Source organism: Vigna angularis, chromosome 10 (genome assembly GCF_016808095.1).
Source record: "Vigna angularis cultivar LongXiaoDou No.4 chromosome 10, ASM1680809v1, whole genome shotgun sequence".
Taxonomy (NCBI): Eukaryota; Viridiplantae; Streptophyta; class Magnoliopsida; order Fabales; family Fabaceae; genus Vigna; species Vigna angularis.
In genome coordinates this window covers 92662-367715 of record NC_068979.1, presented here as the reverse complement: position 1 = coordinate 367715, position 275054 = coordinate 92662, and the positions used below count along the sequence as shown (strand labels likewise).

Below are 275054 nucleotides of genomic sequence, written 5' to 3'. Positions count from 1 at the left end.
TCCTCATAAAACTCATATCATGTTCATATTCATAATTTCATGTCAACATCATAAAATACATTCAACACAGAAATCATACAAGATAAATATATTACAAACAAATTAACAATAATAAAATGTTACTATAAATGGTCAACGGAGAAGAATCAAATGTTTGACAATCATTAAAATAAACTTAATAAAAATTCTTGGGGAAACAAGAAGTTGAATCTGGCAGAGCCGGTTAGACAACTTCTCATCCTTCCAGGAATACAACGTAATTAAATAATAAGAATAATGACAGGTTTGGGAAAATAAGAAGTTGAATCTGGCAGAGCCGGTTAGACAACTTCTAATCCTTCCAAAAATAAAAACGAATAAGGAAAACAATATAAAGTATGGGGAAACAAGAAGTTGAATCTGGCAGAGCCGGTTAGACAACTTCTCATCCTTCCAAGAATACAACGTAATTAAATAATAAGAATAATAACAGGTTTGGGGAAATAAGAAGTTGAATCTGGCAAAGCCGGTTAGACAACTTCTAATCCTTCCAAAAATAAAAACAAAAAAAGAAAACAATATAAAGTATGGGGAAACAAGAAGTTGAATCTGGCAGAGCCAGTTAGACAACTTCTCATCCTTCCAAGAATACAACGTAATTAAATAATAAGAATAATAACAGGTTTGGGGAAATAAGAAGTTGAATCTAGCAAAGCCGGTTAGACAACTTCTAATCCTTCCAAAAATAAAAACAAAAAAAGAAAACAATATAAAGTATGGGGAAACAAGAAGTTGAATCTGGCAGAGCCGGTTAGACAACTTCTAATCCATCCATAAACAATTAATAGCATACATGTGCATAACATAATCAACATCACATTTTACAACTATCACACTTGGATCTAAACACAGAAGCATGTTCTCATCAAAAATTCAAAATCATACAGAAACAAAATACTTCACACTCAAGATTTAAGATCAACCAAAAGCAACATATACAAGACTCAAAATAATACCAAACAAAATGTAACTCCCCTTACCTCTATTCCAGACTTAGTTTCCTCTTCTCAAATCGTTCTCCGGAAACTTCCAGAATTTCCCCTCTTCAACTAGAATTTCCTTAACCTCTCTTCTCTCACAATTTCTCTAGAATTTTGGTGCAATTCTTCAGCCTCCCCCTCTTGGCTATTTATAGCCAAAAAATTTTACTATTCATTTTTACTATTCATTTTTACTATTCACTTTTACTATTCATTTTTACTATTCAAAAATTATTTTTTATTCACCATTCTTATCTCTGAATCATTCATTCTACGTGGAGTGTTTTCTTCCACAATTTATTTTAATATTTTTTTTTAACTATTCACTATTCACTATTTACTATTTACTATTTACTATTTACTATTCACTATTCATTTTTTTTTTTAACTTTTAAAATAAATTCTCAAATTTTTAAACTCCTTCCTTTGAAATTATTATTATTGTTACCTATCATAAATTTTAATAAATTTTTTTTTTACCATACTTTTATTAACTTTATAAAAATAAAAAAAACAACTATTTATTAAATTTAAATATTTTTCATGGGTCTTACAGGTACAACGATAATTTTTATTTATTTTTTTATATAATAGAAATATAAAAGTTAAACTATAACAATTTCCACAAAATTTGATTAAAATTAAAAAAAAAATTAAAGATTTGGTTTAAAATTAAACTATAGAGGATTGTAAAAAAAAAAAAAGTAACTTATATTTTCCTTTTTCATGAATTCGAATTTGTTGGTTTGACAGAAATAAATTTATTGGTTGATTTGAATAGTTAGTATTTGTATGAGTGCCTTTCTTTCCTTTTTTTTCTCAATTTAAAGTGATGTAACATGGCGGCGTCGTTTTCAGAAAAGGAAAGAAAAAAATAAATGTGGTACATTGATTTATTGATCTAAGTTTGCATGTACAGAAGTCGGCAATGATTATCCCCAATCAGTGTTTTTCCTCTCTCTTTCCTTATTGGTGTTGTCAATTTGCATCCATTTGCTAGCTTAAATCAAACGTGCTATTTACAATAAAAATATATCCTCTAGAAAAATCATTCCAACCCTACCACTTTATTATTCATTATTTTTATTTAATCTTCTAAAATATCAAATCAATTATTGACAACAAATACATTTTCAATCTTCAGTGTAGAGTCTTCCACTAAAAAAATGTCACAAATCAATTAAAAAGTAATTTATGAATATGATAAGAAAATTTAGACAAGATGTTTATCTATTTGATGTTTTTCATCGTAACATTTTACAATTTTAAAGTATGATAAATCTTCCAACTAAACCCACAAAACATTAGCTTTATTTTATTTGATTTTTATACTAAATTAAAACCAAATCAAACTTTCATTTTTATGTTTAATTAGGTAACTATTTAATGAACAATCAGACTAAATCGAGAAACAAAACACTCATACCATGAAAACACAACAAAATCTCTAATCATAAAAAAAAATTGTTTTATAACTTTTTTTTTCTATCATAATTTCAGTATTTATGTTTATTTTTATTGATTTCTTATTGAATAAGTTGTTTGGATCGTATATAATTTTTGCAGGATTTGCAGCGAATGCATCTTTATTCAAATGAGAAGATAAGAGGGAAATACTTACTCATCTTATTTATAATTACGATTTAGCCCTCATAAGTTGATTTCTGAAATTTTTTATTACCTTAGAGGAGATAGTCGATTGCAGGAGACAAGAGACTCAATGATCCAAAATCGATTATGTTGAAATATTAAAGACAGGAGAATCGATTCTTCTTATTTTGGAATTAATTGTCTTCTCTCGTGAATACTTCGTGGTGTTATTAAATTACTTTGAGATATATGAACGAAAGAGAATCGATTATCTTATGTCCTAATCAATTATTCTCCTTAAGCATAAGGTCTCTCCCATGTGTACAGAATTGAGGACACAAAATTGATTTCTTATTTTAGGTTTTTATAATAATAATAATTTTTAATATTTACATTTAAACTTATATCACATCCATACACAAACTTTCATCTCAAACTTACTTAATTTGAAATAAGTTTTTTTAGAATGAAACTTAAACTTTTTGGAATATATATATATATATATATATATATATATATAATATCTTTCAGAATTAATTTTTCGAAATATTTCTATATGAAATATATTTGGGAAAGAACTTTCTGAAACACATTGAAAATAGCTTTCCGGAATGAGTTTTCCTCATTTTGACTTTTCTTCTCACTTTGCAGCAGCAGCAGCGAAGTATGGGCCATGAACCGTGATAGAATAATGGAGTGCATTTAGTAATTGTGTGTACGCCGGAAACAATAGTGATGCGAGGAGTGTTTCATCCTACACCTTCGTCGTACCATTTGCATTTCTAAAAATTATATTTTTAATCTTTTAATATCTCCATCTCCACCTTTTCCAAAAATTTTATTTTTAGTAAATATATTTTTATTTTCTTCTTTTTTATTAATATACTTTAATAACTACTTTTTATTTTTTTTCTCTTTTTATTAAAGTTGTATACATTATCTTAATAATAATCTAATTTAATTTAAAATTTAAATATTATTTAATATAAATTTATATTTTAATAATTATTAAAATATGATTTATATCATAATAATAATTATATTAAATAAATAAAAATCAAATAACTAAAATAAAAGTAATAATGATAAAAATAAAAAATAAAATAATAATAAAAATAATATAAAATTTGATTTAATATATTCAAATATATTAAATTATATTAAAATATTACAATAAATTAAACAGTTATTAAATTTTAAATAAAAACAAATTTTTTAAAAACTTATTTATTGGATACCGTAAAATATGTTAATAGTTTTTATTTAAAATTTAATAAATATTTAATTTAATTAAAAATAATATTATTATTTATTATATTTTTCTAATTTAATGATTATTAAAATATTATTTATATTTTACAATAATTTTATTAAAAAAATAAAATAAAATAACTAAAATAAAAGTAAAAATAATGAAAATAAAAATGATATTCAAAATCACATTAAAAATATTTAAATATATTATATCATATTAAAATATTAATTTAATTAAATAATTATTAAATTTTAAATAAAAAGTAAATTTAAAATTTGTTAATCGGATGTAGAAATCCGATAATACATGAGTTCGATATGCATATCCGATTAAGAATCTTTTTAAAATTTTATTTTTTATTTTATTTTAATAATTATTTAATTTAATTTAATAATTTAATATTATTTAAATATATTAAATGTGATTTTAAATATTATTTTTATTATTATTATTATTTTTAGTAATTTTAATATAATTATTATAAAAATAAATATTATATTTTAATAATGATTAAAATATAAAAATATAATAAATAATATTATAATTTTCAATTAAATTTAATATTTACTAAATTTTAAATAAAAAAACTGTTAGCATATTTAAAACTTTTGTTTCTATTTAAAATTTAATAACGGTTTAATTTATTTTAATATACTTTAATATATATTAATATATCAAATCAAATTTTATATTATTATTATTATTATTTCATTTTTTTATTTTTTATTTTTATTATTATTATTATTTTAATTATTTTTATTTTTATTTTTTAATATAACTATTATTATAATATAAATCATATTTTAATAATTATTAAAATATAAAATTATATTAAATAATATTTAAATTTTAAATTAAATTAAATTATTTTTAAGGTGGTTGAAAGAGAAAAAAATAAAAAAGTATTAAGTAAAGTGTTTTTAATAAAAGAGAAGAAAATAAAAATATATTTATTAAAAAATAAATGTTTTAGAAAAGTCCAAGGTACAGTTGAATTTTTGGAGGTGCAGTGAGACGTTGGAGGTGTAGAAGAAACACTTTAAGAGAAGTACGGGCTACGGACCGTCCAGAAGGCTTTGGGCTTTTGAAGGAAGGTCCAGCGTGACGTTGTTTGGCTGTGTTTGGTGTTCAGAGTTTGAAATGCAGGAAGAAGAAAGTGTTTGAGGGATGCGAAAGATTGTGAGTGTGTTTGGTCGCGAGGCGTTGATTTAATTAGAGATTAATGTCTTTGTCTGAGGTGGGATACCTGATTCCGGTGAATCAAAGTTTAGAGGAAGAAGGTTTAGTTCCGAAGTTAGCTATCACAGACGGCGCAAACGTTATTGGGCGGAACAACATTCCTGTTTCGGACAAGAGGCTTAGCCGGAAGCACCTCACCTTAACCGCTTCTCGCGATGGCTCCGCTAATTTGCTCGTCGTATGAACCTTCTTCACTCTCTTGTTTTTTTTTCTTTTCAATTCGTGATTTCCTTTCGCTTTGTTAATGTTAGGAGGGGCCGAACCCAATCGTTGTTAATTCCGGGAATAAGAGAAGGAAGCTAAATCATAAAGAAGAAGCTACCATTTGTAACGGTGACGTAATCGAGCTCATTCCCGGTCACCATCTATTTAAATATCAGGTGTTGGGGGGTGACGTAAACTCTTCGAGTGGTAGAAGCAATGAACCTCAATCATCTTTCAGAAATAAAGCTTTAGGCAGGACTTCACGGGTATTCAACTGCTTACGTTATGATCCTACATTTTTCATCTGTGTTCGTGTCATAGCCATCTGAATGTGCGTGCATTAAGATGATTTTTCTCGTTTTTTTGTTTGTAAAGTGAATTGTTCCGTTGGGTGTAAACTCTGCAGGATAAAGTTGAAACATGCAGCCAGAAACAAGGTAGGGATGCAGAAACAAGGAAGTTTGTGCATTCAAAGTCTGGTGAAGACAGTAGTGTGGAGGCCATTCGTAATTTCCATGTCCCTAATGACCAAATACCTTCCACTTTTCGACTTTTGCGCGTGCAAGGGTTACCACCGTGGGCGAATACTTCTTGTGTTTCTATAGGTGATGTCATTCAGGTTAGTAGGGATAATTTTATTGCAGATTTTAACTTGTTCTTGCATTGCCCTGTTGAATGGTGATTTTGAACTACGAAGCATCTGTTTTTGTCCTTCATGGTAGCACTTAATTGAATGTTTCATTGTTCAACTATGGTCGATAATAAACATGCAATCCTACAGAGCTTAAAAGAAATCTTTTATACTTCAATGACTGGATAAATTTAATAATTTTGCACAAAAGACAGCTGGAGCTGCACAGCACAAGTATTTTAACCAGAAATTAATGGAACTCCTCATTGATTTTATTTTAATTCTTCTCACTGATAGGGGGATATTCTAGTTGCTATTCTATCAAACTACATGGTAGACATTGACTGGTTGATTCCCGGTGAGTCTTCTGTTATGATTTTCCAATTCCTCCTTGCTTTTGCCACTCTACTCCCCCAAATTTCACCTGTTTGTAGTCTGACAGTCGTTTTTGTCCTTGAGACTACTGAGGTTATGTACTAATTAAAAATATTCTGGCATTCATCGTCATATTTTCAAATTGCTGGGAACATTTGTTATTTTTGCGATGTTAATTCTTTTCCTTTTACAGCTCCTCTTGCTCCCGCTGAAATAGTGCACACTATATCTTTCTTACAGAGTATTACACTACATTACTTTACATATTTGCATATCCGAAAGGGGCAATCCAACCATCTATTTCTCTATTATGCACAACCATAGGCTGCTGGCATGTCTTGTGCTCTGAACTTCGTGCTTACGTGAACTGTTTTGATTGAGTTTCTCAAATTGTTGATCTCATTCTATTTCTCCCTTTCAATTTTTGCTGGGATAGCTTGTCCTGCACTTTCAAAAGTTCCCCATGTGCTAGTCATTCACGGAGAAAGTGATGGCAGGGTGGAGTGCATAAAGGTTTGTCTAAGATCTAATATATTTGGTTAGTTATTTGCAAGATTGATTACGTAAATAAAACTGGTTGAAAGATATTGACTTGCTATGCTACTTCTCTGATTGTTAGAGAAGCAAACCTGCAAAGTGGATTCTGCACAAACCAGCATTGCCAATTTCATTTGGGACACACCATTCAAAGGCCATGCTGCTTATATATCCTCAAGGAGTGAGAGTCATTGTGCATACAGCGAACTTAATTTATGTAGATTGGAACAACAAAAGCCAAGGGTTGTGGATGCAAGATTTTCCATGGAAAGATCAAAATAGTCCAAGCAATGGATCTGGATTTGAGAATGACCTGGTTGAATATCTCAGTATACTGAAGGTAATGGAAGACAATTTTCATTTATATTGAGAGAGACGAGTAAACAATCTCAAGTTGATAAGATAAAACTAATGCTGAATAGTTATTGAAAAACCTAGTTGAAGTAACCTGTCCCAAATATTAGGCAGTTGGATTATTGTAGAAAATTCACTTGTTAAAAGTTTTTAACAGGTTATTATGAAAACTTGTTGCTAGTCAAAGTACTTATACGGGCCATGAAGGCTAAATAGTTTCCAACAGATGTTGATATTGATGTTATTGTTTGACTGGATATTATCCTTAGTGTTGCTATGATAACTGTCCATATTAAGCATTTTTAATAGGCACTATACATCTTAAGCATAACATTATTTATTTGGTGATTCAGTGGCCGGAGTTCTCAGTTAAACTTCCATCGCTTGGAAGCGTCAGTATATGTCCATCTTTCTTCAGGAAGTTTGATTATAGTGATGCAAGGGTACTTTTCCACTTAAAGTTATTAAATTATGTCCTTTTTTTATTGAAACGTTTAAAAATTTGTTGATTGTCAGATACACTGTACATCAGGATACATAATGCTGTTTGCATTATATTCAGGTTAGATTAATCGCATCTGTACCTGGATATCATTCTGGTAATAGTTTGAAAAAGTGGGGACATATGAAGCTGCGTTCTCTTCTCCAGGAATGTACTTTTGATGAAGAGTTTAAGAAATCTCCACTTGTTTATCAGGTACTGTTTGGCTCTAGGCTAGGTTGCATTATGCTCTTGTTTTGGCGCAGTTGGTTCATGTTAATCTTATAACTCTAGTATGAAATGGAAAAAAGTTAATGTTAAAGTATTTCACTATTGTTATATTTTCTCTCATTTCAACTCAAGTTTTTGACTATAATGTATCACTTCAAGACAGATTTTAGAGATTGCAATATCCATCATTTACTATTTTTTTGATGATCATGGCTTATATCTACTGCAGTTCTCCTCCCTTGGATCTTTAGATGAAAAATGGATGAGTGAGCTAGCATCATCAATGTCAGCAGGCCTCTCAAAAGATAAAACACCCCTTGGTATGGGGGAGCCCCAAATAATATGGCCTACTGTGGAAGATGTCAGATGCTCTTTAGAGGTAAAGCATTTAGATGTGGGGGATGTATTTTTTACTTTCTGAGATAAAAAAGGAAAACTGCCTCTGATTTGAGTTTCATGCTCAACTTAAGTTATTTTGGAGCATAATCAAATATCGGTTGATATGGCACGTTCCTGGTCTGTTTTTATCAGGTCAGCGACCATTTTTTATTTTGCGACACATGCTTAAAAATTCTCTCATACTTTTTAAAATAAGTCTAGATCATTTCTGTTTGTTTCACTTAGTAATGACAATATTGGGGCAGGTACCAATTACCCAGAGCTTAGGCTGCACGTTGTATGTAGAAGAGCAGTTGGCCCGACATTCGCCCGTTTAATTCCCGAATAGTTAAACATGGGCCTATTTACTCAGTTCCTCTGTATACAAGTTAAAAGACTGGAAATATTTTAGTTTGGCTTTTTACATGAAAAGTCATAGGGAAGAGTTCAAAAGTTATCATTATTAGAAATTGAGGTACTATATTGGAAATTGGCAATGTTTTTAAAATATCACTCCCTCCGTTTTACATTCTCATTTTTTAAATCTTTTGGTTTCTAATTAATTGTTATCTTTTAAGTTTAAGACAACATTAATTGCTATTTTGTCGTTTATACCCTTATCCTTCGCCTAATTTTTAACTAGTTTGCATATATACCTTTATGTGATGCAGAAATGAAAAGGGTAAAATGGAAAATCTTGTAAATATTTTATTAGAGTCAAGAAATTTATTGCATTTTTTTATTTCTCCAAAAGAATCTTAAATGATATTTGAAAAGGAATGGTTGGAGTAGTAATTATTGTATATAAAAGGTCTATTAATATATAGGTATGGCATGAGTATGAACAGGGGAGTAACATACAGCCCAATTTTGTTGATATCTCGATTATGTACTTGAGTTGTTGGTTCTGAGACCAATGCTTTCCCTTTTTTACTTTAAATAGTGGTTATTGTTGGATGGAACACTTACCACTATGTCAAACACAATTCAACAGTTATAACTGACATAAATATTGCAAGTGTTTGGGCTATCAAAGTAGTTCGTTGGCAAGAATGATTATTTAAACTTATAGTATCACTACTCTCCTTAGTTCCTATCTTCTCTCATGCTTGTTAGTGTCAACTTTTTGTTTCATCTTATTTATTTTTTCATGTAGTTCTGTTCGTTATTGAATTTCTAAGTGCAACTTTGTCGACAACTTTTGCCTTCTATTTGTTCTGTAGGGTTATGGGGCTGGAAGTGCAATTCCAAGTCCTCTGAAGAATGTGGAGAAAGCATTTTTAAAGAAGTATTGGGCAAAATGGAAAGCAGACCATACTGGTCGCGGGTAAGTTTATCTCATTTTACAATGAATGCTGTCCCTTTAGCTTAACAATTATTTCAAAATTTAAGCATTTAATGTGTTCACGTTTTCTTGGAATTATACCAGTCATACAATATTTTTTGCAGCCAATTGTTTGAATTTGAATAAAGAAATTTGACTATTTCTATGAGGATTTTTTGTTTGCGGTTTTTGGCATAATCTTCTATGGAAAATATTACTTAGAACACCCTCCTCCCATCCCTTTCCTAACTTGTCGCTGGGAAAGGATTATCAACAAGTCATAATTGTCTTCTAGCCTCATTGGAGTCTAACTTATCTAAGAGTCCCGTCGGCGAAAACTTGGCACTCGCCTTTACTATTTTGAATATGCGTCACAAATTTTGATTGGAAACACATGCAAATTTTCCTAAAATTTTTATTGGGCACAAATGGTAATTTTTCTCACCAATTATGTCTATGTGTGCTATGTTTCAGCCGTGCTATGCCTCATATAAAGACTTTCGCTCGTTATAATAATCAAAGTCTTGCGTAAGACCTCCGTCAGACCTATTATATGCACTTCAGTTTTTATGTTTGTTGAATTTTTTAATCACGCATTGCACTGCTAAAGTCACGCTGTAGATAGTTAACTGTGGAATTACCCTTTTCCCAAATAGTTGGTTCTTATTAACTTCGGCAAATCTTAGCAAAGCTGCCTGGGGAGCTCTCCAGAAGAATAGCACTCAGTTGATGATTCGTTCGTACGAGGTATGTCATGTTATCTGACCGATGATGTTCTTATCTGACAGCTCAGACCCAAAAATTGTCTAGCGCAGCCAAACCTTATCTAATAACACACAATGATCTGAAGATGCCAAAAAGAGTGTTTTCTCTGATTATTTGTTTCTTATTGTACTTTGGCATTTGCAGTCAAAATACATTTCATCTTGTTCTCCAGAAGTTTTACTAAAAAATATTTAAATTCATTTCATTTTAGCTGGGAGTGCTATTTTTACCATCATCATTCAAACGACGAGGATCTGTATTTTCCTGTACCTGTAATGTTGCACTATCTGAGGTAGTGAATCTTTGATTTTCTTTATGCTTGGCATGATTTAACTTCAAGTGGAGAGGGAGACTCATGCTAACAAAGTAAGAATTGCAGGATAAGTGCCCAGCCCAAGAATCTTCTGAAATGAAGAAAACAAAACTAGTAACCCTTAATGGGCAGAAAAAGGACAGTATGCATTCACCATCTGATGTTATTATCCCTTTACCTTTGCCTTACGAGCTCCCTCCTCTTCCTTATTCCTCCCAAGGTTAGTCACAGCTGTTTCCCGCACGTTTAAGTGACTTCACTGTTGTCGCGTGTAACTTGTCTTCTAATTATTAGTTTCCTCTGCAGATGTCCCCTGGTCTTGGGACCGGCAATATAAAAATAAAGATGTCTATGGTCATGTTTGGCCCCGGATTTGAGCATATCAACACCGATTCCATTCACAGTGTACATATCATTTCGACTCCTCTCAGTCGTGTTATGGATAATGGCACGAGTGTTTTTGCAACCGAGTTTCCATGTGCATGTAGTTTGTCATACTTTGCACAAAGTTGTCTTATTTTCATTCGTGTGTTTTGTTTTCCTGTCAGAAATATATCAAATATTGAATGCTTATTTTGATTCTAAGAGAATTCTTTTTTTTTTTTTGTTTTAATTACTTTTCATTCAGAGGTATTGAAACCATCTTTAGTAGGTTGGACTGCATTAAGATGAGATCGTAGCTCCTTTATAAATATCCTTTGTCACATACTATATGGACATTATTTTATATTTTTATTACTTAAAAGTTAATAAACATGAATTGTATCCCAATTATTTCTTAAAGCTAATTCTTTACAAATAATTCGTTATTGACAGAAAAATATGAGGATTTGCTTTGCTAAATTTTAAAGGACTAGACAACATAACAGTATTTGTGTAAGTGTTTACTGTAAATAACTGTTAGTGGACAACAATAAGGAGAATAGGATTGGATGGAACTGAAATTATTTGAAATAAGGAAAATAGGATTAGATGAAACTGAAACTATTTGAAATTTATATGGTACAAATTTTTAGTGTTTAATAACTGAAAATATCAATATTACTGTTATTTGTCTCTTTTATCTTTCTCAGATTCTTACTCTTGGCATGCTTTTTTCTACCTTTTCTTCTTATTCGTTGTTCTTTTCTTTGTGTTTGTTTGTATTTCTTCTATTCGAGTTATTGATGGACTTATCTTCCAAATTTTACTTATTTTTTACTAGATAAGGTGATTTATATATGGATTAAAATCCAAAAAAATGTAAAAGAAATGGGGTAGTTTCGCTTATTAGAGGTAGAAAGCAATCCAAAAATGTGAAACAGAAACATGTCCTCGCTTAGAGGATTATTCCATATGCAACAAATTGGTATTTTAGAATGGTTACTAACTATTATTTTAACATCCAATCAATATTTACAAACTCTTTACATCTATTAATTATTTTTCAATATCTTTTTTTAATAAATATAAAAGTTAACTTTTTAACACTCAAAATCTTTTAAAAAAAAAATCGTAAAAGTGGTGAATATAAGAAAAACATATTTCCACCGACTGTGTTCTTCAAATATAAAGCACCAAATTTCTATCCCTATTAATCCGGTCTTCTAAATACTAGAATACAATGGTTACTACTAAGATACGAAGAATGGTGACATCCAGTCTAAGCATGATAAACCAAATAGCAGATATTATCAAATTTCAAAGCGGAGGAAGTTGATAGTAAGTGTTCCAAAGTTGTTGAAAGCAATAAACATAAAGCAACTTATGGGGCTAACATAGACCCATACAGGGAAAATATTTTGAACAAACTTTTTTAACAATTTTTGTACAACAGCTTGTGATCAGTCTGTTTTAAATATACAAACCCACAGTCTGTTGTGAAACAATTGTCAAAAAGAATTGTTAAAATATTATGTTCTACATACACACCATGTTAAATTTGAAGACAATAATACCACAGAAAGTTAAAAGCCAAGAAGAAGACGGAGGAGAAGGTGAAGGATTCTCCCCTCTTCCAACTGCTTCCCAGCGACATTGATAAGCACCTAAACGAACATGTATGAGAAAAATGCTGCAAATAGGTGGGCTCCGTGGAAGATGTGGAAGGCGTGGAAGAGTGCGTGAAAGACATGAAAGGCATGCATGAAAAACATAGCTTGAAGGGTTTCAATGAATTGAGAATGATTTGGGATTGAAAGCATAGGGCGTCGAGTTGGTTTATATAGAACAAATTCACGAACTCGAGTGCCGGAAATAGAACGTAATGTTGCCTCCTTGTATGACCCGGAAACTTATGATGTTGGAAAATGTGGGAGATGACAAATAGGTGAGAGTGATGTAAATTAGCGTCACCAACATCTAGAAATCCGTAAACGTACAATTCTTTAACGTTCTAGAAATCAATTTTACAAATTAATTCGACTATTTAATTTATTGTATTTGTTCGATATAGATAATTCCTATCGTTAAGTATGTACAGCTTATTCAATCTCTTAAAAAATATTTTTATTTTAATTATAAATAAATGAAATAACTTAACGTAATTTAGTAATAAAAATAAAGATGTCTATGGTCATGTTTGGCCCCGGATTTGAGCATATCAACACCGATATCATTTCGACAAAGGTGTCTCATTTTCATTCCATGTGTTTTGTTTTCCTGTCAGAAATATATCAAATATTGAATGCTTATTTTCGTTTAAGAGAATTTTTTTTTCCGTTACTTTTCATTCAAAGGTGTTGAAACCATCTTTAGTAGGTTGGACTCCATTACGATGAGATCGTAGTTCCTTTATAAATATCCTTTGTTATATACTATATGGATATTTTTCTATATTTTTATTACTTAAAAATTAATAAACATGAATTGTATCCCAATTATTTTTTAAAGCTAACTCTTTACAAATAACTCGTTATTAACAGAAAAGATGAGAATTTAATTTGCTTATGGAACTTACATTCTGAAACTTAAAATTCAAAGAAATTAAAACTTTTCTCATTTATTTGTTCAACACACACATTCCACTGGTGACTTTTATTTATAAAAGAGACAAGAAATTGCCACGTTAGTTGGTGTTGAAAAAACTTACATCTAGAAACAATTTCTTAAAGTGTGAGTCTAGGGACGACTTTCGGACACAGATGTGTTTAAACTGAAACCTGAACCGCAAAAATAATTCGACTGTCAGACACAGTTTATCGACAACATGATCCGTCAAAAAATCTTCGCAAAAGCTCATAATCCATCCGCTACTCGTACAAATATCGATTTAGAAAATACCTATTTAGAAAATACTTATGAATATTCTACGGATATTTCGTTTAGAAAATACTTATTTAAAAAATACTTATGAATATTCTACGGATATTTCATTTAGAAAATACTTCAGACAATACTCGCGAACCCGCAAAAAGTATAAAAAATATATTTTAAAAAATTTAATTTTAATTAAATTAAACCTAATAAAATATAAATTAATTTTATTTTTAATTAAATTTAATTTAAAAAATAAAAATTAATAACTTTTATTATTTTTTGCGGTAAGAAATGGATATTAATAATATTATTCATTATCCAAACAATATTTTAACTTATATATATAATTCTGTTATTAATTCAGGTTGATATTTATAATTATTAATAATATTATTCATTACTCAGACAATATTTTAACATCATAAAATTTTAACATCGTGTGTGTATATATATATACACGATTCAGTTAATTGATCAAATAATTACAATATCATAACATTTTAACATCATATATTATATATATATATATATATATATATATATATAATTAATCAAATAATTATACTACGTAAATAATATTAAAATATTGTAAAAATGCTGTGAAATTATAATTATCTTTTTTAATATGGACTCCCTTATGAGAACTTTTTTATTCACACACTCAATCTATTACTGACTCCTCTCTCTCTCACAAACTCACGCATCTAACCAGTTCTAACTAGCTCTGATAATCAGATATTAGTGAGACACTGAAACTTATTCTACGAAACTTGAAACTAATAAAAAACAAAACTCTCATTTATTCGTTCTAACACACGCTTTTTATAATTATATTCACGAAAGTTACAACATAATTGGTGTTGAGAAAACTTACACTTACAAAAGCTTGGTATGTCATACTGGTATTTGTCTCCTCTATCTTTCTCACATTCTTACTTTTTAGCATGTTCATGCTTTTGGCCGCCTCTATTAGTGTTATTAAAGGACTTGTAAATTTTTACCTTATTTTTTATGAGACAGAGAATGGTGACATCCCGGCAAAGTATGAAAAACCAAATAGCACATATTAAATTTCAAAGCGGATGAAATTGATATTAATGGATTACAAAAGTTGTTGATAGCTATAAAAATAAAACAAATTTATTTAACGGGCCAACAGAGACATACAGAGCAAGGTGTTAAATTTGAAGACAACAGCCAAGAAGGAGTTATAGCACTTAAAAACCACCACGAAGACGCAGGACAAGGTGAAGGGTGGACTCCTTCTGGATATTGTAGTCAGCAAGGGTCCTCCCATCTTCCAATTGCTTCCCTGCGAAGATCAGCCTCTGCTGGTCCGGTGGAATTCCCTCCTTGTCCTGAATTTTCGCCTTCACATTGTCAATAGTGTCAGAACTCTCAACCTCCAGAGTGATTGTCTTCCCAGTCAAGGTCTTCACAAAAATCTGCATCCCACCCCTGAGTCGGAGGACAAGGTGAAGGGTTGACTCCTTCTGGATGTTGTAGTCTGCAAGGGTGCGGCCATCCTCAAGCTGCTTACCAGCAAAAATCAACCTCTGCTGGTCTGGGGGAATGCCCTCCTTGTCCTGAATCTTAGCCTTCACGTTGTCAATGGTGTCTGAGCTCTCCACCTCAAGCGTGATTGTCTTTCCGGTAAGGGTCTTGACGAATATCTGCATTCCTCCACGGAGACGGAGGACCAGATGAAGGGTGGACTCCTTCTGGATGTTGTAGTCAGCCAGGGTGCGACCATCCTCCAGTTGCTTCCCGGCGAAGATCAAACGCTGCTGGTCTGGTGGGATACCTTCCTTGTCCTGAATTTTGGCCTTTACGTTGTCGATGGTGTCGGAACTCTCCACCTCGAGAGTTATGGTCTTACCAGTCAAGGTCTTAACGAAGATTTGCATCTGCACCGTCATACCCAACCAACAGATGAATCAAAAACAAACCAGCATAAGAATCTTAATTAGAATAATTGACCAAATTTAGGGCTCAACTCCAGATCAAAATCACGATCTCAAACACAAAACAGAAAATAAAGCATCACACACGCAAAAACTGAGAATCTTAATTAAAATAATTTACATATTCAAAACTGAAAATTCGAAGCCCGGAACATTAAGAACGTCCATAACATTTCCTTTATCAGGTTTAAAAGGCAGCAGCGAACAGGATTCATGTTCGCAGAACCATACACAAGTTGCCGTAAAATTAAAAACCTAACAGATTCTTCAGATGCATAAAAACCCAAAATATTGCATTGCAGATAGATGATTAAAACTTCTGAAATGAAAATTTAGGAGGCTTAAGCGGAAGATCTAAGAGAAGGAGGAGAGGAGAAACACACCTTGAAGGATTTGAATGAACCGAAACTATAGAAATGAGATTGAATTGGTGATGACAAGCATTAGGGTTTGGGGTGTGTTATATAGGAAAAACGCGATGAGGCGGTGATGGAGTTGGGTACGATAACAAAGAGAGCGTTACCACTTTGCCAATCACATTGCGACGCGTGTAAGGAAGAGCGGAACAAGGCAGCTTCTAGAATCATGACGTTGGAAATATAAAATTCATTGATGGCATTGGCGGTCCTGTCCTGTCCCTCTTCTTTTCCTTTTTATTTTTGGATTTTTTTTTCCTGCAAAAGATGTATTATTGGATTTAGTTTGTTAGAACATCGTTTTAATATATTTATTTTCAGTTTTATTACGTCACACAACTTTTTTAAGACTTCATATCTATTTTCTGAACTTTATAATATCTCATTTAATAATATATGTAATTTACATTTTAACCAAGATATTTATTTAAAATACAAATTACTTTTAATAACTTTTTAATTTTAATGATTCAAGGAGTTAAATTTGTTATCAGCAGTGTCTACTATAAAACTTTATAAGATTCAGATTTTAAATTATAAACTCTAAATTCTAATACGTTTAAGCTCTTTTTACTAAATTTTAAATTATTCATTCCTTTCAAAAGCCAAGAGTCTGTTTTAATCTTTTTAAATAATCACAAATTGAAAAATAAAATCGAAAAACATCTGTAGAAATTATTTTTTTTAAAAAAATAATCATGTTTTGTAATTATCAACCGTGCCTAATCTCATGCAATGAATATATCATAACTATATTATATACACATTATTCACAAAATTTTCCATCTTTTGTTGTTTCCTTTGGTATTAAATTTCGATAACTGTTGTTGAAAGCAGTACTTTGTTTGATTATAATAACTTGTGCTTAGTCTGACCACCTTTTACACACAATCTACATGCAACTTGTTATATTATAATTAATTAATTTATGTATGGAACAAAGTATAGCATTACTGTGGGTATCTCATAACACTAGCTCACGCTTAGTAACATAGTATGTTTATGTGGGCTGGCTGGCTAACTTGAGTTGCTGGAATTTGTATTGAGTAAGCATTTTTTACGAAGAAAACAATTGGAATAACGTCATGTGGGATTAATAGGATGCTTTTTATTACCTAAAACATTTAGTATTTTCACATAATATAAGGAATAAATGTATCATTAACAAAGTATAGCATATAAACTAATTTATTACCTGCTTTCTCCCCATTTAATATGAGTTTTCTACCATTATTAAAAGTAAGAAATGAAGTTAATGGATCACATTGTCTAAGCTCTTTTGATGGTTTTAAAGTCCTGAATTAAATTAACATTGTCAACAACTGAAATTATTGAGATGACAATAATTGGTATTATGTTATAGATTTATACTTTGTTTTATGTGATAATAAAAACTAATTAATTAATACTAATATTTTTTTTATCATGTTTGTTGTTTCAAAATATAGAGTTTTTATAAAATATTACTTTTGTTGCCTTTAAAAATAATTTAAAACGTGTTTATGAATTATGAAAGTGAAAAAAATGTGTATTGAAATATACATAAACAAATAAAATTAAAAATATTGTAATTTTAGAAGTTAGAATGAAAGTGTAATTCTAACTATATGGAAGCATTTTGTTTTTTGCTCCAGAACGTGTATGTGTTTATATGAAACGCATTACAATATAGGCATGTCTACATCCCTTTTAAATATTCAACCATCTGTTTAAGATGTTTTATTTGTATTATTATTGTTATTATTAACGTTGTTTAACAAGTTGTTTTATATAGTAAAAAAAGTGAAAGAATGATGACTATGATGCAAGTTGCTTTATAAAAACGCAGTTAATAATGGCCATCACGATGAAGAAGCGAAAAACAAGGCTTTCTTTTGTCACGGTGCAGAAGATTATGAATGACAATGAAGAAGATGACCGACATCCCATTACACTTTACCCAATAAAAATGGATAAGATGTTTAAGAGAATCAATCTTGTGTTGTGATTAATAGAAAAGATTAATAGACTATGCACGTGACATCCTATTTGAAAATATTAATAGAAAATTGTGTTGTGATTGTTTGAATAAAGTTTCAGATTATGCTAAGGTCGGGTTCAATGAACAAGATTAAGATTGAATTAAATATGAGCCTCTGCTCAATAATGTCTTCTACAAAACATCCATTGCCTCTTATTATGTCTCCTGCAACTAAAGTGGCTCCACTTGCCATACTTTTCTTTTAAAAATTATTTCCTGTCACATGCCATAATTCGGAGCTTAATTATTTAAACTTATATATAAACTTAATCTTAACAAATATCTATCTATGCAATTAAAAAAGTTCGCACTATCATTAAATTAATGGAAAACATTGATAAAATAATTTGGATTCGTGTTGTTAATAAAAAAAGATATCGTTGATGACAGCTATTTATAATTTTATTGTAAAAAAGTAAACTTTTCCACAAAAACTTTTTATTTTTTATTATTGAATATATCCTCGTGTAAGAAATTTAGGGCTATATAAAGGAGAAGGAGGCAAACTAAAGGATCACGAAGAGGCAGTGAGATGGCTACCCAACAATCTCTGTTAGAGAAGCCTAAAAAGTCCGTTTCCAAAACTATCTGCTTACTCCTTTCTGTAATTGCAGTTCTGAGTTCATCAGCTTTTCTTGCTTCTTATATCTTCAAACCATCCTCAGTCTTCAACGATTCCTCCCTTAACCATGTCTGTCATCACGCACTTGATACTACATCCTGCTTGGCACATATCTCAGAAGTAACCCAAACTCACACGTTCACCGCAACAAAACGCCACAAGTTCGATTTGCTCAAATCGTTCCTGAAAAAACACGCCTCACATATTGAGAAAGCCATGGGCGAAACCAACGCTATCAGATTCAGGGTCAACAATCCGAGAGAGGAAGCAGCTTTGAAGGATTGTGTGGATCTGATGGAGTTGTCCTTTGACAGAGTTTGGAACTCCATGTTAGCACTGACAAAGCAAACCACCGAGTCGCATCAAGATGCACACACGTGGCTGAGTAGCGTGCTAACTAATCATGCAACTTGCTTGGATGGATTAGAGGGTGCTGCTCGCAGTGTTATGGAGGATGAACTTGAGGACTTGAAATCTAGGTCAAGAACCGCTCTGGCGATTCTTGTTGAGACGGTTTTGCCACCGAAGGTTGAACAGATAATTGACGAACCCCTGAATGGGGACTTTCCCTCGTGGGTCAGCATCAGGGATCGGAGGCTTTTGGAGAGTGGGGTTGGGGACGTCAAGGCCAATGTCGTGGTGGCTCAGGATGGGAGTGGCAAGTTTAAGACTGTCACTGAGGCTGTGGCATCCGCACCGGACAACGGCAATACAAGGTACGTCATTTATGTGAAAAAGGGAACATATAAAGAACACGTTGAAATTGGTAAGAAGAAGAAAAACGTCATGCTCGTCGGTGACGGTATGGATGCAACTATAATCACCGGAAGCTTGAATTTCATCGACGGAACTACAACCTTTAACAGTGCCACCGTTGGTATGTACTGTCTTCCCCGTATATTTCCAGTTTCTCTGTTATGTTTGACCTAATTATGTTTGTATTCCTGAATAAGTGAAGTTACCATTTTGATTGAATGATCAAAGATCTGAATCACAATAAGACACAGATGAGTATAGGACATCTTGAATTTTCGAACACTAACCACGTATAGTTATACGGGTTTTGCAGCTGCCGTGGGTGATGGATTTATTGGTCAAGATATATGGTTTCAGAACACAGCGGGAGCGGCAAAACACCAAGCGGTGGCTCTTCGTGTAGGCGCCGACCAATCTGTGATAAACCGTTGTCGCATAGATGCCTTTCAGGACACTCTCTACGCACACTCGAACAGGCAGTTTTACAGAGACTCTGTCATCACTGGCACCATTGACTTCATTTTCGGAAATGCCGCTGTTGTGTTCCAAAAGTGTAACCTGGTGGCCCGAAAGCCCATGAGCAACCAAAAGAATATGGTGACGGCTCAAGGAAGAGAAGATCCAAACCAAAATACAGGAACGTCAATTCAACAATGTAACCTAACACCGAGTTCAGATCTTAAACCTGTTGTGGGTTCCATCAAAACTTATCTGGGTCGTCCTTGGAAGAAGTATTCGAGGACTGTTGTGATGCAGTCGTCGATAGACAGCCATATTGACCCAACGGGATGGGCAGAGTGGGATGCCCAGAGCAAGGACTTTTTGCAAACGTTGTATTATGGAGAGTACATGAACAGTGGAGCAGGTGCTGGAACCAGCAAGAGAGTGAATTGGCCTGGTTACCATATCATCACAAGCGCAGCAGAAGCCAGCAAATTCACAGTAACACAACTCATCCAAGGAAATGTTTGGTTGAAGAACACTGGGGTCAACTTCATTGAAGGTCTCTAAATGCTTCTATCTGTCTCTCATGAGTTTGGTTTTCATTTCTGAGGAAATTAAGAAAAAGGATGCTTACCATGGTTGTCTCTACTGCTGCTGACACGTGTTTGAAAATGTAATAAAGAATCTGCTAAAAAAATATTAAGTAATTTCCGTTAGACTAACTTTCATTTGTTTCGCTAAAAAAACAGGTATTAATTAATTGTTTGAAAACAATTTTTTTTTTCAACACTGGACATAGAATGTCATCACATCATCACATCTAGATAAACACCTTATTCTTAACTAAATAGGTTACTGATTAAATACTGAAAATGTTTCATTTTAAAAAAATATGTGAAATGAATTTATTAAATGCACAAAGTAATTAAGAAACATTGGATTTAGTTTGATATCATGGAAGAGACACACCGGATCATAATCATGCTAAGATACATTATCAACTTTTAGTCTTTTGGTGCATAATAGAAAAGGAAACACTGTGTGAAAGTGTATGTATGTAGTTGACCATTATTTCAAGCAGATGAAACCAAAGAAACAAAATTATATTTAACAATAATAAATTATTATCAATGTCTTCCAAAAATTCTCCAATTTATAAAATAAACTCTTATAATATTTCATGTAGCTTATGATATATTGTTAAAAAGAAAACATCTAATGCTATATTAAAAAAATTCTAAGAGTAATACTAAATACGTTCAATATATATACACACACACACATATATATTTGATAAAATCTAAATTATTTTTTTGAAATAAAGTCAATTAATTTTATGTAATTAGATTATTAAATATTTTTTTAATTATGTTGTGTATAATTACATTTCTATTTTAAATCATACTCTTAGGTATATATATTTATCTTTACTACATAATGAAACACAAATTCAAATCACTTTTCTTTTTTATATTATTATATCACGAGTTTATGTTTTTTAGACTTTATCTCTTTGTGTTTGAAATTGTGTGCTTCTTGTTTTTTTTTTTTTTGCATAGACTCTCACGCTCTAAGATTTTTCTTTTCTTTTTTGAACTATCGTGGCTTCCGACTCCAACACGTAGAAATAACAAAAAAAAGAGAAAATAAATAAAGAAAGAAGATATGAATGAAATGAATTTTTTACATTCTTTTTATTGGTTTTTTATTAGTTATGTTTATATTATATAGCTGAGTGTGTCATTAGATTTGGAAGTGTATTTTAAATTACTCAATAATATGTTTTGAAATATTCAATTCAAAATATATTTCTGGATTCAATAATATATTTGGTATCATACAATCCAAAACCTATTTAAAATTCTATACCTCATCTAGATTAACTTCTCATATTTTATTATAAATTTACAAGGGCAATATGGTGAAATCTTAATTTAAGAAAAATGCAGAGAAAAAAAAAGGATAAGACTCCTTACTATCGGCTCAAAAACACAATTTTACTTTTGCACTCCTTGTTTTTCTTCTCCCACCCACAATCCAGAAATTTTTTCTCTGTTCCTCTTTTTTTTTTATTTACTAAGATGACATTATGTACACCTTTATTACACTATAACATGATTTTTAAAAAGGTGAGAATTTTATCCCCCGATAGCCGAATTTTGACTTTGTTTTCATATTAAAATGCTAGAATTTTTTTCCTGAGGTTCTGAACTGAATTTTTAGATTTTTTACTATTTTTGTGATTTTTTATTATCCATAATTGATTTAATTCTTAGTTATATAATTCAAACAAAATACTTAAAATTATCAATCATTACATTAATTTTTATACATTATTTTGTATTTTACTTTTTACTATTAAATTGATTTAAAAATTAAATCATTTATTAGAAATAAAAGTTTAATTATTAATTATAGATAATATACAATGACTCTGTTTTTAAGGTTATGTTGTTTTCTGTCGTTTTCACCTATGTTGGAATATTGGGCTTTCGTTTATATCTTTTTCTATGACATAATTTTATTGAAATTGTTTCTTATAACTAAAATTGATTCTTTTAGATTTTATAAATTCAAGATTTTAGTTTTTTTGTTTACTATATTGTTGAAGATGAATTTATAAATTTATTCTAAAAATCTACGGAGGATATTAATAAATAAAATTTCATATTATATTCGCGTCTTTGTATAAAATATATAAGAATTTAATTAAGTAAAAAATATAAAAAATAAATTATTAATTAAATTTATCTACTCACGATTACATTTTAAATAATATTAAGATTAATTTTAAAAAATAATTAATATTAAATAAGTTTAATACATAATAAAACTCAATTAAACTAAAATATAAATTAATACTAAAATTAATTCAAATAGAAAATATAAGAACCAAAATAATAATTAAAGCTATTTGAGTAATAATGACAATTACAAAGTTATTCCGTTCAATGAGTGGATAACCTAATGTGCAACTCTAATTATGACTCATGCAAATAATGGAAAACGAAATTCATACAGTGACCACACTTGGGATATCTTTTTCCTAGTAACACAATTATGGAAGTGAAAAAGGTACAGAATGCACATGCAATAGTCGGCAGCTTATAATAAATTAATATAAATATGTTTAAATAAAATAATTATTTGGAGAGTTTTTCTTTATATTATTATTGAAAGTACCAAAAGCTTTAAAAAGTTCTGAACAATCACACCTAAATTATATTAAAATATTATAAAAAAGATATTATCAAAGTATCATTATTCATTAAAATATTATAATATTTTTGTAATCTTATTTTGATAGGGAAATTTGTTATATTCATTCCACATTATCTTTTATTATACCTTTTTTTATTTTTTTTTATATATTTTACTTTAATAATATATTAAATGAATTCACAATATCATTTTTCTATTATCTTTCTTAATTTTAATTCTATATTTATGACATTGAATTTTTTTTATTCTTGTTGAAATTAATCTCAATTCTTGAAATCAAATTAGTTTTAAAATTAATCATATTATCAAATTAATAAAGACAAATAAATAAAATGTTAGTGTAGTAAAATACCTGGTTTTCACCAAAGAGACAAATTGCAATTGAAATATTTTTTAAGAAAGTCTTATATCTAATGTCCATCTCATAAACAATATTATTTCATTTAAAAATACATGTGTAAATTAAAATAAAATAACAACAAATTTATAATTACTGAACAAGGGAACTGTTCTAATTTTCTGTCATTTGTCTTGATGGTTTTTTACCTCAATTAATTAGTGTTACAAGGTATCCAATTAAATTTTCATTGTACACAATTTCCTACCCATTACATTAATCATAAACAATTTCATCTATTTCTTTTACCTTGTTTTTATTAAAACAAAAATAATATTTATCAACTTAAAATAATTTATTTTCTTATCTTTCGAATAAGATAAATGATTTCTCATTAAGAAAGAAACTAATGTGTTATATACTTTTCTTTTCTAATATATATAATTTTATATATTATCAACACTGTGTCTCTTTTATGTTTTTATTTGTAATTGTTACTAAATATGAAAAGTAATAATACTTTTGACACCAACAAAAATTTATATTTATTTGATATTATTTTTTATTATTTATTTTGTTTTTTATTTTACAAGTATAAAAATATATTTTTCAAAATCATTTTACTCATACAAAATCAAATAAATGTGAACATATATCACCTTAAAAAATGTGTAATGCATAAACAGAAGTGTCAATGTGTATATAACCAAAGCGCGCGTGATTTAGTGTGACTACGTGGAAGGATGAGAGAGATTTACAGGGACAAAACATCTTGTCAAATTCACACATAACCTACAAAGGCAAGAAAAACGTGTCATAATATTATTCTTTTTGAAATGATATTTTCACACTCCAATAAATATATACAATTAAATAACATCTATTATTTCATTCGTTTTCTTTTTCTCATAAAATATAAAAATTATCTTTCTTTTTAACAATCACAGTACTCCCAAAATATTATTGCTCTGATATTGATACACCTAGTCTAAGAGGTCATAAAAGAGGTAAATTAAGAAAAAAGAAAAGTAAGAAAAAATAGTGAATATCATTTTATTATCTAGACTTATTGTAGTCTTAAAATGTCATTACTCTTTCTTTCTATCTTTAACTTGGATTACTTTAATTTATTCTAAATTAACTTTAAATAATTTATACTTAATGTACACTATAATTTAACTTAATCAACATGAAATCTTTATCAAATATAATAGTATATAATATAGTTTCAAGTTACAAAGTAAAACAAATACAATTAAAATATTATTATTTTAAATTGTAAAATGAATATATTACAAAAAATTACAGCATCAATCAATTTATAACCACTTATATTTTATCTGACAAAGTTATTTCGGCCTATATATACAAGGGCAATGATGCATAGCCAAAACAAGTCAGTGGTATACTTAGAAATATGGCTATCCAACAATCTTTGCTAGACAAGCCTCGAAATTCTATTTCCAAAACAATCTGTTTAGTCTTTTCTGTAGCTGCTGTCATATGTTCATCAGCCTTTGTTGGTTCCTATCTCATCAAATCCAGTTCCTTCCTTAACCAGTCCCCTCTTCAACATCTCTGTCGCCATGCACTTGATAATCCATCATGCTTAGCACATGTCTCAGAAGTGGCTCAAGATCCCATCTTGACCACCACAAAAGACTACAACTTGAATTTGTTCCACTCTTTCTTAATGAAATCCACCTCACACATTCAGAGAGTTATGAACACAGCCAGTTCCATCAAACTCAGGATTAACGATCCCCGAGAGGAAGCAGCTTTGAACGACTGTGTGGAGCTAATGGACTTATCCATCAACAGAGTTTGGGATTCGATGGTGACTCTAACAAAAGAAACCGATGAGTCACAGCAGGATGCACACACATGGCTAAGTAGCGTGCTCACTAACCATGCAACTTGTTTGGATGGGTTAGAGGGGACAGCTAGAACCCTTATGCAGGATGAACTCGAGAACTTGAAATCCAGAGCGAAAACCATTCTGGCCATGTTCCTTGCTGTTTTGCCTCAGAGGGTTGAACCAATCATTGATGAACCACCGAACGGGGAGTTTCCCTCATGGTTGAGCAGCAAGGATAGGAAGCTTTTGGAGTCCAGTGCTTTGAACATCAATGCCAACGTTGTCGTGGCCAAGGACGGGAGTGGCAAGTTTAAGACTGTGGCTCAGGCTGTGGCATCTGCACCTGATAACGGGAAGACAAGGTATGTTATTTACGTGAAAAAGGGAACATATGAAGAGAATGTTGAAATCAGTAGTAAGAAGACGAACGTGATGCTGGTTGGAGATGGTAAGGATGTAACTATAATTACTGGCAGCTTGAATTATATTGACGGAACGACCACGTTTAAGTCCGCCACTGTAGGTATGAACCTTTCCCAATTTATTCTACTCAATGGAATGTTTATATGCATTAAACTATTATTTTCCAAGGCTTTAATTGTAAAAATTGAAACTAAGTAGTAGCATGGGTTTGCAGCTGCTGTGGGGGATGGATTTATAGGTCAAGACATATGGTTCCAGAACACTGCAGGTCCACAGAAGCACCAAGCAGTGGCTCTTCGAGTAGGTGCGGATCGATCCGTCATAAACCGATGCCGCATCGATGCCTTCCAAGACACTCTCTATGCCCACTCTAACAGGCAGTTTTACAGAGACTCCTATATCACTGGCACCGTTGATTTTATATTTGGAAATGCAGCGGTTGTGTTTCAAAAGTGCAACATTGCGGCCAGAAAGCCCATGAGTAACCAGAACAACATGGTGACAGCCCAGGGACGGGAAGATCCAAACCAGAACACAGGAACTTCGATTCAACAATGTAACATAATACCAAGTTCGGATCTGAAGCCTGTGGTAGGGTCCATCAAGACTTTCCTAGGCCGGCCATGGAAGAAGTACTCGAGAACCGTTGTGATGCAGTCCACAATAGAGAGTCATGTTGACCCAACAGGATGGGCAGAGTGGAATGCCGATAGTAAGGACTTTTTGAACACGTTGTATTATGGGGAGTACATGAACAAAGGAGCAGGTGCTGGTACCAGCAAGAGAGTGAAGTGGCCTGGTTACCATATCATCACAAGTGCAGCAGAAGCTAGCAAGTTCACGGTAACACAGCTTATTCAAGGAAATGTTTGGCTGAAGAACACCGGGGTCAACTACATTGAAGGCCTCTAAAATGAAGTCTTTAGTATGTGCGACCCGTCTAAGGTTTGGACATCTGGGGTTGTACGAAGTTTCGGTGAATGTACGATGTTATGTTTCATCTAAAATAAAATTTCTTTGTCTGGGACTTCCATTGTGCTTCCTTCTTTGCTGTTGCATGTTCATCGTCTTATGGATCTCTTTATCCCAAAATCAAACGTCTTAGAAAGAAAAAAAATCTTTATCCCATCGAACATTTTGTTTATGTAGAAGTTGCTTTTCTTTTTTCTCTTCTTCCTTCCTTTTTTGTTACTGAGAACCTCGTTGAACTCGAGTTGTCGCTGTTGTTCAAAGTCGAGTAAACAATTACTTTGTTTTCTTTCCTTCCCATTATATTTGTTTTCTTACATTTGAGTTCTTGTTTTTCTTTGACACTCCTTAATTTTTGTATATTAAGATTTTTTGTTGTCCTGAATTTTGTAGATTGAATTTTTTATTGGATTAAGATTTTTACAAAAATTGATTTTTGTGAGGTGAACTGGGTTCTCAGTCGAGAGATAAAGATGATGAATAAAAAATTGGAGAAAAAGCTCACAATAATAGAAAATAAAAAATGGAGAATATAAGTTAAAAATTCATTTTTTTTCTATCTCGTTTGGACATGTTTCCATTGTTGAATAGAAATATATATATCCAAAATAACCGATATTAAAAATTCCTTCCATGCACTGGTACTATATTCTTATAATTTTATTATTTAGTTAGTACTTTTAATATAGTATATTTGATTGTTAAACTTAACACGCATTAAATTCTTTACCAAACTTTAAGTAAATTAAGCATGATTTATTTTCTTCTAAACATATAGTATTCTTGCTAATTAGTATAGCAATTAAGATATAATAGTACAATTGTGAAAATAAATGTAATATAAAAATATTAAAAATAGAAAAATTATAAATAGTATAATGATTAAAATAAATATGGTATATAAAAATATTTAAATTAATAGTATAATGATTAAAATAAATATGATATGTAAAAGTATTTAAAATAAATTTCTTATCAATATGTTACAATAAAATGGTAAGAATAAGAAAACGTAATTAAAAGCTAAAACATAATAAGGGAAATAAAAATATAAAATTCAATCAATTCAATCGTATAAAAATCTTTCAAAAAACATTTAATAAATATTTTACGAAATGAATAATATCGAAAATAATGTTTTCACGAAGCTTTAATTGATTAAAACTACATGTTCATTTGTTAATTTATTTATACAGGAAAACAAAACATTTTTTATTTTAATTTTCTATTTAAAAAATTGAAAGTAAAAACATTATAGTACTTTTGTAATTCACGTGTGAAAACAGAAGAGGAAAAATTAAATAATGATAAGTCTCTTACCTTTATTCACTTGAATGAATTTGAAGGAGAATAATTGAGTAATTTAAGAAGATTTAAAGATATTTTTGATGTTGTTTATTTGAGTCAATTTAGAGATAAGTGAGAGTCAATTTGAAAACAATATTTATAAGAATTAGTGTAGGATTTGATTGACGTAACAAATTAAAAAATTTTACTTCAGAATCCACTCTCACTTATCTCCTAATTCACTAAAATAAATAACAACAAAATTGATGTTCAAATTCATTCTATCACTGGGAATCCATTAAATTAAACAAAACCTTAAATGTTAAATGATGCAACAACCTGTGTCTTTTGGATGTAAGTGCCATTCAGTTATGCATTTATTGGATTCTTGCCCAACTTAGAGCTACTGGAACTGTCAAATTAAAGTTGTAGTAATTGGTCCCTTTATTAGAACATGGTTTGTTGAGTTTGTTTTTGAATTTAACATCTAGAGTTTATGAGAAATTTTAATTAGGATAAGTTGATGTGAGACCACAAAGTCTTAAACTTAATATTTGGATATTACATAACACTTTAAATGCGAAATAAAAAAACATTTAATTATATAATCAAATTATAAATTATATTTAGAAATCATATAAAATCTCTCATCATTAAATAATAGATTTTTTATATCACCCCATGTAATTTTCTGTTAGTTCATTATATTCATTCATCATATACATATATATTACAAACATAAGAATAGAATTTTAAAAAAGATATATAAATAAAAACTGTGTATTATAGATATAAATTTTGTATTGTAAAAGACGAAAATAGTCTCCTTTTTATTGTGGTTTTGATGGCATGAAAACCACTCCCAAAACCGCCATTGAATTTAAGAGGAGATGGGCGAAGGTTGGACGCCCATGAATGCTAGAATCGCAAGTCCAAAGGAGAATAAGAATAATAATAAATTATTTATATTTAAAATATAAAATAATAATCATCTAATTTTATTTATTAAAATATATATTTTTTATTTATTTTTTTCAATTATCGGTTTATTTATTATTTTACATTCTTTAAATTGTGCGATCAAATTAAGATATTATTGTAAAAAGTATTTTAATGTTAAAATCGATAAAGATTGAGTTTTCTTTATTACTTTGCACTTTTTAAATTGTTCGATAAAATTAATAGATTATCATAAAAAATATTTTAATGCTAAAACAATTCAGTTAATTTTATAATTAATACATAATAAATGTATTTTTTATTTTTTTATTTTAAATTTATATTTATAAATTTTAAATTAGTGACAAGTCAATTATGATGCAATTGTAAATAAAATTTTATCAAGTTTAATTATTGTTTAAAAATAATTTATAAAAACTGAATAATTTATTTGAGATTTATGATTAAATAGACTCTTCGATCATAAATTAACAATAGGATCATATACAAAATTTTAATTTTAAATTCATTCCAATCATATAATTTTTAGAATAATAATATTATGATAATATCTTTTTAATAATATTTTAATATTATTTATATGTAATTAATTTATTTTATAATTATTATTATTGATTGTAGAATAATATTTGACTATTTACATAATCACATAGATAATATTAAAATATTATAAAAGAAATATCGTAAAAGAATAGTTATCCTAATTTTTATCCTTATCCAAACACGAAACACAGTTGCTTTAGAAAATTCATTCACTCCTTCCTATTCTATCTCCAATCCAAAGGTGGAGCTCAACTTTAGACATGTATTGGTGGGGAAAGACAACTTTGCTGGATTTGCAATTATCGTACTCCTCCTCTGTCACATGTTCGATGGTAGGAATCTTTTGCTTTTTGGGACAGGGTCAGGAGATGATAGCAAAGGTCGCTTTCATGCTTCAATTATTTTATTATCGTTTTCAACAAAAATATTAGCACTATAACATTTTATATCTTTTTTCCATTTTTTAGGATGTGAACTAATTTTAATAAACTGAAGAAGTATAAATATAAAATGTTTAGCTTTGGGAGTTTATTTTTGGATGGAGTATTTGGTGAAGTGAACTTTATTTCATGCTATTGTAGAATTTTTTCTGTCAGTCATTTTATTTTTCTTACATCGTGATTAATAAAAGGAGATTTATTTTTCTTATATATACATTTTTTCTTATTTTTATCTAATTATTTATTTAAATTTAATTATTTTCCTTAAATTCAAATAACCACTCACACTAATAGGAAAATGTAAAAATAGATACACAAATATGTTTTTACCATAATATTTTAAAACTAAATATTATTTTTAAATAATCAATTATTAATAAATTTTATTCATGAACAATCGAAATTCTAGATCACTCTACCAACCAGTTCAACAGAAATATTCGAAATCTACTGTCGCAAAGATATTGACAGAAATACTATTTTGATTAGGAATGACAACGGAATGGGTCGGACACGGGTAGTGCCTATCCGCAATCCGATCCATCGGATAAAATTGTACCCGTTATCCGACCCACTACCTATGTGGATACCCGTTTAAGAAATACCGCAGATATTTTAAAACCCGCGAGTACCCAATAAAATTTAAATAAAATTACAATATATATATATATATATATATATATATATATATATATATATATATATATATATATAATATAAATTAAATTTAACCTAATAAAATTTTATTTTATTTTATTTTTAATTAAATTTAATTAAAAGATATATAAATTATTAAACTTTTTTAATTTTTTGTGCAGAAGGGATACTAATATCCAACTAGTTTAAAAGCAAATATTAAAATACCCATTATTCATTACCTGAATATAGTACCTATTTGCTGCATCCGTACCGGATAAAATTGCCATCCGTAGTTTGGACAAACAAAACATGAAAACACAAAGGATAATAAAGCATTATTAAGCAATATTAAGTATAATTAATGAGCTCGTGCTTTGACATTGATTTCGTGTTAGATGTGTTAAAATATTATTTAAATGTTAACGTTAACGAGTCACCAAACAAAAACTTTTTTTTTATTTAATGGATTTTAGTAATCTCACTACAAAAATAAAGTCCTTTAAAAAATAAATAAGTTTGTTATACTATTTCATGGATTTTACTTTAATCACGTTGGTGATTTGTAGAATATTTTTTGTTACTTTAATTTTTCAGTACAGAAGATACTATTTTGTTTGTTTGAGATGGTAAAATGAAAGAATCATATCGTCTAAATTAATTATATAGATTTTATTAAAAAAATTTAAATTTTTTTTGCTAAAAATGTAATTAAATCATTTTTTAAAATTTTGTATATGAAAACATGTAAATAATGTCATGTAAAGTAACGTCATCCCTATTATTAAGTTTTTTAAAAACATGATTTTATCTAGCTCTTTTAAAAACATTATTTTAAGTAGATCTGGAAAAGTATTAAATTCATATAACATCTCTTTAAAATGATAAATTGCTAAAATAATTTAATGAAAAATTCAAATTAAAATATTTGACATTGAAACTTTATAAATAAAAAATAAAAAAAGTAGTTTGAAAAGGACCTTGATTTGATAGGACGATAATTTAAAAACGACAAGAAACAAAAGAAAAATGTGCATATATTGAAAAATCGGATGCTAGTGAGACACTGATTGAAGAAAGCCGTGAATATCGGAAAGAACCTAAGAATCTTAGGTACACTGTACCATGAAATTAAGGGAAGAAAAATAATATTTTAAAATTCATAAATTGTTTACATTCAATATTATTATTATTATTTATAATAATTTTATTTTTGGTTTAATTGCTTTCTTTGTCCCTAGTTTGGGTGTAGTGTGTCAAGTTCGTCCACCCTTTTAAAAAAATTTCAATTTCGTTCAAACGTGGTTTAAAAGTTTCAATTTCGTTCAAACGTGGTTTAAAAGTTTCAATTTCGTCCAAACGTAGTAAAATTTGCTTCAATCAAGTCCTTTCCGTTAAATACAGACTAACAGGGTTAACTTTTTTTCTCTCTCCTTTACTTTTCTGTGCAAAGCAGTTCTTTATCAGTACTTTATCCTCTGCACCTCTGGATAAAGTGATACAAAATAAGTAAAAAATGTTTCCTGTACTTTTAATGATATTTTAAAATTAAGTATATAATAAATGGAAAGACTTAAATCTCACACTCTGACAAAACTTGTCTCTCTCTCACTCTAACAAATCTCACACTCCTTTTCATCACTTTTTCTTTCTGATTTCGATCAAGAACAATACTTTGTATTATTTTTTTATTTGATTTCAAATCCAAACCTCATTCATCGTCTTCAAGCTCGAAGCACTGGGTGAACCAACCAACCCTTGGCTATGGCTTTCTCATCATCATTCATCCCGTTAAAAAAAAAATTAATTTAAAATTAAAAGTAATAGTGGACATTCTATTATAATTAAACTTTAATTTAAAATGATTAATTTTATATAATTAAACATTTTTTATTCTAATTTAATTTTAGATGATACTATTTTACATAACAAATGAAATCATATAAAATAAAAAATAAAAATATATAAGTTTTTATTTATAAAATATTTTTCAAATATAATTAAAAAAATTGTATGATAAAACATCGGTTGAAATGAATTTTATCTTTTAAAAAACATTTAAGAAAATTGTATCACAAAATATAACAAAATATATTTTTCTTAAAAAGGAATTTTAATTCTAAATAAAGGTATATAAATATATAAAATACGTTAATATTATTTTAACTAATAATCTTATTTTGATTATTTAACTTTAAAAAAACTTAAATAAAATTCATTAATAGTGATGAAGATTATTTGTTAAGGGTTTTATCTTAGAAGTATGTTGCTACAGTTTTTTTTTTTCGTCTTACAATCAAGTAGATGTTAGATTGTGTATTTTCCTTCGTATTTATAATATAATCTAATGAATTCAATTAAATTTTAAATTACTCTATAATAAAATAATTAATAACATTACTGCAGTGCAAGTTTTAAAACACCTTTCATTATCATAAAATAATTAATCTCTAAAATATTGTTTTAATAATTAAATAAATCTATATTATAAACAAAATTGACCGTGCAATTTTATATATAAACTTAGAAAACAAGTAGTATATATTTATATAATATTAAAAGTTTAAATAGGATACAATCATTTATTTTTTATTATTTATCCAGAGGTGCAGAGGATAAAGTACTGCTAAAGAACTGCTTTGCACAGAAAAGTAAAGGAGAGAGAAAAAAAGTTAACCCCGTTAGTCTGTATTTAACGGAAAGGACTTGATTGAAGCAAATTTTATCACGTTTGGACGAAATTGAAACTTTTAAACCACGTTTGAACGAAATTGAAATTTTTTTAAAAGGGTGGACGAACTTGACACACTACACCCAAACTAGGGACAAAGAAAGCAAAGCCGTGAAAGCCGTGAATATCGGAAAGAACCTAAGAATCTTAGGTACACTGTACCATGAAATTAAGGGAAGAAAAATAATATTTTAAAATTCATAAATTGTTTACATTCAATATTATTATTATTATTTATAATAATTTTATTTTTATATTATATGTCAAATAAATATAAAAATATGTCGCCATTGTGGAGAAAAAAACCCTCTGTGCAATGTTTTTAACACATGTGGTCTAACTTTTCTTAAAAGTTTAATAATAATGCAGTTTTCCTTGTAAGGGATCATATGTATGTTCCCTCACAACCCTGCAGCAAAATCTACACTTATAAGAAAATTTTAGTTAATTTTTTCAACAATGTTAATGATTAAATATTTTTATTTAGTAGATATTTTGTTTAAAAGAGAATTCATTATTGAGGTAAAAGTTGGAAAAAGTCCAAAACAAAAGTCTGAACGATTTGTAACATTTTGAACTTAAACCTTATATGTTTCATACTGCTTTACCAATTAAACTATATAAAAAAGCAAAACTTTAATTTTTTTGAGCACATCATACGAACGTTAACAATTATAGAAATTTTGTTCTTCTCAAAAGCATATAAGACTAAAAGTGTACGCTTGACAAAAAATAAAATAAATCATATTATGCATATTTCAAATCTACAGAAATTAGGTGATTCAGATCGTGCTCATTGACTTTAAAAAGTTCTGCAGCTTGTTCCATATTTGAGCACCTTTTTACAATGACTTTTGTAAGCCCACTTATAAAAATCTTATAATTATTACAAAGAAATATGCATAAATCTATATAATTCAAGATTAAAAAGAAAGAAAAAAATCTAATGTTTTACCACTTAGTACTTGTAGCGTCTTCTTCCTTCAAATCTTTTGTTATCCTCCTCATCATGAAGGAATAAATAAACGAGTGGTATTTTGCAAACTGGGACCTGCAACTGATATTTCTTGTTCAATCGGAAAAAAATATTTATTAGGTGAAGTAAAAAAAAAAAGGAAACTTTGTAAGAGAGTCCATACTTGCATCACTGTAAAACTAAAAAGACAGAAGAGATATTTCAGAGAGCAAGTCACATGGTATCCTCGTTAGGAACGACTGGTTGAATTCATTCATCTATAAGTACAGTGAAGCAAAAAACAGATAAGCAAGAGCAGACACACTGATCAGAAGCATGGCAATGCACCAATCTCTGTTAGACAACAACCCTAGAAAATCCGTTTCCAAAACTATATGCTTAATCTTCTCTGTAGCTGTTGTGCTAACTTCATCAGCTCTTATTGCTTCCTATCTCTCAAAACCCTCTCCCTTATTCAACCACGGCATTTCTCACCGTGTTTGTGATCATGCAATTGATCCTTCAGCCTGCTTGGCACATGTCTTGGAAGTGGAACAAGATCCGATGTTCGGTGCCACACAAAACCACAGATTCGGATTGCTCCAATCCTTTTTAATGAAATCCACCTCACACATTGAGAGAGTGATAGGGGCAGCCAACGCTATGAGGGTGAGGATGAACAATCCAGGAGAAGAAGCCGCCTTGCGGGATTGCGTGGAGCTGATGGAGTTGTCCGTGGACAGAGTTTGGGACTCAAAGGCCAGCCTAACCAAAGGGACCACTGATTCGGCGCAAGATGCCCACACTTGGCTGAGCAGCGTGCTCACCAATCACGTAACTTGCTTGGAGGGACTGAAGGGGCGAGCTCGAAGGGTGATGGAGGCAGAGGTTCAGGACTTGATCTCGAGAGCAAGAAGCTCTTTAGCCATGTTCGTTGCTGTTTTGCCTCCAAATCCGGAGGTTGAAGTCGTGTCGCTAAATGGGAAGTTTCCCTCATGGGTGAGAAGCAAGGATCGGAGGCTGTTAGAGTCTTCGGCCGGAGAGATCAAGGCGAACGTTGTGGTGGCTCAGGACGGGAGTGGTGACTTTTTTACTGTTGCGGAAGCTTTGGCCACGGTACCCAATAAAAGCAAGAAGAGGTATGTTATTCATGTGAAGAACGGAACATATACAGAGAAACTTGAAATTGGTAAGAAACAGAAGAACGTCATGCTGGTGGGTGACAGCATGGATTTAACTATAATCACCGGAAACGTGAGCGTCACCAACGAAACGAGCACCTTTCACACTGCTACTGTTGGTACGGATCTTCCTCTTTTTTTAAATTTTGTACACGTATTGGGCCTATTTAAACCTAACCTGCTGATAATGGGTTTATGCAGCGGCGGTTGGGGATGGGTTCATAGCCCAAGACATTTGGTTTAAAAATTTTGCAGGCCCAGAAAAGCACCAGGCAGTCGCACTTCGCGTGGGCGCTGATCAATCCGTGATAAATCGTTGCCGCGTGGACGCATATCAGGACACGCTCTACGTACATTCCAACAGACAGTTCTACCGCGACTCCTACGTTACGGGCACCGTTGACTTCGTCTTTGGAAACGCAGCTGCCGTCTTCCAGAACTGTACGCTGGAGGCCCGAAAGCCCATGAAAGGTCAGAAAAACATGGTGACGGCCCAATCACGAACAGATCCAAACCAAAACACAGGAATTTCAATTCAACAGTGTAACATCTCCCCCAGTGAGGATCTTAGGCCCGAGATAAAGTCTTTCAAAACATATCTGGGCCGGCCGTGGCAGAACTTCTCGAGGACTGTTGTTATGCAATCCTTTCTGGACAAGCATATTGACCCAGAGGGATGGTCGGAATGGGATGAGAAACATAAGAGCTATTTGGAAACCCTGTATTATGGAGAGTACATGAACAGAGGACCTGGTGCCGGTACCGGTGGAAGAGTGAATTGGACTGGTTACCACATCATCAAAAGTGCAGCCGTGGCCAACCAGTTCACAGTAAAAAACCTCATCCAAGGCGATGTTTGGTTGAAGAACAGTGGGGTCAACTTCATTGAAGGTCTATAAATGTTGCCTATGTGCTTCTATGTATCAAATGCCATTATCCAATAAAACAGACTTTCGGAAATTCTCTTTACACAAACTTTTCACTAGCTTTCTAACGACATTATCCAATAAAAATAATAAATTTTTTTTTGACAATATTTTAATACCATCTAGGTATTATTGTGATTAGTTCATATTGGTATTTATGATTATTATTATTAATTATGTGAGTAATTTTGGATTAATCATATAATAACACATGTTAAAATGATATCAAAGTATCATTATCTTTCATTGCTCAATTCTAAATATAACTTGTTACCAATATCACTTTTTTCTATTTTCTTTTCACCTTCTGTCCACTGAATTACTCCTCTTAAATAAAAATTCCTTTAATATCAATGTTTTAAATTAATATAAAAAATAATATAATTTAACTAAATTAATAATTATTATTTTATTAAATAAAATAAAATTAATGTATATATAATTATGTAATATATTATAAAAAAATTAAATACTCTACAAATTAATAATATTTTAATAAAATAAAAAAAAACTTGAACGTTGTGACATACCCATTTAACATAATTAATTAAAAAATGATATAATTTAATTAAATTAATAATTATTATTTCATTAAATAAAATAAAATTAATTTATATATAATAATGTAACAAATTTAAAATAAATAAATAAATAAATAATATCTATATATTTATGTAAAATATAATAAATTAATAAACTAAAAGTTAAAGAAAATAAAAAAAAAACATAAACTTAGAAACCCTCCTGTGGTTATGCAATCCTTTCTGTACAAGCATATTAGGAAGGTCTATAAATGTTACCTATGTGCTTCTGTGTATCTAATGCCAATATCCAATAAAACAGTTTATAGGAAATTCTGTTTACAGAAACTTTTCACTATCTTTCTAATGCATGATATGATATATATAATATAAACTCCTTTTTATCTTGACTTTCACATAAATAATTAATATTTGAAATTAAGCGTATACATAATAAAGAATATTTTTTTATACCATAATGTGATGTGGTGAGTTTTAAAATGGGCTTTAGTCGTTATCTCCGCCAAAATCATCGCAGACTTAAGGCTGATGTTGCAGTGTGACTTATTCTTCACCCATATTTGGAGTCTCCATGCACTTCACTTCCTTCCTCTACAGAACACTACTTCTCACTCTCTATATCACCCCATCCATTTCTCTTTTCTTCTTCCACCTCATGGCGAACACATTATCGCCATATCTATCACCGTCGTTATCAGTAGCAGCGATAGTAGTATTGTCGGTTTCATGTGGAATATTAATTCAGGAATGCGAGGGCCAGGACCAGCAAGCCAAGGCTTTGCCTCCAGCAGGGGAAACTTGTAACGGGATTTTCATTTCCTATGACTTTCTCAAACGAACCAAAGAATACCCTCACGTGAAGAATGTGACGGCGCAGTCCTGGGCCTTCAGTTCCACCGCATCAGTTCTCAACACAGGTAAAGAAGTGTTTAAGGCATGGAAGCTGTTCATAGAGTTTCAACACGACGAGATTCTAGTCTCCGTCGGCGGAGGCAATATAGAAGAGGCAACCGAGTTCCCCGCTTCGGTAGGAAATGGCACTACCTTCGTCGGAGCTTCTCAGCCAGACTTGGATAGCGCAATCAACACAGCTCAAGATTTAAGCCAGATCCAAGCCGTCATCGACCTTACCGGTACCCAGTTTGGAGTAAAGCCCCCTACGGTTCCTATGCCAAAAACCATCAAGTTGGTAAACGATGGTTACAAATGCCCCAAACCAACTACCCACAGTGAGTAGTCTTATGATTCTCCAATTTCAATGATTTATAATAAGCTTTTGTCGATAAAAAGTAGTTTGTTTTGAAAAATGTAAATGTTTCCGACAGTAGCAGATGATAATACAGCGCGTTGTTTGAGTTGTAACCTAACTACTGAAAATCATGATGTTCCGCAGAAAGTTCCATGTATGCATGCTGCAAAAAGGACCTTAAAGCCAAGACTACAGTTGCCAAGAAGACAAAATTCTTGGCACGGCAAAAAGGGGATCTTCTGATATCCTATGACGTTACTCAAGTGTATGACGATAATTATTTGGTTCAGGTGTTGATGGAGAACGAACACTTTTTGGGACGGTTGGATCATTGGAACTTGACGTGGGAGTGGACAAGAGGGGAATTTATATACTCCATGAAAGGTGCCTTCACACGTGAGATAGAGTCCCTAGGTTGCATCAATGGCGAGGCAGGAAAGTATTACGCGGGATTGGATTTCTCTAAAGTGCTTAACTGTCAGAAGAATCCTATAGTGAGTGATTTGCCTTCAGAGAAATATAACGACAGTGAACTTGGAAAGATACCTAACTGTTGCAAAGACGGAAATCTTTTACCCATCATTATGGACCCCAGCAAATCCAAGTCTGCTTTTACGATGCAAGTGTACAAAATTCCACCTGATTTAAACAAAACGGCAATTTACCCTCCTGAGAAATGGCAAATTACGGGCATTCTGAACCCACATTACAAATGTGGGTTACCCAGAAGAGTGGAGCCTGCTCGATTTCCAGACCCCAGGGGACTCGAAGCAACGGTTATTGCCATTTCAAGTTGGCAAATAGTCTGCAATATCACTAAGCCAACCAAAAGGAGCACTCGCTGTTGTGTTTCTTTCTCCTCTTATTACAATGACTCCGTAGTCCCTTGCAACACCTGTGCCTGTGGCTGTGATTCTGCAAAGACCAAAAAATGCAATCCCAATTCTCCGGCAATGCTTCTTCCTGCAGAAGCTCTTCTTGTACCCTTTGAAAACAGGTCGGCAAAGACAGTTGCTTGGGCCAAAATGAAGCATTTTACGATTCCCAAAAGATTACCCTGTGCTGACAACTGCGAAGTCAGCATAAACTGGCATGTGGTTTCCGACTACAAAGGTGGGTGGAGTGCTCGAATCACTATGTTCAACTGGATGACTACCCAGTTTGAGAATTGGTTCACCGCCCTCCAATTCAAGAAGACTCCTCGCGGCTACCAAGCAGCATATTCTTTTAATGCAACGACCATTCCAAAGCTCAACCATACTATTTTCTTGCAAGGATTTATCGGAGCAAACTATCTTATAGCTTTGGACAATAAATCAAACCCACATGTTCCCGGAAAACAACAATCCATTATTTCCTTCACCAAGAAGTATTCACCAAATATCAAAATTGCAAAAGGAGATGGGTTCCCTTCCAAGGTCTTTTTCAACGGCGAAGAGTGTTCTCTTCCTACCAGATTCCCTGTCAAAAGTGGAAACCAACCTAATGTTGTTGTAGATTTAGCATACCAACTCTTGTTTTTCGCTTTGGCTTTTACAATCACTCGAGTGCTGTAACGACATCCTATTCTTATGAACAGTTCCATTAGACAGGTTTATGTTATGTGTGCTCTCCATCTCTATCTCTCTATCAAAAAAGGAAAACGTTTCTCCAACAACAGATTTTTCACAACAATTTGACAACAACACGTGTTTCACTCTCATTGGTTGTTTTTATTAAATTTTGTTTAAAGATTCATTTTGTTTTGGAGGGCATTTTTGGAATAATTTTCAGAAACTTTTTGGCGCTTTTCAGAAACCCTGCGAAAGTCTCTTTCCTCCTTTTCGAAACTTTCTTTCCCCCTTTTCGAAACTCTCTCTCCCCCTTTTCGAAACTTTCTCTCCCCCTTCACCGAAAGATCCTTCAAAACTCTATCTCCATCATTGAAGTTCATTCCTTTGAAACTCTCTCCGTCATTGAAGTGGTGTCTCTGTCCACCGTTGTTCGTCCGTCGCTTGGGTCCACCAGTGTCTTTGGAGGAAGTCGTCTCTCTCTCTCTACGCCATTGAAGTGCTTTCTGTGCGCCATTTCTCCAAAGCTCTCGTTTTTCCGCTGGCACCGTTGTTCCTTCGTCCCTTAGGTGCATTGTTCCTTCCTCTTTGGTTAGCGAGTGGTTTTGTTGGCATCATTTCTCCAAAGGTATTGTTTTTTCGTATAAACAACCTATAAACAATGGTGCAGAACGTCACTTCTCAACCTATAAACAACCTTCGTGGGTCTTCCATCCACATAGGACTCACCAAACTCGAAATTGCTTGTTATGGACACCTTAAACCATGGCCAACAGGGGGATCAATCCATAAAAACTTGAAAACACAGTCGTCAGGACTGCTGGGGAGTGCTTCAGCCATGTCTGGGTAGCACTCCTTAACTTTTGGTACAAAAGGGGATTTTTCCACTGGTCCTGGTAATCGATTACAAGTGCATCATTCCTTTGTCAATGGTGCAGAACCTTACCTCTCAACCTATAAACACCCTTCGTGGGTCTTCCATCTACATAGGACTCACCAAAGTTGAAATTGCTTGTTGTGAACGCCTTAAACCATCACCAACAGGGGGGATCAATCCACAAAACCTTGAAAACACAGTCGTCAGGACTGTTGGGGAGTGCTTCAACCATGTCTGGGTAGCACTCCTCAAGTTTTGGTACAAAAGGGGATTTTTCCACTGGTAATCGATTACCAGATCCCTGTAATCGATTACAACAACATCAGTCCTGTGTCAATGATGACGAACAAACAATGATCATGCACCTCACCTCAGTTGGCGAAAACCACCTAAATGGACATTTTTTTTGAAGAAATCAATGACCTAACCTCATTATTGGTGCAGGGAGCACACCCAACAACATTTAACTCACTCACTCATCTCAAAAAATGAAAAATTCAACAAAAATAGAGAATGGGGAGTAATGTTCATCTAGCTAGGGAGTACAGTTGAAGTTTATGTACAAAATACCCATTTTCCTTTGGTAATCGATTACAGGGGTCTTGTAATCGATTACCAGAGGAAAAAGGGTAATTTGTACAGAAACTTCAACTGTACTCCCGAGCTAGATGAACACTGCTCCCCAACTCTGTTTTTCTGACCTTTGTTACTTGTTTTGTTCTTAAATTTCTCCACCGAACTCCAAATGACTTGATTCTTGTTTTGTTAGAATCTAGACTCAAAGAGCTTTCCAACAAAACAAGAATAAACTCATTTGGAGTTCGGTGGAGAAAGTTTTGAGGAAAACAACCAGCAAAAGTCAGAGGTGGTAGAAATATATAAAATGTTAACTTTAAGGAATTAACTGCACCTACTCAGATATCCAAAAATTATAAATTAGTAGTCATTGGAAAATTTTTTGAGTATATTATCTAATAAAAAAAGAATCACATCATTTGGAGGTCTGTGGAAAAATTTATGATTAAAATTGTCAACAAAGGTCAAAGTTGACAGCATGTTATCTTATACGTATATCTTTCCCTCTTAGAGCATGGGGAGTACTGTTCATCCAGGTGGGGAGTACAGTTGAAGTTTCTGTACAAATAACAATTTTTTCTCTGGTAATCGATTACAAGACCCCTGTAATCGATTACCAGAGAAAAAATTGTCATTTGTACAGAAACGTCAACTGTACTCCCCATCTGGATGAACAACACTCCCCAGGGTCATTTTTCTGTTCCTATGGGTGATTTTTTTCTATTTTTGTCATTGTAATTGATTGACAGGGGCTTTTATAGGTGTTTAAACCAAGGTAGTTCAACTGGACTCCCCATGATGGTTTTGCCTGTGTTTTTGGTGACTTTTTTCCAATTTTTGAGATGGTTGAGTGAGTTTAATGGTGATGTGTATCAAATCCATTAACATTCTATGATGAGAACATATTTTGGTTCAATCCATGAATATTAACATTGAAAAAATATGTTGTGAATTGTAAATGTTCAATACAATCTATTACAATAATTTTTTAAAATATTAACGTCAGCATGATTGGAAAGTGGACATTCCATAATGTTATCAAGTAGACATTCCTCTCCTCATGAGTCAATCTTCCATTCAAAACATCAACAAACTTGGTTTTGAAAGAATGTTGCACACACAACTGCATAAAAAAAATTCATGTTAGAACAATCCAAAAAATAATTAACAAAACAAGAAACACAAATTGGCAAAGAGGAAAGGGGAAAGGCTAAATGGAAAATGGGAAAGAGGAAGTGGAAAAGGGGAAAAGGAATAGTGGAGATATCTTGCTTTCATCACTGAAGTCACCGGAGTTTTCCATTTCCCACAACAAAATCAATATAAAGGAGACCATGTTTCTTGCTGGGTTGCCTCGCCGAAGAAGATGAAGCTAAAATAAATAGAAACGAAAGAGAAAAAAGAAAGCTTGAAGGGAGAAAGGAGAGAGCTTGAAGAGAGAAAGGAGAAGGCTTGAAGAGAGAGGAGTGAGCTTTAAGAGAGAAAGGAGAAAGCTTGAAGAGAGAAAGGAGAAAGCTTGGAGAGAGAAAGGAGAGGGAACGATGACAGAGGTTAAAGAGAGGATGAAAATGGAGTAAGGGAAAAGGAAAAAAGGGGAAATGGAAAATGGGAAACGGAAAATGGAAAGGAAAAAGAAAATACCTTGTTACCGGAGCTTTCCATTGCTTCACCGGAGTCTCGCCGGAGAAGATGAAGCTTCCTTCGTGAGAGAGAAAGAGAGAAAGGAGAGAAAACACACACAAAATGAAAACCAAAATGCAACAGTGGAGAAGAATGAAAACAAAAATGAGAGGGACATTTTCGGAAGCCAAATTCATTGTCAACTTTAACGAAAAAAAAAATATTTTAAATATTCCAATAGCTTTTTGACACATAACATTGTCAATTTTTTGTCAAAATTGCGTTGTTGGAATATCACGATCCATAAAAAATGGTATAAAAACGTAACCATGTAACACCTGTCACCCAAGCCTTCCACTTTTTCCTCCCTCCTACTGAATTCAACCAGATAAAACCATAACTAAAAGGATTAAACGTTGTTTTTATTTTTCAAACCATTTTAAAGAATTGTATCTCGTTTTTAAATTAAGTTATATATTTAGTATGTCCTCTGTTTTTGTAAATGTTATCTAACACTGTCATTGGATTTCAAGATCTGAAAATGTGTAAAACTTGATTAAAATCACGAAAAATAAAATAAAAATTATTATAAACTTTTATGATTTTTTCTACTTTTTATTTCTTGCCATTTTTCGTTAAATAATTTCACTTTGACGTCTCTTTTATCTTAAATTCACTCTTTCAAATCTATTTTTTAATCAAACACACAACTTAAACTATCATTCTTATACATGTTGTCATAACTGAAATGTTACGAACACAAATCATAAATGGAAAACAGAGGTTGCTGTCGTCATAATTTATCAAGAAAAACTATGAAAAAGAATATGGTTTACGAAATCGGATTAAGTCTGAGAATTGGTTAGACAGTGGAAAAGATATTAACATTGGAAAAAGTTTTTTTAGCAGACAACTTTTTTATAACGCATATGACTTGGTCCGTTTTAAATATTATTTTAAAAATAAATTCAAGCAAATCCATAAAACAAAATTACACATATTATAAAAGATTGTTAAAAAAAAATTATTAACATATCAACGTTTTCATGTCTATGGTGTGTAAAACTATTGTAATTTTTAAAATATTTATTTTTTCCAAAAGTCAAACAAAACTATATGAATAAAGAAAATAATGATAATTTAATGATAAAAGTTGAAAGAAAGAATGAAAGAAGTTATATGTTGAACTATTTTCACATAATAATAATATTTTAATCATCAAATAAATTCATGAGTTAATATAATAACTAAAATGTATAAATTTAATACGTAATTATATATATAACTATGAGAGTAGAGTAAGTTAGTGTGTGGAATATGGATATCTAACTATCTATCTACTTCATAAATGCTTTTACACCTTCTGCTCTGCAATAACTCCATGCTGCCAAACCTCTCCAATTGTTGTTCTTCACTTTCACAACCCCTGACCTTCTATTTATTCGTTTCATCTCCTTTTTCTCTTCTGCTTTCTTCTTCTCTCTCTCTCTTTCACTTTGGCCCACACAAGGATTTCTCTTAAACGCCATTGCCACTCCTTCACTTTTCTTCAGTTCTCATCAACATATAACAAAAACCAAGGTTCACTTCCTTTGCTTTATCTTCGCTAATTTCTCACTCACATTCAAATGCTTTACTTCACTCAACTCTACCAATATTATTATATTTCCTCATTGATTTCCGTTTCATTTTGGGTGCCAAGTTTTGCTACTGTTGCAACCTAAACCTGCATGTTAATCTCAAATGACAGGAGCATGAAGTGATGCAGAGACACCGACATGCGATAGACGACCACGAATGTTTTTATCAGTTTCGTCTTTACCAAGGGTTGGTCGGAAAACAAAATCCATAATTCCTAATTCAGAGAGGTTGGTCGGAACACTTCATTCATTGCAATCATCTTCAAGGTCATCACTCTATTTCTTAATTTCTCTTCTAATTAATTCTGTCTTAGTTTTTCCATGTTTTTATTTATTTATTTATTTATTTTCACTAACCTAAATAATTACAGAAAATTATCTCTTTCTTATTCTCGTTTATTTTGTGTTACAAAAAAAAAAATCTAACTATTGAGTGAATAATTCTAACCCTCTTATAAATAATCTTACTTTCTTTTTTATGGAAAGTATTAAATGAATTTTATATATTTTTAGACTTTAAATATTTTAAGAAGAATAATTTGGACGAAGATATAACATTTTTATTTTCACCCAAGATAAAACATTGTTCCTAACATATCCGTCAACTTTATATTTAAAAAGTTGCAATGAGTAATTTAGAAAGGTATAGTTTAGATAATATTAAATCCATTTTATTAAAGTTACCATTTATTGATATTAAGTGTATTTATATTATTTAAACGATAAATAACTTAATAAATTTTTATTTTTACTTAACCAGTATTTTTGAGCAGTTCCAAATTAGTATACCTTCTTTGTCAACCTTTATTGTAATTTATAGGTCTTTGTCTTTGACTATATATTGAATTTGTGTACTGCTGTATCTTGGAACAAAATTTCCCCACGTTAATCTTTTAAAGCATTTCTTGACCTATGAAATTAGCTTGGTATTTAAAACTTTGAACTAATAACACTTAAATTTGGAATTTTAATGAAGTCATTTTAGAATTAATAATCATGCATTGCATAATTACTACTTTTTTACGTTGCTCTTCACCCAATTCTAGGGTAAACTTTTGTTATAAAAGGAGTCTTAATAATATATTATAAAAATGTTCAAATAGTAATGGGATTGGGAACCCTTGTTATCATTGTCTTAATTATCATTCTCTTATATTTATATTTCGTATCACTTTTATTATTATTATTATTATTATTATTATTATTATTATTATTATTATTATTATTATTATTATTATTATTATTATTATTATTATTATTAGAGTTAAATATGTTTTTGGTCCCTTAACTTTCAGTGAAATTTGAAATTAGTCCCTCTTCAAAATTTTGACCTAATTTAGTTTCCAAACTTTAGAAATGTGTGAATTTAGTCCTGTTAACTAAATTTTGTTAGGTTTATTTGATGTTTCAAGTGCGTTTTATGATAACATTTGAGTTGTTTACACCGTTTGACACATTTTTACTTCAATGTTAACTGAGAAATGTGTTTGAAACATCAAATAAAGTTAACAAAATTTAGTTAAAATGACTACATTAACACATTTCTAAAGTTTGGAGACTAAATTGGTCCAAAGTTTTAAAGAGAGACTAATTCTAATTTTAAATGAAAGTTAAGGGACCAAAAACATATTTAACCCTTATTATTATCATTATTAGTAACATTATAATAATAGAAATACTATTACCATCCACATATTTTTCATTTAAATTTGACCTAGCCCAACCATTGCTTAATTTCATGATTAAAAATAATTTCAATTCTACTTGAAATTATACTTCTACACTCTAATTTAAAAATTCAAAGACAAAGGATACGTTTTAATAAATTATGCTAGAATTTTAGTTTAACGTGTACAAAAGCTTTAGACTATCTCAGTAAAAAGGTTGTTTAAAGTTAAACTATGTTATCAAAGTAAAAATCATATTAAATAAGAAAGTAAAAGATTAAATTTTTTAACTAATGAAAGACTTTAAATTATAGTGTAAGGTGCTTAAATTTGACATGTTAATATATGCTGAAAATTAAAACAAGCAACTATTTTTAAGCACTTATTCACGATACTCTGCTATACTTAAATAAAAGCATTGAAAAGAAAATTAAATACATTTGATATTTTTCAAATTTAAAAATAGTCAGTACATTTTCATTTTTTCAACTATATGAACATTAACATAAGAAGGTATTGTAAGAAATTTTAAATTATTCCTTAGATTTTTATTCGATAAAAATTATGATCTTACATCTTATTAAAGTATTCAAATTCTCCCATGTTACAAAAATCGTATTGAGCTGTTTTGTTTCTTGAAGTAGTGGTTATTTATATACGTCGTATTTTCTTAAAATATTTTTTTATCGGTGTACAAGTTAAATAACATTGAATGAACATTTACTAAAATGGTTGCAGTCACCTAAAAATATAAATGTAATAAATTTATTAGTTTTTAACAAGTAAAATAGTAAATGTTAACAATTTTGTCCTTTATTACAAATAAAGATACTTATTACTCCCTTTTTCTCAATATTTTTAAATCATATATCTCGATGACTTCTTATTTTGTTTCGTTTGATTATTGTATAATATCAATGAATAAATATTTTTTTTAATTCCACCATTAACAGTTAATTAATGAACTTTTTGGATAATGAAAGTAGATAAAGTGTTAGCAAAATATCTTTTAGAGAACCGGATTAACCACAAACTATTTTTACTATTGTTTCATTTTATGAGTTTATCCGTTTTGGTGATTGTGTTTTGTTTTTTCTCCTATTTTAATGTTGGAGGGTTTGTTTCTTATTATTTATACTAATTTTTTTAATATAATTTTATATTTTTCAAATGTCAGTGAGTGTAATTGAATTCACAATCTCTTTCAACGTCGTTTTCAATTGAGATGAATATAATAAAATATCAATGAACATTTAATAAGTTCCTCTTTCATATATATATATATATGAAGAACATGAGAATATTAAAATATTTTATTAAAATAGGTTGAGTTTCAAGTGATATATAATAAATAGTTACTACATACAAAGAATGAGTTTGTACATTTTTCTCTTATTTTTCTATATTGTTTATGTTGTTTATTTCTAGATAAACTTTTAAACGTTAACTACATATCAATTTTTCATAATTTTTCACAAATTTATCTCAAATATATTCTACCCATGAGTCCCTATTCATATGACACTTCTTACATACGGTATACATTGTTGAATTTGCTCGATAACCAAAAAAACACATAAATGAAAGAAAGTAATTTCATATATCACGGAGTAAGTTCTCTATATAACATATACACATAGGATTCTCTGTATAACTAAAGAAATGCTATAACAAAATATTGTAAAGATGGTTAAAATAAAAACATCATGTAAAAACGGTAGACAATTTAATTAATTTAACATTGCTAGATGTTTTCTAATTGTCCATCTTTCTATACAATCATGATTTAGAATCACCGTATCACATTAATTATTAAAAGAAATATTTTATATTTTTAAATAGTATATTTAAATAATTAATACATGAAGAAAGAATAAAAGTGGTGAAATTGTAATTTAATCTTCAATCTTCTTGAGAGTGAGGAAGAGAACTCTAAACAAAAAGTAATATCAAATATATCAAAAAGAATAATTAGGGGCTAAAATAATTAAAGGTTTTTTTTTTATAAAAAAAAAGTACTACGAATAATTAGGAAATAATCTTGCAAGAAAAGAAAAAAGAATTATTAAAACGATTTTTTATAATTATGGAGTGATGAACTATTACTGACGTATTAAACAAAAATATTTGTATTTTTGTGTTCTTAACTCTACTCACAATTTTGGTGTCCATATATATGGACAACTGACAAATTGGTATTTGTATTGTTTTTATTTGAGATATTAATGTCTTTATTTTTTTAATATATTTTATATTATTAAAATTTGAAAGAAATAGATTGGTCATTTATTATACCAAAAATATTAAATATTTACCTTACCTAGTTATGAACATTTAATGTATTAAACTTTTAACGTACTCAGCATATTAAACTTTATAAAATATATTCTTAGGGGCACTTGACTGAGGGGTACACAATATATATATATATATGCTACTTCTTGCTCTCGGCATCTTTGCTCGTGTTAAATGTTTTTGAATTCCTGTGTTGGAAGACTAGAGAAGAAGCTCGTGGCTCCTCAACTTGAGGATTTCAGTCAATGTTTCACACAAACATGTTTGATTCTCACCCTCACATGCTTGATATGTCACCCCACAAAACTGCTTTCTCTGAGACTGACCTGGGAAAGCCCAGAGATGATGAATATGAGACCAAGTCAGGCACTGACATGGACGCTCCTTCCGGCGACGACCAAGATCCCAACCCAAGACCCAGAAAGAAGGGTTACCGTCGCCACACACAGCGCCAGATAGAAGAAATGGAAGCGTAATCACTCTTATATTTATCACTCTTTACATAACATCGTATATGTTTGCTTACTTGCTATTTTTCTTTTTCACTTCACTTTTATCAGCTTCTTCAAGCAGTGTCCTCACCCAGATGACAAGCAAAGAAAAGAGCTAGGCCGGGATTTGGGGTTAGAGCCTTTGCAAGTCAAGTTTTGGTTCCAAAACAAGCGCACCCAGATGAAGGTAATAAAGTAAAAGAGATAGAGATAGAGAGACTCTAAACAGCATATACCTTTACATTTGGTTGTATATATATTGATGAACATCTGCAGTATAGTTAATCTGTTTTCTTTAAATGAGATTAAAGCTGTAACATTTTTCTTTAATTATGCTGGCGGTGTAGACTCAGCATGAACGACATGAAAATTCTATTCTGAAGGCCGAAAACGAAAAGCTTCGAGCTGAGAACAACAGGTACAAGGAGGCCCTAACCAATGCTACATGCCCCAACTGTGGAGGCCCAGCTGCCCTTGGCGAAATGTCCTTCGACGAACAGCACTTGAGGATTGAGAATGCTCGGTTAAGAGAAGAGGTACGTCGGGTCCGCTGCATGGTGTAAAAGATTATTCAATGTTTCTTTTCTTCTTCGGCATATAACCAATTTTCTTCTTGCATGGAAAAAAAAATCTTTAGATTGATAGGATTTCAGGAATTGCGGCCAAGTACGTTGGAAAGCCCGTGACGTCTTCTTACTCCAACCTTTCGTCACTCAACAACAATCACATGCCTGTCGGTAACTATGGAGCACAGTCAGGCACGGTAGGAGAAATGTACGGTGGAAGTGACCTTTTGAGGTCACTCCCAGCTCCAGCTGATGCTGACAAGCCCATGATCGTGGAGCTTGCTGTTGCAGCTATGGAGGAACTCACAAGACTAGCTCAGGCTGGAGACTCTTTATGGGTCCCCGGGAATCACCACTCTGAGATTTTGAATGAAGAAGACTATTTGAGGACTTTCCCTAATAGGGGTTTAGGTCCCAAACCTCTGGCCTTGAGATCTGAAGCTTCAAGGGAATCTGTGGTGGTCATCATGAATCACATTAACCTGATTGATATCCTTATGGATGTGGTGAGTGATAATCAAACAACGGTCGTATATATTATAATTTGTAAAGTTAACGACTTGAGAATGACTATCATCGGGTTTGCCGGTTTCAGAACCAATGGTCAACTATGTTTTGCGGTATTGTCTCAAGAGCATTGACCCTTGAAGTCCTTTCAACTGGAGTAGCAGGAAACTACAATGGAGCCTTGCAAGTGGTACTAATCTTTCTACCTTTTTTATCTTATATAGTTAACAAATAATCTTTATTTCTTATTTTTCAAGAATGTGATTAAAGTTTTTCTTTAATGTTGCAGATGTCAGCCGAGTTCCAAGTCCCTTCACCGCTTGTTCCTACTCGTGAGAACTATTTCGTAAGGTACTGTAAGCAGCAACCAGACGGGATATGGGCAGTGGTGGATGTTTCTTTGGATAATCTGCGACCCAGTACGATCTCAAGAAGCCGAAGAAGACCCTCTGGATGTTTAATTCAAGAATTGCCAAATGGTTACTCCAAGGTAGAAAAACACATTTTCTAGCTTTATATTTCCACGGTTTATGATATGAAGGCAACATTCCAAGAAAACAGAACTATAATTTAATCTGTTGCTGCCTTCTTCTTCTCATATATTAGGTTACATGGATCGAACATGTAGAAGTGGATGATAGGGCGGTGCATAGCATATATAAAACCCTAGTCAATTCCGGTCTCGCCTTTGGAGCTAAACGCTGGGTGGCTACATTAGACAGACAATGCGAACGTCTTGCCAGTTCAATGGCCAACAACATACCAGCAGGGAATCTCTGTGGTATGTTTATCAACTTAACTTTTTAAGCCCCTTCAATAATACTTATTTTAAGATCTGTTTGTTTATTTATATAAGATGTTCATATACTGAAATAGATGTGTAGAGTGTGACCTTGTTTCCAATATCCTTAAAAAATGCAGTGATAACCAGTGCTGAGGGAAGAAAAAGTATGCTGAAACTGGCAGAGAGAATGGTTATTAGCTATTGCACTGGTGTAGGTGCTTCTACTGCACATGCTTGGACAACACTATCCGCAACTGGATGTGATGACGTAAGGGTCATGACTAGAAAGAGCACTGATGAACCTGGCAGACCACCCGGTATAGTGCTCAGTGCCGCCACTTCTTTCTGGCTCCCAGTTCCTCCAAAGAGGGTTTTTGATTTCCTACGCGATGAAAACTCAAGAAACGAGGTATTCATAATATTTCAGTACTTATAAGAAATCAGCAATTATTTGGTAACTAACGATATAACTATATATATATATATATATATATATATATATATATATATATATATATATATATATATTCATTCCTGAAGCTGATATATTCAATTTAATACATTCACAGTGGGACATTCTTTCTAATGGGGGTCTAGTTCAAGAATTGGCACACATAGCAAATGGCCGTGATCCTGGCAACTGTGTCTCCCTACTTCGAGTCAATGTAAGTTGCTGCTATAGCATTCCAGTGAGGAACCTTTTTGGCGTAAATGTCATGATAGATGAGATATAAGCTAACAGTTTCTTTGATATATGGTACAGAGTGCAAATTCAAGCCAAAGTAATATGCTGATACTTCAAGAGAGTTGCACTGATTCTACTGGCTCGTATGTAGTTTATGCTCCTGTGGATATTGTAGCTATGAATGTAGTATTGGGTGGAGGGGATCCAGATTATGTTGCCCTGCTTCCCTCAGGCTTTGCTATTCTTCCTGATGGGCCTGGAATAAATGGTGGGTCAATACTTGATGTAGGATCAGGAGGTTCTCTACTCACAGTTGCCTTCCAGATCTTGGTTGATTCAGCTCCAACAGCAAAACTATCTTTGGGTTCAGTTGCTACGGTTAACAGTCTAATTAAGTGCACTGTTGAAAGGATCAAGGTCGCAGTGATACGTGACAACACCTAATTTCACATGGTAATCAAATTAACTGTTTGGAAGTTTTAAGACTTAAATCATTATATATGCAGAATAACTTGTTGAGAAGAATAATTTAGGTCATTGTTCTGATACTGTTTTCCTTTTTGCAGTGTTATAACAAGGGTAGTAGAGTTGAAATTAACAAGCTCAGAGTGGTGCCTATTTGGTTTTCAGAAGAGGGAAAGAAGTCAATGAACGCACCTCGGAGAATCACTTCAATGGTAGAACTTGGAAGAATCTTAGGTTCGGGTATTGACTTTCACTGATGAAAACTAAAATAGTTCCATCCAGCTTTTAATATTTTAACTTAGAATAACTGCAGATTTTCATGCTTGCTATTTATTTTTAGTGCAGTATTTGTAGGCCTAAGCAAACTTTTCTCAAGTGAGTTATGTTCACTTTTTCTATTGTATTGTAAACTAAAGCAAATTTTCGTCTGTTTATCAAGTGTTCTTTTAACGTTGCCGACTATGTTTATCATCTCAGTTTTACTCATTGCCTATACGTCTTACTATAAAACATGGTTCAAAATTTCTATCATCATCATCTAAGATATGTTCATGCAAAAGATTTTCATGATCAATTATTAAAGAAACTGTCTGAAAATTCTTTCAGGGAATAATCATTTGCAAGTATGATGCATTGACTTGGCTAATTACCGTAGTGGTGTAAATTACTTAAAATATTGCGTTAACGAAGCGTACCTAAATTAAGGTAAAATGTCAATAGGTGGTACATTCTCTACGGCTTCATATCCTACTTACTAACCTATAGTCTTGAATTTAAGAGGGATACCAGTTTTTTGGCGAGTGCAATGATTGAGTAAAATAGTTCAAATTTCCTTTCTCAACGTTATAATTATATATGACTGTTTCTGAACAATATTCAAAGATAACACTTTCATTACTACTATTTTTCTCTCAAATTATTGACGTCTTTGGTGTATTTTTTTTATCATAATATAGATTGATCATTATTTAATACAATGATTAGATTTTTTAAAAGTTCGACTGTATTATCGAGATGGAGATGCTTTATTAATTGAATTATATAGGTTTATATAACTATACAAAATATTATGTAATTAGAAATTTTTTAATTTAATTATGTTTTGTAAGAATAAAATATTATAAGATTAATAAAAAGATATATGAATGAAAATAAATAAAATGACTTATATTTTTTAATTAATATGAATAATCATTTTACAATTCAACCATGAGTTTTTTTTTCAAAAGATACTACTTAATATATCTAAATTATTTGATTTAATATTAATAATGCGCCTACGAAATTGATTATTTCTTCGAAACAAATCAAACTTCTTTTGTCGTATTTTATTGTATGTATTTGAATTTACTATATAATGTAAGAGTCTGATTTTTTGGTTATAAATTAAGTTGGGATAAAATATTCTACCTCTTAGCAAAATTAATACTTTTAGAAATTTTTTACTGATGCTATTGAATTATTTATGAAATATGTCAAGTTAAGCCTTGGTGAGGTGTGAAATGGATAAGTTGTTGATTACTCAAATGACACCAAGAAATGGAGACTCGATTTCTTATGTGGGTTATTACAATGTCACATGTTAATATCAAAACTAAGATAATAATCATTTGAGATTAGAGGAATTTCATTGACAATTATCATTTTTAAAAATTAATAATTATTTATATGTTATTGTAATTTATGTTACCAGTTCTTGTTTTATATATGGAAACCGTACGTGTAGTAGTTCACACAATTTCACACCGTATCAAGTTCTTTACATATGTATGAATTTGCTTGAATGGTCATACTTTATAGTTTTTTGTTTAGATATAATTTGAATTTTAAGTTAATATTAATCCATTCATTAAAACATAATTAAATGAACATCTATTTGTAAGTTAACCTTGTTTTATGCAAAAATATAAACTTATTTATGAGATATTTTTTGTATTCCTTAAATTGATATTCTTTTGCGTAATTTGTTATGGAGTGTTCTAATACAGAAGGATGCATGTAAGTATAGGGCAGCTTTCCTAAAATGTAAATAATGTTAAAGTAAGTCGTATTAGTATAGTTTGAATAACATAAAAAATCTAGCTTATCTAAATAGTTTGAATTTTATAAAAAGGCTGAAGTGCTTCATTTATAATATATTATTCTTTTGTACATTAAACAAAATTTTCTAACATACTTTAGCGCCACATGAACATGTTAACACGAGAACAACATTAAGATTTTAATTCGTGCTGTCATTGTATTAAAAAAATATTTGCATCTGTTTGAAAGTTTGGATATTAAATAATTTTGAAAGGGCATGCAAAAAACCAAGAATCATAGTTCTGTTAGTATGTAATACTAAATAAGAAAAAGATTCCATTTTTCTTTTGTCTTATCTTCTCTAAGTTCGAGAACTAAAAAATCTCACTCAATCATTTCAAACTGTCGTCTCTGTATTTCATTCATTAACCACTTTTACATCATTATTTAAATTGTTATTTTATGATTTAAAATATACTTCACTTTTTTTTAAAAAAATATTTATTATAAATATAATTTCCAGCATAAATAGCCGTATTCTATATTTGGTAAAATAAACTTAAAAGTGGAAATACATAAAATCATAAAAAATTGAACAAGAGTTGGTGAAAGCATTGAATGTTGTTATAAACAAGAGCATTCAGAAGTCCGTAAGTAGGTGCTGTTTTTTTAAGAGGTGTGGGGTATGAAAATGATTCATAAAATAAAGTTCCTCCATTTTAATAATATATAAATAAACTCTTTTTAAATGCATTTTATAATTCATAAAAAATATTATTCTTAAAATCTTTTATGAGTGAAACATATTTACTTATGTTATAAATTAGAAAAAATATTAATCAACACTCTTTTAAGAATGGATTTTATTATAAAAAAACACGCGTTATGATAATTAGTTGAAATATATATATATATATATATATATATATCATATTTTATTAGCATATGTTGTATTTTGTTTCTAGTTTTTAATGGTTTGGACATGTAGTCCCAAAATATTCCTAAGTATTGACTATACACAGAGAATTACTATTTTATGGTGTGTTTGGTGTGGTAAATTTAATATTCATAAAGAACGATATGAGTGCATTGGTGAGAATTTTGAGTATTTGGTATTAGTAGATATGTGTGAAGAAAATTTGTGTGAAATTGAAAGGTGTAAATGATTATTCTGTTTTCAATTACTTATTTCATTTTTCTTTAGTTTTTTAAATTATTATTGTCAATTAATAAATAATATTAGTTTGAAAAATACTTCATTTTCATTTTTTAACCTTTTTTCCAATAAAAAATATTTATATTTTAAAATATATACGAAAAATAGTTTTAAAATATATATGTATGTGTGTGTGTAAGTACACTTATCTTTGGAATATATTGAATAAACTTCTTATAAATATTTATAGTCATAAGAGAATAAAAAAATTTAAAAATTATATTAAACTAAATCTAAAAAAAAGAAAAAAGAGAGTCATATTTTACTTATAAATTAATTTATAAAATTTATTTAAAATGAATTTTTGTAAGAATATTTTTTAACTCATTTATAAACCAGTCTAAACTTGTCAGCATTTTGTTTAATATCTTTATCTACAAGGACAACTGGATATTGCAAACAAGTTCATGATTATCTATCCCTATATATCATCCAATTTCTTTATCATGCTTCCAATATTAATAAATGTAAAATTTAAGAGACATGGTTTTAAAAGTAAAATAGTAATAAAATAAGTGAAACACTATAATATTAAAATTTGAGTTTTAACCTAATCATGAGGAAAACCGAAGGGTGTAAAATTTTGACTCATAGAATAGTGCAGCCGATGTGTACCTTCTTCTTCATCTTCTTCGTTGTCCTGTGTCTCCTTGGCCGCAGCCAATCTCTGGTAACAGTACACGGCAGAGGCTCGCAATTATATACTGCCATACCTAAGCGAAGATAACGTATATGTAATAATTACTACCGACGTACCTATTTACTACGTTGGTTCACAATAACAGTGAATTAGCCACACCGTGTTGGAGAGATGAAGGAGGATTGGCGCAGTTATAGTTCAAAATTGAATGGTCTGGCGTAACAGTTAATTGGTGGAAGAGTAGATTAAAATTTGTGCAGAAGCTGCAGAAGGTACATATACCTATATGTATGATGCAGCAGCACTAGCACAGATAAGATGGTATGGCATTATATGTATATGCAGTTAATAAGAAGGAAGATGGTAAGCACTGGAAAAGCGAGAAAAAATGAAATGGGAAATTAAGAAACGACAGTGATTTGGAGGTATAGGGTGGAAAATTGTTGTTACCGTTTCGGCATCCATCACGGAGTTGTGGTCATAATTTTACTGAAGAACACTGATGCAGAGGCGTAGTTGAAGGCAGCAGAGGCCGTAGGGTTATTATTAATTTGATCAGACAGAAGAAGGAGGAAATCAGAATCTATGAATACGTAAATTAATTCAGTTTTTTAGGTTAGCTGGGCGCTAGGTGCTTTCTCTCTGGCGGGTAAAGTTCATTTTTAAATGCTGCCAAAGGTAAAACAGAAGTTAAGGTACACGAATGATATCATGATTTTGCATCAGGTACCCTTCTCAATTTTAGAGCTGGAATATGAATCTTCCATATACTGTTCCATCTAACTAGCTAGCCTTTTCTTTCTCAATATGGATTCTATAAGATAACATTCAATTTCAACTGGACAATAGCTTATTAAACCACTCAAATTCTGCTATGATCAATGCAATCTAATAAATGTGAAATACAATATAAAGTAAACTAAAACAAATCAATCATTTCAAAATTCTTTCAGCAAAGCTATATATTGATAGTTCGTATATTTCAAACAAATCAATTACAAATTACACCTGTGGTAAAAAAAGTTATAAAAAAAAATTATTGAAAAAACATTTTTCATATAATATATATATATATAAAGATAAAATTAAATATTATTGTGAGGCTTACATGTGGATTGAAGTTAATTGAAAAAAAAAAACATTAGATAAGCTGATCTTGCACGTTTTCTCTTCCGTGATCCTTACAAATGAAACTCGTAGAAGTAATTTAAAAATTGTGTTCTTCTTCCTTTTCTTTTTCTAACCTACCGAACCTACTAATATTATTTGAAATATAAATAAAATGTTAAATAGAATGAAAGTGAGGGAAATCCAGTAGATACAGTGAATTCATAAAAGGCCAACTGAATCTGAAATTGAGCATGATGATGAGCAGGAACATTGGTCCAGCCTGGGAAGGATCTAGCTTATAGGGTGGTCACATAAAAACAATGAAGGGTTCAATATTCGTTCACATGCTTTATAAAGATTTTATTTTATGTTTTTTTGATAAAATCTATGAAATGAAATGATATAGTTAATTGATAAAATATGTTGTAGTATATTCTCATCTTTTTGGACGTATTGTAACACCGTTTCTTTTCTCATTTCCTTTTCACTCTAAATTTATTTCTCTAATTTAGTTTTAGAATCTTATCGTATTTTTGTATAAACGGTGAAGAATAAAAAATATATATAAAACGATTTTTTTTAGTAAATTTTTTGTTTTCTTTTTGTCAACATTTCTCGAGTATAGATTTAGGGGTGCGGAAGATTTTTTGCCACAAAGTAAAAAGAAATTATGTTGGCATTTTGTGGTTTTTTCAGAGCAACATATATATAAATTAGACAGAGAAGAGTAATAAGCTATTGTAGATGTAGAATAACAACACTAGCATATGATGAGAGTTGCTCCCTCCACCACCACCAACCACTCCCTGCACCTCCCTATACTTTATTTGTCCTTCTATAAAACGGATGTCAACATCCGTTTCACCTTCAACGGATGTTGACATCCGTAACATTTATTTACATATTTTATATTTTAGTTTATTATTTTTATTTAAAAAAAAAAACTTCAACGGATGTGGTCACATCCGTTAACGGATGTGCCACATCCGTTTAATAGATTTTTAAAAAGTTTTTATTTATTATTTAAATAATAATATATAAATTAAAATAATTATTATTATTTTATTAAATAAAATAAATTAATTTATAAATAATTAAATAATAATTTTTAAAAAATTAAATAATATTTATATATTAATTTAAAATATAAAAAATTAAAAAACTAAAAACTAAAAAACATAAAAGGCAACGGATGTGGCACATCCGTTTTCATATATTTATAAAAAAAAAATTAATTATTATTTAAATAATAATACATAAATTAAAATTAATAATAATTATTTTATTAAATAAAATAAAATTAATTTATAAATAATTAAGTAATAATTTTAAAATAATTAAATTATATTTATATATTAATTTAAAACAAAAAAGATAAAAAAGCTAAACTAAAAAACAAAAATGCAACGGATGTGGCACATCCGTTTTAATATATTTATAATAAATTTTTTAATTATTATTTAAATAATAACACATAAATTAAAATTAATAATTATTATTTTATTAAATAAAATAAAATTAATTTATAAATAATTAAGTAATAATTTTAAAATAATTAAATCATATTTATATATTAATTTAAAACAAAAAAAAATAAGAAAACTAAAAGCTAAAAAACAGAAAAGGCAACGGATGTGGCACGTCCGTGGAAGCATTTTTTCTTCAACGGAAGTTGACATCCGTTGAAGAAAAGAGGTGGGGTGTAGGATATTTTAAAATATAAAAGATAATTTTGGAATTTAAAAAAAATGTGGTGGTGGAGGGAGCAAAGTGGGGTGGTGTAGGGAGTAACCCTCACATATGATTGGTTGTGAATTAAGAAAAAGAATCTAAAAATAGCAAAGTGGTTTGGTCAGTTATTGGGATACCTACTACTAATGGCTGACAGTGTTGGCAAACTATGGACTACCCAAATTCGGCCCAAACATTTACAAAAGTAAGACGAGCCCAACAAATGAGTTTAACATGTTGCTTTCTGCACCCCACGAAATTTTCGGGAAGAAGCGCACTCCGTCAGTGTTGCCACTTGAGAATTTTCTTTTCATGAATCCTTAAAGGTGGGAAGAGTCTTCGCCACTGACAATTCTCATCCCAATGTCACTCTCATGTAATTTATCTACCTTTCCTTTGTTCCGTTGCTATATTTCAGAATAAAAAAAAACTAAAATTTTTAAATATTAACATTTTAAATTTTCTTTTATTTTATAACTTCTAATATTATGTCATTAAAAAATGTTATTAATGAAGTGACTTTCACTTTAAAAAGCACGCCAAATTATATTTTCCTTCTTCCGTTGATTTTACACGTTTAAAAGTCATATAGACGCGTCATAAGTTTAACATTGAATGTAAAAGCTACAACGCGAAATTTCAAATCAATAACTTTTTATCCATATATAGTTCATATATTAATAAATAAGTATGAACAGAAAAATAACTTCACCTACCATATACTATAAAAATTTCATCTATTACAAAAAGGGTGATTAGTGGATGGTAAAGTGTGTCACGAGTGTCATCTATTATAAAAATTTCATCTATTACAAAATTTCATTTATTTTGATTTAATTTCAATGTTTAATTTTAAATTAATATATTAAAACATTTTTAAAATTAGTTTTGACTCATCAAATATTTATTTCATATTACTTTAATCATAAAGATAAACGTGTAATATTCTATTTTTATTTATTTTTTATTTATCATATCCATCAAATCTTTTACCACTTTCTTTTCAAACTCATTTACTTTCACTTTTCAATTCTTCAAAATAAACAAAACGACAATCCTTTCTTTATCATCTATTCACTTTCCTTTAATTTATCTTCCAATATAAATAATATATATATATATATATATATATATATATATATATATATATATATATATATATATATATATATTCTCTTAAATCCTTTCATTCACTTTCCTTTTATTTATCTTCCAATTCCAAACGTAAATAAAAAGAACATGTCTTGAGTCTTAGGGAGAAAATTTGAAAGAATAAGTTAAATGTATTCAAATTAAAATAAAGGGTAATAATATCACGAGACTCAAAACTATTTTATCTATACTTTTTTAATTGAAATAAAATTATTGCGTTACTCTTCTTAAATAAAAAATTATTTATTACTTATTCCACTCATAATTCATTTACGCGTACTTTTTATTAGAAAATATCGATTACATATTATTAAATGGTATCCCGTTGTTAAACTATGTCAGAGCCATTAAAAACGCACTCAAAAACCCCTCTGAACGGATGTCAGGTGTCAAGCAACAAGGATCCGAAAATCAGATAGTGAAATGCAGATGTCAGCTCATAAGCGGACGTCCGTTTTAAGAGAAACTGAGTTTTTTTGGAAAATCACGTCCCACTCTCTGCATGCATCTTCTTCTCCAAAACTCTGATCTTTCATTTCTCCTTCTTCTCTCTAAAAAGCTCTCCCTTCTCTCTACCGAAACTCACCATTTCTCTACTCCGATCTCCGTTCAGGCACCGTGTAGAAGCACTTTCGACGTCCCAAGCTTCAGTTTGAACCGATCAGTTTTGAGTTCTGAACGGGTAAGTTCTTCTTGTCCTTAGCCGTTCGTTCTCTGGTACATGCAAATCAAGTTCTAGTTGCATGTTGTCATCTTATCTGAACCATTCTTGATTTTCTGTGGTTTGATTTAGTTCGAAGAGTTGTTGAGAGTAGAAATATTTGTAGATAGACGAACCATACTTTTGCCTCTAGGACGATCGTTCACGCTAGAGGTAAGGGAAGCTTATTTAATTTAATTTGTATACTGTTGTAATGTATGAACGTTCGTTAGTTGACTGAATGAATTGGATGCATAATGGTTGATATTATTGTAGTACATGAACGTTCGTTTATTTAATGAGTAGAAATGAAATATGAGTGAGTTATATTATGATGTATGAAATATATATATGAAATCTCTATGTTTGAATGGTATGAAATATGAAAATGATTATGATATGAATGTATAAAGTTGTGAAACTATATGTTAATAAATGAGTTGGAATATAAATGATCCGGATATGAATTCTCCTAAGAAAGTGTACGTTCGTTACTGAACAGTCCTTGACTGTTCGGTTTTCTAGTGAATTCGGTTAGTGGTGGATTCTTTCATTTGGGAAGAAGCCTATTTGAGGACGAGCATAGTTATTTCGAAATACTGTACTTGAGCGTTCGGCCAAGTATAGTTCTGTCTTGATATCCTGTTATAAACTTAAGTATGTATATATATATATATATATATATATATATATATATATATATATATATATATATATATATATATATATATATATATATATTTATGAAATTGTATATTTTAGTTATTCTTAAATACTATTCCAATAGTATCTCAGTATATTTATCAAGCCTCTTTTTCTATAAGTTTAGTAGCACCGGGTCTTATACCAAGTGTTCGTCCCAAGCAAGTGTTTGGTCTTATACCAGGCACTCGTTCTATCTCCTTAAGTTAAACTTCCTAATACGAGCGTTCGTTCAAGCTCTCTAGGGCTCGCTCACTATAGTGTTCAGTCTTTGACTGACATTTGGATTTCTTAATACTAAATTCAATTAAACTAAATATTCACAAGTGTTCGGTTTCTTCATGTGAATCATTCTAAGTATTAGTTTTGAGTGCCTTGAAATATCCTTATTCATTGGTTTCATTCTGGAGTCTTCGTTCTTGGTCTGGTCTTGTTGATGTTCAATTGGAATTCTGAAGAGTCAGTTCATCTAATTGGCTTAATGTTGTAATTGACGTTCGTTCCATTAATTTCTGCTGATTTATGATTGTACTCGTTATCTTTCTCAACCCGATATCAATCCCTTGGCCTTAAATCCATTCTTAACTTTGAGATCTCTCGGTCTCGCTCTACGTATTCGGTCTAGTTCTGAGTTCGGGTTGAACGTTCGTTATTTGGAATTCTCATGAATCTTTGTACGAGGTGGTTAAATGAGATGTTTATTAATGAAAGATGAAGAAAATGTGATATGGAGATGTTGTGGATTATGGACGAGCGTTTCGGGGAGGAACGACTCATATTTGAATATTGGAATCTGTAAAGTATGACTGTGGGCATGCTAAGCTGGCTGTTCATCCTGATGTTCCGTGAGTACTCGTCTTCACGTAGAGGAGGGTAGGTCATGTGTGGGAACGACAGGAGGTCCTAGTCCTTAGGGTTACTTTGGACAGATAGGACTAACCTCGGGTGGCAGCTGTTGAGGGCATCCCAGTTACTACATCACCCGGGTGCACGAATGCCTGTAGCTACACAGATTTCATACAGTCCGGACAGTCAGTCTAGTAATAAGCTTTGTATGATATGTATGATGAAATGTATCTTGTGTATTGGATTGTTTGAAATGTATGTTTATGTATGAATTAAATTACATAAGCTTACCTTCTATTTTCTGTCGTGTCTTGTTTTGTATGTCCGTCTTGTCGTTGCAATGATCATCCGTGTGGATGTGAGCAGAAGGGGACGCGCTGTTGGAAGATACGCTGGAAGAAGAAAATTTGGTAGAAGTTGAAGTTAAGACCGAACAGTAGAACGTTCGGTTAGTAGTTTAGTTTTGTAGTAAGGTGGTCGTTCGATCACCTTCTCTTTTAATTTTATTTGACCGTTCGGTATAAACTTTTGTAAACCGTTCGGTCAGGTTTGCTTATCCTGTACAATTTTAGTTGTAACATTTTTGTAAGGCCGTTCGGTTAGAACCGTACGTTTTCTTAGTGTAAGACTGAACTGAAATATTATTAAATGTAATTATTCTATTATATAGTTTATTGTTGTATTTTTGGGATGTTACAAACTACACGTTTTTTCTTTTTTCTATAATCACTTTACACTCGTTATTCTATTTTATTTTTTATTTTTCAACAATTAAAAAAATTTATTTTTTAATTACAGTATTTTTCTCACAAAAAGGTTGTCAGTGTTAAAAAATATAATCTTGCTTCAAATTTAAGGAAATAGTACAAATTTAAAGTAAGTAGGATATGTGAATAAGGATAAGTGTGTGGTGGGGGGTTGAGATTTGAACTTGTTTCTGTCGTAGGATAACGTGAAAAAAATGAAAAAGCAGTTATTGTCTCCAAACACGTTTAAAATATTTATGTGTCCAAACGTTTTGTTTTCATGGACAAAAGTGAGTCCACGTTGAATATTTAACTCCGTGTTGAAACAATGACGTTAAACCATGCACACTATAAAGATAGCCTCTTAGCAGACATTCTTGCAACCAAACACAACTCTCTCTCTCTCTCTCTCTCTCATTCCTCACTCAAACAGAAAGAACATAATATTGTTATGGCTTGCAAACTGCAAGGGACACTCATCAGCTGCCATTCCAGAACTACCAAGTTCGTAGATCAGAAAGACCGCGCTGCCTCTGTGGTGCCTCAAGCTCTGCTCACTCACCAAACTAAGCTCCCTCACTTCAACATTACCTACGTCCCCTCTCCAACACCCTCGATGGACAAAATTCCTTTCCAAACTTCCCAGACCAATGAACTTCCCATCTCTACCTCGGGAAAGTTCGGTAGGTTTGGAGGCAAATTTGTTCCTGAAACAATTGTAGCCTCTTTGACCAACCTCGAAGCTGAGTTCAAAAAATCCATGGCCGACGATGCCTTTCAGGTTAATTAATCACCCATGTTCATCAAATTAACTGTTAATAATTGCTTGATGTTAATACAGAACAATTGAAAGCCATTTATTAAAACCTTAAATGGTTATTCCCACAGGCAGAGCTAGCGGAGGCGTTAAGAGACTATGCTGGGAGAGAAACACCTCTGTATCACGCGAAGCGATTGTCTGAGTATTATAAGAGCATGAACAACGGGAAAGGTCCTGATATATACTTAAAGAGAGAAGATCTCAACCACGGTGGCTCTCACAAGATGAACAACGCTCTTGCTCAAGCCATGATTGCTAAACGGATGGGTTGCAAAAGCGTCGTCACCGCCACTGGCTCTGGACAACACGGCCTTGCAACGGCTGCAGCATGCGCAAAACTCGCTTTGGAGTGCACGGTTTTCATGGCCGCCAAAGACATCGAAAGACAGTATTCGAACGTGCGGTTGATGAAGCTGCTGGGAGCTCAGGTATAAACCATATTCTATTTTTTTAAGAAACATGTGCGGGTGAAAAGAAGCGATTACTAATGGATGGTCTGTGGATATAGGTTGAAGCAGTGGATGGAGGGTTCAGAGATGCAGCATCGGATGCGTTTAGGTGTTGGGTGGGGGATTTGGAGAATAAATACCACCTGACGGGTTCGGCGGTGGGACCACACCCATGCCCGAGCATGGTTCGGGAGTTTCAGTCGGTGATAGGGAAAGAAACGAGGATGCAAGCGTTGGAAAAGTGGGGAGGGAAGCCAGATGTTCTGGTGGCTTGCGTGGGAACAGGATCAAACGCTTTGGGTCTGTTTCATGAGTTTGTAGGAGATGAAGATGTAAGGTTGATTGGAGTTGAAGGTGGAGGTTTGGGACTGGATAGTGGCAAACATTCTTCAACGTTGACCAAAGGAGAAGTTGGCGTCTACCATGGGACCATCAGCTATTTACTACAGGACGAACACGGCCAGATTATCCATCCACATTCCATTGCTGCAGGGTCAGTATAATTAATTATTTAATATTTGATATCTTTCCCTCGTCAGTAACACTGAGCTTAAATATTTGATATGAAATTGCAGGATGGAATATCCAGGAGTTGGTCCAGAGTTAAGCTTTTTGAAAGAAAGTGGGAGAGCTGAATTCTTTGCTGCAACTGACGAAGAAGCTCTTGACGGTACTAGTTTCGCTTCTTACTATTTGAGTTGTGAAAAACATAATACGAGGGTTATTGATTAACTGATTAACTGATATAACGTGCAGCTTACGAAAATTTATGCAAATTAGAGGGAATATTTCCATCCCTGGAGGCGGCACATGCATTGGGTATCTTAGATAAATTGGCTCCCACACTCTGCGATGGTACTAAAGTGGTTGTGAATTGTAGTGGTCGTGGTGATAAAGATGCTGCTATAGTCTTCAATCGCCGACTCTTGGACAAACAATCATAGAATCAGTAGTAGTCACCTCAGTTACCTAACTCTTGTTTCTACTTAAGCTCAATACCACCTTAACTAATGCTATACCAAAAATATACATATACGCATACATTGGTATAGCCTAGGAAATGGTCGTAAATAATTATTTTCAGACCATTCATATCATCGTATGTTTATTTATTTATTATAGTAAAAGGGTCTAAACGAAAAAGAGATCAGATCTTTGCTGAGATCTATTGTAAATCAATTCAGAAAGTCGTAAATCCATTTCTTCCTTAGAAAATGAATAATGGCAATAATTGTATTCTAGGACCCCACATGATTCTAGATTTGTTAAATAAATTAATAGAATTTGGTTGTATATTGTTGTCTTCTTCTCGTCTCTCTCTCTCTAATATACAATGAAAAGGAGATCTTATCTTTGTAAAGAAATGATAATACATCATTACTGTTCAAGGACCAGACGTACCACTAAATTTGTTAAATAAGTATTGTTCATTCTATCAGTATGACCCTGAAAAGTCTGCTCAAAATGTACGATACCATGGTCGTCCTCAAGTAATGCTGGTATACTTGAAGTACCAGTGGTCTCTTATGTTCTCGTGTCTGATTCTTTAGTATAACTTTCAGCATTGCTTTCTTGACTTAGCTGTAATATCTGTTCTTAAAATTCACTTATTGCCCATAAAATTGTGAAGACCTTGAGTGCAAGCAGTTGATGCTTAAAATCTGACAGTTTGCCAAGGCTCATACCGAATGACTGATTGTGACCTGACTTCCATGTGAAGAAAGTTTGTCTGGCACTATCAGTATGACTTAAGCATCACATTTCTTTGGATTCTAACATGTTTCACATATAACATTCCAAAGTATGCTTAAGCTGCATGATAGAATTTTTTGTGCCTGTGACTTTACCATCTATTTTTTCAAGGTAGACAAAATATTTATCATCTGTGACTTTGGATTTAATAAAGAGGATGTTTTTTCATAGTGATGCGATTGTTCTTACATTTATATTTCATATTTGGAAGGGATGACATTCTGGCATTTTAAGCTGATTTAATCAAGAGATTAGACGTGTTTGGAACATCCTTAGGTGCAGCATCAAGAGTTCCACATGGATGCAAACGTAGTGATTCTATGAATACCAACTCAGAGAATTACAGAAATATAGGAAATTTAGCCAAGAAAAATCACGAACTAAATGAGATCAATTATTAAAAAGATGTTCAAACAGTAACAGTTATCTTACTACATAACAGCTAATTAATCTGAAAAACTAACTCCTTCCAGGTGCCTATTAAACCATTTAACCACTAACAATTTCATAACATGCATCAAATAGTGATATGGTTTACATAGAATTAAACTGTAAGTCAATATCAGCTATAATATGACAACAGTGAATATATGAATCATGAATGGGCTCATAAAGTTAGCGAGTGACAAGTATTTCAAAAGGAATCTTGCGCAGCAGCATCCTGTGTTCTTTATTCTTTGCCAAATAAGAATTGCAGTAACGTAAGCTTCCAGTAGCAGTGTAAAGTTTTCTCCGGTATTATTTCCATAGTTCGACTTCCCGTCTTGATAAGGAGTAGCAAAAAGTCTTATTTGTGAATTGTTTGTGCATGTCAAAATGAGTAGATGAACTGTTCAAGTCACGGGCTGTGCACCATTATTCCAAGCATTGCGCATATGTAGTTGATCCATTTTTTGGAGTCGGTTTTCTTGCAAAAAGCTAACACCAGACCATATCCCACGGATTAATAAGATGCTTACAAACACTACACTTCCAAGCGTGCATAACACCTGCGTTGAATTATACATCAGTACCTAAATGTTTAAGTATACTGCAAAGCCAAAAGCTTAAGAGTTCACAACAAGAAATGCATCTATTTTTCACTCCTTGGTCCATGCCGAATATCAACTGGAAAAATCATCACCCAAAGATTATAACAAAGTTTAATTACTTAAACACCAGACCTTGTACTTAAACATTTTTTATGCTTTAATCTATACACTTAGAAATTACTCGCTTTACTACTTATCCATACACTTCTTTTAGCTCGTTTTAGTCTTTGCACAGTCGAAAACAGTTTAAAAACATGTGTATGAATTAAAACTAGTAGTTTTTAGATGTTGAAATTCAAACAAAGATTATGCAAGTAGTAATTAAACCTTTTAATCAAATACTGCTGCATAACCTACTGCTACATTTTAGACATCAATTTTGAAGATATATCTGAAACATAGGCGTCCCACCTACGCGCCCAGTCATTTTTCCTAGAAAGAAAACTGTTCCAAAACAGGACACGGTTCATTTAACTCGAGTCATTTGCATCCCTTGTTACTTTAAGACCATGCCATTGATTTTAATCACAGAAACACCCTTTCCACAGGGGCACAAGGCTGCACAAGACCCTGCCTAGACGAACCCCGTGAACTAGGACAACCCCTCTGTACCTGGATCCCATCGTTACCGAGTCTCATGTTCTATGCTGCTTTGGACAGCAGTAGCCTAAAAATTATGTAGAACCATTTTCTACTCAGTAACAAAAAGCTTAGCTAAACAGATTGAACTAAGTATAGAATGTCAAAATCCATATCTAAAAGAATGCAGTCGTCCACAATCAATCATCGTTAAATACCCAAAAAGTTAGAAGACAACAAAATTCTAGAAATGGCATTCAGTAATGATTTTAACAATGTTAATGCCCATCATAAATAAATGAAAACGGTACCTGAAGAAACGCCTTCAAAATCCACAGGAAGGTCAGCAACAGCGTCCCATTCACAGAAAACCCGACCTGTATTAAAAGAGATGTTAAATTTCATCCCCCAAAAAAAAAATCCAGACTTGCAGAATCGCGATAGAATTGGCAGAAGAAGAGATTAAGTAGCCCAACCAAATGGGTGGAGATGGGGAAAGGGAGAACGGATCGAACTGCTTTCCTTGTTCTCTTTGACACCTTCTTGAAGACATTCTGAACGAACCTCACCAGTAGATCCAGACTCCGATCCTCATCGTTTTCGTCGTCCTCGTCGTCGCTCCTTGAATGCATCCACTTGCGAGGATCATGGACCAAAGTCCTGCGACTCTGAAACAAATTGGACTATGATCACAAAGAACAGAACGGAGAGGAAAATGGAATCGATGAAAAACGAACCTTAAATAGAGAGAAGTTGGAGACGCGTTGACTAGGAAATGAAGCGTGGTGAGTGCAGAGGATGATCGGGTATGCAGGAAGGTCAGAATTAAGGGTAAGAGAACCAAATAATGGGACACCACCAGATTTAACCGTCACTGCAGAGAATGACATAATTAACTTCACCCCTATACTCTAACAATAACAACGACAACACTGTCGTGATTGTCCTTCTATTTATATATATATATATATACTTGAGTGAGTATGTTTGAAGTAAAGCATTTCTTGTACAAAACTTTCTCCTTGTACCATACTTTATTATTATTCAAACAAAATTTAATCTTTCATCAATGTAATAAGAAGAATTAGGAGTAGAAGTGATTTTTGGGAGCTCGTGATTTGCAATTCAACGTTTAAATGGCAGCTATAATTACAATTAGCCATCTTGAATTCTTGATTATGATTACACGACAAAGAAACACAGTTCTATATTCTGGAGAATATGTTGAACGAAGATCAGACTACATAATTTCGTATACCTACATAAAATTATTACATTTACATGTCACCCCTGAAAAATGGACCACTGAGGAATGATGAGGAGAATGTGCCGCCGCCATTGGGGAAAAGTGTGAGGAAACAGATGAGGCCAAGGATGACGCCCCAAGCGTATCTGCTTTCTCCTAGAGGGGTGATTTCGTCTTTTGCGGGTATTTCCTCTCCACCCCGAAAGAAGGTTGCAAACAATCCCCATGCCAGGCACAGAACACTGCCACTGAGGCCACCAATACCGAGTAACAATGAAGTGGCAAAAGATAAGAGAGTAGCAGTGTTTCTTCCAAACATGGCTTGAGCAATGCGTCCTCCTTCTAGCCTCCCACATGGCAACAAGTTCAAAGAAGTCACCACCATCCCTGCATAACCATCAAATTCAAATTGTCTAGCCATTGATTCAACTGTAACTTCGAGCCAACACAAGGGCTCAAATTTGTCACGGCAAAACTTGTAAAAAAGACAATGGTGGTCATCTAATGCAGATATATAGTAAGATTACAAATAATTGCTATTTTCCCAAGAAAAAGAAATTCATTAACCATCCAATGTACCATATTCATGACCTTAAGTAATTTTAACAAATGCCATTTAGCCTGGACATTATATAAATTTTAGATCTTAGGTTGTAAAGAATGTAGAGTTGCACTGTTTATTGTCAAAACGGAGGTATAATGATAGAAATCTCAACAAACCCACCTAAAAGCCCAGCAAATGAAAGCGGATCAACAGGAACTCCAACACCTTCCACGGCATAAGGTAGTACATTTCCAAGATCGTCTGTGTAAGGTCCAATAACGTATTGGATGAAAGAAAGCAAAGGGTTGTTATAGAAAAATTGAGGCCGTATGTACCTGAAATAAACAGTAAGCTATAATCATGAGAAGTAATGTTCGCCAAGCATGTTAGCAGCTTACATGGCCAATATCAGACAACGATTTCTGTTGTTCTTGCTTTATTGTTGTACATTTTAATGTATAAAACTTCTGTGGCCAATTCTACAACCCCAATATATCTTTGTAAAGGCTTATTAAATTTTTTTGGCGATGACTAATACCATTTTCAACTTATATACTCTAATTCATTTTTCAAAACATGTATTTCTTGTCCATGCATGATAGGCCTATTGCGTAGATCATAAGTTTATGGTTCTGACAAATTATGTTCACTTAAATTTATGTTTCCTTTCCTTTTCTTGACCAAAGAAAAAGAATTAATAGTAAAGAGATAGCTGCGCTTCTAGAGAAGATAACATATGCAGCACTCACAATGCATTATCACCCCCATTAAAGCTTCCATCAGCCACAAACGCAGCAATAGCAAGCAGTAATGAAGTTAAATATGCACTAGCAGTACGGGCTACAGGAATGTCAAAAAGAGCTTTCTTGTTTGGGAGTAGAGATTCATAATTGTTTATCACTCCCAAGCAGCCAGTCCAATTTGATGGCACCAGGAAGGAAGGGCTAAGCTTAACACCATAACGGGCTGCTGTTACCCTGGTAGTTATCTGCATAATGAAGAAAAATACAATCAGTCAGCCAGGAAACAAATTGAATGTCAAAGATGGCTATCATGCATGCAATACAGTTAAAAAAAAAGTGGCCAGGTAAAATCTCCAACATAATATAATATACATGAATAAACCAATGTATCAATCTGGTGTTGGAGATTGTCTGTTTAACCACTGAAATCATCAAAAAGAGGAAACTGATGAGCTACTGTCACAACGTCCCTTGCAGATAATACTGTCTATCCAGTAAACAACAACGCCATGTGGCAATAAAACTATTTCAAATTTTCTTTAGGCTTTATGTGTGAGTTTCTTGCTTGTAAGAAGATAAACAAGCTACTTATCAATTAGAGGATTATCAGTAAGGGAATAGTAAGTCGTAATCAGAACATGATGAAATGTGGAATAAACAACCACGTTTAGTGGAAATTCTGAAATATAACATACCTCTGAAACTCCCAGAATAAATAAGAAGCCACCAAATAGAGGCACAACATTAGCCAGATAGTCATCGACTGTAGCATCAGGTTTAAGGAAGAAGCCACTCATCAGAGCAACTGTTCCAAAGGTAGTAACAGCTAATAAAATTGCACTAGAATAGCCCAAAGGAGTACTCAGCTTAGTTGACTCAAATTGGAGATCCATTTCTGCTTTGGGTTGTACAACACAAGCCTGAAACAATACCATGACTTTTATCAATTGGCCCTCTAGCAAAGCATCTTTACAGCATTTTCTTTATGATCCGAGCAAGTGAAAAAAAAAACAACATACAAAGCCAGAACGATGATGATAGTAAAGGAGCATAGATTGTCACATTAATGCATGGAAGGAATCGATTGTTAGTGACATGAGCGGGTGATGTGCGCAATTAACTGAAAAGAAGTGTCAAATTAATGATTCAGAGCACTGTAAGGTCTAAGTATTTTCCTCAGAAGTTTCCTTCATTCCTTAATTTACAGGATTGAAGTGATCCATCGAGTACTTTAGCAATTAAAGCATGTCTAACACCACGTAACAGTGTCGGTCCACGCTCTAGATTGCAAAACTCGCAAAGAAACCAAGAATTTAAAAATATTTAAACAAACGATGGGATAGTACTTACCTGTTTGGTAATGTCATTTGCTTTTTCTTCCATGAACCAGACGACGACATCTCGTCCTGCTGCATCGGAGAGCTTTTTCTCTAACTTGGGAATGACCTCATCGATGGGTTTCCTTAAATTGCCAATGAAAATGCCTCCATCTCCAAATCTTCGAACATCGGTTGCAAAGAAGGTGTCAAACCCAAAGCAACTCTTTAACTGCATAAAGCCAAAGTAAACTAAATATAACGAGTAGGTACTCATCATTCATGTGCAGGTAGTAGCATAACATAGTACTATCGATTCGTTTTAAAAAAAAACAAATGAAATGAATACGAATTAGCGAATGATAAGGTGACCTGGTTAAGATCAAGAGCCTTGAAAGTTTCCTCGGCCTTTTGCAGCATCTCCTTTTCCCTGAGCAGGTTGTCACGAACTAAGGTGTTGAAAAGGCCCAAAAGGGGGTTAGAGTTGGTGGTTTCCCTGTCAAGTTGCTTGAGCTTTCTATCAGCTCTCTTCTTCTCAAGCTTTATGGCGGCCTCGATGGAAGGGTTGCCCATGAACTTCTTAAACTCCTCGTCGGTCTTCCAGTCCATTTCCTGTTGGGTGTCAGAACCGGCATCCGAATCAGACAAAGAACCAGAATCATGGTCCACGTCGTTTTCAGGAGCAACGGAAACCATGGTAGTAGAGGAGGAGTCAGTTTGTTGGTCGTCTTTGACGGAGGAGCCGGCGCTGGTGAAGGAAGTGCGTTTGGAGCAGAAAGAAAAAGAGAGACGGGTGTGGGTGTTGGAATGTAGTGGGAAAGTGCAGATGGTCCTGCTGCTGGTGTTTATGGTTGTGTTGGCGTTGAGAAGAGCAGTGGAGGAAAGAGCAGAAAGAGTTGCCATTGGCACTGCCATTGGAATGGAAGAGACGAAGATGCTCTGTGTTTCTGTGTTTCTTCTGTGTTTCTGTGAGTAGACATTTGTGAGTTGTTGTGATTTTGAGCGATGCCGAAGTTCATTCCAGAAGTCTGGAGAAGTTGAGTGACTACTTGAAAGCGAAAGACGAGGCGACCCCACACTTTCACTTCCAGCATGCTCTGTTCTCTTCTTTGGATTTTGTGGGACACGACATCACACGCTGTCCTCGTATTATTTATTTATTTATGGGATACGGATAACATCCTCTTTCTTATGCTGCCACCTGGTGCCTCCTTTTGTCATTTTCCCCTTCAACCTTACAAATGTACCGTTCAGATTTTCGATTATGACAGTGAATCACAGTTCAACCTTTATCCAATTAATCACATGCTATTTTTAGGAGTTTTAATCAATGGTAAGGCATCAGTCCAATCTCTGGTTTAGGAAAAAAATAAATGATTTTCTAATCTTCTCGAAAATAAGAGTTAACAAGAACAATCTATTTATGCTTATTTGTCTTTTAATGTTGAGTGTCAGTTTCTTATTCCACTCACGTCTTCTTAGTGCTTTTATTCTATTAGTGATGTGTTTCCTTCTATTTTAGTGTTGACCCATCAAAGATATCGTAATTTGAACTAAATTCTGCAACGTGAATTTCCAGCAACAGGGCAATCCTTAATATCTCAATGTTTATACATTCAACAGTGATGCTAAAAGTAAACCAAGCAAAGTACAGTTCCAGTGAACATGGGCATGGCGTTGTTAAAAGAAATCAATTATTTCGCTTACAATGTCATCCGTGATTGAATCTCCTATCTCCATGCATATCTCCAAATTTAAGATTTGGAAGCTTTTCCACTCTTCTGATATCACACAGGACTCTGCATGCAGCAGGTGCCTGATCCTTTTAGCTTCTCTGTATTGTTTCTCCAACACGTTAAAATGCTCGTGTATGATACTCTGAAACCCCTCAGCTTCTGCAACTGCTTTGCTTGACACACTTTTACCTTCATTTTCATGAAACCCTTTGTCTTTTTCTACACGGTCAAACCGTAGCTGCTCCCTCTTTGCCAGGCTCCTTCTGATTCTTCCGCACAAAGAAGCCGTCTCAACCATCTCCTGTAGTTTGTCTTTTTTTGCACGTCTCAATTTCAAAATATTTGAGCTCGCCGCTAGCTTTCTTACATAGTCTCTAACAAGTTTCTGGGACAAAGTTGGAACAGCTGTTACCTGCTCATCTGAACTTTTTAAGTGGCACACTGTTCCATCACAACCCAAATAATGCAAGTTAAAAATTAAAATCAATGCATACGTGCTAATACTGTTCTCCCCTTCTGGTTTTAGTGAAAGTGTCCAACCTGCATTTGGTAATGATGCTTTCCATTTTGGTCCTCTACTACACTGCTGGCTATTCTCCTTTGACCTTATCCAATATGGTTCGGTTCCTGCGTCAACCTGTTAGCTTAATGAGCGAGTTTGCTTAAAGACGGTAATGGAATTGTGCTTGCATGTATATAATATATAAAACGCGATCGAGTAAAAAGAATCGATTGCTTACCTCTGATCTTTTTAATTTGGGGAGTGTGAATGTCTGAAACATATTCGCCGGCAAAACCTTGTGGTGAGGAGCATCGTTTTTAGTAAAATGATGAGACATAGCCAATGTTTTCAGTGAACTTGTTTGTTGAGTTGGCTGAGTGTGTGCTGTTAAATATTCATGCACATAATACAGATCATTGTTGTCCTCTTCTACCCAGTTTGAGAACTGGCTGTCTTCTGTGGGAATGAACTTGAATAGTAGTGATCTCAGTATCCCTGTAGCATGTAATAGCCGTTTCCTTATCTTGTGTAAATCATACTTGATGGACGATTTCAGATTCTTGGCTGAAGAAAGGTGGTGAATGTTGGTACTCTCATAGCTGAGGTTGTTGTTGAACATGTAACTTCTTTCGATGAGGTAACTCTGCAACGAAAAAGGCTCTTGGTGATGTTGGAGGTGTTCTTTTAGCTGTTTTGTAGATTGTTGGCCAGAAGTGTCCATTGAAAGGAGTACTGAGTAGGACCTCGTGAATATGAATGATAGTTTTTTGGTAGCAGGAATGGAAGCTAATAGAAGGTGGCTGTATATGACAATGGAGGGAGGAGCGTTAGTGGGAGAGTAAAGCAAGAGGTTGGTGGAGTGGGGAAGAGGAATTTAAGCATAGGAAATAGTTTATTTGACCGGGGAACCAGAAAGCTAAAGCTTGGTAACATAGCAATCAATTGGTGGTGCCAACATGTTTAGTGTATGCGATCTCTTGATTGCTTTGCTTTGTTGAAGCTTATGTGTTGCACATATACTATAGGACATTCTGATTCCAATGGCTTTCTTTCCCTTTTTCTGTACAGGATGTTATGGTTTCGTATATGAGGAAGCCTCTATCATTCTGTCATGTCCTTGTCTATTTCCTTTTATGAATCAGAATATTTTTGGACTATTATATAAAATTGAGCATGTGGGTGGGTCTTGCAATTGGTAATAGCCATATTACTTTATTCCTTTGGCCAAAGCAAAGCAGAACTAATCAGGAATACATTGTTTTCTGACTTGTTAAAGGAGAATTTAGCCTTCAAAGGAGGGCAAAGTTGGTCTGTCCATTGTACAATAAGCAAGCTCACGTCCTTTTAAAATATAAAATTACATCAACAAACATGATTTGAATCATATACTCAGAGGTTAACTAAATCCATTTTTGTGTGTAAGAAAGTTAAAGTGAGAGGTGAGATTGAGTGCACTAATCGTTGATGCTTCAGCTAAGGGCGTCTTAATAGTGAGTGAATCATGGTAGTGGCGCCTCTTGTAAACGTTGAATTATAAGTTGGGTTCTTGCACGCGTTTCTTCTCCAATCTCCATTATCTAATTGCTTGGTTCAATTAATTAGTCTGCTTTTTGTCCAAACCTGATTCTTTACAGCAATGAATGTGTCTGAAATCCAGATTCATAATCATAAAGAACTGCATGCAGTCACAGGAATTGGAAAATGTGATTATGAGATGATAAAAACTATATAAACTAAGAAAATAAATCTAATTAATGGAATAAATTTTACCCTTTGATTTTTCAATATAACGAAAATAACAGTGTTGTGAAAACGAATCACTAATTGTTTGTTATTTAGTGAGTCAATCTAACCCAATTTATTAGTCGAAAAAATTTGAATATATCTGATCCACTATGAGTTTGTGGTTAAATGAGTTGATTCACTGGTTTATTTTTTTTAATAAAAAAATTACAATTCTTTTTAATTCAAATCTAAATAAATTTTACCATGTTAAATTACAAAAACAATTCAAAACTAAAAATAAATAATAACATACAACTAAAATATAATCTAAAAACAAGTTCAAAATGCGAATAAATAAATTTATAATATTGATGATTTTGGTATCACTTATCTATTCATAATATTAGAATCTCAAATGGATAAATCTATAATATTTTATTATATTGAAATATTTTATTTTTTATCTCATTTATAATACATTAAAAAAATATTAACTAATAATATTGAAACACAAAATAATAAATAATTAAATTAAACTAAGTGAATGATGAGTTAAATTTTAAGTAAACCAGAATAAAAATTAACCTATATAAAAAATTACATTTTTTTTAAACCCAATTCAATTTGACTCAAATCCATGAAGATTAAGTTACCTCTCTGGTTTTAACTCATTTTAAGTATATTTTGCGTTGCTTGCAGTGTTGGTTTGGCAACACCCAGCCAGAAAGTGTACTGTTAATCAGTGATTACTTGAATCTCCCTTTAGTCTGATAAAAACACTCAACAGGCCAGATGAGATACAGACAGACCACCAGAAAAGCTCTGAATTAAGTACTAGGAGCCGTATCATATGTCAACTTTTTTTATTTGATTAGTTTATACTCACTCACTTTCTTGATTTTTTTTTTAACAAACTTAGGATTGTAATTTTAGACAAACTTGAAACCATTATCATATGGACATGCTATGATAGATTAAAAAAAGGTCAATATGAAATGTGTCATGCTCTTATCTAAAATGAACTACATGATTTAAATATCATAAATTAAAAACTAATATCATAAACACTTTCATTTAACCTAAAAAATCATACCCTGGTTTATCATTTTTAAATGGTAAAGGAGCTTCTTCTTTTTTTGTGGCTAGCTATTAAGTTCAAAATTGAAGGCGAGGGATAATGTCTGATCAATGGGTGTTAGTAATAATGAGAATTGAGAGAAAAAAATTATAGAACTTAATTTTTATATTTTTATTAATTCATAAAATTATATTAATGCATAAAATTATATAAATTTACAGAAAAAAATTAATGCAATTTTATATATTTTTTTATAGAACTTCTGTTTATTTTATTAATATCTATCTAATAAGAAAATAAAATAAAAATCACTCATGTTTAATTAAATTTAATTTTCTTTTAATATGCCTAAAATATTTATCATGATTAAGATTAATATTTTATTAAATTTAATACTAGCATCTATATTTTTTATTTGCTTCAAAATATATATATCAGTGAGAAACAAAGGTGAGAAGAGAGAGGTGGGAAAGAGAGAGAAAGAGAAAGAGAAAGAGAAGAAGCAGAGGTATCTTTTGAAAACGGAACCGTCGGAGTGGTCGTAGGAGGACCAGGCGGCGAACGGAGGCTTAAGCAATTGGGATGGGACAAAGAACAGGCAGGCCCAGAAATACCTCAAATCCATGTCCCTCGGCGACCTCTGCTTCTTCTACCACTCTGGTTCCAATTGCCGCCGTATCGTTGTCGCCGCCGTATCTTTATATAATAAGAGAGATTAGGGTAATTAGGACCCTTGCATTTGTGGTCTTGTTTAAGTGTCATTGTATAAGTAACACTCTCTGATGTAGGAGAAGCGCATGGAGGACCTCAAACAACAGTTAGAAGATTCAAAGCATTTAATCATCTCGAGAAGTAAGTCTCATAGAGGCCAGTCGTACTAACGAAGGTCGCATAGGAGGAGGAACGTGAACGACGACAGAGACAGGGAAGTCGAGAGTGGAGACAGATCGCTCTCCACCACGCAAAGCAATAGTCGCGAGTCGTCAAGAGATTTCGGTGGTCGCAAGTTGAAGATTCCATTTTCAGGGGAGACGACGCATATAGGTGGATTGTTAGAGCGAAAAGGTATTTCAAATTGAATATGGTGCGAGAGGAAGAGAAGTTGAACGTCGTGGTTATAGCCCTGAAGGATAAGGCGTTGAGTTGGTACCTGTGGTGGGAAGAACAGAGTCAAGAACTTAAATGGGAGAAATTCAAAGATGCCCTGATTAGAAGTTCAACCGGGTTTGGTGCAAAACCTGTTTGGCCCGTTGCTGAGTATCAGACAAACCAGCTCAGTAATGAGACATAATAGTGTGTAAGGCAATATGCCCCATTGAAGGAGGAACGAATTATGTTTAAAGGAATCTTTATTAATGGACTAAAGGAAGAAATCCAAGCTGAACTAAAATTATATGCACGGGCACGTTGGAGGAATTGATGGATAAGCCATTACAGTTAAAGAGATATTTTCCTTATTGTTATAAGAAAAGAACAAGGCCTTACGTAAGGCGAGCCTATTGAGCACAAAAGGCAAGGTGGGTGAGAAACCTTTTATGAAACATATGAAAGGAAGTAAAGAAGGGGCAAGTAGTAAAGCTAATGAGAGTATGCTTGGAAAAAGGCCGTAAGGGGAGGAAAATTGTCTCAGGCAGAGAGATGAGAAAAAGAAGTAGGGGTTCTGTTTTTATGTGTACAATCCAAATAATATACAAAGAAAATAGGAGTGACATTGAAATTATTAGCCAATGCTAGGTTATGACCAAAGGGAGGGCTGAGACCAATGATATGGTACAGAAGAATAGAATATTAATTAATGCATTCGTATCGAGGATATCCATGCATATCTTAACTGAACAATTGAAAATTTCTTACCAACTGTGACCCTGTGAGTAACTTGGTTTGTTGGATAGTCATCCAATTCTTCCTTCCAAAACTAAAATCATTCTGTTATTGAAAAAAAAAAAAATTAATTAAAAAACTAACTCAAGAGCAAAATCTTTAACTAAACCTTAACAACTTTAATTACTAAATTACGTGAAATTATGATAATTCGTTATATCGTAACATTATTCTCCCAATAACCATGTATCTTTCATCTTTAACTATCCAGCCCAAACCAATAATATCTTTTTATTATTTTTTTAAAACTTGATTTTTATTTAAATACACAATTTTATATTTATTTAAACTTATCTAATATCTTATATATAGAATAAAATCAAAATAATCTATATTTTTTGTATACATTACACTCAGTTTCACATGTAATAAAATTTTATATATATTGATAAAATTATAAAAATAAATATTTTGTATAAATTTTTATTACATAATCATAATTATTAAAAAATATTTTTTCTTATAAATAATAATTTAAATTTAAAAAGATAGTTACTAAATAATAAAATTGAAAAAATAAATAAATTTCGAAAAGATAAATCTATAAATATACCTGTTAAAATTCTCCAGAATTCTGTATCTGGAGATTGCGTTGTTTGCAAGAAAGGCAGGTTAGAAAGTGCAGCTCAACATCCTGTTATGGCTGATTACTGTATTTTTTTATCTTTCTTTTTCCTTCGTGAGCATGATTCTATAGTTCAACTGTTCTAACTTTCAGTGTTTCATCATTTACATTACTATAGCCCTTGTTTATACTACAGTCCTGTTTTGATCAAAGGGAATAATGGTTTTGGTTTAAAAATTTAGAATGGTGAAGAAGAAAAATTATTTACGGACTAAAATTTCTCTTTAATTTATGTTTGCCTTTTAATACTTGGAGAGAAGAGAAACGTCATTCTTAATTTTTTGGACGTGCTGAGCAAATTACTGTAAGATACAATCAAGCAAAGATACTCTCTACTCCACTCTACTCGTTTTCGTTTTCATTATGCTTTTTTTTTTCAATTTCTATTTCAGTGAACTCGGTTAACGATGGGTTCTATTGATGATTTGGAGCTCACTTCTTCCTCATCTAATGAGGTTCGGACAGTAGTTTTAGTTGGGCGAACTGGTGATGGCAAGAGTGCAACGGGTAATACCATTCTCGGAAGGAAGGTCTTCAATTCAAGGGCAAGCTCTTCTGGTGTATCCATCACATGTGAATTGGGGACAGCAGAACTAGATAACGGGCAGCGTGTTAATGTTATTGACACCCCAGGTAAAGGCATGATAACATATTAATTCAGGAGCATGTGTGGTTGTGATAGGAATCATACTCCTAATTCCCTATTAGCATACTCCCGTGGGCTCAAATCCCCTAGGTTATGGCCCAATACACCCGTAGGTAAGAATAAATGGTTGTATAGAGAGAGTGTAGTGTTGTTGTTAAGTCTAGAGCTTTTTCTTGTACTTGGGGCTACGACTCTTATCCTTCCCTGTTTTTTCCCTTTTATTATCAATAAAATAGCGGATTATTCAATGTTATATGGGAATTGCTATCATTTGTGTTTTCTTTGAGACCATAGCCCAAGTCATCTATGCCAACACTCGTTTCACTGGTTTAGGACGGAGAGGTGCTAAATATTGAATCTATAATAGCCATGGAGGGGAAGGAGGCCGAGGAAGAGAAGGAGATGGTATGAAAAATCTTAAATTGTAGACCCTTCAACAACCGCAAAGAGCTTTCTTGTTCAAAATCCCTTAAATTTGAAGGACTTTTGGAGGGGTACTAAATTCTAATCTTTAGTCTATAGAGCTGCCAGTCACAACTTTATGCCTTTGTAGTCTGTTGGGGCTCTAGGAATGAGTTTTACTAATACGTGGGGCTTTATAGTCAACTTTCGAAATGGTAGCTGGTGTGCTTCTCAATTTATGTGAGGGACTGAAGGTTAAAGTTGGCTTATTCTTTGGAGATCTCTGCCAGTGAGAGGAAGCTATGTGGGAATCAATTGCTGCTATCAAGGAATGATTTCCTTTCTTTTACTTTGAGGACAAGGCAGATGTGGGAGTCTACTATGTGGGAATCAAATCAACTGCTGCAATCAAGGAACAATTTCCTTCCTATTGCTTTGAGGACATGCAAGATGCTACAAGTTAGGGAGACTTGGGAATTTTTCTATTAGGGGTCAAAATGGTTTTCCTTGGAGATGGAGAATTCATCCACTGAGAATGAAATTGGTATTGATAAGAATCACACTCCTAAGCCCTTTTTAGTGTATTCTTGTTGGCCCAAATTCCCAAGGTCAGGGGTCCAACAAGAATTAGTGGGAGGGGCAAAGTTGGTTTTAGAGAGGGTAGAGTTTATTAGGGATGTGGAGAATATCATTGCTAGTGGGAGTCTACAGATTTCTCTCAGACTTGTAGGCTATAACTGTTATCCTTCCTTTTTTTTTTCCTTCTATTATCAATAAAATAGTGAATTATTCAATATTAAATAGAAATTCTATTAGAGTGTTTATCTATGTTCTTTGTTTCTTGGAAGCTTTTGTTACATTCATCTGACTTACAAAGTTTCACAGGATTATTTGATTTGTCTTCTGGATCTGATTATGTTCGAAAGGAAATTGTCAAATGCATTGATTTGGCTAAGGATGGGATACATGCTGTCATTTTGGTGTTCTCGGTTAGAACACGCTTTACTGAGGAACAAGAAACTGCTCTAAGGACCTTGCAGTCATTATTTGGAAGCAAAATTGTAGATTACATGATTGTGGTCTTCACCGGAGGAGATGACTTGGAAGAAAGCAAAGAGAGCTTGGGGGATTATTTAGGTCTCGAACCTCCAAAGGCTTTAGAGGTTTTTCTTTGAGCATTGCAATCTAGATTAAAGTCTTTTTTTTTTCTTGTATTCATTGGATTTTTAACCCTGTGGCTGTTTAAATTGAAAAACGGGCTTATCAATCTTTCAACGTATTATACCTTTAGGTCAAAACTTTGATAAATACATTTAGTCTTTGCTGAAATTTTAAATATATATTGTCAATTTTGAAAGTGTGTACATAATTTTTTTTTGGCTGGTACATCCAATTTGTTCATGCCCCTCAGTAAGTGATTACCTAAACCTTTAGAATGTATTTTTTAACTCATTTTCCTGGTGAATATATCTTTATGCATGTTTGGATATGCTTTAAAAAGCACACATTTATTCCATAGCCTTTTTTGAGTTTTCCCTTCTAGAAGATGCTTTCTTAACTTATTAGAAAAGTAATAAAACTGGTTTTATTTTAAGATTTTAATTTTTCATCTACTAAAACATATCTAATAATGAGTAAATTAAACATTTTTTAATTAAAACACTTTTTTTCTTATGAAATTCACAAATAAACAGGTCTAAACACCCATCTGATGCCATTTGGAGATTAAAACTTGTACATGCAGAAATATTGGTGCAATGGCTTGTTTTTCTCATCTGCTCTTGTATCATGCTTTGCAAATATCTTATATGGAATTGATTGTATATGTTGTGAACTTTCTTATTGGTATATCTTGTAAGAAAAGATATAAATAACCGAGTAGCAGAATTCTTAAAAGTGCTTCACTTGCCTTGTTTTCATGTTGGATTAACTCTTGTAAAAAATGTCAGCGAGACTCTAACTTTGGTGGTTTTATTTCTTATTTATTAAATCTGTCTTGATTGATGTGAAACTCATTAAAATTTGTAATTGTCAACAAATTCCGGCTAATAAAAGTATTATTTTCTGCTTCTTTTAGTGGCATGATACTCTTTTTTCCTGGCTGAATATATCTTGGATTATAGGAAAGTCCATCTGCCGAATCTCAAATGGGAAATTCTTAGTTTTGTTGATCTTCAACTTAAATATTGAATTTAACTGCACTTTAGGAAATTCTTGATCTGTGTGAGAATCGTGTTGTACTTTTTGATAACAAGACTAAGGATGAAGGGAAACGTTCTGGACAAGTTCAAGAACTTCTCTATTTTGTAAACATTGTTCTATCACGAAATGGTGGACGACCTTATACAGATGAGTTGTTTACAGAACTGAAGGTGAAGCTTTTGTGAACATCAAATCTTGGAAAGCATACATGATATCAGTTAATTCATCATTTCATTCATTTGACTGCAGAAGCGAGCAATGGAGCTGCATAAGGAACAAAGAAAGGTTGATTCTTTAAAAGAAGAATATTCTAAAGATGCAATATCAGAGTTTGAAAAGCAAATGCAGCAAACATGTGATGATCAATTAAAGCGAATTACAGAGATGGTGCTCTTTACGTCCATGACTTTTTATATTAGCCATTTTAATTAACTTGATGTCATTTAACCTTTTTTTTAAGTTAAATGATGTGACTCTTATATTTTAATGATTTTTTTATAGCAGCTTTGCATATGTTTTGCAGTGTAGTGCTTAATAAGCAACTTGGTTGAATAAAATCAGCATTTACTCGGTATTTAAACTCATTGAATAGTTTATCATTCTGATAAATATTATTGGTGTTTTGGCATAGGATCTAATATTGGTTAAATCTCTTTTAATTTCATAAATTAAGTAATATGGGATAATCTTATTTTTCTTTGTGTGTTCCCAGAAGGAATAGATACTCCATACTGACTCAACTATAAGCAAAAAAAAGTGTTATGTTGAGTGAACTTTTTTTAAATCATTTTAATTTCTACACTTTAATTCCTAAAGATACCACCATAAGCTAATTTATGTCCATGATCAGAGTATGGGAAAGAGTATACGTTTGGCTAGATAATTTTCAGCTTGCATGTGGCCGTGCCATTATTCTAATGCTTTTTAATTTTGAGTGCTCTGGGCTTACACTCTAGAAGAAGGTCGTGACTCCCACGAGTACACGTGGCAAAGCACTGAATACAGTATTGACATAATAAGTGGAGCGTTACCCTTAATATTTTTGTTTTGGATTAATTATATGCATTTTCAGGTTGAATCAAAATTGAGTGAGGCAACTATGAAGCTTAAGCAACAGTTAGATGAAGAGCAAGCTGCAAGACTTAAGGCTGAGGAGAAGGCAATGTTAGCTCAAACAAGATCAGATGAAGAAATAAGTAGACTAAGAGAAAATCATGAGAAGGCCCACGAGGAACTTCACAAGAAAGCTGAAGGTCGTTGTGCCAAGCTAGCTTGTGCCATTCTTTGACAGTACCAACTTGGAACTTCTGAGAATTTATGTGGTATTTTTCTCTAGGATGGTGACATCAAATAGCTGTTGCTTTTTCGCGGTGTTAATACTTTTTAAAAGTACCATGACAATTATGCAATTACTTTTATTCCATGTTTGACAATCATGGATTATGGGATTGATGTTTTCTAATCTGGTTTTCATACTTGGTAATTTCAATGCAAATTCAGTGTTTTCTGTCAAATTATAATGGAAGTACTTCTACTCTTTGTTAAAATCTACTGTTTTTGTTTTATGTTTTGATTTTAATCAATATAAACTAGGAAACTTGCTATTATGATTGCTAGTTGGTGCTTCTTTTAGTGACATTTCGGTTATAGTCTTACTAGCCCATGTTAAGAGTCAAGAGAATTGTATCTCTCATCTTGTTCCTTTCAGCAGAAGGTTTTGTCCGACCAACAACTTGTGCCAGCCCTGGATATTGGAGGCCTCATAGGATAAGAAAATAATCCATTTATTTATCATTCATTTAGTTTATTTATCAAATCTATCCAACAAAAATATAGAAAAATGAATTGGATCAAATTCATCTCTTTAATTCTAAGAAATGTTAATGGATAATCCGTTAGTTTTCAAAATGCAATGAAACAGACAATATCTAATGTATCAAAGTTAATCTAATCAGGTTTTTTTTTATAATTAAATATTTTTAAAATTTACTTTTAAAAGTTAAAAGAAAGTGTTGTTAGATTTTTTCTGGAAATTATTTTTAATTTGTAACTTTTAAGAGGAGATTACAGTGATATTAAGCGAATTTGTATTTTCAAATTACATTCGATATGTCAATTACTTTAATTGTTTTTTTTCGAAAGTCCTTCATTTGTTTTGAAAACATTAGATTTACGTTCTCCAATTGGAGAGGTCATCGTTTAGGTTGAATTCCTGGGGGAGATGAAGGACTGAGGATGAAATTAATATGAATATTGTGGAAAGTAAATTATTAAGATTCTACGAAACTTAATATTGAGAGTGTTTTAATAAAACATTATTAGTAAATTATTGGTTTGGCATCCTACTATAAACATATATGCCTTGGAAAAGTATATTTAATATTAAATTAATTTTATTTTCGGTGTTATCTTGGATGAATAATTTAAAATTATTTATTTTGAAAGTAGGGTTATATAGGCGGGAGGAGACTTGGGGGGAAAAGGTGAGAAGAGAGAGATGGGAAAGAGAGAGAAAGAGGAGAAAGAGGAAGAGAAAGAGAAAGAGAAGGAGAAAGAGAAGGAGAAGAAGAAAGAGAAGGAGAAGAAGCAGAGGTATCTTTTGAAAACGGAACCGTCGGAGTGGTCGTGGGAGGACCAGGCGGCGAACGGAGGCATAAGCAATTGGGATGGGGTAAAGAACAAGCAGGCCCAGAAATACCTCAAGTCCATGTCCCTCGGCGACCTCTGCTTCTTCTACCACTCTGGTTCCAAGGCCCGCCGTATCGTTGGCGTTGTCTCCGTGGTCCGCGAGTGGGACGGTGATGCAGTGGACGTGAAGGCCGTGGGAGAGATGAGGAGGCCCGTGGACTTGAAGGAGATGAAGCATTTCAAGGATTTTGCTCTCCTCAGGCAACCCAGGCTCTCCGTTGTCCCTGTTCCAGACCTCATTTGGGACCAAATCTGTCTTTTGGGAGGCGGCTACCACGGCGACACCCACGGTGACTCTTCTCCCTGATTTCACAACTCTCACATTGTATGTAAACTAACTCCCTGTTTGCTTCTGCTTTCCGTTAAGTAACTACTTTTCTTTACCATTCTCCTTTTCCCTGCTAGTTTCTTCTTACCACCATCATTTAACAAGATTACGTAATTGCAACCTAACCCTAACCTTCACCGCCACCGTCGTCACCGTCACTGGTAAAGTGTCTTTTCGGCTCCTCAACTCAGAAATGATACGTGTGGGCTTCTGCCTACTCATGTTGGGCCTCTATTGTCCTTCAATAAACGACCGTCCTTTTTCTTTTTTTCGAATTAATTTATTGAACTATAATATACTAACTTAATTTAAATAATAGTTTTAATATATAAATATTCTTCTTAATTAGCACAGAAATTAATCATTTTTAATATTGGAGTTCAAACTATAAATTTTATAAAGCGAGGGGGTCATCATACTATTGTATTTTTTTAGCATTTAATTGTTTAGAAATCTTGAAAACGTAGCATCAATAATAATAATAATAAATAATGTGTGACGTTATACTATTTAATATTTTTTTAATGGTAATAGTCACTCCATCTGTCCCTTTTTAAATGTTGAATTTATGATAAAATTTCGTTTTTATTTATTCATCTTCAACGAAATTCAACATCACACACAACCTAAATTATTTTCCATATTTTTAATATAATGAATGATAAATAATTGAAATCTTCAAAGATTACCGGAGTTGTGAAATTGACGAAAAGTTATTGGCTGAGCTTTTGGTTTACTTTTGAAATCACTTGAAATCGAAAGTTTGGAGGTAAAAAATCATATTGTAAAAGGTTGTAGAGAAAATTAATTTTGTAAAATCAAAGTGCCAACCGAATAATAGAAAAAAAAAGATTTTCCAACAAATAACAAAAGCGTTATAGAAAAATTAATTTCATGGTCAACCGATGGGTAAACATATAAAGAGTTTCACACGTAGTTGTGAAAAAGGAGAAAGAGGCTACAACTTAGGAAGGTATTATTTCTAGTAACCTTGTGATATGTTTGACATTTATTTACGTAATTTATCTCAAATTATAGTGGAATTAAAAATCATGTAATGTTTTGTTTTTTCTTAATTTTATTCAAACTTGACCGAATTTAACTTTCTATGTATTACCTTCGAAACTTCGTCGACTCTTAAAAAGAAAATAAGTATATGCTATTTTTTGTGATGCCCATAAGGTATGTTATTTTTTTGTATATATATATATACATTTGGTTTATCTAAATAGATTGATACATTTTATTCTTGCTCATGGCATTTTAAGCTGCACAAATCGATGCTTCATTAATATTATAGCATTTTTTACATTCACTCATTTCAAACTTATTACGGTGTGTTCAGATTTGAGTAGGATGATAACAAAAAAAAATCAGTTTTTGTTTTCAACATTTTTGACCTGTTTCATAGTTTTAGATAAATAAAATCCACATTAAATTAAAATTAATTCCAAAATTATAAATAGTTTTTAAACTTGTGTTGAATTTAATATAACTTAACTGAATCCGAATACACATTTATCGTTGAAAAATAACAATTTAAAAGTTTGAGTGAAACGTCTATTTGTTGTGATCACATACTTATACTTATATGTGACTATTTGGCAAATTTTTTTACACAAACTAAGAACAATGTTAAATGCATCATCCTTGAAATAATTTTATTAAATGGCTTTTTTTCTTGTAAGTATATTATTTTAACGGTTAAAAATTTTTTTGTTTCTTAATTTCAAGAGGAAATTAAAATTAGTCTTTTTAAAAAAAAAAAACTCTTGTCCACATTAATTTTTAATGTAGAAATCAATTTTCCTTAAACACAATGTGTATAGAAGTTTTAAAACATTAAAAATTATGTTGAAACATTGTTTGCACAGTTGAACAAATGATTAATATCAATAAAAGTCGAAAATTTAAGGACTAAATTAAAGTTTTAAAGAAAAATTAATTTTAATTTTTTTAAATTAAAAGGTTAAAAACATATTTAATTTTTATTCTAATTAAATAAAAATTGATTTATTAAGAATCATTAAAAGATATAACTAGTATTTCATAAAAAAAGAATATAGTTTTCTTTAAATGCGAGGAAGTAAAATAGACAAAGAGGTAGTTGGGACAGACATGAAGGAGGGAGCGAGGCGTTGATCATTTATTTGCAAATAATGTACGCTGAAAAGTGTGCCACATAATGCATGTGTTTAAGTTTAAGTGCGACACTAACACGCGCACCCCCTCCCACGCGCCGGTCCATTTCTTCCTCATTTAAACCTCAATTCTCTCTTCTGTGCCTCAGGACGATTTTCATTGAAATTGAAATAATTGCGGTCAATATCGAGAGCGTTTTAATAAAATATTATTAGTAGTTCTGACTTTTACAATACAGTATTATGTGGCAGAGGATGAAAGAGTGCGTGTGTGTATATATATATATATAGGATTGGTTGTGTGTGGGAGAAAGTGTGCAATTGTGAAAGAGAGAAGATAGAGAGAGAGAGAGAGAGAGGGATGAAGAATGAGCTGGGAAATCTGGTGGAGTCGATAAAGTCGAAGGTGAGATCTCTGAACCTGAAGAAAGGGAGAAAACCTTACGTAAAGATGGACAAGAGTGCGAGTGTCAAAGTTGAGATTCGCAGCAGAAAAGCTCGTAAGCTTATAGAGAAGACCTTGAAGGCTGCTGACACTCATCCTCGTTAATCCTTTCTTCCTTTTTCAATTTCTTCCATTCCATTGTAACAGATAATACTTTAGGTTACAGATTCTTCTTTCTTTCTTTCTTTCCATGGTTGGTCCAAACACCACCAACCACCGACTCTTTTATTTTTTTTCCTTTTAGTAATACTTTTCATGATTCCTGCAAATAAATAATTTTATAGTTTGTAGTCTATATTGATGGCTCTGTAGACTTTGAAGAATCCTCATTCACATCTTTTTTCTTCTTTCTCTCTCTCGGGAGACTTTCGGTTTCAGTTTGTGAAACGTAATATCGTTCTGATTTGCACGTTACCTGTTTGTTCTATTTCATCCACTCATTAAATGTCATGCTTGAAAATAATCTATACGCTTCAAATTGTTATTTATTTTCTAATTTGATATATTTCTAATTTCCGGAGGGAAAAATCAATTTGAATCATGATGAAAACTATTTCTAACTCAACATATTATAAATATGAAACTGACAGAAAAATTCTATGATTGAGAACAAGTTCTATGATGGATTTAGTTTGTAAAGCAGAGTTCGTGCATGTATGGAGTTCCTGCCCAGGCTACAGCTTCTTCCTTTTTAAGACTAAATTTATAATCAAGAGTCAGAATGTGTTGTGACAAAATCCAAAACACATTTCTCATAGTCAAAATACAAAATATAAATATTTTAACACTTTTGAACTTCCCCTAATCTATATTACATATTGAATATTTATTCATCAAGCTAAAAATCATTAATCCCGTCTTCAATTTTGTTTTTTCAAGCAATACCACTTATCCACATGAAATAAGACTAATTTAATATTACAAAATTAATTTAATAAGATAAATGTTTTTAGTTTTTTATATATTATAGTTTAAAATTTTATATGTATATACTTCGTCAAATGTGATATGAAACATGGTTCAACGAAGATCCATTATTAAATTTTGGTAGCTTTATTATATATTTTAATAATGTTTTTTAATATTATATATTTAACAATTGAAAATTAATTATTTAAATCACATAAATACATACAGTCTAGAGACCTTATAAATAAATATAATATTTTATTAAAGAAGACATTATAAAAACCCGTGCTCACTATTCTATACATGAAATATTCAAACTCAAATTGTCTTGTACTGGGATTCTTCAATCCATTCATATATTGTCATTCTCCAATCCATTCATATATTGTCATGGTAGAAAAATGCACGCTCCAAATTCCCATAACAACAATATATAATATAAATATGAAATAATGTACTGTTGTTTAATATATGTTTTTATGGACAACATCAAATATGAAATTAAAGAAAAATATCAAGACACTATAAATCAAACTTAATATTAATTATAATAAATTTATTATCATATATTAATATGAAATTTAAATTGAATTTACTATTATAAAAGCATTTACTAAGATGAAGTTTGCTCTAATTTTGTATATCATAATATGGTCAGAGGATTTGGAAAACAAACTTGATATAGGTTACTGTTTTGATTTTGGACCATGCCTATAAAACGGCAATGTAGAATGTAGCTAATTTAAGAATATAAACAAACACATTGCTAGTTTGTATAAATCTTTTAATTTAATTTAATCAGAGTTTTTTTTTAAAGTAATCTAAATATGCACTGGAGTTAATAATTTTAATTATCATAAAAAAAATATAGTGTTTTTATTAACAGATATTGTAAAAGATGTGCAGCAATCTCCTGGTTATTTATAATCGGGCCAGACAGTAAATGAATGATCCGGCCCATTTGGTGATGGCATGAAAAACCCTAAGAGAACCTGAAATTGAATTCTGAAGAAACACATATTGTTTTGACACTCTGGAAGGTATGCGTGATTTCTTGCCAATGCATTCTCTTTTCTACTTCTGCGTTCACTTTGCATTATTTGTTTTGAGCGCAGAGGGAATCATACCGATACAATGGCGTACGCTGCAATGAAGCCCACTAAACCCGGTTTGGAGGACACTGAGGAACAGATCCATAAGATCAGGATCACCCTTTCCTCTAAGAACGTCAAGAATCTCGAAAAGGGTACACCATTTTCCACTCTTCAATTCTTTTTCTTCATTTTCTTTCACACATTCTAATTCTTTTCTTATCGTAATCGCTATAGTTTGCGCCGACCTTGTTCGTGGCGCCAGGGACAAGCGCCTCAGGGTCAAGGGACCTGTTAGGATGCCAACCAAAGTTCTTCACATCACCACCAGGAAATCCCCGTGCGGTGAAGGTATTTTTTCTTCACATTCTGGCTTTAAACTTAATCTTTGTGTGTTTTTTTGCTATACACCAATCACAAATGTTGCTGTATCATTTTTATTTTCTCGCCACTTATGTGTATTCTCTGCTTTTATGCTGTAATTTTACTTTGATAACTTCACTCTTATAGATTAAACCTACTGACAGTTGTCAAATATCTCAAATTGTTGTCTGATTAACCCTAACTTGTTTTGAATTGACGCAGAGAAAAAAAATCTATATATCTCTCAGAGAAATAGTATTAGTGAACTTTAAAATAGGAAATATCTCTTTATTGACATCGGATGACACTTTTGAGATCAAATTTCCGGGACACCTTGATTTCTTTGGCAGTTGGGGATGGATGCCCGCTACCAAATTCTTGTGAAGACTGGCTGTTTTAAAATCAATATCATTCCTTTTAATTCTTGTTTTAATCAAGGCTTTAATTTTAATGGAAAAATGAATCCAAAGGTTTTGACTTTTGGTGAAAAGAGAGTGGCGTTCATGTTCGGAAGCTTAAGTAGCAAGCTTGATTAGCAAGCTTTGAAAATGTTAGCTTAATAGACACACCAGACCTCACGAGGTTTGACAGTTGTCGATGATTTTAGAAATGTCTTCAAGCTAGATGAGAATGCAGGACTAAGCAATATTTTGGTCTTGGTGTATTGAGAATATTTTTCCATTTGGAATTAATGGTAATCAGCTCTGTTTATGTCGTGCTTCTGGTTTCAGGCACCAACACATGGGACAGATTTGAGCTGCGTGTTCACAAGAGGGTCATTGACCTCTACAGTTCCCCAGATGTGGTCAAGCAGATTACCTCAATCACAATTGAACCCGGTGTAGAGGTTGAGGTGACCATTGCCGATGCTTGATTTTGGCCCAATTTTTGATAGTTTATTTTGTAATTTATTCTCTTCTCTTGCCTAGGAGTATGTCCAGTCCTATTCATTTTGGTTAATGCATTTTTGCCGATGAAATTTTTGAAGTTGGATTGGTGTGTAGGGGGAATGGATTTGATCGATTATCTTTATGTTCCGAAATATTTTCCTTTAAATGATTTTTCTTTCAGATAGAAACTACGTCACATCTTATAATCCTCAGTGCTTACAAATGTTATGCTCTGGAAGGGCTGATGTGATAAATTACGTTTGAAGTGGAGATAAAAATAAGATTTGTTTCATGCTCTCAGAAAAAGTAAGATTGATTTCAATATGCAGAATAATATTAATTTCAATATGCAGAATAAGATTAATTTTAACAAATAGGAGAGATCTAAGACAAGATAAACAAAATAAATCCAAGAAAATTAAATATTTAATATGTCAAGTAATAAGCAATTACTATTAAATATTTAATGTTTTATTGTGATGTACACACACTTTTAAAACTATTGAATGATTTAAAAACTATAAACCACAATATCGTTATTAAGCACCCTATCAGGTAATTCTATCTAAATTTTGGAAGAAAATTAAATCTGAAAAATTCATTATACTGACTGCACTATTATGAATCTGTGACCTATTTGTCAAAACTGATTTGGGCTATTACATGATTCTGGGTTGCGTTTTACATTAAACATTATTATTTCATTGAGTAAATATTTTAAAATTCATTCAAATGTTGATTTTTTAATAAATTAAATATTTGTATTTATATAACTATATTATTAATATTCACTTTTTAAAATTTATACTTATTAAGTTTATTTTACAAATGATCAAATAGATTTAAGCTGCATCAAACCTAAGTATGATGCATTTCTTTTTAATATCAATGTCACGTTCAAAATGTCAAAAGTATATAAATAATTGAAGTAAAAGTAAATAAACTTGAGCAATTAAAAATTGCGTGTTGTATTGGATAACATGTATGAAATTCAAACATTCATAAAGTACTATAGTTATTTTGCTCCTAACTAGTTTTTTCTTTATTTTAAATGTTTGTAAGGGCTTATTTTCCTTCTTAATACTTAAAAAGGTAAAATTTACATAATAATCTTAACAAACAAACTTGAAGTATTACAAAAATTAAAAAGGGTAAAATTTGCATAATAATCTTAACAAACAAACTTGAAGTATTACAAAAATTAAAAAATTCAAAGGAAAAAAGCAGAAATTTATCTCAGAGGAAAATGATAAATGAAAATTGGAAAAACTAATTAAAGAAAGGATTGAAACAATAATATAAGGAATACTGCGATAAAAAGGCTAACAACTTTATAAATTAAACAACTTTATAAATTAAGTTTCTAATAGAAAAATGATGAAACAAGAATTGAAAAAAAGGTGATGTTTTGATAGGTTGGAGGGAAAGAATTGGTAGTCACAGTGTATGAGGGTTTGGTTAAAGAAAAAGGTAAACTGTAAGAAAATTTGGAAGTAAAGATGTTGAATATGGAGAAGAGAGAGAGAAGGAGGATGAGATGAGGGGCGGAGAGGAGAGACAAACGGCGACCGGGATTCGGAAGAAGGGAAGCGGAGTGAGGCAATGGCTGATGCTCGACGGGAAAGGGGAGACGGAGGTGGTGGAGGCCGGGAAGCACGCCATCATGAGGCGCACCGGCCTCCCCGCCCGTGACCTCCGCATATTGGACCCTCTCCTCTCCTACCCTTCCACCCTTCTTGGCCGTGAGAGGGCCATCGTCATCAACTTGGAGCACATCAAGGCCATCATCACCGCCCACGAGGTCCTCCTCCTCAACTCACGTGACCCCTCCGTCACCCCCTTCGTCCAAGAGCTCCAGGCCAGGATCCTCCGCCACCACCAGGCCTTCTCTTCCAAACATCACGACCACCACACCGACTCCGACCCCGACCACGACCACGACCCCGATGCCATCAAGATTCTCCCTTTCGAATTCGTGGCCCTGGAGGCCTGCCTTGAAGCCGCCTGTAGCGTATTGGAGAACGAGGTCCGTGCTTCCCTCTTCTCTTCTTTTCATTTCTTGCCGACAATTTCCCTCTGTCTTTACCCTAAATCTCTCTCTGATGACTCACAGGCAAAGACGTTGGAGCAGGAGGCTCATCCCGCCTTGGACAAGCTCACATCCAAGATCAGTACTCTCAATTTGGAACGCGTTCGTCAAATTAAGAGCCGATTGGTCGCCATCACTGGCCGTGTTCAGAAGGTTGGTGGGTGTGATTGATGCATGGCATGGGCTTCCGGGGGTTTGATTATTTCATTGTTTGATCATTTGTTCAGGTGAGGGATGAATTGGAGCACTTGCTGGACGACGACGATGATATGGCTGAGATGTATCTGACGGATAAGTTAGCCGAGCAGCAGATGGAAGAGAGCTCTTCCGCATCCTCCATAAATGACCACGACGAGCAGGATATAGATGACAGGCATCCACCTTTTTTTTTTCTTTTACCTCTTTTTAACTCTCTTTCATCCCTCTGAATGTAAATTTTCTACCCATTTTTAGGACCGCTACAGAAATATCCTTTGAGGCTGGAGAACCCCCTGTGGGCTTTGAGGATCAACACAATGCCTACAATGTTCTTGGTAGGGACAGCCATGGAACCCGTGGTAGCACTTACAGTGCCGTCACCAAGCAGCTTGATGTCGAGGAGCTTGAAATGCTTTTGGAGGCTTACTTTGTGCAGATCGATGGCACCCTGAACAAGCTCTCAACGGTATGCACGCCCGTTCACCTCATATTCCTTCCGCTCTATCGGTTTATCGCCCATGTTTAATAACTTTTCCTTCCCCTCTAAGTGCCTGCAAATACCAACGAGTTCTACCACAAATGCACCAGTTACTGTTTCACAAAAGAAAACAGTGTTCTTTCTGATTAAGTAGCCTAGTGAAACCTTATTTGAAGGATGCTGGAAGAGGTTCTGTATATAATGTTGGAGGAGAAGCCATGAAATGAGTAGCTTTTTATTTTCTTGTTTGTATTTGAGGCCATGGATTGGCAGGAGTTCGTCTAACTTTGTTTCGTAGGTAAACATGTAATGGAGTGCCATTCATCATGTTTGCCTTGCCAGAACGGGAAGTCGGTTAAGTTGGTCTCCCCAAAAGATGAAAAATGTTAAATTCATAGTGGAAAGTTTAGTACATGGATCAGTTGAGAGGCTTGAGTTGACAATTACAGAAATCTCACATACATGTTAATTGTCATGGTCGGGTCTTTCATGACAACTTTTTTTGTGCATGTCAAATTAGTAATCCCTAATACGGACTAGAGACTAAAATGAAACCAGAGCAGAGAGGAAAGACACAATGGTTGAGATAAAAGGTTGGTTGATTTGAAGCTTGGCCCTATTAGTGAAGGGAGAAGGGACTTTTGTTAGTTGTGGAACAGGTAACAGATTTGCATCTTTTAACGACCGACTTTCTTACCCCCTTAGCCATCAATGACATCAAACAACCTGAAACGTACTATTTGTAATAGCTTCTAACATCACGCACTAAAATAAGGATCCAGAAGTAAACTTAGCAAAAATCAAACACACAGGAAACTCATCACACTAACAACCTATGGAGAAACTCTCAACCTTTGACCTCCCTATCCATGTGCTTTATATAAGTAACTTCAACTTACTGTTAAATCAAACCATTAGATCCAAAACAGACACTATTGTGCTTGGAACCTTGTCAAACCTCCCCAAAAACCAGTCACAATAGCCCTTTTTTGCAGGTAAACTAAACCCATTAACTGCCATGCCTCTCTGCTATCACTCCCAAAACAGAAAAAAAAGGGGGTGGGGGGGAAGTTATGAATGCCAATTGGCATTTGCTACCAAAGCACCAATGGACAAACTCCTCAATACACTGCTCCCCTGATAGCCATCAGTGGTGGTGACGCTCGAAACTGGCAACAAACACATTTCGAACTAAAGTTTACATAGGGAGTTAGGGACCAATTTGACTGACAAACTAGTCTTTGAAGGCTGTATTTGACAAGTTTCAGCTTTCGGCAATCACCTTGATGGGCCCCTTATCTTGTAGGGTATAAAATGCTGTTGCATACGTGATCAAAGATGCATGTTATTTCAAACCATTGTAGCAAACTCTCCTATTTTTTTAAATGTTGGGGATTTGGTCAATATGGTTTCTAAGACGGATGAATTATATGTATGGGAGTTTGTCAAATCACGTAGTTGGCAACTTTAGGGTTTAGGTTATGATCTTTGAACATTTCTGATCCAATATGGTTTTATCTTTTATAACAATTTCACATGATATTATAGTTTACCAGTTACCTGAAAAATGAAGTGAAAATTGATTCCTCTGTTACTGACTCTTTCATATTTGTTCATTGTCCTGATGAAGCTGAGGGAATATGTTGATGACACGGAGGATTACATCAACATCATGCTGGATGACAAACAGAACCATCTCCTCCAAATGGGAGTCATGTTGACCACAGCAACTCTGGTAGTGAGTGCCTTTGTTGTTGTGGCCGGAGTTTTTGGCATGAATATTCACATTGAGCTATTTGATCCAGATAAAGCTGGGATGACAGAGTTCCTCTGGACTGTTGGTGGTAGCACTGCAGGGACCATATTCTTGTATGTAGTTGCCATTGCCTGGTGTAAGCAGAAACGCTTGCTGGAGTAATTAACTAGGCATCTAATAGCGTTTCATAAAGAAATGTAATGTAATTTGAAAATCACTCATCATTCATATGCTATAAATTTTAATAGCAGACCATTGCAGTATCTTCTGGCTGCTTCTTGTATTCGTATGATACTTCAGCTTCAATGGTGTACTCGTCTTGTACATGATTCCGTTGGTAGCTTTACGTACACCTGTTGTCTTTACAGTATTAGTTTTGCTATTAGCACCAAAATTTCCGAAGTATCCAGATTCTTTTTCTTACATTTATTATATTTTACATTCTTTCCCTTCCATTTTAATATATGGCCCTAATCATTTTTATGTTTTCTATTCGTGAAAACAACATTTCTCTTTCAATGATACCTTGGGGTCAGACATGCAAGTTCAACTAGCTGGCCTTTCTTTGTGATTTGCTTTCTCTTGCAACCTGTCACACTAACAATTAGATACAGCAAATTCATTAAATTGGATTAAGATGTACGACTAATTCAAGGAGCAAGAAATGTTCTGGCAGCTTCCATCTTCAAATCACTCGTCAACTGGAAAACTGCAAAGTTTGGCAGTGCCGCAAAACATTACTTCTAGGTTAAACGCGACCGTAATTTTTCTGGTGTCAGAAAAGGATTGTATATTCTCCATTTTTTTAGGTGTATGGTTGAAAAACAGAGATGAAAAGAAAAAAAAACGGAAGGGAGAAACTAATAAATGTGATAAAAATGAACAGAAGAATGACAAAAAGTTACCAGTTTTTGGTACTTCACGTTTCATTTTTTTCTCTTACAGTATCGAACAGGTTTCTGATGTCCAATTTTTTCTTATAACTTGTTAAAATAAAATATAAGTGTTTAAAATTTACGATAGTAGAAGCAGCATTTATCATAAGTTTTGTCTTACCTGTATTGACGTGAATGAATTGAAGTGAAATTATGGTTTTGTTTGTAGCAGCAGGCGAACAGTGAAGTAATTATAGCGATATGATGATCCAGTGCAGTGTGTCTCCATGAGCTTTGGAAGGTTTTGAAGCCATAAGGGACACTGAACTAGAAAATGGATAATTGAGCTTGGTGAGGTAATATTAGATCAACTTGTTTGTTTTATTTTCCTAAGTGGGCCTAAGTCAGCTTGACAATGTTCCACAATACTTACTTCCCAAACATGACCTAGGTACTGTTTCATGACAGTAGCTAGTGATGTTTTTCACAGTTCATAATCAACGTCTGCACATGTGGTAACACCACCTAAGTTTTGTCTTTGCCTCTTTGGTCACTGCTTTATACACCAGATTTTCTTCGTGCCTTGTTTTGATTGGCATTACGTGACTTGCAACTCCACCCGAATACAGTCACTTTTGATTTGCATCGTTCGCACATTGGAGGAAATGTGCTTCGAGAGTTGAATTTCTTTTATCCAGAGTCCACACGGAGATTGCTTCTTCTATCTGCATACATACATAAATAACATTCGAACTCTGATTTGATTAAGTAAACCAATACAAGATCACCGAGAGGGTTACATTGCTGCATCGTGATGTGAAGTCCAATGTTGAACAGTAACAACATAATAAGACTATTAGCCATGATTTTGTAGATTTTGGCTTTTACCACTTGACTCACTCACTGTTATTCAGCATTTGTCATGCAGAGCGTTGTCCTGAGAAATGGGAACAGCCAAAATAGATTGGAAATGGAGAGGGAAATAGAAGATGAAGCATGAACCACGTGTTTGAAAGCTATAAAGCCCCTCCTATCTCTATATCTCTTCTCCTCTGTGTATGGTTTGGCGGTGGTTGGAAAGGCAGAAATTTTTTTCCCATACTCTTTTGGACTCTTATCCAATTTCATGGAATGCAGCTACGCAGTGACTATCTTCACCTTTAAATTACATTTCTCTGTCTTTATGAGTTTTTCTTTGTCTTTAGCTTAGCTTCCTCTTTTATTTTTACCCAATTGTTTATTCCTGAGATCCCAAATTCTCACCCTCCTTAGATTTTTTTAATCACATGACTGGGAATAAGTAAAGGTATAAAAAAAAGTTTGAAGGGACACATAATTGTGCATGACATCAAGTCCTATGACAGCTTCCAAGCAGACAGAGTTGAAGGGAGCAAAGGTACATATAAAAACATGATATATGATATTTTAAAATCGGGGATCCTTCCAAACGAGATAAAGTTGACATACTAAACCAAATGGGGCATGTTCCTCTGGGTCAGGAAGATCTCAGGCAGGATCTCCTGTGCTTGCATATGAAATATTCCAACATAAACATCACCATTTTCCCCTCATCTCTCTACACTCTCCTCATTACCCATACCTCATAACTCACACCTTTATCATCTTTTATCCTTTTGCAAACAGATCAAGCATTTTCCCTTCATTTTCAGGCCACAGGAAAACACTACAACTTCCAGAATAAATACAGCCCTATGAACAAGGCCTTGTCCTTCTTAATTATTAAACCCTTTTCCTCTCAACTTATATTCACAGACATAATGTAAAGATCCAAACGAAGATTGGAGACATCCTACCTAATCAATTAGGATCACACGGCATTCATCAAAGTTTGCCGTTTTAAGAGATTTAGTGGACAGCACTACATTTTGTCTCCCTTCACTAACAAAATGGATTTTATAATCAAAACAGCTGAAGAAACCGTGCAATGGGTCTGCGAAATCCACATTTAATTCCATTCGTGACATCAAGTTCTTATTGCAAATTTTTCTGAGATTGGAGAATATCAGTCATCTCCAGCAGTATCACTTTGGACTCATTTAAGATGACTAGTATGTGCTTAACTGAGATGTAAACTACACACAAAGATTGAGGACCACGTTGTCAAACCCGAGATTTCATTGCACTTATCTATTAAGAAATTTTTCATTTCCAAAGCACTGTTAGCAGGTAACTCTGCCCCCCCCTGAATTTTGAACACGGACACAAGTTCCACTCCACTTAAACATTACCAGGGATCTGCAACTATAGTCCTTGGTGTGAAAAAGTTGTTCGCGTTGGTATGTTATACCCGGACGACAAAAACAAAAGTTTGGTCATTTTGTTTTTGGACAATATGCTGTTGAAAAATTAAATATTTTTTTGGAAAAAGTTGCTTGTGCTGCTTTGCTTATATAAATTGAGCATGGGACTTCGTCAAAAACAAAAATTGAGCATGTTTTCATTACACAGAACCTGCCTAACTTATCTATCTTGTGTGCACTATTCTTTGACAAGAAAACTAGATCATCAAAGAAAAAGGAAAAGAAAGGTTCATTTCCAAATTTTCCTTTCAGGTTGTTTATCACTGCATTGACAGTTAAAATATACGATAAAAGAAAACAAAGGAACAGAATCCCTTTTGATGTCAGCTTCCTTCTACATCATTATTGATTCTGTGCCCTTCATGGATCTTCTGTATCTTCCGCCGCACCAAGTTGAATTGCAGAGATAACTATTAGTAGAAACAGAACTGATCTTTATGTCATCCCCATCTCTTTCCTTCCGTACCATATTTGTCAAGAACAGAATGCAATGGAGCGGTCACATGATAAATTAAAATACTTCTGGGGGATATAGTCATGAAGATTGGCCAGTGTACAGAAGAAGCATTTGCTTGTTGTTTTCAACTCCATTTTCTGACAGGGATGGTTCTAAAAAGCCGAACTGGTCTTGCAACGAGGATCTCTCCTATAAGAACACGAATATTTTTGTGAGGAGTTGGAATAAAATGTAACCTTGAAAGAATGAATGGAGCCAGTGAAGTACCTCATAATAAGTAGCAGAGAAACCTTGTGAGTAATCTAGCATGCTCTCTGTGGAAGTTTGTTGGTTGGTCACTGTGACATTGTTCTGAAAAATTATCAAGAGCCAAGAAAGTATCATCTATACAGCATACAACTACAACTACAACTACAATCCATGATTATTTTTAGTACTAGAAAAACGAGGCAGGGTCATAGGGCAATGCAACTGGCTGCAAGCAAGATCAAACTCACCATGGAGAAATCAAAGACAGAAGAGCTAGCAGTGTCATCAAGAAAAGAAGGAAGGTGTTGGTATTCCTTAACCTTCTGCCTCTTCTTACTTCTCTTGCCAAGTTTTGCTGCCTTAGATGCAGAGTAAAAGCTGCCATTATCTTGTGCATCTGGCAAGTGTGGAGGCCCAGAAGAAGCATCAGAGACCATGGACAGGTCCTCTTCCTCAGCCTCCTCCTTTTTGGCTTTCTTGTCTTTGTATTCGTCGTTATCTTCACCATCAAACTGGGAACTTGCATGTGAAAAGGCATTGTGATTCAGCTGGACAGATTGCTCCAGGTATAGAGTCCAACCAGACTCACACCCGCTGCTGCATTGTGATGATGCCAATGCATTCATCTTCCTTTCCTTGGCTGCTCCCAAAGGAATGAAATCTAAAAGGGGTAGGTTGGTTATTCACTTACCCTCCAATTTATGATGAAGAGAAGAGTGGTAAAAAGGATAAAAAAAAGAGTTTGATGAAACATGGCAATACATGGTGTGGCCTATTATTAACTGCGTGGCAACGTGGCTGTATAGTTTTGGTTTGGGGTCAGCAACAAGTTGGATAAAGTGTTGGAGAAAACCAAGAGAATCGGACTCAAATCCTAGACTAGTTTTGTCCTGACTCTCCACCCATATGTGCTAAGTGCCAGTTGGGTAGGATATAGAGGGATGCATGTAAAGAGAGAGGGAAAGAGATGAACCACAACCTTCACATGCTAGACAGCGATGCACTGTGTACCCTCTTAACAAAACCAGGTACACGTCCATTTCCCCTTCCACACTGTATGGACACCTATCCCTCTTTTCTCTCTCTCTACACGCATCATTGTTCCATTTCGGGAGAAGATTACCACTACAACACACATGTTACTAAAGGCTGATGCTGTTTTGCATTCGAGAACAAAATTACCATTACTTGTAGCAGAGGTGGTCCAGCCTTAAAAATGAGTTTGATTTAGTGCCCCGTAAGTGTGATTTAGTGTTCAAATGTGGAAAGGAAATAACGCTGTTCTGAGCATAAACAGCACACATTATTTATGATCCTCGTGCCCCTTTTTCCTTTTCTGTGCCCATCATGTGTGACGACTAAAGAATCACTCAACGGAAACATCACCCTCTTTTATAGTTTGTACTGTCATTTGCTTAGATTTCTGCAGAGCAAAATGTGCGGGTTGTTTTTTCATGTCAGTCTCATTCTCAAACAAGAAAAAAATACTCTTTTTTTTATCTTCTTGAAGAGATTCTTTCACTGTGCATCATGCAAAGAGAGAAAAATAAATGGGTTTTGCAGAACTAAGACAATGGACACTGTAAAATTTCTGGGGCACAGTGCAGTTGACTGGGATTTTATGAATCCACATGCAATCACATTCACCATCCTTCTCTTCTTTTCAAGAATTTACTCTACTAGGATTCACTCAACCATGTGGGCACGTGTGCATAATATTCATATGCGGGCTTCCACATATTCTAACACATGTCTCCACGTGCACACGCACTTTTATCTAAATCCCTCTTCCATGCTTTTCTTTTCAATTTTAATATCTATAATTCTTTTTAAAGTCACCACACTTCTTTAAAAATTCAAATAAAAAAATATTATATTTATTTCATTTTATCAGAAAAACATAAAAAAAAAATATTTTACGAACTCCAACCGTCTTAACCTGCTCGTGAGAGAATATTTTGGTTGGCTAATTGGGTTAATAATAAATAAACTCTATTACGAATATTTCATTTTTGCCTTTTTCTTTTAAATAACAAAATCATGTTCTTAATAAGATTACACTACTTGAATACCACTACCATGATTGCGAAACTTTTAGCTATCAACCAAAAGAGTTATTATTATGATTCATAACAAGTTAAGTCTTGTAAAAATTTATAAATTTATTTTGTATTACTTTAAAATGATTATCATTAAAAAAGAACAAATTTATCACACGTCGTTCCAAATTAAAAGTACATTTTTAAATGACTTTTTTGGGTAACTAAATTCCATTAGGGTTTCATTAATGTGAAGAAGCATCTGGTTAAAGTTTATCTACTGTTCAAACTACACTCGTGATTAGCTTCTCTTCTTTCTTTCTTTTTTATTTATCTTTTTTCTATGGACTAATCTGTGATCTCGTATGGGCCATTAAGCCCATTCCTATATTGACCCAGCCCAAAGATGGAGAATTATGCAAAAAAAAATTGCCTTGCTTGATTGTGTTTCGGTTTGTTAGTTCTGTTTCCTCTTCTTTCCATCAACAGTGAGGTATAGTCTTTACATTGCACTTCTCCAACTAAGTATGAATATAGCAGAGTTAATTTCATGTCTTTTGCAACCACAACTTTTAAACTAGTTTAAGGATAATGCAATGTACATTCGATTTGTTCTCAATTACTGAAAACACATGCGTTATTTATGTTCATTTTTTTAATAACAAAAAGTAATGAAATTGTGATTATAAAAATAAATATAAACAATTTTTACAATTTAATTATAAAAGGTATTTTTTTTGTAAATGATTTTTATTTATTTAATTTATAAGTTAGTTTTAAAAAAAATTAATTACATTTAAAAAAACAGTTAAATTAAAATAAAACAGTAACTTGGAGGGTAAAAATGAAAAAAAAAAAGACATAGAGGGAACTCATTTATATATAACTATAGATTAATTACAAATTACGATTGGATTGAGTTTTAATACAAGTATTATAAAATTTAATAACTATTGTGAACATCTAAGACATGGGTATTTATTAGATTATAGAAGATTTAATAAAATGATATTTGCATATTTTTTTAATAAAAATGTTAAACTGTAAATAGGTTTTAATTATATAGAGTTTAGATAGAAGTATTATTTATTTCTCAATAAATTTTTTCTTTATATCTTTTTGACCTGTCTTTAAGAGTGTGTTGTATTGGGAATTGAAGTATAAGTTTATGAAAAGTTACACTGCTAGGCTTATTAATAAATTGTTAGATCTTGTATCCGTTACGTATGGTAATGGTTATATGTGTGAATTGGTTAAATAATTTCATGAATTTACATGTATCGTGATACTTCAAAGTTTTTGTTTAAATTAGATTGTTCGGCTTATAAACTCCAAAGTTTATATTTCTTTTATCATAATATCAAATATGTATAATTATGATAAAAAATTTAATTTTATACATAATTTTTATCATATGGAAAAAAACAAACAGTGATTTGCTGTGTTGAGGTGTTCGACAGAGTGTAAAATATAAAGTGAGAAAATAAAAATAAATTTATTGGGTGTGTGGAGATATACCCAAATTCTTGTTCTCTGATTCATTCATTCATTCATTTTGTTCATCCAATCATCACATTCCCATCTTCGATCACACCACAACCCAATGAGTTATTATAATCCGCATCAGCAATCACCCGTCGGAGTTCCACCACCGCAAGGTTCCTCCTCCGTTCCGATTCCTTCCTTCTATATTCATTCCCTCTTTCTAATTCACATTCTCATTCTTTTCTTTCTCAGGTTATCCGCCGGAGGGACAAGGAAAGGAAGGATATCCACCGCCCGGATACCCGCCTCCCGGATACCCGCCGCCCGGATACCCGCCTCCCGGATATCCCCCACAGCAAGGCTATCCTCCGCCCTACCCTGCCCAGGGCTATCCTCCGCCGCCCTACGCTCCTCAATACGCTCCGCCTCCGCCCCCGCAGCAACAAAATTCACAGAACTCTGGTTGCTTGGAAGGCTGGTGCGTCTTTCTCTCTGTCTGTCTGTCTGTCTCTCTCTCTAATTTCGATCGCTGAGTCAGATCCGATCCGGCTCTTTCCGAGTTGACTCGGTGACAGTTGTCGGCGTAACGTTAGACATAATTAGCTATTGTGCGCTCTATTCGTAACTGCTTCTTTACATTCTTTTCTTGGAGACTCCGAATCTGGGTTTGTTTTTTTGCGTAGACCCACTGTTTGAATAAAATACTATGTTTTTGCAAAGATGATGTCACATTGGCATAACAAATTTTGAATCATGGGATTTGAATTTTACATGTTTTATTGCTCTTGTTTTTTTTTTTCATATTTATGAGTGAGAAATAGATGCATGCCATGGCACTGCATTGTTGTATGCTGATATTGATTTTTTGGAATCTGTGAATTGTACAGTTTGGCTGCTCTCTGCTGCTGTTGCCTATTGGATGCGTGCTTCTGAGATGACATATGCTTTGCACAAACTGGAAACTCGATGAAGTGTGTTTCAGCATTGAACTCGATCAAATTTGTGTCTCTTTTTTCTCTCTTTTCTTTGCTTTACCTTATCCCTTGTTGATTTTTTTATTATTCTTGTTAAATAATATGAACTGCTACTTGTTTCCAAACCTCAAACTGCTTCATTCACCTGCTTTTTATTGCTAAAAAAGTTACACATTGATGCTCCTTCTCCCCAAACCATTAAACCATAACGAGAGATTGAAAAACGAATGCTCTAAAATTACTTCAATTATATTGTCTCGAGTCATGTCAAAAGTAAAATTGTATGATTCTTTATGTTGTTGCAAATACAACAAGACTCGTTTTTGTGATTTATATTCAGTATTTATGTTTTCAATAAATTTTATTTTCCAAGATACATTAATCATGCATTGTTGTCTTGGATTTTATTCAAGTTCAAAAGGCTTACACTCTAAATTGGCAATAAGTTTATTCCCAACTACTAATAGGTTCTTCCACTACTTTATGAAATGGTTAGAGTGAGATTGTATTGGGTTTGTCAAAGAGTCGAAGTGCAGTTAATGAATAAAGGCATAGAGATGTGTGAATGAATGTATATTTTTATTGTGACATTTATTAGATTTTCTTATTTGTTACTAAATTTTAATCTTTTACAAGTGTATCCTTATTATTATTTTTACTAATTTACATATAAATGATTAATATGCGTTTATTGTTGAATAAACATGAAACAAAAATACAATAGAGAACTTCAAAACCAATCGAAGAAAATTACGTTTTCTTTATTTGGGTATTAAATTCTTAAAAGACACTCAATAAATACATTATTTAGCAATTGAAATATTTTAAATGAAAATAATAAATGACAAAACAAATATGACCGCTACCACACTATGGTAAACAAAGTTCACTGAGTATACTAATTTTTATAGGTGTATAAATACTAAATGTTCATAATTTTGCATCAATATTGTTTAGAGATATCATATTTATCATAATTAAGACTAAACAATGTATAAGTAATGATGGTGATTTTTTTAAAGTTAGTTTTATAGAATTAAAATAAAATTAACTCTTATAATGTTTTTAATATGAGAAAATATTTAATTTAATGTTTTTACTGTCATCACATAGTTACCATCTGACACAATTTCTTGTTTAACTTATAATTTTTTTATATAAGTTCATTAATAACGTAAAAATTATTATTATTTATTAAGATGAGTATTTTTATAAGTTTTACATAAATAAGACTGAATTTTTGCCTCAATAACACTCTGTTAATCCTATAGTAAAACATGCGTTCACTGACTAATTAGTATAGCAATCGATACTGATACTTCTTTCTTATGCGACTTTTTGTTAACTACAAGTACTATTTAATTTGATTATATATTAATTGATTAATAGTTCATTTAAGAAAAATGTTAACAATACACAATTAAAACACAAAAGTAATATACAATCTTTTACTATTGGTTGAAATTTATCGTAAACTATAAAACTACGTGCACAAAACTTATTAAATAAGTCATGCAACTAAAAAATAAATAATCTTTTATGCATTTTAATTACTGGTTGAAAATATTATTAAATATGAATAATTTAAAGAATCTTTAATATACATTGAAATATGAATCTTTATTATTGTTAAATGAACTAAAAATAAACTAAAAATTCCCTGCATTTGGTTTGCAATCTTTTTTTTAGGAAACAGGAAAAGAAAATACATTTAAAATTTTAAAGATTTTGCAAGTTCTTTAAACCATACCACTCTTACATGTTACAAAATATTGTATAAATTTTCTTCCTTTCAGTTTTTACCCAAAGAAAAGAAGAAAAAGTTTACTGTGGAAACAGAAAAGAGTCGCATCATTGCTCTTTTCTTGAGTTTCCAGTAAACAAGTTTGTAAATAAAATAAAATAGAATAAGATTATTTTAAACGGTTTAGTTACTAATCCTTTTGGTATCGCCTTCCTTTTCCCATTAGTTACGAAAACCTTTCACCGAAGTTGGTAGAATTTCAGAAACCAGTCGAATTCGCGGAGCTTTATCGGCGATTGGAAGACCCTTCGTTTCAAAAAAATTCTCGCTTTTTCAATTCCAGGTGATCTCCATGCTCTCATCATTCATACCTTTTAGTTTTATTATTATTCTTGTATATATTATTTTGTTACTATTTGGTATTGATTTTGTACAATAAGGTTGGTTTTGTTTTTTGGGATTGGGAGTACAAGGATTGTGCTTCTTCATTAGATTTCTGTTTTCGGAGGAAATTAACCCAATTCATGTATTGACACTCACACCTGGTTTTTGGGCCTCTTTTTACCCCTCTTATGCAGTAATTTGCAGAATTTTCAACAAATAGAACTCTTTCTTTGGTGCTTTTTTTTTAGTATAGGATCCGTCACCCTCATATGATTGCGTGTTAAAATTTTGCTGTTTTTGTTCATTCACTTTTCGACTTAAACGACACGAAATAGGAAGCATTGTACAGACTCATTAGTTCTTCATTTGAGTATAAAAGGCTTAGTGGGGTTAGCTTTTCAACTGCAATCTTAGTGCTTCGAATTTGTCTTATTATCTCTGTGAATCTTTTGCGCTTTATTCGACGGTATGAACTTCGAGGTCTGGCTTCGACAGTAATTAAGCTTTCAATTTTGTTGATTTAGTTTTTCCCCCAGAATGGCAGAGAATTCAGATGACGAATCATTGTTGGCTCGCATAGAACAACTGGAAAGGGGTATGTGCATTTTTACTTGTACATGTTACTTTAACTCTCTTACAAGGGTCGTTTTAGGATTAGTAAGAACACTAGACTGATGTTGATTTGATTAAACTGTTGTCTCCTGTAAAATTTTATCTGGCGTTGAAGTCATTTATTATAGTCATTGAACTTACAAAGTATATAATTTTGTAGAGCGTGATGAATTACACAAGGATATCGAACAGTTATGCATGCAGCAAGCTGGGCCTGGATATCTTGCTGTAGCTACCCGATTGCATTTTCAAAGGTATCTGTTTATTTTCCTATTCTTTAGGCAATCTACATACAATCTATTATATTCAACTCTGTGCCCAATTAGGACAGCTGGATTGGAGCAGGAGATTGAGAGTTTGAAAAAGAAGTTGGCGGCTTGCTCAAGAGACAATCTAAATCTGGAAGAGGAGCTTTCTGAGGCATACAGAATTAAAGTGAGTTATCGAATATTTTGACTTTGTGGCGTAAAATTCATTGTATTTTGTTTACATATTTACTTTACTATATTCAGGGTCAACTTGCTGATCTGCACAGCGCTGAGGTTTCAAAGGTCTCTCTCTTTCTCCTCACCCGTTGCTCTTCATTTTGTTTTACACTCTAGCACTGAGATTGCATTAGAGGAATTGCTATCCAGCTTTAGCAACTTGTGGAGAGTTGCTGGATGCAAAATTACAAACTGATTACATTTATTTGTCTGAATTTTTTTTACACTTGGTTGAAAGTCTTATAAGGGATTATGGTGAGAACATGACGGCAAGCTATAGTTTGTTGTGATCATGCGATAGTTTATTGAAAGAGTTAACATGTTTTGACTGATGTGACTTGTGAGGTGGATGTTTTTTGGTTTGTACTTCGACTGAGTTGTCCACGAGGAATACTGTTACTAATGACTTCAAATTTAATGTCCAGAACATGGAAGCTGAGAAGCAGGTAAAATTTTTCCAAGGTTGTATGGCTACTGCTTTCGCTGAAAGGGATCAAGCAATAATTGAGGTTACAATATTGTCTGTTTTCCTTAAAGAATATCGTTTTCAGTACTTTGTAGTTTTTTGTGGTTGATAATTTCAAAATTCCTTTATATTAACAGGCTGAAAAGGCCAAAGAAAATGAGGAGACTATGTTCCAACAAATACATGGCTTCCACCAGAGGTAACTCAATCTTTGTGTCATTTTAGCGCTTACATATTAATAAAGATAGGTGACTTAGGAGGTCTGAGAAAAGATCCTGCTTTTATTTTATGTAAATAGACGATGATGATGCATTATGCACTTGTTGCTTGATTATGTTTGGTGTAACATATTGAGATCCACCCAAGAATTATAACAACTATGGTTATCATAAGAGACATGTTTTACTTTTTCTCACCTATGGTTTTCCATTTTAAATGATTTATTCATCTTACATGGCAAATTTGGGATGTTGCATTTCCATATAGTCTACATTTATTTCAGTTGAAACTGTTCTTGCAAGTTGCTAGTGTGTCTGTTCTCTTTATATGGAAGGCCTTGTTTTCTGTAAGGTAATTTACTAAGCAAGATTGAAAGATTAAAACTTATGTGCCTATTTTATGATTACCTATACCTCTGTTCTCTATGATCTTGTTTTCTATGACATGGAGGATATGTTTACGTGGAAAAACAATTTTTATTTTACTTGCAACCTATCTTTAACACAGGGTAGAGGAGCTCACCGCAGATTGCCTTAAACTAAAGGAGTTTAATGATGCTCTACAAATTGATCAAGCAGTGCATATGAAGCAAAATGAAAACTTCAAGAAAGTAGTGTTCTCGCTCTCCTTCCTCTGTAACTCTATCTTTCATTTTAATTTCCTTTGTTAGTCTGTACAAAGCTTATCCAATGGTTTCTTAGGATACAAAACTAATACATGAAAAATAGTTATCTTGCATATATCCCTATCAAGTTCTTCAATATGCAATTTATAATAACATATTTGTTTTGGCATTTAATGGATCTTAAATACATGACTAAACTTTTGGTTCTCTCTGTGTATGTTTTTATGAATTTCAGGTAATTAATAAGTTCTTTCAGATCAGACAACCTTCTGTGAAGGAATTTGAAGATACAAGTTGGGATGAGAAATGTGCATGTCTTTTGGGTGACCCTGAGGAGGCGTGGAGTTTCAATGATGCTTCCACCTCTAAATACGTTGTAAGATTTCAAAAACCCTAATATTCTCTTTCCTTGATTATCAGATGATGTGTTCCTTATGTTATGCTGGTTGTTCAGCATGCTATCCAGCACGACTTGCTATAACTCACCACATCCTTTGGAACGTGGTTTGATTTGGCATGCTATTTACTTATGAGATAACAGATGACTGTTGTTAAATAGGAGATTACAGTAATGAGATTATATATCTGTACATATTGTGAATAACACTTTCTCAGACAGAGTGCATTAGAAGAACAGCTGGAGAGACTTAGGAATTCCATGGATTACCTTCAAAATAAACTGAGGGTGGTATGATCTAATTATCTTTGTTATCAGCTTATTGCTGCGTAGGTAACCCTAATTTTCAATCATCAGTTATTCTTACTCTGTTTTGGACGCTTTAGGGCTTGGAAATTGAAAATCATTTGAAGAAGGGAGTCAACGTACTGGAGAAGAAACAAGTGAGTACTTTCAAAATTTGGAATCAAAATGTCATTTTAATACATCTGTTTATTCTGGATTCTGATAACTTATTTGCAGATTTATATGGACAAATTGGTTCAGAACGGCATAGCAGACTTGAAAAGTTATCATTCTAAGTGTAGGGATGAAATTATGAACTTACTTGGTGATGGAGAATCCATTATTAAATCCTTAACCAATGTAATTGATGAAAAAATCCGGAGTTTTGATCTGAGTACCGTACCAAATTTGACCCTTCAAAGAGATGCGGAACTAGAAGAATCTGAAGGTGTTGGTATGCATATAAGCCCTCAAGCTAAACCTATCTCTGATTACAAGGTTTGAAACTCCATGCTAATACTGAATCCCTTTTACAAAAGGACAACTCATTTTTGTTTATAGCAAATAGTGCACTTGTAGAAATACGATACTTGTAGAACTATAGATAGTGCATAGCGTAGTAAAGGAGTATGATTTATTTCATATTCTAAGTTACAGACTGATTGTAGCATACTTTTCTTGGATATTTAAATGGTTGAGAATTAAAAATATGATAGCATTACACACAATTACAAATTAAAACAATGGACTAAAAAGAAGAGATGTAGAGGGAAAAGAATGACATAATATCCTAAGAAAATGAGTTTTTCAATCAGTTCAGTATTTGTCAAGCCGAAATTGGGCTAGTCACCTTCAATGGCAATGTGACCAGCCCAATCATGTTTAAGTGATACGGGCTGATGTAATACTCTCATGCTCACCTGATTACTTCCAAGCTGAAAACAAGCCAGGCTTATAACAAAGAATGCAGTGGGTTTTCCTACAGCTTTTACAATGTATTCTATCAGTAAGATAAACTGGTTTTTAATATAATAAAGAAGTTCATTATTTTTTATTTTTAAATTTAAATGTGTTAATTATGATGGTATAATAATGGCAGTGCTCTTATTAAAGTAGCAACGGATATATCTTAACTTGGTCGAGTTTACCGTCTGTCTTCATTTTATTGATATTTTTTGATAGTTACAAGATGCAAGACTAATAATCTTTTATTTACTCTTTCACAGAGGAACAGTCCTAGGGCACTGTCAGTGGGTGCTGGCTTAGAAGGTGATGCATCTAATGTTTTAGCAATGGCATTGCAAGAGAAGGTATTTTTTTCATCTTCACTTTTATTAAAATATTGTGTATTTACTTTCTCTTTTTCTCATTGCTAATCAAGATATTTGTGCTTCCAACTTCTTGCGATCTGGCTCTCTGATATTTACCATGCTTTATATTTCAGGTTGATGCATTATTGCTTTTATCACAGCAGGAAGAAAGACATCTACTGGAGAGAAATGTGAATTCAGCCCTACACGGTAAAACTGAAGAACTTCAGAGGAACTTGTTGCAGGTACTTGTCCGTAACACTTTGGAACACTGCAATTACTGATATTCCAGTAGCTTGGTTCTAGTAGAGTCTAGAAAATGGTTTATGGTCGTGCAAAGTGTACTATACAGGCTATCTTGGTCTGAGAAGAATGTTAGTTGTTTGTGTGCACTATCTGAGTTTATATTTAACTGAACTTCACAAAACTGGTTTTTAAGATGAAGATTACATCTTACTTATATATATATATATATATATATATATATATATATATATATATATATATATATATTATAATTCGGTCTTACTTCTAGTCAATCTAGAATTTCCAACCATTAGTTATTTATTTTTTATCTATTTATAGACCATGTTTGGTGTCATTATGAAACTTGAACATCCCAACTAGTTTGCACCTTAAAGTTCCATCAATAATTTGCCACTATATAAGCCATCATAAAAGAAAGAACATACAAAAGCATGAGGAGACTAGGCCAAAACTCATGCAAGAAAAAAACCACCTCCAAACAACTAACAAAAGCTGAATTATGGGGAGGCTTAGGTGATTTTGAAAGAAATCAAATCTAATGTTAGAAGGTAAATTGTCAAACTAAAAGAAATCAAGTCTATTATCCACATCAAAGTTAGCAAACGCATCAACTCTCTTATTCCTCAGCGAAAAGATATGAGAAAACTTAAACTCCAAAGCTTTGCAAATGATTAGAGCTTTTTGCCAACGGGTCTTCAGCTTCCATGGAACAACTTCTGGGTTCTCAAACGCATGACAAAGTTATGCACATTCATCAGATTATGATCATTAGAAGCAGCAAAACGATTAGAACAATAATTCAAAACATGAGTCTCAATTTGTTTTTTACTATTCAAAATATTTTCTGAATTAATCAGTTTAGTAATATGGTAGAAGTCCTTCTCGTTTTAAAATTTGCATGGAAAAATCTAGTGCCTCTATCACCATCATTAAACCAATCAATGCGTGCCTTATCCTTCCAGAATTTAGATCGCCTTTACAAAGCCAGCTTAAACTCATCCAGGGATTATTGGTTACTATATTCTTTTCTTTTTTTGTAATTTTTTATTCATAGTTTTCATCAATGAAGCTATGGTATGTTCCTCTTCAAGATATGTAAATAGTATGTTAGAAATAACTTTTGTGCCTCTAACTCCTGTGTCGAAGCAACAAAATTTTAGAATCACATGTACAAAGATCGTTGATACTATTTACTGTTCACAACTAGCTTTTTACTTGGATTTTATTTTTTTTAACTTCAGGTTACTAATGAAAAGGTGAAAGCTCTCATGGAATTGGCTCAATTGAAGCAGGAGTATCAATTACTTTTGGAGTATGATTACTTTAATGATGACAGTTGCTAATTCAGTAATTTTTGCATCACTGTATATTTTTATGCGGTTGCCCTGTTATTTTGGAGTGAATTTTTTCCAAAGCATATTTCCTGTTTTCTTCAGTAAAAATATCCATTGCAGAGTAAATATTATTTTTATACTTCTGGTTCTTGTGTTATTTTACTATTTTAAAGGATAAAGTTTCACTAATATGCTTTGCTGTCTATACTATTTTTCGTACGTGTATCTTATAAGGTAGTATTTTACTTACTTTTTTTTGTACTTTCCCAATTCTTTAAAATTCCTCTAATTAATTTCTGTAAAAGTTTTATTATTGGGCCTTTTGTTCATTGGTAAAAGTTATGTTTCGGCTTCTCCATTTAATGAAAGGAGACTAACAAAAAAGTTGGGCAAAATACTACACAAGTAAATGAATTTGATTGTCTTCAACTCTTCATTCTTAGAATCTGGACATCATGCGAAGAGCTTATATGCAACAGCAGTATATTATTTTCATTTTTCGGGTTTTAAAGTAACACTAGTTATCTTTATGATACTGAAGTACGAAGCTCAAAGCCGTGCTTTATTTTTCATTTCCCTGAAACTTATTGCTTTAAACCACAATAGCAACCACCACCTTATTGCTATAGAAATTACAAAGTCTTCATGAGTCTAATTGGCTTTGATTGCCCTTCATATACCCTACTTCTGTCTTCTGGCACGCTGTTGTTTCTTTTCACAGTCTTGATAATTTTATAAAAACTAGATTTATTGTATTGCATGCGAACAAAGTAATAGAATATATTTATGGAACAATCAGAGTTCAGCTATGTCTCTTCCTTTAATCTTATTTTTATGCTTTACTACTGTTATTGTTTTACAAGCAATTGGATTTTTCATCATTCATCAGCTTCAGTTGAATTTATCCCACTCTAGTTGTGTTTCCTTCTCCTGCAACTTCAAAGGATTCTCCTTTAATGTGGAATGTCATTTATTTTATTTCGTTCTATTGCATGTGCAGAAAATTGGGTAATGAACCTAATCAAGAGAAAGGTGTGGTCAACACTGGAGACAGAAAGCTTGTTACTCGTGAAAGAGATGGAACTTTAAAGAACTTACTAAAGAAATCCTATTTGAGACGATGGATTGCCCCCCTGGATGTTAGTGTAAATGAAGTTGACAGTAGTTCAAATAATGAAGGGAAAACTCTCAATCATCAATCCAGCGGCAGTATAGATTTTGCAAGGCATGTGTTAAATTTCGGAATTTGTGTGTTCTGATTCTATTCCATTAATGGATGATTGTGGCTTAGACTTACCGGTTTTGGGTAAGTAAAATTTTATGGTAGAAGGATGATACCCTCAGTCCAAGGTACAATTACAAAAAGCCTTTCATTTCAAAATACTTCAGGGGAACATTTCATTCACCCCAAGGAGATGAGTAGGGTATTAGACTTCGGTTTGTCAAACACAAGATATTGCCTTACTGCACTAAAATTAATCCCTTCGGGTTCGGGATAGTTTAAACTTTAAACCATGTCAATGTCATATCTATTTTGAGATAGCATCAAGTATGGTGTTACTTTTCAGCCTTCTGTTTATTTACGTAGTTTACTTCTGTGTAGCAGAATGAAGATTGAAAATGCAACTCTCAAGGAAAGCATGGAAAGCATGGAACATTTAACTTCATCAATTCATCGGCTTCGTCTCTCTCTTTCAAAGGTATCATACTGTTTTATTTCACAACTGTAAAATTTTGATATTTGAAAGAGACCAGGGAAAGAGGGGGCTTCATGTTGAGATTGCAATGTTTTAGGTCAAAAAGGGAAATTGTTGAACTTAAGCTCTCTTTTAACATGGATTAACCAGAAACCATACCCTGTTTACTTTTTGAAACTTGAAAGCTAAAATGTATTGACATGGATTTTAGGCCAAGGAGTGTGTGACTTCGGAAGGTACAATTTCCGGTGTTTCAGAAATCCTTAGTGACGTTATTCATGAAGCAGAACTTTTAAGGACTGCTCTAAGCAGCTCCTTGCCAACCAGCTGGCCTGTTGAGGAAGATATTAGTTACATTGGATACAGCGTGGGCACTGACAGGGGAGATCACGAAGGCAGTGATGAAAAGATGGATACTGTTTCTGCTGCAGGGCTTGAAATGGTCGAGCTTTTGATTTTTTCGGCTCAGACTTTGATGGACTTACAAACCAAAATAGTATTCGTTCCTGGTATAGAAGTTTTATGAACAGCTCCTTGTGTGACAGTATAAGTCATCTTAGGTGCTTTGTATATTTGGCTGGTGTAGCTGAAGCCCGTTGTCCTGCTTTGATCCTGCAGGTCATGAAACATGTTGTGTTTATAACTCTCACGCACCTGCAGTTCTTCCTTGCCTCTAAGCCTAAGATTAGTTGCATGCCAATTGTTTCTATGACGGTATTTATTCTATTACAATGTGTTCATGTTAGTCTGTGATGCTTTTAAAGATTGTAATTTATTAACGTATCATGTGTTGAGTTTAACCTGGTTCCATCCGCAAGAAAAAAAAATCTATTATTAGACTTGGAGATATTTCATATTAGAAGATTCTCAGGATTAAAATCATTGAGAAGTTGAATTCAAATCAATATGAAAGTCAATATAAAAACTTAGGTAGTTTTGAGACGTGGTTGCATTATTCCTTGAAGTGTACTTTTTCTGCACTAGGTTTTCAAATTAAACAACCTAAAAATCCATAAACCCATTTTTCGTGACAATTACTTAGTGACCAATGAACCAACATCTCAAATTTTTAAATTCCAAATTAAATATTCACTCTAATAAGTTGTACATGCTAGGTTTTATCAACTATCTAATTATGTAAATCAAATTATATATTAAAAACTTTTTCAACTATTTAATGCTTCATTACATAAATTTTATCTATCGTATATATCTTCAAAACACAATAACACCTATTTGAAATTTCTTACAAGGGATAGTGGAGTCAATGTTAAACTATTTGAACTTAAATTAATATAATTTAACTTAATAAATGTTTTAAATTAGTGTTTCAATTCACGGTGACATTAATTTATACCATATATTATAAATTTCATCACAACTTTAAAAACTCATCTAGATTGTATGAAATTTGATGTAATTTGTATCATAGATGGTTGGTAGAGTCAATTTCATTTTGCAAATGAACGTGGAATTTCATACAATTTCATTATTTCAACCAGCAAATTTTTTATTAATGCTTATGTACTCAAATTTGGTGTATTATACAAATTAAACATCTATATGTATATATTTCTCACTTTTGGTTAATTATGCTAAAAAAATTATAGTAAAGGTTAATAAAATAAAATTATGGAACATACTGTATTATTTACTTATTAATATTCATTTGTTTTCAGTAGGATAAAAGATTGGGCTTATTAAGAAGCAAAAGCCCAATAAAAGTTCGGGGAGAAGTGAGCGCGAAGTGGAAGGCGATGGAGGGAACCGAAGCCGCAGCGAATGGTGATGGCGACGGAGATGGTGGCGATCGTCCATGGCAATCTTACCACACTGTTTACACAACCGCTAAAGCAGGTCTCATTCTTCTCTTTAATTCACTTTCACAAACACTTATTTCGCTCTTGTTTCTCTGAATTTCACCTTCGAATTAAATGGATTCAATTGCTCTGCTATTGCCTATTGTTAAGGAATGGAAGGGGTTGACAAGGAGAAAGTTCAGAGAGTAGTTTACGAAATGAGTAAAGGATCCAAATATTTTCAAAACGAGGAACGCAAGGAGGCTTTTATTAACCAGAAAATTCAGAACTTGCGAATTCAGTGTACTAAGCTCACACAAGCAGACCTGGCCCACTATCGCAAGGTAATATAATGAAATCATCTCACGCTTGTAACCCGATTCTCTTCTTTCTAACAAATTCCCATTTTGTTGGTTCCCTTTCTTTAAAGGAGAGCTCATTAAATTTTAATGCTTTTAACACATTAGTTTAATGTATCAGTTTTTATTATGACAGGTGGCTGATAGAAGAATTGTTGAGCTAGAAGCTTCGCGTGACCTTTCGAGGATTTGGTTACATGTAGATATGGATGCTTTCTATGCTGCAGTGGAGACTTTAAGTAATCCTACATTACAGGGCAAGCCAATGGCTGTTGGGAGCATGTCCATGATATCCACTGCCAACTATGAGGTTTACTTTCTCAATGCATTATAATCTTGATATATTATTTTTTCACTATTTTGGAATCTGAAATGATCTGGTGGATGTTTGAAAAAATAATCTGCATGAACTCCACTGAATTGTGGAATTCCTGGTTCTGATCTGGTCTTTACCCAGGCCCGAAAATTTGGGGTTCGTGCTGCCATGCCTGGGTTCATTGCACGTAAGCTATGTCCAGAATTAATCTTTGTCCCAACAGATTTCAAGAAGTATACTTACTATAGTGATTTGACTAGAAAAGGTATTATTCTTTTTGTGATCAATTTGGTGACTTTTTCTTTTAATTAATGATGCTAGCTTGATATAAACTTATTGTTGTTAGTTTTCCGGATATACGACCCCAATTTCATTGCTGGTAGCCTGGACGAAGCATACCTTGATATAACTGAAGTTATCAAAGAAAGGAATGTCAAAAGTGAAGAAGTAAGTTGGCACAATTAAATTAAAAATGAAAGACCTTTAATGTATTCAATCTCTTGATTTTTTGAATTTGGACGTAGATTGCCCAAGAACTCAGAGCTGGTGTTTATGAAGAGACCGGTCTCACATGTAGTGCTGGAGTGGCACCAAATCGCTTACTTGCCAAGGTTCTATCTAACTCGCATTTTCTTGATAAACTGTAAAGTAGTAGAGATGAAATGATTATTTTATCTGCTTGGGAAATTTCATGCTATTACATTACAATATTGACATTTAGTCTCATGTAGGTTTGTTCAGACATAAACAAGCCAAATGGACACTATATTTTGCCAAATGACCGCATGGCTGTTATGACCTTTGTATCCTCCCTTCCTATCAGAAAGGTATGCTTGAGTTTATATGCCCTTGCTTGTCTTTAAAAGAGGTTGCTTTGTGATTAATAATCATGAATGATATTGACAGATTGGGGGCATTGGTAAGGTCACAGAACATATTTTAAAGGGAGTTTTTGAAATTAACACATGTGAGCAGATACTGGAGAAGAGTAGCTACCTTTATGCACTTTTCTCTCAGCCAACAGCAGGTTAGCCATCTGTTCAGGTGTTGTTGCTCTCGTTATTACTGCGCAAGTTGTGTTTACTCCCTGTAGATTTTCTATATTTACGTGGAAATTCAGCTGAACTTAAAACAAGTTATTTATTTTGTATTTTGATGTCTATTCTGAAAACAAGTTATGCTTTCTGCTGCTACTATTTTGGCAAGTTTGTAATTTAGGTTTTCTGACCATTGTTTCTTGTGTTCATCATATGTCCCGTTCCAAATTAATTATGGGATTCTTTAATAACATGTTTTTTTTTGTCAATTTGCTGCAGAATTTTTTTGCTCTGTAGGTTTAGGTCTTGGGCAGACAGATTCTCCCCAAGTAAGATTTCGGAAAAGTATTAGTAATGAAAGAACATTTTCTGCCACTGAAGATGAGGTGCTATTGCATAAAAAATTAGGTATCCATCTTGTCTATTACCGTTTAACCTTTAAAGGAAAATTGTTTGATTGTAAATGTAGTCAACGTATTCTAGTGAATTGTTTGGGCTTTGTAGTACCTCTTTATTGAAACTGATATCTGGGTTTCAATTGATTTGGATTGCAGCCCTAAATTTACTATGCATACTTGACTTTTCAAAAAGTTTAGCTATGTCATGCTGAGTTTTTGAATTAGATAGGACATTGGGTATATTGACTCATCAGCATATGAATCATGCAAAGCTTACTTTTGCAGTGGAGCTTGCTGAAATGCTATCGGCTGACATGCAGAAAGAGGGTCTGTGTGGGCGAACATTGACTCTTAAACTGAAAACTGCTTCTTTTGAGGTATTACTAGTTATTAATGCTTTGACATTTTCCTAGTAGTCGAGAGAAATTTAGTTGGTTTGTCACCTCTGTGTATTAAAATTGATTGGAAAAAAAAGTCACCTGTTGTTCAAGAGAAATTAAGTTAACCTCAAGGATGATTTTGTTGTCTTCTTTAATTTTGTTCTAGGCCCTTTAGAGATGCTTTATTGTATCCCTACATTTTACTGTCCTACTATACTTTTCTTTCAAGTTCTAATAAATGCACAACCTACAGGTTCGGACCAGAGCTGTGACTTTACAAAAGTACATCAGCTCAACTGAGGATATCTTGAACCATGCTAAAAAGTTGCTAAAAGCTGAACTTCCTATTTCAGTAAGATTGATAGGTATGTGGTTCTGTTAGGTTTGTTATTGTTGAGATTTATCAAGACAGTGCTCGAGGCCAAGATAAAAAGGCACTTAGTGCTTACAGATAGACTGTGAGAATTCATATTGGTGCCTCATCTGTGTCAGCGTAACAAAGATTTTTCTTCTGTTAGGCCTTAGAGTATCTCAGTTTAATGGAGACAAATGTAGTGCTACGCCTGATCCTACACAGAAGACCATTACCAACTTCATTACTTCGGGAGATGTCAATAGAAATTGTAGTTCTTTTCCAGATGTTGCAGATCGTGACTTTGTCAGTGATGCAGAAACCAATCTTTCTGTTGACATTCAGCAGACGAGTCAACTTGATTGGAAAGATCCTTTTGTTGGTAACTATTTGTCAGATGGAGATTACCAAAGCTGTATTCTCCGGAAAAATGATGGTATAGAAGAGGTCTCTCTCTTTCTCCCCACTTGTTTAGACTTGTAGCAGATATTTAAATGGACTCAGAAATTATTTGAGGAGTGTTCTCCTGTCACTTCTATTTATGTTTTCTGTTATGTTACCAGGTACAAACACCTAGTAATGATGCTACAAGTTCTCACCACAGTGGATTTACAGAAGCGCTGGGATCTACTTTCCAGGAGCAGTTTGAAGGCATAAATGTGCTGAATGAATCTAAGTTCCTGGAGAGTGCGAGGCTTAATTCTTGTTCTCAGGAGATGACAATGTTGTGGCTGAATGACTACAAATGTTCACTTTGTGGAATAGAACTACCTCCAAGTTTTGTTGAGGAACGATTGGAGCACTCTGATTTTCATCTTGCCGAAAAGCTTCAAAAGGAAGAATCTAGGATTCACCAACCATGTGTTCCTAGTGGAAGGTACGATATTTATCTTTTACAATTACAAGTTGATAGATAGGAATTGACAGAGTGCAAGCGTGTGTTCAGATTTTTGCTTATGTATTATTTAATGTAACGTATTGACAAATGTTCTTTCAGTCGGAGTCAAAAGGATGGAATCACTATACAAAGCAAATCTAAGAAGCAAAAGTTGTCGCAGAAAGAAGGCAAATTTATACCCATTGATTCCTTTTTTGTTAAAAAGTAATCAATCATAGCTGTCAAATTTATTATAATGTACAGAATAACAAAAATTTTGCCTTCTATTGTATGATATACATGCTATTTTTTCCTTGTAACATGTACAAAATAAAAATTCATCTGCTTGTAACTTAGGCCTTAGTATTAAAGCTTGTAATTTAGGTTGTGTAAAATAGTTTTTTTCACACTACACTATCTCCAAGTTGAATTGAAGGGACTTAAATTGACAGGAAAGAAGTTGTTTTTCAAAAGGTATTTCTCTGACAAACAGGAGTTGGTTTATTGGCAACACATTTTCTGATACAGTTCAAGGAGAGAGATGAAGGATACATTTTTTTTTATAAAAAAAAGTGTGATGAATTTTCTATTTGTTTTGAAATACTGAGTATAAAGTTTTTTAAGTATACCTATTTTGTGTTTGACAAATCCCAAAAAAATTAGTCTCCATGTTTGATGGTGATTTTATTTGATGATGAAAAAAAAAATGGCTTCACGAGAAACAAGAACAAAGAAGCTCACACATTTGTGGCATTGTCATGTTCGGAAATTCTTTTATCTTGTTACTATCATTAGCAAAAATAGAAAAATTTGTCATCCATTAAGTGAAAATGAATAATTTTTTGGTTATACAAAAAATTAATAACTGGTTGTAGATATTTCTTTTACTTAATTATTTTTTAAAAGGTCAATATTCATATACAAATATCATGATTATTGTGAGTGTTGCAGTGATTGCTTAGTTTAATTTTATGTTCTTAATTTTGTTTCTTATTTTTAGTTTTGTCTCTTCTTGTTGATCCAATAGTTTTTTTTTTAAATTAAATATATTTTTAATTTTTAAATTTAGACGTAAAATTTTAAACACAAAAATATGTAATGCAAATGAATTAGAAGATTTATATTTATTCAGTTTTCAAGTCTGATGATGAAAATGTATCAAAATTTGAGATAAAAAAATAATTTTATATATAAATTTATAAACTAAAAATATATTTATTATTTTTTAAACAAATATTTTTATATAAACAAATAATTTAAGCAATGATGTTTAACATTAATTAACCCTCTTAATCAATTATATTATATATAAGACAAATATATTTAAATGAAAGAAAATCTCCTCATTTCATACTACCAAAAACTTCATTGATTTTCATGACAATAACTTATTCCAACATCTCAAGTATGTGTTCAGAAGGATGATAATTAATATCTATGATGAGTATAATTTATAAATGAGGTTATTTTTTCAAAACATGAAAAGTGTATCCATTTCAACATTTCTGAAAAAAAAATATCTAAACTTTACAAATGTCTTGTTAATGTAATCTTACGGTTAACTTGTTATATTTTAACTACATACTAACGTTAAAATAAATAAATTAATGAGCGATCAATAATTTTAAAATTATAGAAAGTTTTTCAATTGAAATTTAAAATATATTGATTAAATTAATAAAATTAAATATTCATAAAAAAAATATTGAAAAGAAGAGTGCGTGCATTGTGTGGATAAAAGGAGAGAAAGAAACCTAAGTCATAAGACTCGTTCACTCACTCGCTTCTGAGAATGTCTCGTCGTCACTCCGATTCCAAGCGACGCCATTCCAGATTCGATCCGCAACCCAGGTTCCTCTCTCTTTTCTTCTCAACTTTTCCGTTTCTCTTTCTCCCTCTTCACACTTTTAATGCTTAAATTGTTTGGTCTATTTTTTAAATTTTGGGTTGTGCGGTGTTTAGCAGTAATTCCTATCGCTCTTTAATGCGTTTAAGCCAATCAATAATTCTAAATTTGCAAGTCGAGTTTGGAAAGATGCGCGGGTGTTGTAATGATGCATTGTATTGTATTGAATTGTAGCCCGAAGAGATATAGGAGGGATGCATATGGAAAAGAAGAGAAAGAGAGAGTGGCAAACGGCGCTAACGTACAAAATGGAGACCACCGGCGGCTGAAAGAACATGATCCTCCTTCGACTAAGCAACGATCTGCCTCTCTTCACAATAAACCAAATGATCAGCATGCACCTCATCCCACTCAAGTATCCACATCTCCCTTATTTTCATTCTTACTTTCTTTCGCTTTTAATTTGTTTTTCACACTGTCGGAACTATATCAAAATTCTTGCTATCGGAAATTATTCTTACGGCTTCAAATTTGGAAGCGCTTAGAATATTTAGTTGCTTGTGTTTCCATATGAAATAAAATCTCTTCATTCAACTAGAGATTTTAAATTTTGTGTGCTTGATTTTTATTCAGTGTACGCATTCTATTTTTTTGGGGGTGATGTAGTGGGGTTCGTGTTCAGCACCATGCCTTCAAGTGCCTCTGTATATATATAACCACCTTAGGCTTGCCTATGCATGTCTTATAACAGCACGAGAAACGAGGTAGCACTGGGCAGGTTGGCCAAAGCTCAGGTCAAAGGAAAGCAGGTGGTGAGTTTCCATTTTTTATTTATTTTGGTTTTGTATTATCTTCGTATTTTCTGTTATCTTTTCAGTCATGAGTCGTGATTGGGAGTCCCGTATAGGGATGATTTGTATATTGACTCTAGTCATGCAAGTGCAATATTTCTTTCATTTTATGCTAGAAAAAATGCTCTCTTTTTTTCAGTTATAATGTGTTCTATTCATTTTGTTGTAAAATGTGGTTGAGAATTAAAGAAGTTTTTGTAATTTTGAGCAACCCGAGCCTTCTTTTGCATGAAGTAGAAATATGACTTACAAACACGAAATAAATATAATCTGATTGCTTTCTTTTATTTTAGAGCGTGGATGGTGGAAGAACACAAGAAAGCAACTTCATGAAAGGGCAGAGACAAGTCACCGTAGAGAACAGAGAGATGGTAAATCACAGGCTAAACTAGATGATAATACTTTCCAGAGAAGAGATGATTTTTCTGAAAGGAAAGAGGATCCACTTCCTACCTTAAGGAAAAGACCTGCATTTAGGGAGAAGAGGATTCCAATGGAATCAGTAGATGCTAATCTGGTTGCAGCAGTGGCGGTAAATTTGAGTGAGATTAACCACCCTGCAGGAAGGAATGACAGGAAGAAGGAGGAAAGAAGCAACAATCCACACCATTTGGGTAGACCTGAAAAGCCTTTTGCAGATGACAGAGCACCTAACAAGGCTGGAGCTAGGAGAGATGGGTTTCCATCAAGAGGAAGAAGGTATGGGGACAATGACAGTTACAGGGGAAGAGATAAATTTAATGGAAGACAAGGTTATCGTCTGGATAAGATTCAAACTGAGAAGTGGAGGCATGATTTATATCAAGAGGTAAGTAAGGATCCCATTCCACAGAACGAGGATGACCAGATTGCAAAGCTGGAAGCACTCTTGGCATCATAATAGCAAACAGCAGGCAGATCTTAAATCGTGCCTATCAACTTATAAGCATGTGTTGCTATAAGCTGTTGAGTCTGTCTCTGTATCAAGTTATTGCCACCTTCAAAATGCCAGGGATGTTAAGCACAACAGCTATCAGTTTTTAGAATCTATCTTGATTCAATCCTCGATGTCTGAGACTGACAAGCTTTGAAAGTGAAATTACATTAAATGCTCGAGTTTTCCTCAACTACCTTTAAGCTTGTTTTAGACAATCCCTAGTTTGCAAGTTTGTCAATGTCTAGGATTTGTATTTTGGTCTATTTATGTGTAACGCTCTCAAGTATGTCAAGGTCGTGATTGGGTTGAATTGGAGAGGGAAGTATCTCAATTTTCATAACATGACCTGGTAAAAGTCTCTACATTTAGGAACAAATGACTACAAGTTACGGACATTTGCTTTTATTTAACATTGTTAAATGCTAAAGAAAATCGACGAAAAGCGTGCAAATTCAAATATATATATATAATCATTGTTAATTGTAATTTATTGTTTCTCTAACGGTTTGTCTTATATTATTTGAGAATTCGGCTAAAGAAGCTTGTATAATTGACAGCGGTCATGAACGATCTGTGCATTGACCTGTAGATAGTTCAGTTAAGTTGTGGGAATAGGAAGTGAGTAATTAATTCCCAGGCGAATCTTCTCGCAAACCCAAATTTAAGAAAGCTGGGAAGCAGTTTGCAACCAAAAGGGCGAGCCTTGTTTTCCAAGGCATTTTTTCATCTTGTTTATGCAAATGCTAATTCTAATCCGCATTAGAGCCAAAATAAATGAATTTATAGTGAGATTAACCACTGGAAAAAATTAATCATATTCAAATTTCGACAACAGAAGAACTAGAACTACAATTAAATCTTAAATTCATTTCATTCCTTTTCCTTCAATAAAACAACTTTTTAGATAAACACGACAAGTAGTTTATTAATTTGAATGAATAAACTGATAAAATCCATTAAAATAATAAGACATAATTTTAGAACAAGACTGGATGAAAGAAATAAGTATTGTAATTTTACAAATTTTTAAGCACTAGAAATTAAACCAAATCGATATTAGTAATTATTCTCACAAACAATTTTCCTTCTCCAATTTTGTCAAACTAAAAGATTCTTACACACTCATATCATCTTGGTCGCACTTCAGCCAGTGCACCTTGACCTCTATAGTTCTACACTTCTAATTCTAGTTTCTGTAAGATTAAACTAAAAAGAATACATGAACTAGGAGACATTTAAAATTGAGGGCAGGAATTAAATTGAGGTTATATGATATCAAATAACAAGATCTTCTATGTCTGTGAGGGGTTCTGCACGGGCAAGAGACTTGTCTGGTATGTTAACCACCAATTGTCCACAAGCACCACTTATGTCTTGACCCATCTGCTTCCTAACTGTTGTTCGAATATTATATGTACCTCTGAGAATTTTCTGAAAATTTGAGACTTTCTGCTCACTGGTAGGTTTGAATTGACTCAAGGTACCGATAGGGTTGAAAGGTATTAAGTTCACTACCTGTTTCATAATTCAGACCATAGGCAAAAGGTTAGTACTTAGCATTGCGTAACGGAGCAGAGGATGAAGATCATGTTTAGGAACTCTTGTTCTGAGAAATAAACACCACTATGCATCAGTGTCTGCATTTTAGAGCAGAACGGTGGCATGGGAATTATAGTGGCAGAGCATAAATGCTTGTCAGAGACTTTGAATAGAGAAAGGAACAAGCAATTTATAAATCTATAAATGCAATTCAGTGTAATTACTCAAAATTCAGAAATTTCCCGTGTGCTTCTAAGTAAATATTGAGTGCTTACCACTTGAAATGTCTCTAATAGTTTTCCCAATTGGTGGGCATGCTGCTCTCCATCATTCACCCCGTCAAGCATTATGTATTCAATCAGTATTTTCTGCAGACTAGTCAATGACGAAATATTAAAGCCTCCAAAATCACTGAAATCGTTCACAAAAGTTTACATAATAATACCCTCAATTATTATGAATGATCAGTAATCACCTTTTTCTTTGATATTCTTGCAGTGAATTCATAAGTTTTTCCAAAGGAAAAGCACGAGCAGCAGGCATTATCTGACAACGAATGTCTTGGGCCGGTGCATGCAGAGAGACTGCCAAGTTCAAACCAGGCAGGTCATTGTGAAGCTTGTTGATAGCATGGATGATACCAACCTATTAAGGAAGCAACCACGCATTTCATAAGCTAGAAATTTCCAGTATTCAACAATGTTTCTAAAAGAAATTACTTAACAGAAGAACAAACAATACATAGCAACGGCAAAGTCCCAGTCCAAGATTCTAATTATAAGCATAATCTGTTTTTAGGGCCTCGGGAAATTCTAAGATTTTACTCAAACGGTAAGCCACATGGTTGTAAAGTTTCGGGCACGAGATACATTACCCGCCCAATAATGGAATAAAACCAATCAGGTTATAGGAAGGGATGTCAGAAAAACTATAATGCAATCGCATAATGCATATTTTACCGTTGACACGGTAATTCTTTTCAAGGACAACTGAAATGGCAATCCAGTCATGATGCGAACCGCTTCTACCACAGCAGAATAGTTGTTGAGAGGCTCTCCCATTCCCTGTTGTAAGAAAATAATACATTAATCTGCAAACAAGAAAAGCATGGTTCGTGCAGAAATAGAGGTAAAAATAAATACCATGAAGACAACATTACGGATTTGTGAGAAAGCAGAAGCATGGACGAGCTGCTCCACAATTTCCCCGGAGGATAGGTTATTTTTGAATCCCATGGATCCAGTGGCACAGAATTTGCAACCCATTTTGCATCCTACCTGCACAAAAGAAAAGGAGGAGTCGTTAACAGCAAAAAATAGGAAGAAATATAAACGAATTGAAAGGTAACCTAACCTGAGATGAAATACACAAAGTTGCTCGTAGCCCACCGGGACGCGGTTTGCCAGCGTATTTGCCCAAACGAGTATCGTATCTCATTATCACAGCCTCCACGAATTCTCCGTTCTGCAAAACAAAAAAATTAGATAATGAATCGATTAAGAATGAGTTGCAATTGATTGAAAAAATGGTTGAGAGTAGAGGACGTGGAGCTTGATGAGGAGCTTGGAGGTGAGGTTGTCGGAAGAGTGGAAAACGGAGTGAAGAGAAGAAGAGAGAGGTTTCGTTCCTCCGAAGTTGGAACGAAGGACAGAGTACGCTGAAGATGGCAGCGAGGGCACTTGTTTCTCCCAATCCCATTCTCCACTTTCTCGCTTCGCATTATTTCCGATCACATGCTTCCATATTATCCCAACGAATTTTCCGTCAATTCCGTTTTTCTCAAATTCTCTTCTCAGCTCGCCGCCGTCAAACACCGATCGGATACCCATCCTCCGCCTTCTCAATCTTCTCTCACCTCCCTTCTATTTTATTCCATTCTCATCAAATATCAAATATTTTACTATTAAACCAATCCCTTTCATTTTTAATTCTTAGGTTCTAAACCCTAATTCAAATTTTTAAAATTTGTTAATTTAACTGAAAATGAATTCAACAACATGATTATAACCATTTTTTTTTCATTTGTACGTATTACCAACAAACATTATTTTTATTGTAATTCGCTCTCTTGATCTTATATTTCGTTATTTCTTTTTTCTTACCAAATTTTACTCTAACTATTTTAAAAATTCTAAATAATTTTTTTTTGCTTTTCGTTCCAAACCCGGGCTATTTAAAATTTTCACTTTATTTCTGCTAAAATTTATTTCTTTTAATTTAGATTATTCACATTTTATTATTTATAATGGGTTGATTTAGTTATGTTTTAAGTATATTATAAATTAAAATTTATTTTATTGAGTGTATAATTTTTTATTCTTTTATAAATAGAAGAATAACTTACTTAACATAATTTAATTTTTAATATAACTAATGTATAAATTATATATATATATATATATTTATATATATATATATTAAATTAAACTTAAGTTGGGCATTTATAACAATATTAAAATATCTCTATTTGTATATAGTTTACATAGGAAATTAACTTATAAAATGTTATTCTTTTAATATTTAATTCTGATTTCAACAATAACATACTTATATCCATTAGTAGTGTGTTTTATACTCAAATCATGAAAGCAAAGCTATTAGTAGTAAAGAATTTGATTTTATTAATTTATATTTTTTTATCTAGATTTATAGAATTTAGATTTTTTTGAAAGAAATTAATTTTATTTAAACTTATACTTCGTGTGCAATTTATTTAAAATATATCTTGTAGAACAATAAAATTCGTTGATACTCTTCTAATCAAGAGAGACGATGATCTCTTTATTACAATATTGAGTATTTGTTGTTCTTATTTTATTATCATTACTTCTTTTTATAGTCGACTATTCTTCTATGCTTATAATTTTTACACTATAATGAATATTTATATTCTTAATTTTTCATTTCCTTATTTGATCTTTACTTTATCTTATTTATAAGCACTAAGATTTGCTTTATTATTCGATAAATTTGTTTAAAATGACATATTGTGATGAAAACTTTATAAATAGATACAAATACTATAGTCATTACACAACAAAAAAACTTTGAATGAAGTTAAATATTTAATGGACAAAAATAATTTTAAGTAGGTTAAAACCCTAGCTATTAATGTTGTATTTGAAACATTAATTTTGAAATGATAAATATGAATTTGAAAATGGAGAATTATTAGTAATATATGAGTGCCAATGATGTACAATTTATGTTGTGTATAGAGTTTTGAAACGTAAGTCCAAAGCAATTATTGAAGCAGAGGACACCAAAGTTGGGAATTGAGTGACAGAAATTAGAAATCCACAAAGGAATTAAACATTAAAGAAGAAAGAATATACGAAATAATTGTGGTTTGATGCATGAATCAGGATTTGCGATGACGAAGGTTGGTGGCAGCATAAGAGGAAGTGGTAGGAGCAGTGAGATTCATGATTGTGTGATTGTGATGATGGGATCCATTGAAGGAATCGGATCCCAATAGCATATGGTAGCTGCGTTGTGAGCTATTTGAATATGAATGGCTTAAAGTGTTGGTGTTGCTGTGCTCGGCCTTCTGCTTCTTCCTCATGGCATCGATAATATATGGAATCAGACCTTCCATTACTCAATCTCTTCTTTCTCTCACAAATCGCAAACCCCTTCAACTCAAACTTTTCTTTTGTAATACCATAAGGTTTTATCTCAGTGCGTATTTATATCCATAATTATTCAAATAATGACTGCCCACTGTATTACTATTTTAATAAATCATTATGCCAAAACTAAAGTTTATTGACAATTGGATATGGTGAGAATGCCGACTTTGACTTTTCAAATCTTCAAATTAAAAAGCACCTGTGCTATTTTAAGCTTAAGAGAGTATAATATGCAATTTTAATCAGGCTGCTATGCCATGGTAAAATTAATCTTTCCAAAACCAAATGTTTGACTATCATGCAAGCACAGTACAGCAGCCAACTTTCCTCTCTAATCCTTCACCTCCTCATCTTAATTATATTAACAAGATATACTATGTGCTTGTCCAGGGTTTATGTTCTTCAGAAAAAGACATGGAGGCCTTTTTAAGTTGAAACAACTCAGATAGGGAAGCTTAAGTTACAACATTTGTGTTGTATTTTCTTGTTTCTTTAGCTTTGTTTTATTACAACCCTTGTTTATATTTGAAAACTCTTTTCATTTTTGTATTTAGGCTAATTTAATATAAATTATCTTAGTTATCATATTAATTTCAATATTTTTTAAAAAAAGAATAATAGCCTTGTGTTATATGTGTCCACCCACAAGTTCCTTGCATCACTGTTTTGAGGAATGTTTGTTTTTGATGCAATAGAAACCTTTTACTAGTAATGGAAGGGCGGTCTTATCTTACTGTTTGAAATGTGTTTGTTGAAGGAGAACTAGTTTAGATATTAGATAACTTTGGTAATATAATAATCACAAGTGAACTAACTAGCCAGCCAACCATAGAAGTGCAAAAGTAAAATGCAAGTGTTGCCTAAGGTGAAAATATGTTACTCTGGCACATACACTTCCAGGCTATGGGATAGTACTGATTCTCTTCCTCTGCCGTTGTTTTGATTGTGACCTCAACTGGCACACAAGGCTTGCACTGGTTGCACTTCGTTTGACATGTAGCTGGAAATGAACCTAACCTAGGATTTGCTTTCCTTCCTTCATGTGGATTCAAGCTCCTTGCTGGGGCAATACCTGCCTGAAAAAGAACATTGAAACATAGAAGGGCACAGTGGTGAAAAGTAATGAATTAAAAGGGTAGAAAAAGAGACAGAAATGAGAGATGAACTCACGGGTGCAGGTGAAGGAGAAGTTGGGAGGTTTCGGGAATGGAGTAGGCAAGCATGGTTTAGGAGGATGAGGAGGATGTGGAAGGCAATGAATGCTCTAGGCTTTGCTGGTAGTTCCATGTCTCTTAAGAGATGATTTTGGTTGGTATTTGAGTTACATGTGAATATTATAGCATTCCTAGTTTTGGTTTGGTAATATATACAAACAGGTGGGGAGCAGTTGAAACATGTGTGAAAGGAAATGGTCAAGATGGCCCCCCACATGTGTGACACTGTCATCGTTCTATATCTCCACACAGAATCACTCTCACAGTCATCAGCCATGCATATTTCACATTCTGACTTCTCCCTGTCACTCATGCTATTTTCATTCAATTCTACACTCAATCACATGCTCAGTCAAATGCTCACTCATAATACATCACCTTACAGCTTAGCAGAATTACTGGGGGATGCATCATTCAGGTGAAACTACATGTTTTACTTCATTACCATGATAACTAGAAGGAAAGAAAATATACAAACCCATTTGGTATTTAAATTAAATTTCATGGTAGTTTTCAATTGCCTAAACATGGTAATGATTTTTTAGGTGAGAAACAGATACAGATAAAATCATAATGACATGTTGGTAGTTGAAAAAATACTTGGATATCAATTAAATGTAGAAGCTTCAGTAGCAATGAGTGCCTCTAAACCAAAAGTCCAAGGTTCAAGCCTTTCCTTTAACCCTATAACTCTGATTTCCACACCACTTTTCTGCATAAACTACACAGTAAGATTATACATGGACACATCAATAATATAAAAGTTTTATATAATATCATTTAATTATAAATTATTACATTATTATATAATTAAAAATCACTTTAAAGCTATATTTGTCTGATTTTTAATTAATTAAAATATAAAGGACTTTATATTAACGAGGTACCAAAATTGTATGCTAAAAAAATCAAAATTTCCTCTCTTTTTTAACCCTACTATCGCATCTTATAAAATGCTTTAAATTTTATGAAGTTTTCACTATTTTTTTTTTACTTTATAAGTTTAAACTATTTTTGTATCTGTCTATATCATATGCTCCCAAATATTTGAATAAAAAAATTAATAATTGTGATTTTCAGTAAAGAAAGTACATAAAATACTAAATTTACTTCATTTCAAACATAGATGGAGTTAATTAACCATAAAATATATATACAGATCAAAATTAATATTTAATCCTTAAATGAACTAAAGTTTGAATGGACTAAAATATTAATAATACATATCCCAATAAACAAAGATATTGATATATTCACGTAGATGTTAATATGAGTATAGATCATAAATATAACCATTCATTTTTTTTTAAATCCCTCTACTATTATAATATGTAATAATAAATAACGGTAATAAGAAAAATAAAAAGTATTGCTATGCAATTTATTACATGATTTATGCGAATATAATTTTTTATTTATAGTTATTTTTCTTAAATAGAAACATTAGTTAGTTACGTATATTTAAAAAGAAAAAGTGACAAAAGATAATTAATGTAGTTGCAATCCACGAGTTATTTAAGAAAATCGAGGTGCCTTCGTTTATATTTTAAATAAACTTCAATTTTTAGGTTCAATTTAACTAGTTCTATGTCAAATCATTTTTATCAGCTTTAAAAGAAAATAAAAAGATAAACTTTTATTTTAAATGTAAATTAAGCTATGAACTAGAGCCAATAATTACTCAATTTAGTTTAAATATTTTATATGGTTGTTTGTTTTCTCCTATGTCCTCAAAATATTTGTTAATAAATTCATTTGGGACCACTTGGAACACTCAGATAGATTTTTAGTTAGAACCACGTGATTAATGTTTATATATACAGAATGACCTAGGAAGACTTGTGTCCGGTTACTATTGGTGCGAGTGAGTCATTGAGTGCACTTGTCAAATTCCTATTGGCTACTACTTGTCACTCTAATGTCCTTCAATTTCTTCACTCACTTCAAGTTTTTTTTTCTTTATTTTCAATACTGCAAATTATTATTTAATAATGAGTAGTTGAAATTTCAAAGAAAATGTTAAATAATTTTAATTTTTTAAGAATTTAAAATACATTCTTGTAAAAAAAAATACTTTCAGAGCTTTTCTAAACACATTTTAACAACATTTAAATATGTAGAGTAACAATAACTTGACATTAATTGAATAAAATGGAATGTAAACACTAAATTTTGATTATAATTAGTAAATAAAGTAGAGATTTTCTCTTTATCGTTTAATTTTAAATTAGTACATGTAATTCATTTGTAAGTTTTATAATAATTATTTTAAGAAATGTATTTAAAGTAACTTCTAAATGATTGAAAATGTAAACATTTTTATATTACGAAAACATAAAATTAAACCATTGCATATATTTAACATTTGTGATATTACGATTATAGTTTGCTGGAATATGACTGAGCAAACCAAATATATTTTCTGAAAAAACAAATCAATATTTTATAATCCAAAACCATCCATTTAATGAATCTAATTAAATTACTATTTTAAAAAAGTAGATTAAATAAAAAAAAGTTCAATATTTAATGCATTATATTGTAAGAATAATCTTGAAATTTTATGTCTACTTTCTTAGGTAGTATTCTTCTCTTCCTTCCTACCCTATTTATTATTTATCTTTTCTCCTCTTTTTGTCACTGTCAGATGCACACTCCTTAAGAGTGAAAAAAAAAGTACTAATTTTCAATTTATTATATTGATAACCATAGTGTCTTAATGTTTCAGAAGAGACAAAATCTTCAATCTTAGTTGAAGATTTGTTATCACCATTTATAAGAGCTAGAGTGGGAGTGGGTATTAAACTTTTGGGCTTTAGTGATACAGCTACTAATTCAAAATAAAAATAAGATTGAGTGATAAATCATTTACCAAATATACTATAAGATTTCAATAAATAAACATTTAATGTTATTATTTGTTGAGGAATATGGTAGTGATGGTATAAATAGTTTATCCAATAAAAGTATATATGCAATCATCTTTCTTTCAGAGCATATTTTTATGCTTGGGTATTACTTTAAGAATCTCTTTTTGTTTCAATTAAAAAGAAATATGCCTTTATTAATATTATTAATTTGCAAATAATCACTTGTTTTTTTATGGATCATATAGTCTGGTGTTAATATGAACAGGAGAGAATTTTATTCTTCCGTGTGGTGGTAAATTTTTATAAATTAATGAATATTTATATTAATTTTTGCAGAACACGAAAAAAACATGGGTTCAGTATTTGTAGGAGTGATAATAACAGTGAAATAAAGAGGAAGAGAGAGATATGGATTATCTGTTGAGCAAGCATTGAGATGAAGAGTGGAATAGCTGCTAAATAAGCAACACAAAAACACAACACAGTTGATGATCAATGGTTTTTGATTTTGTGAAACCACAAAACAGTAGTTGCATCAAAAAGTTGATGTGTGTTTGTGTTTGATTGTGCGAGAGAGTAGTTGTTCTTGAAAAGAGAAAAAAGAAAAACAATGAAGGTTTGGAGATGGTTGCTGAGTTTGTTTGTGGGGTTATTGTTGCCTGTGTCGATAATGGGTCGATTCGTGGTGGAGAAGAACAGCCTGAGAGTGGCGTCGCCGGAGAAAATAAGAGGCACTCACGACAGTGCCATTGGGAACTTCGGCATCCCTCAATACGGTGGTAGCATGGCGGGGAACGTCGTTTACCCAAAGGATAACAAGAAAGGTTGTAAAGAGTTTGATGAGTCTGGGATTTCCTTCAAATCAAGTCCCGGTGCTCTTCCCACCATTGTTCTGCTCGATCGCGGAAGTAAGTTTTCTTTTTTTTTTCTTGCTTCCTCACTTAATTCACCTTCTGCTTGACAAACAATTTCTAATTGAACTTTGATGAAGCTCTATTTTAAGGGGAAAAGAGGGCTCCTGTTGCCCCAATTTGTTTACTTGAAAGTTGGATAATGATATTTATGTGTCGTGCTTTTGTTTTATCGCCGTAAAAGGGTAGAAATTTGCATGCTTGGTTTGGCTTTTTGTGCCCCTATATGTATGACCTAGCACTAAAAGGTCAGTTATCTCATGGGTAGGAGTACTTTTGTGTCCTTTTTCAGGTTGCTTCTTTGCATTGAAGGTCTGGAATGCTCAGAAGGCTGGAGCTTCTGCGGTTCTTGTTGCAGATGATGTTGAGGAGCCCTTGATAACTATGGACACACCTGAGGAGGATGGCTCATCTGCCAAATATGTGGAGAACATAACTATACCATCTGCTCTTGTTGGAAAAAGTTTTGGTGAAAAGTTAAAGGATGCCATAAGTGGTGGGGACATGGTCAATGTAAATCTTGATTGGAGAGAGTCTGTCCCTCACCCAGATGATCGTGTGGAGTATGAGTTGTGGAGCAACAGCAATGATGAGTGTGGAGTTAAGTGTGACATGTTGATGGAATTTGTGAAGGATTTCAAGGGCGCAGCACAGATACTAGAGAAAGGCGGTTACACTCAGTTTACACCCCATTATATAACTTGGTACTGTCCTCATGCTTTCACATTGAGCAAACAGTGCAAGTCTCAATGCATAAATCATGGAAGATATTGTGCTCCAGACCCTGAGCAGGACTTCAGCACAGGTTATGACGGGAAAGATGTGGTTGTTGAAAATTTAAGGCAGCTATGTGTTTTCAAGGTGGCGAATGAAACTGGAAAGCCTTGGGTCTGGTGGGACTATGTCACTGATTTTCAAATTAGATGCCCCATGAAGGAGAAAAAGTACAATAAGGAATGTGCAGATGCTGTTATTAAATCACTGGGTAAATAAAGCATCATGGCATCGTTTTTTTTTTCTTACATTTGTTGTCGTGACTTTACAATAATCTTTATTCAATATATGCAGGTCTTAATATTGAAAAGATTGGAAAATGCATGGGCGATCCAGAAGCTGATGCTGATAATCCTGTCTTGAAAGAAGAGCAAGATGCCCAAGTATTTTCTTTTGTAATCTCTATTAATTCATTAAATCAGTGCAGTAATATATATTGATATCTTACAGAACTGGTTTTTCTTTTTAGATTGGAAAGGGATCACGAGGTGATGTTACAATTTTGCCTACTCTCGTGGTCAATAACCGACAATATCGAGGTTTGTATTGCATGCTACTGTGGTGGTTAGTGATCTGAATTTCCAATGCTAAACAGAATCTTTCCAGGAAAATTGGAGAAAGGGGCTGTTCTAAAGGCTATATGTTCTGGGTTTGAGGAAACTACTGAACCAGCTGTTTGCCTGAGCACTGGTAAATTTTTACCTTTTTTTTGCTTCACAGAAAATGTACTGTGGAATTGTTTTGGTGCAGACCTGATTCTTTCCAACTGGTATAACTTTTTGGGGCAGATGTGGAGACAAATGAGTGCTTGTCAAACAATGGTGGTTGTTGGCAGGATACAGCAGCTAACATCACTGCGTGCAAGGTAATTTATCTATGAATATTACTAACTAAAGAAAGAGCAATGTCGAGTTATAGTTTTTTATTTTCTCACATATGTGTGTATCTGGTCAGGATACATTCCGTGGTAGAGTATGTGAATGCCCCCTGGTTGACGGTGTTCAATTCAAGGGAGATGGTTATACATCTTGTGAAGGTTAAAAGGCTTTAAACTTCAGATTTCTGTCTGTATAATTTACTTCCAAGAGTGCTCTGTTATCTATCCTTGTTTATTTCCTTCAGTTCTATGCTGTTTGGAGCAGGATGCGATGATTCTTTTTGTTGTTGTGTGAGTCTGCTATTCTTTTATTCCTGTCGAGCATTTTAATTATAACTAGTGTCTTCTGCATTTGCAGCAAGAGGACTTGGACGTTGCAAGATAAACAATGGAGGATGTTGGCATGATGCCCGAAATGGACATGCTTTTTCTGCTTGTTTGGTTAGTAAATATCAAGTTTCTGGACCCAACTCCACTGAACTTATTTAATCTCCAATAAATTTTGTTTTAATGGTTGAAGTTCTACTTTATTTTATACCTCGTATTGGAAACTGAATTATTTCATGAATTGTTATTGGAGCAGGATAACGGAGGGGTCAAATGCCAGTGTCCCACAGGATTTAAAGGTGATGGTGTCAAAAGTTGTGAAGGTGAGGGATGCTTGTATTATTTTTTCTCTTAATATTTTTACCAAATCCTTTTTGAGTTATATCGATCAGCATGTAAATACTATATACATAACGTATCCCAAACAGAATCCTGAATTTGGTTTGTAGGGCCTGTTTGAAAAGCTCATTTTAAGAGAGAAAAATAAAATGAAAAATTGAAATTATCTTCTCTATAAGCTAATATTAACCTATGCACAAGTTTAAAATAAAAATTTAGGAACTTCTAAATTGGAGAGCTTCTACATATTAGTTTATACATAAGTTAATTTTAGTTTATGAAGAAGCTAATTTGAATTTTTCTACTTATTTTTATTTCTTAGAAGGAGCTTATGGAGAAGCTCATTCAAACATGTCTCTAATACTCTTTATGTTTTCTACAAATACGTGGAGAAATGTTGTGTGTATATAATTGTTTACCACCTTGGTCAAAATTATCTTCCTGCATCTTTTCTTGCTGAGATGTATTGTCCTCTGAGTTTGTTTCTGCGTATACCTAGTGAATGTTTTCCAGATAACTGGAGAAAAATGACTACCTGAAATTGAATATATGTTTCATCTTTACAGATATTGACGAATGCAGAGAGAAGAAGGCTTGTCAGTGCCCTGAATGTAGCTGCAAGAATACATGGGGCAGCTATGACTGCAGTTGTAGTGGAGATCTCCTATATATGAGGGACCACGATACCTGCATAAGTGAGTTAAATACACACGACATTTTACTCGATCCTTCATTTTCATATGCTTGTTATAAACCTTGTTTCATGCCTTCTACTGGATTACCTACAGGTAAAATTGGAAGTCAGGGAAGATCTCCTTGGGCTGCGTTTTGGCTGATTCTACTTGGCGTGGTTATGATTTCTGGTGGGGCATTCCTAGTGTACAAGTATAGAATAAGGGTAAGCTCTGCTGCTTTCTTTTATTTTGGTGTTTGCATAATGGTGGAACTCAATTTATAGGATACACATCTAATGGTGTTCTTTTTTTGTGGTTTTGCAGCAATACATGGATTCTGAAATCAGAGCAATCATGGCACAATATATGCCCTTGGACAGCCAGGCAGAAGTTCCAAATCATGTGAATGATGAAAGAACATGAATGAAAGGAAAACTACTGGGGTTTGACGGCAGGCAGCATGGGTGTGGGTTTTTCCTGTACCATGTTTGAGTCATTTTGAATTTTCACATTGAATTTAGCAGACTGTATGTATGATATGGAAATGTAGCATTCTGTATACTTAGAGGGCCGAGTGGGGTGCTATTTCTCTGGATTCTAGGATTTCTGCTTTACCAGACACGTTCCACGCGCAAGATTGTAACTTATCGTGCTGTAATACATGCAAGTTAACTTGGTAATCTTGTTTCTTTGGTCTGTATTGTGTAGAATGATCTTCCTTTTCATTGACGAAGATTGGATCCTGTCACTCACCGAATGTCGTTAGTTGTTACCAATTGAGTTACTACCGATGTTCTTTTTTAGTTTTACAACCCTTCTGGAGGCTACCTGAAAAGTTCCTTCCACATGTGAATTTCTATGAATTAATGGTTTCAATATTATTACCAGATTCTGAATGCCGACAGTTCATTGATAATTTCTTCACTAATCAAAGCTATTGTTTATGGATAAAAGAAAACTAAGATAACTACAATGGGACATTTGATTCTAGAAAATCTATGTAAATGTTTCTAACAGTATTTTTTACTAATTAAAAGAAACCTAATCATTTCTAATATACCAATCATAATTTACAAGATTCGCCATTTTCGGATATGAAAAATGTAACCTAAGCCAAAAGTTCTAAAAGGAGAAAGTTCAATATTTGTGACAATAAAATGTCATTGATGTATAATTATAAGTTACTTTTAGTTATTGGAAATGCAATAATTCTTTTATTAGGAAATTAACAAAATAGGTTAATTAAATTTTAAATCCTTCATAAATTTTATTTTTCAATTGAATTTTTATCACTTAATTTTTTTTAACTCAGTGATATGATTTAACCGTCTATTAGTTACGAGAGATAATACCTGATAATCCTATTGTACATTAATCTTAATATTTAAGAATATGATCTCATATTTCTTCAGTTAAATATAAATAAGAAAGATGTGTAAGTAAAATAAAAATTAAGTAAATTAAATATTATAAACTTAATTGAAAAATATAAAAACTTTAGATACATAATAAACTAACTAAATTAAGTAAAAAAGATAATATCAACAATTATTTAGAAAAAACACCTGTTAATTAGTATAATTATTAAAATATTATATTGTGTCGTGCCCTGATTAATTTAAATTTTAGAAAAAACATTTCTGAGGAAAAAAGGCTTTAGCAATGAGATTTCAGTTATAAACTGTTGCAAATACAAAATAAATTAATCTGAGCACGCATTTGATAAACGGTTGGTAAAATTCAGAAAACAGAAAAAGTTATGTATGATATAATCTGGTAACAAGCTTTAAAAATAGCACTTAATTGTTAAAAAATTGTTTGTTTATATTTTATTTTTCCAGTACAATTATCCATTGAAGTATGTTCGAAAATGCTCAAATAAAGAATAAAAAAATGAACTGAAATTTATGTATCGTTTGTTCAGAAAGACATATGGTTCAGTAATTTTGACTAATTTCATGATCCATTGTCGTTGATATACACTGGTTGTGAACAGAGCTTATATAAACATCATCACAGAATGATTCTGCCTGCTCTCAATATTCTTTTACTGCTATGATATGCATTTTTTTTCTTGTTTTGTGATGTTGATGTTAAGTTCCAGGCCAATGTTCATTCCATTGTAAGCAATGGGAGCGTACATCCACAGGTCATCAGAGCTCAGAAGCTGTTCAAATTCAAATGTGGGAAATAGTATCAGTTGTTGTGTCTTTTCAAAGATAGGATATTGGTAAATTTTAGATGCAGCCAAAGTAAGAAGGAAACCAAGTTGTTACCTTAATTTGAAGCTGTAAAAACTTCACATATTGCACAGCTTCCTCAAGCATTGTGCTGATATCCACCTTAGTTCCATTTGGGACTAGGTTCTGTAGAATTCTCAGTCTTTCGTTTATTCTTTCTCTTCTCTTCTGCACAATGCAAAATGTAAGAGCCAATCCCTCGAATTAAATGGACTGCATGCAAAACAGTATCATGAAGTGTCAGCAATCAGCAAAAGGACTTACTCTTGCATACGCGCTCTGTGGATCAGTTGCAGGGTCTCTATTAGATCTTGATTTTCCACTTAACTTCAGTGCTCTAGAATCTTTGGAGTCATCATCTGAACAACAACTGTTTAAGGTCTGACTCTGAGGGTCAGGAATTGCTTCCTCTTCAGTGTTCCTTAAAGAAGCTGGTTTTGGATTCTTCTTAGATTTCACATTCCTCTTGTTCTCTGGGCCCTATATGAAAATTTCATGAAGACAAACACGTATCATGAATTCTGCATGAGAAGGAAATGCGAAAAAAGAGTAATAATACTAGTAAATGTGAAGAAGAATTAAATTTGGTGGTATTCTACCTCAAATGAGCTCCTAAACCTTTTTTCTGATTTCTCCATGCTTCTGGTATTATCCTTTTCTGGTTCGGAAACTAATACTTGGCGTGCATTGTGATCCTGCAAATCCATGTCGGCAAGATTCTCTCTCCCTGAGTCAAGACCCAACTCTTGGAAGGAAAAACCAATGGACACGTGGCCCAAATTGTTGGAGCAGTTGCCAGCATTTGTTGTGGGAAAGATATATTTGGTAGCATGATCACAGGGCCCACTCCCATGTAAAAACAAGATAGAATCTGCATTTGGAGCTTTTGTTTCCATGTTCAAACTTTCGTATAACTGTTCAGGGATTGAGCAGTTACCAAGCAGCTGGTTCATGAAGTCAGCTTCCTCCTCTGTGTACACTTCACTAAGACAACTCATCCATTCTTGAGAGATCTCCTCAATAGGCTCCATTTGTTTTTCTTTGGATGCCAGTAACTATAAGAGAGAGAGAGAGAGAGAGAGAGTCTAATGTAGAATAAGAAGCTCCACTGTTTGTTTAAAATGGTTGAACGGAAAAGTTGGAGAAACACTCTATTTATAGTAATGCTAATAGAGGGAATGGCTGTATCACTATCCATAGGAAAACATCTGAACTGAATCATCACATATGCCAATAATTATGTAGCATCTGACTAAGTCTCAAAGTAGGTCTTGAGAGACATAGGTATGAAAATATTCCACTCTATCTTATATTAAATTAAAGATTGAAGAATGAGTAGTGTGAGGCATGCAGTAAGGAAGTTTGGAAGGTAGGAAATTTAAGGAGATAAAGAAAGAGAATTACACCTGTAATTGGGAGACGTGGGGTATGTATGCGTTGAAAATTAACTTAGAATGGCTGGCAGCTTGAGATCGTGGTGATGAGTCTGAGTTCTAAACTGTTATTTAACCAGACAGCATTATCTGTAACTGGATTTTTGTCCCCTCTACAGTTGTAAAAAACCCATCACATTTTCCACGGACTTCAACTCAAGTTCCATAGTAGATTTGAGTTGACACTATATAACATTACGTGGACAGATGTGATACCAGACTCTTCCTTCTGCCCCTCCCTTCTAGAGAAGGAAATGTATTATTCCTACAACAAATTTATGTATGCATTTCTCTTCATAGTTCATTTTTATCCCTTAATAAAGAAATAAAAACTGAACAAAGTTGGTGGTGTCTACGGGTTGTATTCTCTACAATGTATATGAGGGGGTCTGGACCACAATATATTCTTAATGTCGATCGATCCATGGTTGCTGATAACAGTTTACGCATGCATCCTATTTGCTCTGGTGGTACATTTATCTCAGGTGATCAGTCTGTGAATGATTGCGGTTCATGTCAGATAATTTCGCTATAAGAATTGTTAGCTGATCTAAGGAAATTGTAAATGCAATACTCTGCATGTTAAGTTGTCAAAATACGCTTCCTCCAAACGTGGTTCCTCAAACATTCATGAGAAAATACGCTTTCAACAGATATATAGTGTAAAACTGTTTATGTAAGGATTATACGGTAAAAATGGACTTAAAAATTCTATTCAAAATGTTTGGAACAATTCTGTGTAATTAACATATGGAATCAATCATCTCAAAGTACATCAAATAATAGTATCAATCAGTTTGAGTTTACGTTGTTTCACTCCACTATTATTTAGGAAATGGTAAGCTAGGCAAGTCCTACTAAATTATGCTAATAACCTTTTTTTCAAACACTTTTTCTTCTAATATTGGTTTATATTTCTTCTAAAATTAAGCGTGCATTACAATTGAGAGAATAATTCAATGTTAGAATCCAGGCTTTTTGCAGTTACGATAATTGCCGCGTGAAAACCACAATATTTGTCATGTTTTTAAACCTCAAATGATGATGCATTGAACTCGTGGCCATAAGCACTTAGATAGAAGAGCATCAGCAAATATAATTACTGTCTAAATATAGATGCAGGGCGTAATGCACAGGTCCAGATACATCTTTTATCACTGGCCCTTCTTCGACGAGCCACTAAAATACTGACCACGAATTTTAATATTAATCATGAAACACTTCTCTACATTATAAATTTCAGTTATTCTCCTTAAATAAAAATAATTTTTCAATGAAAACGCTATTACAAATTACAATGGTGACGATATCTTTACCATCCTGTTCAAAATAAAAGCAAACACATGGAACTACTAAACAAGTAGATATAGAAAATTGCAGAATGATAAATTGCCAGAGAAACAATTATATAAAACAAAAATATTCTCAATTCAACAACTTGAGTGTGATAATTAACTTGACTAAATGCAATAGAAATTCTTAAAATTCTTCAAACAATGAAACCATCCCCACATTATCATCACTAATGCCATAATCCAAAACGGTAGGGAAAGATAGACACTGATCATTCATTCAGCGGTACTGCAACGCAAACAGAAAAAAGTGGTTATGAAAACCTGAGCAGGAATAATTCGGAAATTTTGAAATGCATACAGATAAATAAAAAATGTTTACCTTAATGAAGCCAATTTCCTTGGCATTGCTACGGAAACACTGCCTACAGCACATGAGCCCATACTTCCTAATCAATCCATGAGGGTTCCCACACACGCGGCTGCAAAACAGGAGGGCGCATTCTCAATCAATCAACAAATCTCATCAGAATAAAGACAAATCATATCAAGCACCACCAATTCACAAACAGTATAACAATCTGAAATCAGACAATAAAAAACTAGACAAACTAGATCTCTATAGTTCTAAAACCCAAAATTTAAAACAGAGGACAACAAATAACCCATTATTGACAAGCTTATGAAACATAGTGAAACTAGAGGTAGCATATGTATGCCCAACAAAGTTTTAAAGTAAGACAAACATTTAACAAAAGCAAACGAATAGCCTATTTCATGAGCAATTATACAAAATCACTATGATGATCTCCAATCATACTGGTCAAGATCAACACTCGAGACAGCTTACGAATGTATTGATCCATCGACAATTACATACCAAAATCCAAAAAGAATGCTCAATCACTAATCTTTACAGAAAAAGGATATCCTCAAAGAATATACATACAACCACAAAACCCTGTGTACGCACTGATGCATAATAATAATAGTGATCAAGGAACACGCAGGAAAAGGATCAACTTTCTCATCCTGGATAACCAATAAGGGGAGATGAATTAGTACCAGGTGCGAGAACCAGGCCCATAGTTCTTGGGATGAGAGTTCCACACGTTGGAGTGCCCCATGGTTCTGATTTGCAAAGATGAAAACGCAAGAATCCGAAAACCCTAGCCTCCAACTCACAGAAATATGAAAATAAGGAACCGAAATTCTGACATATATAGTAGAGTCAAAACCCTAGGGCGTGTTTGGTCACTCTCCATAATTAATTGCTCTTTCTTTTATTTTTAATATTTAAATGTTATAAAATTATAGTTTAAATGAATAATTTTTTCAAAATCACTTTAAGATGTATCAAATGAATTAATATTAGTTAATAAATAATAAATGAAAATTTTTTATTTTCATAGTTAGAAATCTTTTATTGTAAACACTAAATTTAATATTTTGTCCCAAAATTCCGAGTAATTTGGTTAAAATTGGATTTTATCAATATATTTTGTCAAAATAATCTGATAGTATCATAACATTACTTTTCTTATATTCTTTCCGGTGAAACTTGCATGTATTTTCAATATATTATAAAATATCTTTGAAATATTTAAAGTTAACAATGTCATCATATAATAACTTATAATCACATATTAATACATGTTAAAGATATTATTATGAAATATTTACAAAATATTTATTGTTAATATCTTATTATATAATAATTATTTTTAAAAATATAATATTTGATTATTTTCGAGTAGCATAATTTGTTTAACACATTTATTTAGTTAAGTATTGAAAATCGTTTATAGATAAATCTTTCTGTTGAGAGTTTTTTTTTATCAAGAAATAATAACCCAATTCTTGAAAATCTGTAATTCATTTCAGAAATATCTCGACCAAATTCAATTAGAAGAAAAGTTATTGAAAAATACTTGTATTTGTGAGTTTTTGTGCTTTGTGAAAAAAAAATTAAAAAGAGTTGCAAAAGTAAGTTAATTTTTGTATGTTTAATTTACCTCTTAAAATATAACATTTTCATTAAACAGTAAATCCTTTTTAGATAAGGAAGACGCGAGACTAATCAGTATGAGAAAGGAACACGGGAAGACTCTGCTACTGGGCCGGGCCGGGCTGGGCTGGGGTAGAGTGTATAAATACCTAGTTTTGGAAACTCTCCCTGTGTGAAGTAGCATAAGCACGGGGACAGACAGAGTGGTTCAAATTTGAAGGATTATGGCTTCCTCTTCTTCTGCTCCGGTAATTTCCCAGAACTTATGAATTTGATAGGCAATTTATATTTATTCATGTGAATTTAGTTTGATGAGTGTGATCAGGAAGGTTTAGGGTTATCGCAAGAAGACTACGACCTGATGTATGGGTCTGAATCCGGATGGGTGGAGGCTCGATCTTCGTGCGATCATCTTGCCTCCTTATCCGCCGATCTCAGCCACATTCCGCCTCCCGGCACACCCTGCCACACCTGCCAACACCCCTCCGAAAACTGGCTCTGCCTCTCCTGCAAGCAGGTCCTCTGTGGCCGTTTCGTCAACAAGCACATGCTCCACCACTTCCACCACACTAATCACTCTCTCGCCCTCAGTTTCAGGTACGCATTATTAGTGATCTCTCATGCATTCCCTTTTTCCTTCATGCACTCCCTCATCCATTCCTCCACTTTCTCGATCAGTGATCTCTCCTTCTGGTGTTTCTCCTGCGACGCTTACTTGGATGCCCAACTCATTCCCCAACTGCGCCCTGTTCATCAACTAGCTTACATCATCAAATTCGGCGAGCCTCCACCACTCCCTCTTATTCAACATCAACCTTCCTCTGCCACCTCGGATTAGTAAATCTCCTGTTAACTTATATCGCTGCTTTTGCTGTTGGATAGTATGTATATTTTCTCTGCCCTCAATTTTCATCTTAATTCTTCTAAATCACTTTTGTCGCTTTATTTCATAGTTATTTCATTTGCACTCTCTAGTTTCCTTCTGCCAATACAGTATGTGGTAATTAAGGGATTTGACATTGCAGCTAAGCAATTGTAAGATTTTACTTCATCAATCCCGATGCTTGCCTCTTGTGTTTACTCCACTTCTCATTGCATTAGCTTAGGTGGTGATGTTTAGCCTCATAGGTAATTCAGTTCTGCATCCTTCGTGTCAAGCCAAGGTACAATTTTCGGAGTGCTAAACATGCCATGGAATGTTTTTCACTTTTTCCTCTAAATTGATTTTACCTAACTCTGGTGGAGTAAGTATGTTCTTATTTTTTGTTAATGGAGAGGTATTGCCTATTGTAATTACAGAGCTATGCATTTCATTCTGTGAAATCAAAAAGATAAAAAATTGAACTTTCTTTTTTCTTCTTCTCAGAATGGCAGGCAATTGGAACTGATTTACCTGCATGACACTCTTTATCATATGATTGGACTGGAGTAATGCAGTAACTAATAATAAGATAAGGTACCTCAAAATATCACAACACTGACGCCAATTGATAGTTTTTTTTTTTGTGACAACCACGGACTATGGGATGCAGATGAATTGAAGAAGGATGATATGACCTAGATGTAACTTCTATATTTAGCCTTTGAAATTACGCATGAGGAATGAAATATTTTATGAATTTAATTAAGTTCAACGACTTAAATGCAAATGTTTTACTTGAGTCGATTATGGTTCTATGAATTACCCAAGTTTCACCTGTCTCATCATTGTTTAGTAAAAACAAAATTCTTCTGTTAATTCCTTGCCGACTACTGCCATGTATTTCTTGTCACACTTGAGTCTATTATTGTCAAGCTTGATTGGTTCTACAGTTCTGACCACATGGATTTAGTTGAGTGATGGTTTAATCCGTATTTCCAAAATCATTAAGAGTGAGACCTATCCTTGGATGCTTAACAAGAGCCGGTTCATGGTTAAACGAAACTTAGTCCAAAAAAAAGGCATTTGTTTACATAGTGTGACTCCGTTTTAATTTCCTGTGAAATATAAGATATGACTTATGGTCACGTGAGGGATACTTGATGTCGTTGAAGATTAAAACAGGTGAAGATGAAAATTGTGGAGATAAATAAATTTAAAATGTTTTATAAGAATCAAAATTTGAAACTTCTATATACATCAATTATTATAATATTAGTTTATTTCAATCAATGCGGATAAATTCAATTACAGTGAAAAAACAACTTGATTCAGTAAGCGAGGATAAACAAGAGTATGAGTGGAGAATTTTTTTCACCATTGATTTCGATTTTCTGGTGGTCCTTTCTTTACTGTGCCTCAATAATTAAATTTTTTAAATAATCTTACATCATAATTTAAATTAATAATTACAGACTGAATACGTTTGATATGTTAAAATATGTATTTATGTATTGCAGTATAAACTTTAATTAAAATATGATTTGTATATTTAAAAATATTTATTTACCATGAGTATAATAGTATAAAACTATATATTTATAATATATTTTGCCGACTAAAATGTTAATTAGATTAATTTTAGATAAATTAAATGATATAAAAAGAAAAGAAAATTAAAAAAATTATCATAAGAAATAATAATTAAATGTCATTGTCCAAGTTGGAAAGAAATCAAGTGTATGTAAACAGAATAGGTTTTGGGGTAACACGTTGTGTTCGTAAGTTGGAAGAGAAAAGAATAGAACACAGAAAAAGAAAGAAGTTTGGTCAAAGTAAGATGAGGATGAAGGTTGGAAGAGATCTGAATTGGCAGACATGAATCTCTGGTGAGTGTTTGTGTGGTTGGTGATGGGTGAAGAGGCCACCAAATCCAATCCCAAGCTAACGCTGTTGCCTCTCATAGCTCTGATATTCTATGAAGTATCAGGTGGTCCTTTTGGAGTAGAAGATTCCGTGAGGGGCGGAGGTGGTCCTCTTTTCGCGTTACTCGGATTCTTCGTTTTCCCTTTAATCTGGAGTATACCAGAAGCTCTTGTTACGGCTGAACTTGCCACTACCTTCCCTCAAAACGGTGGATACGTTATCTGGATTTCCTCAGCCTTTGGACCCTTTTGGGGCTTTCAGGAAGGCTTTTGGAAATGGTTCAGCGGGGTCATGGACAATGCTCTTTACCCTGTTTTGTTCCTCGATTACATCAAACAATCCTTGCCTCTCTTTGACCGATTCACTGCTCGAATCCCTGCTCTCTTAGTCATCACATTTTCACTAACTTACTTGAATTACCGTGGCCTTCACATTGTTGGCTTTTCTGCTGTTATGCTTGCGCTGTTCTCACTTTCCCCATTTCTCATAATGGCCCTTCTTTCCATTCCATTAATAAGACCACGGCGGTGGCTTGCTGTAGATTTTGGCAAGGTGGAATGGGGAAGATACTTCAATAGTATGTTCTGGAATTTAAACTACTGGGATAAGGCGAGTACCCTTGCGGGGGAGGTTGAAAATCCAAGTAAAACGTTCCCAAAAGCACTTATTGGAGGACTAGTCTTGGTGGTCTCCTCATATTTGATCCCACTCCTTGCGGGAACAGGTGCTTTGGAGTCCTCCCCAAGTGAGTGGGCGGATGGCTATTTTGCACAGGTGGGGATGTTCATTGGTGGTTCTTGGCTCAAACTCTGGATTCAACTGGCTGCTGCTATGTCTAACCTCGGCTTGTTTGAAGCAGAAATGAGCAGTGATGCTTTTCAACTTCAAGGGATGAGCAAAATGGGAATGCTTCCAGCTGTATTTGCTTCAAGGTCAGATTTTTTTTTCTTCTTCTCACGCCTTCCCCTAATAGTAGTACACACCAATTTACTCACCCCATTGTGCACTTAATTGAAAGCTAGACTAAAACATTGATGTTGTACTATCTACCTTCTAGGTCTAAGTATGGAACGCCCACGGTTAGCATTTTGTTCTCTGCCACTGGAGTTATCTTCCTGTCGTGGATGAGCTTTCAGGAAATCATAGAGTCCCTCAATTTCTTATATGCCGTAGGAATGCTTCTTGAGTTTGCAGCTTTTATTACTTTGAGGTTGAACAAGCCAAATCTTTACAGACCTTACAGAGTTCCGTTGCCAACATTTTGGGCGGCCATGCTGTGTTTGCCTCCTGCTTTATTGCTTATTCTTGTAATGTGTTTGGCTTCTTGGAGAACTTTCTTTGTGAGTGGAGCTGTAATTCTCCTGGGGTTCATCCTGTACCCTATCTTAGTTCAAGCCAAAAATAAAAACTGGATTCTGTTTGAAGAAGACTCAGCTACCTTGCATTCCTCTGGCTGGCAGCAATGCCACTCAGTTGTTTCAGAACTGAATGACCTCGACCAAGAAAATAAGGGTGTTGAGCTTCTTGTGACCTCACCATTTGCTAGTGGGGAAGAAGAGTTGTGTTTAGTGCAAAGCGATTCTAAAGTTTAAACCAACATGGCAGGAATTTTGGCAGCAACTTAAGCATATGATGTGTCTCGCAGCCTTGCACACTGCAGAGGTAGCAAGAACAGGGGCGTGGTTTTCTGTTATGCCAGGGCTTATTAATTCCAATAAGGTGAGAAAAACGAACATTAAAGAGCAGAGGTAGGAACAGGGGATAGCTGAATCTTTGTGTTGTATCTTATTTATCAGTTAGGATAGCCATCAACTATACACAGAATTATGGCTATTTTGATCCGTTGAAAAAACTTACTTATACTGAGGGATTTAATTTGGATTCAGTTTTACCAGAACTTGTTTCCAATGGATCTACTCAATGTCTCAATTATTTATTACTACATCGTTCAGAGCTTGAGTTTGTACCTTTTTAATCAGCTCGATATTTGGTTTGTGTCGAAGAAGTGGTGGGAAGCTTTTTTCTAGCTTAGCATTGTGTACTAAATATTGTCAGTATTCCGTCAGATTAGTGGGGGAATGGGAGATCCAAGGCGAAAAATTCTTCATTTAACTTTCCTCTCTCATGAAAAAATTTGAGAGAAAAATAGTTATTTTTTAGCTTATAATAATTTATATTAAAAACTAATTTCATAATTATTAAATAAATAAATATAATTTATTAAAATTAAATAAAATATAATATATCAAATAATATTATTAATAATAATAATATTAGTAAAAAATTATAAACAATAATAATAATATTTCATTTTTATCAATTCAAATATTTTTTTAATCTATTAAGTTTATCATATCACTTACTAATTTTTATAAACTTTTATTTTAAGTTTTTAATACAAACAATTTTTTACCTTTTTTTTCATTTCTTTCACTCATCTCCAGTTCTCTAAATTCAAGTCATATTTAAAAATATTAAATTTTTTTCTAACTTAATTCGGCTCATAACCTTAACAAGCGTGGTTGAAATTAATATTTACAAGTGTAGTTGTTCCTGTAAAGAAATAAATGCATAATAAATGACAAATAAATGCATACTAAAAAAGGCACATATTTAAACATAATAGTTTGATAAACAATAAAGAGGAAAGTAATATAAAATCTTTATGGCAAGATTATAAATCAGAATAGGTCAACTATAATATTATTTAAAATTGTAGGGAGAATACAAGAATTAAATGTTTTCCTTGATTTCTGCGAAAAATAAAAACGTGAAAAAAAAAATCAATGAGAATTACGTAGGAACTCGGAAGTAGTTGAATGTTGGAGATATGTAGAGTTAAATGTGAAATAACTCTCAAGTTTGTACTGGTGTTTTTCAAATAATTTTGAGATTATTGATTGAAAATATTTAAAAAGAAATCATTAATCATATTTATGATATTGTTGTTGATTATCTTATTAGTTTAACAATGATAGATATAGTAATAAACATTTTTTTTCTTCCTAGAGGAAGGTGATAAAAAACATTTTACACAATTATATATATATATATATATATATATATATATATATATATATATATATATATATATATATATATATATGAATGAATAATGTCAGAGGTGTTTCAGTCTTTAAACGATGTACTTAGAGAGTCTAGTAATTCATGTTACTCCTAAATATATTTCATTTAATATTATTCCTAAATTAGAACATTTGTAGAATAAATTTGACAATTAAAAAAATAGTAAATAATGTGATGAAAAGATGGAACAAAAGATGTTGCTGTATGAGTTTTTATATAAACAACAACTTTTTTATTTAGTATAAGAATCAGACATACTTTTTTATTTAGTATAAGTATCAGACATTTGAGTATGACGTGACATGTTTAAATTTGTGCTATCATACATTTCTGGTACTAATTGTTGCCTAAACAAAGCTTATTGTTGAGTTTACACGGCACTGTTCTTCTCAGCTTTGACTGCTTTTACATTCTCAAAACTGAAACCAAAGAAAGATAAATGTATATAGTAAACCTGACAGTAGGAAGAAATTTATCATTACAAGAGACTAAATTAGTATAGTAATTATATCATGAGAAAATTTATCTTTAAAAATTCATTACAATCAATTATTATGTTAGGCATGCTTATGATCTTTGTTAAGAATTGTAATGGTTACTATACCTTCATGGGGATGTTGCCATCTGCACCATGGATGTGATTACCAGATACATTACTGCAAAATTGAGGTTTGAAATTTGTTGATAAAGCAATGATAAAATGAGAAAGTGAAATTGATTTTGAATTTTCCAGCACACAGAAAGAGAATCTTACAAGACTGGGAGATGAAGATCAATGACCTCTTTTGGGATGGATCCTGTCAACTTGTTGTTTTGTAGCCATCTATATACATGAAAGCAGAATGGAGGGCAAAATAAAACACAATTCAGACATCGTTTGATTTGATAACTAAGGTTAAGCTTTTGAGCATCCAACGTAAACATTACAGAAATTTAAGTGATTTCAAGTTGCCAAACGACACTGGGATGTTCCCTTCCAATTGGTTATCAGACAAATCCATACTTCTAAGGTTGCCCAAGTTGCCTAGTTCGGGAGGAATCTTCCCAGATAGTTTATTCCGATTCACCATCCTGCAATGAAGACCTTATTAATCACAAATTATGTTTATGTAGCCAATAAATTAGATAAACCAAACATGCTTACAGGTATTGAAGGTAGGGTAAACGGCCAAGTTCTGGGCTCAAAGTTCCAACTATGTTATAATTGTACAAGTCTCTGAAATTCAAACCACAAACACAGTTAAATCATAAACTGATACAATCAAATTCTTATATTAGATAAAACAAAAGATAAATATACACGTAAGATATAGTTTCATTTGTACAGGATCTTTTAAAATGATACCAAAAATACATATGTAAAGACTTACAATATGTTATGTGTATATAAATCTTTTAGTAATAGAGGTATGTTATCGGTATTATTATTTTATCTGATGTGTGATTTTGTTTGTATGAACACTAAAAACTATGGTGAAAAAAAAAAGTGAATGTTGCAACTTACATGCGAACCACGTGATTGTTGGAGTCGCACAATATATGAAACCAAGTACAAGGATCTACATTGGAGGGGTCCCAACTGTCAAATATGTGGTCGGCAGCAGAAAGACCTTTTCTGAAAGCATAGAGAGCGTCACCTGCAGATAAAAGTATACTCGAAATCATAATCTGAAAGTGATGTTTGTTTTAATTATCCAACGAAAATTGCGAAAAGAATAAATGAATAGAGATATTTTACCTTCAGAGTTTGAGAGCGATGACAGAGGAAGCTGGAGAAGCAGAAATAACACTGATAGAAAAACCAAACCAGACATTTTTCCTATGTGTGACTGTATAACCTCGATGATTCACTTTTCTATGTATTTTTAGAGATAATGATTCACTGATATATATATATATATATATATATATTATGTTATTAATTAAAAACATGTAAAATAAAGAAAAATATCTTTTTAATAACTTTTTTTGATAATTTTTTTATAATAAATTATGTGTCAGTATTTTATTGGTTTTTATATTCAGTATAATTAAATCTGAATTAATTATAAGATATTTTTTCACAAAATCTTTTCTATGTATTTATAGTTACAATATTTTTCTTTTATTGAATATTTTTATTAATGAATATTGACAAAAATGTTTTAAAGGTCGTTAATGCAGGTACACTTTTGTTTATGTTTCTATATAAGAGTTGTTTGACTTCTTTCACCAAAGTCAAAGAAACTAAATTTTATTTAGTACAATTTTGAATACGTTGTATGTTATAACTTTTCATTTTTCTCTCTTTAAATAATTTTCCATCCATAATAAAATGGAAATAAGAGTATAATTGGGAAAAAAAAGTTTACACTATCTTAAAATTTTAAAAACAATAAATGAAAAGGAACAACTTTTCTTTAATAAATAACTGTTATGTACAGACAGAGGAAGTACATAATACTAAATAAAATAAAATAAGTTTTTTCTATTTTTAATTTAATTTTAAATAAGTTGTATATTATATTTTTTTAGTTTTCTCTCTCCAAATAATACTAAATACAACTAAAATATAAATAAGTCATATTTGGAAAAAAAATATCGTTATCCTAATTTTAAAAGTGCAGATTAAAAGAAATAAATTTCACTGCTATTAAATGAGAACAGAGGAGCACTCTTTGAATATTAATTATTATTTACATAATAAATATATAAAAATTGAATTTTGTTAAATAAAACAAGTTGGAATGGAAAGAAAGTTAAAATAATACAAAAAGAAAAACTTTAAAATTATAAATTCAATATATTGAAAACTTTACTATTTTAACACTCTGTAAATAATAGCTACTAACTTTTACGAAAATTATTTATTTATTTCCTTAGTTGTAGTGAAAAGAATGTGACAGTTCGTTTCAAAATTTATTGAAATTTGAAAACTACAGAGTTACAAAACTTACTGGACCAATGATATGTTATTTCACACATAAAATGTTGTTTACACCTATTTAACGATATGTTTCATCATCATCATTTTTAAAATGTCACAAGTAACAACGTATCATTTCACTGATACTGCTACAGGTACAGTATCATATCATTTACTCTGTTGCTTTTGGGGGAGATGATCCGAAGAAGATTGAATGAAAGAACTTCAGGAAAAAATGGAAGACGAAGTATGGTTTTCTTTTAAAAAGATTTGGAAACGATTACAAAATTTTGTGAATAATTTGATGAAAGTAATAGATAAAAAAAATTGAATAAATTAAATGATAAGATTATATAAATTAATAAAAAATAAATTACAATTATTTAAAATTAGTTTAAAATAAAACCTGGATGATTTTTCTGTAAAAAAAAATAAGAGATGTAATTAATTTAAAGTAAAATGTGGTTGTTTAGAAATAATTTTAATTAAATATTGAATTATAAAAAAAATAATACTAATATTAATTAATTACTTTTGTCATTATAATTTTTTTTTTATTTTTTTTAGATGCTGCATTATATTCTCCATTAATATTATTTTCAAATACATTATATTTCATTATTAAACTTATTATTATTATTCTATTTTTGTTATTATGATTATTAGTTATCAATTGTATATTTTAGAAAAAAAATCAAAAGTCATTTGGTAATTGGATTCTTCAATCTCTCAAATCACTTCATCCTGTGAGACCTCAAATATTCTCTCATTTACTCACAAATCTTTAGAGGGAAACACACATGTGAGCAAAAGGAACATAGCCTAAAAGAAGCAGCACAATTGGTGTTTGTTCTCATTTGCATTTTAGTTTGCTAAATATTTATGACTCAGGTTGTTTAACTCACCCTTAGTTGTTGGCTCAACGGATCTTCACCATAATTCAGTATCAAAAATTGCTTTCAAGGTGACAGAATTGTTGAAATCTTACAAGAAATATTGTCACCTTATTCCTAGCATTATGAAGTGTATTAATGGCTATACTGAATTAGAACGAGACTAAATTTTCATGCAGCTCCATTGAGAATCAGTTTCAGCGTTTGAACAATGTATCTGAAAAGCCCTCTCCAAATCTAGAGCTGTGTAGAAATAGCATTACTGATCGAGAACTTGCCGGAATCGGAGGGAGAAAAACATAAATATAAGCCAAAACCCAGAGCTTAGTGTTGGGAAACAGCGGTACTTGTTCCCTCCTCTGTGAACCCCAAAATGGGTACTATGCGGAAGCGTAAAAATGAAAGCGTAGGAAAAGAGAAAATTAACACTGGAAATTTTAACGTGGAAAATCCTCTCGGAAAAAACCACGGGACCTAGTCCAGAAAATTATCTCCACTATGAAAGTAGGATTACAGTGTTTCTCTCACTCTCTGAGGATCTCTCAATAAATCTCACCCTCTCGGATGGTATACAAGACTCTCCCTGTATCACACACTCACAAAATAGACTCTCTCTATTTTTTTTCTCTCTCACTCAATCGTGGCTTCACTTCTGAATTTGGTGGCTTTTCTTCTTTCTGTTCGTTGCATCTTTTGCTGCTTGGTTTGCCTTCATTTATAATAAATGAAGGAAGGAGAAGAAAACAAGAAACATGCTGAAGATGTGCACTCATTACCGTGAAACAAGGAGGAATGGGACTCATTTTCTCCCACTTTCGGTGGAGGAGAAAAACATTGACCCCTAAAGTATGGTGGATGGGTCCCAATCTTTGTTTTATTCCAACAAAACTCCCCCATAAAACAAACAAATGGGGCTTCCATCCCGTCTTCGTATCTTGACTTAGTTGGAAGGTACCACGACACCAGCACCTTGACAACAATCTTCAACCTTCTTGGTTGGTATTTTCCGAGAGGATTTTCCACGTTAAAATTTCCAGTGTTAATTTTCTCTTTTCCTACGCTTTCATTTTTACGCTTCCGCATAGTGCCCATTTTGGGGTTCACAGAGGAGAGAACAAGTACCGCTGTTTCCCAACACTTAGAAGGTAATATTACAAGCAGTTATAGTTTTAAACGGTATGTTTTGCACTTCAGACAGAGAGCACTCGTATCTGCAGGAATGGTCCATGACAGGGCTCCCAAAACAGAAAACATAATACTGTTTTGTTTTTTTTTGGCTAAGGACGCACTCCACTACAAATCAAACACGAAATAATGTTACAAAGTGAACCTATATACCAAAAGCATTGCTTTCACGAGTTATTTTTCTCGATGGACGTTGCTATATAGTTAGTTCTACACGGTATTGACATTCAAAACCCTACCACTCCTCCTTCTCTTACTATTCCTAAATTTCCATCTTTCTACACCAACCACACCTGCAAGCATCGATGTGGAGACATACTGCTTCCTTTTCCTGCAGATAAACCCTATTAAAGGATCACCTTCATTTAGATCTACACGCGGAGAATCCCAACCCATACTTGATATTATATAACATATGAACCAAGGAGGAAGAAGGGACTGAGGGCATCTTAAAACAAGAGGTCAAAAAACACTCTAAGTTCCAGTATGGCAGAATCGTGAAAAAACTTATGGCCACATTTTTACTATTCTCTCAAGTAACCTATTCTCCTCCTCCTTGGAAACATGTGGGTCAAGATTGCGAAGGCTTTTAACAAAACTGTTGGCCTCATCCCGACGGTTGAGCTTACAATACCAATCAACAATGGAGTTATAAGTATTCTGGTCTGGTTTACATCCCTGCTTGATCATGTATCGAACTACATCAATAGCTTCAGCAAACATCGAGTCGCCGGCATAAGTTGCAATAAATGTGTTGTAAGTTACAACATCAGGAATAAGTGCAGAGTCTTTCATTTCAGAAAATATTCGCGACGCCTCCTTCATCCTACCATTTCTGCAATATGCATAAATAACAGTATTGTATGAAATTCTATCAGGTTTCGTACCTTTCTCCAGAACTTCCCTCAAGATTTCTTCGGATTTTTGAAAGTTTTCAGAACGGCTGTACATATACATTAAACTATTATATGTAGTCAAACTCGGAGAAAATCCCCTGTCATGCATGAAGTTCAAAATCTCGTTGGCTTTGGCCACCATCTGCTTCCTCCCATATATCGAAAGCATTGCATTAAGAGTAGTAATGTCAAGCGAAATTCCTCTTCTCCTTAATTCCAAAAAGGCACGCTCTGTATCCATCAGGAGATCACTCTTGCTGTTTACTAGAACAAGGGTCTTCAGAAGAACGGGATGTGTTTCAATAGAGCCGGAGTATATATCCTCCGCAAGAGCATTCATCCTTTCAATCTCCTTACCATTGGTATAAGCATGAAGCAAAGAAGAATATGACATCTCATTAGGTTTACACCGTCCGTCCTTCATTTCAGCAAGGACTTTCTCAGATTGTTGCCAGAGCCCTCCTCGGGCCAATGCTGCTAAAACAGCATTGTAGGTAGAAAGATCTGGCACCACTCCAGCTTCGAGCATGCTCTTGTAAACGGCCATTGCCTGGTCAAAGGAACCACACCTGCTGTAGGCACTAATCAGAGTGTTGAAAGTATCCCTCTCGGGCACAAAACCAGCTCTCTTCATTTCTTTAAATATTCCAGACACCTGGGAGTGCATTCCATTTTGTCCAAACACGGCCAGAAGGGTGTTCCAAGTAACAATATCAGGGGAGCAATTGTACACCTTGATCTCGTCAAAAACTTTCATCATTTCGGCAAACTTTCCTCGGTTGCCATGCATCTTAATAAGGGCATTGAAGGTACAAATATTAGGCTTGCATCCCACGGATCCCATCTCTTCAAAAACTTGGATGGCAAGCTCGTCTTTTCCGGCCTTCTCAAATCCGGACAAAAGGGTGGTGTATGTAAAGACGTCAGGCTGAATCCCCTTGTCTAGCATTTGGGTTTTAAGCTGGAGTGCCTCCTCCAACAAACCACCTTTAGCACAAGCAGATATCAGGGAATTGTAAGTAACAACGGTGGGAGAAAAGGCATTGGCTTCCATCTCTCTGAGGACCTGCATAGCCTCTTTGGGGCGTCTGGACTTGCCATAAACATCCAATAAGGCATTATAGGTAACCTTGTCAGGGGTGAAACCCTCCAGCTTCATCTGCTCAAAGAGGTGAACAGCTTCTTCGTAGAGAGAACCGCGACGACAACAACTAATAAGCGTATTGTAAGTGTAGAGATCGGGGGCAATCCCGCGAGACTTCATGGAGTCAACGAGGGCAGTGACGTTAGACCAAGGCATGCCCATTTTGCCGTACACATTGAGAACGACGTTGTATGTGATGAGAGTGGGATTGCAGCCGTCTTGTTGCATCTTGTTGAAGAGGTTGACGGCATCCTTGTACCTGCCACTACTGGAGTACGCATTTATCAAACAGGTGTAGGCATAGACATCAATGTGAACGCCGTCGTTTTGGAGAGCCAGGAGCAGGGAGGCGGCGGATGAGACCCGCCCCGCTTTTCCGAGAATTTTGAAGATGACAGTGATTGCAGAAGTGGTAAAAAGTGGAACGGAATGGTGAGTGGTTCGAACCCATTGGAAGACGGCGAAGGCAAGTTCGCATTTGTTGTTAAAGCCTAAGGCCTTGATTATCCCCAATATATCGGAAGCGGGATTTGGTTGGTCCAGAAGAGGACGCAGAATATTATCTAAGTGAGTGGAAACGGAATTGGAATTGGTATTGAAATCGGAACGAATTAAGGTGCGGAGAATTTGCTGACCTGAAGAAGAAAGGCCGTGAGGAGACCATGGCTTGCCGCGGTTGGGGTCAAAGGACTTCCCCAGAGCGACGCGGTGTCGGGAACGAGAACTGGAACCGGTATTCAGGTCATGGATAAGGGTAGTCATTGGCGGTGCTGAGGTTGGAGTAGGGGTAGGGGTAGGGCTGGGGCCAGGGGTCATCACTCCAACAGAGTTGGGTTTGGAAGAAGGGGGCGACGGTGACGATGACGGTGACGATGACGGTGACTGTGACGGTGGCGGTGGGTTTGGGAGGAGCAGAGGAAGAGCCACCTTTTCTACCATCCCCATCCTCTCACTACCTTTGCTTCTTGTGAGCTGTGTGCGGAATTGGCATTCGATGCTCGGATATTTTATGCCAAAGTTTTCCTCAACACGTGTCCCGCGTAGCTTCACCAATTTCAGTGAAATCCAAAAATGGATTCAAACTCATACAATATATACCCGCCTTAGTAATGCAAGCAGGCCCAACTCCAACATCCCCTCACACATTACACCTTAAGTTCCCGACCTTAATCCAAACAACAAATGAAAAAAAAAATATGTTTTCCACATTTCTAACCACTATTATAATATTAAAATATCTTTTTACCATAATTAATATGAGGATCTTTCAAGTTAGCAACCTCTTATTTTTTTCATCATTGCACCCTTACAGAACAGACCCCAATTACATTGGATTAGCAATTAACTAAGGTCTTAACGTGGGTTGTAGAGAAGACAAAGTACAAGAAGTTCGGCCTTATGCCTCCTTTCAAGTCCGTAAGCCATTCTTTAAACCTTTTACACGAAATTTAAACATGAGTCTAAGTTCCACATTAGATAGAAATGAGAAAATAAAATATTATATAAAGATGAAAGATTCATTGTCTTAAGATTTTGAATAGAAAAATTAATGTTAATCCCTTATATAATTGGACTAATATCTCATTTAGTATTGTGTTTTCCAGTAAATCCCCTCTGGATAAACCTAACACCTTATACAAACTTCAGAATATTAATCAGAATAATCGGAGATCTACTATGTGCGGAATTAATCTATATGTCTTTTGTTACCATTGAAAAAAAAAACTTCGTAACAATAATCTGTATGCCTACCATGTTTAGATTTGTATGTCACAGCTAGTATATCTAAAAATGACAAAAAATAGTTATAGCCGTTTATTTTCCGTTTTGAATATCAGAAAGAACAGTCATATTGTAAAATGTATCACTGCAAGTTTTCGCTTTGGCTATTTGTAACTTGTCATGCCCATAAGTGGATAATGTTACTCTCGAACATAAAAATTACATTGTTTAAGTTCAGCAATACAACTATGTTTATTAGTAGTGATAGTGACTAATCTTGTAAATCTGTGCAATATATGAAGACCTTACCAACAACAGGTTGAGACACAGGAGGAACCATTCAAAATGAAATTATCTGTCTTTCAGTCTTCCAATTTAAAACGCGTAAGGGTCACCCTTCTCGAACTTACATTTTGACCATTCTATGTTTGTTGCATCATTAACATCATTATCATAATAAAATAAGCACCAGAATGGGTTACAGTGCACCGTTGTAAAGCAACGGAAGGTCGCCAACAATGAAATTGCACTAGTTCAGAAACACTGCCACCCTTTTTCACCCTTCTACTCACCCGGTTCATAACTTATCGGCGATCCTACCTTAAACCAAAAGGTAATAACAATTTAATCATCTCATTAATTCTCCTGATCATTCATCTTTCAACGCTATGAATACGGACGGGTAAACACTTCTAAATAAGCACAGGGGGGAATAGCAGAATAATAAGCAGAACTTAGAAGCATGGCATTTAAGATATCAAATAGAAACCTAATAGTCAAATAAAAACCTAATAGTGAACCACTAACGCTCGCTGAAGAGACTACACAAATCAAAACGAACTCTTCAACAATGCTGGTTCTGCATTTCAAGTGCAAGAAAAAAAAGAAGCTACGTTGTCGCAGGACAAAATACTCCCAAATATAACTGTTGAATACACTAACGGTCGACCTTCATACAAAAACTTAAACTTCAGTTTTAAGGAAGTGAGGGCTAATCAAGCGAGCAACCTCTAGCATACCAACTCGATCTCTCTCTTCAAATATCTTCTTCAGCTTCTCATCACAAATTATAGTCCTCTTGTCTTCAGGGTCCTATCAGAATTACACGAACGGTTCAGTTAAAACTATGTGTTGCTTAATGCATTTTTGGAATGCAACATAGAAACAGAATAACATAATATATCAAAATAACGCAGCACCAAACCAAAGAACATGAGGTGAAACTTGTAAATACATGGATGAGAAAGAAGTATGAAGAAATTGACAAGGCGCATGTAGAATAAATATATTAAAGGTAAAACATAATGAGTAGAGAAATTGGTATGGAAATGAAAAGTCAAAATCCCCATTTAAAAAAGAAGGAAGCAAACCCTAAAAGAAGAGAGAAAAACTGAAGGTAAAGAGTAGAAGAGAACAGATTAGGTATTTGGAAAAGGAGGGAAGTTGGGGACCTGAAGATTGTTGGCCTTGATATAAGCCCAAATGAGTTTGAGGGCTTGGGTTCTGGAAATCTGTTGAGCGCCGACGAGGGCTGCCATTTCAGGGGTGACATCGCGGGGTTTCATGATGCCACGGATTTTGCGGGTTCCTTTGTCGGACTCAGAGACCTTGCAAGAGATAACGGTTCGCACCATGCGCAGTGGAGAAGCAGAAGCAGAACGCGAAGGCCTCGTGAAGCTCAGAGCGTGGGCCTCTGGAAGGAGAACGGAGGAAGACAAGAGCCCGAAAGACAGAGACATAGCCACAGCCATAGCCACACTATCTACCCACACACAAACACAGAAACCAACAAGATAATACACTCACACTCTTTCTATACTTCTTCTCCCTCGCCAATATCTCCTTCAATTTACCAAAATACCCTCTCCTTTCAAATTTCTACAAACAATTTATATATTTATTATATTTATATATTAATACATACAGAATTCAACAGTAAACCGTTGCAATATTTTAAATAAGTAATGAAAAAAATATATTTAGAAAAAATCGACAATTTTGTACTTCAAATTAGAAAAAGAAGATAGAAAACAGTTGTGTTGTGAATGCCCAAACCCTAAACTTTGTTAAGAAAAATACCTCTCTTCTGTTTCCTCACAGGCCCGGCCCAAGAGAAATGGCCTCAGCCCAGACGAAATCCAACTTGGTAGATAATTTACTTACCACACCTTCGAAATTTCTCATGCACTGCCTCCTTATACTGGAATTAGGAAATAAATCTTTTAAAATCATTTTGAATGAAATGCAGGAAGTAATTATAGGTGCACAACATAATTCCCAACTGGGCATTGGTTGGGTAGTGATAAGAAGCCCAACAGGTTTTCGAGGGTTTCGGTATCCAGGCAGTTTCTTCCTGCACTTCTTATGTTTCTTCTTCCACGTTCATATAATAAATTTCCCATTTTATTTTTTTAATTGTATAATCTAAAAGACAAAAATTACATTCAGATTATCTGGAAGCTTTTCGAATTTTATAATTCAAAAACTAAACACGAGTTTGACTTCTACAACTTAAAATTAAAAAAATATAGATTGTATCAAAAGTTATTTTTAACTTTTAAATTATATAAATCGAAATTTTTTTATATGAAATGCTGAAAAAAAATATGGAGGTGCAGGAGAATCTGCTGATTTTTATTTTCACCTTTTGGTTTTAGGAAAATGAGTTTTTCGTTCAAATTTTTATTTTATACTAGTGTGGATTCGTTATATTGTGGTTGAATAGTTTAGTAAAATTATAAATTTATTAATAATGTTTACAAACTGGATAAATAAATTGATTAACAATAAAAGATATAGTAATTTTTTAATTAATATTAATTATTCAATAGTTTATATAAAATTTGTCAATAATAATTGAAAAGACGAAGTCAGAATTGATATATTGATTTTATTACACAATGTGTCGACATTTGAAAAAAAAAAACTTAAGAACCGAAAACCATATTATTTATGTAAATATTTAATTAAAAAAGCTATTGAAGAAAAAAAAAGTACTCACTCTTGCTATTTTGGTAAAAAAAAAATATAATATTACAATACTTTGATCACTTTATAAGTATACATGAAACAAAAAATACAAGCTAATATAATTACTCATACAACATTAGTAAACTCTTTACAAATAAGTAAACATGGAAGAAAAAATAAATATCACTTATGTACACGGTAAAATAACATTGTTAAAATAGGTTACTCCACTTTATTTATTACTTACTGAACTAACTCAACTTGACTCATTTATTAACAAATTCAAAAAATTTGAAGCTTATCCAACTCATCACAGTAAGTTAAACGATTAATTGGTTTACTTAATTATAATTTTTTTTAATCTAAATATAATATTTTTTTCTAATTAAAATCTAAATAAAGTTAAATCTAAATAGAATCCAAAATTAATAATTCAAAAAAAAAATACAATACAATTTAAAATCAGATTAAACTCCAAATATAATTAAAAAATACAACACAACTTATCATCTAACATTAAATCATTATCGTCATTTATCTATTATAATATTAGAGTCTTGAATGGATAAATTCACAACACAAAAAGGTTTAAGTTTAGAGTTTTTATTTTTTTATATAATTTAAAATTTATTGATAGGTTGGTAAGTTAATCCAATTTACTACAAATTCAATCCGAATGAGTCAGATTCTTAATAGATTGAATTCAATTTTGGTCTGTGCCAAAATTTGTAATGGATTGGTCAGTAGATTTTTTTAACCCATTTTCATAACACTACTAACTATATAAACATTGGAGAGCAAAGATAATTTTGATTTGTTTTAATTTTTCTTTGAAAGAATATCTATAAAAGCGATATCTTTATGCATATTATTTATCCTTAGTTCTGAGTTATTGTATCAGACTGTTGAAAGAGTCTAGAACCTTAACTTCCTACGTGCAAGATGAGTGGTTGAATGCACAATGATTAGTTCCTCAATCATTGTCTGTAAATTGAACCAATCTCCGAAAAGCGACATGGTAATCTGGAAATAGGATAAATAAAGAGCAGAGTGTGAAGGTTGGTTAGTTGAAGGCGTTGCTTAACGAGGAGGATGATTGATGTAGGAAAATATAGGACCTAACAAAAGGACCACCTTATTCTGCAGTAGAAAGAGAGGGTGGTTGTACTAAGCAAATATGAGTTGGTTCTTTTGGTAGATACTCCCTTTCTGAAATCAAAGTTCCAACAAACAAAAACTGCTTCCTTCTATATTTTCTATCTGTATAAAAGTACAAAACTGTGTCACTGCTTCTACATTAAGACACCTAAGCCATGCAACACCCTCTCAAGGTCACATCCAATTCGATTGTTTTGTAAGCAAACTCGTAATCACTTTTCATCGTTAATTAACTTTCTCCATGTTCCTGTTCCTGTTCCTATCCATATCTTTACCCGCTTTGATTCAACGAAAAGCAAACACCACATGTGAATCCAAATAATCATGTTTATTATTGCTCCCCACCATAATTTGGGGTTGTTAACTCTTTGCTCATTACTGATCCATGTTAAGCTCTATAATTAATCATTACAACTGATGATCTGTTAATAAGTATACCAAGGCTGTCCTGCATAAACCATTCGATTGTTTTAACATAAAAAATTAATTGTCTGTAACATGTATGACATAAATACTCTTAAAGAAATTAGAAAGATTAAAGGAAAAGATTATTATAGATGGAGATAGATTAATGGGAGAGAGACATGATGATTGATGAGTGTGTGGGGAGGGAGATCCACCTTACCAACCAGTCCTTGGCTTTTGCCACAGCCCTGAACTTGGAGTACAAATCACACATGCTCCCCCATGACCCACACTTAGCCCTTTTTTCCCCCATTCATATATTCTTCTCATGCATACTTCCACATGCTTTTCCACCATCATCATCTGCCTTCTTAATACTTCCTTCTCCCACCCCATGCACCACCCTTTACACAGATTAGAGACAAACTTAGAATTTCAATGAAAGAAAAAAGACAAAGGAAACCAAATATGAATTAGCAATGGCACTGTGCCCGTGACAATTAACAATTATCAGGTTATCAATTTAATAGACACATGTGCTGAATACTATACATATAAATCATTCTGGTATGATTTCATTGTGTGTTTTTCAGACCAGAATGATTTGTATACTCTGTGATTTAAATCAAGCATATCACTTTTACTGATATTTAATAAATGATCATCGAGATTTTGTTACAAGAAAGCTTTGAATGGTGATATTTGATATATGGAGTACGATGTGGTTTTATTGATGACAAAAGTCTTGAGAGAATTCATCAAATACCACAGTATTAACTAGAGGAATACGTAAGCAAGATGCAAGCACATTAATTTACTGCTATATTGTGCGGAGGTAGTAAAGTAAGTACGTAAAAAAGGTGGTAAATGAGTTTGAGTGACGGTGTTGTCTCATATCAATTGAAATTGAAGTCCAAGTTGATTTGAAAAGCTAACGAAAAAAAAAGGGGGGATTGGTTTTGTTGAAGATGTAAATGTTGACATGCTTAGGTGAATAAACAGTTGAGTTATAAGTTAAGTTGAGGTAGCACATCGCACTATGATTGTGGTGGTTAGAGCCGTGCTGTCATGAGTGGTGGTGGGTCTGGCTACTCATGCTGAGATGTGTGCGTTTGGTTGCGTTTAGATCCAAACTTACCGAAGACTCTGCCTATATAACCTCTCCCCTGCTTCGCTCTCATACTCAAACTGCCACCACTTCCGCCGGTTCACCATACAAGTTCAAAACATGGAGCAACATTTGGTTTTCTTCGTTGCCTTGATATGCACCATAGTTGCCGGCGTTGGAGGCCAGGCTCCATCCACCTCCCCAACCACCTCTCCTGCGCCTCCCACCCCCACCACTCCCCAGGCCTCCCCACCTCCCCTCCAGTCCTCTCCGCCTCCCGCTCAGTCCTCTCCGCCGCCTCTTCAGTCTTCGCCTCCTCCTGCTCAGTCTCCACCACCGGCTGCCACACCCCCACCTGTCAGTTCTCCTCCTCCGGCCTCTCCACCACCTGCCTCCCCTCCTCCGGCCTCTCCACCACCTGCATCCCCTCCCCCGGCCACTCCACCCCCGGCCTCTCCCCCTCCATTTTCACCACCTCCTGCCACTCCCCCACCAGCCACCCCTCCACCGGCAACACCTCCGCCAGCAGTTCCTCCGCCGGCATTGACCCCAGCACCTCTCTCCTCTCCACCAGCCACATCTCCTGCTCCCGCTCCTGCCAGTCTGCTTTCCCCGTCTCTCTCTCCTTCCTTGGCTCCTGGTCCCAGCCTCTCCACCATCTCTCCCTCCGGTGATGATGTAAGTTCTTCACTCCATCTCATTACATCTTTCTCGTTTTTCATTAACAGAAACAATTCAGTCCATTTTATGTGTAAAAGTATGTCCATTTGAAATACACATGTTTTTATCATATTAACATGTATTCAGTCTAAAATATTTGAATGATGTTACTTTGTGGCATTGCAGAGTGGGGCGGAAAAGTTGTTGTCCTTTGAGAAGATGATTAGGAGCATAGTATTGGCATGCGCTTTGCTGTCCATGATGTTCTAGAGATCTCTGTCTTCGGACCCAATTCATGTTTTTTTGCTATTAATTACCTTCTATATATTATTTTGTACGTGTATGTGATATGGGACTCTATTACTGTATTTGAATTATATACATTGCTTGCATTCTTGGGAGATTTCAGAGGAGGTTTTGTATTTGAGGGCAGTTATTCTGTATTCCACTATTATTAGTTTATCTGGCTCACTATCTTCTTCCATCTCTTCATTCTTTTTTATCAACTATAGTACTCCTATTTTGCATACTTTATCATATACTATTCCCACTCTAGATACGTCACATTATGAATATATCAACAAGAAAATCAAACACCATTCAAGATCAAAAAGTTAACATCCACCAAAAGTTTGTTTCATAGGCGAAATAGAAACTATCAATAACAATATCCAAAGTTATAGCTACAAACAAAACTCACTTCATTGATTGTTCCCTTGGGGAATTCTCATAATAGTCTGGCTCGCATATGTAAGCTTCTGAAACAAACTATGAAGAGTTCAGAAAAACACTAACAAAAGTTTCATCGATGCTCAAGCAGAAGAGCCACCCTGTTTTTATATATGCCTTTGTTCATAGTTCTTGCGTCTTTGGACGAAGGTCAGAACCCGTTTCCCATAAGGATGGGTGTGCAGATATGGATAATTCAACAAAATTATAGTTGAAAGCATTTTATAAACATTGCCCTGCAAATAAATAACAGACCCTTAGTTAATGCATTCAACCATATTTTGAAGAAATGGTCCACTGATACGAAAAAGAAAAGTGTTGAGCTCTGTATAACCTTGCAATTTTGCAGCGCTCTTTGAACAACATAATTCCCATAAGGATCCTGTATAATCCTCAAAAAATTTTGAGTGTACATTAACTCCTGAATAATATTAGCAGCATCCTTCTCTTCTGAGAATTCTAAGAGGTGTTCCACCACATTGCTAGCATGCTTGTTCATAGATAATTGAGCATATCTACCTTTAAGTTGTAACATTATCTCTGCATTTACACCAGGTATCTTCATTTTAGCAACGTACTGCACAGCATAATTTCTGTAAAAAAATAAATAGTTAAGTTCAAACTGAATGAAGTACGACCAAAAAAAAATTGCAATTTTTAACACTCTTGACTAAAATAATTACAATTTTTAACACTTTCTCTTGACTAAAATGTATTATAAATATCGTTTTCCACTTCTGACTTGATAAATCTCCTCTTTGATTCTATAGATTTCATTCCATCTTAATTAATAGTAAAGTGTGTCATAGAAAGAGTGTATTATCATCCCTTCTAAAATTGCAATTCATGCATGATACACTCCTTAGTTCACTTTTTCCAGCACAATATATTGTTTTTTTTAAATAATACAATCAAAAAGAGATTCATATTAAATGTGAAGTAAGACTTAAAAAAAATTAGGAGCCTTAATATATTTTAACTAATAATGAAGCGTTAAAAGAATATATTTCTAAAAAGAAAAAAGGAAGATAAAGAATTGGAAATAAACCCAAAAGGATGTTCAGTAAGGAGTGAAGCATGTGAGACTATTTCTTGAATCAGCCGCTTCATACTATTGTCTTTTGCATGATGAAGGCATTTTTGAAGGGTAGAACATCCACTTTTGTCTGTTGCAATTTCCACACAGTTTTCTGCTACTTCGTCTATAATAAACTGAAAGGAAGATTTTCAAATGAGAATATATTTATATATTCATATTCACAACCTGAGACACTGGGAAAGATCATAAACATTGTAATACTAGACAATCCTAAACAAGCTAAGTAATAGTAACACTGATAAGGTCTTAAATAGAAAGAGGTTAATCTATTTTGAATGATTCAGTAGACAGAAATTGAATTAAGTATTAATGATAATGGATCAATTTGATTTTCACAGGTCTTATTGTGATCATTTTTTATAGGAGCTTAAATGTTTTGAAAGAAAAATTAAAATACACGAAACTTAAGAAATCTTGTAAATGTTCCAGAAAGTTGCATGAAAATTAGTTGTAAATGAGTCTTCAACACTGACCATGACTCTTGCCAAATGCAAGTATTTTCCTTTCCTAAGAAAAGGTATTTTAAGAACAGTGAATTTAGTAAAAGTACTTTGTGGTGAATGAACAAGTTTAAGACAGAGTGTCTAAAGACTACATTAATCTCATGACAGTTAATCTTCTGATAGAGACACAAAATGTTTATTAAATATGAAAAACATTGTCAATAGAGTATAATATTTATTTTGTGTATTATGTGGTTGCTGCTTGTTTAAACTATGTTTCTTATTTTCGGTTCTTTATGTTTGTAGGCATATGACAAAAGCATCATCATTATTGTAATTAAACCATTTAGTTGGTACCTAATAATGAATACATCAACTTTTTATTTAGAAATTGTTAAATAAATTACAAGAGAAATTTGATACAAATCATATGATTATACTATACAGTAAAAATAATGTGATAGAAATTTGATATTAGGAAGAAGCATGGAGATGACTTACTGTTGTAAGCGCAGGGGAGAAAAGTTTGAGGCAATGGTTAATGACATGACCCCCATTGATATTCTTACTCAATCTCACACAGATCCTCTTCACAGCGAATATAACTGCAGACATCTGATCTGGAGTCTTCAAATGCTCCAACAACTTCTGGAAGACCAAACTCCTGCAGTGTGTAAGAATTCAGATTCAAAACATTGAAGTTAGAATTAATGTAATAAGAAATTGAAACAGAAGCATAATCTATAGAACAGAGGTACCCATGATTATGCATGCACACTTCCTTAAGCTTGTGCTGGTTTTGAATGACCAAGTGAAGAATCCTGGTGATGTGGTGGACAGAGCTAGCTTGCAAAATAGCTAGAATGGAAAGATCGCAATGTTGGTCCATCATTAGGTCACAGAAGTGATCCTTGAGTTGGCTGAAGATCTTCTCCATCACCTCTGGTTTCCCCAACTGCTGACGGGGCATTTGTGTGACAGAGATGAACTGCGCCTTCACATCTTGAAGCGCAGAGGAAGTGTGATGCTGAAGGAATTGTGCAGAACAGTGACAGCAGAGTGCAGTGGAGCAATTGGGTGAAATTAACGGAGGGGTGGCGGTGAAGCAGAGCCTGGCCATGGAACACGAGAGAGCATCAACAGAAATGGAATTCTTCCAAAGAGAATCCAAATTGGTGTGACTCTGAATCAAAGGGGAGAAGAAGCCCTCTTTCGGAGTGGACTCAGCTGAATCAACCACATGTTTGATCTCCGGTGGTGGTGACGGATATGGAGAAGATGATGCACTGACACACTTCTCCATGCACAACTATGGACAGAGGAAGACAAAACACAGAACACCACTTCAACTATATCAATTATATATATATATATATATATATATATATATATATATATATATATATATATATATATATATATATATATATATATATATATATATATATATATATATAATTGTTGTCATGATTTTACAATATAATTTATCATGTAATTAATAATTTTGTCTTTTCTATTTTTTTCAACTTATCTTATCACTATTTTTAATTTTTATATATACATAATTAATTTTTGGATAAAAAGATTGTTCGTGTTCTTCAAAGAACAAATTGTTTTAATACTATTTTCATAAGCAATCATGTTTTAATTTTTTTTTAATCTTTAGGTAATTTATACATTTATCGCGTGTGAAGGTGAAGAGAGAAAATGAAGAGATAAAAATTTGTAAAATTGTTTTATTATAGTCAAGAATTTTTATTGTATTTTTTTTTCTCTAAAACAATCTTAAAAGACAGGTAAAAGAAGATTTAGAAAACTATACTTATGTGGTAAATGTGCAAATAAGTATATCATTTTAACATCTTCATTAAACATGAGAGGATTGAAGATGCATACATAGAATAAATTAATTAAATTATTAAGTTGATCATAAATAAAAAAATTAATGTATTTAATGTTAGAATTATATTATTAATGTTGGTTCATTCATGCATGAAGCTCTTTTTATCAAATTCAGCAACACTTTAAATAAAAAGAAAAGGCCTTAGGCTACAAAACCAGTGAATATTTTCTAATTCAATGTGCTGTGATCGCAAGCAATTAAATACTTATGTTTTACTTTTTTTAATAAAATTACATTTTTTTATATTTTTATCTTTAATATAATACATTTTTTTCTTGATAAAATTTTCATTTTTTTAATCACCATTTATCTAAGATTATATATTGTAAAAAAAAATAGTGCATAATTATTAAGAATTAAAAAATGAAAATTTTTGTTGTATTTCATAATATTTTTCAAAAATAATCTTCAAAAACTAATAAAATGTATTATTAGGAATATCATTTCTCAAATGAAAAAAAATAGAAGACATAAACAAAACAAAAAATTATTAAACTATTTAGTTGATAATGGATAAAAAAAATATGTATTCATTGGAATAATATGTTAATTGATGCATGACGGTATTTTTACCCATCTAAAAACGATTTGAATACAAAAATCTATATAAAACCAATGAATAATTTTTTAACCCAAAAACATATTTTCTAAGAGTTATGCAATAAACATTTAAAGAAAGAAACATGTATAATTATTTTTTCTTATTTATAGAAAATACTCTGGGTTTACTTTTCTTTCAATAATAAAAAAAATATTATTATAATAATTATTAACATAAAAATTATTGGTTTAATATCTATTTTAATTCTATATTCGTCACTTCAAAGTGGTTTTTGGGTTTTTTCCGGCATCAGCTATTAGTTTTGAGTGTACATAATAAACGAAAGTGGTTTTTACGAAAAAAAACTGGGGTTGTTTTGGTTTTTTTAGGGTTTAGGTTTTTATTTTTCTATGTTTTGAAGAAATGAGTAAAATATTGTTTTTCGTGTGAGTGGGTAAAGCTTTGGTGTGTAAAATGTTGTTTCTAAAATTTAGGTTTCCTTTTTTTTAAAGGATGTTCTGTTTGATCGAGAGATTTGAGGCTTTTGGGGTTTTTGATTTATAGGTGTAGTGAAACTTGCGAATTGTAGCAAAGGGTTTCTCGATCTCGCTTCTGAACTCGCAGTGGTAGCCCGAGGAAGATGATGATGGTTGTTTGTTCGTCATGACGACGTGAAAATGGAAGTTCGCAGATCACGTTTGGTTTCAACTGTAGAAGCTCGCAATGGTTCGTCGTGGCTTCGAACCTGGTGGATTTCGGTGGCAATCGAAATGGTGACTCACAATTGTTGCAATTGTGAATGAACTGTGGTCCAATTTGGGTGCTAGGGTTTTCCGGTCCATCCTTTGAAAGCAAAGTTCATTTCCCCACTTTCACATAAATCACTTTCCATGTCATATTGGTTTAATTTGTCATATGTATATGAAAATCTGACATCTCACTCAATATTTACTGATGTGGAAACTACATCATTAACTATTTTAGACACCAACTGCGTAAATAACTAAATTGAACAAATATTATAAAAGAAATATCACTTTGAATGCTGAAAAAACTCAAAAATTACTTTAAACAAAAATAACTGAATATAGAAACAAAATAGGTATTGATCCAAAATTATCCAGACGAGAAAAAGTGATTTATTGAAATACTTTTTTTTATATATACCTATATATAAAGACAATACTTAACTTTTTTATAATTTTATTCTTTAAATAACTGTTATTTTAAATTGAAATAATTATATTTTCATTTTTATCTTTTAAATAATCATTAGTTTAATTTTTTTTATAAATTAAAATTAACATTTTATTATTCTCTCTTTTCAATAATTATTTTTTAAAATTTAAAAATAGTTATTTGAATTAAAAAAAAAGTATTTACTCAAAGTTGAGATTGAAAAATATTGTGTACATAAAGAATAATCTTATTAATTAATTGCCAGTGTAAATATGTGTGTCTATTATTTTTTACTGAACAGAAAAAAAAATCTCTCATTATAATTATTAAAATAAAAATAGTATTAAAATTATAAAAAAAACGGATTCATTAAAACTAATCGTAAATAAATAATTTTTATTATAGGTAATTCACTGAGTTATAAAAACAATTACAAAACTTAAATAATGAAATAATAAAATGAATACTTTAATAAGGATAAAGTTTAACATTAATTACACATATTAAAACGGTTGGAAAAAGGATAAAAATATTGAAGGGTTTTGTTAATAAACTAGTAAAACGTATGTGTTTTCTTTTCTCGTGATAAAAAAATAAAATATTAATTTGTTAAAATTAATCTTTTATTAAAAATATTATTAAATCTGAAAAATATTTATTAAAAATATTTATAGAATAAATTATTTTATAATTTTACCACATAATTTTTAATAGAGATATTTATAAAACTTAAAAGATAAAATAAGAAAATAAGATATATTAATAAAGGAAAAAATTAGCAAATAATTGTACACATTAAAACGGCAGCTATAAAAGCATATTTTTTTCTATCAATAATTACGGCTAAAAAGTGAATTTCTTCTCTTAATAGTTATAGATACAAAAGATTGGCTATTAGAAAGAAAATAAATTCAAAAAGTATATTTTTTAACAGTTTATTATTTGACTTTCATATCTTATAATCCAAAAATCATTTTACTTGAAAACTATTTTAAAGAAATAAAACTTTTAAATTATATAAACTAAATTTTCTAAGAAAGATGAGCTCGAGGAGGAAACTGCCTAAACATGGCAAAACAATCACCGTCTCCATCAAATAAAATCATATTTTTCTGATGCTTATTTACGTGCACTAGACTACTGATACGAAGTGAATTACATGCTAATTGTTACATAGAAAAAAAAAAGAGAACGAAACATGAGAATTGATATTTCAAATCCTCAAATTCAAGAAGACGCCATTTCTGAAAGAGAGCATGAGTTCAAACACTTCAACTGTCCGTTGAACCTGTAAAAAACGCCACTTATTAAGTCTGCGGTGACCATAGTTTCTTTATAGTGTATTCTTTTTCTCAGAGTTGTTCTTGTTTGGTCCTCGGACCATACACCAAACTCCTGAAGATCCCCTTCTCTCCAGCATATGTTAACTGTTGTTCCTCCACGAGCCTTCAAGCCTTTCAAGGAGCCATTTGGCCATTTCTCCCATGGAAGAGCAGGAAGTAAGAAAAGATCGCTCAATGTACTCTGCACAAGCATTTCGGCAACTGCCGCTGCAAAACTGGCAACAAAATAATCCTGAGTTGATGCTCAATCTATCACAGACACTTCCAGTCTACAAAGCCTATATAAACCTTTTTTTTGGGATTAAAGAAAATCAAGTTCAACAAGTCTGAGAGAGGATAACATAAAAAAATGTGAGGTCAAAAACAGAAATCTAATGGTTCAGCAATTCACATTTACAATTATGTAAAGAAAAGACAATAGTGTATATTTGAAATTAGCTATTCAACTCCATGTACGTTGTTTTGGTGCGTAATTAGTTATAGTCCAAGTAAAACAAACAAAGGCTTGGTTGCTAAAGTAACTTGTTACACTTGCACGTAGTTGTTTTTGCCGGATATTGATAACGTCGATGACTTGAGTGAAAATAAAGACACATACGTATCACTTACGTGGGCAAGATATTTATGTCTGGATGAACACTAGAAAACACCTAAGCAAGTTACCCGAAGTTGGCATCGATCTGAAATGGTGGGTGCGCTGCAAACAGGTTGCTGTAAAGTCCACCTTGAAACGGTATCTCGTGATCCGGATCCACCAAGTTTATCAAGCGCTTGATCATCTTATATGCATTCGAACTGTTCTGTAGACGTGCCCAGCAAGCAGTTTTCCACGTGGTTGACCACCCAGGACCTTCCTCTCCTGTTTCCAAATTTAAAGATAAATGTTTTGATTAAGGGCAGATAAGCATTGTATAAGAACAGCAGCAGGCAGCTGTGATAGTTTCAGTACCACAACTCTGTATATTAAAATAAAGTAAACGTGTTTCCTTCATTTGTATAATTCTACATGATACCCCTCCCAAAAAAATTTAGACTAAGAATGTCTTTGGATAAACTTCTGCATGAATACTTCCAGAAAAGAAAAATAAGAAGAAAAGGTTAAATGATTTTTTGAAAAAATTAATATTACTTTATGCATAAACTAATTTGTAGAAACTCTTTTATATTACCTTTTTAAAAAGTGAATTTTAAAAACTTTTAGCTTATAAAGATATTTATCATCTTCTGTTTTTATTTTATTTTTCTGTTAAAAGTACTTGCAGAAAAGTTTACCCCAACAGACCCTATGTTACTCTTAATCAGGGCCTTCACATTGGATAAGATTAAGATTTCTAATTGTCAAAGGGGTACACAAAATTGAACACAGTGCGGTGTGAACCATGCAGTTTAATAGAAATCAATAAAGAAAACTCTGGCTGGAATTCTAGCAAGATAAAAAAATAATTACTATAATTATTCAGCTTATCCAAACCTCGTTTATAGAGGCTTTTCTCAGCAGCTTGAAACAGAGCTGGAGTTTGCTCAAAAGTAATTGTATGCCCTGGAAATAGACCAAATAGATGTGAAAGGTGCCGGTGATGTACCTCTGGATCCTTGAAATCTTTCACCTGTCCTCCACAAGAAAATCCACTATTTATCCAGCAATTTATCATATCAAAGTTAATTATTCAATATTGTTGCATGCATTTTCTATTTTCAAGAAAATACCCATTCCATAATGGAACCATCTTGGGCAATATAGAGTGGACGTAACCGTGGTTGAGCTTTACAAACTTTTCTGACAATATTATCATTTGTTCTCCCTACTACCTGTTTTGGAAATACATACAAATTTTTGAGTAAACAGAACATCTTATAGTGTGTTAATTAAAAGTTTAAAATTTTACCTCAGCAGCAGAAAGAAATGCAGAAAAGACTTCATGTATGATTGTCACATCCATTGTGGATGACTGGCTTACACATGCAGGCTCACCATTCGGAGCAATAAAATTGTGTTCAGGGGAAGTTGATGGATTAGTTTCAAGATATCCTTGATTGTCTTCTATCAGCCAGCTCAACAGAAATGAGACACATCCTTCCATTATGGGATATGCTTTATATTCAAGGAAACCCTGTAGAAAAAACACAACCAAAATTTGCCTGTTAGTTCTAGCTGAATGTTAGTTTGGCCAAAAAGCATTCCACCACATTGCACATGATTTTGAAATTTTTTTTCCTCACTTACAGTATTTAAACATTATTTCAAATTAAATTTGTATATTTTCTCATTAAAAAAACAACTTTATTTAACACCATCCAATCATATCTCAATCGTAAATGTTGTATAAGCATTCTCAAATATAACTCATTTTTCTGTGTTTGTATCTTTCAAAATTAATCCTTCCATAACTGTTAAAAAGTTTATATGCATTGATTACCCAAACAAGCACATCATTCTAAAATGGATTAAAATTTAGAAGGACTCTTCCAAAGGCTACTGACTTCTTAAAAACTTAGCTTTGTATGTTTTCTAGCTATAATTTATTGTGTTTTGCTCTGGTTTACCTCATTGAATGATTCAAAATTCAGAAACCATTTACCTTATCCATCGTGTAAGCATAGTGCTCCCATAGATGGGTACAAAGCCATGCTCCACCCATTGGCCATAAGGCCCACAGAACATCACCATGACCTGCTGATGTTCTTGCCCATATATCTGATTTACTATGTGCTACCCACCCACTTGCTTGGTAATTCACCTTCAGAGTTCAATAATTGAATGAGAAGCTTGAGAACATATGTATGTCAAACTCAAGGGAAATAATTTGTGAGAAATACACAAATAAGGAAGCAAACACAACAGGCATCAAGGTGGTGCAAGGCAATCTGGCATCGCTTCCACTTTTCCGTGAAAAAAAATGCAGCAACTACAATTAATTTAACTACTCCAACCAATGCACCAAATAGTTATAGTTAGTTTCTTTCTGTTAGTTCAAAATGTTAATCAGTTGAACGACTCAGCACACAGTTCTGAAGCATAATCCTCTGTCCCTAGTTGTATTTTTCATAAGGTGACATATATAGCTATAAATATGATGTAAACAAGGGTTCTTGAACGATGCCCACAACTCAAAAACTTGAGAAAATTAGTTCTTCATATTATTTTTTTTTCATATTCAAGGTGCATTTTAGCTCTTGGTATGAATTTAAGCATTTTATCTTAGAACATACTTCTAAAGCCTTAAAATTTCCAGGTAATTCTTTTACGTTTTTGAGCATGTATAGATCCTTAGATTATGTCTCTCCAAAAAATTCTGTTGTCGGGAATAATATCTTAAAGACAATTCAATTTTGTCAGTATTTTCAGTATCTCCAAGATCATTATTAGTCAAAATGATCACCCGTTTAGCTCTTCTAGAATTAATTCGAGAATTCCTTGCTTCATTTTTTTCGCGCAGTTGTTTTACTTTGTCCATAAATTTGTGTTACGGCTACTACCTCCCTTGCAATTGTTGTAACTATGTTTTAACATATGATTACTATTTCAGTTATTTTGTTATGATATCATTGTCTAATATTCATTGTTCATGGAAACAAACCTTTATATTGCCTTTTAAATTTTTATCACTGAAAAATTATTGTGTAAAGGATTTTTGTTGAATAATATGATTATATTTGTAAAATTTAAAATAAGCAAATAGTTTTATTTTGGTTATATGTCATTAAATTATGAAACATATATATAAAATTGAGGCTTATAACATTGGAAATGAATTTGGTACATGTTTGATAATGGCTTTCTAGGAATTACATTCTTGGTTCTATATTGGAAATGTTTGATGCTAAAGCTTATAATGGCTTAGATAGACTTAGAAATGCTTCTATGTTGTTCAGTCTTGTCGATCTAAGTGGTAAGGTATTTGAATCAGCATAGTCTGAGAGCATTACTATGGGTCCAATTTTACGTTGTGATCTACATTTTTACACATGTTTAATAAAAATACTAGCTGTTGAATTTTAAAATTAAGCTATATACAAGTCAACATCATGCTTAGTTAAGATGGCCTTCAACAAAAAAAAGGTAAAGAGAATACAAATACTTACATATGCTGTTTTACTGCCATTCACGGACAGAGAGGAAATATAGTCAAACAAGGGTTCTTGACACTCGCTAAGATTGCAAGGAAGAGCATGCCAATAGTTCATTTCAAGATTGATGTTTAAGTGGGGAGCTCCACTAGGAAAAGTAACCATTATTAGTCTCAGATTAAAAAAATTAATACAAGGCTTCCTTGCAGGTGAATGGGGAACTAAATGTTTGTGATAAATAAAAAGAATGTGAAAATAGAAACCTGATTAATCCAGACATCTAATGACAGATAGTAAGCCTTGTTTAAAACCATATCCAATGAAATTAAACAGAATGTGAACGTACTCCCAAATAGGCTCAAGATCTTTGTTCCAAATTCCCTGTAGGCTTGCCACCTGAGTTCCAGGGCGCGAAGAAGAAATAAGCAAATACCGACCATATTGAAATAGAAGTTCCACCAAGGATGGATCTTCGTCCGTCTGAAATGATTTCACCCTGTCGGAGGTTGAAACTTGAGTTTCACTGTCCACTAGAGAGAGACTAGTTACCGTTGGCGCAAGCGTCTTCAATTCCAAAGAGCTGTCGTCTGGCATATTCAGCTGGGTGCTTCTCATAAGCTTCAGAGATACCCGGTGAAAAAGTTCTTGATAGTCATTTAAATGGCGTGCATAGAGGTCAGAATATGACACGTTGCTTATTGAGCTCAATACACTGAAACACTCAGAAGTAGGATCCCTTTTAGAATCTGCAGGTGATGTGAATGGGCCACTGAAGGAGGAGGAAGCAACGAGAAGTAGAACAGCCCAATCTGAAGCCTCAACCTTCAACTTGTTGTCATCCAAAACACTGATGACGCCATTTGCACCACCAATCTTCAAATCAAGAATTGCCGAGAATTGAATTCCCTGCGGAGTATCTTGTGCGTTGTGTTGGAGTTGAGGTGAGAACCTTTTACCACGACACGCTCCCTTCATTATAATCTGATTGGCGCCATTTACGTAGGTTTGATTGATCATTTTGCTGTCCAGAGAAATTGTGAATGAAAGTCTGGCCTTTTGAGTGGCGGAAATGTTAGTGACAATGACTTGATCTGGATAGGAGGCAAAATGCTCCCTTTTGAACTGAACATCTCCAACGGAATAGCTGACCTTGACAGTAGCAGTATCCAAGTCCAGCTCCCTCTGGTAAGTTTGTTGGACGCCGGTGAGATGTGAATAATCAAAGTCCAATTTGATATCGGCGAGAAGTTGGTAGGCCTAGGCATCATAATTCAGACGAGAATGAGGGGCGAATCTGCAAGGGAAATGGGAAAGAAAAGGGTGTTACATACCTCGGATGGATTTGATCCTGTTAAGGCAGAAGCAGCAGCAGTGGCTTGTGGATATTGTTGACGGTTAACGAAATTTCTAACCAGAGAAAGGGCTTGTGGAGCTTTAGAATTAGTGTAGTCCGCGGGTGTTCCGGTCCAGAGCGTGTCCTCTGAAGCAAAACAATAAAGCATTAAAACATGCATTGATTGTGCAGTCTGAATGGCAATCGGTGAAGATGAAGATGAAGACTACCGTTGAGGTGGATGGTTTCGGAATGGAGGCGGCCGCAGATCATGGCTCCGAGGCGTCCATTACCAATGGGAAGCGCATCAGTCCAGTGCTTCCCACCTTCTTCTCTGAACCTAATCTTCAAGTCCGAACTTCTACGCGCTTCCGCTTCCATCGCAGCCACCCTTCAACTGTTACTCCCACCCAGAGTCACCGATAAAGTGAGCAAAGTAGAACGGTGTTGAGAGAAAGACATAAATGCAATTCCATTTCCTATATATAGGTATTGTTCTGCGTCATACATTTACAGTTAATTTTAAAATAAAGTGAAAAGTATTTATATGATAAGACATTGGCTGAGTAGTTGAAAAGGAGTGAAAAGACGATGGAGAAAGCTTTGAGAGCGTACGCAGAGGTTCTGAGGCTGGTGAGGCTCTTGCCAAAGGACACCAGGGCTTACTACGCCAAGTATGTCCGCGAGAACTTTGTCAATTACCGTGAAATCGATCCTTCTGAAGTCTCTCACCTCTTTCAACGCACCTACGATCACTCTCTCTGGGTTCTTCACAAGGTTCCTTTATTCCCTTTTCCTACAATATATATACTATTTTCATTGATTCTGCATCTAATTTTCTCTGCTCATTCCATGGCAGTATTCCATTGATAAATCTGTTGCGGATAAGCTGAAAGGGTTATGCTGCAGTTGATGTTTCCATGCAATGCCACCCAAGTGTTTGTTTTTATTTCTCACTCAAAGTCCCATGGGCAACACACGCTATTACCTTTCTGCCCTCTAAAATAATCACGATTTACAGTTGAGTTTTGTTTTCCTTTCAAACATGAATTCTCTAAACGCAAGAATCTTATGAGTTTTACGCGTTTAATTTTTATTCACTCTCACTCTAATGAATCAAGCTGTCATTCTCAACACCCTTCCTTGCGTTGCATGAATGCATGCTTTACGTGTTTGATTGCAATTCTCATATTCATCAAAATGTTTTTTTTTTAATTTAAAACATATTAAATAAGTTTTAGCATTATTGTATAGACCAATTTGAACACTTCAGTCGCACTCCTAACTTTAAATAGTTAATATTATTCTTTAAAATTGATTCCCCTGAAATCTTTTTAATGCATATGATAGTGTAAAACCATGATTTACGATAGTTTTGACATAAGCTATGGTAAAATTAAAAGTCATAACAACCTCACATTCTCTATGATGCTCCATCTAATTTCTTAGTGCATGTTTGATTTATTAACATTCAACAAAAAATTAGTTGGAGAGTTGAGTTGAGGATACTTTTAAGAATTTACAATGCTAATTCAAACCCGTTAGTTTTTAATACTTTTCTTCTTTTTAACGTTTTTTTATCATCCGATTTTTTTGTATCGATAAAATTAGTCATTGATGTTATGTTAAATGTGAGTTGAATTCATTGTCTTTTTCTTTCTTTTCCAACTGTATCACCAATCAATCTTTTTTTTTTCAAAATTATCCTCAAAAACATATTTTTTTTTCACATAAAATTTATATCACAAATGAATTTCAATTTATGTTTTAGCTTGCTATGATTATTTGGGACTAGAAAGATGTAAGCACAAAGAGTATGAATGAAAATTTTGTAGTGATTTTTTTCTTTACTTTCTTCATTGAATTAGTTGTTAGGATTTTTCCACTATTGGTGATTTCTTTTAGCATCTCCAAAATTTCTTTCCTAGTCTCTGAAGTGCGGGAAAAGTTCAAATTACTCATGCATTGGAAAAAAATTGGATTGCATTGTGAAATACAATTTGAAATTTAAAAATATATTATAAATTACATAATTTAAAATTTTTACTTTTTTATAGTATATTCATCCGGTTAATTATTAACCAAACAATTAACTCTTTATAAAGAGAATCTATCCAAATACTGCAAAAAATCAAATTAAATTAAAAACATTAACTCCAAAATTATCTTATTTGAAAATTAAATCATGATTAATTATGTTTAAATTGTAATTAAATCAACCATAATAAAAAATTCATGTTTATAAATAGCAAAGAAATAGATTACACATTATATATATATATATATATATATATATATATATATATATATATATATATATATATATATATATATATATATATATATATATATAGTCTTTACAATATGAATAAAAATGACTTTACATCTAAAGACATTCGAGAAGTATTGTAATAAATTTTACTGAATTAAAGAATGACCACTCCGACCCCTTAAAAGAGAAGATTTTATCTTACAATCCAAAACTTTTTTATTACGCAATTAACTATGAAAAAAACAATTTAAAAATACATTAACTTATAATTGTATGATCCATTAATGCATTTCTTTGTCATGCAGTGAAAAATATATCCTTTAATTGTGTAATTCATTAATATATTTCAGATTCAAAAATGTTTTCATATCGCATGTAACACCCTGGAAAATAACGTACGTTGGAGTACGTGTGGTAGCTGGAGAACGAGACACCTCAACAGCGTACGTGGCAGCAGCAGGAAGGAGCATTCCAACAGCGGACGCCAGGTGTCACGCTGCATGGAGTCTGGAGTGGGGAAACGCAGTGCAGTTTGCGTGTCACTCGGAGAGCGCGACAGTTCACTAACGAACGCCAGGTGTCACGACGAGAGGAGTCTGGAAAGCGTTAGTGGAATGCACGTGGCTAACAAGGAGCAGACGTTCGTTCGGCACTGGAAACAAGGCATGCATTCTCAGAAAAACTCATCTCTCGCTATACACGCACACTCCTTTCATAATTATGGGAAATTCTTTTCTCTCCTCCTTCTCTCTATGACTTCCCCACCTTTTCTCTAAGATCACCACCGTCTCATCTCCTCCGATCATGATTCCGACACCATAGAAGGACTCCTGGTGACAAGGGCTTCAAGAAGAACCGTTCGGTTTCAGAAGTTGAAGCTGATTTGATTTGGAAGAGATAAGGAACCATTGAAGGTAGAAAAACGTTAGTTTGACGAAGCCACAAATCTTAAGTTAGGAGGAGTTGCAGTACGGATCCGGGTAAGGGAAGCTTATATGTTTAAATTATACTTGCATGTCTGTGATCTGATTTTCATGTATGATCAGTATGCTGTTTGAGCTGTTATGAATGATCTCTGATATTGTGTATGATTTCTGATTTGGTTGAACTGTATGCTGGTTTGATACGTATGAAAAATGGGTGATTTCTTGTACTGTATGAGTTGTTAATGTGATGAATTTTATAAAGTCTGTAAATGTATATTGGTTGTGAAGTTATGAAGTTTATAAATTTAAAATCATATGAATCATAAAGTATAAATTGAGATGTTGAAATCTGGAAATCTGTATGGTTGGAAAATCTGAAACGTAAATCATCCCCTGTGATAAATTACGCTCGTCACCGTACGGTCTTATACCGTTCGGTTTCCCTGGAAATAACTTAGAATGAAATTCTTTCATTTGGAAAGAATTCTGTTCGAGAACGAGCGTCCCCATTTATAATGTCTGAGCGTTCGGTTCAGCGCAGCTGTATATAAATACCTTAACTTTAAAATACGTAACGTTCGGTATTATACCGAACGTTCGTCCTAAATAGCGTTCGGTCTTATACCGAACGTTCGTCCTAAATAGCGTTCGGTCTTATACCAAACGTTCGTCCTAAATAGCGTTCGTTCTTATACCAAACGTTCGTCCTAAATAGCGTTCGGTCTTATACCAAGCGTTCGTCCTAAATAGCGTTCGGTCTTATACCCAGCGTTCGTCCTAAATAGCGTCCGGTCTTATACCAATGCGTTCGTCATAATTGATGCTCGGTCGTCTACCTAGCGTTCGTCATAAGTGGTGCTCGTTCGTATTATTAGATACCCACATTGATAAATAGCGTTCGTTCAAAGGACTATAATATTCATTTTCTCTCACGTTCGTTCAATTATTGGCATCGGTCTTCTGTATGCGAATTACTACCAAGATAGTTCTAAATATTCTTGACTATTCTTTTTACATTGGATCTGGTCTAAGGTCTTCATAACGAAATTTTCTTCAAGTACGACGGTACGTCCAAACGAGTCAGTTCATTTAACTGGTCGAATTCGATAGTAACGTTCGTTGTATACTTCCCTGATTATTCCGTACCTTCATCTAGACGTTCGTCCTAATTCTTCCAGAGGACTGAACGTTCGTCATTTTATGCTCTTAAATCTAAAGATGTAAATGATTATGAGTTATGATAACTTAAAGTGTGAACACTATATGGAATGATATTATGATATTGGATTTTGGACGAGCGTTCCAGGGAGGAACGTCTCATATATGTTGAATATTGGATTGGTAAAGTATGACTGTGGGCATGCTAATGCTGGCTTGGTCCATCCTGATATTCCGTGATACTCATCTTCAAGTAGAGGAGAGTAGTTCATGTGTGGGAATGGCAGGAGGTCCTTAGTCCATAAGTTAACATGGGCGACGTAAGAACGGACTAACCTCGAGTGGCAGCTGATTAGGTATATCCCGGCTACTACACCACTCGGGTGCAAGGACGCCTGTAGCTACACGGTTCATACAGTCCGGACGGTCGGTCTTATATATATATATATATATATATATATATATATATATATATATTTTTTTTTTTTTTTTTCTATGTTACATTGTGTTAACTTGTATGTTGTATGTGTGAGTTGGAATGTTGAACGTATATGTTGAATGTATGAATTAAATATTATAAGCTTACCCTTTCCGTTTTTCCTTGTGTTGTCCATTGTATCTGTACGTTCGTCCTGTCTTGCAATGATCATCCGTGTGGATGTGAGCAGAAGGAGAAGTCACTCTAGAGGACGCGATCGAGGGAGAAGAAAACTTAGTTGAAGTGGAAGTGAAAGCGGAGCAGTAGGACGTCCGTCTTTCATTTTTGTTTAGAGCGCTCGTAGATGTTTAGATTGTAAATATTAACTTATGAGGACGTTCGGTTTTCTTTTCTTTTGTAAAAACCGTTCGTCTGATTTAATTCCTGTAATTATGATACGCTCGTTATTTTGTATTGGAGCCGTTCGGCTCTTAAATTTCTTTTAGGTATACAAAGACTGTTCACTTCACTGTTAATTGTAATTAATTCTGATTTATGGTAATCACTATATTTTGGGATGTTACATCGCATAATCTAAAAATATATTTTTCATTATATAATCTAAATGGCACAATTCAATATACATTTTATGATTGTATACAATCTACAATTTTATAATATATTTTTAGATATGAGGTAATTAATAATATATTCACAAATTATATTATATAAATGGATAAAAATATATTTCAGATTATATAATATAAAATATATTTATGAAGTTTGCAATAAAAAAAGTGTAAAACATGATTTTATTTTTTTTTAACATTTCCTTGGAAGTTTAAAAAGAAACATGGGATAGAAGAAGAAATAAATAGTCAAACTAATTCATCAACTTGACTTAGCAGGTTTTAACAAGTAGTATATATTTAAAACTAAGGAAACATACTGTGAAATAAAAAGACAAAAATTCGGTTAAAATTATTAATTATAAGTTCAGTTAACAATTATTAATTATAAATTCAGTTAACACATTCTGTTAACAATTAATAGTTATTTATTTAATTATATGGAAAAATAAGAGTGGTCACATAATTTCTCTTATTTAAAGTTGGTGTCTATTGTCTCTTGTCACATACACAAATCAAATATATCTACATTGCAGTTCTTCTGTGTCTTATGGATCTTTCTCCAATGTCCTCTCTTTTCCATCTCATATTCCGAAGGTATTTTGATTCTTTGCTCAAACTCTTTTTGTTTTCATCATAAAACTGGGTTTGATGTGAGATTATTTGAAATTCGTAGGAGAGGCTCTTTATGCTTTCAGCGGAAGGCTTTCTGATCCCAAAGACATTCTTGTATTTGGTTTCATATCACCTGCGACTCCAACGACAATGTCTTTCGCCTCTAACATTCATCTTCTTTCTAAACATTCTTTTCTTTTGCTTTCTTCATCACTTCATTCCTAATCACTTATTTCTATGTTTTTTTCAATTTCAGAGATTTAGCCAGTTATAATTTCACTGGAACTTTGGGTTAAAAACATTAAATACTGATTTTCTCCTATTCTTTTATCATTTTTCAAAAAGACTCTGATTCGATTATGAAAATTTTCATTGCAGGAAGCTCTACGGAAATAACTTAAGTGGCAAGATTTTTCAAGAATTTGGTAAACATCTTTTTAAAACCTTGCAGTCTTGTAAAATTCTTTTTCTTTAGTTTTTTTCTTATGCTTTATTTTGGCATCTTTATCTTTATGTTGAGACTTTGAAATGGACAAATCCGAAATCAATTTTTTTTTATAAATCTTTTGTCAAAATATGAACTGTTTTTTTAGAAAACACATTAATTTATAATATGTTCTTTAATTGTATAACTTATAAATGCATTTCTTTGTTATACTGTGAAAAATATGTCCTTTAATTGTATAATTCATCAATATATTTCAGATTCAAAATATGTTTTCATATTGCATAATCTATGAATATATTTTTCATTATATAATCTTAAATGGCACAATTCAATATATATTTTATGATTATACAATCTACAATTTTATAATATATTTTTAGATATGAGGTAATTAATAATATATTTACAAATTATATTACATAAATGGATCAAAAATATATTTAAGATTATATAATATAAAATATGTTTATGAAGTTTGCAATTAAAAAAAGTTTAAAACATGACATTCCCTTGAAAGTATAGAAAGAAACTAACAAATAAATAGTCAAACTAATTCATTAACTTGACTTATTAGGTTTTAACAAGTAGTATATATTTAAAACTAAGGAAGCATACTGTCAAATAAAAAAGACAAAAATTCAGTTAACAATTATTAATTATAAGTTTAGTTAACAATTATTAATTATAAATTCAGTTAGCAATTATTAATTATAAATTCAGTTTACAATTATTAATTGTAAATTCTGTTAACAATTATTAATTATAAATTCAGTTATCAATTAATAGTTACTTATTTAATTATATGGAAAATAAGAGTGGTCACATAATTTCTCTTATTTAAAGTTGGTGTCTATTATCTCTCGTCACATACAGTAATTGAAGATCTTTATGTTGCAGTTGTTATGTCTCTTTCTCCAATGGTCTCTCTCTTCCTTTTCAAACTTTGAAGGTCCTTTGATTATCGGTTTAAACTCTTTTTGTTTTCACCATAAACTGGGTTTGATGTAAGGTTATTTGAAATTCGTAAGTTTATGCTTTCAGCAGAAGGCTTTCTGATCCCAACAACATTCTTGTATTTGGTTTCATGTCACCTGCGACTCCAATGATAATGTCATTAGCCTCTAACATTCATCTTCTTTCTAAACATTCTTTTTCTTTTGCTTTCTTCATCACTTCATTTAATCACTTATTTCTATGTTTTTTCAATTTCAGAGATTTGGCTAGTTATAAATTTCACTGGAACTTTGGGTATGAAAACATTAGGCACTGATTTTCTACTATTCTTTTATTGTTTTCCAGAAAGACTTTGATTCGATTATGAAATTTATTTTTTCATTTCAGGAAGCTCTACGGAAATAACTTAAATGACAAGATTTCTCAAGAACTTGGTAAACATCTTTTTAAAATCTAGCAGTCTTGTAAAATTCCTTTTCTTTAGTTTTTTTTTGTCATGCTTTATTTTGCCATCCTTTTCTTTGTGTTGAGACTTTGAAATGGAAAAATCCGAAATCATTTTTTTTTAATTTTTTTTGTCAAAACATCAACTAATTTGAAACCTCAATTGTGTTGTGCAGTAATGTTTCTAATAATCACTTGTCAAACCCATCGCTCAATCGTGATTGGAAGGTATGTTAATTTTGCAATTCTTGACAAAAATTAGATAACCGTATTTGATATGCGTGGATAAGATAAGAATTAATTCAAATAAAGAAGGTTTTAAGAATAAAACTCGTTAATATTTGTAAGAAAAAGACTGATCGGTACTAAATGAGTAAAAGATGCAAAAAAAAACTTATCCTCCCTTAAAATAACTAATTCTTCCTCTTTACTTATTTATCCATTCTACACCACATTGCTTAAAAATGTCATTCAAAACAATCTTCATTAATGATAAAGTATCTTGTTTTATTACAATAGCCATTCAATCTTGAATTCATAACTCAGTTCTATACTGCCCAAAATCCCAATATTATTATTATTTTTTTTAATTTGAAGCTGGGGAGTACTTAGGTTTCTTGCTGCTGATAGATTATCATCTTTTTATTTAGAAGAAAAATACAACATTTTATTTTTTTAAAATTATCCTAAGATATAAAAAAAAAACTCTCGTCGTGAAATTTATTCAAAAAAATTAACTCGGTTAATAAAACATAAATTCATAATTTTTATAAACTTTTTTTCTCCGTATTCATCTTATAGATATAAGAAAATTTAAAATTTATTTATTATTTTTATTTTATTTATTTATTTATTGGTTGCTTCTCCTACAAACCATAACGCCGATTCGAAAAATCCTGAAAGCGGCAACCACCTCGCTGAGTAACTCTGCTTTCTCCTTTCATTTCACAGTCACTCTCTGTGTCAGAATGAGTTTAGACTCGTCTCGATCAGCTAATTCTAAACGAAGTTTCTCTAATTCTATATCTTCCAACCGCTCCAACGATAGCACTAAAAAGAACAGCAAAAGAAAGAAGACAATTACCAACCAGAAAACCCTAGGCGCTGCCTGGGGCTCAAATTCAAGTTCTCGCGCTTCCTCAAGAAATTCTGCCTTCTCCGGTTTCGCCAGGTTTTTGTTTTATTTTCTTTTAATATTATTATCAATTCTTATTTTATCTAATTTTAAGAACGATAGAGGATGTCAATTTCATATTTGGTCTTTAGCCTCAATTTGTTAATTCACTCTGGAGTAAATGTAGTTATATGACAGAGAAGAATCGGAAACTACACAACCAATTTGACGCCGAGGCGTCCGCGTCGTCTTTAAGTGGCTCTACTTCAGCGAAGCCTATTTTCAGTGGAGTTTCAATTTTTGTTGATGGTTTCACAGTTCCTTCCAGCCAGGTTATTTTGTTTTTCATTTGTCATTTTGTTGATTCTGTGTATCTCTTCCCGATTCTTGAATGTGTGAATGGCCGGAAAGTATCACAATTGTATGAAGTTACCGTCTCTTGGCTTAGGGATCAATTGTGTCAAGAAATTGTAATTTTCAGTTAGATTTAATTGTAAAAATCCAAATGGACTACTTACCGTCAGTTACAAACGTGTTTCAGGAACTGCGGAGCTACATGCTCAAGAATGGTGGAAGATTCGAGAATTATTTCTCTAGACACCATGTAACACATATTATATGCAGTAATCTGCCTGATAGTAAAGTTAAGAATCTCAGGTTTGGTTTCATGCCCTTCTTTAAATTTTAGGTTTTGAGTCCTCTTCTGAATTAATTTAATTTAATCATTGGATATTTCAATACAGAGCCTTCAGTGCAGGTTTGCCAGTAGTGAAACCCACTTGGATTTTAGATTCTGTTGCTGCTAATAGACTTTTGAGCTGTAAGTTTTTTCATTTCTCTTCCAGTTGTATTAGTTTCATTTTCTTACATCACATTTAATTTTTTGTATTATGAGAGGAAGAGAAGGACCATGGGAGCAATAACTTCTACATGTTTAATATCTGATCCTGCCTTTTATTTAATTATTATTTAATTCTTTTTTTTCCTGGCTATATCAATACATGATAATATTATATCTGGTTTTCCAATCATGTGATTTAAAATTTTCTTTGATAGGGGTACCTTACCAGCTGGACCAACTAGCTAATAAGCAATCAAAGCTGTCAGCCTTCTTCACATTGAAAAGTAGTAAAATGTCGGAGGATGCTTTAACAAATTCCCTACATCAAGTAGTATTAGATGTTGAAGATTCATCTATGAGGGTTGGTCAAACAGATTCTGAAGATAGAAACTTATCCAAAGTTGGTGAAATGAGTGAACATATTGGACAAATCAATACCGCATTTGATGATATTGAGAATAGTAATGCAATTACGACGGAAGAGCCAACTAGTGTTAGAGTTAAGTTTGACGAAGAGCAAGCAGCTAGAAGCAATGCTGATAGGAAAGATGAGAGCAATGTCAAAAGTGAACTTGGACCCACTCGTCAAGCACCTTCTACATCATTTAGTTCTCACTGCTCAGATGAGCAGAATGCACGAGAATTTCCAAGTTCTTCAGGCACTAAGCCTTTTAAACAGTGTCATTCAACTTTTGCAGACCCTAATTTCGTGGAAAATTATTTTAAGGTAGTGAAGTTTGACTATACAAGAATTTTGAATTTTCATATTGCTTGGTGCGTGAAATGGTGACTTTCTTGTTGATGGTCCACTTTATTTTCTTTTAATGTGGCTGTTATGGTAGCAATCTGAATTTTTTTTTGTACTATTCTGCCAAATATACAGGAAATTAAACATTGAACTCAATGATAATTGTTTCTTGCATCTAAACATATCATCACTTGAACTTCAATAGATAAGGTGGATGAAGTGAATACTCCTGTGCATTATATTTTGTGTTTGCTGAATCTGTAAAAAAGTAAACAAAGATAGAAAAACAAGCAACTGATCACATGGGACAGGGGTATTACCTTCTTATAAGTATGTAAACCGATATATGTCATGTAATTTATTGTGCCATGTAATCATATGGTTATTGTTATTGCAATATCGTGACAGTAGTTTGCTTTATGCAGAGCTCACGACTACACTTTATAGGAACTTGGCGAAATCGGTATCGAAAGCGTTTTTCTGCCTTGTCTTCTGGGTTTAAGAATGAAAATTCTAATATTAGTGCCTCTAATACTTCTCCTAATTCAGTTATTATCCATGTTGACATGGTAAGATTTAAATACAAGGATGTTCAGAAAAATTATTGCTGTCAACTAATTTTCCTTTTCAAATTTTGGTTAGGTTTGCCATTTAACTCTATACCTATATGCTGCCCCAGGACTGTTTTTTTGTTTCAGTTGTTATCCGGAACCACCCTGAATTGTTGGATCAGCCTGTAGCTGTATGTCATTCAAATAATTCAAATGGAACTGCTGAGATTTCTTCTGCTAACTACCCAGCTCGTAGTCATGGTTGGTAATGTGCCAAGTTATATATGATAGCATGGCTCAGTAAGCTATGTTATAACTTTTTTGTGTGTAACTTCTTCTTTTGATCATGTGCTAGGTATTAGGGCAGGTATGTTTGTTCGAGATGCCAAGGCTCTTTGTCCCCAACTTGTTATCTTTCCTTACAACTTTGAAGCTTATGAGGAAGTAAGAATTAGTAGGGTGTCTGTAACTGGAAGCAGAGTGTCAGAATATTTTATGTGTCATAATTTCTTTGTAGCTTTTTTCCTTTTACGAAATTTTACAAATGTGTTTTTGACATTTTGCAGGTAGCTGATCAATTTTATAGTATATTGCATCAGCATTGCAACAAAGTGCAGGTCTTATGATTTGACATTGTTCAAGTGCATAAAGTTTTCTGTTGAGTCGTCCTTAATGCTGTAATGGCTACTTGATGCAGGCTGTAAGCTGTGATGAAGCATTTTTAGATGTCACAGATTCAGAGGTTGAAGATCCCAAACTTTTAGCTTCGTCTATTAGAGAAGAGATCTATAAGACCACCGGATGCACAGCTAGTGCTGGTATAGCTGGAAATATGCTTATGGCTCGTATTGCTACTAGAACTGCAAAACCAAATGGTCAATATCACATAACTACAGAAAAGGTATCCTTTGGGTTTTCTTTTATTCAGAATTTTGTCGTTTTCTTAATTTTCAATTTTTATTTGTGGGATAATGAAGGTATGATGCAAATCATATTACAATTTCCACACCCTCTTTCTTTATAATTAATTTTCTATTTTTTTTTGTGTGGTCATAGTAGTGTGTTTTTTTGAGTTTTATGCTGTAAACTTATGTTTATCTTTGGATATTTACAAATTAAAATATCAATGCCAATGGTTGCTCTTGTTATTTTATTTTGGATTTTGAAATTGTGGATTTTCTGTATTTTAAATAAATTTCAATGAGAACTTACAGAGTAGTGCCATGCTAGACGTGGATTATACTACTCTAGACCTTGAAGCTTTGGATTTTCCTCAAAGGTGCTAATTTTAGGTTTGACCTGTATTTTGGATGCATTGAAATTGACAATTTACACTTCACCAGAAAATGTGTACGGTGATTTATATTGCAATTTTCAACTTTTATTGTCTGGTTTTGACCATTTTAAAGATCAACTTATTAAAAAAAATGAGACACTGATTGATCATGTCAGGTGTGATTTTAGCTGCTGTAGTTCACTCCTACTTATATTTTGTGCAGCTTATGCATTTTGATATTATAGGTTACGAGTGGAATGTTTCAATGTGCTACCTTGTTCATTTAGTCAGTTTTGCCTTTCCAGGTTGAAGATCATTTATGCCAACTCCCAATTAATTCACTTCCAGGAATAGGGCATGTTTTGCAGGAGAAATTGAAGAAACAAAATATTTACACTTGTGGACAAATGCGAATTATTTCCAAGGTTTTACTATTCATTCACTTTCTCAATTTATAGGTTCTTTTGATTTTCCTTCTATTGTATTATAAAAGTTGTTGTTCCTTGACTTTCTTCCAAAGGTCTTTCAATGTGTTCCTAGTGTTCCTCCTCTGCTTTTAGACATTTATATTTTCCCTTGAGTTGGGGAAGGAGATGGTTTGCTCATGAATTTAGAATCCTTACTAAAAGAGAATATAACCTTGGGAAAAAAATATTATTGACTTGTTTAAAGTTTGGCTTAAATTTGAGGAAATAATCTTAAAGAACTAGTCCGAATTTTATTCAAGTATTTAATCCTTAGCACAAATTTGTTATGTTTTTACTTGGTTCATTTACTTGGACACTCTGTTGTCGTCATGTTCCACCTTCTTTTTTGACCAGTACTTGAAAAACATTTGTAATAATTGTAGTATACCCTTATTTCTCTGAATTTGCAGGCCTCACTGCAGAGGGACTATGGTATAAAAACAGGAGAAATGCTGTGGAATTATAGCAGAGGAATTGATAACCGGTTAGTTGGGAACTTTCAGGTAGGGAATATTTATCTAAAATCCAGACTTTGTTTCTTCTCATTTTGATTTGACATGGTTTAGAATACTTTAGATATGTGTATATATGTACACTGTATGCGTGAGAGAGAGGCAAAGATAGAGTGATGTATATGCCTCTGACTACGACATTGTGCTTGTTGATTATTTTATTTTTCCTTTCATTTTACACTGCCAATTTGTTATATAATGATATGTAACTTGTGTGAGTGTGCACATGTTGCTTTTTTCTCTTTTCTTCCATCTTAAATTGTTCCACTTTGTTGTATACTGGTATAATGTATGCATGTGTTGCTTTTCTTTTTCCTTCTTTCTCTATATGAATCCACACTTGAATGTTGTTTTCTTTTTCCTTCCATTTTACACTGCCATTTTTTTTCTGTAATAATATCTTCTTTTTTTTTTTTTATTCCAGTCCTTGTCTAAGGATGGGCTAACTAGTGTAATAGTGAACAATGGCTGAAGTTTATAAATTGTCAGTTTAATACACATAATAAATCCATAATCAGTTATTGTAAATTTCAAAATGATTGATTGTGCCAGTGCTATGCCCCAAAACATTATGTGAAATAATTGTTCCTCTGGCTGGTGGTTTCACATTTTACTTTTAATTTTCTAACTCAAATGTGTTGTGGCACTTTTTCTTCCTGTGATTATTATTCGTTCCTGATAAACTTGTTTAAGATGACATCCCCATTTCTGCAGGAATGCAAGACGGTTGGTGCTGATGTAAATTGGGGAGTGAGATTCAAAGATATAAAAGATGTTAGTATTTTTCTTACACTCTGTCATATATCTATATTTCTAAACCTTACTGTATCAAAAAATCATTCAAAATGCTGACATAAAAGTTATTCCAGTGTGAACACTTTCTAATAAGTCTTTGCAAGGAGGTCTCATTACGATTGCAGTGTTGTGAAGTGCAGGGGCGCACTTTCACTCTGAAGGTGCTGGTTTACTTTCAGTTTTAAAAGTTTTGTTTTTTAGATTATTCAGAAATCAGCTTTCTGTTTTAGCTGGCAAGCTTCTTTTCATGTCGTGTTAAATTTTTGAAATTCGTGTATTACTATCTATCATAATGTTTCTTATATCTTCTGAGTCTACAAAATTATTTGTAAATATTCTTGTAAATATGCTTTAGATAAAAAAGAGAAGGAAAGGCGCTGGTGAACCTGCAAAGTTTATGGGCTGTGGGGACTGTGAAAATCTGAGTCACTCTGTAACGGTAAATATTGAAAAATAACAAGTGTTAATCTGTATATTAAACTGTCATATTGTATTTATACAAGTGTTTTATTAATTGTTTTAAGGTCCAATTTTTGTGTTTGATTTTCTCATCATAGGTTCCTCTTGCTACTGATAACGTGGAAATACTCCAAAGAATTGTAAAGCAGCTGTTTGGATGTTTTAACATAGGTATCATAAGTCAGACCCGCTTATTCTTTTAATGTATGCCAGGCTTGGCAAACCTTATTTCTTGCTCAATATATTTTTCTTCTCTTTTCAAAGTTCTGTCATGAAACATTAAAAAATAAAAGTATTTTCTATTAGCTGATGCGAACATACATGTTTTCTGCCATTTTAATGAATGTAAAACTAAGAAGTATGGAATCTATTGGTTTATATCTAGATGTGTGAATCATTTACTGCATTTGCTTTTGTTAATAATTGATATAGACTCTGTCCGGTTAAAAGGAGGGGAGACGACAGAAAATAAATTAATTTTTATATATTCTCACAAAAGAGAAATAAAACCATTATAAGTATTCAATTCAAGGCTAATTTAATCATGACAACTTAAAAAAATTTCAAGTACTAAGGCAAAAACGAGAAAGGGGGATTTGATCCGCTTGCCTCTTTGAAATCATTGAATCAAACTAGTTATTGAAGAAACACCAACTTCATTAGGGGATTGGGTGAGGTTAGAAATATGGATCATTTGATCTCGTCAGCCCATCTCCTTTTTGTCAAATGCTCTCTCCTGAAATATTCTTATTTGTTCTACTACTACCTAATAGAGTTAAAAAAAGAATAATACCATGTCAATAAAATATAGAATGAGATATTGTACCGTAGATGTGGAGTTACGAGGTTAGACTTGAAAAGTACACTAAAAAATAATTGAGGGTGGGTTTCTTAGTGTTTGGGTGCTTATCAATATTTTTATATTTTTTTTAATTCACAGTAGCAGGTACAACAGATATATAGAGGTTGTCCTGGCTTTTCAGAAATTCCCTAGGTTCCAGTTTTCTCAGTCGCATTCATCTCTTGATTTATGACTTGAATCCTGATATAAAAGCTGTGTATTAACAAGGGAATCCTAATACAATGAGCATCCTTCTCTTAATTTAAGTTTTTAGGAGAGCTTACATTATCAAGTCGCTAGGATTAATACTTTCCACTTACATTCTTAATTAAATTAAAATGCCATTTAAAGTTATAGTTGGCCAGTGCTTACCCATGATTCAAGTTCAAAGTGCTAGTTTTCCTAGAGGGTTGTGATACTTATGTAAAGTCATTTTTTTAGGTGCATAGCTGATGATTGACCCGAGTAAGTATTGGTCATGGGTTTAAACTGAAAGTTCGTTAGACACTTAGGTGAATGGCGTTGGGCCGCAGACAGTGTATCATATTCTAAAATAAATGCTTCCTGTTCTTGTCTTTTTTGTTTTAATTTCATGTAGATGTCAAGGAGATTCGAGGTATTGGCTTGCAAGTTTCCAGACTTGAAAGTGCAGAAGCTTCTAAACGAGGTATCTGTATTATTTAAAGTAAATCTTAACTAGTTGTGTTGGAATAACATATTATTTGGTTGTGGACATAATTAAACTTATCTGGAATGCCTGTTGCTGAGATCTGCAACTTCTTCATCTATCTGTCCTTTTATTTAGTATTGTAGAATCTTTTCACTTTTTTTCTTCGTTTTGAGCTTTTCTTTTCTTATTTTATGTAATTTCTATATAATTGTATAGTGTTATTTATTTCATGAAGGTACAACAAAATATACTTTGAAATCATGGCTCACTTCTGCATCTGCTGGTGTTGGAAATCAGACATATCCTATAGGTAATGGCACCCCCTATGTGTTCACGCTTAAATTTCCTCATCTAGTGGGATAAGGCTTTTGTTGTTGTTGTTGTATTCTATGGGTGATGGACAATTTAACACGGGATACTAGTTATTGTTTGGATATTTTTTTCTTACACATAAATTTTCATTTTTTTGTTCATTTTGACGTTTTATGAATGATGGAATTAATACAAAAACTTTTGTCGTTTCTCTTTCTTCAGGTAATGACAAGCACAGCAGGGATAACACTTCCAGTCCTGCGTTTGTAAATCTGCTAGAGTCTTCAGTGGAAATGGACAATAAAATACCAGCCAATGAGGCTAGTATTTACCCAATTTCAACACCTCCCCCCTTATGTAACCTTGACATTGAAGTTATAAGGAATCTTCCCCCGGATGTATTTTCAGAATTAAATGAAATTTATAGAGGGAAGTTAGTTGATTATATTGCTAACTGGAAAAACACAAGTGAGAGCTCTAGCCTTTCAGGAAACTCATTTTTTGAGCAAAAAGGTAAGCTTTTTCTGTTTCATTCGTGCAAGCTATATACTCTACTCAAACTTGCCACCCATGCTTTCAATTTGTTTTTGTTGGCAGCAATAAACAATGAAGAGGAACTTTCCTATTCTGAACCGCTTCCTCAAGGCAATTTATCATCAAAAAACAAGGTAAACAATTTTCCCTATTTTATTATGCCTTATCTCACCTTGGATGACATCTTAGAACTGGATTCATATTTTGTTACAATTTTTTTTTCTTATTTGATTTCGATAAAGATTCTTAACTGATAGCATAAATAGGGTTAGGGCTTTGAATCTTGTATCACATTGTAAATTGTAACACACAAGAGATATTATTTATTATTCATATTCTCTCATTTTCTTCTTCCCTACCTAAATCTGTATGCTTTCCACTTCATGTACAGTTAATCAAATTATATGGTTGAATTGACCAGTCTTCCTTGAATTGAAAGAAATATTTACACTTTTATTTGTATCTATTGCTCTGTTTTTCTGAAAGTGTTTTATTTGGTAACATATGTCATGTTTACTAATAGGCAAAGCAGTATGTGTCGAGCACTAGTGAAGGCGAAACTATACCATATTCAGTCCGTGGACCCAATTTCAAGTTTACACACCATTCTAGTTTTGAAAACAATGATTTATTTCCTTCTTCTTTGAGTCAAGTTGATGGTTCAGTGTTTCAACAATTGCCTGAGGATTTTAAAGCTGACATTGTTGAGCAGCTTCCTGCACACAGGAAGCCAGATATTTGCTCCAATGTTGGGATCCCTCCTCTTGAAAATCATTCGTTGTCAGTAGGCGTTGAAATTTCTGATAATTCTCCTATATGTATTTATAATAATGACAGTCTATGGGTTGGAAATCCTCCAAATTGGGTTGGGAAGTTCGAAGGTAGCAGTTGCTTAATTTTAAAGAAACTTGCAGAAATGTATTTAAGATCAGGATTGGCAAACACATTGTCTTCAGTTTTGCACCAAATTATATCTGAATTCTATGAGCTAAATCTGGCCCAGCAGTTTTCTGATGAAACTGTTGACGTTATGTGTGAGCTACTGAGGCAGTATATCAAAGTGAAGATTGAACGAGATATTGAAGAGATTTATATATGTTTCCGACTTCTGAAAAGGTATGTTAATGTTGGAAGTTAGCATGGCACCCTTGTGTTTATTATTGTTTTCGTACATAATCATGTGCTTTTATCCTTATTCTTCCCACATCTTTCTATTCAATTTGTTTGTTAGATTTAGTCCGTCAGTTTTAATGGAGATTTTGCTAAACTAAAATAGAGGCTGGAATGGATTAAAAAAGGCTAGTTAATTCTGTGTCTGTACCGTCAACCCATCTTTTGGTAAATTCCACTTATCCTGTGAAGTCAGTTGAGATTGGAGTTTTGGTAAATTCCTGAGAATTCTGTTATATTTTGAATTTGATTAACGACAATTGCATTCTTATTGAGCTAGGAGAAAATATTTTATTACTAGACGATACTGTAATCGTTATGAGTGGTACTGCAATGTATTAGAGATCTTTGTTATCATTATTCTAGGAGGGGTAGAGTTCACTGTATGCTCATGTACTGTTTTTAAATTCAATCAATTCAACAAAGATCTTTTTCCTCTCATATATCTAACCCTTTTCAAGTATAACTATTAAAAAAATGTGAAAGCTGTGGTAATATTTCAAAGTCATTTTACTTACTAGATTTTATAGATTATTTTTGTGACAGTCTGTGGAGTAAAACATGATTTGTTTTCAGGTTTGCGGCCAAGTCCCAATTTTTCCTACAAGTATATGATAGTGTATATCCTTACCTTCAGGTATTCCTTCAGCCTACTTTCTCTTTTATCATCATCTGTTGTTTATCAATCAAACAACATTTTTAAAATGGGGGTAAATGCAGGTAAATACAGGGTTGTATGTGGACTAGTTCGTACTTAACGAAACATAACTTGTGGGACCTAGTATTTGTTAGTCCTAGTTAAAATCTTTTAAATACTGAAATTGCAATTTCCAAGTGTGTTTCCTTATAAAATAATGAAATTTATTTGGCTGGTCAACTGAACATAAAACATTACAAAGAGAATGATAAACTCCTAAGTAACACTACAAAGAAAGAAATGAATCAAGAGAAATAAAATCAATTGAATGAACCTAATTCCACAAAATATTTGTTAGGAATAGGTCATGTGCTTTACACCAAATGAAGGCCAAATGTCTAATCTTATTCCAAATTACGTTATGTGCCAAAGAGTTGTGCGTAGAAACAGAGTTTTATAAATGGGTTGAAACACATGGTTTATTATGCCATTTTATATTAATAAGGAGTTTTTGTAGTTAAAACACGGTTTTCAGCATATGCTTCTTTTTTTCTTCTATTAATACAGTATTCTGGTTCAAATTTTGTAGGCTGCTGTTGATGACAATTATGGAGGGACTTTACTTTTACCATCATAGTAGCAACTTATTTACCTTGCTACGGTAAACTTGAGAAAAAATGGTATATCTGTATAAGCCTATGAGGTCAGATCCAATTCAAAAGCTGTTATTCACGGCTGATGTGCTGCAGAGTATGTCCGACTTTAATGTGATACCTGAACATTTTCTTCCGCGTAAGTGCTTATTTTAATGAATCTTGCATTTCTAGTCAGTTAATTGATAAATTTGAAATTTTATGTTCCATTGCCTGCCTTTTACTATCTGTTCAACATGTATGAATTGTTGTTTTGTCATTCATTGATTTTATCGGACCTTTTTGTGATGTTGAACTTCAAATATCGAACTTTTCATTAATATTAGTAATTAGACATTTATTATATGTCTGTGACTGTGCGATATGGCTTGTAATTCTCCTTTGCTGTTTATTTAGTATTTTAATCCCTTGTATTGTCTTATATAGTATCTCCGGTCTTGGTTATTGATCATAATATAGATGCAATGTATATTTCATTAATTACTTAGTTAAATAAAAACTGATGGCATTACCACATTTGTTTGTTATTCTGTTTCTAGAGATATTTATAAGTTTATGCCTGTGTTTAACACTGCTGAATGAGGTCATCATGTGATCCATGTAGACCATTGCATGTATAGGGAGTTATTCGAATTGCACAACAGTACAATAATTTGCCACACCATTTTTTGTATTTATAAGCAACATGTATTTCTATTTGCAGTATGTTAACTTTTCTCTTTAATCATTTCTTTTGTAAAATGAATGGTTGCTTCTGTCAAACTCAGAAGAAGTGTAGGCAAAAAAACTAGTGTGTTCTCTTCCCAGAGAGTTCTCGCATATGGTCTTAAAATTTAAGTTTGAACTTAACCCCACAATCTAATTATGGGTGAGGGTTGTTTGTTTCATAGTTATGTACATTATTACCTGGGTACCATCTCTAATCAATGTGGGATCCCAAATTATTGGTTTGGTGCACGGATAATATAAGATGGGTTACCCAATAACAGATTTAGTATATGACCTGACATGATAGAATTTAAATTTTAAGTTTTAACTCAAACCCAAAAAGCTAGCCCATAGGATGATGGTTTCCCCTTATATACATTATCATGGCACTATCTCTGGTCAATATAGGACTTGGATTTTTCCAAAAACACTCACAAAGTTAGAGCTGTACATTACAACTACTTAGATTTTACTTGATTTGAATGTCCATCTATCCTAAGTTGTTGGTTTTACTGGTTTTAATGACCAGACATTTTACTTTCTTTTTTAGTTTATCCTTATTTGCTAGCTGATGCTCCTGATATTGTATCATTAGATTTATTCTAGCATCATGAAAATCATAATTCTTTGTAATGCAGTCTCCTTTCCTCCACTTCCCAACTCTTACAATAGCAGAATTGAGGTTTTTCTTGTGACTGGACAACACTTTCAAAACTGTTGAATCAGAAATTATTGTTGCAGTGGCAGCTGGGAAGGGTAGATTTAGTCATTTTGGAGAACCGTCTTATAAAATCAATACAGAAGCTGCTGGTATAATTTGCTACTATAAAAAAGAGGTAATTTTTTACAACAATCTGTGTACGTAATTTGGTTTGGTGTGGTATATGGATTTGTTAATCTTTAGTCTGCCTAATAAACATGTGTAGGAGGCAGAGATAATTCATGTAGCTGGGTTTTTTCTGGTACAGTATTCTATGGATGCACTCATGTTTTATAATTATGTTTGAAGTTGTGCAGTTATCCCTCTCCCATATAACTTGGGATTTATGACCTGCTGTCACTGAACATGAAATTGAAAATATTAGTGAGTCTTGGTTCACTTAGGTTATGTGAATTTTGATAGATGTGTAAATGCTGAAGGATCAGACTGTTGTACAGGTGTCCAGTACAGAAATATCATTTTTATGTATTAATCATCAATAGTTTTTAACAGATTTGGGTTATCTTTGGATATGGACAGGGTGTCACGCTGAAATTGAAGACTGTATCTCAGTCTCCTTAAAAAGGCACTTTCTGCAAGTAAAGGCATATGGGTGATTGGGTACCATACTTTTTGCTGTTACACGTAACTTGAAGGCAACCACTGGGTAAAAACACCAAATCCCAGACTCCTCTCGGAAGAGTAGTTTTCTTGCCACCGATCTTTCGGATTGGACTGAGATGGAAGGAAGAGTCTCGAGGGTGAAAAGGAAAAGGTAAAGAGAGAAAATAGTACGTAATAGATGTCACGTGACGTGATGTAATGGTAAGAGAGGAAGAAAGGGCTATGATCTGTGAACAGTCTTATTATTTTTTTATATGATCTGTAACCACTTATGACTGTTTATATTAAACTTTTATGGAATAATTTTATTTAATTTTTTTAAATAGTTTATTTTATTATTAAAAAAGGGTGGCAAACTATATTTTTCTTTCTATAATATTCTATTGAATAGTGGTGTTTATCAGGTTGGAAGCAGCGTGAAGCGGAGAAGTTTGATCCAACCCAATTCATTCTTCTAAGAGCGGCTGTTTAACTGTTGGTAGTAAAATATACGAATTTGCTTATTAGTTTTTTGCTTGAAAGAATTGTTTATGTGAAGCTGATTGAGAGATTGTTGACTTTTGAAACACGCATGCGTCTCTCTTCTTATGGTTTAACTAACTCATATAAGACTTTTTAACTGAAAAGTCACTATGTTATTCACAACATTGAGAAAACGTTTAATTACTAACCAACCACTTTCTAATATAAAATTTACTAGTATATCATCAAATATTCCTAATGTTTCCATGATTTATTCAAAATCTACAGATTTTGTTAATTTTTAAAACTATTTATCTAAAACAAGAAAAAAATCTAATCAGAACTGTTTCATCTTAAATGGGTGATCAGTTTCTTATTTTGGTCACAACTTTTTTCTGTTTCTTCATTTTATGAAGTTTCAAATCACTATTTCAAATTCTTATAAAATATGTAAATTTTCATTTTTTTTACTTTTAAATATTTTTTATTTTCATCCTTCTAAAATATTAAATGACTATTAATTATTAATACTCATCTTATTACTGCTTTTAGAGATGTTGAGTATTATATGTCGATTTTATTTATTAAATTACTATTAATTATTAATACTTATTAAATTACTGCTTTTATTTTCACAACTTTTGTTTTCTTTTTGAAGTATTATATGTCGGTTTTATATCACGATACTTTTATGTATTACTGAAATGATTATTTGACTTTTATTTTAATGCATAATTTATTAAATACCATCATACAATATTAGAAATTAAAATATAGTATTTTTTTAATTTTATAAAAAAGGGAAAAATAGAATCAAAATTTAATAATTTAAATTATAAACATATTTGATAAAGTTTTGTTGAATGTAATTTAATTAAAAAGTAGAGTAGTATTCTAGTATAAACCGGCATCAGCTTTTCAATAAAAAAAAATAATAATGAATTTACGTAGTCGCCTGACTTTTTAATATGATTGATGCCTACTTTTTCTGACATACTGTTATAGGTAAAAGTGAGATACGCGAGTTAAGCTGGTTTGTGTTTGACTTTAACAGTAGTTGGAATTATTAAAATAAAAAAGGTGAAGAATAATAGAACGATTTTCTTAACCGAAACCCGATTAAGGTACGTATGTAGTATAGTATACATATGAAAACAAGAAAAAGAAGTTATTATAATTTGGTCAGAGATAGTTGTTTGGTTGGTAGGTTTTTGTAAGATTTGGTGGAAACGTGAAAAGCTAAAATGATGCAAAATCTTGAAGGTACACAATTTGTGCATACTTCCCCATTATTATTCCGATGTCATTCTCATATCCAATCATCATAATTTACTTCTCTAATGGGAAAAAGATGTCGAGTCCAAAAAAGACACGTCCATGTTTCCCAACCTATATAATATAATATTTACTTATTTTAATATTTTAAATATGAAAAACATTCCTTCTGAAAGAATACATTATTGTAATATAATAATAAATACCTTTTTCATTTGAAAGAACTGAGGTTAATAAAATATGAATATTATAATTTAAACTTAACTTTGAAGCACCTGGAAAATGTGTGATTATAAAAATAAGTTGATGTATTTTGAAGAAAAGAAATAAGATAAATAAGTGGGTAGGTTGTAGTGTAGAAGCCATAAACCCTTCGACAAGTCTCATTCTATATTACATCTTTACTGCTGAAAACTCCTATTTTCTTTTAGCCATTCAAACTTCAAAATTCAAAGCTGAGAAGGAAAGTCAAACAACAAAGGTGTATATATATATATTGACAGATGTAGATGCAGAGCATGATTCACTGCGAATTGGAAGAAAATGAAGAGTGTTTATTATTATTATTGTGTGATAATGTTTTTGATGTTGGCCTCCTTCTCCATGAACGTTGAGGGAGTGAGACCGCTGAAAGATGATCCGTCTTCTTCTTCATCCTTCTTCCTCTCTGTAATAATGGAGAGAGCATACTCTGGCCCAAGCCACAGAGGACGCGGTCACTGAACAACACTTCCATTTCTTCGATGCTTAATTCCTCTGTTTTTCTGTATGTAATCTCATCAACATCTTTATTCAAATTATACGTGTAATTATAAACTTATCTTGTAAGCTTAAATTACATTTCATCCTTCATTCCTTACTATTTTTTTATATCATTTATTCCTCAACTTCTCACATCTTTCGTGTAAGTATTCTTCATATATACTTTATTTATACAATAATTATTTATTTTTTTAATTTATCACAAATTCACATAAAAATAAAGTTTATTTAAAGCGATTCAAAGAAAATTTCGTAAAAGATAGTCAAATTTTTAAAATGATTTTGTGGACACGAGTATTTTTTTAATTATTATAAAAACATTAATGAATGAATTTGATTAAATTTTATCCATAATAGATCACTAAAGAGTTTAACTTTAAATGAAATTTTAATAAGTTTAAATAGATTGATGATTTTTTGTTAACAAAAAGCTATATTGTTCAGTCATTCAGTTTGGGGACTTTATTCTTTTTGAAGAAAATTTTATCATTTCTGTTTTATTTTTTCTTTTATTATTACGATTCAAACTCTTCTTTAAATAAACGTTACGGGAAAAAGAAAAAGAAAAAGAAAACTCAATAATATAGATGGAAGAATTTTTGTTCTGCATTTTATATGATAGGATAAATGGTATTGATATAGAACTATCATTCTTTATTAATTACAATCATAATCTTACTTTTGTTTATTTATTATAATATTTAAAGTATTTAAGGGTTAACTTTAATTGAATATGATATAATTTAATTTCTACAACCACCATAACATGTTATCATTTTTTGTTCAAATCGAGATAATTCCCCCATCAAATGCTTTATAGCTTATTTTAAGTAGATGGTAATATTTTTTTCAATTTTTTCAAAAGTAATTAAAAATAGTTATTCATTTTGAAAAACAAAGAAGAAGAAGAAGCTAAACTAGTGTGAAATACTTTAGATAAGGCTTCTTCATTAACGAACCGATTTAAAGAAAAATAAGAACAAAAATTGATTAAAGAGATGTTTGGATTTATTGATTAAATCAACTGTATTAATTGAATGTGTTTTAAGAAATAAATAATAATAATTAGATTAATAATTTGAATAAAATGTTAATGGCATTGAACATATAAATAAATAAGGTTAAACCCTCGGATGGTCCTCGTATTTATATGGATCAAATGGGTCATCATTTTTTTTTCCGGTCTCAATTGGGTCATATATTTTTGTAAAAATGAACCAATTTTATTTTTACCCTAACCGTTATTTCTTTGATTTTTCCTCTTCCACTTCATCTTCCAACTTCTTTGTTTTTTATTCAAATTCATTATTATCTTTCAATAAATTAAATTAACTTATTTTTCATTGTTTTTTTTTGCTTCAGATCACTAGTTTTCATCTGAATCATCATTTATTTTTCCTGACCAATTATCGCGTTTCACATAATCCGAAACACATGTATGATAAGCAGGCTTTATTCTTCTTGACCAATATCAATTACGCACTAAACATACACTACTTCTGGCTTCTGCAGTATTTTTCTTGTTCTTCATTACTTAGCTTTATCGTATTTTAGTCAGTTTTTTCCTTTTATGAAAAAGTATTTTTTGGATGGGAAGAAGGTATGCATAACCGTTAAATATTCATCTCCTCTTATTTAATAGTCTTTGAACAGAAAAGGCCAGTATGCATCCGATGTCATGGATGCATGATGCATCGGCTGCCATGTTAAACTTTGCTTTCAAAATGAAAAGCAGAGAAATAAAGTCAATTATTTTATTTATTTTTGTTTTTAATGGATGCCTCATTCATACAGGTGGAACCCTTTCAAAGTCTTCAATCAATGAATTTTGCATACTGCACCCAACTAATGTCAGTAGAAGCACCACGCATCAACTGCTTTACAGTTAAATTAATGAAACATATAATTAAATATTTTTGTAAATCTAAAATTTCATTTACTGATAAGTCAAAGTCCAAAGTAGTTAGAGTAGAGAAGAATAAAGGATGGAGCAATGGAGAGATATTTTTAATGCAGAGAAGGAGATGATAATGAAAAATGATAGAAAATGGAGAAGGACTGGAAAAGTTGGAAGATGAAGTAGAAGAGGAAAAAACAAAGAAAGATTGCAGCTTTTGAAGTTGATTTGAGGTGTGATGTGAACAATTTTAAAACACATCAGCCATTCAATTTTAATGAACAATGTCACGCCATCCAAATATAAAATAGCCGTCTGAGAGCACTTAACGGTTAGGGTAAAATTGACTCATTTTTACAAAAAATATGACCCAATTGAGACTGAAAGAAAAAACGATGACTCATTTGAGATTCCCATATAAATACAAGGATCATACGAGGACCATCCGAGGGTTTAAACCAATAAATAAATAAATATAAAAATCGTTTATGGACTATTTTCTATGATAACCTTCCACAATAGAAACACTTTTTGTGGGAAAAGATAAATATATTGTGCTTACACGCACAACTTAAACCACTCTCCATTATTAAAAAGCGAAAAACATCAATTTAAAAAAAAATAGCGTGCTTCCATTCAGAATTTTAAAAAAATTATATATTAAAAAATAAAAATCGTGTTTTTAAACATAATTTCAATTGGGAAAGAAAAAATGTGTTTTAACGTAGGGTTTCACTGTACAAAATTTTAATTGAACAGAAATCGTATTAAAATTGTTCATTTCAAAAACGATTTATTCAGCTTATTTTTCAAAACAAAAATCCATTTACATAATAACTAAGTAGTATTACACCTATTTGATAAAAAAAAACTATAAACATTCCAATCCCTTTAAATATACATGATACAGTATAATCAAAATATTAATTAAGCCAAATTAATTTTATGAAATTAAATTAAATTTGTCACGCAGCATGAGTTATTCGTTAGATAAATGTTTTTTTTATACTAGATAAAGTACTTAACAACTTACTTTTAAGAGTATTTTATTCATTAAAAAATATAATGTTTATATTTGTAAAAAAAGAAAAAAATTAAAAAATAAAATAATAGACATAAAATACGCATAAAAATTTGTTGGGCCAAGAAATAATACTCACATATCCCTTAATTAACACATTGGATACAATGGAAGTCTAAATTAAGTGAGGAAAGACAGAAGGTATTAAAGATATATTCATTTAGTATTATTTTTTCTTATTTTTTATTTTCTTCTTTTTTAAAATATAAAAATTTATATTTTTATGATTATTTTATAATTATTCTGTGTGTTAAATAAACATAAAAATATGTATGTAGAGCACTCTACTACAAATCACATCATAGTACTTGGCGAAAAGCTTGTGAATACTAAAATTGCCGAATTGCCGAAACAATCTGGGCAATGCCTTCAAATTTTGCTCTATCTTTGAGAAGCATCTTAGCCAAGTTAAGAGCCTTCCGTTCACAGGAAGCCCGTTTAGCAGCATCAGTAATGGATTCAAAATCCTCAACATGCGCCACCCCTACGATTCTCCTGTCAAACATACATACATACATACATTAATTTTAACTAATTCATTTTCTTTTCCCATTCTTTTGTTAAATTATATCACCTTATCATTTTGGCAGCACCAAATCCAAGACTGTCATGAAACAATTCTGCCATGTATCTCTTCTGCGCAAGGAGTTGAACCTCAGGATTGTTATAAACTGCTGGAAGATATGCCTCGCCAGCACCATTTCTGTGTTCATCCCAAAGTGCAACGAAATTTTTGTAGAAGAGATTCCAAGTGTCTTCAATTGTCTCAAGAATCCACTCCTTGTATGCCTGCAAAACATAATTTTGTCCAATCAATAGAAAGTTTCTGTTTTTGACAGCTTAACTAAGAATCAGATAAAATGTCAATACTAGAATTTTACGTACTTTTCTATGATCGGGTTGATCAACAAGTCCATCCTGCGCAAAGAAAGCCAACATCAAGTTTCCCAAGAAAGCACCGATGTCATAACCCATTGGTCCATAAAATGCAAATTCTGGATCAATGACTTGAGTTGATTCGGGAGTAACCATGACAGAACTAGTGTGCAGATCCCCATGAATGAGTGCCTGGGCCTGCTCTGAGAACCTGGAGGAACAAAAACTATTAGGAAGTTGATGTGCGTGAGCAGACATAGCAGAGTAGAGTGTGGGAGTGGCATATACTTAGATTTGAGGATAGCAATTTCAAGCTTGAGGAGATTGTCGTGACGAAGAGCTTCGGCATCAGGATCAAGATAGGGAGAAGTCCAGTGGTTGTATTGGGAAATTTGATAAGGGTCGGAGAAAACAACCTGCTCAGTGTGCCTGCATAAGGCGGCATTCCCACAGAATTTTGCAACTAGAAACAAGAATCAGCCAAAAGGTTAGGACTTTAATCAAAGCAGAGGCAAAGGATCAATTGGGATTGTTAAAGTATTGACCTTGGCGTTTGTGATCGAGTGTGGAGTGAAAAAGGAGAGAAGTGAAGAAGAGAGTGTTTGCCATGAAGTGTGCGATGTGGCGTGCGAGGAGCGGATACTGAATTCCGGCGATGAGGGCTTTCCTGAGTATGATGTGGGGAGGGGGAAGGTAGCGCATGGCGATCAAGGACATGGTTGGGTCAAAGTGATAGACTTGTGGGACATGGTGAGGGGCTATGCGACCCTGTTCTTCCAGGGCCATGGCCTCAAAGTATGCTCTGTCCTTCGTCAGTGGCCATGATTCCCCGATGCAACGAATGTAAGGGAGAGACTGCTTCATGATAACGGAATGGACAGAGTTGGTCACCAGGAACACAAAGTTCAGGTTACCATCTCCGATCTCTTTCACGGTTAGCTTCTCGGCGGCGTCACCCTCATCGTCCAGCTTCAGGATGGAGGAGAGGGCGGCGACGCTCTTCACGTACTCTATCACTGACCTCTCATCGAGTCTTGTAAACTCCAAAAACGCCATTCAACGGTGACTTTGTTTGGTTGTGGTTCTAAGCTGAGGAATGAATATGTGTGTATATGGCAACCTGGTTCATTGAACCTGCCACTGCATCCTCACAGATGACTGTGACTGGCATCTACACCTTTCTTCTTCCCACTACTTTTCAACTAAGGAATAATTTCTGCTTAAATTCACAACTTCTTTCTTCTTCCCATTACTTTTCAATCAAGATAACGATAATTTTCACAACATTTCTTTTATAACATTTTAATATATCGGTATTTATAATTATTATTATTGGTTATAAAATAATTTTGAACCAATTACGTAATTATAATTACATAATTATGTTAAAATATTGTAAAAATGTTATATAAAGTATCATTATCTTTAGGAATAATTTCTGCTTAAATTCACAACTTCTTCTTAGAATCTCCTTCCAAAATTCACTTTTGACACAATGACTAGCCAACCCAAGCTCATTTCCATGCCTTTTTGTATAAAAACTAGTATTTTAACACCTCCAAGGCACGGATATTTTTAATCACCAGATTTTGTTTTTATTTAAATCATATATAAATCAAGAGGTTAAAAATAATTATTATTTAGTGTTATAAAGTCCCAAATGATTTAAAACAGTAGACGATGTAAAATTATAAAGAATAGACCGTCAAAAAAAATATATAAAAAGTAGATTCTGCAAAAAAATATTAGACTATATATAAGAATGTAAAAAATAGACAATCTAAAAATATGAAAGATACACCATACAAGAAAAATATATAGAATAATTGTTTGCCATTTTGTTTGTTGGTGGGATGCGAAATTAACGTTTGAGAAGCTTGTTTAATTTGTGTATATACAATTATCTAATTAATATATGTATAAATTCATGTATATTAATAAACTCCTTTAATAATTTTATGAATACACTCTTTTAATTAGTGTATGAAATTTTTTGTCTAATGTGTATTAATAGATTTGTTTAATGATTGTGTGAATACATTTATTTAGTGTGTATTGTTGGACTCGTATAAACAGTGTATGAACAAATTCCTTTAATGTATATTAAGAGGCTTATATAATCATTGAATGGATCCAATAATTGTTATTAGATTCGTGTAATAAGTATATAAACATGTTTCTCTAGTGTCTATTAATAAATTTGTCTAATTATTATATGAACACGATAGTCTATTGTGTACTAATAGAGTCGTTTAAGGAGTCACAAAATCGTCTAATTAGTGGATAGATAAATTCTTCTATTGTGTATTAACGGAACCGTTTAATTAATGTATAAATAAATTCATCTAATGTATATGACTAAATTTGTGTATGAATATTTTTATTTAATATGTATTTATAGACTCGTTTAATCAACCCATGAATATATTCATTTAATGCATCTTAGTAGATTTGTATAGTTAATATACAAACCTAATAATTTCATGTGATTGATTAAAAGTTACTCGTATCATGAATGTATTTCTAACGTTATATTTAAAAGCAATATTTTTTATAGTTAATGTTTCTAATTTTTTCTAAATATGTTTTCATTAAAATTATAAAATATGAGATGAAAAATATATTTGTTTTTACTAAATATTGTATTCAATTTTTTATAGTTGATTTTTCTTATAGATTTCTCATTCATAACCTCATAGTCTATGATATTAACTTAAAAAGAAGGTATATTAGTCTTTTATTCACTTGACCATCAAATTATAGTAGTTAATAAGTGTAATTTGTGAGTTTTCTTTGCTTTGTGGATAAAATGTTTTCTTTTTTTTACAATAAATTGCAACATTTAGTAAGTTTTAAATTCAATTGTAGTATCACTGTGTATACTTGGGACATGGATAGTAGCTAGAAAAATATACATGTTTTACCACATCAACATGTAATGCGCTAACCATTTCAAATATTATTTTGAAGGAATGTATGACAATTGTGAGTATCAAGTTCAAATAAAAAACATAAAACTAAAACTATTTTTTCAATATAATGTAAAAAATTAAAAATGTTCTTTAAATATTTGTTAGGATATTAGTATATAAAGCTTGTTAACCAGATAGACAATTTTATATAGTTATAAATAAATTAAAATCCATTAATTTGATTTTTTATTCAAAATTGTTTTATTTTTTAAAATTTGAATTTTTTAAGGTTTTTTCAGAGAAACACCTTAATCATAATAATTAAATTTCTTACCTCTAATAAACCTTTCAAAATATATTTATCCCTGATTCAGATACATTTCTCCATGATCATAGAGCTACAAGGATGTAGAAAATTTGATGGATTTTCAAATTTAAATTTGGACGTGTTATGATTTGCTTTGTTAAGAAAGGAAAAACAAGAAAGAGGGAAGAGGGTGTAAATTGAAACCCTGTGATGAGATTGGCGATGGCGGCACAAGCAGAATGGATGTTCAGAGCGTTGAGGAGTGGTCGGCGGTACTTGTCGGCGGGAAGGCAGCGGGAGGAGAAATGGCTTACGCTGCCTCCCGTGGCTGCGAGTGCCACCGTGGAGGTGAATGGAAAGAGAAAGGGAAAGGGAAACCAACTCTCCTCCACTTCCACCACTGCGCTCAAATGGATTGTTCGCTGCTGCCCAAACCTCCCCATATCCCTTCTGCACAAGCTTTTCCGTCTGAGACAAGTTCGACTTCTCTCTCCTCCTCACATGGACATGCAACAGCAAACACTCAAAAGGGTAAGACCCATCTCATCTCTTCCATTCATTTTTTTCCTTCTCCTGTTATACCACACATCGTGTTATCATAACATTGAGGAATGAAGGTGGCAGCTAAGTACACCTTGAACGCTGGAGATCGGATTTTACTTCCTCAATCTGTTCAACAAAAACCAACGCCTACGCACAAACCTCATTCTCCTCTCACTCCCCAACAAATCAACTTCATTCGCACTCTTGTTATATACAAGGTTTTCAACGTTAATTCCTTTTTTTTTCTTTTCCTGTCTCATATGTTCTTGTTACCTTAATCTTAATCTCTGTTAATGTGTTTAGGATCCTGCCATTCTCGTCCTCAACAAACCTCCAGGAATGCCTGTGCAGGTATGGGCCCACCCTCTCATCTGGGGATGCCATACTCTTCTTCACTCATTAATTCTTACACATGCTTTCTATGTCTCTCATTAGGGTGGCATTAATATCAAACACAGTTTAGATGTGGTTGCTGCTGCATGTTTAAATTATGAATACTCTGAACCCCCTCGTCTGGTAAGCTCTTCATTATCTTTCTCGTATCTGTACTTGTGTAATCTCTTCTTTGTCATTCACTTTGTCATGCCTTTTCTAGTACCAAACTGTTTACAATTGCATTTATCTTCGTTTCTTCCTCAGCCTGTTATTTAATCTATTACGCGACAAAAAAGGGTTAAAAATAGAGTGTTTGGCAAATGCAAACTGATTTTCAGTTTATTGTTCTTTTGCTAATGATTTCACATGACAACTGGCTCTAGCTGTTTGTGTCCTGGGAGGGAAGAACTCAAGATGATCGTGCACTCAACTTACTGCTCAAATTTTTGCATTGGTTTTGTTATAATGGCAAAAATATAAGAATTTAAGAACCCATGACATGATGAAGCCTTTTTCCTCTGTGAAGCAATATACTGTTTCCTGCACCAGTGTTCAATTACAGATGTTTTTTTATGCCCTTTTAGAAGTATCAGGAATTGCTTGCAATTGTAAACAATACATCAAATAAAAATGGCAGGATTTTTTTTTTTTAAATTTTATCATTAGATGAACTTTAATTGTTCGTATACTCAAGACTCCCAGTTAGAAAAATCCTAGTGGTATCTTCGTAAAAGAAAGTGGTAAACATTATTATTTATTATTCTTCTATCAAATACCGTTTCATCTGTTATAATCATTACAAAGCTTGAACTTAACTTCAATGGAATTAGTGGGATTATTTGCCTTGTGTATTAGTCCCGTGCCAATATGATTGATGGTTGTTTGGATATATGAAGCATGAACTAGATATTAGGCTGATACTTGAACGAAATTGTTTTTAGGTGCATAGACTAGACAGAGACTGTTCTGGCATTCTGGTGATGGGAAGAACACAGACAAGTACTACAGTTCTGCATTCCATCTTTCGGGAGAAAACATCTAGGGCATTAGATGATGTGAGTAAAATAGTTGTTCCTTTACATCAAATGCTTCGTGTATGCTAAAATTTCAGAGTATTAGTTTGTTAGGGTCTATGTCCATTTCATTGCTTTTCTTGATTTTGTGCTGTTTGATCTTAAATAGATTGGCGAAGAGAAGAGGATACTACAAAGAAGGTATTGGGCACTTGTCCTTGGATGTCCTAGACGTTCAAAGGGGTTGGTCACTGCTTCACTGGGTAAGGTTGTATCCATATTTTTGCTTGTTAACTGTTTACTAGGATATTTCAGTCGATCAATCTTACTCCTGGAATGTTATGTTTTGTGCACGCTTCATCCATTTCGTATCAGAATTGTCAAACTTATAAAACGTTTACTTATGTAGTGTGCATAAATAAAAATGCTTTGCACTGAACTGCAACCAGTAGTATACAGTAATTACTAAATTTATCATGCCTTTCACTGTCAAAGGAAGTTTGAACAATTATTTTCCTCAAATAGGGGGGAGTGTTATGCAGGATGAATTTACCTTAGTCCTTTAATCCTTTTATCTTCTTATGGGTAGCTGATTTTCTGATAAATCATTGTTTTAGGCACGATGGTTCCTTTAATGCTTTAAAAGCAAGCTCAAAACAAACTTGTTAGTATCCATAAAATGAAGCCCTACATTCATGGATTGCTGCCAACTATCTGGCAATGCATGATGACATGAAACCTTAGGCCTTACTATTCAATAGCCCACAACCTAAATTAACTTATAGCTTTAAAATAAATGGACATTGATTTGAGTAGCTATAGAAAGCTCCCCATTCTTGCTTGATAATGTTGTAAACTTGCAGCCCTTTATTTGTTTTCAGGTGGTTGTTGACAATGGGAAATCTGAACGAATAACTGTGGTTGACAATTCTGCATCATTGTCATCACAGCATGCAATTACAGAGTACCGAGTGATTGCATCATCATCACAAGGTTGGTAATGAAGCTTACTTTTAATTCTACGATTAAATTTCACAAATTTCCTTTGAGAGTGATAAGAACAAATTCCATTATTTTCCCGTGTTACATGTTTTTGTGATATTTTAAACTCTTTAGGACCCTAGTTTCAGCCACTATCGTTCACACTAATTGTTAATGAGTTGGGGTCATTAAATGTCGTTAGTGTTCTAGAAGCAATTATTAACAATACTGCTTATAAAGTTTATGCGATGTAAAAAAATGCATGCTTCCAAACTATTTTAGCTTACAAATTGTTTTACTAAATAATGTTGTTCAACATTTCCACTTGATACTAGAAAGGCAGAGAGTCCCTGACAAAAAGAGCTATTGGTCACGTACCAAATATGACTTTGACTCTATTTCATGTTTGGGAAATAGAATTTACAGTCTTCCAAAAGCATAAGTAAACGCACCATCTAGAGGGGATCTGATTTTAATCTAAACAACATATGTTTGCCAATATTTGAACCTACATTTGTAGAAAAATTGTGATGTGTATTTTTGTCTACCCTCTTTAGCATGAATTTTCCTGTCAAGTGCTTCGCCTCAGCTCTTCTTATCTGGCACCCCTTACTTATGCCATCTCAATTAGTGCAGGTTACACATGGTTGGAGCTGTCCCCTTTAACTGGTAGAAAACACCAGGTAACAAAAACTAGGGAAGAATCATTTGAAATTTGTGTCAGTCAGAACATAAAATGTTAAAATTATTTTATATGACTCACTATAATTTTTATTCTAAGAGTGTATACTGGTGCCACAGCTTCGAGTGCACTGTGCCGAGGTGTTAGGTACACCAATAGTTGGGGACTACAAGTATGGATGGCAAGCTCACAGGAAGTGGGGAGGTTTTGATTTGTCAAATGTGGAGGACTCATGTGAAGAGCTTCTCAAGGAAGAAACACTCCCCTTTGGCCTTAATTTGAACAATGGGAGCATCTCTGAGAACCATCCTCGTTTACATCTTCATTGCAAGCAAATAGTCTTACCCAATATATCTCAAGCACTGCAAAATGTGCAATCATTTTCCAATTGTGATCTTTCACAAGTGGAAGGGCTTGAATTGGTCGCGGATTTGCCTCCATACATGCAAAGAAGTTGGGATGTCACAAATTGTTGAGTTAACGGTCTATCTATCTCAGCCTTTCTAAATTATAGTTCACTCGATTTTGACAACGCAAATTCTTCCGCTCGGGTTTCCTCAGAATTCACCAGATGTTGGTTTGAGCTTGTTGTCACATCATTTAGAATTGCATTTTTCCTAACCATAAAGCATTGCTGACTCTATGTCATGCTACTCTACATGGCAGTGTCATTTAATTAAATTCAGGTCAGTTGATTCACATGAATTTAAACCAGTGAAAGAGAGAATCATCTGCCGTTTTGTAACAGTTCCTTCAATCTTATAATTTGATCATCATAGCCACATTATGATAACTAGTATATTTTTCCTGTCAGTAAGTATATTTTTGCTGTCCATGCTATAGAAATGTTATTACCCATTAATTAGACATATTTTAAGAAAGTATAAGTGGAATCTTTATTATATTTGTGCTAGTGGTTTAGAGATGGTTAGAGCAAGATGTGTATGAGTTTCTTTTGAGAAAAGATTAATGTTATGTTTGGACAGAGAAGTGTAAACAAGAAAGTAGAAAATGGAAAGGAAAGAAAAGAAAAGAAAAGAAAGAAAAAAGAGAAAAGAAAATAAGGTCCTTTGAAATAAGAAGACAAAAGTGAAAGAAAATGAATAAAATAATTAAGAATAGTTTTTGTTGATATGATATAATAAAAAAAGGTTTAGTCGATATATTTAGAAAATGATCAAATTGATTCAGATTGAATTGAAAATTATAAGAGACCTTTTAATTATACCTAGTATTTGTGTTGGGTTAAACTTTTTTTCTATTGTAATATATTTTATTGTATGTAACATAAAAAGATATATTTAAAAAAATTATATTGAAGTTGAAACAAAATTACAACTAAAATGAAAAGAGAACATTACAATATGTTAGTTTAGTACAAGTAAAATTTTTGACGTAAACAAATTAAAATAAGACGTCCTTAAAATTTCAAAGTTTAAATTAGTTGACTTTTAACTTAAATGCACCTTATAACTGTATAAATATAACTTTCTCTGCATGGTAAGTTAGTAACAATCACCTGATACAAGTATTTGCCTTTAAAATTGTCATTCATTCCAAATCATGATATTTGCTTTGTATTTTAATTAAATAAATTGAAAATTATTTATTTTTCAGATGTTTTTATATTAAAAATATTTATCTATGCCATTAGTAACAGGAATTTTTTCTTCTAATATACACAAATTCTTATCATTTTATCTTTTAGGTAATTGTTTTATTAAACTAAAATAACTATTTATAATAAAAAGAATTACTTAAAAATTTAAAAAATTACCTACAATAACAGTATACAAATAATTTATTTTTTTGATTACTTCTCATTATAATGGTTATTATTTTTAACATTGATAAATCCTTTTTATTTACACAATTTTTTAAATTATTTTACTCTTTAAATAATTATTTTTAAAACTAAAACAATTATTTATAATAAAAAATATTTATAAACTAAATAAAAATGTCTACAATTTATATTTATTTTTTTAATTATTTTTATGAAATTTTCTCTAATTTAATAATATTTTTTATTTTAATTACTATTATAACAATACTTTTATATCTTTTTCATGATAGAAAGAAGTTTCATCATGAAAATAATAAAATTATATATATATATATAACATTAATAAATTTTTAATATAATGATTTACCATTTCAAATTTTAAGTGATATTGTTTTAGGATTAAAATAATTATCTATAAAATAAATAAAACTACTTAGTATCACATAATTATTTCAATATTATTTTTACAAAATTATATATATTCTTTTTCTACTTTTAATTAATTATTTAAAAAAAAGAGTAAAATCATAAAAATTTAAAATTATATATAACTTGTAATGTAATACTAAAGAGCACAGCTAGTTTGAACAAAATAAAAAGATGAGCTAATGATGTTGACACAATGTAATGTTTTGTTTTAGATTTTTTTTTTCTGTTTTTCACCTGGTTAAATGTAAGTCAATTTATCTTTTTGTTTTCTTCTATTAAATCACTCACCTAAAAGTAAATCTTCTTGTGCTACATAATTCTGGTTTCATATAAAGCCTGTTCAAAGTAAACATCCAGGGAATTTGATTAAATTGAATTTGATTTTACATATTTTAATAATTTTCTGGTAAATTCATAAAAAATCACATGTTTGTAAATATTGCGTGTATATATAATTTAAAAAGTAGGGGCGGGGAAGGGAGGAGCGAGAGGGATTTGGTTGAGATGAGATAGAATCTGAATTTATTTTGAAATTCCTTTGATACTTTACTTCATCACTCCAAGAGAATGGAAGCCATGGCGGTTGATACGAAATTTGCACGGTTATTGGAGGATTTGAAGGTAGAGGATCCATGGCTTCCCCCAAATTCATGGGAATCCATACCTTCTGAGAGTGGACTGCACTCTTCTTCATCTTCTTCTCATCCTCCAAATCAACCTCTCTCTCACCTCTCCACTCTCTCTGTAAGTTCCTCTTCCTCTCTCAAACTAACCTATTCTATTCGCCTTCTTTCCTGCTTTCCACTGCAATGCAATGCGTTTTACCGTCTCAAACTAACCTAGTCGATTTCCAACATTTGCTTTCCTACTTTCTCAGCCTTTGCTTTTCCATCACTATCTATCTATCTATGCATTTTGAACTTAATTGAACCGACATCTTTGGCCACAGGAATCTAGTTTGGTGAGGCTGGCCATGAATGCGATGCAAGGTGCGAAATCAGCCCTTGTTAGCATCCAAAGGATATCTGCCATCTTTTGTTCTGATCCAGCTGACAGGACCTTCCTCCACATTCCCAACCTCTGGAATCGTGCTTCCAGCACTCGTTCTTTGGGAAATATACTTAAATCCATTGGTTGCACGGCTTCTCTGGTCTTTCTTCTTCGTGCGTTTGTGGATTATTATACAAATATGAATGTGGATATCAGTTTTGGACACACTCATCATAATTCTGATGTTCTCCAAAGCCAGATTCATCAGGATGACACAGTCAGAGCACAACAGTTCCCTCCATTTACTCTTGTTAATCAAGCCTTTGCTGTTGCTGTGGGAAAAGTCTTGGAAGGGTACATATGTGGATTGGACACAATTCATACATCTGTAATCTTGAGGCGTTCATCAAAAAACATGGATTTGACTGTTCCGGGGTGTTTAAAGAATGTAGTGCATTCTGAAATTACACTACTTGAGTTTTATCTGCACACAAAAGAACTAAAGACTCAGATTGAAGCCCTTGCTAGTGTATGTAACCTTCAAAAGTGGGCTCTTCGCTTTCCAGATACTGCTTTCGAGGACCTGGTTACCCAGGCTACTTCTGAATTTCGGAACTTCTGCAGAGGGGGAAATCTGTTAACGTTTTTGTTTTCACAATTACAGGTTTGCTTATTTGAATGTGAACCTATTGTTAGAATATATGGAAAATATCAAACAGACTCGTTGATTATATATTGTAATATTTTAGACTATCTCTTAGAATTTGTTTCTTATTTATCTCGTAGTTATTATTTTATTCATACTCTGAAGTTTCAATCAAGGGCATTGTTAAATGAATACTTCATGGCATATATCCACCTATACTTATCTTTTGGTGAATCCCTTAATTATCATTTTAGAAGGGGACAAACAAAGATTAGTTTGGGATACCACTATAAGTAATGGATTACGAAATAGCTTATTATGGTAGTAAGATTGTTGGATTCTTTTTTTTTTCCTTTTTTGGTGTCAAAGGACATTTGGACAAGAAGAGTTGTAGCATCCAGAAAGATACAAATACAATTTTAAATTGGAGAGATGACAGGCTAGTGGAGAGTAGAATTGTCATGAGGGGCCTACCTACTCAATGTTTTACATATTTGTTGCAATGGAACGATTGCATTACACCTGCGAAAGATATTTCTGTTTTGAATGACTTTTCTTTATTGAAAATCTTGTATTCTATTTGGCCTTCTGCAATTTAGGTTGCTGATCCTGCTCACTGCACTCTGCTGAAGTTTCTTTTCCTTCAATCATGTGAACCATATTGTGGGTTTATTAGATCATGGATTTTCAAAGCAGAAATTCATGATCCATATAAGGAGTTTATTGTAGAAAATATGGAGTGTTTACATCTTAAGTCACATGTTAAAGTTGGCAATGCTATTGACTTTCCATTAGCAAGTGTGAAGGTAATTATTTCCTGCTGGCTGCTTGCACTTTTCGTATGAATCATAACTTTATATTACATTGTTATATTATTGATTCTCATGGTGGGAACATCTAACATCAGGTGCGAGATGGAGTTCCCATTCCTGAATTTCTCAAAGATTTCTTGGTCCCACTTGTTAGAGCTGGTCAGCAGCTTCAAGTACTGTTGAAATTGCTTGAAATGTGCATTCATGTTGCTTCTGGAGAACACAGTTGTGATGACTTTGTACCCTGCTGGAGTGGCTTTTCAAGCAGTGGTCTGTCTTATTCATCTCCATTGGCTTTCAGCAAAGATGTTATAGAAGCTATGGTGCTTGCTAGAGAAAATTATTATAAAGGGATGAATGAGAAAATTGGAAGTCTTTTGAGCAGTTTAGAAGTTAGATATCTGCAGGTGGTCATCCTCCATAGTTTTGGTTATTTTGCAATAACAAAGTAATTTATTTGCATGATAGAAGAAAAGGGTTACGAGGCTAGAACTTTAAGCTTTTTGGTTTGAAAAAATGTTTCTATTTTCATTTTTTGTTTTTACTTTTAATTACAAAGTCTGCCTTGTTTTTATTTTATTCTTGTTTTAAAAGTTTGTACAGAAAATAATGAAAACAATAGTATTTTGTTTTTGCTAATTTCTATACAAACCTTTGAAAAGAAATAAAATGAAAACAAGGTGATATTTTGTAATTAAAAGTGAAAATAGAAAGCATCCTCAAACTAAACTTCTAAATTGTTCTTGTGCAATTACCACTAAAAAGCAGGAAACCCACTTAAACATTTTAGCTGAACACCATAATCAAGGAAAACAATTCTTGGTTTATTTAAAAAAAAGGACCATAGGAAGTATAAAATAAGATAGTTGCAGGATTAGGACAGCAGACTACTTCATTTTGTGCAGGTACTTATTTCTTTACCATTTTTCCTTCTTACACGGAAACATTTTTCTTTGGCAGGTAGCTATGCATGCTTTAGTGCCTTCTTTTGGTAATGGTGGAGGTACCTTAGACAAACTAGACCAGATCGTGTCAGAAAACAATATAGCAGATAAAAGAAGTTTAAATATGTAATCTCCTACTCCCCTCATCTGACAATCCCCCCTTCCATGTGAGCATGAAGATACAAGTACTGAGTAGCATGCTTCTGTTTATTTTCTGCTTGACATCGTAGTTTTTTCCATGACAACTTTATTTCCCTTTGTTTTTGCTTCATTGATGTTTTATAGATTTTCTCAGGGGCATTGGTGATTTAGACTCTGATGTCTCAAGTACAGTAGATGAGTTCTCCTTGCTGGAAGATATGTGTGATATATCTGAAAGTTCATCCATGAACAGCTCTGTGGAGCAATTGGATTGTGATCAGCTTAGTGGTTGGTCTTGTTCGGTAGTTGGGCAACAAAATCATTTATCTGCTTTAAGCTTCTTGAAGAGTGCTACCTTAAAGAATTCAATACGAAATTCCTTTCATCATGAAAACTCAGGCAGTGATTCACATGAGCTTTGTGATAAAAGGGATGCTACTGATCACTTGGTGCAGTCCTCCCATGAGGGAATGATATCAAGTCACAAGTCTAATTCTCCAAAACCAGGGAATTCAAGCTGCTCATGTAAATCAAGTATTCAATTTAGAGGAAGTTTGATTGTCCGTTGTTCTGCAATGGGTGAATTTTTGAAAACTTCATTTGATAATGATGGAGCTGTTGAGCCAAAGCTGACTGAAAAGCACCTGGGATCCCTGAGATATTCTATGTTATGCCATGATGTTATTACTGCTAGTGATACTTTGAGTGGGGAGGCCATGATGGAGGATCAAACTGACAATGGTACACTCATTTCACATTTGTATGATTTCCAACCGCAGAAATATAGCAATCAGTGTAATTATCCTAGCATTAATCCCCTTAGTGTGAATCCTATGTTGACAAGAAATTCAGTTCTTCACCTGATGAGTGGGAATGGGGAAAAATACAAGGCTGAACATGCACAGCTTTTGCCTTACTTCAACTTTTCTACTGTGGAGGACCCATGTAAGGTTTATATGGACAAAATACCCACTAACTCTAGATGTAGCAGTGCATGTTCATTTACGCTACATCATAATGTGTCAACTCATAATGCTGAGAATAATGAACGAGAAGAAATTGGCTGTGGTAGAGAGAATGGGTTAGTTGATGTTCCAAATTTATCTTCTTCACTTGACTTCATGGACCATAAACATTTAAATGTTGTGTCTGGTGGGAGCAGCTGGGAAAGATTGCTGAGTAGTTTTGGAAAAACTGTCAATTGTGATGATACTCAAAAACGAAGTTTGTCATCAACATTTGATATACCACTTGATATTATAATTGACAAGTGCTTGCGGCAGGAAATCATGCTTCAGTATCCTTTTCTTTGTGTTTATTCTGGCAAAATTGATTGATTAGTTTATGTATATTGCTTCTATTTCTCTGGATGTACTTAGATTAAACTAGTATGAATTTATAATGAATACCCAGTTCAGTGAAGTCTAATTCTGGTCATTCCAATCTCATCTTACTATTTGTCAGTAGTATCACTGTTTGTAATAATGGGTCAATGCAACCTCAATTGGGTTCTTTAGTGATGCCATAATACATGGAAAAACTCGGACACAGTGGACTTAAAAGGGATTTTATTGTTTTGATGATGAGACCTGTTGGAATGGTTTTCAAAATTATCTGATCAAGAAGCTAAAGACCATGAAAGATCTCTGTGTTAGTATTTTATTTGAGTGTTTTAAAATGTGAGAATGCTTCTTCAACCAAAACAAACAGTCCTTGTTCCTAAGGTGGGACATGCTACATTGACCAATTGATGGCATTTGAAATTTCTGCTCTATAGTAGTCGGTGTGTTTCAAGTATTATTGTCATAACAAGATGCAATTTGTGCAGCTAACTTGTTTAAAATATCATATCTTGAAGTGGATATTGCTAATTTCATGACCATGTGAAGGTTTTTACGTGTAAATATTGGCAATTGGAATAATTGCTAATTCGGTAGATTGTCAGTTCTTATAAGTGCAGATGATGATAGTATGTTGGGTAACATACATAATAACTACATGATATTAGTTTGAAAATCTTTGATGACAGTTAATGTTTTAAGGTGCAAGTTTGTTGAATAAATTTAATTGACACATTTTATTAAGAACACATTTTATTAATAGGCAAATGCTAATCAGTGCCATAAAGACATTGATTAAGGACTTAAAATTAATGTTTTTTTGTTAAACAGTGTTATTAGTGTACTCTCACCATGATTTCCGATGCACCCGTGTAATTGCCAATTAAAATTTTGTTTCTGTTCGTGTTCAACCAATGCCTTCAGGTCATTGGTTAGCAAGATCTTTATTAAAATTTCTCAGATAATATCATTTTAGAATTCATCTTTTTTCACTTGTGGTCCCTATTCCACAATTGAAATGAGTTGAGATGCTCAGTATAATGCTTTCAGGGTGTACTTGTGCTGCTTGTCCTTAAAGATGTCAGATACAATTATGTCAGCAAGCTTACCATCAGTGTCCTCGAGGAAGCATTTAAGTTACAAGATCATCTTTTGGCACTACGGCGGTATCATTTTATGGAGTTAGCAGATTGGGCAGATTTGTTTATCTTGTCTCTTTGGCATCATGTATTCCTAAATTCTGATTCTGAATAACTGTAGAATATTTCATAGATTCATATCTTGCAGCTGACTGTTGTCCTTAAATAATGTTGTGTTTACTCATTCGTTGGTTTACTTGAAATTACAGAAGTGGTCTGTTACTGAAGCAAATGAGAGACTTTCAGAAATTCAAGGTCTACTTGAGTTGTCAATTCAGAAGTCTTCTTGTGAACAAGATTCTCACAAGGATATGTTGTTTGTGTATATGAAAGGACATGGGAAATTGCCTCTTTCTGCATCTGCTATAGGTACATCCATACTACTATAAAAAGAGGATTCCCCTGTTGTAATCAATTTTTACTTTTCCTAGAGACCTAGTATGCTATTTTCATCACAATCTGAAAGAAAGGACAAAATCATTATTTCAAGTTAACTACAAATGCCAACTATATTTTTAATGATACTTTTCTATACATATTCTTCATTTAGTCAAGTTTCATTTGATTTTTAAAATTTTAAAAAATTTCCAGCCATTTTATATAATTAAATTAGATAGGATTTTCAGCTTCCATATGAGTGCCTTTATAACATATTACTGTACTCATTTCCCGTGTAAATAACAATCACCGCAAAAATAATTTACTGTGAACAACATTGATTAGCATTTGGCTTTTGAACATTTTTATTGATAGCAGTTGTTAATGTTATTTCTATTTTTAGTTTCATTGCAAGCTTGATAAGATCCCCCACCAATTATCCTCACTTTGGCATCAACTAATGAATTTGTAAATATTGGCAGGGGTTCGTTCTTTCGATTTCTTAGGGCTGGGTTACCATGTGCACTGGCCACTCAGTATTGTTTTAACACCTGCCGCATTGAAAATATATGCTGATATATTCAGCTTTTTGATACAAGTGAAGCTTGCCATTTTTTCATTGACAGATGTGTGGTGCTCATTAAAGGTGTGATTTCTTGGAATTTTTTTTTTTTTTCTTTTACCTGTGTTCATTTCCAAAAGAATCCAAGGATTCTTATTGTGTTATTGTAATGGAATTTATTTTCTATAAATTTTGGTGAACAGGATTTGATGGACGCAACCAACAAAGATAAAAATTCTGAACTACAACTTGAGGCAGGGCATCTTAATATATTGATGAAGATGAGGTACTGAAAGTTGTTTTTCTAAATGTATGGAGGTTCAGATGTTATGGTCTGTGGGTAGGGTTCTGAAAGATACAACAGTTAGCCATTTTTTTCCCACTGATTATAAAGGGATACTTAATGAGCACTGTTTAAATATTGAAGATGAACTTTTATATTGATATTTGTAATTCTAAGAATCCTTGTTCTACTTTCAATGACAGGCACCAGATAAACCATTTTGTATCTACTTTGCAGCAGTATGTTGAGTCACAATTATCTCATGTATCATGGTGCAGGTTTCTTCATTCCCTTGAACATAAGGTTTGAGACAAAGCTTCTAATTTGTATAGCTATTTTATTTTATTTAGTTATCATTCTCTGGGCATCTTTTGTTGCATTTAAAAGTACACTTTGTTTTGTAACTGCTTATGCATTGTGTTTTATAGAAGATTACTTCTCAGGGGTACTGGTACAAATTGAGTACACTTGGACTTGGGTACTTATCGAAGTTAATTTAAAATAAAACAAAATTCATGCGTTTAGTATGACTGATACGATTAGGCACAACTTGAATTATAGCTAGGTATGCCCTATGTATTATTAGATACGTCTTGTTTTTCAGAAAAATAGTCTTTTCAGGTAAATTTCGGGGTTTTTCCATCTTTTTCTCTAACTTCTATTTTCCTCTGTGTAATTTAATCCATTCTTCCTTCTTTCTTTGTGAGATGTGAGTTTGTTTATATCTTTTATCATAAAGCCCATCAATCAAAATCAGACTATTTTTCATTATTTTGTGAAAAATAATGGTTTGTGTGAAAGGAGAATTTCTTTTTAAAGGGGGCACCTAGTAAGAGAGATTTGTCTCCTTTGTCGTGTAGATTTTTGTTCAACCAACAATATCCTTCATATCTTCTCTCTGTCATATTTTCTTTGGTTTCTGACAGTCTTAATGTTAATGCATAGCATAACATAAGAGGAACTTTGGAAATATTTTGTTCATGTGCGATGCTTTTAGATTCTCATGTAGGAATTTATAAAAAAAATTTGAAGTCATCTTAGCTGTATCTCCACTATAGTTTTTGAATGTTATATAAATACAAAAAAATGGACTACATTTTAAGGGTTATAGAAAGATCAAATGTATTGATTTTTATTTACCATACTTTCCATCTACCTCACTCAATTGTCAATTTGATAGTTTTCAGTTTGTGATAACTTTGATGGCTAGATCTTGTCTATAAGACCTGGTAATTCAATTTCTTTATAAATTTTTGGATATTCGTGCCATTTATCATACAGGTGAAAGATATGATAGATCTTGAATCAGTGCACATGGAATATCTTGCTGATTCATTATGCATGTAAGTTTACATTTATTTGTTAATTGCAATCTATAGGGACAGTTATTAAAAAAAAGTCAACTGCGGTGCATTGTTTATTTTCTGTAAATAGTGAATAAATAAGATAAATTTTCAATCTTCAATTATTAATTGTTTTATTTCTACCAAGTTAATATTATCAGAGTCAGGGATACACATCTTTGTACCACATGCAATGTCTGCTGGATTGTGGATCTTGATGTGTAGTCGAATGCTTGATCATTGTTGAGATAGTTGTTTATTATCTATTCAGACAGCTTTTACAAAGCTGTTTATTATTTTGTATCTAGAGAGGTCTAGGCTTTTTCAGTCTCAAATTTATATAACATATGTGCATCAGTGGATAACTTGAACAGGGGTCCTTTCTCATTTCTTGAAAATATTTCAACTGTGATGAATTGCTCTCTAATATCAGTAGGTGTCATTTAATTATAGCATCTTAAGGCTGAAGCCAACTTTCATCATGGCTTTAATATTTGGGGAGTGATAAAAAATTAAGAATTCGTAAATCATAGTAAGGTGTCTATTTTCATTGAAAGCAAAAAATATTAGCAATATATTCTTTATCGTTTAATGCCATTCTCTACGATTTGGTGAGCTTCATGCAGATTCCACCAAAAATGTTTTTTTTTTCATGAAACTTACATGAAATTCATTCAGTAATAGAGATTGGAAAGAATGTTGATACCATTGCCTATTTAAGTCTTGACACATTTGCCCCATCTTCAATAACTAATCCATTTCTCTTCACCTATCTTCCAATCCAAGGCACATCAAAGGGTTTCTAAGATATTGACAATTCAAGTGTGTTGCCTCTTGCAATGGAGTGTTTTTTTTTCTTTTTCAGCAATCCTGCCCAAAAAACAACAGGCAACAATTTATCACACTAATATTATTGGCACTGGGCACCTTGGCGACTCCTTTAAGGAAGTGGTGTGTCTTGCCATTCTTTTTATGGCCAGAAGATTAGGGGGGAAAAGATGGGCGTATGTTAGATGCATGTGTTGGATTTCCTTCAATACGTAAATGGTTGCTTTCACATTAATTATTGTTGGATTTAGTCTAAGAAGAATGATATATGTCCAGAAATTTGCTCAATATTGGAGATCAGCATGCATTATGTGATGTTTGGGTATATTTATGGTTTGGTGTAAACTTGATCACCACTTAATGCAGGCTGATTATTTAGATGCACAACTGATAGTGTTTTAAGTTTCAAACTTTTATTAAATTGCTGATACTTACAACCCTTAAGTTTAGACAGTAAAACATATCCGATTCTGACAGCTGGTGTTTTATTTTATGTCTTTGTGTATATATGTTGCAGATGTTTCCTCTCTGATGAAACAAAGGGAGTTGGCAGCATTATTGAGAGCATTCTGCAATGTGCACTGGATTTCCGGTCTTGTATTACTGTTGGTGCTTGGGATTCAGAAGATTTGTCAGGCAAACTTTCCAAAATCAATATATCCCAGGTAAACCAGGCTATTTTCTAGAATCTCTGCGTCAATTATCTGGTACATTTATGCTTTGGAAAATAATATTGAACGAAAATACTTTGTTAAGATAGTTGTTATTATTTGTTGTACAACTGTATCTAGTTTAAGGGTTAAGGGTCATAGGTTGTAGCCTTTTCCTTTGATTGTATTTGTTCCCACCTTATACACAAACACACAAGTATTTCTCAACCAAACCCAATTTTCTTCGGTGGCAAGTGTTTCAACAAAATGTTTTTTTATCACATTTCTGACAAGAGTTTCTCATTCTCATTCATTTCTTCTTCAAAATTCCTCACCTTGCCACTCTTCGAAGTTGCATCTTCCTTTATCTCCTTCATTAATGAATTCTCTCAATGTACTTGAGTGTATTTATGAAAGATAGATTTGAACTTCTATTCATATATATATGTCTTTCTTTAATTTGATTAAAAACTAATTTGGAAAGATAATTCAAATCTTTAGAAGTGACAATGCTAAAGAATATGTAAACTTTCTTCATTTTTATCTTAAACTTTACTAAAAGGTTTCTCAAAAAGCATCCACACACTAGATAAGATTATCTTATTTGGGCTATTTTAGGTATGTTCTCGAATAATCAGTCTTAAACTTCGAAGTAAAAATATGTTGACCAGTAGTTTGAATTTATTTGCAGGTGCTTTCTATAAAGCAGAAGTTTGATAGAAGTCTAAAAGAACTGCACATACGCTATATTAAGGGACCTAAACATGGGAATTTTGGGCTTTCTCGTTTTTGGGACTATCTCAACTATAATGAATATTATTCAAATGTCAGCAATGAATTGGGGTGCTATGCTGTTTGAAATATACCAGTTTTGACGATGAATTAGAGCTTTAATACCTTGAGGTTCAGGTTTGAGAGGTCAAAATTTCTCTAACGTATTCTATGATTGGATCATAGTAGTTTAGAATGACAACCGTATACGTGGTAGAAGGAAGTGTCTGGGTTTTGCCTGTAAGGAATCTCATAATCGATTGTATATTTCATGAGAGAAGAGGGGAAAATAGTCGTCGTATATGTTTCTTTCTCATGTACAGTGTTACGATTTACTTCATAAAAAAGAAGAGAAAATGTTGAGTGCAAGTTTCTCTCCACTCCATATCTATATTATGGTTCAGTTTAAGTTTTTAAAAAATAGTAATTTTAAATTATAGTTGAGTTATCAGTATTAAAAATATTTTTATATAACCACGAACCAGTGATTTTAATGGTCGATGTATAATTATAAAACTAACATTTATGAAAAGTGTTATCACTATATATATCTTCTATATAATTATTACAGTCAAAATGTATAATGAATTTTAAATTTAAATATTTTAGGAACGCAGTTTTGCGACTCAGATATTGGTAGACTTGATTTGTAAGGCAGATGCAATCACTCGTGAACTGCAGGACAACCGATACATTATGTATTTCTTATTCATACATAATTATTTCAGTGATGATTACAGTTTATAAAAATAATATTTCTATTTTCCACGAAATAATTACTGATATTTCCGTTGGCATATCATATAATATTATTTTTCTTCTGTAAACATGCTACAAAACTACCAAAAGAACATTGTTAGTGGCTTCACAACATTAACAAAGTGGATCTTAATGTAGGATTTATCTAGTAGCTATTTCTTCCTTTACATTCATATTTATCTTTTATGCCTTCATAAATATAAAATTTCTTATTTACCTTTTTTTTTTTTCAAATTATGCAATTTAGAAATTTTTTAATTTTTTAAACCAAATTTTTAAGATTTCCCCATTGGTCTGCCCTTTTGTCAGCAGTGTATTGCCATCCATATCCCTCGCATGTGCCTCTTCCATGGTCTGGTTTTCAAGTTCCAGTGAAAGAAAAACATTCCATTAAAGAAAGGATCCTTCTCCACGCCATGGACGATGCAAAACAGCAAAAAAAAAAGTTAAAACCTTGGAAAATGGGTAGTGCAAAGGTTCAAGCTTTCCACTCTGAGAAGTGAGTGTGTACTTATGGGATCTAGACGGGACGTGAAACTCCCTACGCATCAGTGGCTTGGCTTCGGGATATTTGGAAATTCTGGAAACGACTATCTGAGGATAACACGGAGTGCGTGTGGTTTTCGACGTTGTTGACGGTCTAAGCCTTTTGGAAGAGATGGAAGGTGGTGATTCGCGGAGAGCCAATGCCGGCGCACTTGCCGTTGTTAGTTACGAAGGTCATCACAAAATGGGCATATCCGGTGGGGTTTGAGAGAATTGGGGATTGGGCTATTATAGCCCTTACTTTTTGGCATGATCCCTTTTATCGGTAGCAATTGAAGAGAAACTTATATGCAACAGCGATGGATATGGAGCATCACAATTGACAAACCTTGGCTAGAGTTTTATATATAATAAACCCGTGACTAAATAAATGTATGGAATAAAGACTACTTAAAGGAAAAATACAAGAAACAAAACAAAAACAGGGTTTCTGATAACAAGTAAAGCTGGGATAGGGTTATAAAGTGATTTACAAGCCACGTTATGTTGCTTCCTTGGTTGCGAATGTAGAAGATCCTCGTCAGTATGGCGGTGGAGGGTATATTCCTGAATAAAGATCCAGTTTGTAGTTAATGAGGGAGAAAAACATGACAAGAAGAAAATATGGAGGTAGAAAGAGCAGAGTAGCAGTGAGTAAGCAGTGGACAAGAATTAGGAGAGCAGAAATAGTTACCAGGAGTGTAACCTGTAGGCGGTGGATACGAAGATGGTGGATAAGCTGAAGCAGGCGGATAGGAGTGTGGAGGAGGATACGAGGAGGGTGGATAGGGAGATGATGCAGGGTAGGATTGCTGTGGATAGGGAGATGAATGTGAGGGATGGGGTGGGTAAGCTGTGGGAGGCGGTGGGTATGAGGCTGTGGATGCTACCGGTGGGTATGAGGCTGTGGATGCCACCGGTGGGTATGATCCAGTTGTAAGGTAAGGAGTTGCAGAGGGATGTGGTGGATAGGAGGAAGTAGAATGAGGAGGTGGTGGGTAAGAGGATGCAGGAGAAGGATTAGAATAAGAAGGGAATGGAGGAGTTGCCGTTGACATATAGGGAGGTGCAGATGGAGAGTGGCCCGAGGCTAATTTCTGCTGCAATAATAACCCCATATAAACACTACAGTCCACACACACTAATGACCTAATTCTGAAAAACTAATGAAAAGGTAGTGTGACATACCTTTTGATTTGCAATTGCATAGTGCAGAATGACTTTGACTTCGCCAGAATGTCTGCGAAAGGAAATGTCAAAGTTGGGAAAAGAGAAGACGCGTGGAATGAGGTGCGCGTGGTGTTACCTGCCAGATTTGGTCTGAAGTGGCCAAGCAGAGTCGTCGAAGCCTTGAGAGAGAACCTTGTGCAGCTGAATCCTGAAGAAGAAAGAAAGAGGGATGAGATGAGATGAGAGGAGAGGAGAGCGGAGGAGAGAGAAGAGGAAAACAGACTTTCCGCTTCCGATGAAATCGTCGAAGGTGAGAGTGTTGCTGTTCCAAACAAGGACGTTGATCTCCCGAAGGCCTTCGATGAGGGGAAAGACGAACTTCTCCTGAAAGACGGGGTTCTTACCGCCGTCTGCAACGGAGGAGGAAGAGGAAGAGTTGAAGTGAGAGAAAGAAGGAAAGAGAAGGAAGAAAGGAAATGAAAAGGCGAGGAAGGTGACCGGTGCAGGTTCTGGTGCGGAACTTGGTGCTGCCATACTCAATGCAAACGTACGGATCTTGCCGTGAAATCCATTCTGTGTCCTTCAGCTTGGAGCACGACACCACTGCCATTCTTAATTCTCAATAAGGCTCTGTTAATTCAACGGAATCGATTTGATGGAAGGGATGTGCTTACCCGTAACCTCAAGAGGCTGCCCCTGGATGCCCGAAATCGACATGCCGAAGATGCAGTTCCAATTGCAAAATCAAACACAAACTGCTCAATTCAACGCCTCCTCCTGCAAACCCTTTTCTTTTCACTCTCAAATTTTATATTTATATATCTTATACTATTCTATATCTTTGACTACAACGCCTTTTGCACGATCTCTCAGGACAAGAAAAGTTTTCTTAAATATTTAAATAAAAAATATATTTTTTTTATCATGCAAGAAAATCTTTTATTATATTTTTTATTTACTTTCATTTTCAGTAGGTAAATTTTCTTTTTTAATAATTAATTTTATTATATTTATAGGTTTTTCTGATGTTTCCGTTAGTGTCTTAATCTAGGCTTGAATGACTGATATAATATTTTTTAATCATTATGTTATATTTCAATTATTGAATACTGTATCCACTTTTCTTTTCTTTTTTTATAAACTTTCCTTTAAGACATAATTGAAGATAAACAGGAGAATGCATGAATTAATATAAAAAATATAATGATTAAAAATTAAAAAGATGAAACTAAAATTACTAATATTTCAGAAAACATGTAAAACATCTCTATTTATTTTATTTTATACCTGTTTGTTATTAAGTAGATAATTTTATCACACGTTTTAAATTTAACAGCCACTCTAACTAATTTCGTTCGCCAACTTTCAATTATTTGAAAGAGCTTCTTCATAAGCATTTCTGAAAAAGAAAATTTGAAATTATCAATTTTTATAGATAAAAATTAATTTAAATATACGTTAGAAAAACAGAAAAATAACAAAAAAAATATTAAAAATTACCTAATACAAAGGCTAATTTTAATTTATTAAAAACAATTAATAATTTCATTTTCTTGTAATGCTCTTCTCTGTTATAAGAACATGAAGAAGTTCCTGAAATAAATCATAAACTACTTTATTCATCTTTTAAGATTAGCTTTTAGAAGAAAAAAAATGGAGGGAAATGGAAAGAGGGAACAGTTTTTCCGTTTTGTTTTCACTTTGTATTTATGGTAGGTAAATGATATACTGTTGAAATCAAATACTTCTTCTTTTGAATTGACCAACGGAGGAGACACATGTAAAATGTAAAAAAGAAGGACCTCACATGTTAACAATTTTTTTAAAAAATTTGTTTACAATTACGTGTCACTGTTTTATTAGTTTGTATATTAGTCATAAGCTATCATATATATAAGTTATCGTAAAAAAGTTGTTAAAATAATATTTTCTAAAATAGAATTTGGTGATGAGTGTTCATCGGTGAAAATGTTTTTTTAATAATCAAAAAGTTGTTAATTCGTTGCATGATGCATTTATTTATCTTAGACATTAGTTTATCATCACAATTTTTTTAACCTTCCATTGAATAGTTTTAACCTCACTTTTTTCTTGTTGGAAAAATGATATTATGATACACCTATGCTTATTTAATATGATTTTAATAATAAAAGAATGAAAAATAATATATCAAAATGAATATAGACGTGTCAAAGTGTATTTTTTCTTTTTGTTATCCCTTTCTTTCTGATGATGGATGTTTAACTGTTGTTATTTTTTCTTTTCTTTTCTTTTCTTTCATTCGGATTGTATGATATGATACTGATTTTAGAGGAATGAATGAAGAGGTAATCATAGAATCATTTTAAGGACATATGTAGGAAGGCGAATAATATTTTTATTTGGTTAATAAGAATAGTATATGGTGGACTATGCATTACTTGTCCGAATTTTCGTTTAAGTTCATCTTAAAAATTTGCCATACATAAGGTCTTCAATGTGTTTGATAAATTGTCTCATTCTTCTGATTTGACATTATTGCTAATATTCATACAATCGTTCCATACTTTGCGCAGAACTGAAATCGCTTTGTATTAATCGTTTTTCCAGTACCCATAGTTCTATTGTATTATAGTGCCATTTTACTTCATGTTATGACTGCCAATGGAGAATTTATCTTCTTCACAATGTAGCATGGTTACACTGACATATAAGTATGATCAAACATGTACCACATTATGAATTTAGGATGGAAATCATTATACGGAAATGTTTATGGGTACCGCACTTATGGTCAATTTTGTGCGTAGTGTGATCAAGGTAAATCAAATGTCTCTTCATACTTTGGAATAGATTGCCTTATTAGCTGCCTAATACTGTGTTTTCTAATGGGTGGAAGATCTTTGTAAGGAGATGAGAGGAGAAAAATAGCTCACACGAAGTGTAATTACACAAGTGTCTCTTCTTTTTTTAATGAAACACTATGCTTGAAGGTATTTACATTGTGCATGCCAGAGTTGCAGGCAGAGATTCCTTCGCATGGATCTGGACACACAGTTAAGATTATGTGCCGTTTTGACCATGGAGCTAGTTGAACCACATTTAAAACACCATTAAAGATAAGTTAAACACCATTACCCATTGATTACGACACTTAAATAAAAATTAAAATACAGTTACAAAAGCATATATATTTAACAATTCTTCTTGTTTAACAAATTGCAACCTCTAATTTTTCTCCTTAAAAGTTCAAATTGTCTGATAGGCAATGGTTTTGTAAACTTGTCAGCCAATTCATATTCAGATTTGTAGTAAAGTAAGTTCACTTCTCCACTCATCTACCTCAAGAAACAGAGTTTCAGAGCTTGATGATGAAATGTTTAGTTTTCGCATTAATTAGATACCGGATTATATATGCTATGCGATTGCCGCCTGATTGTTAACCTGTCCAATAAGGTTGCTTGATTTAAAAAAATAAAGAACCAAATTTGAAATTAAAAATTTATGAGAATGAAAATTATAGCTGGGAAAAATGAAAAATAGATTTAAATTTTTTGTTTTAATCTGTGTTTGTTTTCATGACAACCCACCGACCATCTTCTCTGATCTCGTATTTTCCATATGGGTCTCTCTTTCTATTTTAGCAAACAAACAAAAGACTAGAGGAAGGACAGACCGAAAATGATAACTAGGGCAATGATATTTTCACAACCAATAAATCTTTTTCCTAAATCTTTACACGGGTATCCTACAATCATTATTTTATCTTTGATCTCCTTTTTCTTTACATATACAAAGGTTTATCTTTATGTTTTTAATAAGATCATACTGTGAAATGGTTGTTGGTGCTGCTAAAATATCATATCTTAATAAATAATGCGCACATGTAGGTGGTGCCCATCTTTAATCACGTAGAGACAGGGTGTTGAATGAGTAGTGCCGACGTTGGGAGTTCGGAAATGTCTTAAGACGGCCCTTATTTAATTCACGGGCACACCAGCTTAATATCTCTACGTCAATCTACTTCTCTATGGTTGTCATTGCATACTTTGGAGGCCAATAACCAAACCAAAATCTCCACCTGTGACACTTCTTTCTCCTCATCATCACGCTGCATGCTAAAAGATTTTTGCTTTATATATATATATGCACATGCATATACCGCAGGACTCCGTCAAGACACATTAAAGATGCCCACCATGAACTTCTTCCTATCTGCTTTATTGCTTCACTCCTTCATGGCTACTGTGTTGGGAAAAGAAGCATCGCATATTATCATGCACAATGGCGGAGGCTATCCTTATGCTTCTCCCCCTCCTCCGATGTGCCCCCCGCCTCCACCCCCACCGTGTCAGACAAGGTTGGAGAATGGTCGACGAACTCTGGTGGACTTCACTGGTTCGGTTGACCGAAACAAATACATCGGTGACTGGAGGGGTGACGACCCTTGCAAATTCAACGGGATACGATGTGCAAAATATCCAGACCCGGAAAAGCAGCTAGCAATTGCGGGAATAGACCTGAACGGAGCTGGGCTGTCTGGGAAAGACCGCACACCTCTGCTCCTGTCGGGGATCTTGGACAAGATACCAGAGCTGACCTTTTTCCACGTGAACTCCAACAACTTCACCGGTGCCATCCCAAGGGAAATAACCCAGTACAAATATTTCTTCGAGTTGGACCTCAGTAACAACAAGCTGAAGGGCGAGTTTCCAAAGGAAGTTCTCCAGTCCTCGCAGCTGGTTTTCCTTGACCTCAGGTTCAACACTCTCTACGGCCCCATACCTCCCCAGCTCTTCTACCTCAAATATCTCGATGTCATTTTCATCAACAACAATAAATTTACTGGCAGTCTCCCCGATGCCTTTGCCTCCACCCCGGCTAGGTACCTCACTTTTGCCAACAACCTTCTCACCGGTCCAATCCCCCCCTCCGTCGGAGCTGCCAAAAACCTCGTCGAAGTCCTCTTCTTGGGCAACAACTTCCAGGGATGCTTGCCCTACCAGATTGGCCTCCTCCGCAAGGCCACCGTCTTTGACGTCAGCAACAACTGTTTGACCGGTCCCATCCCACGCTCCTTCGGCTGCCTGGAGAGCATCCGGTACCTCAACTTGGAGCACAACAAGTTCTACGGTGAAGTTCCCGAAACGGTGTGTCAGCTCCCAGGGCTCCGCGACAGAGGCAACTTCTCCTTATCGAACAACTATTTCACTCAGGTTGGCCCTGCATGCAGGAGGCTGATCGAGTGCAATGTGCTGGACGTGAGCAACAACTGCATCCTTGGCCTTCCCAATCAAAGGCCCCACGGCGAATGCTCCCACTTCTTCTCCAACCTCAAGCCCTGCCCTAATCCAAAGTCTCTCAATTACGTTCCCTGCAAAAAGTACGATCCCAGCAGCCACACCCACACCACCACCTCCACTCCTCCTGCTCCTCTCTCTTACAACTCTCTCGATCCCCGTCTTCATCGCTAGCTTACCATCGCACCTACTACAACTGCATGCTTTACTAGGCATCAACTGTATCTATATGTACACGTATATCTCTATCTATGTATTATTACCTATCTCTCTATTTCTCGTCTCTATTCACTAATGAATAAGCAGTTTGTTTGTCTTTACACCAACATCCTTTACCATTTTTATCATGTTAATTATTTTAAAGCTAATGACATACTTTTACATTTATTATTTATTTGACACAACGTAAAATAAAAAATAAAAAGAAAAATATTAAATTAATGTACAAAATTTGTATATGAAAAATATCATTTTTTTATCTTAATACATGTACATGTTATATGTCATAATAATACCTGCTTACTCCACCTGTATATTATTTTAATTAAAATGTTGACTTTTCCTTATAGGGCTTTGTGGTTGAAAATCATAACCAACCGTATTTCTTCCTCCACCCCAAATATTTTTACATTTTTGAAAATATTTTTTTATAATATTTTAATATCATTTATTGTGTGATTGATTTATGTTGGTGTTTATGATTATTATAATTGATTTTATGAAATAATTTTGAACCAATCAAATACTAACCTATAGATGATATTAAAATGTTGTTAAAAAAATGTTGTATTATCCATATTTATAACCCTTCATTTCGAGTTATAAAATTATTCCTTCCAGCACCTCCAAATCATTTTCACAAAACATTCAAAGACGTTTTTCTTAAGAGTTCTTCTTGTTTCTTTCAACAGGAGTTTTCTTCTTTAATATCGTTCTTCTTCAACGAATTGGTGAAGTCATATTAAAATTATCTTTTAATAAAAAACTGGTGAAATGACTGTACCACTCTTATCTTAAATTTTAACTGAATTTTTCAATTAATAATATTATGAATTCACAATTATTATTTTTATTAACTATTATAATTATTAATTTATTAGCAGTATTATTATATAAATCTGTATTATTGCTATTATTAATAATAATTTTTATTTAAAATTATTATTATTTACTATTAGTAATATTTTTTTATTATATTATTAATGCTCTTATTCGTTATAATTATTATATAAAATTAACTATGTTATTATTTAATTGTATCATATAATATAATTATAGTCTATTGTATGTTTACGTATAACATGTTATGATCTATAACATGTCTACATATCACATAAACACATTATCTAATTAGAAGATTGATACTGTAAATAAACAAAAGTCCGTGTCAAGTAAACACGAAAGAAAAAGGCTAAAAAGAATGGCAACATCCAAGTAGATTAGGTAAGTTTGCACATAACAAAACCATGTGACTTACTGTGTTAAGACAATAAGAAACAAGGTCAAATTTATTCATAATATGAAACCTGGGTTTCAGATTCTTTATTTGGAGTTGTATAACACAAAAAGCAAAGTCAACTGCAAATCCATGTGCACCCTAAGTCACAAAAAAGCGGATCCAAAACCTCCTTTCATCGTTTTGTCTACTCATTGATACAGACATACCGTTAAGGTAACGACTAAGGTTCTATGAAATGATGACAACCTAGAGTCATTCAGATGATTTTGGGAAATTTCGAATCGATTGAAGGCGTTGTATCAGATCAGTGAGGGAACAGGAAGATGATCCGTTGCATTCCACAGCAGTTCTTGCCATTTCTGACAGTTTGTGTGCTCTGTTTCTGATAGTCTCTGCTTCTTCCCCTACCATTATTCTTTTCAGTGCCTTCTCAAGCGCCTCACTGCCAACACTGTCTCCCACAATTCTAGACCATTTTTTAACACCAACAGGGACCCCAATTTCAAGAATCTCCGTCACTAACTTCTCATTGTAGAACTGTTCAGCAGAAACGGGTCAAGCGACCATGGGCACCCCAGCGGACACAGCTTCCAGCGTTGAATTCCATCCACAGTGTGTCACAAAGGCTCCCACAGCTCGATGGTCAAGAATCAGAAGTTGAGGTGCCCATCCCCAAATAATCATTCCTCTTCCTTCTGTTCTTCTCTCGAACCCCTCCGGAAGCCATTCCTTGTCACTTCTCCTCACAACCCATATGAATTCTTGTCCCGAATCCTCAAGTCCCCTCGCTATTTCTCTCAACTGACTTTCACTGAAGTTGGCTATGCTACCAAAACAAGCGTACACCACTGACTTGGATTTCTTCGAATCCAGCCACTTCAAAATGTCCCCTTCGTCAACCGAGGCTTCCTTCCCTCGCTTGCCTCTGTCTTGCTGTTGGTTGCAGAGAGAAAGAGGACCTACGAACCACGCCTTCCGTCCCCGTAGCTTTTCGTAATAATCAGCGTACACCTTCTCCAGTTCGTAAAAGCTGTTAACGATAACCCCCAAGCTTGCGTCCTCCGATTCCTTGATTGCCTGCAACAGTTGTGCGTATTTGGCTTCCCCATCATTTTCGGGTAACATCATCCTTGTCATTTGGATGTTTCCAGGAAGATGAGGAATAACAAAAAGATCAGAGTCAGAAGAAAGATTGGTCTGAGGCTGGTAAAGTCGCAGACATTCTGAGGCACACATGGCAAAGACACCGGTACCATGAAAGAGAAGCCTTGGGATATTGAATTTAGCGGCAGATTGAGATGCCCAGGGGAAGAAAGCACTGGCAATAAGGCAGTGTGGATGGTGTTGAAGAAGGAGGTGTTCGAGTTGGGGTTGTAGCTTGGTGGTTGCCATGAAGAAAGCGGGTATGAGATTAGGGGAGGGGATTGACTCTGTATTTTCGCATCCCTCAGGTAAGCCAGCCTCTGCAGAGGGGAATTTGATGGTGAGAAATTCTATAGAATCAGAGCTTTTTCCTATGGTCCGACGAAGAGTAGGTACGTTTAGTGGAGTGGTAACTATTGTTATCCTCACCCCTCTTCCACTGAATGCTCTTGCCATATCAGACGTTGGTATCAAATGTCCTTGTCCCGGAAAGGGAAATAGCATTACGTTGAGTTTCTCTTTCGCCTCCATATTCCCCTCACTCATACTAACAAACTCAATCAAATCCTTCTAGCTTCACAATATATGGTTAGTCCGTTGTTGAAAGCTTATACCCTTCTACATATTTATAATCTGAGATTCTTCAAAAACTTGACAAAATGTTTTCTTCAAATCCTGAAAATGTTGATTCGGTCATACCAAAAATGAAAATTAAAATAACTTCTTTTCTTACAGGAAGTATATATGAAAAGCCACGTGAGAATTGCGTAATATTTGTAAGGGAAAGGAGAAATATACAAGTTCAAAATCAAATCAAATAAATATAATTATTTATAAAAATACAAAAAATTTCAATGGACATATCTATTTAATAAATTAAATTTAATTATTTTTTTCATCAAATTTTAGAAAAGACATTATTATTTCTACATCCAACAAATTTTTACACTCACTTTATATTCATTATTTCATCCTTCAATCTATCTTTTTTATACAAATACAAAAATTTAATTTTTTTAATGACTAAAATACTTCTAAAAATAGATTGTCAAGTGGTACAGTTAGCACTAAAAAATATTTTTCTTTTAAAAAATTCAATATTTTAAATAAAACTTTATATTAAACTTCATTCATACTACTTCTTAGGTGGCTAAAGCACATGTTATTGTTTCATAAAAATCACTAACTCTCTCTAATAATAAATCTTTCATACTTAAATATCACACTTCATAAAATTCCATATATAAAATATATTAATCACAATAAATTAATATATATTAAAAATTTAATACATATTAAGCAAAAAAATAATTTACATTAATATATATTAATTACAACACTTTAATACACATTAATCATATAAAAAACTTACATTAATAACAATAATAATTCATATTAAAAGTAACAATAAGTTCACATTAAAATTACACAATAACACAAAAATAACTATTTATGTCACTTAACTTGTGTTTGACAGCAAAAAAAGTCTGAAGATATTTATTGTAAATAAATAAACACGATTTAGGTACAACAAAAAAATGTTAAACCAATGTTCTCTATATATTATATCATATTTGTGATTCTCCTCCTCATCTCTCACTATGTGATAACAATGAAAATCTTTTAGATAGGTTTGATCTCTAACAATGAAATGATGGTGGTTTGAGAATTCATTTTTGCGTGATAGTTGGTTTTGCTTTCTCATCGAAGTTTGTTTATTAATCTTTACATTTTCATTTGTGACTTGATTGTTTATTAAGGAAATCAGTCATGACTTTGTATCAATATCTCATTTGTTTTGTTTGTCGTGTTTACTTGAAAGAATATATCGTAGTGATAAGAAAAATTATAATTTTTCCTTTTACTTTCATGACATTTAAAAATAAAACCAAACATCAGCTTTTACTTTTGTCAATTCTATCACCAAATAAAAAAAAATTCAAAGAAATGGATATTTCTGAACTTGTTTTAAATTGGGATGTTGCATGTCAAATGAATGGTTTTTGATAAAGTTAAAGAAAAATCAAAATAAAAAAGACAAACTTAGGAGGTCACTCAAAAAAGAATATGAGTTAAACAGATTCAAGGTTATCTAGGTTTTAAGGGTATTGAACTTGTACATTTGAATTTTCTTACATGTGATCCAACCTCTTTCTTAAATTTGGCTTCCATGCTTACCATCTCTTATTCAATTTTATGCAAATCTTTCATTTGATATGTAACATGTTAAATTGAAACAAACTCACAAATGTTCATTTCACTATAACTTTCTTTATTAGTGACATACTTTTTTACGTTAAACGTGATAGTATTCGAAGTAAATTAAGACATCTACATCAAACCTGAAGTAGTGTTTGGCGTAAATTTATGTCATGTGTTTTGCATGTAATATAAATTTATGTGTCCTTCCATCAAACATATATCTCTAACGTAAAAAAAAAGTCAAGATAAATATCTTCATTATTAACAATACAATATAATCAAACATATTATATAATTAATAATTTCTTTAAAATCAACTATAATTAATTTTTTAATTCACCATACATATTATATAATTTTGTAAAATCAAACCTATTATATAAATTATTATCTCAATTACATAACTATTTAATGAATTAATTACTTAATTCATCAAGTTTATAAAATTAATATTTTTAACAAAAAAATCCTATTAAACTTTCATATGTGACTAAGACATATGTTACTATTAAATAGAAATCACGAAGTTTCTCTAACAATTTCATACTTATATATTATACCTTCTAAAATTTTGTATATAGCTTACATCTTCCATAGACTAACAACGGGTTAGCCTGCATTTATTTCGCACAATTCACGTTGACTTAAATTCCTAAAATACAACTGCATTAACACATCTCATTTTGTGTGTTTATTCTAAGTAACTTGTTAATTTGCATTTCTTCTCTAGTCTATTTAAAAGTAGTTCACTCATTCACATTTAGTCCATCTAAAAATAATTCCATTACTTATATTTTTTTCTTGTTTAAGTCTAGTTCAAAACCATTTCTAGAACCATTTCTAGTTTCAATAGACTTGTATTTAAAAACTAGAAACTATAAAATTATAAATACTAATTATTTTAATAAATAGGTTTATAAAATTTATTAATTATATTAATTAAATTAAATTAAAATATATTTATCAAAATTATGCATTTATAGTATTTTACAAAATAAAAAATTACAAAAACAAATAATTTCAAATGAAGATTGCGAGTTGACATGCATATCCACGAGTCAAAAGTTATGAGGTTGGTAAAAAAATTAACTTACATTTTTTTTATGCAAAGTGAGCCGACTTAATCTATTTGTTGTAAATTAAATGTTGAATACATCAAAACGAGAAAAATCAATTCAAATTGATATCCATATCAAATGCAATAAATATAACTATTTATAAAAATTCTTCTTATACAAAATTTTCAATCATGTTTAATAAATTCATTCATTCATTCATTCATCAATTTTTAGAAAATAAAAAAAAAATAAGTAAAATTTTATATTAAAGTCTCTCTATACTTCTAATGTGAGTAAGGATCTTTTCGAAAATCTCTTTCAAGTTTGAAAGATCTTTGGTACCTTCTATTTAAGTGTGAGAGATCTTTCACACAATACTCTTTCAAATTTGAGTTACACCATAATAAATAATATTGCTACATATACATTACATGAACTCTCTTTTTTATAATAAAATATAAAATTTTATTCTTAAAACACCAGCTCCTAAAATTCCATATACAATATATATTAAGCACAATAATTTAATACATATTAAGTAAAACAATTAAATACATATTAATTACAACAACAATTCACATTAATAATAACAATAATTTTACATCGACAGCGAACAAAAAATTAAAAATATAATGCATAGAAAATGATTTTGTTTTTACAATATAAAATAAATATACCAAAATCAAAATGTATATTATAATTAATCATTTCTTAATTATTTATTCACCATCCCACTCAATTTAACGTCAATTCTCCTCAAATTCATCTGCTTTCTCTCTTACAAATTCATCTCTTAAAATGAACACACTCTTAACGACTCAATCATTCATTAAATTTTTAGATATTTAAAAATTATTCTTCACCTAACATTAATACTACTTGGTCAACAATCCAAACTCTTAAGAAAGCCATATCCACTAGGTTTCTCCAAGTGAGTTTGACTAATCGAACAAATGTATAGTCTAAATTCTCTCGTACATAATCTACTCTACTTAAGAAAACTAATAAATATACCAGTTTGGTATTATTTGCTTTCTATTTAAATGTTTCTCTCTTTAACCTTTAATAGAATATCCTGTAGTTTTAAAATAAGAAACAAAGGTCAAATTTATTCATAATATGAAACCTGATTTTCAGATTCTTTATTTGGAGATATATAATACAAAAAGCAAAGTCAACTGCAAATTGTGGGTTCTATGAAATGATGACATACTAGAGTCATTCAGATGATTTTGGGCAATTTTGAAGGCTTGCGATCGACTGAAGGCGTTGTATCAGATCAGTGAGGGAACAGGAAGATGATCCGTTGCATTCCACAGCAGTTCTTGCCATTTCTGACAGTTTGTGTGCTCTGTTTCTGATAGTCTCTGCTTCTTCCCCTACCATTATTCTTTTCAGTGCCTTCTCCAGCGCCTCACTGCCAACACTGTCTCCCACAATTCTAGCCCATTTTTTAACACCAACAGGGACCCCAATTTCAAGAATCTCCGTCACTAACTTCTCATTGTAGAACTGTTCAGCAGAAACGGGCCAAGTGACCATGGGCACCCCAACGGACACAGCTTCCAGCGTTGAATTCCATCCACAGTGTGTCACAAAGGCTCCCACCGCTGGATGGTCCAGAATCAGAAGTTGAGGTGCCCATCCCCAAATAATCATTCCTCTTCCTTCTGTTCTTCTCTCAAACCCCTCCGGAAGCCATTCCTTGTCACTTCTCCTCACAACCCATATGAATTCTTGTCCCGATGCTTCAATTCCCCTCGCTATTTCTCTCAACTGACTTTCACTGAAGTTGGCCATGCTACCAAAACAAACGTACACCACTGTGTTGGCTTTCTTCGAATCCAGCCACTTCAAAATGTCACCTTCATCAACCGAGGCTTCCTTCCCTCGCTTGCCTTTGTCTTGCTGTTGGTTACACAGAGAAAGCGGACCTATGAACCACGCCCTCCGTCCCTGCAGCTTTTCGTAATAATCAGCGTACACCTGCTCCAGTTCGTAAAAGCTGTTAACAATAACCCCCAAGCTTGCGACCTCCGATTCCCTGATCGCCTTCAACAGTTCTGCGTATTTGGTTTCCCCGTCAGTTTTAGCGTAATCGGGCAACATCATCCTTGTCATTTGGATGTTTCCCGGAAGATGAGGAATAACAAATAGATCAGAGTCAGAAGAAAGATTGTTGTGAGGCTGGTAGAGTCGCAGACATTCTGAAGCACACAAGGCGAAGACACCGGTGCCATAAAATACAAGCCTTGGGATATTGAATGTAGCTGCAGAATGAGATGCCCAGGGGAAGAAAGCACTGGCAATAAGGCAGTGTGGTGAGTGTTGAAGAAGGAGGTGTTCCAATTGGGGCTGTAGCATGGTGGTTGCCTTGAAGAAAGCGGGTATGAAGTCTGGAGAGGGGACTGACTCTGTATTTTCGCATCCCTCAGGTAAGCCAGCCTCTGCACAAGGGAATTTGATGCTGACGATTTCTATCTCCAAGTCGGGGTCTAAATCTGAGCTTTTTCCTATGGTCCCCCGAATAGCAGGTACGTTGAGTGGAGTGGTGACTATAGTTGCCCTCACCCCTCTTCCACTGAATGCTCTCGCCATATCACCCATTGGGATCAAGTGTCCTTGACCAGGAAAAGGAAGAAACATTACCTTTAGTTTTCCTTTCGCATCCATATTCCCCTCACTCACACTAACACACTGTATTTTATTTGCCCCTCAACCAAATCCTTCTACCTTTACAACATATAGCCAGTCCGTCTCAAGTTGTTTTCCAGCGGACACTGTTCCCTTTTTTCCCCAGTAACATGTAAAACTATAACAGATGGATCACCGTGTTAGAATTGGTCATATAATAAAATACTGAACGGCAGCACTTGATCCTTAATCGATCCATTGCTCTCAATGGTCGAGACTACTTTTCGTCTGTTCAAAATTTAAAATACAAAGCAGAATACGTAATCCCTTGCGTCAGGGTGTTAGCAGACTTCGTAATCCCCTGCGTCATACCATGCCCTTTCAAACTAATTCAAACACGCGGTTTCTATCTTGTTTTGGACCAACATTTCGTCGTCATTTCCTTCCAAAGGGTTGGATGGATAACAGACGCTTAAACAAAGAATTTGTTTAAAGAATTTTTCTTAATATTGAATTAATCAGCTCTAAATGCTGAGATGATAGAGACTCCATCATATCATATTTGCACTTGTCTTTTCGACATTTCCAATACTGTCTACCAATCCTTTGAACTTATTACGTATAAGTAGTCCTGCTAATATCATATACATGATAGACGCATATAGGGATAGCACTAAGAGTCTACAAACTTTACTAATGATTTATATACGTTGGAAAATGTCATCAATTGGAATGATTAAATTTATATTTTATAAGTTATTATTACGGATGTAATTTAACTAATTTTAACACACCAAATGTAAACAGATTTTAACCCAAATATACATATGCCACCGGTGTGGAACTTAAGAGAGAGCAGAATGTATCACAATTAAGTCCTATATAGCATTTAAGTAAATGTTGTGATAATCTAAATCACTTGCCTGTGATCGTAAGCATCTCAATATTTCACATACAGTAATTTTATCACATTTATCAAAATCAAATTTCTCCATCAGTCAGATTTTGGCCGTAACCTGCTCCTTCATTTCAAGCAATGCATCTTCAAAGCACTTGGCAAGAAACTCAGGATCAGGAATGATGTCTTTGGCCACCTGCACTTGCATGTCTGCCCTTCCAGCATAGCTCACCATATTCAAAATCAGCGCCTGCATTACAAAACCAGCCAACAACAATGATCATAACTATATTCACCTACAAGTACGCTCTCGAGTTTGCAGTACTTAAGTCCGTGAGGAAAAACAGAGATTAGGGGACATACATGTGGCAAGGCAGAATTGTTTGCCCTTAAGAACGTTATAGGATTGCCTCCAATCATAATCTCCTCTTGTGGCCCTACCACGTTTGAGATTGTAAAGGTGGTGTGGCAGAGTATCCGGTAATTTAGAAGGCCAGCAAACTGCAACATAGAGATAAAACAGCATTGTGTTTATTGAAGACTAACGATAGTTGAAATATTCTACTTTACCACTAAAATAGTCTGAAAACTGAGGAAAAAGGAAGTGGACCTTCGGACCAAGGGTGGACATTACAAAATCTCCAATTTTGTATGAGAAACTCGCCTCTAGAGATCGTTTCTTTCTGTCAATCGTTGCCTTAGCTCTCTTCAAATATTCTAAAGGATCTGAAAAGTTGCTTCTGTGGTAATATATTGGCAGCAGAATCATACCAAATTTGTTACCCCACCTCGCTCCTGAATTGCTTTTCATCAAATTGGACAATTCCTGATCAATAATAATACTTCATTTTTATCCTACCTCAGTAAAGTTGTAGATCGAAAACAGGTGTACAAGGAAAGTAAATTTGTGCAAGGCGAGAGCAAACCTGCAACCCTGGTTGCTTTCTTAAATTAACCATAGCTAACCCTGTCAGCTGAACACCGTCTCGCAGCCCTTACAGAAAAATATTATTCAATCAATTATGATCATGTGTGTGTTTGAGTGCACGCACGCCTTTTGAACATAATTAGAAATAGAAGCTTTGTTCAATAGAAAATAGAACAGAATTTTACCGTTAGGTGCTCGGAAGTCCAAGTATCTAGATATCCCACACGATATAACTGCAAATAGAACGTCATTTATGGTCTGCACAATAGCAAAAATTAACAATCACAGGAACGAAAAGTATTCATAGATACTGGTATATTTGTATGTTGACAAGAACGAAGAGTGAGTGAAGTCTGACTTCGCTTTTTGCTATAATACTATATTATTACTATGGGTGGTAAAAGACACAGCATTGTAGCGTGTACACAGTCGTTCCCTGTTTTGCAACCTCTTTTACAAGATTGAATCGTGTTTTCTATAACATGAACAGCACAATAACATGAAGTGAAAGTCACCAAAAATATTTGGTTTGGATCAAATCATAACTTAACTATCCATTCGGTTTGGATAAAAAAGATGTCAATTGGAATCTCCTACGTTCATGTTAACCGGGGTTTTAGTCTTAGATATTTTCCTCTAATTACATTCTATACTAGCAATTTGTTGCATAAATTTAAGGTTATTCAAACTCAGATACATTTATAAATCTTCAAATCACCTGGCGGCTCAACACTTGCTCTAGACCTTGCAAAAAAAGCTCAATTAATTAATCTCATTAAAAAAACTTTTTTTTACAGGAAATTAATATGAAAATCCCTCAAAAACTTAGCTCCGTAACATCTTATGTATCTCTTTCCTTAATCAACTTTTACAACTAATTACCTATGTTACTCAGTGCTTGTTATCTTTTCTAGGTCATTGTCAACTCTTTTTATAACCAAATACCCTATTGTGCTTATAATTTTGATGCTAAAATTATGATTCATATTCCTGATTTTCTATTTTGTATCTATCGTTTATTCTACTATTTGATGATTATTTAATCCTACTTACTCATATTAGGATTTGTTTTATTAATCGGCAGGTTTGTAATTTATGCTAAACTACGTATTTATTTCCATTTAGTTGTAATAAGACTACAAATATGCTCTCATCTATTTGTTAATATTAGTGTTATTATATTCTTAACTAGTCTGATGTGATAAGTCTTATTTTAAGTAATTTGAAATCCTACCTATCATTAGAATATTTATAGTTTTTGAGAGACAAGACTTATGGAGGAAAAAGACTTATCTTAAGGATAGCCTGCCTATCGCCACAGTTCACAGTCTTTTAACAAAAATGCTTATTATCTTATTACTATTATATTTTAATTTTTTTGAAAACAAACTATGTATCACTGTTTTATTAGTTAGTATATTTAAAACGGATCACAGTTTACTTTTAAAAAAGTTGTTAAAAAAAATGGTTAAAAAGACATTTTTCGTAGATAGATCTGGGTCCAACGTATCGCCATAAAAATACAACACTCATGAAGAACTTACAAGTACATTTTCACCGCATCTTTTTTTTTTTTTGTGGAAGGCATTACTTAGGATAGTATAATATGAAAGAAACTACACTAGCTGCCTAACATTAGCGAGGATTTGGGGTTTGACCATATCAGGAAGAAATTTTAATAATTGACGTTTCTAAACCTTACATATGTTCCCTACAACCAGAATGAAAACTTCCAAATTTGAAAAGATAAACTGACTTTTTTTTTACTTACTAGAGTTTTTCTAATATTTGCTTTTTGTCAAGAAAAGGGGTTGTGGAAAGTGGGATCATTAAACATGTAATAAAAAAACCAACAACTTTTTCTCCATAAATGGTCAACGTTATCGTTAAGGTAATCATTATATATTCTGATAGGTCAGTCAAAATATGAGATAGGACAATAATATAAAATTTATCAATTTTTAACAAAATAATATATAAACCATACAATATTGATCAGTTTGAAATAAATTGATGAATTCATCGGAGAGAGGGAACTGGTAACGATGAAACTGTTAAAAAAAATAGACGATGCCGGTAATATAAAGCAGAAATAAAAAAGAAGTATGGAGAAAGGTGAACTAAATTGCATGATGTTTTAATATTGTTTCAGTTTATAAATTCGAATTATGGAAAGTAGGAGTTGTCAGTTTTGGATGCCTAAAATGAGGAGGGTGAGGAAGAATAATTTGATTTGGTATATAGTAATAAAAATAAAAGAAGAAAAGAGAGAGAGACAGGGAAAGGGAAATTTACCGCATTAACGGCAGTCTTGACGGTTTTCATGTCTTGAAGGGAGAAAGAGGCAGTAGCAATTTTGCGGGGCCAGAGCTCAACGCCGGCGCCTCCGGTGATCGAGGATCTGGGGTCACGAACCCAGAAACACCTGAGGATAAAGTCGAGGACAAAGAGGAAAGAAAACCAGAGAGTGGCGAGGAGATTCCAGAAATTGAAGGGAGGGTAAGAGGTATTTAAAGGAGAAGCGATGGCAGGGAGAGCTTGGGGATCGTTGAGTTTCCTGCAGCTGGCGAGGAACATGGACATCAAGGAAATACCATCGCCAAGGGCGTGATGGATTCGAAAAATAAGGCAGTTGTGGGCCATGAGAAGATGGATTTCCCAGAGGGGCTTATCCATGCTAAGCCCATCGCAGTCTATGGATAGTTCCGCAAGATAGCCGTTGATGGCCCGTTCATCCCCTTCCTCACCCAGCGCCTCCTCGATTATGCGGAAGTGCCGATCAATCTCCACTTGGGTGGCTCGCCAGTGCTCCACTCCTCTTTCGTCTCTCACCATCAGGCTGCTGAAGCGCGGGTGTTGGAGCATGGTTGACTTCCGCACCTCCGATTTCACTATCTCCACGTCGATGGGATTCTTCAGCCCTATCACGCAGTGGATCACTTGCTTCGTTTCTTCCTGCAGGAAAAGCCTCCCCGCCGGCGTTAGAGCCTCGTCCCCACTCTCACCCATCCTCGTTCCCACCCTCTCTCCTCTCTCTCTCTCTCTCTCTCTCTCTCTCTCTTATTCTACTTCTAATGTCATCACCACTCTGTTCATTTTTCTTCCTTCCATTTTTCACATTCATATCAGGAACTATTCTTTCTTTCCATTCTCATTCAAATCATCCACGTGCTTCCCCTCACCGAATCTAGAAACACAATTTTAAACATCTTAAGTAGTAAGTTTTAAATTTGTAAAAACGAACATAATTTTTTCTTTTATTTAATTATTAGTTTCAAACAAAATTTGATTTTATTAAAATTAAATTAAACAAGTATTTATGTGATGAGGGATTATGACAAGGAAAGTTTCTAATAGGAATAAAAAATAATTGTCCTTAAAGAAAAATGTTAATTTTAAAAGCGATTGTTAGAAACGATGTTTGTCACAGTTGGAAATAAATAAGTGGAGGAAAGAGAGAGTTACGTGTGATTTAATTTAATATGGAGGCGGCTGCTGCTACTACTGTCGCGTATTTATGTCACCGCTCTCAATGGGCCTCAACAGTCATGTTCTTGAAACGAATTATATTTTGTTATTAAACTATCGATACATACAATCTATTTGTTTTGAACATTTTTTAATATTTATCAACAAAATTCAAAAATTGTTTTTAAAGTATTTTCATTATTTGCAGTACTTAAATACAAAACATTATTTGAATAACTTATATCCGGTTTGATTTAATACGTAAATATGTAAGTATAAGTATATAAAAGTTAAACTATGTCTTTTTATAAGAAAATTTTAAATAGGTTTTCTTATATCTTCTAATTTAATTTTCATTTTAAATTTTTTGATGAAATAAGGTTATTTTTTTAATATTATATTAATCATGTTAAAGAAATGTCATCTCTCATGTTGTGATTTTTTTATTTTTTTTATTAAATCAAATTTGTTATATGTTAAGATGATGTTATATTACTTGAAATGGTAGTGTGATATGAGAGGTAGTGTGATATAAGAGGGACAATGTCATTGTCACACAAAGTATAATTGTTTTAATTTTAATTTAGTTATGGTATTTTAATTTTGTTTCAATTTAGGTTTTTTTTTCTTTAAATTGAAAAAGTTTTGTTTGCAAATTGAAATTGAAATTAACTTTTATACATGTTATACAAATATTTTTATTAAAACTAGTTTTTTTATTAAATATTTTCAACAAAATTAATTTTATTTAAGTTTATAATTTATATTGAACTTTATTTAAAATTATTTTTAAATTTAATTTTTTTTGCTTTAAATGGTCATAAAATTATTTTAAAATTTACATTTGAATTTACACAATTGTTATTTTTAAACTAATTCAAATAATTGTATATACATTATTGAATTTTAAACATTTTAAAATATACAAGTATTTGAAATACAAATTTAAATGAAAAACAATATTAAAGTAGATGTAATAAAATATCAATACAAATAAAATTTAATGTAAAATATAAAATTTAAAATAATTAGACTGAATTGAGAGGAGATTAAAACATAATAATCAAATTGAGAATAAAATAATATATTTATCAATAATATTAACAGTACATTATACATCACATGACAATTTTTTATTTTTTTAAAAAGATTAATTTAAAAAAGAAAAATCACAAACTAACATGTAATATATCTTTAATAAAAAATAACATGAAAAATAACATGTATACATCACATACTAATCAAAATAACATGACTGTGTTAAATTTTCTAAAATATCAACCATAGATAAACATGAAAAAAAATATTTATGCAGTAATAATAATAATTTTAAATATAAATATAAATATAAACAATACTTTCTCAAAAATACTAAAATGTAAACAGAAGCGTACTAGATTTGGTTAGATAGACATTTTAGTATAACACTATCATAAAATTGATTATGTTTTGCATAAATATCAAAGTCAATTATACCCCAAGTTTGTATACAATAATAAACTTATCTTGATTGCTTCAATTTATACTTGTAAACTCTTATCATGTTTGAGATTATAAGAGTGGTGATTCTTAAAATGAATGTGGATGACTTCATGAAATTAATTTATCTAGCATGACTTTGCTCAAAATCTAAAAGAAAAATTGATTTTCATATCAATGAGATGTAAAAGAAAAAAAAATACTATAATAAAAAATAAAATAAAATCCCACAAATAATATTAACTTGTTTGTAATCTTACATTTATCTTTATAAACTTTTTAATAAATGTTAGTCTCTCTTTCATATTTCAATAAGATGTCATTTACTTCTCTTATTTTATTATTTTTTTACTAAAGTGTCAATAAAAATTATGAATTAAAAATATTTTAATTTTAAATTATTTTTATAATAAAAATTGAATAATTTAATTATAAAGAAATTTCTATAATTTTTTTAGAATATTCTAGACAACATAAAAATATTATGAGTACCATGTACGTTGTTTAACTTTTACTTAATGGCAATTTAATTGAAATCAACTCAATCATGTTTCAATTTAAATTTGAAGTAAAAATATAATTGAAAAATAGAAAAAAAATATTTTTTTTCTTAAGTAAAATATAAAAAAGTGCAATTTTAAATTATAAATCTAGCCTTTTTAGTTGTAAGAATTTTGACTTCTTTTATAATTATATATTAAAACACACATTTTATTTTATTTTAAAACATTTAAAATTATTTATGAAAATATATCATACTTTCAAAATTAAATCTTTTTGTTTTGTTGGTATGATACGTTGCCAATGTCACACCACATTCTCAGTTTCATTTATGAATTTTATTAATAAACAAAATAATATATATTTAAATTGATAATAATAGAATGAAAAAGAATTTATTCAAAATAATATTTTAATAAAAGTAAAAACGGTATTTAAGATAATATATTTTTAATTAATAATTAGTTTTAAAGCCATGTTTTTTATATTAATAAATATATACAAATATTTAAATATATATTATATTACAAGATATTTAGAAATTAAAAAATATTTAAAAATTTATAATTAATTTTAAATAAGAATTATTCGAAAGTCTATTTATATATATTATAAATATAAATGTAAAAGAAACTAATAACATTTTAATATTACTATTATTATATAAAAAAGATAAAGTAGTTTTTGGTGTAAAATGAAAAGAGAGAGAGTAGTCAGTTAAACTGTATGTGTGAAAGTAAAACAGAGAGTAGCAGTGAGGGTGAAAGAAATGATTTGAGTGTTTCATCCTACACTTCTAAGATAGTGTACTTCTAAGAATTTCACTTTTAATTTTTTTGACATTTCATTTTGCATTTCTAATTTTTTCAAAACTTTTTAATTTAAATAAATATTTTTCTATTTTCTTTTTTTTTTATTAAAAACAATCTTCACCAGCTTAATAATAATTTAATTTAATTTAAATTTTAAATATTATTTAAAGTAATTTTGTATTTTAATAATTATTAAAATATAATTTATATTATAATAATAGTTATATTAAAAACATAAAAATAAAATAATAAAAACAAATAATAATAATAAATAATAATAAATTTGATTTAATATATTCAAATATATTAAATTATAATAGAATATTAAAATAAATTAAATAATTATTAAATTTTAAATAAAAATGAAAATTTTTAAAAACTTATTTATATATTAAAATCTGTAAAATATGTTAATATTTTTGCTTTTCATTTAAAATTTAATAAATATTAAACTTAAATAAAAATTATAATATTACTTATTATATTTTTATATTTTAATAATTAATAAAATATTATTTATATTTTTTAAATAGATCTATTAGGAAAATTAAAAAGTAATAACTAAAATAAGAATAAAAATGAAAATAAAAATAATATTTAAAACCATATTTAATATTTTTAAATATATTAAATTATATTAAAATATTAAATTAAATTTAATAATTATTAAAATTTTAAAAAAAGAAAATTTCAAAAATTTGTTATGAATCGGATATAATGATTTTTAAAATTTTATTTTATGTATAAATTTTAATAAAATTATTTAATTTAATTTAGTATTTTAATATGATTTAGTATATTTAAATATTTTATTTAATATAATTTTATTTGTTATTTGATAAATAATTGTTTTAAAATTTTATTTTTTATTTAATTTTAGTAATTATTTAATTTAATTTAATATAATTTAATATATTTGAATATATTAAATATTTTATTTAATATAATTTTATTTTTATTGTTATTATTTTTATTTTATTTTTATATTTTTAATATAACTATTATTATAATATAAATCATATTTTAATAATTATTAAAATATAAAATTATATTAAATAATATTTGAATTTTAAATTTAATTATTATTAAAGTGGTGTAGAGTCTTTTTAACCAGAAAAAAAAATAAAAATATACTTATTAAAGTTAAAAATAAATTGTTTTATAGAGTTAGAGATATAGGATAATGATGAGATTTTAGAAGATTAAAAGTGAAATTTTTGGAGATAAAATCTTGAAGGTGTAGATGAAACACTCAAATAATTTTTTGGGATAAAAGAAAAGGTATAAATTTAAATGATTAGGTCTGGCGGGAAGGGGTGAGTTGGGAATGGAGGAAAATGAAATGGTTTGGTGTTCCTCTGATTCTTGTTCTTCTGATTCGGGAGAGGAAGATATCGAAGAACGGAAATCTGATTCTTGTTATTCTGATTCGGGAGAGGAAGATATCGAAGAACGGAAATCGCAGAACGTGGATGCAGTAGTAAGGTAAGCAAACTATTTCATTAATTATTATTCCATCAGGATTGAATTGTTGAATGGAATTGCATTGCAGGGGTAATCTTGTCGTGAAGAGACAGTCGCTGCTACCGCGGCTTCTTTCAGTATCGCAAGGGGCGGTCGTGTGTAGAAAACCCTTTAAACCTCCATCTTCCAAAACTCATGCTTCCACTTACAATCAAGACCTCACTCGTAGGCTTTCCGCTCGCAAAAGGTTTGTTCCCTGGGGTTCTTCCTCTCCTATTCCTAGACCTGCGATCTCCGACTTCCAATTCAACGTATCGGTAACTGATGTTGATGTTCCTGTTTCTGAGGAGCCGAAACCATCTCTGCCCCCGGGGATCGACCCTTTAGTACTGTGGCACCCTCAAGACTCCCACGATGACCCCTCTAATACTAATTTTACCACCATTACAGTTGACCCTTTACTTGTTCGTTACCTTCGTCCACATCAGAGGTCACCATCCTTGTATCCCATTGCTCATACTTTAACTCAATTCAGTATCAACCAAATAAACTTTTCTTTTATCTCTCTTGATGCAGAGAAGGGGTTCAGTTCATGTTTGATTGTGTCTCTGGTCTGTGTACCACACCAAATATACATGGATGCATTTTGGCAGATGATATGGGGTAACTTCTTTATTTGAAATCTTGTCATTGTTATAGTATCCTTTTCTTCCTCCCCACCTTCTTTAATCATACGGCTCCCTTTGTTGCACAGTCTGGGGAAGACATTGCAGTCCATCACATTACTATATACTCTACTTTGTCAAGGGTTTGATGGCAAGCCATTGGTTCGAAAATCTATCATAGTGACTCCTACCAGCCTTGTCAGTAATTGGGAAGCTGAAATAAAAAAGTGGGTTGGTGAAAGAGTTCGTCTTGTCGCTCTATGTGAGAGTTCAAGAGAAGATGTTGTCTCTGCTATTGACAGTTTTACAAATCCCGAAACAAATTTACAGGTTATAAGTTTCTAACCATTATTCTGTTGCTTAGATATCTTGGACTACATGTGTACTTAGTTAGTATTCCCCAATTTGTAGGTTCTCATTGTTTCATATGAGACATTCCGAATGCATTCTTCAAAGTTTAGCTCTAGTGACTCATGTGACCTTCTCATATGTGATGAGGCTCACAGATTGAAAAATGATCAAACGATAACAAACAGGGTATTGTAATTTGTATGACTTATTTTCTCTCCCTCCTTTGCTGGCATGTTTCTGAGTTTCTCACTAAACTTCCTGTATTAGGCATTGGCAGCTCTTCCCTGCAAGCGAAGAATTTTATTGTCAGGAACTCCCTTACAAGTGAGGATCTATGCATGCTTATCCATTTGTGTTGTCACTTACAATCCAAAATCCTCTTAGTTTTTATTCTTGTTAACTTTCATGGACATCCGTCACTTGCAGAATGATTTAGAAGAATTCTTTGCAATGGTTAACTTTACCAACCCTGGAATATTGGGCAGTATTGCACATTTTCGACGTTACTATGAGGTGATTACTTTTTATATTTTCGATGCGCATTGTTGCAAAATCTATAGCTTGTCCTATGTCAAAAATTCAGAATATACCAATAATTAGGAAAGAGGAGTTATCCAGTTGTTAATATATAGTATGTAAGGAATATTTAAGATAACAAGACAAACCAACTTCAGAATGCTTTTGCCAGATGTGATGCTGGAATAGGACAATGTGTTCTCTCCCCTTCTCTTTTATTCTAATTTTTAGTTTTTTGCTATGGTTTACTTGAATTTTGAAGGCACCAATTATTTGTGGAAGAGAACCTGCTGCCACTGTTGAAGAGAAGAAGATAGGTGCTGAACGCTCTGCTGAATTAAGTGTCAATGTTAATAGGGTAATGTGTGCGATTGGGAGTTTACTATGTACCTTTTGAGAGCTGTATTATTTACTTACCGCAAGTGAAGTTGTAATCCTGCTTGATAACTAAAATAGTCTATTATACAGCAGATAGCTGAATGGTAATGAAGTGCAACAAATTTCTTTTGTGTTCTGATAAGGAAATATTGTTTTCCTGAAGATTGACTGGACTATATAATTTTGCAGTTCATATTAAGAAGGACTAATGCATTGTTATCAAATCACTTGCCACCTAAGGTATTGTATTTTTCTTTATCTTTCTGCCAAACTGACCGAATTGTTGCTCTGTTCAATAGCACATTCTTTTGCTTTAAACAATAACTATCTGTGTGTAATATTTCACCCCTGTATTTTTAATTGGAGCATTCTTCTAAAATTAATTCTTACCTGGCGTTGAATAATCAGAAAAATACGCATTTTCTTTTTATATGATAAAAGAAGAAATTCATTAAGACAAAGAGAAAAGTGCAAAGGCTTAGGAGGATAAGAGATCCCTTTTAGAAAAGAAAAAGAAAACAAACAGTAGATAGAGACCAAATTAAAATGAATAAATCAAAGCTACCCGATCCTTCATTGTTTCTGTAAGAGAAAACCTTCAAAAAGACTATGTGCTTTACACCAAGTAGAAGCTAATCCTTGAATTCTATCCAAAGGAAGCTGCTCATTCAATGAAATCTTCAATAATGTGAAAATAACACAAACTGTAGAAGTTTGCTGACACCCTCAGCCACTGGCCAGATTAAATAAAGTAGCTTTTACACACCAACAAATCTTTATTGTTGATGTATTTGAACTGATTTTTTATTTTTTGCATATTATTATATTGATTAGGGCCCTTTAAAGCACATGAAAAGCAACTGTGTAGGTAATTGGTGGTTAGCTGTGCAAAAATCTTAATCCACAACCTATTTCTTGTGGTGCAGATAGTTGAAGTTGTTTGCTGCAAGTTGACTCCACTACAGTCAGACCTATATAAACATTTTATACAATCGAAAAATGTAACATCCTTTTTTGATTGAGCAAACATATTTTTCACAAGGTGCTTTACACTGTTGGACATGGATAAAAAAAAGATTATCAAAACTGAACGGATAGGTCAATGTCTTCACAGGTGAAGAGGGCAATTACTGAAGAACTGAAGCAATCAAAGATTTTGGCCTACATAACAGCTCTCAAAAAATTGTGCAATCATCCAAAGGTATAATCTGGATCGTTTTCTTCTCTGGAGGAGGGTGGGTTGAACTTGTTTCATTGGTCCTGTTTGAATATTCTTTTGGATAAAATTCACCTTATAATGGTAGATCTTAGTATATTGAACTTTTTCTAGGAAATGTCATCTAGTTCTCAATGAACCAGTAATCGTTAATTTAGTTAGATTTTTGTTGTGCATTTGTTAGGTTTCTTGGTGTCAAGAAACTTAGATACTATCTCAAAATAAATAATCACAACAGATATATGAATCCTCACAGTGAGGAAACAATTTTATTGAATGGAAATACACTGAAAGCAATCAACAACATCCAAGGAAAAACATTCCCTTCCACAGGACAGCCTCTGTTCAGAAAATAACCACTCCACAACCAGAACTAGAACAACCCCCTCCTTAAACGACAAAAACTGCCTAACTACTAATTAAAACTTCCCCTAACTGCTTGTTTAAACTCCTCCTAACTACCCATAACCACTTCATACTAACTTCTATGTTTTAATTACATAGAACTCTCTACAAAATTCTAATACATTACATATCCTGTCATTACTTGCCGCTGCAAAACAACCTTGTTCTCAAGGTTGTAGTCTAGAAACTAGTCCTTAATCGTTGCGACAACTTCTCATGTGACTGTCTCAAGGCTTCCTTTCGGCCATTGGATTAATCCTTGAATCTTCAAAGATCTAACTTTGACAACATAATCTTTTGCAAACAAATGCTTAATAAACAGTCTGACTCGATTTCCAAAATCAACAAGTTTATTATTGGAGTTTGCTAGCAATTGATTTCCATAACAAATAAGTAACCCAAGAAAAAAGGGAGATCGTCTAACTTTCTTGTCCTTCTTGCATAGGGCCTGCCACTTTGTCAAGAAATACTCCCCCAACTGGTTTTCTGATGTTGGGTTTACTAGAGACACCAATATCTTGAATTCTTGGATGACTTTTCTCCCCTTCTTGTCCTTGTTACTGCTGCCATCCTCTCACGTAAAATTTCCACACTCCCAGTCTGTTACTGCTGCCAAACTCTCAAACAACATGTTTCCCTTGTTCCCTTCAACTATCCTTAGTTGAGGTGTTGCAAGATCTTTCCAAGAAAGGTTCTGAGATTTCTGTTGCCAAGTCTTGAACCCCTTGACTACATTTTTTTTCAATTTATTGATGGTTAGGTGTACTTTTGTTGTTCCTGTGATGTTCTGGACTTCAAAAACATTTGCTGTCCCAACACCAACTACTAACTTTTGAACCATCCACACTCAAAACAACCTCATCTTTTACTTTAGTCCCAGAAGAAATAGTTACAATGTTCCCACCACATTTGGCCACCTTTCCTCTGTCTTCACCCTCCTTCACTGTTTTAACATATTCACCAAGACCTACCACACTATCCCCACTAAAACCAACAGCTTTTGCAACTTCATTTTGAAAAGCAAGAGTCACAACATTTCCATCAGAGTCTTGGTCTCCACCTTCCTCTTCTATGATATCCTTTTCTCTTTTCTTCTCCCAATTGATGGAATTATCTCCTCCATTTGAGGGTTTCTTGACTTTCTTGATGTCTTGCAGACTGTCTTTCCTAACAACCATACCCTTCTTTACCTCTTTCTTTCCTTTCATGATGTCATGAAGAAGTTCCTCTCTCCTTTCCTTTCTTGCTCTGTTAACAAATTTGTCCCTTCCTTTAGAGTCCCTTTTCTGAATCAGGACATCCAGAATCCTATTACATTCTCTTATCATTTCTTCCAATTTTTGGAAACTTTTTCTCATCTCTTGATGCCATGCCCTCACCTTTTCCAGTTCCCTGGTCCCCCTTTCCAAAGTATTGAATTCCATGTTTTTCCTCCTTCTTGATCCGGTAGGTCGGATCAATTTGTTAGGTTTCTTGATGTCAAGAAACATAGATACTATCTCAAAATAAATAATCACAACAGATACATGAATCCTCACAATGAGGAAACAGTTTTATTGAATGGACATACACTGTAAGCAATCAACAACATCCAAGGGAAAACATTCCCTTCCACAGGGCAGCCCATGTTCAGAAAATAAACACTCCATAACCAAAACTAGAACAACCCCCTCCTTAAAAGACAAAAACTGCCTAACTTCTAATTAAAACTTCCCCTAATTGCTGTTTAAACTCCTCCTAACTACTCATAACCACTTCATACTAACTTCTATGTTTTATTTTTGCCAAACTATCTAAAAACTCTCTACAAACTATCTAATACATTACATATCCTATCAGCATATAACTAACTCGTACTGTTTTGTGGCCCTTTGTAAGGGTGAACGTTGTTCATACCAAAGATGCACATGAATGCAACAAAATATAAACATATTACAGTGTCTGTAATAACCCTTATTGTTGAATACACAAGATGGTTCATTAATTTCTAGCTTTGATTTTATTCTTTGTTCTTCATTTTCAGTCGGCATGATTCAAGTTTCTGTTTAACATGTTCTTTTATTGTTTTTGGGCTTTTTGGTTGGCACTCTAATCATAACAGTAACTATTTCTTGGACAGTTTTTTCCTTATACCATAAGAGTAAATTTTGGTACCATTTGTATGGGAAAGTTGTCTATTTTTTTTCTTATATTTTCATCCAATTCCTCCTCATAACCCTAGACCCTGTACTAAAAATTCCGATGGAAATCCATCTTCTACCTTCATGTCCAATGATGTAAGTTCCATCCATATTTTTATTCTCACAATTAAATGTCTTGTAGCTTATCTATGATACCATACGAAGTGGCAGCCCAGGAACTTCAGGTTTTGAGGAGTGTATCCGATTCTTCCCTCCTGAAATGTTATCTGGAAGGTAGATATTTTTAGTTTAAAGTTTAAGCTAATCGCTTGACATTTTAATTTACGCATCCTGTGGGGGCATACATTGTAGGTCTGGCTCGTGGACCGGAGGACATGGAGCATGGGTTGAACTATCCGGGAAAATGCATGTCTTGGCAAGATTACTTGCTCATTTACGTCACAGAACTAATGACCGCATTGTCCTTGTCTCAAACTACACTCAGGTATATGGTAACAAATGTGAAGTTATAGGTTCTCTTTTTTATTAACCGTTTTATCTGATATAGGTGACTCTATAGAATAAGATCCATACTTGATGTACGTAAGCATCCTGTATATAATATTCTTTTCAAAAAAGAATCTCAAAAGGCTTATGTTTTCATTTATTACTATCAATCATCGTACGTAGATGAACTGATTTTATATTATAGCGTGGTAGTCATATGGCACTCAAGTCCCTTCTCGAGCCATCCCTGAAGATTTTATATAATAAAACAAAAGCATCACACCCTTGAAATTAGAAGAGTAAAGACTCTGTTGATTGAAATGTAGAAAATTTATACAAATATATACATCCAAATCATGCTACCTTAATTATTTAGATAAGGAAACAAATCACAGATATTGAGGCTCCCAAATTAAGGAAATAAGGAAGAAACAAATCAAAAATTCAAACTATACATAATTACAATCACAATCCTACTTAATTACATATCGTAGTTAATCTTATCACATACAGCCATGCATCTCCTTGAGCTGGTGAATGAATATATATTATTCTTTACTTGCAAGTAAGATTGCAAAGTCAATCTGTGGAGATCCCTATGGTAAACACATCTGCACTTTGAAGCCACAAAGGGATTTGCATGGTAGTTATTATACCACTCTTAAATTTTCTATGATGAAGTGTCAGTCTATTTATACATGAGTAATTCTGTCATATTGTACTGTATTGTGTGCAATGTTGATGGCAAAATTTTTATCACAATATATCCTCATAGGTTTGTCATACTCTATCTCGAGGTCCAGTGTGATCTTCATCCACAACATTTGCATGGCCGTTTGGATCACCCAAGTTTGGCCAAGTTGAAGAGAATGGCTCCTAGTCTTAAGCAACTTCAAGTATTAGATTTAAATCATGCTAAATAGGAAAACATGATAGGTCATCACTTCCTAAACTAACTGAAAAAAATTTATGAAACTTAGTTTTCTCTACCATTCATTCAGGTATTTGAGGACCAAGCTATGTCACATATTTAGGGTTTAGATATTTTGTAACCTTTATTGATGAATTCTCTCATTTTAATTGAGTTATTTAATGAAAGACAAGTCTGAACTTTTGTCCACATTATTCATGTCCCTCTTTAACGAGATTAAAAACTATTTGGGAATAATTAAAATCTTCCAGCGTGACAATGCTTAAGAATTCTATTTGTTATGCTTTTATCTTTTTGATAGTCACAGGAATTTTATAGAACCACTAAAAGTACAACTGGAAACAAGACTCTGTCTTGTAAATCTTTATTGCTTAAATTTTAATTCTGCACCTACCAATGTACTAGGCATAGAAATGGCTTAGAATGTTACAAAACATTTTCCCCAGAGGTTGTTCGAGAGAACCTCACTCCACAATAATCTTGAACTATTCCTTCTCTTCCTCCCCAAAATCTCCCTGCTCGCCTCCTAATAAGACTATTTATAATAGTCTCTTACAGTTATGTAATTACAACTGTACTAACTACCTTCTCTTTCCCTTCTTTTGTAACTGTACCTATCAATACCCTCTCTATGAAGATTCACCTTGTCCTCAAGGTGAAATTATGGAAATTCTATATGAATGCAGGTAGCAGACTCCCTACTATTCTCAATATTTGGAAGATGTTTCCATTTGATAAGAACTTCTAAGTCACCTTTAGTGGTCTTTCTAGTATCTAGCAGTTGTTCTGGATATACTTCCAAAATATAGTCTTTAGTAAGTGGAGGAGGCAGGGGCTGGGTAGATGTGGCTGGCTGCTCTTCTTGGGGATTAGTGATGCTACTTGTTATGTCTGGGGTCTCTCCTTTCCCTCTATTATGATTACTTGCGACAATAGAATTTCCCACATCTCTGGAGAAACTTATAGTTATTGAATATGGCCTATACACACTATTACATGTTTCCCACCATTGAAACCAATTTAATACCTTTCCTTCCAAAGCAATCATCATCACTTGCATTCTTTCTTTTTCAGTAACCTCCTTCAACTGAAAATATTGCTCCAGCCTATTTGTCCTCCCATAAGCTTTTTCACCTGCAAAGACAGGAATATCAAGTTTCCTCCATTGTGAATGAGGATTTGGATGGCCCCTATCTTCTCCTCGTGATCCAATTCTTTCATTAACTGTGGATGAGTCGTCAGATGGTTTCCCACCACAAGATATCTTTTCCACAACTACCCTGAGTCTACTATTCAAACTCTCCAGCCGCTGGAACCTCTCATGATGTTCCTTTTCTGCTCTGTCATGATCTTGAACTAGTTCTTGCACTATCTTTTCCAGCCCATCCAATCTTGATTCCATTCTTGTACTCACCATGCTCACACAGCTACCACAAGACCAAGAAAGAAGCTTTGATCACCAGTTGATAGAACCACAAGTACAACTAGAAACAAGACTCTTGTAAATCTTTATTGCTTTATTTCCAATTCTGCACTTACCAATTTAATAGGCATAGAAATGGTTTAGAATGTTACAACATATTTTCCCCAGAGGTTGTTCGAGAGAACCTCACTCTCCACAATAATCATGAATTTTTCCTTCTCTTCCTCCCCAAAAACTCCCTGCTCACCTCCTAATAAGACTATTTATAATAGTCTTTTACAATTATGTAATTACAAATGTACTAACTACCTTCTCTTTTCCTTCTTTTGTAAACTATCAAACTTATCAGTACTCTACATGAGTCCACATGTTCCTACACACCACAACAAAATGATATTTCAAACAGAGAATAAATATCTTATTGACACTTGCACATTCCTTAATGTTGAATACAAATGTTCTTGTACATCATTGGGGGAAGTATCCCTCACTGATTTTTTTATTAAATATAATGTCTTCTTCCTCTCTTGAAAATGAAATTCCTCATTCCATTATTTTGTTATGCTAAACTATCTTCCATGTAACAGACTCTTGATCTTTTTGCTCAATTGTGCCGCGAACGAAGGTACCCTCATTTGAGGCTTGATGGCTCCACGTCAATTAGTAAAAGGCAGAAGTTGGTCAACTGCTTTAATGATTTATCGAAGGCAAAATGCTTACCAATTTATAATTTTGCTTTGGAATTCATTACGCTTTAATTATGATTGTCCTTACATAAAAATAACTGATATGTTGCAGGACGAATTTGTTTTTCTCTTAAGCAGCAAGGCTGGTGGTTGTGGACTAAATTTGATCGGTGGAAATCGACTTGTCTTGTTTGATCCTGATTGGAACCCAGCAAATGATAAACAAGTAATAAATACCCTTGGTTTAGTTGTGACAATCGTTATATGCATGTTCTCTCTCTCTCTCTCTTGTTCATATTCTTTTGTTTGTGTTCTTCCTTGCCAATAAACAGGCTGCAGCAAGAGTATGGAGGGATGGACAGAAGAAAAGAGTTTATATTTATAGATTTTTGAGTGCTGGAACTATAGAAGAAAAGGTATATATTGTTGTGATAATTGAGTAAAGACAATGCATGTTACATAAGTTATTCGTTTAGCTTCACTTCCTTCATTGAGTCATTTTTGTTTATATTTTCATTTACGGTCCTGCTAAGTAATGTGTAGGTTTACCAGCGTCAGATGTCAAAAGAAGGGCTGCAAAAGGTCATTCAGCAAGAGCAAACTGATAGCCTTGTGTCACAGGTTTAAACTGCTGCTTCTTACATGTGTTCTAGTTGATGTTGCTTATTCCATTTCTTAAAATCTTATTCATTTTTGTCGTGCTGTTTATTTTCAGGGTAACTTTCTTTCAACAGAGGATCTTCGTGATTTGTTTACTTTTCATGAAAACATCAAGTAATGAACTCCTCTCTTTGATCTATATTTACTGATACTTATGTGCAAAAAATTAATATGTATTTGGTATCTGGAATTTAATAGAAAGGGGGAAAGAGAAAACAAGATAATTTATAAATCTCTCAATTTTGTGGGGAAATTATCAAGATTCTCCATGTGTTGAAAGTAGCCAAGATCAAATGATTCATTCTAATTGCAATAGGATCCTCAAAATCTAAGATTTTTGAAATCCTTGAAACTGGTGAACTAAAGATAGATGCAAGGAAGGAACTACAACGACTAGTTTCTGCACAGCCACTGAAACATCTGAATATGAATATATTGCACTATTTCTTTGCGATTATCAATTTGAGTCTGTTATTCTTCTGTTTCCCTTTACCATACGAATTAATAAATAAATCTTGTTGGTCATAGATTCATCTTGAAAACACACTAAATAATCATAAAATAAGTTTGTCAATGTGCAATTGAATCATGGTTGATATTGACGGTGTTAGTAATAGGGTCAAAAGAAATGACACCCCTCATCTCATGTATTGTCTATCACAGCATGGATCTGCGATGTTTACTTAATTATCAGTCTAATGTCTACTTTATCATGTTTCGTTAGGTCAGAGATTCATGAAAAGATGCGATGCAGTCGATGTGAAACACATGGTGGTCCTCAAAGCACTGATGCCCAATCAACAGCAGCTAATGAATCTGGAGAAGAAAACTCCGATATAGGTGGATTTGCAGAAATTGCTGGCTGCTTACAGAATTTAAAAAGATCAGAAAAGCAGGTTGCTTTGTGCATTTTTGGCTATAAAGTTTATGTGCGCTATAGTTTAAAATGTTGCGTGCTCCTCTTTTGGGTAGGATGGACACCACAAAAGATAAGTACGGGGTGAAAAACACAAGGAAAGGTGTCCTTGAAATGTTACTAAAGTTCAATGAAGAGCTACCAAGAGAGAAATAATCTGAAGGTTTTTTTTTTTGGAAATAAGATGAAAGTAAAGAAATACAATTTGAAATGTTTTCAAAATTAAACCATAAAAAAACAAATAAAAGGTATATTCAGAAGTTTTTGATTGGTTCAGTAACTCATCTGTGCCGAACCTCAACTATTCATGTGTCTACCTGCACTTTTTAGGAGTAAATAGTCGCAATTCTTCATAGCGTCAATTACAAATTTTGAACTGAGATTATCTTTATTTACCATTCATTTAATTTGATTGGAATCAATTATTCTTAGTGTGATGCATTCATTGATTCTGAATTGAACTAGGTAATGCTCCTTTGCTACTAACTCTTGTATATTAAATGATTCTTCGGCTTTCTTTTGCTCTTGCTCTTGTAATTGGACCAATTGAAAGGATTAATAGGTCACGAGTATTAGGCTTTCCTGCATGACCTGCTTCATCTTCCACCAACAAGCTGTTTACCTGCGTCTGCCTTACCTCCTGATTCAAGGGAATTCAAAAAACAAAAAGTGTAAGTTTTGACTCCTTACATTTGTTTTTTTCAGGTAGGGAGCCCATTGGAAGAAGATTTAGGAAGTTGGGGCCATCACTTTTTACCTAATTCAGTACCAGATGCCACCCTTCAGGCTTCAGCTGGTGATGAGGTGTGTCCTATTTTGTTCCCTTTTCTTACCCTACAAAACATGTAAATACCTAAATAGGAAATCTGCCCATGATTATACTGCCCATGTAAGTCCATTCACATCACCATGCTTGAGAGTGATAAAATTGGTTGCATTCTATGCTCTATATTTTCAGGTGACTTTTGTCTTCACAAACCAAGTTAACGGACGACTGGTACCCATCGAGTCTAAGATGAGTCCCAAGCTACAGAAAAAGGAACCAAATAAGGAATTACTCAAATCAATGCCCACTCCTATTTCTTTGCAGAACAGATTACCGCTGCAGTCTGCTTCTGGTGTTGCCAGTATGTCATCATCCACTCCCAATGTAAATTCTATGGGGATTAGAAAAAACATCTCCAATTACTCTCTTGTTAGTAAAGTATTACCACACAAAAGATCACGTCCTGCTGATATCAGTTATAGTAATTTTAAGTAATATATTTCCTATTTTTCACCCGTCTATCTGTTCATAGAAGCAAGCTTACAGACCAAAATAAAAATAAAAATGAGCGAACACTTGTTTTGGTTCAATAATTTGTAGTCATTTTCAGAACTAATTTGATACATAAAAAAAGCGAGAAGAGTTTATTTTATTTTGTATATTTTTAATAATTCCACCTAACTTTTTTTCTTCTTTTTATTAATTCTTATAATTCATCACGGATTAGCCATTATATCTTTAAAAAATTTCAAATGAATCTACTTATTAAATACCGTTTTTACAAAAAAACTACTCTCTAACTTTACAAAGGGAAGAATAGACCTGGCCTCTGTTGTGGAAAATAATTACACAAGCATTTTATGTAAATGTTTTCTTTTTGTTGAGAATATAGAATTTCTTATTATTATAAAATCTAATGTAATCTTATACTGGATCGAATTGAAAAACTGCTGTAAAAACTTTGATTAAATTTGATTTTTTTTAGAGGAAGCTGAATGAATTAGTGTAATTAAAAATAAAAAGACTTGTTGATGTTAGTAATCATTTTCTTTATTCGTACTTTTTTTCGGCTACACTAATCTCTTATTAATTAGAATTGTTTCTTAAGAAAATATGTGACGAGATATGAAAAAAGTAGGGATATTTCTTCCTCCATCTCCATATCCCTGCACCTGTCAGGTCAAGTAAAAATTAATCTTATTTCCAACATCTTTTTCCTCCTCCATCCGCACCATTCTCTCTCCACCTTCTTCTCTCCTTTCTTCTTCCCACCATCTTTTTCCTCTCTCCGGCGGCAACTCCCCCACTCCACGCACAAGATCTTACTACTAGCCAATTTATAAGAATTGAGATACTAACTTAAGAACATTTAGTATACTCTAAATATTTAATATTCAATTACCCATATTTCCATTAAAATATATCTATCACCTCACGCACAAATATAAAACCGATGAATCAGTTTCTTTCCGGAATTGAATCTCATTATCTACAGAAACCTTTCACACGAAAAGCCAGAATATCCCATTCTATCAAATTATCATGCGTCACATCTTAATTATTATCCACGGAACTGTATCATATATGTGTGTAACAAAATATTTTATATGGAACTTAGAACTGGTCCCAGTGTTGTCAGCATAACTTCACAAAAAGAAACTGAAAGATTGCAAAGCTGTAACCTGGAGCATAAAGAGATTCAGTTTTAGGTGTCTTTTGAAATAGCACACAAAATCTAATCCTCTTTCGTTTCTGGTGACGTGCAAGGAACATTTTCCTAATCCAAAACAACTTCTTTGGCCAGCAACTAGAGATTGTGTAGAAAAGAGAAGGGAGAAGCATTAATTGGAGATTAATCTCCCATGAATCAAAGAAAAGCACATGAAACTCATCATATGGGTTTCTCTTCTCAACCGTTAACATCACAGCCTGTTAACCATTTCTATCCCATTTTATACCAACTGAAACCTAGAAAAGAATTGTAATTTTCAGTAAGGTTCAGTCGGTTAGTTTTCTGTTGATTAAAAACATTCAATTTACTAAAAATTTGGTAGAAAAACAACAAGTTAGGAAACGTGTGCACTAAGAAGGGCTTTTGAGAAGTTGTATAATCATAGGGACAAAATAATGAATTAAGTAGTCCTTTTTTATCCGGTGAGGAAGAGAGAATTTCTTGATCAAGCAAGGATCATGGACGGGCTATAACGTTATATTTTAAATTAGAGGAAATCATGAAAAAATACAATTTCTAATCAGTACAGAATCAATCCCGAAACTAAAGGGCTTTCTTCACTTGAAAAAAATCGGGACGGTCCTTTTTAGCAGCGTCTACATCCTCTGGAGATGCCACTGCAACCACAACTCCTTTGTTCTTAACTGCTTCCATTGCATCCGTAAAATCTTTGAAGTCCTTCAAACTGGCAGAAATATAAAACAATATAAGAACAACGAATGGTCAGAATTAAGTTCAGTACATAAGTCGTATCACCAAGTTGCCCAGGTATACATGGATTTATCTGCAAAAAGATCCATATTTTTTTATTCACTAGTACTATTACAAGTGAATTACAGAATTCAAGGACAACAATGAGGCAATAACCTTGCAAAATATTTAAGAAATGTCTTAAACAACACATTTACGGAAACTAGTCTGTGGAGCAGCAACGACACAAAATCAGGTGTGTTCAAACTTTCATTGATTCCAAATTCAGAAAAACGTTTTGGGATTGTTGCTCACCCCCAGAGTGAGATATATTGGGATCAGATACACTATTCTGCTTCATCATTAGACACAGATCAAATGATCAAGTATTCGTAAAGAGTAAAGATCACGTATTCACCTAGTAGATAATATTTCTTCACGTCTTCTTTGTCTTTCTTCCTCTGTGATACCCAGTAAGTACCGCAACATACTGCAAATTAAATGAAAAGCAAGCACAGTTTGTAACTGCAATAAGAGAGAAGAAAACAATAATTGCACATTTTAGAGCAACTACTAATAATTCAGCAAGTAATCTTTGCTTGGAGTGTATTTGTGTCTGGTCCAGTCTCTGGTTTGGTCATGGAGTGGCAAAAGAACCAAATATCCATAGAAAACAGGCTTCGAAAGCATCAACTATCTCATAGACATACCTACTATAACCTTTGGCATCCGGAAGTTGATAAGCATCTACATCCCCAATGGTTCCAATTATGGCTTTTGACAAAGTGTCCTCATCTATTTGTAGTTTTCTTAAGAAGTCACCAGTTCGATCATATACATCAAGTGTCTTCAGCAAATTGGGATCACGATAAGATAAGAAGGAGAACACTCCTAGAAGCAGAAAAAGGTAAGATTACAGGGATGTTTTTAAAAGGAATTTAATTAGACTACAGAGAGAGTTAATATTTTTTACATTCATCCAATGGCAGATTGAAATAACTGGTAAATCAGTTGAGTCATACCTAAAATCGTTTCCTATTGTCTGAGTATAAAAGTTGCACTGACTATATAAAAATTAAATTATTTTAGTAATTAGTCGTAATGTTAAATATAGTTCAACTTGCCTGAGTGAGTATCAAAATCACAGAAGCCTCCGTAAGCTCCACCACTGACACGTACCCGATCCCACAACCATGTGTTGCTAATATATTTGGAAATAACGTATGCACTCCCATTAAGCTGATAACCAACATCATAAATGTTGGCTGCTTTTCCGACATAATTAACCTATAGAGGAATCACCGTGTTATGCTGATAGAAACAAATTAAAGACAAAAGGGAAAAATGAAAAAAAGAAACATCTGGATCAATTACACTATTCGTGACAGAAATAAACACATGAATAAGCATAACATTATATTATATTACCTGAGTAGGAATCACAATAGCTTCATTTGTCAATGGAAGTCTAAAATTCCGAGGAGTTGTTGCAATGGGAGAGCTAGTGGGAAGCAGATCAACAAATTTGCTCACAACTTTCTCTGCGTTTGCAAGGTTTTTCCTATCAGCAGTGACATTTACCAAGCAGCCTTGTTTGGAAAATATAGATTTGCGAATTTCCTCCAGAGAAGATGAGATATCAACCCAGTCTTGATCAACTCTCTCTTCAAGAGTCTCGAGGAATTCTAGGTAACTGGAAAGAATAATCAATAAATATATAGGTATACAACAGGAAATATACTCAGTTCTGTTTCAATAATAAAAAGTAGAGTAAAAGGGACAATCATGAAATTTCAAACCTTTAACATATAATGTAGTGTCAAAGTTGTTAGGACTTTCTCTTTCAAAAATTTAAATAATTCTTTTAGAAACTAGGGACATGTAAGATCAGATTCATCTCTCAGTCTTATATTTTTATTTTCCCCTTACCTACTAGTTTGAATTCTACCTATCCTTCTCCTAAACTACATGGTACAGAGCACAACACTCTGATCCAGTAATCCACCCACCATGGCGAAAACAACAATGGCCAGACAATATAGGTCTGGGGAAACTGAGGGAGTTCAAAACCCCAAAGCAGCTTCAAGCTGGAACATGAAGATAAGCCCATGATTGAAGAAACCCTTGGCGTACACATTGCAGGAAGCCTTGGCACACAAAGGAAACCTACTAGAAGTGTCATGGTAAACCACTAAATTGGAAGCGGATATCAGGAGAAGGATGAACAGTTTAGATATCTAATACTGACAATCAAGGGCAGAAAATACCCTAGTCACCATCTTTACAATGTTGACAGGTTATGATGATTCTGTGTTATAATAGGGTACTGAATATAGGAAAGTAGTAGTTGTATTAAAAAACTGCTATAATCCTGGGCAGCCTTGGACAAAGATATCTTCTCAAACTTGGTAGAACACACACATTGATGGATCAGTAAAAGAGCTTTGAAGTCTTTCTTCTTGTATTCCCTGTATACTGCCCTCTATGCCTCCATAGCACCTTCCTCCACTTCTTGGAAGCTAAAGATGGCACCCATCTAGATACACCATTGATTGAAGTTCTTGCTACCAAGAATTGAACAGATACAAAACCCACGCAAGAAATGGTTTCTCACACAGAAGAATGGCTATTGAATGAAAAAAACTGATAGTAAAATAATGTGTACATGCTAAAAGAGAGTTGTAATTATTTGTTACAGAAACTTATATATACATCATTTGTTACAACAGTTGTGAAGGAAAAACAGAAAGGTCAGTTTATAACTGACCGCAAATAGAAAAGAGAAACATCTCTAGCAATGTCTCTTCAGCTAGTAGGTGTCACACACAAGTCCTTGATCAAGATAGCTCTAGATACCACTCATCAGAACATAAACTGACTTTGTTGGGAAGGGGGGTGTCGAAGATCCGAGCAACACTTACCTGTCTTTGTGCCTTCACTTTATCCTTTAGAACTGACAAAAAAAATTCCAAAAGGATGTACAGGATGCCCTAAAGGTTCAAGACCAGCTAGCTGTCTTAGGATACAAAATCTCCAAAAAAAAAAAATAAGACTTGGAAATGGCTGATTTGCCTAGAGAAAAGGCAATATTGACATGAACTATGAGATTTTTTATTTTTCAAAATTAAAATAATTTCTAGAATCGCAGGATAGTTTCCAACCTCATCTCAACCTTATCTTTTTTTTCCCTCATCCACAAGTTTGATCTGTAATCAAATTGGCAAGATAGTTTCCAACCAACTCTGCCTATTCTATCATCCCTCATTACTTCAATTAATCAATGAGATAATAATTGCGTTGTATTCTAAACTAAATATTTGAATCCAATAAATAATATGAATATTACTAGTAGCATTTAATATGACTAATGGATATAATAACACAGCATTATTTATAAATGCACCCTTGCAGTAGGTCACAAGAGTATATAGATTTGCCAACCTTAGACCTCCCATCTTTTCTGACATCCAACCTGCTGCATTTAGTTTTGCATCCATCCTTGCAGCTGCAATTCCGTGACCACTTCCTCTTAACCGATTCTGACAATAGACAAAAGCACAATATAAATAATTAGTATAGGGGCTTGTCACCTTTTATCATTGTTGTGCTCCCTTTACACGATAATTTTCACTAATTACCTCCATTCTTGCTCTACTCTGGGAAACAAATTGTTTGAAACGCTGTTGGTCTGTAAATTGGACATCTTGAAGAACAGAATTAACCTAGAGCAGCAGCATTTAGGATTTGCATGACCACAATTAAAAATTTTAGGCTAATTTAGTGTGTTGAAATTAGAAACTTCTATATAAATAAAAGTACCAAGTCATAAAGGTCTTCAACACATCCAGCCATGGCTTTGCCTCGAACAACCATGTGACTACATGGATCTTCCTTGCCCCGCACTGATGATGTGAATGGATAAACTGATATTCCTCCAGTTTTCCTCCCAATTAATTGGTTTAATTGGACAAAAGTCAGGTCCTTCGTTCCCATCTCTAACAATGATTGGCTGTCAAAATAACATGAGTGTTACTGACAATAGAGCTTTATATTATTTATCTGCCAAAGTAGATGCTGTTGATTTTGATATACACATAATTAGGAAGAGGAATTGAAGAATCAAACATCAAAAGGGAAGACAAAGATTGATAAATCCTTAGATTAGCTATTTCGATGTAAGTGTTAAACACTTTAGTCTCTTAACTATCTAAACTTTCAATTGACATTGCAAGAAGTCATTCTAGTCCTTCTCCGCCTCATTTTTTACTTGCTTCAAGGCCAAAAGGAATGACATTTTTGCAAAGTTAAGTTTGAATTGTCGTTTAAGGGGCTTCAAATGGATATTCCCACTTTCTCAAGCACTGAACATAATAGTAACACGGGCTGACCCTGGGGATTCGTCAATTCACCTCAAGAGCAATTTTTTTTTTTCAAACAAGCACTAAACAATAATCTGGAAAAGTCATGGACTAAAGACCAATTATCAGAATCTCACTGAGCAGCCTAGGAAGATTTAAGGAAAACAATAAGTTAGTAATACCATTATTTTAAGGTGACAATAATCAAACAATGAAACCATTATATAACAATTGTTACATAAAAATAATTATTGAAATTTATCTAGATAAAATATATTATATAAATTTTACTATGCTGTGGCATAAAAAAATACTATTTTACAACATTAAAACTTTATAAATACCATTACTATTGTTTTTTAACTATTTTAGTAATATAATAAAATGATATTGGTCAATTTACTGTTATGATACTCCAATAATAATAATAGTAAAAGTTATAAGGATAAAAAATATTATATAAGAGTAAAAATAAAATCCAAAGAAGATATAGCAAAATTTAGCAGGAATACTGTTCATCCACAAACCAGTGTCCATACATGGACTTTGATAACTAAGCTCTAGACCGAGGAAGCTTAATGTTAATATAACTAGTCAACCAATTGAATATGGTTTCCAAGAAATAAATTAACTTCACAAATAAATATTAGGAGCTATAGATGAATGGAAATAAAATTTAAAACAACTTGCAGAGGCTGTATAATTACCAAAACAGTGGCACTAATGGAAGAAGCTCTTGCTTCAATGAATTCATGTTGAATACTATTTCAGTGTAAAGAACATCATTGGTGAAAAGATCATGTTGCAAAACTTTTACACCATTGATATCACATACCTACATTAAGCAAGCAGGTTCTTGTGAATCTCTACAGATCATAAAGCAAACATGTATATCTCATTGAAGGGGAAGTAGTGATAAACCTCAGTGGGAACACGAATAGGTTCTTTAGGAATATCTTGTAGAGAAAGGCTAGGAACAGTTTTTAAAGCTTCTGGTGGGTCAGGGGTTTCCTGCTTAAGCTGAAGCTCATGTGTAGCACGGGTCAACTCTGCCAGATCTTCTGCTGTCATACTAGTTTTAACTTTCTGCAATATCTGTTTCTCAGTGGCTTCCTCGCGAGCAGCTTTTTCAGGATCGGGCTGAAAAGGAATGACTGCCATCAATAACGACCAACGAATATTGGATAAAAAATGGGTTTCACACTACCACAGGTTTTCAAGCCTATGAAATGTAATAACGAACCTGCATTTCCACGGTAACTTTATGTGGGTTGTTCAAGATGAATTTCTCTATTAGAGGAGAAAAAACAGACTTAGAGCCCTCCTTTGATATTCTAGATTTTAGATCTTCAAGAGGCTTCTCATACTTCAATGGCTCAAAGGGATTCATATCATAAATCCATTTACCCTACAAATTAAAATGAAAACAGTTACAACAAAGAACACAAATACATTGGGCAGAATACCATGTGTATGAATACACAACTAATGAGTTTCCGCAGACTCATTACATTTATTTTGCATGAATCGAGGATATTGTTTCCCCTAAAATAAACAAAATATATTATTCTGATTCTCAACAAGAACAAATACAAATCCTAATGGAAGAAGGATGTGCATTTTCAACCAGAAAAAAGTTTAGCCTATCTTACCATGGACTGGAGCATAAGAGACAATCCCCGAGGAAATGACCCAGTGTTGTTCTCTCTCAAAGAAAATTCAATTGTATTCATAGAAGCCTCAATGGCATCTGTATCAAAACCTTCCTCTGCCAATTTTTTAAGTGTACTTGTGACCAGTTCTTCTACTTTATGAATATCATCTTCAGAAACACCCTTCATTCCAATGCTAAATTGAGGCTGGAGTAGTTCATCTTCAACCCCACCACCAACAATGGCATCACCCAGACCACTTTCTAGCAAAATTTTCCTCAGTGGTGAAGCAGGAGTGCCCAACAGAAGGTGATTCAGAAATCCTATTGTTAGCTCAGTTTCCAGGTCCAAGGGCTTATCAGAGAGCAACCAGTTAAGACAGACCATGTGCTTCTTCTTTAAATCACCCTCTTCACCAGCAGGATACGTCTCAACAATTCGGACTGGCTTTGAAAATAGTGTCTGTGGTTCAACCCTTGATTCTTCAGAGGCCAAACTAGAATCAAATAAGTCTAAATATTCTGGACAACAGAGAATAGAAAGAAGTAAGTGGTTTATTGCTACAAATCTGAACTCACTATAATTAGATCATAAACAGAAAAACAAGGAATCATTTTGTTCATTCTTTTAGTTACCAGCAAAATAACAGTGTATAAAATGAAGTGTCAAAAAACAGAGAAATATAAAAAGTAAAACCTATAAATCCAAAGAAATATATATCTGTAATTATTCTGGAAGCTCTTGGACAAAAAGTAATGGAATCTTCCAAGGGGAAATCAATATAACCTCATGCACATGAGGTAACTACTAGTAGGAGAACTCAGGACATTCCTATCGACATAGAATAGCATCAAGGCTCAACCTTAAGTCCTTGTTTAATCTAGTATTGGATGTGCTCATCATGGACATACAAGATGATCCCCAATTGTATTCTGTCAGGTGTTATAGTTTTTGATTGAAGTGGTAAGAGAAAATTTACTCTAAACTTGAACTTCAGGGACAAACTTTGGAAACAAAGGGTTTTTGTTGAAATTGAAGTAAAATAAAGTATATGCATTGTGAATGGACAAAGATGTCATACAACAGGTTTCCTTTTAGGATTAAATATCTGGGATAATAGAGAAAGTAATCTGCAATAGAGAAAGTGGAGTGGTTAAAATAGAGAAAAACACCGGAGTAATTTGCTATTGCAAAGTACCTACCAGCTCAAGGAAAGTTTTATTGTACTACTGTAAGTCGGATTATACTTTATGGCTTCTGTTTTTGTAATGTAATTTTAGAAGAGGTCACTATGTTTAATCTGATTTGCTTTGCTAAGACCATTACGCATAAGGATCTTTTGTGAGCACTAAAAGAGTTCCATCAAGGTTCTTAAAATGTAATCAGTTGTTACACATTTGTAAGAAATTAACTGTTACATAATCTAGGAAATTAGGATGATTGATTCCTAATTATTAGGTGTTTTACTATAATTGATTTTGTAAAATAGTATAAATACATATTGTGTGGTTTGCATTAGACACACAATACATTCAGAACATGTACAATTCTATAAAGGTCATCCAAAAATATCCTTGCATTGTCATAGGAAGTAGTAAATGTATTTGGAGTTTGGACCAAGAGTTAGACCACATACTAAATTTATTCTAATAAGGAGTCAGTACTTGGATTTGCCAGAGCATTACAACAATGCCACTCTTCTCAATTTTCAGTAAGTATGTTTAAGGAGCAAGTTAAACTAAATCTTAGTACCTTTTAGGATTCGCAGCCGCTCATTTGGATCATCATTTCCATAAAACCATATGCGTGAATTACTAGGATGGTAATACTTGCGGTGAAATTCCTGCCAGTTAAGTTCAAAATGAAAGAGGTCTTAAATCAAGAAAACCAAATATTCGCAGGAGCAAATCTTAAGATCCACAGTAGACTGTACGAAAGTAAACCGGTCACCAATGTGAGAATGCAAATGAAAATGTATACTTTACCCATTAAGCTGCATAAACTAAACAATGTTGGTGGCTACAAACAACTAAAACCAAACAAAAAACTTGTACATATTAGTACAACAAGTATTTAACAGGATTCTCAAGACAAACCTTAAATTCTTCAAATGTTAAGTTGGGAATAATTCTAGGATCACCTCCACTGTCAACGCCATAGGTAGTGTCTGGGAAAAGAGCCTGATATAAAATTAAATCAACAAAATAATCAAGAAATTACGAAATTCCTCATAATTGGTACTTGTAACATAAAATTGAAACTGGAAAATTCAATAAATTTAGAAAATGTGGTATGCTTTCAGGTTCCAGAGAAAGGAGCTTACAAATTGCAACGATGAATATCAACATAATTTAAAACCCGATGCTGAGAACAAAAGGTAAATTCATCCAAAGACTATTACAAGTGCTCAATTGTTTCACTCGAAAATGTGCAAAGAAAAAAAGTATAGGAAATGGGAAAGTTCGGTTCAAAATACAGAATATAAATAAGAAGATAAGGAAAGGGCAGGCCATTAAAAAACTAGCCTGCTGAGAAGCACGCCCAAGTATATTATCTGGTTGAGAGTAGACACCCTTCATCTCATTAAACACAACACCTGAAAACAAATACGACATCTTTAGAAACTATTGAAATGCATAAGAGTCCAAAAATAGAGGTAGGACAAATGGTGCGCAGAAGGATAAAGAGATGAATAATGTTTCACGAAACCTTTATAAGTGATATCTTCGGAAGGATCATTGAGCTCAAAGTGCCAGCCCTCCTGTTGAAAAATCTGAAAGTCCTCGACACATCTGGGAAAGAATACAGCATCGAGATAGACATCAACCAAATTATAGAAATCCTGTTCAGGAAGATGGAAGATTTCAAAGTTATAGCTGAGCTGTAACGAGTGTGAAGCAAAACAATCATTGGTTCGAACAATGAGGAGAAAGAAGTTAATTTAAGTGACCTTTGAATTTGTGGAAGCAACTGGGTAGCATGTCCTATCGGGATAGGTGAATGCGTTGAGGAAAGTGTTCAAGCTTCCTTTCAATAATTCAACAAATGGTTCTTTCAAAGGGTATTTTCGCGAGCCGCATAAGACGCTATGCTCCAAGATGTGAGGGATACCAGTGGAGTCTTTGCTGGGGAAAAGAAGCATGTAAAGAGAAGAAGAATGAGTAGATTGAAATGGTAAAGAAATATTTGTAGCAAATGAAAGATAATGGTAAAGCGGAGTTACGGAGGAGTGCGGAAAACAATTCCAAACACTTTATTCTCATCATCATTGGAAACAGACATGACTTGAGCCCCAGTCTTGATATGCCTGAAAAGCACCACTTTAGATTTGCATTCCGGAATGAATTCCTCGGAGACTTTCTGAAAACCCAATTCAAGGGCAACTTCATCCTTAACCTGAGGAAAGGCTACATAGACGCAGTGGAATTTATGAGACAGAAAATCCAAACGATGAAATGGATGGAAAGATAAAGATAGACGGATACCTGGGGGAGGGGAAGGAGAAGGAGAAGGAGAAGGAGAGGAAGAAAGAACAGCTTGAGGGGAGAACGAAGAGAAACGATTGGAGGAGGTTCGGAAGTGAGGGGGCGAGGAAGAAGACGGAAGCAATCTGGAGGGGCGGCGGCGGAGGAATGAAGAAGGTCTCGAAAAGGTTGGGAAAGATGGAATGGAGAAACGGCGACAGGCGTGAGAATGAGAGTGTAAGTACGTTCTGCACAAAACCGAAGAGCACGGCAGACAGCGAACCAGTGCCGCCCTTTCCATCACTGCTTAGCTTCTGTTTTCTTCCCTTTCCAATCCACGTTACGTATCAAACAACACAATCCCCAACCCCTACCCTTCTTCCGTCTAAATATATCATCACCTTCAATGAAAATATCCTTCTTCTTCAAACTTCTAAAACTATTATCTTTTCTTATAAAATAAATAATTATAGATTTAAATAAATCATTTTGGTATTGTAATGTTAATTTAGTTTTAAAAGAAATATAAAATAAAACGTGTGATTTCAAATTATCTGTTGAAAACAAATCACAAGAAATGTTTTTTTAACACGTCTCTTTAAAACAAAACGAATAGCATCCACACTTCCTCCTGTATACCACATATCACATTCTCAATGACTATATCTTTGTCTCAAACTAAGAAAATGTCTTTTAAGAAACAACTATGAATTTTAGTTTTATTCTTATATTTTATTTGCATTAAAAAAGGAAAAGCAAAAGAACGAAAATGAAATCATTTAGATGGTACGAGTGAAAATGAGAATAAAATTAAATATACTTATTTATTATTTATACATTTTTATTCAATATTTTCTTAAATTTTTGTGCAAATGTTGTTAAATTTTGCATTTAGTGGTTATTAGCTTTGAGTTCGATGTGAATTCTTTGTTTATTTGGTTCCTGTATTTACTTACGAGATTAGTAAATGGTACAAAATATCAGTATACAAATTCACTATAAAAAGATGTCACATAATAACAAATTGAAAATTAAAAAAAAAATGATGTGAAATGAAGATTTTTCTTATGTTAAATCTTATTGATTTCATGATAAAAGTTGAAAGTTGTACAATAAATAAAAATAATAATAGAAAGGTTATTAGTATATAATTAAAAACACTTATAAATTTATTATTTTAAAGTTTTAAATTGAAAATAGAATTATGATTTAGGTTTGTCCATCATTTATTGGTGGTGAATCTTGTGATATTTTTTTTTGAAAAGATCTCACAATGATTATTTGGACTCTGTTAATAACTAATAAAAATTTCTTAAGAAATAAATTATGTATTATTATTTTATTGATTCGTTTGAATTTATTTTATAAAAACTATTTGAAATGAATTAACCACAGTATATATATACATTATAAAAAAATTGTAAAAAATTGTTAAAGAAATATTTTTATCTGGCCAAA

The 275054-nt window shown here is 33.0% G+C and overlaps 45 protein-coding genes, 1 long non-coding RNA gene and 1 pseudogene across 75 annotated transcripts; 26 read left to right on the top strand and 21 right to left on the bottom strand.

Annotated features, from left to right (window-relative positions):
- The first annotated feature begins 4990 nt into the window (after positions 1-4990).
- LOC108319941 (tyrosyl-DNA phosphodiesterase 1) lies at positions 4991-11305 on the top strand. Of its 3 annotated transcripts, XM_017551257.2 has the most exons (15): positions 4996-5281; positions 5355-5573; positions 5714-5926; positions 6236-6296; positions 6750-6826; positions 6933-7190; positions 7558-7647; positions 7767-7901; positions 8146-8295; positions 9518-9621; positions 10093-10146; positions 10275-10365; positions 10595-10675; positions 10763-10916; positions 11003-11305. In XM_017551257.2, exons 1-15 carry the CDS (start codon positions 5087-5089, stop codon positions 11071-11073), a joined length of 1953 nt encoding a protein of 650 aa, XP_017406746.2. In that variant the 5' UTR covers positions 4996-5086; the 3' UTR covers positions 11074-11305. The 3 variants fall into 3 exon arrangements, 2 of the variants coding, with proteins under 2 accessions (XP_017406746.2, XP_052725199.1); XR_008245568.1 differs by lacking the exons at positions 10763-10916; positions 11003-11305 and adding an exon at positions 8387-8447 and having other exon boundaries at positions 4991-5281; positions 10595-10636; XM_052869239.1 differs by lacking the exon at positions 6236-6296 and having other exon boundaries at positions 5714-5912.
- Positions 11306-14999: 3694 nt separating this feature from the next.
- On the bottom strand, positions 15000-16439 carry LOC108319942 (polyubiquitin 11). Its single transcript, XM_017551260.2, has 2 exons — positions 16281-16439; positions 15000-15840 (listed from the first exon to the last, which is right to left on the bottom strand). Exon 2 carries the CDS (start codon positions 15838-15840, stop codon positions 15151-15153), a length of 690 nt encoding a protein of 229 aa, XP_017406749.1. The 5' UTR covers positions 16281-16439; the 3' UTR covers positions 15000-15150.
- Positions 16440-18830: 2391 nt separating this feature from the next.
- LOC108319943 (pectinesterase-like) lies at positions 18831-20877 on the top strand. The gene is made up of 2 exons (XM_052869238.1): positions 18831-19832; positions 20025-20877. Exons 1-2 carry the CDS (start codon positions 18866-18868, stop codon positions 20720-20722), a joined length of 1665 nt encoding a protein of 554 aa, XP_052725198.1. The 5' UTR covers positions 18831-18865; the 3' UTR covers positions 20723-20877.
- A 4237-nt stretch (positions 20878-25114) lies between these two features.
- On the top strand, positions 25115-27022 carry LOC108319917 (pectinesterase). Its single transcript, XM_017551223.2, has 2 exons — positions 25115-26095; positions 26210-27022. The coding sequence occupies exons 1-2, from the start codon at positions 25132-25134 to the stop codon at positions 26905-26907; spliced, it is 1662 nt and encodes a 553-aa protein (XP_017406712.2). The 5' UTR covers positions 25115-25131; the 3' UTR covers positions 26908-27022.
- Positions 27023-34677: 7655 nt separating this feature from the next.
- Positions 34678-36657, top strand: LOC108319920 (pectinesterase). The gene is made up of 2 exons (XM_017551228.2): positions 34678-35816; positions 35899-36657. Exons 1-2 carry the CDS (start codon positions 34853-34855, stop codon positions 36594-36596), a joined length of 1662 nt encoding a protein of 553 aa, XP_017406717.2. The 5' UTR covers positions 34678-34852; the 3' UTR covers positions 36597-36657.
- Positions 36658-37820: 1163 nt separating this feature from the next.
- Positions 37821-39970, top strand: LOC108319899 (COBRA-like protein 10). Its single transcript, XM_017551200.2, has 2 exons — positions 37821-38394; positions 38559-39970. The coding sequence occupies exons 1-2, from the start codon at positions 37821-37823 to the stop codon at positions 39968-39970; spliced, it is 1986 nt and encodes a 661-aa protein (XP_017406689.2).
- Positions 39971-44473: 4503 nt separating this feature from the next.
- Positions 44474-52599, top strand: LOC108319889 (homeobox-leucine zipper protein MERISTEM L1). 3 transcript variants are annotated; one of them, XM_017551190.2, is made up of 13 exons: positions 44474-44618; positions 44788-44944; positions 48845-49111; positions 49200-49317; positions 49478-49666; positions 49768-50202; positions 50292-50393; positions 50493-50693; positions 50810-50984; positions 51125-51396; positions 51557-51652; positions 51751-52125; positions 52239-52599. In XM_017551190.2, exons 3-12 carry the CDS (start codon positions 48885-48887, stop codon positions 52114-52116), a joined length of 2181 nt encoding a protein of 726 aa, XP_017406679.2. In that variant the 5' UTR covers positions 44474-44618; positions 44788-44944; positions 48845-48884; the 3' UTR covers positions 52117-52125; positions 52239-52599. The 3 variants fall into 3 exon arrangements, with proteins under 3 accessions (XP_017406679.2, XP_017406678.2, XP_017406677.2); XM_017551189.2 differs by having other exon boundaries at positions 48840-49111; XM_017551188.2 differs by having other exon boundaries at positions 48738-49111.
- A 3204-nt stretch (positions 52600-55803) lies between these two features.
- Positions 55804-56801, bottom strand: LOC108319940 (uncharacterized). The gene is made up of 3 exons (XR_008245768.1): positions 56466-56801; positions 56132-56297; positions 55804-56042 (listed from the first exon to the last, which is right to left on the bottom strand). It is a non-coding gene; the product is annotated as an uncharacterized LOC108319940 (long non-coding RNA).
- Positions 56802-63377: 6576 nt separating this feature from the next.
- Positions 63378-65566, top strand: LOC108319913 (tryptophan synthase beta chain 1). The gene is made up of 5 exons (XM_052869102.1): positions 63378-63783; positions 63891-64250; positions 64331-64764; positions 64847-64941; positions 65028-65566. The coding sequence occupies exons 1-5, from the start codon at positions 63454-63456 to the stop codon at positions 65213-65215; spliced, it is 1407 nt and encodes a 468-aa protein (XP_052725062.1). The 5' UTR covers positions 63378-63453; the 3' UTR covers positions 65216-65566.
- Positions 65567-66394: 828 nt separating this feature from the next.
- LOC108319926 (protein SHORT HYPOCOTYL IN WHITE LIGHT 1) lies at positions 66395-68627 on the bottom strand. The gene is made up of 4 exons (XM_017551244.2): positions 68371-68627; positions 68110-68301; positions 67945-68010; positions 66395-67012 (listed from the first exon to the last, which is right to left on the bottom strand). The coding sequence occupies exons 1-4, from the start codon at positions 68521-68523 to the stop codon at positions 66857-66859; spliced, it is 567 nt and encodes a 188-aa protein (XP_017406733.1). The 5' UTR covers positions 68524-68627; the 3' UTR covers positions 66395-66856.
- Positions 68371-72595, bottom strand: LOC108319915 (probable zinc metallopeptidase EGY3, chloroplastic). 3 transcript variants are annotated; one of them, XM_052869756.1, is made up of 7 exons: positions 71855-72595; positions 71517-71714; positions 70862-71086; positions 70173-70411; positions 69604-69758; positions 68909-69266; positions 68371-68507 (listed from the first exon to the last, which is right to left on the bottom strand). In XM_052869756.1, the coding sequence occupies exons 1-6, from the start codon at positions 72395-72397 to the stop codon at positions 68911-68913; spliced, it is 1716 nt and encodes a 571-aa protein (XP_052725716.1). In that variant the 5' UTR covers positions 72398-72595; the 3' UTR covers positions 68371-68507; positions 68909-68910. The 3 variants fall into 3 exon arrangements, with proteins under 3 accessions (XP_052725716.1, XP_052725717.1, XP_017406707.2); XM_052869757.1 differs by having other exon boundaries at positions 68377-68507; positions 68896-69266; XM_017551218.2 differs by lacking the exon at positions 68371-68507 and having other exon boundaries at positions 68780-69266.
- Positions 72596-73072: 477 nt separating this feature from the next.
- LOC128194340 (uncharacterized) lies at positions 73073-74779 on the bottom strand. Its single transcript, XM_052869780.1, has 3 exons — positions 73959-74779; positions 73759-73855; positions 73073-73659 (listed from the first exon to the last, which is right to left on the bottom strand). The coding sequence occupies exons 1-3, from the start codon at positions 74439-74441 to the stop codon at positions 73163-73165; spliced, it is 1077 nt and encodes a 358-aa protein (XP_052725740.1). The 5' UTR covers positions 74442-74779; the 3' UTR covers positions 73073-73162.
- A 4207-nt stretch (positions 74780-78986) lies between these two features.
- Positions 78987-83793, top strand: LOC108319918 (immune-associated nucleotide-binding protein 9). 5 transcript variants are annotated; one of them, XM_017551224.2, is made up of 6 exons: positions 78987-79015; positions 79422-79662; positions 80963-81240; positions 82285-82449; positions 82529-82666; positions 83352-83793. In XM_017551224.2, exons 2-6 carry the CDS (start codon positions 79437-79439, stop codon positions 83565-83567), a joined length of 1023 nt encoding a protein of 340 aa, XP_017406713.1. In that variant the 5' UTR covers positions 78987-79015; positions 79422-79436; the 3' UTR covers positions 83568-83793. The 5 variants fall into 5 exon arrangements, with proteins under 5 accessions (XP_017406713.1, XP_052726046.1, XP_052726047.1 ...); XM_052870086.1 differs by having other exon boundaries at positions 79008-79056; XM_052870087.1 differs by lacking the exon at positions 78987-79015 and adding an exon at positions 79080-79333 and having other exon boundaries at positions 82333-82449.
- Positions 83794-84742: 949 nt separating this feature from the next.
- On the top strand, positions 84743-85353 carry LOC108319919 (uncharacterized). Its single transcript, XM_017551227.2, has one exon. It carries the CDS (start codon positions 84777-84779, stop codon positions 85272-85274), a length of 498 nt encoding a protein of 165 aa, XP_017406716.1. The 5' UTR covers positions 84743-84776; the 3' UTR covers positions 85275-85353.
- Positions 85354-87654: 2301 nt separating this feature from the next.
- On the top strand, positions 87655-88359 carry LOC108319934 (uncharacterized). The gene has a single exon (XM_017551252.2). The coding sequence runs from the start codon at positions 87798-87800 to the stop codon at positions 87984-87986; it is 189 nt and encodes a 62-aa protein (XP_017406741.2). The 5' UTR covers positions 87655-87797; the 3' UTR covers positions 87987-88359.
- Positions 88360-89734: 1375 nt separating this feature from the next.
- Positions 89735-91303, top strand: LOC108319925 (40S ribosomal protein S20-2). The gene is made up of 4 exons (XM_017551243.2): positions 89735-89830; positions 89906-90036; positions 90119-90232; positions 90976-91303. Exons 2-4 carry the CDS (start codon positions 89925-89927, stop codon positions 91116-91118), a joined length of 369 nt encoding a protein of 122 aa, XP_017406732.1. The 5' UTR covers positions 89735-89830; positions 89906-89924; the 3' UTR covers positions 91119-91303.
- Positions 91304-92518: 1215 nt separating this feature from the next.
- On the top strand, positions 92519-96005 carry LOC108319970 (magnesium transporter MRS2-3). Its single transcript, XM_017551298.2, has 5 exons — positions 92519-93160; positions 93248-93376; positions 93451-93596; positions 93677-93887; positions 95530-96005. Exons 1-5 carry the CDS (start codon positions 92672-92674, stop codon positions 95815-95817), a joined length of 1263 nt encoding a protein of 420 aa, XP_017406787.1. The 5' UTR covers positions 92519-92671; the 3' UTR covers positions 95818-96005.
- A 2561-nt stretch (positions 96006-98566) lies between these two features.
- LOC108319929 (protein SOB FIVE-LIKE 5) lies at positions 98567-100524 on the bottom strand. The gene is made up of 3 exons (XM_017551246.2): positions 99806-100524; positions 99576-99659; positions 98567-99497 (listed from the first exon to the last, which is right to left on the bottom strand). The coding sequence occupies exons 1-3, from the start codon at positions 100181-100183 to the stop codon at positions 99387-99389; spliced, it is 573 nt and encodes a 190-aa protein (XP_017406735.1). The 5' UTR covers positions 100184-100524; the 3' UTR covers positions 98567-99386.
- Positions 100525-103199: 2675 nt separating this feature from the next.
- LOC108319900 (uncharacterized) lies at positions 103200-104328 on the top strand. Its single transcript, XM_017551201.2, has 2 exons — positions 103200-103559; positions 103969-104328. Exons 1-2 carry the CDS (start codon positions 103200-103202, stop codon positions 104017-104019), a joined length of 411 nt encoding a protein of 136 aa, XP_017406690.1. The 3' UTR covers positions 104020-104328.
- Positions 104329-105983: 1655 nt separating this feature from the next.
- On the top strand, positions 105984-114625 carry LOC108319975 (uncharacterized). 3 transcript variants are annotated; one of them, XM_052869272.1, is made up of 19 exons: positions 105984-106142; positions 106708-106778; positions 106956-107049; positions 107122-107230; positions 107308-107346; positions 107706-107789; positions 107884-107945; positions 108473-108575; positions 108826-108966; positions 109210-109278; positions 109374-109430; positions 109510-109770; positions 110499-110582; positions 110717-110827; positions 112091-112161; positions 113184-113408; positions 113790-113883; positions 114092-114389; positions 114499-114625. In XM_052869272.1, exons 2-19 carry the CDS (start codon positions 106721-106723, stop codon positions 114555-114557), a joined length of 2019 nt encoding a protein of 672 aa, XP_052725232.1. In that variant the 5' UTR covers positions 105984-106142; positions 106708-106720; the 3' UTR covers positions 114558-114625. The 3 variants fall into 3 exon arrangements, with proteins under 3 accessions (XP_052725232.1, XP_052725233.1, XP_052725234.1); XM_052869273.1 differs by having other exon boundaries at positions 105987-106142; positions 106720-106778; XM_052869274.1 differs by lacking the exon at positions 105984-106142 and having other exon boundaries at positions 106734-106778; positions 107127-107230.
- Positions 114626-115605: 980 nt separating this feature from the next.
- On the top strand, positions 115606-119751 carry LOC108319976 (DNA polymerase kappa). Its single transcript, XM_017551310.2, has 14 exons — positions 115606-115737; positions 115851-116023; positions 116175-116348; positions 116496-116619; positions 116701-116801; positions 116879-116965; positions 117086-117181; positions 117261-117381; positions 117671-117799; positions 118075-118166; positions 118423-118534; positions 118688-118968; positions 119085-119398; positions 119519-119751. The coding sequence occupies exons 1-14, from the start codon at positions 115638-115640 to the stop codon at positions 119625-119627; spliced, it is 2013 nt and encodes a 670-aa protein (XP_017406799.1). The 5' UTR covers positions 115606-115637; the 3' UTR covers positions 119628-119751.
- A 1369-nt stretch (positions 119752-121120) lies between these two features.
- Positions 121121-123387, top strand: LOC108319905 (uncharacterized). 2 transcript variants are annotated; one of them, XM_017551207.2, is made up of 4 exons: positions 121121-121249; positions 121479-121659; positions 121996-122053; positions 122389-123387. In XM_017551207.2, the coding sequence occupies exons 1-4, from the start codon at positions 121191-121193 to the stop codon at positions 122973-122975; spliced, it is 885 nt and encodes a 294-aa protein (XP_017406696.1). In that variant the 5' UTR covers positions 121121-121190; the 3' UTR covers positions 122976-123387. The 2 variants fall into 2 exon arrangements, with proteins under 2 accessions (XP_017406696.1, XP_017406695.1); XM_017551206.2 differs by having other exon boundaries at positions 121996-122056.
- Positions 123388-124019: 632 nt separating this feature from the next.
- On the bottom strand, positions 124020-126440 carry LOC108319952 (uncharacterized). The gene is made up of 7 exons (XM_017551270.2): positions 126095-126440; positions 125904-126014; positions 125693-125827; positions 125510-125614; positions 125026-125195; positions 124826-124925; positions 124020-124526 (listed from the first exon to the last, which is right to left on the bottom strand). Exons 1-7 carry the CDS (start codon positions 126377-126379, stop codon positions 124287-124289), a joined length of 1146 nt encoding a protein of 381 aa, XP_017406759.1. The 5' UTR covers positions 126380-126440; the 3' UTR covers positions 124020-124286.
- A 2378-nt stretch (positions 126441-128818) lies between these two features.
- On the bottom strand, positions 128819-130092 carry LOC108319953 (uncharacterized). Its single transcript, XM_017551271.2, has 2 exons — positions 129353-130092; positions 128819-129258 (listed from the first exon to the last, which is right to left on the bottom strand). The coding sequence occupies exons 1-2, from the start codon at positions 129707-129709 to the stop codon at positions 129043-129045; spliced, it is 573 nt and encodes a 190-aa protein (XP_017406760.1). The 5' UTR covers positions 129710-130092; the 3' UTR covers positions 128819-129042.
- Positions 130093-132607: 2515 nt separating this feature from the next.
- Positions 132608-136848, top strand: LOC108319951 (vacuolar-sorting receptor 1). The gene is made up of 12 exons (XM_017551268.2): positions 132608-133174; positions 133470-134162; positions 134246-134334; positions 134421-134490; positions 134558-134641; positions 134740-134816; positions 134906-134987; positions 135187-135269; positions 135412-135478; positions 136061-136189; positions 136283-136392; positions 136493-136848. Exons 1-12 carry the CDS (start codon positions 132877-132879, stop codon positions 136589-136591), a joined length of 1881 nt encoding a protein of 626 aa, XP_017406757.1. The 5' UTR covers positions 132608-132876; the 3' UTR covers positions 136592-136848.
- Positions 136849-138010: 1162 nt separating this feature from the next.
- LOC108319891 (transcription factor bHLH84) lies at positions 138011-141094 on the bottom strand. Its single transcript, XM_017551191.2, has 4 exons — positions 139008-141094; positions 138673-138888; positions 138445-138576; positions 138011-138335 (listed from the first exon to the last, which is right to left on the bottom strand). Exons 1-4 carry the CDS (start codon positions 139437-139439, stop codon positions 138222-138224), a joined length of 894 nt encoding a protein of 297 aa, XP_017406680.1. The 5' UTR covers positions 139440-141094; the 3' UTR covers positions 138011-138221.
- A 136-nt stretch (positions 141095-141230) lies between these two features.
- LOC108319892 (40S ribosomal protein S29) lies at positions 141231-142354 on the bottom strand. The gene is made up of 3 exons (XM_052870128.1): positions 142199-142354; positions 141516-141615; positions 141231-141422 (listed from the first exon to the last, which is right to left on the bottom strand). Exons 1-3 carry the CDS (start codon positions 142258-142260, stop codon positions 141414-141416), a joined length of 171 nt encoding a protein of 56 aa, XP_052726088.1. The 5' UTR covers positions 142261-142354; the 3' UTR covers positions 141231-141413.
- An 886-nt stretch (positions 142355-143240) lies between these two features.
- On the top strand, positions 143241-144769 carry LOC108319921 (uncharacterized). Of its 7 annotated transcripts, none has more exons than XM_017551240.2 (4): positions 143241-143389; positions 143467-143738; positions 143820-143978; positions 144167-144441. In XM_017551240.2, exons 1-4 carry the CDS (start codon positions 143366-143368, stop codon positions 144168-144170), a joined length of 459 nt encoding a protein of 152 aa, XP_017406729.1. In that variant the 5' UTR covers positions 143241-143365; the 3' UTR covers positions 144171-144441. The 7 variants fall into 7 exon arrangements, with proteins under 7 accessions (XP_017406729.1, XP_017406728.1, XP_017406723.1 ...); XM_017551239.2 differs by lacking the exon at positions 144167-144441 and adding an exon at positions 144508-144769 and having other exon boundaries at positions 143300-143389; positions 143449-143738; XM_017551234.2 differs by lacking the exon at positions 144167-144441 and adding an exon at positions 144508-144769 and having other exon boundaries at positions 143300-143389; positions 143449-143738; positions 143820-144022.
- Positions 144770-145703: 934 nt separating this feature from the next.
- On the top strand, positions 145704-147877 carry LOC108319912 (probable polyamine transporter At3g19553). The gene is made up of 2 exons (XM_017551215.2): positions 145704-146858; positions 146984-147877. Exons 1-2 carry the CDS (start codon positions 145912-145914, stop codon positions 147516-147518), a joined length of 1482 nt encoding a protein of 493 aa, XP_017406704.1. The 5' UTR covers positions 145704-145911; the 3' UTR covers positions 147519-147877.
- A 1431-nt stretch (positions 147878-149308) lies between these two features.
- Positions 149309-150876, bottom strand: LOC108319936 (leucine-rich repeat protein 1). Its single transcript, XM_017551254.2, has 7 exons — positions 150752-150876; positions 150518-150650; positions 150158-150229; positions 149941-150084; positions 149768-149836; positions 149618-149669; positions 149309-149432 (listed from the first exon to the last, which is right to left on the bottom strand). Exons 1-7 carry the CDS (start codon positions 150825-150827, stop codon positions 149427-149429), a joined length of 552 nt encoding a protein of 183 aa, XP_017406743.1. The 5' UTR covers positions 150828-150876; the 3' UTR covers positions 149309-149426.
- A 3096-nt stretch (positions 150877-153972) lies between these two features.
- Positions 153973-157063, bottom strand: LOC108319968 (pentatricopeptide repeat-containing protein At5g02860-like). 2 transcript variants are annotated; one of them, XM_017551296.2, is made up of 2 exons: positions 156672-157063; positions 153973-156599 (listed from the first exon to the last, which is right to left on the bottom strand). In XM_017551296.2, the coding sequence occupies exons 1-2, from the start codon at positions 156979-156981 to the stop codon at positions 154504-154506; spliced, it is 2406 nt and encodes an 801-aa protein (XP_017406785.2). In that variant the 5' UTR covers positions 156982-157063; the 3' UTR covers positions 153973-154503. The 2 variants fall into 2 exon arrangements, with proteins under 2 accessions (XP_017406785.2, XP_017406784.2); XM_017551295.2 differs by having other exon boundaries at positions 153973-157063.
- A 1419-nt stretch (positions 157064-158482) lies between these two features.
- On the bottom strand, positions 158483-159555 carry LOC108319969 (upstream activation factor subunit UAF30). The gene is made up of 2 exons (XM_017551297.2): positions 159210-159555; positions 158483-158850 (listed from the first exon to the last, which is right to left on the bottom strand). The coding sequence occupies exons 1-2, from the start codon at positions 159507-159509 to the stop codon at positions 158722-158724; spliced, it is 429 nt and encodes a 142-aa protein (XP_017406786.1). The 5' UTR covers positions 159510-159555; the 3' UTR covers positions 158483-158721.
- Positions 159556-162676: 3121 nt separating this feature from the next.
- Positions 162677-167692, bottom strand: LOC108319977 (pumilio homolog 12). 2 transcript variants are annotated; one of them, XR_008245608.1, is made up of 6 exons: positions 167089-167680; positions 166832-166994; positions 165837-166000; positions 165123-165381; positions 164760-165024; positions 162677-162695 (listed from the first exon to the last, which is right to left on the bottom strand). XR_008245608.1 is itself a non-coding variant. In XM_017551311.2 (5 exons), the coding sequence occupies exons 1-5, from the start codon at positions 167631-167633 to the stop codon at positions 164896-164898; spliced, it is 1260 nt and encodes a 419-aa protein (XP_017406800.1). In that variant the 5' UTR covers positions 167634-167692; the 3' UTR covers positions 164674-164895. The 2 variants fall into 2 exon arrangements, 1 of the variants encoding a protein (XP_017406800.1); XM_017551311.2 differs by lacking the exon at positions 162677-162695 and having other exon boundaries at positions 164674-165024; positions 167089-167692.
- On the top strand, positions 163371-164543 carry LOC128194244 (classical arabinogalactan protein 9). Its single transcript, XM_052869331.1, has 2 exons — positions 163371-164077; positions 164246-164543. The coding sequence occupies exons 1-2, from the start codon at positions 163520-163522 to the stop codon at positions 164327-164329; spliced, it is 642 nt and encodes a 213-aa protein (XP_052725291.1). The 5' UTR covers positions 163371-163519; the 3' UTR covers positions 164330-164543.
- A 3317-nt stretch (positions 167693-171009) lies between the features above and the next one.
- Positions 171010-177451, bottom strand: LOC108319973 (alpha-L-fucosidase 2). 3 transcript variants are annotated; one of them, XM_017551301.2, is made up of 11 exons: positions 177313-177451; positions 176928-177194; positions 176696-176844; positions 175711-176621; positions 175380-175512; positions 173876-174034; positions 173183-173407; positions 173004-173105; positions 172768-172903; positions 171960-172155; positions 171010-171511 (listed from the first exon to the last, which is right to left on the bottom strand). In XM_017551301.2, exons 2-11 carry the CDS (start codon positions 177076-177078, stop codon positions 171181-171183), a joined length of 2493 nt encoding a protein of 830 aa, XP_017406790.1. In that variant the 5' UTR covers positions 177079-177194; positions 177313-177451; the 3' UTR covers positions 171010-171180. The 3 variants fall into 3 exon arrangements, with proteins under 3 accessions (XP_017406790.1, XP_017406792.1, XP_017406791.1); XM_017551303.2 differs by having other exon boundaries at positions 176928-177094; positions 177313-177443; XM_017551302.2 differs by having other exon boundaries at positions 176928-177176; positions 177313-177439.
- LOC108319974 (LYR motif-containing protein At3g19508) lies at positions 177225-177797 on the top strand. The gene is made up of 2 exons (XM_017551305.2): positions 177225-177474; positions 177557-177797. Exons 1-2 carry the CDS (start codon positions 177289-177291, stop codon positions 177608-177610), a joined length of 240 nt encoding a protein of 79 aa, XP_017406794.1. The 5' UTR covers positions 177225-177288; the 3' UTR covers positions 177611-177797.
- A 7635-nt stretch (positions 177798-185432) lies between these two features.
- Positions 185433-198739, top strand: LOC108319965 (DNA repair protein REV1). 4 transcript variants are annotated; one of them, XM_052869621.1, is made up of 26 exons: positions 185433-185732; positions 185863-186007; positions 186217-186332; positions 186419-186495; positions 186732-187243; positions 187690-187833; positions 187944-188076; positions 188171-188259; positions 188382-188432; positions 188513-188716; positions 189397-189516; positions 189969-190061; positions 190785-190844; positions 190940-191026; positions 191221-191304; positions 191423-191495; positions 192764-192832; positions 193071-193145; positions 193370-193660; positions 193745-193815; positions 194205-194797; positions 195428-195488; positions 196078-196280; positions 197488-197685; positions 198090-198324; positions 198578-198739. In XM_052869621.1, exons 1-23 carry the CDS (start codon positions 185530-185532, stop codon positions 196123-196125), a joined length of 3399 nt encoding a protein of 1132 aa, XP_052725581.1. In that variant the 5' UTR covers positions 185433-185529; the 3' UTR covers positions 196126-196280; positions 197488-197685; positions 198090-198324; positions 198578-198739. The 4 variants fall into 4 exon arrangements, with proteins under 4 accessions (XP_052725581.1, XP_017406775.2, XP_017406778.2 ...); XM_017551286.2 differs by lacking the exon at positions 198578-198739 and having other exon boundaries at positions 197591-197685; positions 198090-198565; XM_017551289.2 differs by lacking the exon at positions 198578-198739 and having other exon boundaries at positions 185593-185732; positions 185874-186007; positions 198090-198563.
- A 5129-nt stretch (positions 198740-203868) lies between these two features.
- On the bottom strand, positions 203869-205750 carry LOC108319903 (methylthioribose kinase). The gene is made up of 5 exons (XM_052869709.1): positions 205072-205750; positions 204815-204989; positions 204536-204737; positions 204225-204439; positions 203869-204145 (listed from the first exon to the last, which is right to left on the bottom strand). The coding sequence occupies exons 1-5, from the start codon at positions 205580-205582 to the stop codon at positions 203980-203982; spliced, it is 1269 nt and encodes a 422-aa protein (XP_052725669.1). The 5' UTR covers positions 205583-205750; the 3' UTR covers positions 203869-203979.
- Positions 205751-207837: 2087 nt separating this feature from the next.
- On the top strand, positions 207838-212159 carry LOC108319914 (RNA pseudouridine synthase 4, mitochondrial). The gene is made up of 9 exons (XM_017551217.2): positions 207838-208276; positions 208363-208506; positions 208592-208639; positions 208724-208804; positions 209605-209718; positions 209846-209944; positions 210558-210669; positions 211294-211340; positions 211459-212159. Exons 1-9 carry the CDS (start codon positions 207956-207958, stop codon positions 211813-211815), a joined length of 1323 nt encoding a protein of 440 aa, XP_017406706.2. The 5' UTR covers positions 207838-207955; the 3' UTR covers positions 211816-212159.
- Positions 212160-214013: 1854 nt separating this feature from the next.
- On the top strand, positions 214014-224770 carry LOC108319959 (uncharacterized). Of its 2 annotated transcripts, XM_017551277.2 has the most exons (14): positions 214014-214298; positions 214504-215208; positions 215790-215996; positions 216098-216409; positions 216963-217072; positions 217242-218384; positions 219513-219654; positions 219776-219935; positions 220427-220590; positions 220710-220792; positions 220993-221092; positions 222071-222132; positions 223478-223625; positions 224302-224770. In XM_017551277.2, exons 1-14 carry the CDS (start codon positions 214122-214124, stop codon positions 224467-224469), a joined length of 3681 nt encoding a protein of 1226 aa, XP_017406766.2. In that variant the 5' UTR covers positions 214014-214121; the 3' UTR covers positions 224470-224770. The 2 variants fall into 2 exon arrangements, with proteins under 2 accessions (XP_017406766.2, XP_052725387.1); XM_052869427.1 differs by lacking the exon at positions 215790-215996.
- A 1235-nt stretch (positions 224771-226005) lies between these two features.
- On the bottom strand, positions 226006-227682 carry LOC108319916 (extensin). 2 transcript variants are annotated; one of them, XM_017551219.2, is made up of 7 exons: positions 227510-227682; positions 227334-227438; positions 227119-227245; positions 226972-227043; positions 226854-226905; positions 226360-226765; positions 226006-226232 (listed from the first exon to the last, which is right to left on the bottom strand). In XM_017551219.2, exons 1-7 carry the CDS (start codon positions 227550-227552, stop codon positions 226207-226209), a joined length of 831 nt encoding a protein of 276 aa, XP_017406708.1. In that variant the 5' UTR covers positions 227553-227682; the 3' UTR covers positions 226006-226206. The 2 variants fall into 2 exon arrangements, with proteins under 2 accessions (XP_017406708.1, XP_017406709.1); XM_017551220.2 differs by having other exon boundaries at positions 226360-226762.
- Positions 227683-230859: 3177 nt separating this feature from the next.
- LOC108319930 (uncharacterized protein At4g06744) lies at positions 230860-232434 on the top strand. Its single transcript, XM_017551247.2, has one exon. The coding sequence runs from the start codon at positions 230930-230932 to the stop codon at positions 232286-232288; it is 1359 nt and encodes a 452-aa protein (XP_017406736.1). The 5' UTR covers positions 230860-230929; the 3' UTR covers positions 232289-232434.
- Positions 232435-233636: 1202 nt separating this feature from the next.
- On the bottom strand, positions 233637-235275 carry LOC108319904 (UDP-glucose flavonoid 3-O-glucosyltransferase 7-like; annotated as a pseudogene).
- A 3782-nt stretch (positions 235276-239057) lies between these two features.
- Positions 239058-241082, bottom strand: LOC108319960 (scopoletin glucosyltransferase). Its single transcript, XM_017551278.2, has one exon. The coding sequence runs from the start codon at positions 240647-240649 to the stop codon at positions 239195-239197; it is 1455 nt and encodes a 484-aa protein (XP_017406767.1). The 5' UTR covers positions 240650-241082; the 3' UTR covers positions 239058-239194.
- A 328-nt stretch (positions 241083-241410) lies between these two features.
- On the bottom strand, positions 241411-245618 carry LOC108319961 (wax ester synthase/diacylglycerol acyltransferase 11). Its single transcript, XM_017551279.2, has 6 exons — positions 244732-245618; positions 242622-242694; positions 242435-242502; positions 242119-242334; positions 241872-242009; positions 241411-241758 (listed from the first exon to the last, which is right to left on the bottom strand). The coding sequence occupies exons 1-6, from the start codon at positions 245443-245445 to the stop codon at positions 241609-241611; spliced, it is 1359 nt and encodes a 452-aa protein (XP_017406768.1). The 5' UTR covers positions 245446-245618; the 3' UTR covers positions 241411-241608.
- Positions 245619-249975: 4357 nt separating this feature from the next.
- On the top strand, positions 249976-262219 carry LOC108319887 (protein CHROMATIN REMODELING 25). Of its 2 annotated transcripts, XM_017551186.2 has the most exons (21): positions 249976-250181; positions 250249-250650; positions 250737-250823; positions 250915-251155; positions 251237-251362; positions 251444-251500; positions 251603-251689; positions 251955-252050; positions 252260-252310; positions 252997-253071; positions 253185-253271; positions 256014-256105; positions 256184-256316; positions 259260-259379; positions 259471-259584; positions 259691-259774; positions 259902-259979; positions 260074-260132; positions 260743-260914; positions 261640-261738; positions 261893-262219. In XM_017551186.2, exons 1-21 carry the CDS (start codon positions 250024-250026, stop codon positions 262193-262195), a joined length of 2721 nt encoding a protein of 906 aa, XP_017406675.1. In that variant the 5' UTR covers positions 249976-250023; the 3' UTR covers positions 262196-262219. The 2 variants fall into 2 exon arrangements, with proteins under 2 accessions (XP_017406675.1, XP_052725902.1); XM_052869942.1 differs by lacking the exon at positions 251237-251362.
- Positions 262220-263828: 1609 nt separating this feature from the next.
- LOC108319955 (presequence protease 1, chloroplastic/mitochondrial) lies at positions 263829-274009 on the bottom strand. The gene is made up of 19 exons (XM_017551273.2): positions 273618-274009; positions 273356-273539; positions 273083-273257; positions 272842-272974; positions 272658-272728; positions 272229-272312; positions 271885-271975; positions 270133-270653; positions 269724-269888; positions 269402-269620; positions 269188-269315; positions 267942-268131; positions 267761-267844; positions 267564-267661; positions 265551-265815; positions 265247-265409; positions 264833-265013; positions 264541-264612; positions 263829-264117 (listed from the first exon to the last, which is right to left on the bottom strand). The coding sequence occupies exons 1-19, from the start codon at positions 273895-273897 to the stop codon at positions 263976-263978; spliced, it is 3246 nt and encodes a 1081-aa protein (XP_017406762.1). The 5' UTR covers positions 273898-274009; the 3' UTR covers positions 263829-263975.
- Between the last annotated feature and the right edge of the window lie 1045 nt (positions 274010-275054).

Excerpts from the sequence above, each read along its gene's own strand:
- LOC108319941 (XM_017551257.2), top strand. The coding sequence starts at position 5,087 with ATGTCTTTGTCTGAGGTGGGATACCTGATTCCGGTGAATCAAAGTTTA. Across the intron at positions 6,297-6,749 it reads CATTGACTGGTTGATTCCCG|CTTGTCCTGCACTTTCAAAA; the intron begins GTGAGTCTTCTG and ends TTGCTGGGATAG. Across the intron at positions 9,622-10,092 it reads GCAGACCATACTGGTCGCGG|CCGTGCTATGCCTCATATAA; the intron begins GTAAGTTTATCT and ends GCTATGTTTCAG.
- LOC108319942 (XM_017551260.2), bottom strand. The coding sequence starts at position 15,840 with ATGCAAATCTTCGTTAAGACCTTGACTGGTAAGACCATAACTCTCGAG.
- LOC108319943 (XM_052869238.1), top strand. The coding sequence starts at position 18,866 with ATGGCTACCCAACAATCTCTGTTAGAGAAGCCTAAAAAGTCCGTTTCC. Across the intron at positions 19,833-20,024 it reads CTTTAACAGTGCCACCGTTG|CTGCCGTGGGTGATGGATTT; the intron begins GTATGTACTGTC and ends CGGGTTTTGCAG.
- LOC108319917 (XM_017551223.2), top strand. The coding sequence starts at position 25,132 with ATGGCTATCCAACAATCTTTGCTAGACAAGCCTCGAAATTCTATTTCC. Across the intron at positions 26,096-26,209 it reads GTTTAAGTCCGCCACTGTAG|CTGCTGTGGGGGATGGATTT; the intron begins GTATGAACCTTT and ends ATGGGTTTGCAG.
- LOC108319920 (XM_017551228.2), top strand. The coding sequence starts at position 34,853 with ATGGCAATGCACCAATCTCTGTTAGACAACAACCCTAGAAAATCCGTT. Across the intron at positions 35,817-35,898 it reads CTTTCACACTGCTACTGTTG|CGGCGGTTGGGGATGGGTTC; the intron begins GTACGGATCTTC and ends GGGTTTATGCAG.
- LOC108319899 (XM_017551200.2), top strand. The coding sequence starts at position 37,821 with ATGGCGAACACATTATCGCCATATCTATCACCGTCGTTATCAGTAGCA. Across the intron at positions 38,395-38,558 it reads CCCCAAACCAACTACCCACA|AAAGTTCCATGTATGCATGC; the intron begins GTGAGTAGTCTT and ends GATGTTCCGCAG.
- LOC108319889 (XM_017551190.2), top strand. The coding sequence starts at position 48,885 with ATGTTTCACACAAACATGTTTGATTCTCACCCTCACATGCTTGATATG. Across the intron at positions 49,667-49,767 it reads ATGCTCGGTTAAGAGAAGAG|ATTGATAGGATTTCAGGAAT; the intron begins GTACGTCGGGTC and ends AAAAATCTTTAG. Across the intron at positions 50,985-51,124 it reads ACCAGCAGGGAATCTCTGTG|TGATAACCAGTGCTGAGGGA; the intron begins GTATGTTTATCA and ends TAAAAAATGCAG.
- LOC108319913 (XM_052869102.1), top strand. The coding sequence starts at position 63,454 with ATGGCTTGCAAACTGCAAGGGACACTCATCAGCTGCCATTCCAGAACT. Across the intron at positions 63,784-63,890 it reads TGGCCGACGATGCCTTTCAG|GCAGAGCTAGCGGAGGCGTT; the intron begins GTTAATTAATCA and ends TTATTCCCACAG. Across the intron at positions 64,765-64,846 it reads CCACATTCCATTGCTGCAGG|GATGGAATATCCAGGAGTTG; the intron begins GTCAGTATAATT and ends ATGAAATTGCAG.
- LOC108319926 (XM_017551244.2), bottom strand. The coding sequence starts at position 68,523 with ATGTCATTCTCTGCAGTGACGGTTAAATCTGGTGGTGTCCCATTATTT. Across the intron at positions 68,011-68,109 it reads TCCCCATCTCCACCCATTTG|GTCGGGTTTTCTGTGAATGG; the intron begins GTTGGGCTACTT and ends CTTTTAATACAG. Across the intron at positions 67,013-67,944 it reads TTTTGAAGGCGTTTCTTCAG|GTGTTATGCACGCTTGGAAG; the intron begins GTACCGTTTTCA and ends AATTCAACGCAG.
- LOC108319915 (XM_052869756.1), bottom strand. The coding sequence starts at position 72,397 with ATGGCAGTGCCAATGGCAACTCTTTCTGCTCTTTCCTCCACTGCTCTT. Across the intron at positions 71,715-71,854 it reads AGGCTCTTGATCTTAACCAG|TTAAAGAGTTGCTTTGGGTT; the intron begins GTCACCTTATCA and ends GGCTTTATGCAG. Across the intron at positions 69,267-69,603 it reads TTCATTTGCTGGGCTTTTAG|GGATGGTGGTGACTTCTTTG; the intron begins GTGGGTTTGTTG and ends ATGGTTATGCAG.
- LOC128194340 (XM_052869780.1), bottom strand. The coding sequence starts at position 74,441 with ATGGACACTTCTGGCCAACAATCTACAAAACAGCTAAAAGAACACCTC. Across the intron at positions 73,856-73,958 it reads CCAAATTAAAAAGATCAGAG|GTTGACGCAGGAACCGAACC; the intron begins GTAAGCAATCGA and ends TTAAGCTAACAG. Across the intron at positions 73,660-73,758 it reads AGCATCATTACCAAATGCAG|TGTGCCACTTAAAAAGTTCA; the intron begins GTTGGACACTTT and ends GTGATGGAACAG.
- LOC108319918 (XM_017551224.2), top strand. The coding sequence starts at position 79,437 with ATGGGTTCTATTGATGATTTGGAGCTCACTTCTTCCTCATCTAATGAG. Across the intron at positions 79,663-80,962 it reads TAATGTTATTGACACCCCAG|GATTATTTGATTTGTCTTCT; the intron begins GTAAAGGCATGA and ends AAAGTTTCACAG. Across the intron at positions 82,450-82,528 it reads AGTTGTTTACAGAACTGAAG|AAGCGAGCAATGGAGCTGCA; the intron begins GTGAAGCTTTTG and ends ATTTGACTGCAG.
- LOC108319919 (XM_017551227.2), top strand. The coding sequence starts at position 84,777 with ATGGGAAAGAGAGAGAAAGAGGAGAAAGAGGAAGAGAAAGAGAAAGAG.
- LOC108319934 (XM_017551252.2), top strand. The coding sequence starts at position 87,798 with ATGAAGAATGAGCTGGGAAATCTGGTGGAGTCGATAAAGTCGAAGGTG.
- LOC108319925 (XM_017551243.2), top strand. The coding sequence starts at position 89,925 with ATGGCGTACGCTGCAATGAAGCCCACTAAACCCGGTTTGGAGGACACT. Across the intron at positions 90,037-90,118 it reads CGTCAAGAATCTCGAAAAGG|TTTGCGCCGACCTTGTTCGT; the intron begins GTACACCATTTT and ends TAATCGCTATAG. Across the intron at positions 90,233-90,975 it reads GAAATCCCCGTGCGGTGAAG|GCACCAACACATGGGACAGA; the intron begins GTATTTTTTCTT and ends TTCTGGTTTCAG.
- LOC108319970 (XM_017551298.2), top strand. The coding sequence starts at position 92,672 with ATGAGGGGCGGAGAGGAGAGACAAACGGCGACCGGGATTCGGAAGAAG. Across the intron at positions 93,161-93,247 it reads GTAGCGTATTGGAGAACGAG|GCAAAGACGTTGGAGCAGGA; the intron begins GTCCGTGCTTCC and ends GATGACTCACAG. Across the intron at positions 93,888-95,529 it reads CCCTGAACAAGCTCTCAACG|CTGAGGGAATATGTTGATGA; the intron begins GTATGCACGCCC and ends GTCCTGATGAAG.
- LOC108319929 (XM_017551246.2), bottom strand. The coding sequence starts at position 100,183 with ATGAATGCATTGGCATCATCACAATGCAGCAGCGGGTGTGAGTCTGGT. Across the intron at positions 99,660-99,805 it reads CTGTCTTTGATTTCTCCATG|AACAATGTCACAGTGACCAA; the intron begins GTGAGTTTGATC and ends ATAATTTTTCAG. Across the intron at positions 99,498-99,575 it reads TCTCTGCTACTTATTATGAG|GAGAGATCCTCGTTGCAAGA; the intron begins GTACTTCACTGG and ends GTGTTCTTATAG.
- LOC108319900 (XM_017551201.2), top strand. The coding sequence starts at position 103,200 with ATGAGTTATTATAATCCGCATCAGCAATCACCCGTCGGAGTTCCACCA. Across the intron at positions 103,560-103,968 it reads TCTGGTTGCTTGGAAGGCTG|TTTGGCTGCTCTCTGCTGCT; the intron begins GTGCGTCTTTCT and ends TGAATTGTACAG.
- LOC108319975 (XM_052869272.1), top strand. The coding sequence starts at position 106,721 with ATGGCAGAGAATTCAGATGACGAATCATTGTTGGCTCGCATAGAACAA. Across the intron at positions 106,779-106,955 it reads CATAGAACAACTGGAAAGGG|AGCGTGATGAATTACACAAG; the intron begins GTATGTGCATTT and ends ATAATTTTGTAG. Across the intron at positions 114,390-114,498 it reads CAAAATAGTATTCGTTCCTG|GTCATGAAACATGTTGTGTT; the intron begins GTATAGAAGTTT and ends TTGATCCTGCAG.
- LOC108319976 (XM_017551310.2), top strand. The coding sequence starts at position 115,638 with ATGGAGGGAACCGAAGCCGCAGCGAATGGTGATGGCGACGGAGATGGT. Across the intron at positions 117,800-118,074 it reads GCTATTGCATAAAAAATTAG|TGGAGCTTGCTGAAATGCTA; the intron begins GTATCCATCTTG and ends TTACTTTTGCAG. Across the intron at positions 119,399-119,518 it reads CCATGTGTTCCTAGTGGAAG|TCGGAGTCAAAAGGATGGAA; the intron begins GTACGATATTTA and ends ATGTTCTTTCAG.
- LOC108319905 (XM_017551206.2), top strand. The coding sequence starts at position 121,191 with ATGTCTCGTCGTCACTCCGATTCCAAGCGACGCCATTCCAGATTCGAT. Across the intron at positions 121,660-121,995 it reads ATGCACCTCATCCCACTCAA|CACGAGAAACGAGGTAGCAC; the intron begins GTATCCACATCT and ends GTCTTATAACAG. Across the intron at positions 122,057-122,388 it reads AGGTCAAAGGAAAGCAGGTG|AGCGTGGATGGTGGAAGAAC; the intron begins GTGAGTTTCCAT and ends CTTTTATTTTAG.
- LOC108319952 (XM_017551270.2), bottom strand. The coding sequence starts at position 126,379 with ATGGGTATCCGATCGGTGTTTGACGGCGGCGAGCTGAGAAGAGAATTT. Across the intron at positions 125,615-125,692 it reads TCCGTAATGTTGTCTTCATG|GGAATGGGAGAGCCTCTCAA; the intron begins GTATTTATTTTT and ends TTCTTACAACAG. Across the intron at positions 125,196-125,509 it reads AAAGAATTACCGTGTCAACG|GTTGGTATCATCCATGCTAT; the intron begins GTAAAATATGCA and ends CTTCCTTAATAG.
- LOC108319953 (XM_017551271.2), bottom strand. The coding sequence starts at position 129,709 with ATGAGTGACAGGGAGAAGTCAGAATGTGAAATATGCATGGCTGATGAC. Across the intron at positions 129,259-129,352 it reads CTTCTCCTTCACCTGCACCC|GCAGGTATTGCCCCAGCAAG; the intron begins GTGAGTTCATCT and ends GTTCTTTTTCAG.
- LOC108319951 (XM_017551268.2), top strand. The coding sequence starts at position 132,877 with ATGAAGGTTTGGAGATGGTTGCTGAGTTTGTTTGTGGGGTTATTGTTG. Across the intron at positions 134,335-134,420 it reads AAGAAGAGCAAGATGCCCAA|ATTGGAAAGGGATCACGAGG; the intron begins GTATTTTCTTTT and ends TTTTCTTTTTAG. Across the intron at positions 134,817-134,905 it reads CTAACATCACTGCGTGCAAG|GATACATTCCGTGGTAGAGT; the intron begins GTAATTTATCTA and ends GTATCTGGTCAG.
- LOC108319891 (XM_017551191.2), bottom strand. The coding sequence starts at position 139,439 with ATGGAGCCTATTGAGGAGATCTCTCAAGAATGGATGAGTTGTCTTAGT. Across the intron at positions 138,889-139,007 it reads GGTTTAGGAGCTCATTTGAG|GGCCCAGAGAACAAGAGGAA; the intron begins GTAGAATACCAC and ends ATTTTCATATAG. Across the intron at positions 138,577-138,672 it reads CACAGAGCGCGTATGCAAGA|AAGAGAAGAGAAAGAATAAA; the intron begins GTAAGTCCTTTT and ends TGCATTGTGCAG.
- LOC108319892 (XM_052870128.1), bottom strand. The coding sequence starts at position 142,260 with ATGGGGCACTCCAACGTGTGGAACTCTCATCCCAAGAACTATGGGCCT. Across the intron at positions 141,616-142,198 it reads GGGCCTGGTTCTCGCACCTG|CCGCGTGTGTGGGAACCCTC; the intron begins GTACTAATTCAT and ends CCTGTTTTGCAG.
- LOC108319921 (XM_052869506.1), top strand. The coding sequence starts at position 143,366 with ATGGCTTCCTCTTCTTCTGCTCCG. Across the intron at positions 143,390-143,448 it reads CTTCCTCTTCTTCTGCTCCG|TTTGATGAGTGTGATCAGGA; the intron begins GTAATTTCCCAG and ends ATGTGAATTTAG. Across the intron at positions 143,739-143,819 it reads TCTCTCGCCCTCAGTTTCAG|TGATCTCTCCTTCTGGTGTT; the intron begins GTACGCATTATT and ends TTTCTCGATCAG.
- LOC108319912 (XM_017551215.2), top strand. The coding sequence starts at position 145,912 with ATGGGTGAAGAGGCCACCAAATCCAATCCCAAGCTAACGCTGTTGCCT. Across the intron at positions 146,859-146,983 it reads CCAGCTGTATTTGCTTCAAG|GTCTAAGTATGGAACGCCCA; the intron begins GTCAGATTTTTT and ends TCTACCTTCTAG.
- LOC108319936 (XM_017551254.2), bottom strand. The coding sequence starts at position 150,827 with ATGTCTGGTTTGGTTTTTCTATCAGTGTTATTTCTGCTTCTCCAGCTT. Across the intron at positions 150,230-150,517 it reads AACAATCACGTGGTTCGCAT|AGACTTGTACAATTATAACA; the intron begins GTAAGTTGCAAC and ends TTTGAATTTCAG. Across the intron at positions 149,670-149,767 it reads GATCTTCATCTCCCAGTCTT|TAATGTATCTGGTAATCACA; the intron begins GTAAGATTCTCT and ends TCAATTTTGCAG.
- LOC108319968 (XM_017551295.2), bottom strand. The coding sequence starts at position 156,981 with ATGGGGATGGTAGAAAAGGTGGCTCTTCCTCTGCTCCTCCCAAACCCA.
- LOC108319969 (XM_017551297.2), bottom strand. The coding sequence starts at position 159,509 with ATGGCTGTGGCTATGTCTCTGTCTTTCGGGCTCTTGTCTTCCTCCGTT. Across the intron at positions 158,851-159,209 it reads TCAAGGCCAACAATCTTCAG|GACCCTGAAGACAAGAGGAC; the intron begins GTCCCCAACTTC and ends TAATTCTGATAG.
- LOC128194244 (XM_052869331.1), top strand. The coding sequence starts at position 163,520 with ATGGAGCAACATTTGGTTTTCTTCGTTGCCTTGATATGCACCATAGTT. Across the intron at positions 164,078-164,245 it reads TCTCTCCCTCCGGTGATGAT|AGTGGGGCGGAAAAGTTGTT; the intron begins GTAAGTTCTTCA and ends GTGGCATTGCAG.
- LOC108319977 (XM_017551311.2), bottom strand. The coding sequence starts at position 167,633 with ATGGAGAAGTGTGTCAGTGCATCATCTTCTCCATATCCGTCACCACCA. Across the intron at positions 166,001-166,831 it reads TCTCCCCTGCGCTTACAACA|TTTATTATAGACGAAGTAGC; the intron begins GTAAGTCATCTC and ends TCTTCCTTTCAG. Across the intron at positions 165,025-165,122 it reads GAGCGCTGCAAAATTGCAAG|GGCAATGTTTATAAAATGCT; the intron begins GTTATACAGAGC and ends ATTTATTTGCAG.
- LOC108319973 (XM_017551301.2), bottom strand. The coding sequence starts at position 177,078 with ATGGAAGCGGAAGCGCGTAGAAGTTCGGACTTGAAGATTAGGTTCAGA. Across the intron at positions 173,408-173,875 it reads ATGCTTACACGATGGATAAG|GGTTTCCTTGAATATAAAGC; the intron begins GTAAATGGTTTC and ends TTTTTTCTACAG. Across the intron at positions 171,512-171,959 it reads CAGATCGATGCCAACTTCGG|TTTTGCAGCGGCAGTTGCCG; the intron begins GTAACTTGCTTA and ends TTTTGTTGCCAG.
- LOC108319974 (XM_017551305.2), top strand. The coding sequence starts at position 177,289 with ATGGAGAAAGCTTTGAGAGCGTACGCAGAGGTTCTGAGGCTGGTGAGG. Across the intron at positions 177,475-177,556 it reads CTCTCTGGGTTCTTCACAAG|TATTCCATTGATAAATCTGT; the intron begins GTTCCTTTATTC and ends ATTCCATGGCAG.
- LOC108319965 (XM_052869621.1), top strand. The coding sequence starts at position 185,530 with ATGAGTTTAGACTCGTCTCGATCAGCTAATTCTAAACGAAGTTTCTCT. Across the intron at positions 188,433-188,512 it reads AGCATTGCAACAAAGTGCAG|GCTGTAAGCTGTGATGAAGC; the intron begins GTCTTATGATTT and ends TACTTGATGCAG. Across the intron at positions 195,489-196,077 it reads GTGTATATCCTTACCTTCAG|GCTGCTGTTGATGACAATTA; the intron begins GTATTCCTTCAG and ends CAAATTTTGTAG.
- LOC108319903 (XM_052869709.1), bottom strand. The coding sequence starts at position 205,582 with ATGGCGTTTTTGGAGTTTACAAGACTCGATGAGAGGTCAGTGATAGAG. Across the intron at positions 204,440-204,535 it reads ATCAACCCGATCATAGAAAA|GCATACAAGGAGTGGATTCT; the intron begins GTACGTAAAATT and ends TATGTTTTGCAG. Across the intron at positions 204,146-204,224 it reads GGTGCTGCCAAAATGATAAG|GAGAATCGTAGGGGTGGCGC; the intron begins GTGATATAATTT and ends TATGTTTGACAG.
- LOC108319914 (XM_017551217.2), top strand. The coding sequence starts at position 207,956 with ATGAGATTGGCGATGGCGGCACAAGCAGAATGGATGTTCAGAGCGTTG. Across the intron at positions 209,719-209,845 it reads CATCTAGGGCATTAGATGAT|ATTGGCGAAGAGAAGAGGAT; the intron begins GTGAGTAAAATA and ends GATCTTAAATAG. Across the intron at positions 209,945-210,557 it reads TCACTGCTTCACTGGGTAAG|GTGGTTGTTGACAATGGGAA; the intron begins GTTGTATCCATA and ends ATTTGTTTTCAG.
- LOC108319959 (XM_017551277.2), top strand. The coding sequence starts at position 214,122 with ATGGAAGCCATGGCGGTTGATACGAAATTTGCACGGTTATTGGAGGAT. Across the intron at positions 214,299-214,503 it reads CTCACCTCTCCACTCTCTCT|GAATCTAGTTTGGTGAGGCT; the intron begins GTAAGTTCCTCT and ends CTTTGGCCACAG. Across the intron at positions 220,793-220,992 it reads AATATATTGATGAAGATGAG|GCACCAGATAAACCATTTTG; the intron begins GTACTGAAAGTT and ends TTTCAATGACAG.
- LOC108319916 (XM_017551219.2), bottom strand. The coding sequence starts at position 227,552 with ATGTCGATTTCGGGCATCCAGGGGCAGCCTCTTGAGGTTACGG. Across the intron at positions 226,906-226,971 it reads CTTCAGACCAAATCTGGCAG|ACATTCTGGCGAAGTCAAAG; the intron begins GTAACACCACGC and ends TTCCTTTCGCAG. Across the intron at positions 226,233-226,359 it reads GCCTACAGGTTACACTCCTG|GAATATACCCTCCACCGCCA; the intron begins GTAACTATTTCT and ends ATCTTTATTCAG.
- LOC108319930 (XM_017551247.2), top strand. The coding sequence starts at position 230,930 with ATGCTAAAAGATTTTTGCTTTATATATATATATGCACATGCATATACC.
- LOC108319960 (XM_017551278.2), bottom strand. The coding sequence starts at position 240,649 with ATGGATGCGAAAGGAAAACTAAAGGTAATGTTTCTTCCTTTTCCTGGT.
- LOC108319961 (XM_017551279.2), bottom strand. The coding sequence starts at position 245,445 with ATGGGTGAGAGTGGGGACGAGGCTCTAACGCCGGCGGGGAGGCTTTTC. Across the intron at positions 242,695-244,731 it reads TCAAGACTGCCGTTAATGCG|ACCATAAATGACGTTCTATT; the intron begins GTAAATTTCCCT and ends GCTATTGTGCAG. Across the intron at positions 242,010-242,118 it reads TGTCCACCCTTGGTCCGAAG|TTTGCTGGCCTTCTAAATTA; the intron begins GTCCACTTCCTT and ends TCTATGTTGCAG.
- LOC108319887 (XM_017551186.2), top strand. The coding sequence starts at position 250,024 with ATGGAGGAAAATGAAATGGTTTGGTGTTCCTCTGATTCTTGTTCTTCT. Across the intron at positions 251,501-251,602 it reads TGTCAGGAACTCCCTTACAA|AATGATTTAGAAGAATTCTT; the intron begins GTGAGGATCTAT and ends CGTCACTTGCAG. Across the intron at positions 256,317-259,259 it reads TTGTCTCAAACTACACTCAG|ACTCTTGATCTTTTTGCTCA; the intron begins GTATATGGTAAC and ends TCCATGTAACAG.
- LOC108319955 (XM_017551273.2), bottom strand. The coding sequence starts at position 273,897 with ATGGAAAGGGCGGCACTGGTTCGCTGTCTGCCGTGCTCTTCGGTTTTG. Across the intron at positions 273,540-273,617 it reads TTCTCCTTCCCCTCCCCCAG|CCTTTCCTCAGGTTAAGGAT; the intron begins GTATCCGTCTAT and ends GCGTCTATGTAG. Across the intron at positions 273,258-273,355 it reads ATTGTTTTCCGCACTCCTCC|CAAAGACTCCACTGGTATCC; the intron begins GTAACTCCGCTT and ends TCTTTTCCCCAG.